The sequence below is a fragment of the Zalophus californianus genome, chromosome 15 (assembly GCF_009762305.2).
Source record: "Zalophus californianus isolate mZalCal1 chromosome 15, mZalCal1.pri.v2, whole genome shotgun sequence".
NCBI classification, from domain to species: domain Eukaryota; kingdom Metazoa; phylum Chordata; class Mammalia; order Carnivora; family Otariidae; genus Zalophus; species Zalophus californianus.
Window position 1 is genome coordinate 69,234,499 of NC_045609.1, and position 288,358 is coordinate 69,522,856.

Below are 288,358 nucleotides of genomic sequence, written 5' to 3' on the forward strand. Positions count from 1 at the left end.
AATTAAAATGTGAAATGAAAGTGTCCTTTGTGGCCCAGAGGCCTGGGCAGCTCTATGCTTCAGACACTACTTACCCTAAGGTAGAACATAATGCCTTTTGCCAAGAACACAGCTGGATCAGCTCTGTGTTTTTCACAGAACAGGCACAGAATAAATATTTGCAGATTGATTTGATGGGCAAAAATTCCTCATACTTGGATACTTTTCTATTTTTCAGCTTCTTATTTTTTAATGTTTAGCAAAGCTGCAGGTGGCCAGTGTTTAATACACCTGGAAGGAATATTAATGATAGTGGATGTCATCTATATTTTCCAAACTGGTCTCTAAGTAACACTGATTCTGGGTTATCTTGGGGAAAAAAAAACCTCTGTGTTTAAATAGGTTGGGGAGTGTTACTTAGCTTCCTACTCTGGTCTTTCAAGATTCTCAAGGCTCATTAGCTTATTAAAAATACTGAGAAGAGTTGGGGCCCCCCCAAAAACCGGCTTTAACTTTACTAAAACAATTTCTTTACAGGTTGATTTGATTATGGAATAGTCCCTCCCACATATTTTTCATGATATCTATTAAAGTTCCACAAAATTCACGTTCTTGGAAAATATCTTGGGAACTACTAATTAAACCCAATTTTTGAATTTTACTGGTGAAAAAAACAGAGGCCTAAGAAGTTCTTACAGGTAGTTAGTGGGGGAACTAGGACTAGAATCCCATTTTTGGGGGGATCTGGGTCAAACTGGTCAACCAAACCCAGCTAGAGGGGCATTCTCTAAGGTGGGTCCTGGGATGTCAAACTCATGTGTAGAGATGATGGGTAAAAAAGGATATGAACATTTTACTCCATAATGGGTTCTTTTGGGGTAATTTTCTGAAAGCTTTAGGTTGTTTTAGCGGGGGGCTTTTAAATATGGGTAATCATATCCCTCTCTTTTATTATCTCATAGATCTTCAGGTGCTTGCCCGTTGCAGCCTGCGTATGCCATAGGTGTTTAATAAATGCATTAAATGAATGAGTAAATGAAAGAACCCAGCAAAAGTCAGAGGAGGTTGGTGGCAGGGAGGAAGAAGGAAACAGTAAAGAACTGAAAAGGAGGGAGAAAAGGAAAAATGTGGAGAAAGGTGGATGGGTGAAAAAAAGGAGCCAGCAGTTACTGCTCAGTGAAGGATCCATGAGCCATGTCAGAGAAAAGAAAGGAGACAGCTGCAGCTGATGGAGAAAACAAAAACAAAACCAAACTGAGTGACCAGGGAGCTTTGTTTTTAAAAAAGTAAAAGTGACTCATAAGGCTAATTCAGATGCTGGACATGCCAAGAGGCTCTTGCCCAGGAGGTGGGGATGAGCAGGAAATGTTGAGAAACTTTGTGAACTCAGATCAAAGTATCTTTATTGCACCAGTACAGGAAATGTGCAAGGCATCTTCTTAAGACCTACAATGATAACAGATGAGTAAGACACAAGCCTTGCCTTCAAGAAGGTGCCAGTCTAACGGGGAGAAGAGTTAGGACAGGGACTCATAACATAATGCCAGGCAGAATGTTTCGGTGTCCCCAGAGGTACAAGTCATTACTGGTAGGAATCAGGAGACAGGAAATTCACATCAAGTCAGGAGGCTCAAGAAAGCCTGCGTGGGAGAGCCATGAAGCACGGACAGGATTGTACCAGGCAGAGATGGGGGTTAAGAGAGGCATTTCAAGGTGATATGATAACCCTCAGGAGGTGGGGACGCATATGAAACAGTGAGAGGTCCAAGTGGGTTCCAGCCAAAGGGGTGTGTGGACTGGGAGGTTGTGCAGACATGGCCAGAAAGTCTTGAAAGTCAGGCCAGAGAGTCACACTGGGGGGCCTTGAATGCCTGGCTGAGGTGCTGACGCTCCAGGCAGGCAATGGGAGGCTCCTGAAAGGGTGTTTGTTGTTGTTGTTGTTTGTTGTTCAGAGAAATAATACCATTAGAGATGACTCTCAGGCAGGGTGACTGGGCAGAAAGGGCTAAGTCAGGGGAAGGAGCTCCCTGGTGGGGAGGAAGCAGTTTGGCTGCTGAAAGACTAACAGACAATTCAGGTGTTGCACGTCAGACAATCGGAAAATCTGACCAGAGATAATGGCTGAATCCTTTCCTGAGAGCACAGGCAGCAGAAGGTTCTGGTCATTTCCTCAGGGGATAGGGAAGGAGAAGAATGAGAGCACAAGATAAGCCAAAGAGAATGCAGCTAAGGAGGAAAGACACCCAACAACAGCCAGGCGGGGTACCGGGGTACAGGTTTCAATAAAGAAGTTATAGCCATGATTGAGAACCCCAGTCTTGGAGTGGGACTGTGGGAGTTTGAATCCCAGGAGCCTAACTAGCCACGATTAGCACAGGGACTTCAAAGAGTTTTTGAGCGTTTGTTTTCCTCATCTGTGAAATGGGAGTGATTTCTATCTTCAAGGGATGAGGACATTCACTGAGATAAAGACCGTAGAGATTAAGGTATTCGCCTGAGAAGCGTCTGGAAATGGAGGCAGGGACCCTCCAGAAGCTCAGCATTTAGCCGGGATTGCTGACTGCCCTGGGAGAGGAATGAGTGAGCAGATCAAGGCAGCCTCAGCCTGGTCCTCACCCCAAGGCACTGCCCTATCGCCTACGCTTGTATCCTGCCGCGCCTCCCAGCCTCCCGCCCCCAGCTTCCCGCCCGGCTCTCACTCCCGCCAGTTCCCGGAGCCCGACGCGCATGCGCCCCTTGGCGCCCCTGCCCAGCTTTCCACGTTTCACTTCCCTCCCTTTTTCCTTCTCAGCTCCCGCTCCACCACCACGATTGGCCAGCGGACCTCCTCGCTTCGGCCAATAAACGCCGCTCTCTCGCCCCCGTGTTACTGGGTAGAACAAAACAAAAACAAACAGAGCGAGAGGGGGCAGAGGCGCTCTGAGGCGGCGGTAGAAGCTGAGGTGCGGGGTCTGGGCCGGCGGACTAGGGACCTGGGTGAGCGGCGGCGGCGGTGGTGGCGGCGGCGGCCCGAGGGGGTCAGTACCAGTGAGGCGGCTCGCACGCTTGGAACGACTGCGCTCTCTCCCCTCAACCCCGTCTCTCCTCGGAGGCCGCCGCACGTTTGTGGGGGGGGGGCGGGTAGAGGGCCTGAGGCCGCGGCCCGGGTCGGGGCCAGGTCGGGTGGGCGGGGGTCCGACTTTTTCCTCCAAGCCCCGCAAGCAGGGCCGCGGCCGCCCCAACGCCCCGGGCTGCGGAGGGCGGGCCCCGGAGCGCGGCGGCGCCGGCCCGCCCCCTCCCGGACCCTCTCCCCGCTTAGCCGGGTGTGCGGGGCGCTAGCCAGCGAGGGGCTGCTCCTCATCCCCCGCGAAGGCCGGGTTTTCATTTTTACTTTGAGGGGGGACGTTGGGAGGCGTGTTTCTGGCCTGACTGAAATCCTGTGAGGAAGGTTCGCGCCCTCCCCGCCCCCGTGGCCTCCCTGGTGGGCCCCGGCCCGGCGTTCCCAGACCTCGGCCCGCGCTCCGGAGCCCAGGCCCGGCCGCTCCGGTCCAGCCTCCCCCGGGGCCGGCCTGGAGTGGGGCCCGCGGGGTCCCGGCCTGCGCCCGCTGCGAAGAGAGAGGCCCGCCGCTGCGGGAGGGGCCGCTCGGAGGCGGACACTTGCCCGCCTCCCCGGCCCTGCGCGGACTTCGGCGAAGGGTCGCTTTTTTAGTCTTAAGTGAAAATCTCCCAGAGAAAACAAAGACAGGAAGGGAGCCCTCTTTCTGTGAAACGCAGGCCGGCCGTTTCTGCGGCATTCGTCAGTTTGGTGCTGCAGTGTACATGAAGAGGGGTCGTGTGTCCCCCCTCCCCCCAGAGCTTCGAAAACTGTCTGCAGAAGTCAGTATCTCCCGTCTCCCGTGCCCTTGTGAGAACTGGCTATGTAACCAGCAACTGTGCAGTATCTGCAATGATTAAAACGACCAAAAATGCAGCGTCGTGTGGGGAGAAAAAAAAAAAAGTCACCGCCTGTTTTTACTTGTATTTTTACTTCTAAGTTTTAGAATTTTGGCATTCTTACTAATGTAATTTTTTTTTAGAAACCACCGTATACTTTTCTAAAAGGGGAGCACTGCAGATGCGTTCTAAATTTAATTATTGGTATTTATGTCCTTAACCTTCCTTCATTGTAGGTTTCTTAAATTCCCTAACTATCTCAGCAGGGATCTTGGAGTTATATTTTGATTGGTTCTTCTGTTGTAGTCATGAGAAAGGAAAAATAGTTGCTGGGAGTGCAAAAATAAATGACACTTTGATATTTTCTGTACTGCTTGCTTTTGCATCATTGTGGTTGAATACTTTTAGCTGATTTTATTTTAAGTTGCTAATGAGCTGTGATTGGAGCTCTGGAATGAATACAAATAATTTTCTGGTTAACATATGGTCTAAACTTGACTCCAGAAACTCAGAGTGGTTTATGAGGTATATTTCAGGAAACAGGTTTTTTTTTGGGGGGGGGTGGAGGGTGGGAAGGTGAGGCTCTATCTCCTGGGGGAATGTCATGACATTTGAATACTTCTGATTGTATGTTTCTGTAAAACACATTGAAGAAATGAAAGCTTTAATGTTAGCCTTAATTTTGTCAAACTTCTGTGCATACTTTTGCTTTCTTATTGAAAATTAATTTTATTGTTTTAAGGATGTGGCGTTTAGAATTTTTGCTTTATGTTTTTGCTAAGTTTGGGGCAAAAATCTTATGGATTGTTAAGTAAACTGGAAAAAAGCTCCACTACTTTGAAGGGAGGAAAAACATGCAATGTATCTTTATCTTTCTCTAAATTCTTTTTTTTTATCTTTCTCTAAATTCTTAAAATGTCTGTGTTCCTATCAAGTGTGACTGAGTTCTTGATTGCGTTATCATTGCCTAAAGACACGAGGCTTTTTTTTTTCCCCCTAGTTAGGATTACTTAATAAAAACAAATATGGTAGGGTGCCTGTGTGACTCAGATGGTTAAGCGTCTTCCTTCGGCTCAGGTCATGACCTGGGTTCGAGTCCCGCATCGTGCTCCCTGCTCCTTGGGAGCCTGCTTCTCCCTGTGTCTCTGTCTCTCATGAATAAATAAATAAAATCTTAAAAAAAAAATATGGTAAGTTATAGATGATAGTCATACCTAATAGTTTTCTTTGCCCAAATGAATGTCTTTTGTGTAATAGTTTAAATATTATTTTTGGTGTTTGGAAAGTAGTATTTAAAGATTTGATACAAGAGTCTGTTTTAATAAGCTTCTGTTAGCCCAAAAAAAGAATCTTCTTGTGGGATATTAAAATCTTGGCTTGAACTTGTGCAAGCAGTCCTGGATTGAGAAGGTCTGGGTTCTGGTTCTTCCATTGAGCTGCTGTCTCTGCTGTCTCTCTTTGGACAGATCACCTACCTTCTCTGAATTTGTTCAGTTGTGTGTAAAGTGGAGTAAATAGCTCAAGGTTGTTCTGAGAGGTACATGAAATAATGCCTGTAAAATTCTCTGAATTATAAAAGGCTTTATAAACATCAGTTATAATTCATTTCCTTTAGTAGCTAGGTCCTGCAGAAAGTATTCTCAAAAGATTCTACTTGCATCAAGTATGAAAAAGACTTTTTAATGTAACTCTAGTTTAAAAAGCTCATACACATCCATAAGACATTTTCACTTCCCTGTAACATGTAACTCATATAAAATGAAACAGATATGGCATTTTCAGACATGGAGAACACTAAATGCTTAGGTTTGTAAACATTTTTGTTTATATATTTATATGAATTTCTATATACATATCTTTAAGGGTCATTTTTTCTCCCCTAAATCCAGAGTTGGTGGAAATTATGATATTGAAAAATCATTATATAGAATCACTTAAGTCTGTTTATTCTGAGTAGAATTGGAGAGTGGTCTCACCATTTTCTTATTTTCTTAAGTGGTATGATAGCATCCTGGTAGCCTAAGGGTTATGCCATATTAGGTTTATCATTGTAGCATTAAGGTGTGTTTATTTTTGTTTTACAAAATAATACCCTTTTCTGGATCAAAGGACTACAAACTTCTAAGATGTTAAAATAGTTTATATTAAGGAATTTAAAAGTTGAGGGGCACCTGGCTGGCTCAGTCTGTGGAGCATGTGACTCAGTCTCCTAGCCATGAGTTGGAGCCCCACATTGGGCATAGAGTTTACTTAAAAAAAAAAAAAAGTCGAGTCCCAGGAGGCATCATATATATTATGATTAAATTTTCATTAATTTGTTCATTTTATATCTTGAAAGCACACTGCTAGTGAAATGATTGTGATTGGGAGGGCTTATATCTAACCTGTATGACTTGAACAGATGAATGCTTAAGTACTGTAAAACTATTTTAAAAATATTTACAGAGATTCTAAAATCATTTGGTTACACCTTCTGTTAATAGTTTTCATCAAAATATATTTTGATAGTCTTTCAAGTAACGTTCGATTTATATCACTAAGTTAAATAAGATTTCATCAAGACCTTCAGCATTAATAATTTTTAAGCCATTTTGAAACTGAGGTCTATAATACGGAGATGCTAATGCCATTGTCCTTATTTCTTTTTTAAAGGCAAGGGCTTTGTTTGTTTGTTTTATTTTTTTGAGAGAATGGGGAGGCACCTGGCTGGCTGAGTCTGTAGAGGATGCAACTCCTGATCTCAGGGTTGTAAATTTGAGCCCCATATTGGGTGTAGAGATTACTTTTTTTTTTTAAGATTTTGTTAATTTATTGACAGAGAGCGAGAGAGGGAACACAAGCAGGGGGAGTGGGAGAGGGAGAAGCAGGCCTCCCGCCGAAAAGGGAGCCCGACGCGGGGCTCGATCCCGGGACCCTGGGACCATGACCTGAGCCGAAGGCAGATGCTTAACCACTGAGCCACCCAGGCGCCCCTGTAGAGATTACTTAAATATAAATCTTTAAAAAATTTTTTAAAAATTAAAAAAGAATGGGTTTTTCAGATTATGAAAATAATACTCTCATTGTAGAAAACACCATTTATAAAAATTTCTCCCAGTCTCAAAGTCTTATAACTAATTATGGACACCTAGGTGATGAAATGGCAGACCTGTCTGCCTTCAGATACGTTGTAGTGTGAAAAATTAAGTCATGTGATATGCTTGATCAAAACTGTTGCTTGCATTTTGTAGTACTTTTTTTTTTTTTTTTTTTAAAGATCTTATTTGACAGACACAGCGAGAGCGGGAACACAAGCAGGGGGAGTGGGAGAGGGAGAAGCAGGCTTCCCGCTGAGCAGGGAGCCCGATGTGGGACTCAATCCCAGGACCCTGGGATCATGACCTGAGCCGAAGGCAGACGCTTAACGACTGAGCCACCCAGACACCCCATTTTGTAGTAGTTCTTACAATTCATTGGTAGTGAACTATCCAGTATTATGTACATCAGATTAATTATGAGTCCTGGTAGTCCTAAAAAATTTGGAGTATGTATATACTGCTTTAATTTGAAATAAACATGTATATGTTTATACATCTTTTACTTGCAAGTTAAAGGGGTGCTTTGGCACATTCAGAAACATGGGTTTTTTTTTTTTTTTGGACCCAGATACATTTGTCAGGAAGACTGAAACTAAATGTTAATAGTGATAAACTCTTTTTCAAAGTGAAGAGAGCTCTTTTTTGAAAAATGAAATTATGTGCTGATTTTTTTTTTACAGTGATTAAGTAAATTCAATTTGTCAGTTTGGAAGATACTGAAACTTTTTTCTTTTTAAGGAAACAGATTCCAAGGGAAGACTTCCATTGGTAATTTAATCAGTGCAAGTGACATTAAGGAACAATGGATATAGAAAATGAGCAAATACTGAATGTAAACCCCACAGGTAAGTAAGAATGTTTTCAACCTTGACTGTATTGTGAGCATGTTTGAGGTCCTACAAAATTTTAGAAAACATAGTATTAAAACCATCTTTACTTTAAAAACCATCTTATTCATACTACAAGAAAGTGAGTTATATTTTTAAAATCAAGTTTGATTTTTTTTTTTAATATTTAAGAGAGAGAGAGAGAGAGAGAGAAAACAAGCTGGGGGGAGGGGCAGAGGAAGAGAAGCAGACTCCCTGCTGAACAGGGAGCCTGACTGGGATCATGACCTCAGCCGAAGGCAGACGCTTAACCGGAGTCACCCAGTTTTATTCTTCTTTTTATAGAAATTCTTCACATGTCCTTATTTTTCTGCCTGTCCTTTCACATTCCATACATTCTTATTCTCTACTATTTATAATAAACTGTATTTAACAGAATGGAGAAGAATAGTGAACCTGTTCATTAATATTTTCAAATGAGCTAGTGATTTCTATAATATAAACTATTATTGGTATCTTTGATCTCTTTCCTAATTAATAATTTATATATTATATTACCTATGGTATTTTTCTTGATTTTCCATGATGCTTCAATAGCACATTATCATAAAAATGGTTTTGTGGAATAGAGGTTTAAATGTTGAGTAACTTCAGACAACTTAAAATGTATTTATAACTTTCACAATAATCTTAATTAGGATTTTGCGATATTCTGAATGGTGAGAGCTTTTCCTATTGGTATATTTTAGATAATTCTTTGCTTTATAATTTTATTAGTATTGAAAAGATCACTGTTTTGTAATTTAAATATATTTATCATACTTCATTTTTTAATACTATAGTATTTTTTCAATGAATAATTCATTATGTACAAATTACATAGTTTTCTTTGATCTGAACAGACAGTTTGAAGTTGAAACCTCTTGCCATTTTGTATTTATAAGCCTGATTTAAAGTGTGCTAGAAGATTAGAGTTGGAAAAATTATTGCAGTAATTGATTATTTTGGTGCTGCTATATACAATAGCTATGTGAATACTTGTTATTAGGGTTATAAATGGGCATCATATTCCTGCTTCATTGAAGTGGGGATGGTAAGAATATATTTTTAAGAATATATTTCACATATAAATAATTGCTGCTTTTCTGCACTGCCCAGTATGATAGCTACTAGCCACATGTGGCTATTGAGCACTTGAAATGTGACTTGTCTGAATTGAGATGAACTGTAGGGGCAAACACATTCCAGATTTTAAAACTTAGTATGAATGAAAGACCTCAATAACTTCCCCCCTTTTTTTTTATTGCACTCTTTTTTTTTTATTATGTTATGTTAATCACCATACATTACATCATTCGTTCTTGATGTAGTGTTCCATGATTCATGGTTTGTGCATAACACCCAGTGCTCCACGCAGAACGTGCCCTCTTTAATACCCATCACCAGGCTAGCCCATCCCCCCACCCCCTCCCCTCTAGAACCCTCAGTTTGTTTCTCAGAGTCCATAGTCTCTCATGGTTCGTCTCCCCCTCTGATTTCCCCCCCTTCATTCTTCCCCTCCTGCTATCTTGTTCTTTTTTTTTTTTAACATATAATGTATTATTTGCTTCAGAAGTACAGATCCGTGATTCATCAGTCTTCTACAATTCACAGTGCTCACCATAGCACATACCCTCCCCAATGTATATCACCCAGCCACCCCATCCCTCCCACCCCCCACCACTCCAGCAACCCTCAGTTTGTTTCCTGAGATGAAGAATTCCTCATATCAGTGAGGTCATATGATACATGTGAAAGACCTCAATAACTTTTTATATTGACTCTATGTTCAAAGTCTATAACATCTAGTATATTAAATAAAATATATTAAAATTAATTTCACCTGTTTCTTTTTAATATGGATACTAGGAAATTTAAAATTACATATTTGACCTACATTATATGTCTGTGAGACGGCACGACTCTTTAAGTTTTTATATATTTTGTTTTCTGTCTATAACAAGTCCTAGTTCTTTGAACCCTGTTCTTGATACCTGACCAGAACTACCTTAGTATAAAGGACTTGTAGTTCTTTAATACTTGGATGGGCCTAAGACAGACCTTTGCTATAAATTCTTCCTGTAGCAGATAGTCCCAAGTCAGACTATTGTATTAGTCTGTTACTTTGGGGAAGTAGGTTATTTGTTCTGACTTTCAGTTTTCTCGTGTATAAAACTGGGGTACAAATGCCCTCTCTGTAGGTTTATTGTTAGGATTAAATGAAATTATAGTGTATACGTGTCATGCCCATAGCACATATTTTGTATGTAACAAATGAAATGTGTTAATATTGTTAATTCTCATTATGCCAATCAGTGGACCATTAATTGAAAACTTGATTGTTGGGCGCCTGGGTGGCTCAGTTGGTTGGGCGACTGCCTTCGGCTCAGGTCATGATCCTGGAGTCCCTGGATTGAGTCCCACATCGGGCTCCCTGCTCAACGGGGTGTCTGCTTCTCCCTCTGACCCTCTCCCCTCTTGTGCTCTCTCTCATTCTCTGTCTCTCAAATAAATAAAATCTTAAAAAAAAAAAAGAAAATTTGATTGTTGGCTTCTGTAATACTGTAAGTTAGATTGGTTACTACTGAGATACCAGAGGATTTAGAAGGGGAATTAGTACACACTGGAAAACAATTTTGAAGTCACCACATTATGTACTCAGGTTTTTTATCTTTTGTATTTTGGTTTTCTTAAAGTCAGATCAGTAGTGGTTATGGAACCCTAAAACCTAGGTAAATATGGGGCACCTACATGGCTCAGTCGGTTAAGTGGCCAACTTTTTGATTTCAGTTCAGGAGATCTCAGGGTCCTGGGATTGAGCCCTGCATTGGGCTCCATGCTAGTGGGGAGTCTGCTTGAGGATTTCTCTCCCTTTCCATCCTGCACCCCCTGCTCGTGTGTACACTTTCTCTCTCAAATAAATCTTTTTTTTTTTTAAAGATTTTATTTATTTATTTGAGAGAGAGAATGAGATAGAGAGCATGAGAGGGGAGAGGGTCAGAGGGAGAAGCAGACTCGCCGCTGAGCAGGAAGCCCGATGCGGGACTCGGTCCCAGGACTCCAGGATCATGACCTGAGCCAAAGGCAGTCGCTTAACCAACTGAGCCACCCAGGAGCCCTCAAATAAATCTTAAAAAAAAAAAAAAAAAAAAAAAAAAAAAAAAAAAAAAAACTAGGTAAGTATGAATAGCAAAATACAAAAGAGTAATTGATAGAAACAGGGGTTAAAAATAAGCTCATAGATAAAATATACCTAGATGTGTTCTCCTGCAGTCATATGAACATATTTGAAAATTAAAATAGATGAAAATTGTGGGAAATGTGTTGAAATTGAATACTTTAGTACTCCAAGTGACAGTTTAAAGTGACATTTTGGGGCGCCTGGGTGACTCAGTTGGTTAAACGACTGCCTTCTGCTCAGGTCATGATCCTGGAGTCCCGGGATCGAGTCCCACATCGGACTCCCTGCTCAGCGGGGAATCTGTTTCTCCCTCTGACCCTCTTCCCTCTCGTGCTCTCTATCTCTCATTCTCTTTCTCTCAGATAAATAAATAAAATCTAAAAAAAAGACAAAAAAAAGAGAAAAATATTATTAAAGTGACATTTTATTGTAATTTGATGTCCTTTATCTTCTGGATGAGTTTAGTGGTTTTCCGTAATTATAGAATAATGAAAGCAATATGTTTCATGTTTTCTTCAACAGCCTGCTCTTACTTGAAATTCCATCTAACTTGTCTGATCTCTGGTCTTTTTTTCTCCTTCCTCTTAACTCTTCTGCTTTTCTGTCTTTATAATCACTCACTTGTCCTGTCTCTTTAGCTGTCACTACTCTGCTGTACTCTAGCTCTGTATTTTCTGCGGTTAGAATCATCTGAGATTTAAATGTGGATTTGAATCCTGGCCACAATCCTTTTTAGATATGTAACTTTTCTATGAAACATCTTCTGTCTGTAAATTGAAGATAAACAGCTTCATAATAGAGCTTCGTGAAGATTATAGAGCATGTATGTAAAGTGCCTAGCATAGAACCTGGTATCTAGTAGTAACAACGATGAGAGTAATGACAAAAGAAGTTGCACTACTGCTGTGACAACTACTGCTACCAGTAGTTGCAGTCGTTTAGTTATGATGGTGGTTGTGATGATGTCTCAAACTCACCCTCTAACTCTAACTTCCCTGTCTTAGCCTAAAAACTTTTTTAAGACTACATTTCATGCTTTTTCTGTTTAAAAGCTCCTTATTTTTCTTTGAGCGTCACTTTCTTATTTACCCCAAAGTTACTACCCTTGATCTTTTCAGTTAGTTAGTGAATGGATTAACATTTTCTCTGCTGGTCTTCCATTTTATATTTTCTTTTTTTCCTAATATATTCTGTATTTCTCTGCTAAACTAATCCCCCCATCACTACCTGTGATACCAAATTTAAGCTCTGACCATTTGAATGTGGGAATGGTCAGCGATTACTCTGATGATGTAAGCAGGGGCAAGATCATGAAGGATCTTAAGTTACAAGGTAATGAGTTTAAACTTTATTTTGACCCAGTGGGAATATCTTCAAAGAGTTTTCAGTGGGGGCATGTTTTAGAAAATCAGTTTTCATGCAGTTTGGATATGGTTTGAAGATTGAAGGCACAGAGACTAGGAAACTAATGATGTAATTGGACTGTACTTACTGTTATGTTTGTTTTTTGATTACCAGAATGTTCTTAACATTTATACTTTTTGTCAAGAATTATAAAGATTTCAACACATTTGTTTTTTATATGTTCATTTAAAAATTTTCAGTTTCCACATATTATCTTAAAACATGTTAAAACCTATACACATGGACTTGACACAGTCTAATTACATTTAGGAAATGTAAAACCATTTGAGAGATTCAACTCTGACTTGAGTTAGCCATAATGAACAAAACTCTGGCTCAAGGGTAACTAATCAGTAGTTCACTGACTTAGAAAATTTTCAGAGCAAAGCCAACTGTCTCCATGCCATTGATCTCCACAGATATTTGAGTTGATAGTATGAAGGATACTCTGTTAGGTGCTGAGTACAGAGAAGTACAGGTAAAGGCATGGTTCCTCTTTTGAGGTTTATGACTTACTTGGAAAAGCAAGACTGCTACATAAATTAGAAATAAAGTGGTTTCCGTGATGTAAATGAATGGCGTGTGGGCATTAGGGTTATTGTGGCTAGAATTGTTAGGAAAGTTTTTATGGAGGAAATAAAACTCGAGTATATCCTAAAGGATTTTGGTAAGTGAAAAGAGCAGTGGGGATGACATTCTCAACGGGACCATTGAAACTCCAAATATGTTGCTGTCTTTCAAGGAATAATGTATAAATTTTATGTAGCCTGGAAGATTGTCAGAAGATGATACATGATACAAGTCAAGTTTGGAGAGGTGAATTAGAGCTTTGAAAGCAAGCTCCCCCCCCGCCCCAAACTTTACCTTTGAAAGCAATGAATCCTCAACAGATCATTTATTTGCCAAATACCTTTCAGGCTCTTTGGATTAGTAATATTTCCTAAGTGTAATTAATCATGAGTTGTTTGGGAAGTTATTTAAACACTCTCAACCTTAGTTTCCTTATCTGTATTAATGATCCTGTATGTAATAAATAGCTCTCAAACTTGTGGGTAAATGACAAAACATCCAGCACAGTGCTAGTAGGCATTCTGTAAATAATAGTTTATCTTTCTTCTCTCAAGATTCTTAGTATTTTCTTACTATCTCCAATTGCTTAACTCTGTTAGCTCACAAAAGTCTAAAGGTTTTATGTGTGGTTGTATATTAACATAGATTTTATTTTCTAAACATATAATATGCTTTCATTAAACTCTGCTGACCAAAATTCACTTAGTTTACTTTCTGTGATAAGGTGAAAAGTAATCCTGTTTAGTTGTCATTTATTAGATCAAATCATATGAAATTGCCAATATGTGACTGTTACCTAAAAAACAGTAATTTCATGTGATTCAACCTAATATAACTTAGGATGATAACTGGTGTAACAGTGGATGATTAAAGTACTTACGTAGTATTTTCTTTCTTCATTTTCCTTTTTAAGATCCTGATAATTTAAGCGACTCTCTCTTTTCTGGTGATGAAGAAAATGCTGGGACTGAAGAAATAAAAAATGAGATAAATGGAAATTGGATTTCGGCATCCTCCATTAACGAAGCTAGAATTAATGCCAAGGCAAAAAGGCGCCTGAGGAAAAACTCATCCCGGGACTCTGGCAGAGGCGATTCAGTCAGTGATAATGGAAGTGAAGCCCTTAGAAGTGGAGTAACTGTACCAACCAGTCCAAAGGGAAGGTTGCTAGATAGGAGATCCAGATCTGGGAAAGGAAGGGGACTACCAAAGAAAGGTTGGTATATTCCATGTCCAAAGAAACAAATAGAAAACAATATGACCTGATACTTAAACCATGGTTTCCTTGTTCTAGGAAGGCAAGAAATTTAAACAATGATAATGTAAGATTTTATGGTTTATGTATGTTTTTACAAAGTAATAATCTGGGGAGCATCCCACTTTTTTTTTAAGTTGAACTTTTTTTCTGGAGGAGGTTGTTTTCTTGAGCAGAACTTTATTTTTTTTCAGCAAAATACACATGGATTTTTTTGTACAGTTATGAATTGTGCATGTATTCACTAACTTTGCTTGAAAGTGGGGTCAGAAAATCATCATACCTGGGGGACTTGGCTGCCTCAGTCAGTGGAGAATGTCAGTCTTGATCTCGGGGTCATGAGTTTGAGCCCCACATTGCAGGTAGAGATTACTTAATAAATAAAAGTTAAAAACAATTAATCATACCTATTGTCTAATGAATGTAATTATGTCCTTGGTTAAGAATATAGGATAAATATAAATTAGATTGGTAATAAGTGGATCAGAATTTTAATGATTTCGTAGATCTGGTTCTGAGTTCGTTCGTTTGTTCTTCCTTTTCATTCATTCAATTTAATTTGTTAAAAGATTTTATTTTTTAAGTAATCTCTATACCTAACATGGGGCTCGAACTTAACAACCCCGAGATCAAGAGTTGCATGCTCTACCAAGTGAGCCAGTGAGACTACCCCCCCCCCCCCCCCCGCCCCTGAGTTCTCTTCAGTTCTCTTTTGGATACTGGAGTGGAATGATCTATTTTTTTTTTTTTAAGATTTTATTTATTTTGAGAGAAAGAGCATGAGTAGGGGGAGGGGCAGGGGGAGAGGGAGAGAGAGAATCCTCTAGCAGACTCCCTGCTCAGTGAGGAGCGGGACACGGGCTCCATCCTAGGACCCTGGGATCATGACCTGAGCCGAAGGCAGACACTTAACTGAGGTACCCTAGGAATGGTCCATTTTTTCACTGCTATGTCCAGTGCCTGGAGTAGTGACTAGCAGTTGTAGATAAGTATTTGTTGTTGAAGGATGTTAGCTTTGGTCTGTGGTAGGGTTTTGATATAATTTGGAGATTTCACAGCTTCCGAATGGTGTGAACTTCAGTTTATAGCCTAGGATTCTTATAAAATGTTTTTTTGATCAAAAACTGTTGTTCTTGTTGAATGGCTCTACAACCATTGGTTAGATCAAAATGAATCCTAATAATCAGATTCTGTTTTACTCTAGTCTTGATATAAAATCTCAAAAAAAGTTGGTGATACTGAAAAGTTCCTTAAAAATAATGTAATCTATTAAGTGTTATAAAAATATTTCAATAAATTTATGTAGAAAAACCACTTTGAAAGTTGGGATTGTTAAACTTCATCTGGTTAGTTTGTGAATAGAAGTACAGAGAAATAATGATCAGTGCAGTTAGTGCTTAAATAGCTTAGTTATTCGTAACATATTGCCAGTTTTCAAGTATAGTTTAATGTTTACTATTATATTTAAAGAGTATTTGACTTTGAAACACTTACAGTGGAAACTGCTTCTTTGTTAAGTGATTTCACCCTTACTGAGTTTCCTGTGCCACATCTTATTGGCTCAACATACGTCTTTTTGTTTTGGTCTTATGAAATATCAAATAAAATTTAGAGCTCAGCTACATTATCACACTTTTGGGGTCCCTGATATACCTAGTTTTCTGATCTTTTTTTGTTTTGTTTTTGCTCTCATTTTAAAGCATCTGCCTTTTTAGTTTTAACTTTATAAGCTATTTCAACTTGATGTTTTAGAAATAGGTTATAAAATATATAATATCTAATCATTACTGAAAAAGCAGTGATCCAAGAAAAAAGGTTTAAAGTATAATTCAACTGGAGAAAAAAACTGGCATAGAAATTAAAATGCAGTTTTTTAACTGTTACTTAATGTCTGAATATCTAGAATTATTTCAGATTTCAGTTAAAATTTATGAACTATGAACTTTGTGTTCTTTCTCAATTCTAAACTTCTTCAGGTGGTGCAGGAGGCAAAGGTGTCTGGGGTACACCTGGACAGGTATATGATGTGGAGGAGGTGGATGTGAAAGATCCTAACTATGACGACGACCAGGTATCAGTGTTTTACTTTATTTTTTTAATCTTATGTTTAAAACGCTAGTAAGTTTTTTGACTTCATGTCTGTAGTTTACTCATAACATTCTTTATTTACACTCTGTGCTGTCAGATCACATATGTGTGATTTGTAGTGTGTGTGTGTGTGTGTGTGTGTGTGTGTGTGTATACATTAGTATCTGTATCTAAATCATACAGGTACTCAGTCCTTTTGGACTTTTAGGTAAATTTTGGATTAGGAAACCAAATGAACTGATAATGATATATGTGTAGTTTCACTTCATTTCTGAAGTGAGTTAAAAGTAGGTCTTTACAGATTTACTTAGGATTATTGAGTTGATTTTTTTTTTTTTTTTTTTAGATTTATTTATTTGAGGTGGGGTGAGGCGCAGAGGGAGAAGCAGACTCCCTGCTGATCAGGGAGCCCAATGTGGTCTCAATCCCAGACCCCTGGGATCATGACCTCAGCCGAAGGCAGACACTTAATGGACTGAGCCACTGAGGTGCCCCAAGTTGACTATTTAAAAAAAAAATATTTATGTGAGAGAGAGAGAGATTGGGAGAGGAGCATAGGGAGAGAATCTTCAAGCAGGCTCCCTGCTGAGTGTGAAGCCCGCTGTGGGGCTTGAACTCAAGACCCATCACATCATGACCTGAGCTGAAACCGAGTCAGATGCTTAACCAACTGAGCCACCCAGGCACCCCCAAGTTGACTATTTTTCAATAAATTCTGTTGAGTTGTTTCTATAGTAATGATAATTGAGAAGAATATATATTCTTTTGAACATCATAAAAGAGTTATAGATACTCGGTTCCTTTTAAAATATTACTGTTCAGGTTGGTAATTCTATGGTAAATTTTATTTTGGGAACATGACTATCTTTTTTCAATGTTGAGAATGTAAATTTTGTTTTTCTTCTTTTGCTGTGCCTTTTATTCCCATGACTTACTCATTCCATAACTGGAAGCCTGTTTCTCCTACTCCCCTTCACCAATCTTGCCCCTCCCCTCTGGTAACTGTCAGTTTGTTCTCTGTTTACAGGTCTGATTCTTTTTTTGTTTATTTGTTTTTGTTTTAGATTCCACATAAGAGTGAAGTCATGTAGTATTTGTCTTCCTCAGTCTTATTTCACTTAGGTCCATCCATGAGCATGTAAATTTTTAATAGATTTTATAATGAACATATATATATATTTATTTTTTAATGGAAAATTTCTAACTTATACAGAAGTAGGATAGTGTAACGAACATGCTTGTACTTGTCTCCCGGCTTTACCAACTTCAGTAATTAATAACTCATGGTCAGTCTTGTTTTATCCTGTACCTCCATTTATTTTTCCTCTTGTATTCCCCTGCATGCACCGCACACCTCCATGCTCTGGATTATTTTGAAACAAACCCCAGACATTATGACAACTTTTTTTTTTTTTTAAAGATTTTATTTATTTATTTGACAGAGACACAACGAGAGAGGGAACACAAGCAGGGGGAGTGGGAGAAGCAGGCTCCCCGCTGAGCAGGGAGCCCAATGCGGGGGCTTGATCCCAGGACCCTGGGATCGTGACCTGAGTCAAAGGCAGACGCTTAATGACTGAGCCACCCAGGCGCCCCTGTCACATCTTTTTTAAAGTACTGTCTTTGCATGAGATAATTCATGGTGATGAGAATTTTAGACGGGAAATTACCAGGGTATATGTTAGATTGTTTTTCTTCCATATTGTTTGTATATACTTATCTATTTTAGCTAATTGTTGGACATGGAAATATTTCTAAGAACATGAAAAAAAATAAAGTAAGAAACAAAACAGATTTCAGTTTATATGAATATTTTGTTCATTAATTTATAACTCTTTCACCTCCTTTCCCTCCTAGGAGAACTGTGTTTATGAAACTGTAGTTTTGCCTTTGGATGAAACAGCATTTGAGAAGACTTTAACACCAATCATACAGGAATATTTTGAGCATGGAGATACTAATGAAGTTGCGGTAGGTTTAAAATTGCAAGTATGATTTATTTAATATAGTAAAGAAAACACTATTAAAAGCAGAACATCATATCCAAAATGATCTTGGATCACTGAATAAGTTTAAGCATTTTCTTTTGCATAAATGAATTTCTATGATGGAGTAAAATTTCCGTAATATAGATTAGTTCTTTCCTATTTGGGATGTGATGAGGGCTATATGCCATTTCTTTCCCTGAAAAATGGCACAGTAATATTTTAATAATTTTTGCAATTATATATTTTTGTAATTGATAGTGTATAAAATAATATTAACAATTTCCAGCATCTGTGGATCTTCTCAAATCTCTTCAGGGATCTCGGGTAAAAATGACTGATTTAGTTCTCTTTTTTTGACATTTATTTCAATGCTCAGGATTAAGATAAAATTTATCTTTGTATTCTGCCCAAAAGAAAAAGAACACAAAGATACAAAGATTTGAATAAGAATGTAAACAGAAACCAAGAGAGTAAATGTGTTTTTTTTTTTAAGATTTTATTTATTTATTTGAGAGAGAGAGTGAGAGAGAGAGAGAGCATGAGAGGGGGGAGGGTCAGAGGGAGAAGCAGACTCCCTGCTGAGCAGGGAGCCCCATGCGGGACTCAATTCCGGGACTCCAGGATCATGACCTGAGCTGAAGGCAGTCGCTTAACCAACTGAGCCACCCAGGCGCCCCAAGAATAAATGTGTTTTTGAAACATCATTTGCATGTGTTTTGAAACATTTCCTGTGTTATGAATTGTTCATAAAGTAAATCTAAAAAGGTAAAATAAAACTACCTAACTAGGATTTTGGACTTAAAGTACTAAAATTGCAACTCTTTTTATTTTATTTTCTTTAATTGCAACTCTTCGAAAGGCTTTTATAATTTACAGTCTTATACTTCAGACTGGGCTTTCTTGGTTTGTCTGATACCATGAGGTCTGACATCCTTAGATTTGTAGGATTTAAATATAAAACAAATATTTTTTCAGTGCATACCATGTGAAGGAATTTGTAATAGGTGATTCCTGCCCTTATGAAGCTCAGTCAAGTGAGGGAAGTGATATATATAATGTGAAGCCTTCTATTTTAGAGGAAGAGTTTAAGTCCTGTAAGGGTAAGCTATTGAAATCCTATCTACCTAGCATGGGACTAGAGGTATACTATGTATTTATTAACTGAGTAGTACTATAAGCAGAGTGTTATGGAAGCATAAAATGGAGAGTAATAGAAAAGATGATTCTGAGCTATGTAAGAATGATAAGTTTGCCAGGGTAAGACGGTTGAAGAGTTTCCCAGAAAGAAGTATCATGTTTAAAAGCAGTGAGTGAGTTGTTCAAGCCCAGTCCAGGACACCAGTTAGGTGGCTGTGACAATAGTTTTGGCACCCTTTTAGTAGTATAACATGGTTTAAATACTCTGAGAACTATAAGTAAAAAGGAAGACCCTCTAAATAGCTTGTAGGGTCATACTGCCTGTGTTCCACTTCCAACTTGGCCACTCCAGTTATATGTCCTCAGCAAATACTTAACTTTTCATTGCTTTGGGTATGATGACAATACCTCCCTGAAAAGGGTTGTTTTGAGTCTTAAATAAGATAATAGAAACTAAAGTGGCTGTTACAATGCTTGATACATTATATACAGTAGTTAGTATTAGCAGCTGCTATTATATTTTTAATAGGAAATTTTAACTTAATCCCAGCATTTAAAGAAATAATTCCACTTAAAAACAATAGTTTAAGATCTCCTTTTAAACTTTATATGAATAGTATAAAGTAAGCTTTAGTGTGAAGAGAAAACTTTGAGGAAAAGTAGATTATATATTATATAAACAGCTTACGATAATGTAAAATGAGTCTCACCACAAATATTCATAGAATATTCCTAGAAATGAGGAGCGCCTGACTGGCTCAGTTGGAAGGGTATGTGACTATTGATCTTGAGATCATGAGTTTGAGCCCCATGTCAGGTATAGAGGTTACTTACATAAAAAAAAATTATAAGACACAGGGTTAAATAATTCCTAACACCAAACTTACTAGGAATATATAGATTAATCCTGTTTTAGGTGTAATTCACATTCTTTTTTTTTTTTTAAGATTTTTATTTTTATTTGAGAGAGTGAGAGAGAGCACATGAGAGGGGGGAGAGTCAGAGGGAGAAGCAGACTCCCCGCTTAGCGGGGAGCCCGATGCGGGACTCGATCCTGGGACTCCAGGATCATGACCTGAGCGGAAGGCAGTCGCTTAACCAACTGAGCCACCCAGGCGCCCCTGTAATTCACATTCTTGAGTTTAGTGATGTTCAGGTAGTAAAAGCTTGAAAAAGTGGATCAGTATCTAATTTAGATGTACAGAAAGATGTATTTATCTTATCCTACAAAATTGACTGCTTTTCTGATTATTTCCAAAGAGGAAAAGGTAAGGATATATGGATAAAATGCTGAATTTTCAAAAATAAAATTATATTGAATTAAAAGCAGTGACATATACTTTTCAGTTAGTTTTTTTTTTTTAATAGGAAATGCTGAGAGATTTAAATCTTGGTGAAATGAAAAGTGGAGTACCAGTGTTGGCAGTGTCCTTGGCATTGGAGGGAAAGGCTAGTCATAGAGAAATGACATCTAAGCTTCTTTCTGACCTTTGTGGGACAGTAATGAGCACAAATGATGTAGAAAAATCATTTGACAAATTATTGAAAGATCTACCTGAATTGGCATTGGATACTCCTAGAGCACCACAGGTTTGTATGACTCTTCTTTTTATTCATTCTCTCCCCCATTACACTTCAAATTATAGAAATAATACCTGCTCCTAGGAAATTTTAGTAGATAAAGAGGACAAAATGACCCATATTTTTTACCACACAAAAATAGTCCTCTGACATTTTAGTGTATTTTTGTTTAGCTGTTCTTCTTTTCTTTTTCTAATATAGTTTTCATCATACTATAATTTTATATCCTGCTTTTCCACCCATGCTCTGTATAGTTTGTAGGTCATTTTTTTTTTTTTTTTTGCTGTCTGTATATTTTCTGTTACATGTGGTTAAGCCATTGTATGAGCTAGGATTTCAAAAATATGTAGATTGTTAAAATTGAAGATTGATTTGGCTTGACTGATGTTTATTATAAAAATAATCATAAATAAGTCTGTACCCTTTTGTAGCTTTGGGAAAATAATTAGAAAATTATGAATTTATGTTTCTATTTAGATTCTGTCCTCAAAGCCTTATACTTTTATTAGATTTAATACATGCTGATACTATAATGTGACTTTCTGGTTTGAAATTGAAAATGTGTGAAATTGTTGCTATTTACTTAACCAAAGTTTTAAATCAAAGTAAGAGCATTTTACTTAAACACTAATTTAGGAATAGGAATAGGTAGGTTAATTCCTAAGTGCTGTTTCTGTTATACTTTTCTATATCAGACAGTAGTCTGTGTAAGGTATTGAGCAATGATTCAGATGTGGACTTTTTTTTTTTTAAGCTTTTTATTTATTTTTTTTGATTTTATTTATTTGAGAAGAGAGAATGAGAGATAGGGAGCACGAGAGGGAAGAGGGTCAGAGGGAGAAGCAGACTCCCCGCTGAGCAGGGAGCCCGATGTGGGACTCGATTCCGGGACTCCAGGATCATGACCTGAGCCGAAGGCAGTCACCCAACCGAGCCACCCAGGCGCCCCTTTTTTTTTCTTTTTATAGCAGTACTCATATTAAAAAAATGATTACATAAATTCATATAATGGAATTTTTGAAAAATAAAGGTCAAAAGGAAGCAAGGCCAGCAAAAATAACCACTGTTAACATTTTGGTGTTAAATCTATTTTACTTTTTGTGGGTATATATCAATGTATGGTTTTTATATATCCTTGCATTTTTTTGTTTTAAAGAAAATGGAATTATATTGTATATGCTATTTTACAAACTTAATTTTTCTTACACCATAAAATGTGGTAAACGTATTTCCTAACGGCTACATAATGTACCATCTTATGTATCATTTAACCACACCTTTATTGTTAGACACTAAAGTCGTTTCCAATTTTTATAAGAAATAATGCTATGAAAAGGAGTGCCTGGCTGGTTTCGTCTGTGGAGCACATGTGACTCTTGGTCTCAGGGTCATGAGTTCAAGCCCCACATTGGGTATGGAGCCTACTTTAACAACAACAACAACAACAAGAAGTAATGCTATGAATATACTTTCAGACAGAAATTTCTACACCAAGTTTTCTCCATACAATAAATTCTTTTAATCAGTTTTTGAGAAAACCTAGTCCCATTTTTTTGTTTGTTCTCTTAAATTTAGGCCATTGGCTTAACAAGTAATTTTGATGATATACTATGTTTCAGGCAGTGTGCAGAGATGTTGAGGGGTGAGTTGTGGGAGAGTATGCTGAGCATAACTAGCAGGTGCTAAATAGATGTCTTTGAATATTCCAGTATATCTTGGATATTGACTGTGTAGTTCAGCCAGTCTTCATCATTTATGCATTTAGAAATTGTGTCCTATAAAGGTTTTAGATTTTTTTTATATAGCTTTTTTTTTTTTTTTCTTATTGTAGTTGGTGGGCCAGTTTATTGCTAGAGCTGTTGGAGATGGAATTTTATGTAATACCTATATTGATAGTTACAAAGGAACTGTAGATTGTGTACAGGCTAGGTAAGTAAATTAATTTTTCTACTTAGAATTTCAAAAGGGGAAAATTCTATAGGATTTTATTGAAATGACATTTGGATTAATCAGACATTGTGTTTGTCATTTGTGTGCATTCTTCACTGCTAAAACAAAATTGAGAGATTGTTGACATGATATAACAGGAAGAGGACAGTACTATAATGTAGAAGTTTGGGATTAGCTAAACCTAGCTACCTTTATGTCAAACCACTCTTCCCTGGGCCTCAGTTTCCTTATTTATAAAATGGAACGATTGGACTGAGAATATTTAAGGTCTGTTCAAGTTTTTACATTCTGTAATTATTTAATATTCTAGTAAGATGGACAGTATTAACAAAGGAGCCCCATTTTCAATTTTATTTTATATTTATCTGCTACAGTAATACTAGGAAATAATGTTTTCCACTCTTGTTCTTTGGTATAATTTTAGGCTAAACGTAATATTTGAGAGTCATCCTGTGTGATTTTTATAACTTTGTGGAAACTTAGATTTGGTCTTAGCCATGTGTTAGGTTTTCTCCAGGTGTAGATGTTAACTTAATTTTCTCGGACTTCTCAGATCAGAGTGGAATGGTTGCCCTGGTGGGAAGGCATAGATCTATGTAAAAGTTAAGTTTTACACAAAATGTTTCTCCTCAGATGAATTAATTTGTAATAAGGTTAGATTTTTGTTGACTGAAAAAAGAAGAGAGTATGAGAACATTAACATGAAAAGCAACTTTTTTTTTTGTTCGCAACTTTTTATTTTAAAAAGTAGTTTTTTAAAAGACCTTTGAATTTTAGGTTGCTTTTAGGTTACATGAAAGCTTTTAGGTCAGCCTCAAGCATGTCCAAGTTGCCAAAATTATTTATTGTTGTTACTTATTTTTTTTTTGGTAGAGCTGCTCTGGACAAGGCTACTGTGCTCCTGAGTATGTCTAAAGGTGGAAAGCGCAAAGACAGTGTGTGGGGTTCTGGAGGTGGGCAGCAGTCTGTTAATCACCTTGTTAAAGAGGTAACTACTGGGTATTGTCTTTAACTTAATTTACATGTATTTCTCTAGGGAAGTAAACTATTTTTAGCTGGTATTTCTGCAGACAAAAATTAGGTTCAGTCTTAAAGCTACACATGGAAAATTGGATAACCTTTGTATATTTGGCTTTATACCCTACTGCTATAAATTATACAAGAATTATTTAATTTTTACTAAATTTTTATGGTTTCCCTGACTTAAAAATAAGACTGAGTTAAGTTAAAAGGGCTTTTTTTCATAGAGGGCTGTATTTGAACCTCAAAGGAATGCCTGAAGTCTTTTCTTATATTGGTGTTTAAAATTTTTCAAATACTGTCAAAGTAAGACTTTCTATTTTATAGTTACTCAGTAAATACATTTTTAAATGAGTAATTTGAAACTGGATACTCTGAGATCATAAGTTATGAATTATGAACACTAGAGTAGATCAGAGTGATAGATTTTTATAAGGAAGTTTGCTACCTGTATGCATGCTTTAAAAGTAAAAATGATTGATTTTTGCATTAAAATGCCAGATTTATTTTCTATGGATCTTTCTTTCTGGCAGTAAAGTAATGCTGTATAACAGGAAACCAGAAAAAGTATTTAATCTTATTTGCGGATTGTTAAGAAAATTAGAAGATTTATATAGCTCATGTGCTTCTGATTTTTGAGTATAATCTTTTCATGCGACTATAGTTTCGATATTTAATCTTTTAGTGATATGTGTACTTAGTTTGGGCGTTAAGGAGTATAGATTTTGACCAGTTTGCTTTTATATATCTTAAAGTTAGATAACTTGGTGTTTGTAATGTCATGATTGCAACATCTGGTTTTAAAAAATTTTTCAAGTTGTTGGGAAGATTGGGTATAAACACAGTCAAGATACCAGGGCATTTTGGCAAGATTATGACATAAAAGGCATCCCAATGGGAAAGGAAGAAGTAAAACTTATCTTTATTCCCAGATGACAAGATCTGCATATAGAAAATCTGAATGAATGTACAAAAAAACAAAAACCAAACTGTCAATTAATAAATGAATTCAGCAGGGTTGTAGGTTATAAGATCAATATACAATATTCAGTTCTAGTTCTGTACACTAGCAATGAATGTTTTGAAGTGAAATTAGGAAACAGTTTCTTTTACAATAGAATAAAAAATATTAAAATATTTGGGAATAAATTTAACAAAAGAAGTGTAATTCTTATATACCAACAGCTGCAAAACATTGTTGAAATAAATTAAGACCTAAATAAATAGAAAGATACCCAGATATCCTACATTTATGGATTGGAAGACGTAATATTGTTAAGGTGGTAATACTCAGGGCCCTTGGCTTTCTCAGTTGGAGGAGCTTGTGACTCTTGATCTCAGGGTTGTGAGTCTGAGCCTCACGTTCCGTGTAGAGATTACAAAAAAAAAAAACTTAAAAAAAAAGATGGTAATACTCCCCTAAAATTAGTATTTTGAGAAACTGTCAAACTATTTTATGTGAATTATCTCAAACAAAAAATAGTATAAAAGATAAAAATAGTACAAAGATAAAAATTGAAATAAAACTACCAATATGAGTTTAAGGTTCACATTATTTGGATATTCATTTCTTTTTGCATGGAGGGATGAGTTAGACAAAGACTTTTAGAAATGTATACATGTATTTATAATTTATCATTCTCAAAAAAATGCATGGAACCTAATGGGAAACATTTAAATACTTAAAGTTGCATAACAAAGTTACAAAACTCTAAATGATATAATTTAAATAATAAAATGTATTAATTTACAATTATGAAGTAAAAACATGTTATTCAAGTGCCATGCTTTAAATATTTACCTTCCTAAAGCAGGATAATAGGAATTACTCATTAGGATGTATTCTACTGATAAATTTTACTTTACCTTTCATGAAAATGCATTGCAGAAGTTGAAGTCAAAGATACTTAAATGAGATTATTTACTTCATTCAGCCAACATTCATTGAGTGTGTACTAGGCGCAAAGGTGATTTTAACAGGCAGTGTATTAGGAATAACATTCTTGTTGAAGTTTTTATGCTGGAAAACTTTTTCCTCCTTTTCTCTGGAGCCATAGAGGTTATTGTATTTGAACAAGAAAGTCAGGTCTTGCCTCTTTAGCTACAACTAGAAGCCGAATTACTGATGAACATCTTAGATAATTGGTTTCAAATCCTTAGCTGTAGAGAAAAGAGAAAGTATATGGATATTTTGCTCTGTTATCATCACTCATTTTTTTGGCTGCCAGTGCACTATTAAGGTCATCCTGATGGAAGTGAAAGTTTGTGACACCTTATTAAAAATGTATCTTGAGACTTTCAGTCAGTGCCCTCTAGTGGTCTTTAAAATTCCTTGTTTTACAGTGAACATTGAAGCATTATGGTCATAACTCAGGCCATGTACATCTTAAGTCTACTCCTAGATCTCAGTGATTATTAAGACACACTGAAGCATTGCATTTTCTTTATAATTATGAACCACTTAAAAATTGGGGGTTTACTTTTTTTTTTAATTCTATTTGAGAGAGAGAATGAGAGAGAGAGAGAGCATGAGAGGGGGGAGGGTCAGAGGGAGAAGCAGACTCCCTGCTGAGCAGGGAGCCCGATGCGGGACTCGATCCTGGGACTCCAGGATCATGACCTGAGCCGAAGGCAGTCGTTTAACCAACTGAGCCACCCAGGCGCCCGGGGGTTTACTTTTTAATTATGAAAAAATATTTGTTGTGATAGTGTGGTGTCAAGTCTGTATGTTCTTACATAGCTGTTTGTGACCTGCTTTGAGAGTAAGTAAATCCTGTGGGCAAAAAGCAGTTTTTTTTTTTCTTTTTTCTTTTAAGTTAGGAATTCTAGGGGTGCCTTGGTTGCTCAGTCAGTTGAGCGTCAGACTCTTGGTTTTGGCTCAGGTCCTGGTCTGGCAGTTGTGGGATGGAGCCCCACCTCGGGCTCTGTGCTTGGTTGGTGTGGAGTCTGCCTCAGAATCTTTCTCCCTCCTACTCGTGTGCACGTGTGCACTCTCTTTCTCTCTCTAAAAATGAATGAATAAAATCTTTAAGAAATAAAAAATAAAAACTAGGAATTCTAACATATCTCAATTTTTAAATTTAATAGATTGATATGCTGCTGAAAGAGTATTTACTCTCTGGAGACATATCTGAAGCTGAACATTGCCTCAAGGAACTGGAAGTACCTCATTTTCACCATGAGCTTGTATATGAAGTAAGGTTACTTGATTACTTTGGCATTCCAAAGAGAATTATTAAGTGTTCCTTTTTGTACCACAGTGACTTAATGCTTCTTTAATAGCATACATCTTTTTTTTTTAATTTTAATGTTAAGGGAGTATGTTGTTTTTAAATTTTTATGATGATTATAATTACATATCAGACAAAAGGAATCTGATACATTTTAGGAGCAGTTTCTTTATATGAATTAATGACCAAACATTTGTTCATTCATTCATTCAATTTTTAGGCCATTGTAATGGTTTTAGAGTCAACTGGAGAAAGTACATTTAAGATGATTTTGGATTTATTAAAATCTCTTTGGAAATCTTCTACCATTACTCTAGACCAAATGAAAAGAGTAAGTATAACATTATTTTGAACAATTTTAGGCTCATACCTTAAATGTATAATGATTGAATAAAGATTATGAATTATCAGTGAAATGTTCTTTTAGGTATATTTAATAGTATTGTGCCTGTAGTTTCTTTTTTTAAAGATTTTTATTTATTCATGAGAGAGAGAGAGAGAGAGAGAGAGAGGCAGAGGGAGAAGCAGGCTCCCAAGGAGCAGGGACCCCGATGTGGGACTCGATCCCAGGACCCGGGGATCATGACCTGAGCCGAAGGCAGATGCTTAACCATCTGAGCCACCCAGGCGCCCAGTTGTTTGTTTTTTTAATGGTTGTGATTATTTGACCTCTTGTCGCCATTTCTTACAAGTAACACTTTAGTGGGTTTTTTAAGATGTGATTGTTCTTCCTCAAGAGTTCTGCTTTTAAAGATATGATAGTTTCTATTTTATATCTAGAAACAAACATGAATATGATCTTTTAACAAATATACTTTAAAGTATTTAATTTATTCCTATTTAAAATATTGGGGAGGTTCTTACTTCCCTTATTTTTTAAAAGTGTAGTAAATGTATATGGAGAAGTAGTTGGTGAAGAAATGTGTCCAATGTCTGATGGATGTCTACCTAAACTCTTTTGAGAGAACAATTTTAAAGAAGACATTCTATGACAAATATACCTGCTGTTAATACTTTTCAAGGATCAGATCTGACTTCATTCTAATTTTATGAACAGTTAAGGCCTTAAATGTAGCTTGATGACAGTGATGGGTTGTATGGCATTATGTATTTCATATGGGCTAACATTCTGTATATAATTTTATTGTTTTAGGGTTATGAGAGAATTTACAATGAAATTCCAGACATTAATCTGGATGTCCCACATTCATACTCTGTGCTTGAGCGATTTGTAGAAGAATGTTTTCAGGCTGGAATAATTTCCAAACAACTCAGAGATCTTTGTCCTTCAAGGTACTTTATTACTTTTTTCACATAAGATACTGGCTGAGTGCTTGGGAAGGCTAAGCTAATTTTCTGTCATTCCAGAAAAATTCTGGAATTCTGTCAGAAAAATAACATCTCCCCTAAAGCCTCTCAAGTGAAAATCATCTGTTTTGAATTTATGTAAAAACAAGGGCAAAGCTTATTTTGCCCCCTTGTAAATCTATACAGGGCTACTTCATGAAGTCCTTGTTCACTGGAAGGAAACTAACTTTGTGTAGTAGTTCTGTGTACCAGGCTCTGTTCTAAGTACTTGAAATATTATTTCAGAATAGATATTATCACCAGTAAGAGGAGAAAATTGAAGTTTAAGGAAGTGTAGTATACCTTTCCTAAGGTCACACATGGTAGAGGCCAAGGATGAATCCAGACCTTTCCTGGCTTCAAAGATCTATGCTCATTCCTGTACTCCATGTGACTTCCTTTTTCTCCTTCATGGGATGGAGAATTAAGGCTAACTGGATCTTACCTCATTGGAAAGTGGATGTGTGTGATTCCTTGGAGATGATATATTTGTGCTACTAGAATCTAACTCTTTAGGAGTTGCTGAGTTTTTTTTGTGGTTAAAATAAAGCTTATAATGAAGTTTATAAATAGGTATAAATGTTAGTAATAGCTAAACTTGAGTATGGTGTATGTCTGCTTTATGTGCATTTTAAGTTTTTGTGATTTTTAATCTCAAAATTGCGAAGCTTTGTCTATTTTTATTGAAGTTGATTGTGAGAATTAAGTCTTAGAAAAAATAGTTCCTAGTAGTGTCTTTTCCTCTAGAAAGTTTAGAAGCCATTCAGAGAGAAGGAAGAAGATAGAGTTTAATGGCTTTGATAAAAATGTTTTAAAATATAGATCTCTAAAAATATATATATAGAGAGATCTCTGCTTGGTGATGGCATCATTTATGTGCCAAGTGGTACACATCACTAAATACTGTCAGCTTTGGTAAGGTTCTTGATACTTACTGCTCTGTTCCCCATCTCAGTCTCTAATCTGAAGCCTTTATGTGCAGGAAAATGTAGCTGATTTCCACTTAGACTTAGTATGAAAAGGGGTCAACACCTTGGCACTAGCTTTTTACTTTTCAGCTTCTGTTCAGAAGTCTTAACTGGTCATTTCTATTGTGGCTTTACTCTAACGATCAGTTGAGGAGATACCTAAATGTTCTTTGTTTGCCATAGAACTGTGATTTTTTATCCTCTACCCATTAGCTTATTTGGGTGAAGTGCACATTTGTATGTGGTCTTGAATGCTTGTGCATGTTGGTTTATGGTCAGAGAATGAGGGCTAATCCTGAGCAAACTCTGTTTTCCACTCTGCTTTAGGCTGCTGGTCAACTATTTCTCCTGGGTTGTTGGCTACTCTGTATAGCTACATATACAGCATAAGTGTGGTTACATTATGAAGCAAGGGCTCTTGAGTTTGAAATAGTAGGAATTCCAAAATGGGGCAGAGACTGCAATTAATTGGATTCTGATTTGTTTTTGCAGGTACAAGTTACGGCTTTTCTACATTTGAGGAAAAACTAAAAAAATTTTTTAAACATGGGTATTTTCATAGGTTCTGTAGCTCTAGTTTGCATAATTCCAAGTCATGTTGGTGTTTCTTTGGCTCACTGTTTAGTTTTCAAATACTAGTACTACATAGTAGGAGTAAATATTAAAATTCTAAATAGCATGTTTGCTTTATATTTTAATTTTTTAACATGACTCCATTTAGTCAATGAACTTATTTTAATAATTAAGCTTTTATTTAACTAAAAACTGCCTACATTAGCAGTTCATTTGATTTGTTAATATCCTAGGATATGTAGCAGGGAAAGAGTCTCAAAAGAATTAGAGGTATGCTCACTTTTTTTTTTTTAAACAATAAAACCCTTCAATACCTAATGACTAACCAAAAGAACCCAAGGGTTTTTTTGGTTTTGATCTGTAGTCAGAATTGGTATCCATTTTCATGCTTGTGTTCTTTTCATTACAGGGGCAGAAAACGTTTTGTAAGTGAAGGAGATGGAGGTCGTCTTAAACCAGAGAGCTACTGAATATAAGAACTCTTACAGTCTTAGATGTTATAAAAAAAATATAAATATATCTGAATTGTAAGAGTTGTTAGCACAGGTTTTTTGTTTTTTTTTTTGAAGCACTTGTTTTTTGGGTACAAGGCGTTTCTGAAATTTTATAAACTTAAAATTTAAGGGGAATTTTTAAAGGACGTGTTTTTTTCTTTTTATCTTTTTCTTTTCTTTTGAGGGTGTTAAGGAGGGACAGAAGAGTAACCACTTCCTAAGTGGAATATTCTCATAAGCTACCTTTTGTAAGTGCCATGTTTATGACCTAATCATTCCAAGTTTTGCATTGATGTCTGACTGCCACTCCTTTCTTTCAAAGACAGTGTTTTTGTAGTAAAATCACTGGTTTATACAAAGCTTTATTTAGGGGGTAAAGTTAAGCTGCTAAAACCCCATGTTGGCTGCTGCTGTTGGAATACTGTGCTTTGGGAGTAAAAAAAAAAAAAAAAGTTATTTCTTTGTCTTGAAGAATTTTAAGAAAATGAGTTAGTCATAAGACTTATTCATTTTTCCAGGGAACATATTGATTGGTCTTAAAGACTAGACAGTTAAATAAATGGTGGCTGGAACATCTATTTTTCTACAAAACTGGAAAAATGAACCCGGTTCTAAAAGAATGTATGACAAAATAAAACATGTGAAGCAGTGTTGATTCTTTATTGGGAGTACACATATTTAGGTCTTTTTAAAAACTTTTATTTTACACAGCAAATTTTAAATCCTATAAGGGAGCATATTTGAACCTAGTGAATTTAAATTTTGTTCTTTGCAAACTTAAAAGTACAGTAGTAAATTCTTTTAATATTATCTGTGGGAAATGTATACATGTTTTTTGATCTTCTCTAAAGCTCAGTGATATGTTAAAAATACAATACGTTTCATCATTCTTAAGTTCTGTTACCAGCTAATGTTTGTGTTACAAAGTTATTCTTCAGAGACTCAAAAAGTTTTTACATTTATCCAGTGTCTGAGAAATAGTAGCTACCAATAAATAATAGTTCTGTTCTTATCAGTTTAATAATAGTTCTCTAAAGAATGATCACATTTCTAACCTCTTTTGCAGAGCCTAATTACTCAGCAAGGCCTATGCTAATTTAAATAGTCTATTATTGATTATAGCAACCAGCCAAGAATTATATTCAGATTAACAAACATATTCTTAGGAATATGCCCCTTACAGGTTTAGGGAGTCTCTTAGAACTAAAACCCCAAATTTAATGTTCATATTTATCTCATGGGCTCCTTCAAGTCCATATTTTTTTCTATTTTTAGGGTTTTAATTGTGTTTGATACCTGGATGATAAAGGTAGCCCGGCAATTCTTTAGTCCTTAAAGTCAGTATCATTAAAAGCTCAGGGGACTACTTGATAAGTGAAGGTTTCTTAAAAATCCTATTTGTTTGAGAAATACAGTCTTGTTATTACTGGTAGGACCAGTTGGTCAGGCAAAATAGCCTTAAATATGAAACACAAAATTCATAAACAAGTTTTAAAATTAGATAATAATGTAAAAGCCCCAAAACGCTTTGTACGAGATTAGAATGTACCTTCAAGTTCAGTTTTTAATAAACATGTAAAGATTATCTGAATATAAAAGTTGCATTTAGTCACTTGTGCCTAAGAATGTTATCTGTGAGTCTTAACAGTAATAGGAATGGTGAAACAGTAATTTATGGTTCCAAAGACTTGGGTAAAAAAGAACAATAAAATTTGGGTTCAGTTTTTTAATTGCTCATGTTCAATACAAACCAGAGTGTGTCTAAATTCACAGGTTTCATTAGTTTTGGGTATTTTTATTTTATAAGCACTATCAGTTTTATTAACACACCATCTTCAGTATACAGATGCAAGTTATTGTCTAGCTATTGTTAATAGTAAGGCAGGGTATTCTGTAGAACTGCAAAGTTACCATTCAGTGAGTTATTTGCTGTTGTTCCTTTTCTGCCATTTCTTGTTGGCGAATCGTATCCTGGGCTGCTTGCTGCATTTTCTCCAGTTTTTCCAGAGTCAGAGATTTTAAGGGCAAAAGTTTGGGTTTACACAGCACCATTGTGGTTATATCTTCCACTGACAACTGCCCTAAGTTTAAAAAGAGAGAATTTAGTGAGATGGCCCAGTTGTATGGTGGTTTGGATTTGCAGCTAGAATGAAGGTCTAAAAGACTTAATCCACTGTCAATGAAAACTTTTGTTTTCAGTTATTGCTAATATATCAACATTTAATTCTAGGGAGTTCATAAGGATGACATTTTGAACTTCCTACCTAAGATTCTAAGCTACCTATGAGACACAGAACATTTTGTATCAGATGTCTAGTCTGCAAAAAGATTTGGGAGAAATACATAGTGCATATGAAAAAGTATGGTATTAATAATGAATATTCATTAATATGAATGTTTAACTTAAACCATCAGCCTTTAACAATTGCTTGACTTAGGTTTCTTTCTCCCCACTTTCAGACCTTATTTAACATTAGTGAATTACTATTTTTTCACTGAAAATTTCATATTTTAATCTGCAAATTTGAGTATAATGGGATTTCTAGGTTTAAGAAACAGTGCTTCATTTGTCATCTTTTTACTGGGGAAAAAAGCAATGGATGAGTTCTTTATAATCTACTAAAAGAAACATAGTAAAAGTGGACAGTAAATGTGGCATACAGGACACAAAATAGTTACAGATGTTTGGCTATTGAGCCTGCTATGTGCCATGCCTACTATTTATTTTGGTCCCTACAATATTCTGTGACCTAAGTATTTGTTTAGATACCTTGTTTTGGAAGAACTTCCCGAAACATTGACTTCACTTCCGCCATATCTGAATTGTTGGATACAGCTAAGTTTTTTCCTTCAATGAGAAATCAATTATTAATATTCAAGAATGAATTAACAATGCATATTGCTTGAAATATTTCCATTGTAGTTTAAGAAGTAAAAACACAATTCCTATAGAAAATGAAATATCCTATCCTAGCATAATTTTCCCATTAATATCTTGTGGGTCTTTTCATTGAAACAAAGTTGAGAGAATTCGTGTAAGCATCTGGACCTTGTCAACATTTTTTAACCAGTGGAGGTGTCAGTTTGGAAGGCTACATGTTCTAAATTTTTTCCCCTTGTGAAAAATTAGGTAGGACTTCATTTTTTTAGACATAATTACCTAATAGATATCAGCTGAGGAAAACCAAAAGCATTTATGTGCGGCTATTTGGTTCAGTGATAGCATCTCCCTAAATGGTGGATGAGGTATAAAAAATTGCCATTTGGGAAGTGTGGGGTAGGGCAGGTAGGTAGGAGAAAGGGGAGGTAGTAGGTAAATATTTCCTAACATTCCCACTTCTCAATAGCTAACAGCTGGTTTCTACTTAAATCCCTTTGCTGTAATGACAAAAAGCATCCTAAGGATCAGTTACTGGCTACACAGCTGACATTTGTAAGGAAGCAACACAAACAGGTGAAACTGGCTCTTGAAGAACAGAAGTGAGAGGTTTGCTTTCAGTTTGCTACTTTCCTCTAATACAGGGATACTATATGCTAAAGTGCCAGCAAATACCTTCATCTTCAGTATTTTGTTAAGATACCAGCATATATACCAGCTGGCTGATGACATTTGTTTCCAGTGTTAACATTCCAGATTACTGCTGTGCTGTATATTCAAGGTGTTCTGGGCTGTAATTTGTAGCACGATCCTTTTCCAAACAGATGCTCCTCCAGACCCACCTGTTTTGTGATATTTCACCATAGTGATGCAACCTTACCACGTGCCTTTCACAACATCACCAGAGAAGAAAGATTTATTATTATAAAGTGGTGATGCTGGCATGGCGCCTGTCTTTACCACCCACTGCAAATTAGTTATAATCAAGTGAAGCTGCTTCTGGTCTCAGTTATTCCCACTCTACACACTTTGACATTTGTAATAAAATCTTCCTACTCTATCCACCAAGCTTCTTGTTCAAATTCCTATTCTGGAACATCTAAAGTTCCTGAGGAACCTCTATCCATTTTCCAGAACTTTGTCATCAAAATTTACCCCTATGCTGATCTTTTTGGGAGTGAAAATGAAATAGGGAATGGACCACGAATAAAGCAACTCATCACTAACTGGAATCTGAGATAAGTGCAATACGCAGTTTCCTTACAACACACAATTTCTTCTGCCACATTTCTTGTTACTTAGGCCTGCCAGTGGTACCTAGTAATCATTTCCCTTTTTTTCCCCCCAGATTATGTTGAAGGCTAATAGCATTGCAAATCCCTCATTAGTCTGAATATAGCTATAATAAAGTCTCTCCATCAAAGTAAAACAATGAAAATATTCAGTAGGCCCTTATTTGGTGCACATCTGACATGATACGCTGCCAAAAGGGAGGATAGATACTACAGATGTTGATAAATGTGAAGGAAATAACACAGTAGCTAAGTTTTTGCATCACCAAATTTCTTAGCAAAACAGTGGATGAATACTTAAATGTTTTATAGAATAGCAACTGCAGCTTCTCAAAACTCAGTCACTATCCTTTGCCCTCTCTCTTCCGTCTCTCTTTCACAGCCAAAATCTGGCCCCAGGAAAACAATGAAACTTGGTGCTCTACCAAACCTTAGTTCTCTTGTTTCACTAAGCTGCCATTGTTACTGTAAAGGGTGTGGGGCCAAAGGCCTGGTAGGGAGTGGGTTGGGTCTGGTGTGGGGAAGATCAGAGCCGGCAGTCACTTGCCTGGGTGGAGTGTCTGCTTTAGTAGGGTTGGTTATTGTTCCTAGGCTCTCTTCCCCACCCCCCCCCCCCCCCCCCAGGCATCAGCAGGAGAGAAACAGGAAGGGAAGGGCTAAAATAAGCAAGGTGGTGGCAGGATGGCCCTCATTGGCAAGGCTACATTGTCTTGATAATCAACTGCCCAGGGAATCCACAGAAGTAAGGAGCATTTCTTTCCTTTACTTGGTGGCCTGCTAATAGCCAAACCTGGGCGTTTTGTCTGGTGTAATGTGCCCTAAGGAGTTGTGGTTGCTTCTAAGGGTACTTTCTTATTATGATAGGTAAGATATATGCAACATTAGGGACATATGGGTCAAAGAAGAAACATACCAACCATGACTGAAATTCATATTATCTTACAAGTGCCATGTCATTCAGTTCAATAAATGTGTCTGGGAGCCTGGCTGGCTCAGAAGAGCATGCAACTCCTGATCTCAGGGTTATGAGTTTGAGTCCGCTGGGTGTAGATTACTTAAAATCTTAAAAAATATGTGTCTATCATGTGCAAAGCACTGTTCATTAGTGAACAAAACAGATAAAACCCACCTTTTGAAGCTTAACACTCTAGAGTAAGGGGAGAGAAATAATAGAATTTTGTAAGGTAGTAAGTGCTATAGAATATAAAATAGTTTAAAGGAATTTAGGAGTGCTGAGGGGGGTATTGTAGTTTAAGTAGGAAAATAATCATGGACTCAAGAAGGTGAAAATCACTGTGACGTCATTTTGGTGTGCATGTTATATTTTCTGAATTTGCACAAAAGTCAAAAGCCTGATAGTATCCAGCGTTAGAGAAGGTATAGGGAAATGGGCATTTTCTGTTGGTGGGTGGGGTTTTTTGGTACACATTTTTTAGAGGGATATTTTGGAGTATCTATTAATAATTTTGTATTATCTACTGATGCAAAATATGCACATTTTTTTTTGACCCAAATGTTCTACTCCTAGTAATAAGCCCCAAAGAAAACAATGCACCAGTGTACAAAGATCTAAGAATAAGAATGCTCATTAAAGCACTGCTTTGAATAGTAAAATGTTCAGCAGTATATCAAAGGTTAAATAAATTATGGAATAGCCATACAATGGACTACTATGTCAGATTTTAAAATGTTACATTTATCAAGATATATTTTAAGAGAAAACATTTAATTGCAGAAGTAAAATTCTTACACTAATAGAACCTGGACTTTTAATGCTTAGAGAATTCAATGTCAATCATTTTTTGAGGCTCTTGGTCCGGGTAATTGGAAAATAATCTGCTTCCTCTTTCCCCATAGTTTCTTTAGTTTGTAATCTGTCCCAGAGATAATGGTTTTGATAGATAGTACATTTCGAAGTCATGACGAAGTAAGCAAAACTGTCACAGCAACTGAGCTGGATGCCTAAAATTAATGCAGAAGAACTTGGAGAGAAACCAAATCTTTGTCATGAAAGATTTACTAAGTTGTAAGAGTGGGAGCTTAGAGACACTTAAGTCTAGGAAGGATTACTACTTTAAATCAATCATACCCATATTGATAAATTAATCTTACAACTTGGACAAGTTAAAAATTTCTGGGGTGATTTAGTTTGATACCTAATCTAAATTATGTGTGGGACTGCACAAGAACACTAAAGTGTACTTCTGAACCCTGAGAATATATGTCAGTTGTCCTCAGATTTTATGCTTACATAACACCCAGAGATTTTTAAAAACTAGATAGAAAAACTAAGTACCCCTTTAAACATTTCTAAATTGACATATGAATTTATCATTAAGTTCAAGTAGTTATAATTTCCAGCATATTTAAAAATACTGTTACACCAGTCTTTTAAACACCTATCCAATATAATATGAATATAGAAATTTGACAGCTATTATCATCCATTAATAAAAAGAATGAAGAACTCTAAGTCAGAAATTTGTATCTTTTTCTCCCTAGACCTCTGTTACCATTCCACTTAATTTTATTGTAATGTAATATATTTTCATGCTTACACATATTTTAATGGTTGATTTTCCTACCATATTTCTCTACAAAAATGTTTATAAATTTATTTACTATTTATTTGTTTTTTAAAAGTAGGCTCACTGTGGAGCCAACATGGGGCCTGAACTCATGACCCTGAGATCAAGACCTGAGCTGAGATCAGGAGTCAGACACTCAACTGACTGAGCCACCCAGGCACTTCAGAAACGTTTATGAATTTAAATGAAAAACAAAAATATTCTGGATTGAGTTATTATAATTTTTAGTAAAAAACGAATCAAAACAATTTACATACACATGGATAAAATAATTACTGAAGATGAAAAATAAAGTTAGTGGCTATGTATCTGTAAATAAGGACAGAGCTTTAAAAGTAAATACTGGACAGTAAAGACTAGAGTAGAAAGGATGCTCTTTTCAGGACAAGGGCACTAATTCTTTCAGAATGGAAGATAAACAATATAAGAGGAATTTGGGATCATATGTTGCTTTCCAAACACATTTTTTCTTTCAACAAACATACCAAATGTCTATAATGTGCCAGCCACAGCTAAATGAAGGAGATACAGTGGATAAACCGGTTCTCTTTGGGGAACTTGGGGGAGCTGCATAGGGGAGGGAGAGACACACGTAAATAAATAATTACAAGTGAATACAACCTACTTTAATAAAAGCATGTGTACTGTGCCTTAAGAAACCAAAACCAAAGTAACTTGGTTGGTTTAAGATAGGTGACAGTGGCTGGTCTTTGAAAAACTACTAAATGTGATACTAGAATGAGTCCCACAGGATGAATGGGGGTTTACTATGCAGAGAAGTAGCTGTTTAGCAAGGGGACAGTGTTCTAGACAAAGTGGACAATATGCTCAGAGTCATTAAAAGAAAAAAATCTAGGCAAATGGCTAGAGAGTACAGTGTACATACACTGTATGTACAGTGGTGGGACTGACAAGGTGGAGGCCAGTTCATACTCAGCCTCAAATGCCACGCCTCAGAGTTTGGGCTTTATATCCTATAGACAGAAGGGAGCTAACTGGATGGCTCTGAGTGGGTATATGACATGTGATTAGTTTTCTGGAAACACATTCTAGACAAAAAGGAAAAACAAATACTAGAGGCAAGGAGATCAGTAAGGAAGCTATAATTATTTAGGTAACATGATAAGGGTATGAGCAAAAGCAGTGATAAGCATCAAGAGGAGAAGATACAAAAGGTATTCAAGCATATAAGAAGTTGAGATTCAAATATCCTCCATTATTCCCCTCATCCCCCACAACCTCTGGGTGATAAAGAAATGATCAAGGATGACTGAGATTTCAAGCTAACATTTTTGAGTGGCTAATGCTGCTACTAATTGAAGTTGAGAACACAGAGGTGGTACAGGTTAAGGAGGGGAGGGTAGAGACCACTGGGTAAAGATACACTGGGTATGGAAGTTCAACAGGAAGGAAGGACTGGATGCCCAGAGAGTCAGTAGTACAGTAGTATAAGCTAGAGAAGTGGATATAATCACCTAAGAAGAATATGGAAAGATGGCAGATGGTGGTAGGATAGGTGTGGGAAAAAGAGATGAGTGTACACATGTAATGGGTGAGAGAAGGATCTGGAATCAGGTTAGTTATTTAAACAAATTAATTTTCTAAGCCTTAGTTTCATCTGTAAAATAAAGCTTATAATGGCACTGACTTTAAACAGTATATTAAATGACATAATTCATAATTCATTATCAGTCCCTACCAACTGGTAAGAAGTCAATGGATATCAATGATTCTTAAAGATAAACCATTACAATATTGTCATAAAATTAGGTTCTTAGAAAAAATAAGTTTACTGACATGTATTAAAGTTATAGAGGCTAATTATTAAAACAGAGTGGAGAAAACCTTATAGGCAAGCAGGAACACTTAGAATTCTCCACCCATCCCCTTTGCCTTATAGGTATTACCTTATAGGTCATCTTAAAGGAAGGACAGTTTCAATGCCCAGGAATCTATTTTAGCTTCTTTCCTTTAGTCTAGCATAGTGGCCCTTAAATTTTAGTTTGCTTAAGAATAACAATAACAGGGGTGCCTGGGTGGCTCAGTTGTTAGGCGTCTGCCTTCGGCTCAGGTCATGATCCTAGGGTACTGGGATTGAGCCTTGCATCGGGCTCCCTGCTCGGCGGGAGGCCTGCGTCTCCCTCTCCCACTCCCCCTGCTTGTGTTCCTTCTCTCGTTGTGTCTCTGTCAAATAAAAAAACCAACCAACCAAACAAAAAAGAATAATAACAGCACAGTGTTTTAGTACAAAATCATCTACTTTATACAGATATTTTAAGGGATTTTCTACAGTAATTCTGAAAATAAACAACTTTTACCCTAAGAGGTGATTTTAGAATTGAATTAGCCATTTACCCACCTCCCACTGCATCTCCTAATACATATATACATATACTAAATTTAACTAAAACCAGGTCTAGGAAAAGTTATTTTGTCAAACATCACATAATTGGTAAGTGAAGAAACAGAATTTGAATTCATGTCTGCCTGACTCCAAAGCCTTGGTCTCTTCAGTTTTCTCTGTGTTGCATCTGTAGCAATGGCCTAAAGACCCTAGATGGATCTAGTATGGAGACCCACTGCAGGAACATGAACATTTAAGAGTATGTTAGATAGGGGCGCCTGGGTGGCTCAGTTGTTAAGCGTCTGCCTTCGGCTCAGGTCATGGTCCCAGGGTCCTGGGATCGAGCCCCACATCGGGATCCCTGCTCCGCGGGAAGCCTGCTTCTCCCTCTCCCACTCCCCCTGCTTGTGTTCCCTCTCTCGCTGTCTCTGTCAAATAAATAAAATCTTAAAAAAAAAAAAGAGTATGTTAGATAAGAGGATAGATTACAGTATGTAAAAGCCAATGAAGGTTAAGGTAACATGGCATCCTCAGTTTCTACTGAAATGGGCAGTTTAAGCTGCTAATGACCCCTGCAAAGGAGGAGGAACATAAAATATTAGTCAAAGAGTAAATCTCAGGATAAACATGTAAGTGCAGCATACTGACAAAAGCACTGCATTTTTTTCTATTTACTACAGCTTTAACCAACATGTTTTTCTATTTCTTGATTTCTTTCTCCTTAATTTGAGGATTCAGCATTCCCAATTGTCATGTTTGATACCATCCTAAAGAAATCTCTTAGTAGGAAAAAATACTGTTGTTTTGTCTGTGGATTTTTTTATAGCATTAGTATTATTTTTAAAAGATGCCACTGGAACTTTAAAATCTCAAGCTTAATTAGAAATATGCAACACTTTAAAAGCTTGCAAGTTTTGCATTTTTTCCTCTGGCAGATTAGTTTATATGAGGACATATTGATAAGACCAAGATCATGGGTCAAAAAGCTGAAAAAGACTGTCAGCTTTAGATGGTACACTATTTTCATCTAGCCATCTGGAAAATGTAGGCTATCATCTTATAGGGGGAAGACAGAGAAGGGGGATAGATTACTAAAATCCAAATTTCATTCATATACAAATGGGTTAGAAATATTGAAATGAGGGGCACCTGGCTGTCTCAGTAGAGCATGTGACTCTTGGTCTTGGGGTTGCAAGTTTGAGCCCTGCATTGAGTGTAGAGATTACTTAAAAAAATACAAGCTTAAAAAAGAAAAGAAATATCAAAATGAAACATACTGTGAATGTCAATGCCAAGTCTTTGTTTCTAAAAATGTTTAGGACAGGATTTGGATGTTTCTAAAACTGTCCTCCTAGGTCACACTAAAGTCTTAGTCCAATATTTGATCTTTGTTAGGAGCCCCAAGGAGCCATTTTGTGGATCAATGTGGTTAACTTCCATATGTGCCTACTACTCCTAACTTGCCATTAGCTCTTCATCATAATTCTTTTTTCCCCTCCAGTAATTTATCTTAAACTTTTTGTTAAAGATTTTATTTATTTAAGAGAGAGAAAGGAGAGAGCAAGAGTGACAGAGAGAGAGCATGCAGAAGCGGGGTGGAAGGCAGAGGGAGAAGCAGACTCCCTGCGGAGCAGGGAGCCTAATGCAGGAGTCAATCCCAGGACCCTGAGATCATGACCTGAGCCAAAAGCAGTCGCTTAACTGATTGAGCCACCCAGGCACCGTAATTTATCTTAAACTTATCAGCTTATCCTAATTGTATAAAACTCCATTTTTAAAGTTTGAAATTGAATGCTTCAGAGTATTCTAGGATTCCAAGTATTTTAAACAAGCTGTGATAGTAAAATCTCGTGTATGATTTAAAACAGAAGCTGGTACTGGAGGTTTTTTTTTCTTTTTCTTTTCGGATTAATCTATTTCACATTTATACTTCAAATGGGATACAGGGTTGTACTCTAGCCCTATTGCTAACTAGCATGACCCTGAATACATTTGTTAACCAATTATAGGTTTGATTTTCTCATAAAAAGCACGTTTAGTATCTGTCCTGGGTTGTAAGGTTCAAATAAAAAGTAGATGTAAAAGTGCTTAGAAATATAGTGTGACATTTATTATTCTAGGTTTAGTTTTCCTATCACTATAAAATAAGAATATAATAATGGCCTGTTCTAGGTTTCCCATTAAGTACCTTCTGACTCTAAAAATTCTGACTCCTTATCAACATTATAGTACTTATAAGACAGCATGAGCTATTTAAAGATGTTTTCCTTTAAAAACCTGTTATATTTACTTTTAAAGAGCATGTGCTGCCAAACTGTGCTCTTAAGAAATATGTTTTTAAAAGATTTACTTATTTATTTGAGAGAGAGAACACATGCATGTGTGAAGGGGGAGGGGTAGAAAGAGAAGAGAATCTTTTTTTTTTTTTTAAGATTTTATTTATTTATTTGAGAGAGAGAGAGAGAGAGAGAGAGAGAGAGAGAGAGAGAGAGAACAAGCAGGGGGAGTGGCAGTGGCAGGGAGAGGGAGAAGCAGGCCCCCGCTGAGCAGAGAGCCCAGTGTGGGACTCAATCCCAGGACTCTGGGATCATGACCTGAACCGAAGGTAGAGGCTTAACCCACTGGGCCACCCAGGCGCCCCAGGAGAAGAATCTTAAGCAGACTCCTCCATGAGTGTGAAGACTCATGTGGGGGCTCAATCTCACAACTCCAGCTGAACCTAGAATCAGATGCTTAACTAACTGTGCCACCCAGGCACCCTTCTTAAATATATTTTTAAGAAAATATGATAAAGCAAATCTATTTCACAATATAATTCAAGGCTGAGAAATGTGGACAAGTTTTTAAACTGGTGGTAAAGAGTAAAAACCTTTAAAATTGTAATTGAGGGAATGGAAACAGTGTACATTAGAATCTATCTTGAATTTTTGATGGAGGTGATAAGTGGTTGTTGCCTAACCTAGAAAAATAAATGCACCTGAAATATGGCAAAAAACATTTCTAAAGTATTTTCAGATTCTAGTCTTAGTATCAATCCTGTTTTCACATAAGAAACACAGGTCATAAACTGGTGGCCCTTGGTCCTATCCAGTTAAATGTTTTGCTGGCTTGCTAATTATTTAAAAAATATTTGAACCAGTGTTTTAAAATTAGAAGATTTCACATAAAGTCCAAATTTCAGGTCCTCTTGACAAATCTAGCAACACTGGGCCCATATTCCTGCATGGCAAAATTTGGCTACAGCTGGGAAGTAATGTCCCATTTAGATGAACACGTGGAGTTCTCTGGTCCCCTCTACTGCCTATTGTTCTTTTTCCCTTATCATCCCCACTGCTACAGGCACTTGACCTCACAAGTTCAGTAGAATACAGAACCACTATAACACATTATATGCCAAATGCCCTATTTTATCATTAATAGGTATTAAGAAACAAAAATACAATCTTTGAGAACTGAGGGAGGCACCAGAAGCAATCTGTTTATATAAAGGACAGTAGAGGATATTTTTTGGTGACTATTTACTAATTTAGATCCTTTTAAGTAAGTTCAGTCTGCTTATTACAGGTTGTGGATGGGGGTGGCAGGAATGGTAGGAAAAATATGAAATATTTTATTTGTTTTATTCAAGACTTTTGATAGATGAATTTTCAAACACGTATTAGATCTCTGAATGTAAACTAACATGAAGAAAAGGTGAAAGAGGGGGCCCAAAAAGAAAGTGTTTTTCAGCAGACATAAAGTAGTAATGTTCATTCTCACTCAAGTGGCTGCCCACATGCTAGCAGAGCTTAATCTGGACTGATAATATTCATCTGTAGATGCCAAATAACATCATATGTCATGTGGTTGGAAACTATAGTAGTTCTATTCTGTTTTGCTATCTGGCATCTGCTAGTAGAAAAATGTTGCAACATGTTCAATTTGGCTAATTAATTTAGACTCATGTGAATAAAATGTGCGGTGTCTAGCTCTGAACTGTGCCTAGGCCTAAGAACAGGAACTATTCTTCTTGGATGAATTTGGATGATGCCACTGGTTCTGGTATACTTCACCAGCAGACACTACTATTAAGTTAATAGAAAATGACACATCCTACTCACACAAAATACCAGATGGCCAGCAGTTGCCTTGGTATCTGCTTTGATAACATCAAGATTCATCTGTATTTGAATTGCAGGGCCCACACATCTTTCATCAACAGTCCTCAGGGTGCCAGGACTTGACACTCATGAAACTGTGCTGACATCAGTACACTGCTGCAGATTGTATCACATCAGCTCCAAGTGTTGGTGAAGTAGCAGCAACACTTTACTACAGGGAGACAGTCCAGGATACTAGCACTTACTCTCCACAGACAGGAGGATTAAATGCTAACTCTTCTTTGTAGGATACCAAGGGTGTGTGTGCAGAGAAGTGGGAAGGATTTAACTAACAACTCATAACAATGGTAGATATAGTTACATTTGAGAAGGCTTAATCATTATTGGTGAAGTATGAATACTGTGAAGTATTCTTGCAAAATATGTGGAATTTAATTAAGCCTCTAGATCAACTTCTGACTTACAAGAAATAAGAAAAAAGGAAACATTCAAAAACACCTCTGGCCTGAACCCTTTAAAATGACAATGTCACAGGGAAAAAAAAAAAACGATAGGGGAATTGTTCTAGATTAAGGCTAAGAGTTTTAACACCCAAATACAACACATAAACATTGACTGGATCCTGAATTTTGTTGGAGGAGCAGGGGAAAAGGTATAAAACATATTCTTGGGTCAAATGAGAGAATATACATACAGAGTAGATTTTAAATATCACAGAATTATTAATATCCTTAGTTGTCATAATGATACTATGTTTTTCAGGAGAATTTTATAATTCTTAGGGAATACGTTTTGGAAATTTTAGAGGTGTCTGCTTAACAACAGGTGTCTAACCTATTTCCAAATAGTTTTATGACAGTGAAAAAAGCATGAGAAGGGGTGAAATAAATATGGCAAAATGTTAACTGTTGGATCTGCGTGAAGGGTATATGAATGTTTATTACAGTCTTTCGACATTTTATATGTATGACTTTTTTTTTTAATTGAGGGAAGAAATCATGTTGCAAAAACTTCAGAAGGGCAATCCAAGAGGCTGAGTAACAAGAACTACACTGAATTTAATCAAATGAAGCTGGCAATGTCTTCAGCACCCGGGAAACACCAAATATATTCAATGTTTTAGTAAGTATTTACCAAAATCATACGTGCAGAATATGACAGGGAGATGAATCTACAGATTCATCTAATAGACAAACCGTTCTATTTAGATGTAAACATAGCAGTAAAGCTAAGAACTTAAGCAGCTGTTATATAAAATTGTGGTTGTCATAAAAAAAGTACAAAAAGTGCTAGGTAAGCACAGAGTAAATTACTTCCTGTTGCAGAGAATCTGGAAATACATCTCCAAGGATAACTAGGGCATGGAAACAGAGTCACAAAAGGTTAGTGCCTCAGTGATGAATCTTGGAAGAAACAAGAATAGTTCATTTTGGCTCAAGCATGAGTAGTATGGAAACAGAAAGAAACTAAGTAAAGAAGGTAGGTTTGCACCCTTGTTGACTGGCTGGGTAAATACAGTTTTCATTTTACCTGAAAGTTCTCCTGGTCTTTTTCCCGGCAACGTTAGGCATCCAACCCAGGATTACCAAGATGACTTAACGTTCTTGACTCAAGCCTACAGAAGAAACTACATGAGATAATGCGACAACTCTGAAAAAAAAAAAACCATATAAAAGTATTACGGTATTCTTAAGAATATTCACAAACGTTAAATTGTTTAATAAAATGTAGGCATGGAAGATAAGGACGGTATAGCTTCACCCAGAAATGCAGTCATTGCTTTTAAGCCCCCAAAGGAGTGAAACAAAAGAACATTCTTAATGTTAAGACCGGAGGCAGGAAAATAAGACTCAGAGGTGTTGCCGAGGCGGTGGAGGACCACCTTCCTCCTTTCTAGGTGGTAACGGAAAACGATTTCCACAAGCTCCAGAATTCTCCGTCCTCCAAAGATCGGGGTGAAAGCACTTAATAGGAACTTGAGGGGCGCGGTCAGGAGCTCCAAGTTGCGCGAGTGAGGAGCTCCGCCCCGCGGCGCGCGCCTAAGCCCCCTCCGGACCCGGGGGCTGCAGCTGGGCGCGAGGGGCCGAGGGAGCGGCCTCGCCCCACAGGGAACCTCAGAGGGGCGGGGGTGGGGCGGGGGTAGGGCGGGCAGGCCAGCCCGGAAAGAAAACCTTCTTCCAGCGGAAGCGGCTGCGAGCCCCGCTCACCTCCTCGGCTCTCCGTCTCCCGCGCGCCGTCTAGCTGGGGGCTGCCTCACGGGACAGGGCGGACGGACCCTCACCTCACTTTGCGACTCCAGCTGGAATGGGCACTCCCTGGGGTGCCGGGGGCTCTGGCTATTCCCACCCTTCCGCCATGACCCCATTCAGAAGTGCCAAATGCAACTTCCGGGCAGGACAGGGATTTTCGGAACCCTAACCTCCTGTCCACCTAGGTAAGTGACCAGACGTCCCAGCAAAATAAGGGCCAGGAAACCTGGTTCTTCCTCTCCCCCATCCCGGGCAGGTAGTTCTGAATATGAATTAAGTTGTCTAACCTGGGATGTCTGGTCACCTTTAGTCCTTTTTCGGGCCTACTTACAGATTTACCTTCCCAGACGGCTCGACTGTTGCCCGGGGCAACGGTGAGATTTGGGCGAAGGGAAAACTACGTCACACTGGAGACGGGAGGCCAGGAAACTCCCTGCCATTATCAGTTATGGCTGCCTTAGCTTCAACAGTAACTTCCGATTGCGAGTTGTCACTCTACCCTGCTGGAGGCTTACTCTGTGGCTCCGCTTGCCAGCGGCACCCAGTGGGCGGGAGAGAGGGTAAGAGCAGCTGAGGAAAGGAAAAGGGCGGGGCGAGGGAAGCTGGCGCTAATGTCTCACTCTGATTGGACCGCGTCGTTGGCGCCAGTGCCTCACTCTCATTGGGCAGCGTCGGTATGCTTGGCTCCGCCTGTTTTTCTTCCCCAGCGAGTGACGGGCCTGCGCCGGAGGGGTGGGGCGGGGCGGTAGGAGAGAGAGTGTGTGGAGGGGCGGGCGGGGCGGGGCGGGGCGAGTGGGGGAGGGGCGGGCGGGGGGCGGCGGTTGGGCAGCGTCGCCTCTAAGGAGGAGGAGGAAGGAGGGCGAGCGAGGAGGATGGCGGAGTTGGGGCTCCTGACGGTAACCCGGGGCCGCTGAGGCGGGAGGGTGGTGGTTACTCGGTTCTTCCTGTCTTCCTTCCTACCCGTCGGGCGGTCCCGCTGGCTGTCGATAGGGGGAGGCCCCGCGCGCCCTGGGGGGCTAGAGCCGGCGGGGCCGGGGCGAGGCCCGAGGGGCTGGGGCCCTGGGAGGCGCCGCCGCCGCCGCTTTCCTGGGTGCTGTCGCAGGGAGGGCCGGGCCCTCGGAGCCGGCTCTCGTGCGGGTCCCGCAGCCGGGCGCCGAGAGTGAGCCGGCCGGCTCTGACAGCGGCCGGGGCCGGGCCTGCGGTGGCGGAGGGCGGGCGGCCGGGGCAGCGCCCGGGCGAGGGCGAGCCCGCGCGAGGGCGCGGGCCGGGGGCGCCGGGCGGACGGCCCTGCTCGGTTCTGCCTCCGGGGGCACCTGGCTCAGGCTGCGGGGCGCCCCGTGGGCGTCCGGGAGGCGTGTAAATCGTTGGCGGGGGCCTTGGCGCAGTGCTAGTGGTGCGGGGTGGGGTATTTTCTCGCGCCTTCCCCAAAGCCCACCACTCTCTCCCCTTCTTCTGTCCTTTCGGTGAAGAGTGGCGAGTTGGCTTTGGGTATGTTGCCTGGTGAGGCGAGTTGTAGGCATCCAAGACCGCCCTGTTGGACTTGCTTGGTGGCAGCTTCTTTCCGCGGTAGCTTTTAGGAATAGAGGAAAAGTACTCTTATCTCCTCTCCTCCTCCCCTCCTCTTTTGCCCCCCCCCCCAGCTCTTAACGCTGGAGGCTTCAGGACCAAACGATTTTCCCCCAGCCCCTCAGTATCCATTGTTTTGTACCATCCCCCTCCCCCGCCCCAAGCCTAGGTAGAAGCAGCATGACTTCAAACCCTTAATTGCCCCCTCCCCCCCGTTTTTAAATCAGCAGAGGTTTTGTGTTGTTATGTTAGTACGGATTTACAAACAGGTGGAATGAATACCGATTCGGGAGTTGGAAAAAAGATGCTTTTTTGTGTGTTTTTAAGCTTTCAGTCCTTACAGTTGGTGATTTGATTTTCTTGTCTGTAGCTTTGTATCATAATGGGGGTGATGAGAATAAAAGAGGAAGCAATGTTTTGCAACCTACCCAAAGAAATGTTTTTTAAGTCTCTGGGGATGCTGAAGCAAAATTGGGTTGTAGATGTGTACTGTATAGTATTTGCTTCCATCATAACTACCAACAGTCTGTAGCTTTCACCTGTGCAATTTTGTACACTTCATGAATGTCAGCTTCCAGTATCTACCGAGAGGCATTACTGTATCTAAAACTTATTTTTTGTTCTTCAGAATCCTAGGGTATACTTGTGTAACCAGGTATTTTTGTATTTAAGTGTAGCATTAATACTGAAAAATTACCTTATTTTAAAGACCTCGGTTTATTAGTGTACTAATTTCTACCCTGGCCCTTCCATGCCATATCTCTTACAACTGTTAATATGTATTTGAAGAAACTTAGCTGTTGGGTACAATTTGTAACATTCATACATTTATGGTTTGAATTTATCAAGTGTTGACCTTCTGTGTGACAGTGACAAGAATTTTTAGAAATTATATATATAACACCATTCTCTACCTATGGAATTTAGATTGTGATAAATCTTTTTAAATACTTATTTGGACATAAGGTACACTGAAGCTTTTATTTAATTATGAATATACATTTGAAAAATCTCAGACAAGTAAAGGCTTTAAGGTTTGTAACTTTCAAATGGCTTAAATATAAAGCTAACATAAAACTATATTCTTGAAATGACAGTTTTGAGGGGTGGACCTAGCCTATCTGTAAGATTACTACTTTTTCTTAGGGTGTTTGTTTAGTTTTTGAAGAAACAACTACCTTTACTCTCGGGTTGGCATTTGCTTATTGATCTCTCATTGTTAATACAGTTTTCAAGTGTTTTTCTCTTGTTAAAAGTTGTTAGGAATAAAAGTGATATTAAGAGATATATTAATAGCTTGCAGCTAGATTTTTAAAAAGTTTTTAAACTACCATTTTCAGAAAGTTGATCAGAGCTGTGTTTTGATAATTGTAGCCAGACTTGTAAAACAGCTTGTGATTTACAAACCAGTTAGAAATTTGAAACAAAAGGAATACCAAAATTATAAATTCTAGTGTTATATTGCTGGAATTGTGCTTTTTAAGTATTACTGTTTCTTCAGTGACTTGGGACAGGGCTTGTCCCATGTTCAGTGAGATATAAACTAGAATTCTATGTGGAATATTCCCAAAGATGTCTTCTGAATAAGCTGCTGGGTGTGTGTGTGGGTGTGTGTGTGTGTGTGTGTGTGTGTGTGTGTGTGTGTGTGTGTGTGTGTGTGTGTGTGTGTGTTATTTATTTATTTATTTATTTTTAAGTAATCTCTACACCCAGCATAGGGCTTGAATTCACAACCCCAAGATCAAGAGTTGCTTGCTCTTCTGACTGAGCCAGCTGGGCGCCCCTCTGCTGGTATATTTTTTGACTTGCTTTACCCATGTGGGGGAAAGGTAAATAATACTGAATTTCTTTGTTATCCAGGCAGTCCTATTTGTTTTGAAATGCTGGATTATCAATATCTGTTGTGTGTAATTTAATATTTCTGTAAGACTTGTGTTCTTTAAACAATTTAATTTTTAGATTTTTTTCTAGTAAGATATTTAAATATAAAAAAAAACTTGTGTTTTTGATTAAAAACAAACCTTAACTTGTGTGTGCAGATATAAGGATGAGTATTTTTTGGAGGTTGAAAGAATATATCTTTAGAATTCAGTTTACTATATTATGTATCATTTACGTATCATTCATGTATGAAAACAAAATCTATGCTTATAATCAAAAACCAAACAAGAGCAGCACCCCCCCCAACAAAATACAGTAAAACCAAACAGAATGACCTGTAAATCCTTCAGTGAGTTCTGAGGTTTATGTTTTGACCTTGGTGGAAGTGTTCTTGAATTAGTTTATAAAATATCAGTTCAGGGAGGAGAGGAAATTTAGACATAGAATAAACACTTTCCTAATAAGACTAGTAGGGAATTGGTAAATATTTTGTTGTGCATAAATTAGATAGAAATTAACTGTAATTTAGCAGCAGAGTGATATATTAAGTACTTTCACATGGTACTTGAGAAATGAGTACTGCAGATATTAAATTGGTTGCTTTTTTGCTTATTGTTAGACTTACACTTCATGTATTTTATATTATGTATCGGCATATTATAATTTAAGGCTAAATCTTGCCTAGGCTGAATTATAAAAAAGTTGCTATCCCTGTGTTCTCAATTTTGTTTTGTCTGCTAGTTATACCACATCAAAGTTAGGCCATATAAATCTTTCTGAAAATATTTTCTCTCCGACAATATACTAGTTAAAATTTTGCATTTTCCCAGCTCTGTTTACACTGACTCTTAAAATCTGAAAAATTTTTAAGTCACAAGGTGACCTATGGAATGCTTGAACTTTATATAGAGTGTTCTGAAATGTAATTGCAGTCAGTGAAGGCTGAAAGAAACAAGGATAAGTTGGAAAAACTGATTTGTGTTCTAAAATATGTAATTGCATTATTTTTTAGGTAAACTAATGCTCATTCCTTGGTACTTTCCCCTGGTTCCCATCTTTTTAGTACAGCATCTTTAATTCTGTAAATCAAAATTGTAATACATAAAAAGAATATTCTAATTACAAAGGGCTCTTTAGCTTTTAAGATGTTGGTAACATGTGCTTTCTGAGAAAGTATGAAATTCCCATTATCAAGATTTAAAAGAACTAATTAGATTTCACACTATATATCTCATTCCAACTTCTCTAAAGATCAGAACTGATTGCAAAAAGTAGTGCATGTTGTAAAAGGTAAGGGTTCTTTTATCAGAAAGAATGAACATACTGCTTGAAGCTAAAACATTAAAGGAGACCTTAAAAGTGGGTAAAATTGGTCCCTATGTGAAATGAACCTGAAAGACTTTTATGAAGTATTTTGGCTTGTCTATCTTCTAATGTTTATAGCACTGTGAACACTTAAAATTTAAGCACTTTATTTGCCCTCAAATACTATTTGTAAATTCTACAATTTTAAGTAATTTCACAGTTGATAAAGATAAATCTTTTTTTCTTTTGGTTTTTCTAATGTCTTGGAGGTAAAGTAGAAATTACTTGTTCTGACAATGATGAGATTAACTCTAAATTCTAGATATTATCAGTTAAATTTGCACTTTCTCAGTTTCCAGTTTTGTGTTGTACAACACTCCTTCCTGCTTTCAGGACTCACAGTTTTGTAAGTAGTCGTTAAGTTAACTTTAAGATTTTGTTCTGTAAATATTTCTTACTATAATTTCATATTCATAATGTCATTGACCTTCTCCTAAGTGCCATGTATGTCCCAGACTCTGAGGATACATAGATAAATACGTTATGTTTTCTGCTTTCAGAAAGTTCAGTTTGTTGCCTGAACTGTGCAGGTCAGTAGTAAATTGTTTTACAGTGTGACAAGTGCTTTGATAGCAGTATATGCTGGAGAACTCAGATGAATTAAAACATAGATTGCATGTATAACTAGCAATGCTTGCTGGAGGATAGTACTTGAACTAACTCTTAGGGCTAAGTAGGAAAGAGTGGACAGAAAAAGCATGGAAGTTAGAGATGTTAAGGTCCATTTGGAGAATTGCAGGTGAATAGCAATTTGGATTCTATGTATGATTTAGTATTTTTTTTTTTTTAAGATTTTATTTATTTGACAGAAAGACACAGCGAGAGCAGGAACACAAGCAGGGGGAGTGGGAGAGGGAGGAGCAGGTTCCCTGCTGAGCAGGGAGCCCGATATGGGGCTCAGTCCCAGGACCCTGGGGATCATGACCTGAGCTGAAGGCAGATGCTTAACGACTGAGCCACTCAGGCATCCCTATGATTTAGTATTTTAGTAGGCATTCATGAAAGCATATATTTTTAGAGATTGTTATTTCTTGTGGGTTTTTTTTTTTTTAATTTGGGCCTTGAACTGTGGATCTGCATGAATGTTGGAGATCTGCTTCAAATTATTATTTAAACCTTTTAACTAAGTATATTTGTCGTTAATATTTTAATTAAATATAAGAAGAACATATCAGCCTGATGCTGAATAATCCCCAGGTTTAGACCTTGGATAATTATGTTTCAAAGACACATATCTTTTTCTCAACATTTATGCATCATGTTAAGAGTAACATTTGTGAACCTCTTTAGAACTCAGTGGTAAGTGTTTACTGTACAAACATTTAAAATTCACTCTTCTGGGGGCACCTGGCTGGTTCATTTGGAGGAGCCTGCCACTCTTGATCTTGGTCATGAGTTCAGCCCCCCCCCCCCTTGGGTGTAGAGATTACTAAAAATAAATTTAAAAAAATAAAATTCACTCTTCTGAGAGCATTAAAAACCACCTCTTTTCATACTTATTTCAAAGTGCCACTCTTTCCTTTGGGTATAAGTCAGACTCTATCATCAGCAGTTATATCCTGGTTGAAGTCTCTGTGGCTTGTATGATTTAGAAGTTCTCTGAACTTGAATATTAGGTAATTTTCCATACAGTATGATTTGATGATACTCCTTTGAGGCTGTTTTTTTGCCATTCCAAACTCTGTTCCCTCCAAAGTGCCATGGTTTCTCTTTTAAAACATTCTCATGCTGCTTTTTGTCCGTTGTTACTTTTGATCCTTCCAGTTATTTTTGTTATAGAAACTTGAGAAATTCCTTCTTAAAATTTTCACTGCTTAGTAATTACATTATACATTTTAAAAAAAGATTTATTTAATTATCTTGAGAGAGAGAGGGTGTGCAAGAGCCAGCAGGGGGAGGGGCAGAGGGAGAGAATCTTTCTGAGCAGACTCCCTACTGAGCGAGGAACCTGATGTAGCTTGATCCCACAGCCCATGAAATCAGGACCTGAGATGAAACCAAGAGTCAGATGCTTAACCGACCGAGCCACCTAGGTGCCCCTACATTATAAATTGTATATCACCTCATTTATTTCAAGGTTATTTATTAGGAAACTAAAACTTTCTGGTTTCATCTCCTTGGATAGATGCAACCCCCTGCATTCTCACCTGGCTAACCCAATCACCCTTCTGGCCTCTCTATCATATCCTTTGGGAGGCCTTCTTTGATCCTTAGATTCTCCTGTTCTAAGGTTCTTTGGCACCTGCACTTACTCTTTTTTAACATTTTTGTAATGATGTTTTTAGTGTCTGTCTTTTTTGCTAGACTGTAAGTTTCATGGTAGCATCAAGTATGTCTGTCTTTACTACCATTTCTCCAGTATATAATGTCTAAACTTTGTAGGCTCCTAATAAAAAAATTAATAAAATTAACAATCTTGAGCCCCAAAACAAACAAGACCTAGTGCTTTTGGTCTTAAATGTATTTTCTGCTTTTAGACCCCCTCAGGCCTTAACTGAAGGCTTTTTTTTCCTCATAATGTACAATTTAAAAAAGTTTAGTAACTAAATGTAAAAAGGACTGGGATATCTCCTAGAGGTCTTAAGAGAGTTGAAAATGAGAGCGGGGGAAAAACACTTAAAAATCAGGTACAAAACATTTTTTAAAAATGGCAGTTTAAGGCAACTTAATGTTGTGATAAACAGAATCTTTCCAGGCACCATTTGTTTTATATATAGTACAATATAACAGTAATGCTGGTAGAAGATCATGAAGAAGAGATTAATTGTTGTTAGTAACTTTTGTTAAAGATTACACAGGACCGTGTGTTGTATTTGGGAGGGGTTTTTATCTAAAATGATGCAATTAAAAAATTACAGTGTCAAGCTTTTGTTATTGGAAAGATTGGCTTAATGAGGTGAGACATAGTAGGCACCATAAGTATTGAGTAAAATTAAGTTGAAGCAAATAATTCTCTGAAAGTACTGAATCACTGCAGTGTAAGTACTTTACAGTTTGTAGAAGTAGATTTTATACCTACCATGTTGTTTCTTTCCTTACGTAGCTATGAAATATGTAAAATTGAGTAACATGTTTTTCATTGGTTTTGAATAAAAACATATCTGTTGCAATGATATGACAAAATGACATAAGTATTTTTGTAACTTTTATTCTGTTAAAAAGAGTAAGCTTTATTTTTTTGGTATTTGTTGGTAACCTGGACTGGAAAAATTAGGTTGGGGGTTGTAATTACTTCTTTGTTAGGAGCATGTGGAGTCTAGCAGATTGGGTGACCTGAAAGAGATTATATTTAATTCCAATTTTGTTTATATATCTTTTGGGGTAAGGAATTCAAAATTTCACCTAAGGGCTTTAGTTCTTATTCAGATAAACTGCACTTTATCTTAATATTGTAATCTATTGAATTCTATGATTCTGTAAGTATGGGTAGAAAAGCTGGTTATTTCTTGTTGCTAAAACAAATACTGGTTTATCTACCATGTGTTAATTAGCATTTTAAGCTCATAGAAATAGGATGCTTATATACTAGGCAGCTTAAAATAGTAAGGTTTTATGATTTAATCTTGAAGACATTTATTTCTGTACCTTGGAAGTAGTGATTTGAAATTCTTAATACTAGAAATATGGCCTAGTTTCAGAACACCCACTAAGCAACTGTGGGAACTCAGCATGCTAAATGGCTTGTAGTGCTGCAGTATTTTTTAATTTTCTCCACCCCCTGTTATATAATAGCTTATAGTAGTACACACAGAACATGAGTATTTGGGACAAGAACAAAGTGTATTGAAGTCTCCAAAACATGTGAGACTGCCAGGCTTTGTGTTGACTACTAAGAAGCTAAAAAGATAATCAAATATAATGATGATTAGTGAGTAAATGACACACGTCAGGTGGTGATGTTTTTGGTTGCAAATAAGGCAAGAAAAGCAAGAATTGTTTTTGGGCTTGAGAAAAATGACTTTAAAAAAAGTCACTATTTTTGAGACAAAATTTTTAAAAATTAATTAAAATTTTTATTTAAGAAGTTTGATAGCTCTGATGTAAGCATTTCCATGATGCTTGTGCACAGGACTTAAAAATTTCAGTGGAAATAATTCTAAACATTTCCCCCAGAATGTTGTGCAACGGAAACATTACAGCATTATGTCAGCCTATGAGAACCAGATACTGAAACTGATTAGCTACTAACTATGAAGAATGAAATCTACTAGTTCATATTCATTGTTCAGGAAAGTATGGTTGTAAAGTCATTTGATAAAACATAGCTTTGCCATCTTATTTTGTTTTGTTTTTTTTTTTTAAAGATTTTATTTATTTATTTGACACACAGAGAGAGCGAGATCCAGAGAGAGAGAGAGAGAGAGGGAGAGAGCACGAGCAGGGGTAGCGGCAGGCAGAGGGAGAAGCAGGCTTCCTGCATGAACAGGGGGCCCGACGTGGGGCTCGATCCCAGGACCGTGGGATCATGGCCTGAGCTGAAGGCAGCGGCTTAACCAACTGAGCCACCCAGGCGCCCCGCCATCTTATTTTGTTAAAGGGACTGAGTTGATCTGCATGAATTTTAAAAGCATGCAGATGGATATTAGAGTTAAATGTTTCAATTTAAAGATTTTTATGATACAGAAAAGGAAAGACTTAATTTTCTTTAAAAGTCGGCTGTGTAATTCTTGTTGAGTTAGCTCTATGAGTAATGCCTTAATGCATAACTAGTTGTATACAAAAATATAAAGAATTGAGGTGCCTGGGTGGCACAGTGGGTTAAGCGGCTGCCTTTTTCTCCGGTCATGATCCCGGGGTCCTGGGATCCAGCCCGGAATTGGGCTCCTTCCTCAGCGGGGAGCCTGCTTCTCCCCTGCCTGCCCCTCCCCCTGCTGTGCTTGCTCTCTCTCTCTCTCTCTCTCTCTGTCAAGTAAATAAAATCTTTAAAGAAAAATAATTTATCTAGCCTTTTCTCTACTGGAATTCAGTTGTACCTGACATTTCTGTGTGTGCATTTAATGCTAATTGATAAAATAATAATGATCCTGTGGCAAGATCTCAAAGATTTTTGTTTCATCAAAGAAAGTTGAAATTAATAAAATTGAAGTTTTGCTATATTTTATTATATTCAGATTCTTTAAAGATTGATAATCTACAAGTGGTAGATTCATGTGCTAAAAATAATTTGTTAACTAGTTCATCTTTTTCCTGACTATATCATTATCCAGTTTTTATAACTAACAATATGATAATATTTGCATTGCTTCCGAGAGTAAAATTAAGTATTGCCAAAAGTTTTTTTTCTTTCTGGCATGATTTAAATATCCTATCACTTGCTACCCGCAAATTACTAAATGATTTACATCTTTGTGGTATAAGAATTTTTTATGTCAAAATTTCCGTAAACTATGTGAAAACCATTTTGGGATTATAGTCACAAGATAGTACATACTCGTTGGGAACTGGTCGGATTTAATGTGTTAACCTAAAAAATGTCCTTTTATGTCTCTTCAAAAATGTAAGCAAGGGCTGCCTTTCAATATTTTGAGTAGCTTCTGATGGGAGAAATTCTTTATTAACCTTAAGTTGGGCCTGGCTGCTCACTATATTTCTTTTGATCTTGTTTGGGAAATATTTTTGTTTTGGGATATTTAAAAAAATACAGAGAAAATGACATTATATCCCTAAAGCCCAAAATGCATTCTAAATCCTATTTTAACTGACAGGGTAAGTAGATAAAATAATTAGTTGAGCATACCGTCTTCATCTAAATAGTCTCAAAAATGGACTGTATAAATGTGAGAAAGGATATTTGCTCTCTATTTTTTTTTTTTTTAAGATTTTATTTATTTGACAGAGCACAAGCAGGGGGAGCAGCAGGGGCAGAGGGAGAGGGAGAAGCAGGCTCCTCGCCGAGCAGGGAGCCTGATGCAGGGCTCGATCCCAGTACCCTGGGATCATGACCTGAGCTGAAGGCAGCTGCATAACTGACTGAGCCACCCAGGCGCCCCTACTCTCTCTTTTTTTTAAAGTAGGCTCCACACCCAATATGGGGCTTGAACTCAGGACCCTGAGATCGAGTCAAATGCTCTATCAACTGAGCCAACCAGGCGCAAATATGCTCTGTAATAATGGCAACTTGCCAAATACTGATTCTTAAATTTAAGATTTAAGACCTTGAGACCACACATCCTCTAATTTTGCTATGTATAATACATTTATTTTTGTTTACAATTTTTCCTGACAGTTTCTGATAGTTTATAGAGTGAGTAATGGAAAGGATTTATAATCAGATAAGACCTAGTGAAGGAATGTGAGTTTATATATATAAAAATGAAGCAGAGAAAGTTAACTTAATGTTTAGCTTTAAAATGCTGAAAATCATTTGTTTTTTTAAATTGAAAATACTTTATTGAATACTGTAGTCATCTTAGTGCATATAAACTAAGATAGCAATTACATTTTCTCTTTTTCCTTTACACTGATAATGAGGTAATCAGCTTTTTTCTTTATTGCCCATTTGCACATGGTAAATGAAAAGTAACCTATATTTGGAGAATACTTAAGTTGTGTGTGACATGTTTTGAGTTCCTTGGCAAAAAAGGCAGTTAAAGCAGGTCAGTCTTTTTAGGAGGTTGTTTGGGTGGCATAAGAGCTTTTAAGAGAATGTTTGGCCAAGGTATTTGATGTTTACTATTGTCTCAGGTCCATTGAGACATTTAAATCCCTCCTACCCCACCCCTGCCTTTTATTTTGAGGCTTTGCTGTAGAATCTTGCAATTTTTATATATGGTGAGTTGAAGTGTCCAGGAGAGCTGTAATCCCAATTATGGCTTATATTGTGGGTTGGGTAAACAGGAATTTGCAGTTCTTTGCTCAAAACTTTGCTCAGAATAAAAATTCCATATCTTAGGCTTTTTCATAAGAAGAAATGTAGATTTCCCTGAAAACTCTTACGTATTTGCTACTATGTAAAATAAATTAGTCCTATCTCTCCCTGCCTGTCCAAACAATTCATCTTGCCTCCTCACCAAAGGGAAAAAAAGTTAAATGAATGAATTTGAAGGTGCTATAATTCTATACTCTTGACATAATTCTTATTAGCATGGGTAGTATAGAGCATTTTATTTTTTCAGTTATTTCTTTACCCTCCATGAAAACTACCCTTATCTCAAGTTCATTCACGCTATTTAAGAATGTATTTTTTTCCATTTCTGTATGAATAATATTCCTTTGGGCACATTAATTTTGGGTGCTTTTTTGATCTTTGGTCTTCCGGTTTTCAAGATTCCTTTTTAACTCTTTAACTACAAAAAAATGGATATGTGATTTGGAGGGGAGAATAGTTTATTTTTGTCCTTTAAACTTTTCAAAAATAAGGAGTGTTTCAGACACTTACAAACAAAGGAAAATACAATTGAAATCTTGTCATTTTTAGGTGTTTATATCAAAATCGGAGTGACTTAGAGTTAATTTTAAGTAGAATTTAGGGAAACTAAGCATGGGACAAGGGTTTTGTCTATTGTTCAACTGTCTTCATTCAACAAGTGCTTACTGAGCACTTACTGTGTACTTAATAAAAAGTTCATAATATCTTTGAAGTTGTAGAGTAAAAATTGCTTTTTTGTGTAAGGTGCCTGTGCCTAGTAGGGTAGATAAAAACCAAGGGAATAGATACTTATAATTATTTCAGTAAATACAACTGCTGTGTATACTAGGTATTGTTTCTAAGTACTAGAATGCTACTGTGAAAAAGGCAAAAGTGTCCCTATTTTCCCATTACTTTAAATGAGGGAGTCAAGATAGCTAACCTGGCGCTTACACAGTGTGTTAAATATTCTGATGGGGCAGTTTTAAGTGGGAGCGAGCTTAGGAGGGTGTATTCAGAAAGGCTTTTGAGTGATCACAAAAGTCTTCCCAACGTCTAAGCTGAGATCTGAAGAATACACGAGAGTTAGCTTGGTGAAGAACTAAACCTATGTTTCTGACAGGAGGAAATAACTTATGTAGAGTTCTGGCAACAGGAGATAGCAGGACCTGATAGAGGATCTGAAAGAAGTTCATGTGATCTGACTGCAAGGTGGGAAATACTAGAGTTGTAGTAGAAGTAAGGCGGGGGGACGCGTGGGTGGCTCAGTCGGTTGTCTGCCTTCAGCTCAGGTCATGATCCCCGTGTCCTGGGATCAAGTCCCGCATCAGGCTCCTTGCTCAGTGGGGAGCCTGCTTCTCCAACTCTGCCTCTGCTGCTCCCCCTGCTTGTACCCACTCTGTCAAATAAATAAATAAAATCTTTAAAAAGAAAAAAAATAAGTGGGGCCAGGTCTTGAAAGGCTTGGTAAGAATTTTGGATTTTATCCTGAGGGCTAGGTTTGTGGGGGACCACCCACTCTCTCCCAAGTGTTTTAAATTGGACAGTAACCTGATTAGATTTGAGTATTTGAAAGATTACTGTAATTACAGTGTAGTGATTAGGTTGGGAACAGGATGGCGGGGTTGATGTGGTGAGACCAGTTACAAAGCTGTTAGAGGAGAGAATTTAGTATACCCTGCAGCAGGGTAGTGGCAGTGAGAATAAAGAAAAGTTGAAGAGTCAGGAGAACTTTTAGAAGGATGGATAGGTAGGAGTTGGTGATTCTTAGGATATGAGAATTGGAGAGGGTGACTGCAGGATTCTGGACCCCCTCCCACCCTTTTTAGCTGATTTCTTCTAAGATGTTATCCCTTTAAGGAGCCTTATTTCTCCAACCTCCAAGACTGGTTTAAGTTCCTTCTCTTTGTGCTTCAGCAGCTCTTATGACACTATGTTCTTGCCGTTTCCACTTGTTTATAAGTTTACTGGCAAGTACTGTGCCTTATTATTGCATACTTTGCACCTTGCACAGTGCATAACACTTAGTATGTATTAAATAAAATACCTGAATGAAAATACAGTTTTTGGGGTATGGAGCCCAACATGGGGCTTGAACTTGGGACCCTGAGATCAAGACCTGAGCTGAGATCAAGAGTTGGACCCTTAACTGAGCCACTGAAAACACAGTTTTTATATTTACAGCTGGAGAAAAAAAAGCTGTTTGTCTGAAGTGTCAGTATCCAGAAACTTAGTGTATAAACTAACTTCAGTGTGAATCAGACCAGTCCATGCACTTTTGAATATCTTTTGTAAAGATGTTATAATTCAGATCTGAAGTGCTGGATATATTCTTCGTGGGCTGTCATGAACTAATGCATATGGGCTTTGATGATTACGTTGACCTCCTCTTGTATTACACATTCAGGTTATTCGCTTTATCCTTTGTCAATTTAAAAGTCAACATAACCGAACTATCACTGTTAGAATTTTTTGTTTCAAATGAAAATAGCTTTTTTTCCCCTCCCTGATTATAAAAGGAATCAGTGCTTACTTTATACATTTAAAAAAATAATAGAGATAAAGTGACAAAACATCCTAATACTTACCAAGGATAAATATTGCTATCATTTGATGAGTGTTGTAGACTTTTCAGATTTTATATATATTTATGAATGCTATGAGGAAATATATATGACAAATATGTAAGAAAAGGCATTAGTATCTTTCATATGAAGAATCCTGATAATTAGTATATAACCAAATAACTCCATAGAAATGGGGTCTTAAACTTAAATTCCTATAGGCAGGTGACATAAATGAGTGACCACTGTAAGGTTGAATTGGGGGGCACAGCTTCTATTCAGTATCAGTTTTTTGTATTAAGAAATGTTGACCCACTGGTGCTCCATTTTTTTTTTTTTAATTTTTAATGAGAAGTAAAGGTCTGGATTGTAGTGAAGTTTCCAATTATTAAATATTGGCAAATGAAAAAACGATGTTAAATGTAGTAGCCATGGTCTGTGTTTTGTTAATACTACAAACAGTGGAAGAATGGAAAGATTTGGGGGTGCCTGGGTGGCTCATTCGGTTGAGTGTCTGCCTTCTGCTGGGGTCATGATCTCAGAGTGCCTGGATCGAGTCCCTAGCAGGGAATCTGCTTCTCCCTTTCCCTTTACTCCTCCCCTGCTTATGTTTGCTCACTCTCTCTCTCATATAAATAAAAATCTTAAAAAAAAAAATTGCCCTCACTAACCAAGGAAATGTAGATTAAAATATATCATTTTTCATATATCAGGTTGATGGAAATGAAAAAGATTGAAAATAATGGCAAGATTGGGAGAGTATAAATTGATGCAGTCTCTTTCAAAGAGACCAATTGGAATTACCTATAAATATTAAAATGCATATTAGTTTTGACCAAATACTTTTGCTTTCAGGAATCTGCCTTACAGAAATATTAGTTCCTATATGTGAAGATTTATGCTAAACAAACACTATTTACTGACCAAAAAAATTATATATATATATATATTTTATTTTAAATTTAAAGTAAATGAAGGGGGGTGCCTGAGTGGCTCCGTTGGTTAAGTGACCCACTCTTGATATCGGCTCAGGTCATGGTATCAGGGTTATGGGATTGAGCCCTGTGTATGGGATTGAGCCCTGTGTTGGGCTCCACGTTCAGCATGGAGTCTTCTTGGATTCTCCCTGCCCTTCTGCCCCTCCGCCCTCCAGTGCGTGCACACACGCTCATGCTCTCTCTCAAATAAAATCTTTAAAAAAAAAAATGAAAAAAGGCAAATAGAAACAATCTAAATGTCAGTTGATATGAGAATGATTAAGTAAGTTATGGTATAGTTACAGCACAAGTCATAGCAATGAAAAGAAATGAAGTATATCTGCATTCTTGTATGGAAAGAGTCCATAATTTACTGTTTACCATTTAACACAAAATGGACAATTTTATACATAAATTCGTATTATATATGTATGCTATTATTTTAAATGTCTATGATATTCTATTGTGTGGCACTATAATTTATTCAGACTATTGATGTACATGTAGATTATTTCCAGTGTTGTGCTATGTATATGCACATTGCTGTGAACACTGTTTTCGCAAATGTCTTTGTAGTGTTGTCTCCAAAGATAAATTTTTCTATTTTATATTGTAACATTACACATCTGAACTCTTGTAGATGCTTTAGGGAAATACATTTGTCTCTGAGAATATAATTTATGACCTCTGATCTGAGTAAATGTACCTTAGGCAGAGTAGTTGGGGAACTAACCAGAAAAGTAGCACTGTGTTCAGTGAACTTAAATTCTTTATAGAGTTTTTAAATTTAAGTAGTAATTTTTATCTAGTCATTACATGCTTATGGTACAAAATCTAAAAGATACAGAAGTGTAAAGCAAATCTTTCACTCTGCAACCTCTTCTGCTTAGTTTCCCTTCCTGGGAAACCACTACCAGTTTTGTGTGTACTTCCACAGATATTTTATACATATATAGGTATAGATTTTTTTTTCATAAATGGTAGCATATGATGCTGTTCTGCCACTAGATTTTTCTCTTTAACTATAAGAAATCTAATACTTACACAGTGCTCTGTATGTTGTAGTTCCTGTTCTAACACGGTTTTTGGTATTCATTGTTAATCTTTATCACAGCCTTGAGAGGCAGGTAATATTATTATCCCCTTCATACAGAGAAGGAAACTGAGGCACAGAAATTTAAACATGTTAGTAAGTTGGGAAGCTGGAGGGTTTGGAACATCCAAGAGTGGCTGCAGAGCCTTTACCAGTAGTAGCTAGTATGCTTTGCTGTCTCACTTGTTTCATACTGGTACTTGGTTGTTGCAGCATTTTTTTTTTTTTTTTTAGTAACTAGTATATTAGTGAATAAACTTAATTTATCTAATCATAACAGAGGGCCCTTGTTGATGGACATTTAGATTGTTTCAATATATTGCTGTTACACATAATGCTACAGTGAGTATCTTTGTGTGGATATAATGCCTTTGTTACTTGAGTTTGTGCTTCATTTTCATCCTTTCAAATTGGGGCAGGGGGAGTATGGATCTTTTATTCCTACAGTACAGTTATGTTTTGTTTTATGATCTAACCTGAGACTTTTAATGAGTGTATTTAGCTTGCCTATATTTATTACAGCATTATTATTATTATTATTATTTTTTAAAGATTTTATTTATTTATTTGAGAGAGAGAGAATGAGAGAGAGAGAGCACGAGAGGGAAGAGGGTCAGAGGGAGAAGCAGACTCCCTACTGAGCAGGGAGCCTGATGTGGGACTCGATCCCAGGACTCCAGGATCATGACCTGAGCCGAAGGCAGTCGCTTAACCAACTGAGCCACCCAGGTGCCCTACAGCATTATTATTATAGCTCATTTCCTCATCTTTTAAGAACTAAATCAAGGTATAACAGTTGAAGTATATGTAAAGGTGTAAAGCAGCATAAAGCAGTGCGGTATAAAGGTGTAAGCCTAACTCAGTCCATTTCCTCTCCATTGTTGGGGATTGTAACATTTACATTATATTCTGTAGCCATAAATTTTTCTTTCTTCCCCCCACCCCCCCCCATCTAAGGCTAATAATTAAATGGACTGTGTGCTCAAAACTTGTCCTTTTTTCATGGTTTTTCTTTTTATCCTTTGGATAGTTGAATTTTGTCAACTAGTATTTTATTCAAGAGCAGTTCATAGGGAAGGTATTCCTTGAGTTCTTTCATATTCAGTGCTATTTAACTGTTGCTTTTATGCTGAACTGTATTGTTAGACTGGATGTATATTCTCGAGTCATACTTTTTTCCCCTTGAAGTTCTTATAGGTATCGCTGTACTGTTTTTAGCATTGAGTCCTTCCTTCTCTCCATTTTTTTTTTTGGGTAGTAATGATGTTGCCTAGGTTCTCAAAGAATTCTATGTATGTATGTATTTATTTATTTATTTTTAAGTAATCTCTACGCCCATTGTGGGGCTTAAAATCACGACCCTGAGATCAAGAGTCACATGTTCTAAAAAAAAAAAAAAGTCTCATGCTCTGTAGACCAAGCCAGCCTGGTGCCTTACAAAAACTCTCTTTAAAGTACAATAATTTTTTTCTTAGGAAAAGATGTACCCCTTTTCTTGTTCAGTTCTGACTCTCCTGTGTCAATAATGTCAGATGAAGTCTGTGAAACCTTCAGATGTGCCAAACAAGGGGTTGTTGGGCTTGCCCTTCTGGCTATGCCATGTACACTTTAGAGAACTGAGCTGTGATACTTTCGAGATGTGAAGCTGCAAACCTCTCGCTTGAGATCTGCCAGCATCCCTCTCTACCTTCACTGCATATGGCAGCCTTTCTCATATATGTGGTTAGGGATGTCTCTTGCTTAGGGATGGAGATGTAGATTTTGCTTCTGTTTCTCATTGTTGTAGTTGTTTTGAGATTTTTTTTCAAGAGGAGAAAGTGGCTACACCATCTATACATTGCCATTTTCACCAGAAATTGTAAAGGCTGTAGGCCCAGCTTTATCAGAATTAACATCATTTATAAGTATAAGGAATAAAATGTATGCTGATGTAGTTTTCTGAAAGCCAAAACCAGTTCATTTATAGAGGTTCTTTACGATCAAATATTTTAATTAAAAAAATCACGGGGCTCCTGAGTGGTTGAGTCCATTAAGTGTCTTGCCTTCAGCTCAGGTCATGATCCCACAGGCCTGGGATCGAGCTCCATGTTGGGCTCTCTGCTCAGTGGGGAGCCTGCTTCTCCTTCTCCCTCTGCCTACCCCTCCCCCTGCTTGTTCTCTCTCTCTCTCTCTCTCTCTCTCTGTCAAATAAATAAAATCTTTTTAAAAAATCACAATGTAACATTCAAGTTTGATAATACCACTTTATTTGTATTTATGAAGCCTTGTACATTACAAAGCATCAAGAATGAAACTAAAAACTAATGCCTCTAGTTAGAGTGTTCATTAGTTCTTTAATTTTAGGTGTTGATTCCTTTTTCAGTTGGATTCGAAAATCAACTTTTTTTTCTTTTAAAGTAGGCTGTACACCCAGTGTGAGGCTTGAATTTATGGCCCTCAAATCAAGAGATGCAAGCTCTACCAGCCAGGCACCCCTAAAAATTGAACTTTTTTTATATATACATGGTAGATTTTTGTTTATTTTTTATTTTTAAAGATTTTATTTATTTATTTGACAGAGACACAGCGAGAGAGGGAACATAAGCAGGGGGAGCCCGATGTGGGGCTCGATCCCAGGACCCTAGGACCATGACCTGAGCCGAAGGCAGACTCTTAACGACTGAACCACCCAGGCACCCCAGTAGATTTTTTTTTTAAATTTTAAGTCTTTTGGTGTAATACATTTTAGCTCTGGAATAATCTGGTATTCTGAATGGCATCTTGTTTTTTTAAGAGAAACGTCAATTTACTTTTTAATGGCTCTATTAGAAGAAATATGCTCAAAAAAATCTTGGTAGCTGGGGGGCAAGCTTTCTTCTTTTCTGATTTGTACATAATCTTGTGTTAATTTGACCTAGTTCTGTTTTACCTATCCTTTGTCCATTAGCAAGAGCAGGATGACTGCTCAGAGAAATGAATTATTTTTTCCATCCCATTCCTTCTGTGTGATGTATTACTTTCTTAGCCTCAAATACAAATACATTCTAATAACCTCACAAAATTTTAATGCTTGCTGTATTATTGGAATAGATTTCAGTGTTAAGTCTTTGTTATTCCAGTTATTTTTTTTAATAAGTTTTGTTTTTTTTTTGAAGATTTTATTTATTAGAGAGAGAGTGAAAGACCGAGGGAGGGAGCACAAGCAGGGGGAGTGGCAGAGAGAGAGAGGGAGAAGCAGGCTTCCCGCTGAGCAGGGAGCCCAATGTGGGACTCAATCCCAGGACCCTGGGATCACGACCTGAGCCGAAGGCAGACACTTAACTGACTGAGCCATCCAGGAGCCCCTGTTATTCCAATTATTGATTACTCCAGTGTTTTTTTTTTTAAATTTCAAATTACTAAAGTTTTGTAAAATTCTATCAGTGTTCTAATTTCTCTCATGCTGACCTATGTTTATTACTAAATATTTGCACTTAGGGCACTTGAAACTATGAGATTTTATAGATATTCCTTAGAAAAGATTTTTTGATCCAAATGTATTGGGAAATCTTGTATATTCTATCCTTCATCACAGAGTTCATTATTATATCAGAAAAGGATAATTTCTGCTATAAAGACGCAGTATAGTTATATTTGAAAAACATCTCATCCTAACTATAAACCTTTTTAACCATGGAAGTAGATGTTGTAGAAATACATTTTGGGAAAGGCTAAGAATGTATTACACAATGTTTTCAGGTAAACATGTTAGGGTATTCCAAAATATCTGTTTAAATATGGATAAATGGTAACTATTGTCCCAGTTTGTGAACATACCCAACACAGTTATGATAGTATCTTTACTATAATTCTAAGGGTTTGTTTTTTGACCTGGACGTTTTGTTAGAATTGGTCTTCCAGTCTGAAAGTACTTCTCGAGTACCTACTATGTGTTGAACACCCAATATTGGTCCTTAGAACTACCTTCTGCTAAGACTTAGCAGTAGGAGTTTTAGAGCCTTAAGGCACCTATGAGATCATGTAGCCCCCTAAACTCATTTTTCAGATAAAAAATTGAGACATTTGCGCCACCTGTGTGGCTCAGTTGACTGTCTGACTCTTGGTTTTGTCTCAGGTCATGATCTCGGGGACATGGGATTGACCCCTACATCGGGCTCCACCCTCAACCAGAGTTTGTTTGACCCTCTCCCTCTGCTCCCCCCTCAACCCTCCCTCAAATAAATAAAATCTTTTTAAAAATCTTTAAGAAAAAGAGTTAATAAAAAATAAAAAAACCTGAGGCCTTTAAGTATAGTTATGCTCAGAGGGTCACATTGCAGTTTGTCAAGGAATTTGGAACCCAAACTGTACAGCTCCAGATCTTTTGGTCTTTTTTTTTTTACTGTGTTTTCTTTTCAGTATATTACTTTTAATCACATTCCTTTTGAGATAGAAATTATGAAGGCGATAGACCCATTTAACATGAAAATTAGGGTAGAGTTTGAGTTAACTTATAAGGGGTCATATTTACTATAAATTTAATTTAATACTTCCCAAGGAAGTTTCTGGACATCTGTGTCTCCCTTCACATACTGAATTATTCTCTTTCTTTTAGTTAGGAAAAAAATAGTTTTAAAATAAGCATGTACTCTTAATATTACTAATAAGGACTAGGTAGTGCTAGTTTTTTTTTTTTTTAAGATCTACTTATTTTAGAGAGAGTGCAGGCATGTGTGAGTGAGGGGAGGGGCAGAGGAAGAGACTCTTCAAGCAGACTCCCTGCTGAGCGTGGAGCATGTCTTGGGGCTCAGTCTTGTGACCCATGAGATCATGACCTGAGCCAAAACCAAGTGTTGGTCGCTCAACCAACTGAGCCACCCAGGTACCCCTAGTACTAGTTTTTAATAATTGGTGCATGGGTCAGGGATGCATGAGTCAGGTTCTCTTCTAAATTGAGCTGCATCATCACTTTCTAGTAGTCAGTTATGGAAACAATTATTTATATATTCTAATAATGGAAAAGTGGACCTAAATGATTATAGAATTAAGCTCTGACATACTGTTTAAATTATAAAATACATTCTTTTTGTCATACTTTTCAAGAAGATATAACTCAGTAGAAAATAATTGAACTCAAGGTTATGTGAATTGTGCATTAAGACATATAATAACATTATTGAAAGAAATCTATCTTTTAAATGCCAGAATGTTCCATAAAGTACTAGTGTGGCCTATAGAATTAGGTCTTAGATGAGAGGGAGATAATTTTTAAAGATATTTAGATTTTCTGTATTTTGTTGGTCTTTTTAGCCAACATTTCCTCAAACTGTGGAAAGCAATAATATCTTTTCAAATCTTGTTCTGTCAAAAATTTTCCTTGGTTCATGTGTCAAATCCTGATTATTTACATCATTATTTATACTTATTTAACGTATTCAGAAATAGTATAGACACAGGTTTTGGAGTCAGAACTATGTTAGTCTTATGGCTGCTTTATGGTCTGTGTAGTCTTTAACAGGTCACTTGATTGCTCTTGAGCCTGTCTTTCCTTTCCTTATCTATAAATGGGGATTAAATTGCCTCAGAATTGTTGCAAGGGCTTAATGAAGTAACAGCTGAAAGCACCTAGCACAGTGCCTGGCATATAATAAATATTCAGAAAATACTATCTGTTGCTGCTTGTGATGTTATTGTCAGATTCACACCTACTATTGGGCAAATAATTTAACTTCCATAAATCTTGGTTAACTTATCTATTAATGGGAAGAATAGTACTTTGGTTACCTACTTCACAGGGTTATTTTTGAAATCAAGTGTTATCATGTGATAGTAGTTTATAAACTCTCAACCTGTTTGAGCTGAGGTAACAAGTCTTGTACCATTAGGAACTGGGCAGGTAAAAGCAGAGCGAATGGAGATCTGCTTTTTGGGAAAGGATTTAGCTGAGGGCTTGAAGACATATCTGTCTTCCTTCAGTACTGGCAAACTGAGGTACATGCAGACACATAACTTCCTTTCCAGGTCAGTCAGGCCCAGAATACCTATCTGTTCATCAGTGTCTTCCATAGAAGATCTAGATGAAGAATCCGTGGCAGAGTCCAAACTCTTAGCTCACTATCCATTGCCCTTTATGATTTGGTTTCAATATCCATTTACTTTACCTTATTCCCTGCTATTCCCTCCCTCCCCCCCCTCCCACCCCCATCTCTTATATCACTCCCAACTCCCATGTCCTTTCCTGAGGGATAAGCACTTAGATGAACAGTTTGGGATATATTTTTGTAACCTTCTGTAAATGTAGCTCTCACATACATTTACAAAATTTCTTCTAACAAACAAAAACTTCCAAATTATATTATGAAGAAGCCACATTTTTGTAAAAGCTTTACTTGAATCATATGCCCACCAACTGTCCATGAGGTGTCCGTTTCTCTATATCCTTACCAGCACTGTTTTATATTTTCATCAATTTGATAGATTCAACATTATTTCTCATTGTATTTTTAAATAAATGTTCTTCTAATGACTAGTGACGATATCTTTCTAGATCTTCCATACAGCCAAAGGTAGAACTCAGAATTTAAGCATTTACTTTGAAATGGAAATATAAATTTGAACTCTGAAATCAGCTTATTAAACAATTTATCAAACATTGGTTTATCATACTATCTTACCTTCTGTTTACCCTCAGACATAGTTTAGAAACCACTGTTCTAAATTTGATACTTGTCTCAACCTTATGTATTCACAATGTATAATTTTGTATGTTTTAAAACTTTATACAAATGGAACCATTCTTTATCATTCTGCACCTTGTATGTTTCTTTGTTCTTGTTCACCATTGTTTCTGAGATTTTTCCATGTTGCTTCCTCTAGGTGTAGTCATTGCTTTTTATCATTGTGCAGTGTAACCTTGCCACAGTAGCTTGTTGTCCAGGTGTGTAGAAGTTTTCATACTGTAAATACCTAGAAATAGAATTGATGATTGGGTGGGTGGATATAGGCATTTTCAAATTCATCAGTTTTTGCCAAATTGCTCTCCAAAGTGCTTTAACAGTTACTTTTACCGGCCGTTTTTGAGTGAGTTCTCATGGCTTACATTCTCCAACTAGTTGGTTTTATCAGACTTTTTCACTTGCTAGCCTGATGGCATTAATATCTCTTCATATTTCCTTAATTACTAGTGATACTAAATAGTTTTCAGACAGTGTTTATTGGCCTTTTAAGAATTTTCTTCTGTGAATTGCTCATTTTTTAGCACAGTATTTCTTTTTCTTAGCAATTTATTATGTTTCTTTATATTTTCTGGATACAAATCCTGTTTTAGAAGTATGAGTTACAAAGATCTATTTCTAGTCTGCAGCATGTTCTTTTATATTTTTTGTTTTTTTTTTTAAATTTTTTTTAAGATTTATTTATTTGAGAGAGAGGGAGCATGAGTAGGAGGGTGAGAGGAATAGGGAGAGAGAATCTCAAGCAGACTCACCACGCTGAGCTGGAGCCTGATTTGGGGCTCTATCCCATGACCATGAGATCATCACCTGAGGCGAAACCAAGAGTCTCATGCCCAACTGACTGCACCGCCCAGGCACCCCTGTTATATTTCTAATTAACCTTAAAAATTATTAAATTATCATAAACTTAGAAGTTTGGAGTTCAGTAACATAACTTCTTTCACCTCTAATTGAGAGTAAATTGTCCATCTGATTCTCCATCATCCCTGAAAACTTGGGTGTAGTAGTTCTCTAACTTTCTGGCATTAGGACAGCTTCACAGTCTTAAAACATTAGAATACTAGAGAGCTTTTACATATGGGTTATATTTATTCATATTTATTATGTTAATAATTAAAACTAAGAAATTTTAAAAATAAAACCCATTACATGTTAACCTAAAGTATTTTTTTGGGGGGGGAATTTTCAAAACAAGTGAATTTGTTTCACATTTTTATAAGTTTCTTTAATGTCTAAATAGATGATGGCTGAATTCTTATAATTGCTTTAGTCTGTTACAGTATATTATTTTGGCTGAAGAATATGAAGAAAATCAGGCCTCATACAGATATGTAGTTGGAAAGGGTAGGAATATTTTAATAGCCTTTTCAGATAATTGTACATATTCACTGATACTACTTCAAATGACACTAATTTCTTAAAGTTTAATTGCAATGTAAAATCTAAAACTATATCATTGAACTTTTTCTCCTAACTTTTTATTTAGAAATGATAGACTCATAGGAAGTTGCAAAAATAGTACTTCACTCAGCTTTCCCCAGTGTTGGCATTTTATATAATTATAGTGCTTTATCAAAGCCAGGAGATTAACATTGGTATAAAATTGTTAACTAGACCAGAGACTTTATTCGTTTTTTTGCCATTTTTTTTTAATTTAGAGATTTTATTGATTTATTTGAGAGAGTGCAAGCATGGGGAGGAGCAGAAGGTGAAGGAGAGGGAGGGGAAAAGAATCTCAAGCCTACTCAGTGATCAGTGCGGATCCCTGTGTGGGGCTTGGGACTTGATCTCATGACGCTGAGATCATGACTTGAGCCAAAACAGAATTGGACGCTTAACTGACTGAGCTACCCAGGTGCCCCAGTGTTTTGCCCTTTTTTTTAGGTATTCATTTGGGTGTGTCTATTCTATGCTTTCTAATCCCATGTATAGATTCATATAACCACAGTCCAGATACAGAATGGTTTCATTATCACAAAGAAACTTTCCCTGTCCACCTTGTCCTAACATGACAATTACTACTCTGTTCCTCATCTGTATAGTTTTCATCATTTCAGAAATGTATAAATGGAATTACAAAGTATGTAACCTTCTGAGATTGACTTTTTCACTAAGCAAAATACCCTTGAGATCCATCCAGGTTGTTGAATGTATCAATAGTTCATTCCATTTTGTTGCTGAGCAGTGTTACACTATATTGACTATACCAGAGTGTGTTTAACCATTCACTCCCTGAAGGATATCAATCAAGGGTTGATTCCTTTTTTTTCCCCCATTACAAATCAATATTACGAACATTTGGTGTACAGGTTTTTTTTGTTTTGTTTTGTAAACATAAATTTTCACTTTTTTGGGGTAAATGGGAGAGTGAAGTTGCTGGGTAATATATGGTAAATATATGGTTAATTTTTTAAGTAACCACTAAACTATTTTTTCAGAGTGGCCATACTGTCCTCTGTTTTACCTCCCTACCAGCGATTGATCAGGAGATATCTGGTTTCTCTGCATCCTTGTTAGCATTTGATATTACCACTGGTGCTCTGATAGGTGTGTAGTGATAATTCATTGGTTTTAATTTGCATTTCCCTAATGACCAGTGATGTCAGACATCTTTTTGCCATTTGCCATCTGTATTTCCTCTTTGGTGAAAGGTTTGTGTGTATCTTTGCCCATTTTCTAATTGGGTTGTTTGTTTTCTTGAGTTTTGAGTGTTCTTTATGTGTTTAGAGATAAGTCAGCAAAGATTGCCTTTGTGGTTTGCAAATATTTTCTTCCATACCTTGTCTTTCCATCCTCTTAACAAGGTCTTTTACCGTGTGAAATTTTAAAATTTTAATGAATTGGGATTTGTGAGTATTTTTCTTTTATGAATTGTGCTTTTGGTGTTATGCTTATGAAATCTTCATCTGACTCTAGATCCCAAAGATTTTCTCATTTGTTTACCTCTCAAAGTTTAGTAGGTTTACATTTTACTATTGATGATTTTGTATTAAGTTAATTAATTTTTTAAAAAAGATTTATTTATTTTAGAAACAGAGAGCAGGGGGAGGGGCAGAGGGAAGGGAGAGAGAACATTTCAAGCAGACTCCCCACTGAGCATGGAGCCTGATGGGGGGGGCTCCATCTCACGGCCCTGAGATCATGACCTGAGCCAAAATCAAGAGTCAGACGCTTAACCAACTGAGCCACCCAGGCATCCCTTTAATTAATTTTTTTAATTAATTGAATTAATATTTTTTACAGTGAGATTTAGGTTGAGGTTCCTTTTTCACTTTTCCTTCTGTTTTTATCCTATGGGTGTTTGATTTCTCTAGTACCATCTAATGAACTTTTCATTCTGTTAAAATAAAATTCATTGATTTGTCTTGTACTTTGAATGGATTTTTTACCCATGTGTGATTTTTTTTTTTTTAAGATTTTATTTATATATTTGAGAGAGAAAGAGAGAGAGAGAGAGCACGTGAGAGGAGGGAGGGTTAGAGGGAGAAGCAGACTCCCTGCTGAGCAGGGAGCCCGATGCGGGACTTGAACCTGGAACTCCAGGATCATGACCTGAGCCGAAGGCAGTGGCTTAACCAACTGAGTCACCCAGGCGCCCCCATGTGTGATTTTTAAATAATCAACTGGACAATACTGGTTTCCTAAGTTATGCAGATTTTCTAAATGTTGACACATTTTATTCAATACTCAAAAACCCACACTTGTTAATAAGGTTACTTTTTTAAAGAAAAGTCTTTAAATATTGAGTAGCTTTTGAAATTCATGGTAGAGGATACATATTTTCAAAGTTCTAATTTTGTTTTAAGGTCTAATTTTGTCATTGGATACAAGTATACTCAGTTTTCTGTGAAGTGACAGGCTCACTTGCTTCATTTTCCAGAAAAATCTCTGCCAAATACCCAGTTTACTCATCTCTTGTTATAAAATGTTCTTTGTCTCTAGTAATAATTTTTGTCTTAAAGTCTATTTTATCTGATAATAGCATAGCCATGAAGTGGCTCTCTTTTGGTTACTATTGGCATGGTATACCTTTTTCTTTCCTTTTAATCTGTTTCTGTTTTTTAATCTGTAATGTGTGTCTTGTTGACAGCGTTTAGTCAAATCACTTTTTTTCATCTCTTCTACCAACTTTTGCCTTTTAATTTGAGGGTTTAACCCATTTACATTTAATGTAATTATTGGTAAGGTATAATTTACATCTGCAACTTTTCTATTTGTTTTCTATGTGTTGTATCCCTTTTGTTTTTCTGTTTCTTCATTACTGTCGTCTTTTGGGTTAAATAGATATTTTCTTTTTTATTACTATGTTATGTTAATCACCATACATTACATCATTCGTTTTTGATGTAGTGTTCATGATTCATTGTTTGCGTATAACACCCAGTGCTCCATGCAGAACGTGCCCTCTTTAATACCCATCACCAGGCTAACCCATCCAAATAGATATTTTCTAGAGTAAGTTCACCTTCACTGAAGAATAATGCTGGATACAGAATTCTTTTTTTTTTTTTTAAGATTTTATTTATTTATTTGACAGAGACACAGTAAGAGGGAACACAAACAGGGGTAGTGGGAGAGGGAGAAGCAGGCCTCCTGCTGAGCAGGAAGCCCGACACGGGGCTTGATCCCGGGGCCCTGGGATCATGACCTGAGCCAAAGGCAGACGCTTAACTTGAGCCACTCAGGCGCCTCTGGATACAGAATTCTTGATTGACAGTTCTTTTTTATTCCTTTCAGAAATTTGAATATGTCCTCCCACTGCCTTCTGGCTTCCATATTTTCTGATGAGAAATCTGTTAATCTTTTTATCTCTTATACATGATGAGTCAGTTCTCCTGCTCCTCAAGATTTTCTTTGTCATCTTTGTCATTTAGCAGTTTGGTAATGATGCCTATGTGTAGATTTCTTTGAATTTATCCTACTTGGAGTTTGTTAAGCTTCTTGGAGGTATAGATTAATGAGTTTCTTCAAAATTGGAAAGGAACTTTTTGGCCATTATTTCTTCTTATATGTCTGTCACTTGTCTCTTTCTGGATCTCCCATTACATATACGTTGGTTCACTTGATGGTGTTCCACAGATTTCTGATGCTCTGTTCATTTTTCTTCATTTTTTTTCTGTTTCTGTTCCTCAGGCTGGATAATCTCAATTGACCTACTCTTGAAGTTCACTATTTTTTCTGAGTGCTTATACTGGTTGAACCTTTCTAGTGACTTTTTCATTTCAGTTATTGTACTTTCTTTTTTTTAATTTTTTTTTTGAGATTTCATTTATTTCAGTGAGATTGAGTGGGGGTGTGTGTGTGAGAGAGAGAGAGAGAGAGAGAGAGAGGCCTCTGAGAGCGAGCACATAACAGGCAGGGAGAGGAGTAGAAGAAGCAGACTCCCTGCCAAGCAGGGAGAGCGATGTGGGACTCTGACCCCAGGACTCTGGGATCATGACCTGAGCTGAAGGCAGATGCTTAACTGACTAAACCACCCAGGCACCCTCAGTTATTGTATTTTCAACATGAGACTGTTTGATTTTTTCCCCCAAATAATTTTTTTTGTTGTTAAAGATTTTATTTATTTTAGAGAGAGATAAATAAGCAGGGGGAGGGGCAGAAGGAGAGAATCCCAAGTAGACTGCGCTGAATGCAGAGCCTGACATGGGGTTCAATCCCAGGACCCTGAGATCGTGACCTGAACCGAAATCAAGAGATGGACACATAACTGACTGAGCCATCAGGCTCCCCATCCCCGAATAATTTTTATCTCTTTATTTGTGGTCTGTGTTTGATGAGACATTTTGTTGAAAAATTACATTTGGACATTTTATTTTGTAAGATTTTATTTATATTGACAGAGCACAAGCAGGGGGAGCGGCAGGGAGAGGGAGAAGTAGGCTTCCCACTAAGCAGGGAGCCTGATGCAAGGCTAGATCCCAGGACCCTGGTATCATGACCTGAGCCAAAGGCAGTCACTTAACCAACTGAGCCACCCAGGTGCCCAATAATATAGACATTTTAAATAACAAAATTGTTTAAAGAAGTGTTTTAAATAACAAAACAGGGCAACTGGAGATTTTGCCGTTTCCCCAGGGTCTGTTGTTGTTGCTGCTTGTGGTTGTTGTTGATTTAGTGACTTCTCTGAACTAATTCTGTTGTGTGTGGCCACTGAAGTCTCTACTTGTTTAGCTTAGTGGGTAGAGCTAATGACTGGACACAAATTTCTTTAAATGCCTGGAGCTAATAAGTCTCCTAGTCTTTGCCAAAGAACTCTGTTGTTGGGATGTATCTTCCAGCACTCAACCAGGCAATGCCGCTTTAGCCCTTACTTCCTGCTTGTGCAGGGCCCCATGGTTAAAAATAAGAGCTTGGGGCATTCTCAGGTTTTTCCTGAGCATATATACAAGCTTGGGCGTGCATACTGCCTTAAGCATGTACATGAGCTTCTAGATTCCCAGTGATGTGTTGGAACTTTTCAAAGACCCTGTGGTATCTCATTCCTAGTTTTGTTTTGTTTAAAGCTTTTTGATTAGTCTGTTGTTTGGCCCAAATGTTGGCCACCATCTCAGGCAGCTGTGAGTATAAAACACTTGCCTGTAATTGTTTTCAACAAACCCTTTTCCTGGGGAAAATTTATTTTGCAATGGACAAGCACTGAGTCAGGTCAAATATGGATAGTATTGCAAGTGGACTATTTCTGGGAACTACCAGACAGGTCTAATAGTAATAATTTGGGGGCAATGAAGCTTTCAGTGAGCTTCAGCTTTGTTTTGTTCCCTCTGGGGGCTGCTAGGCTGTACTGGGAATTTGGACATTAATTTTTCAAGGCTACCATCCATCTGGAAAGCAGGGAATGGGACTAGGACAAGTTATAATATCAAAGCTTGTTCCTACTGAGATTCAGTCCTTCTTTCCTTCAGCTTGCTTTCTAAATGCACCCCATGTGTAAGCTTTTAGTTAATTTCCAGAGTTCTGGTAAAATTTATTCCAACTGGTTTTGCCAGTTTTCCATTGCTTTTGTGGAGTGAATTTTTGGAGTTATTTACTGTGCTATTTTTTCTGATGTTATCTCCACTTGGGCTTTGACATCTTATACTGACAGGCCTCCATGTTTAGATATGCCCCCAAACCCACAGGTAACTTAAAGGTTATTATCTTAAAAATTGGAGGCTGTGACAGAGTTACAAATGGTGGAAACATATTAAATATATAGGTGACATGAAACTTAGTAAGTACTAAATTGTGGGTTTTGTAGAGTCACTTGTAAGAGCCTCATCTACTCTTGAGTCCATACCATATGTGCCTAATTGCATGAAGCAACTTCTCTGGGCCCGACAGGTTTTTTACAATCCATTTTTTATTTAAATAAAGATTTTATTTATTTGACACAGAGAGAGGGAGAGAGCAAGCACAAACGGGGAGTGGCAGGCAGGGGAGAAGCAGGCTCCCTGCTGAGCAAGGAGCCCGATGTGGGGCTTGGTGCCCGGACCCTGGGATCATGGCCTGAGCCAAAGGCGGCGCCTTAACTGACAGCCACACAGGCACCCCTTTACAATCCATTTCTTTAAGATCACTCTGTTTCTTCAGATATAACTGCTTACAATTCTGCCTCTTTGCCTGTGACCTTTGACACTTCTGCTGGTTTTATATCTTTGTGCTTCACAAAGTGTTTCTTGTCCTAAAGAATGTTGAAATTAGAGGCCCCGGGTGGCGCAGTAGGTCTGAGTCTTGGTTTCAGCTCAGGTCATGATCTCAGGGCCGTGAAATTGAAACCCCCACATCGGGCTCTCAGAATCCACTCAGTGTGGATTCTGCTTGAGTTTTTCTCTCCTTTGTGTTCTTCTCCCCTGTGCACGCTTGCTCGCTCTCTTTCTAAAATAAATAAATCTTAAAAGTTGAAATTAAGGTATAAAAATTACCTCTAAGATTTCTTACAGTTCAAAAGATTTTCTTACCTGTTTGAAAAGTTATTTTTAATCTTGTATAAAGTTTTTTAAAACTTAAATCTCCCTTGATCTGTTAGGCTTAGATTATCTTTTATTGCTTTATATTACCATTATTATGATTTCTGTCATGTTTATGAAAAATAAAGATTTGGCTCTAGAAAAATCTCTTAATAACAATGCGTTCTTTTTAATGTATACATCTTGTCAGTAAAATACCTTATAAGTAGCTTCCTTTTGTGAGAAAGTCAGATGTAGTTGTAGCTTGTTTAATTGAAAGAAAAAGTTTTAGTTGACCTGCAGAATTAGACATCTGGGTAACCTTTTCAGGTGAGCTTAGAATTTTGTTCAGAGATTAAGAAAGCAAGGTATTCATTCATTCATTCTTTATCTGCCTATTCTTTTTTTTTTCATCCACCTATTCTTAAATGTTTATCTTCCCCAAGGTACCAGTATCTTTTTATTTTATATGCTCTCTGTGGATTTTCTCAATTCAAACCTTCAGGTGCCATTATGCTGTTGATACCAAGGCCAAGTTTATTTCTAGCCTGGACCTTTCTGCTTTATTCCAAATCCTACTTTCTTTTCTTCTACTTCTCCCCTTCCCCCCTTGCTCTTTTAAGATTTTATTTGAGAGAAAGCAAGTGTACAAGTTGGGGGAGGAGCAGAGGGAGAGGGACAAGCAGACTCCTTGCTGAGCACGGAGCCCTACAAGACTCCATCCCAGGACCCTGAGATCATGACCTGAGCCACCCAAGTGCCTCTCCAAATCCTATTTTCAAGTGTAGACTAGAATAGGATAGCCTGGATGTTTTCACTGGAACCTCAGTAGAAGCTTGTCCAAAATTTTAGTTTTTTTCCCTTTCTGGTTCCCTAACTTGAATCTCCAACCACTTTGATTCTGTCTCTAAAATGTCTTGAATTATTCTCATGCACTACTGTTAACATCTGTTTGTAATTTAAACCAGTGGTTCTTAAATGCCTCAGACCTAATATCCTATTTACATAACAAATTATTTTGTAAAACCCCTTTTACTATTCTGAAAGGTTGGTTTACACTGAAACTATAATACACTGGTTAATTGAAAGGAAAAATAAGATACACATTTTGTTTTTCAATATGAAAACACTCAGGTACAATACTAGGAAATAAGGAAGACCAAAGGCTTGTACATATATCATCATAACGGTTGCAAATGCAAACTTATATAGGTGTGTTGTGTTGGTGACTCAAATGCCAAGATCTGTATGGGTGTCAGTGATTGTCAGAGTAATGAGTAAAAAAAAGATAATAATTCTTGAAGTACTAAGCTAAACAAAGTAGCTTTCCTTCTAGAACGTGGACGTTGTTATATTTTCTGAAAAGTATAAAAATAATTGGATTTCATATGTAAAATGGAGCTAGGTTCTAGGGGTGCCTGGCTGGCTCAGTTGGTAGAGCATGCAACTCTTGATCTGGGGGGTCATGATTTTGAACCCCACATTGGGCATAGAGATTACTTTAAAAAATGGTGTTAGGTTCTAAGCACTCAAAATTATAAATAGATATTTCAACTAGTTATATATACCTGATGGGCATTTAAAGGTTGTGCAACATGCAGGGATGGTTCTTTACACCTTCATCCCCTGCCCATTAAATGCCTACAGCACTTCCCAAACATTGAGACAACCTTAAATGAACCAGAAACTCCAAAATACTCTTATTAAAAGTGGTTGAGGGGGCGCCTGGGTGGCTCAGTTGGTTAAGCATCTGACTCTTGACTTTGGCTCAGGTCTCATGAGTCATGGGATGGAGCCCTGTGCCTCTGGCTCCACCCTCAGTGGGGAGTCTGCTTCTTTCCTCCCTCTCCCTCCCGCGCTGCCCCCGCCTGCCCCCCTCCCCGCTAAGCTCGCTATCTCTCTCAAATAAATAAATCTTTAAAAAAGAAAAACGTGGTTGAATTTACCATTATCATATTTCGCATGGCTTTATTGTATGGTTTCCAAATTTGATCCTGCATTTGGAATCACCTGGAAAACTTTGAACATACAGATTGCTATTTCCTACTCCAGATACTTATTTTGGTAGCATTTTTGGGTTTAGGATTTCTACGCTCCCCAAATGATTCTTCTAGAACATGTCTGGTGCTGATTTGAGAGCATTTGAGAATCAGTCATTAGATTTTGTAGTAGCTCTCTAATTTTTCTGTCTTCCTTTTGTACCCCTTATCTTTTAAAATCATTCAGAACAGTATCAGATAAGTTTTCAAAAATAGTTCTGTGATATGCCCTCTTCTTTAGGAATGCTTTAATGGCTCTTCATATTTACTCTTAGCAGCCCCTGAAAGTACCCTTTTGGAATATTAGGGTTTGAAAATTGTGGTGCTGCAGAATAAAGTCCAAATTACTAAATTTAAGTACTCGGGTTTTCAAGATTAGACAGTCTAGATTTTCAGCCTTATTTTGGGGCCTAAACTCCAACGTAGAAAAACTGCTTATGGTTCCTGGGTCTGGATAATATTCCTGTGCACACAGTATCTTCCAATCCCTACAGAATGAATTTGTGAACCCCTATTCAATTTTGAGGATTCAATTGTAGCCTCATCACAATACTTTCCTCCCACCCCTCCTTCATCTCTGTGCTCTCATATTACCTTTCCCAAAGTTTTATAACTTGTCTGTTTCCCTCTCTTGGTAACATCACTGAAGGCAAAGATTTTTTTGTTTGATTGGCTTTTCTAGCCCCAGATATAGTTTAGTACCTGACTCAGGTGCTTGGTGAATGAGTGGGTGTTTGGAAGGGTGATAAGTTTGTACTAGATGATCTCACAGGCTTTTCTAGTTTCAATATTGATGATATGAAAATGATTGCTAATTTACCAAGAAAGTATGTGCATTGTTTACCTTTTAATTTTTATTTATGTACTATGTAGCTTTTAATCTAAAACAAGACAATATTTTTTATCCTGGTGGCTATACAGGTAAACCATAATGGCATAACACTGAGGTAAATAATATTAGATATAATGGATCAAATGAATAATACTTACATGGCAGGTATTGAAGGTTAACTTGTACACAGTGCATTGAAAGAATATAATCAGTTATAATTTCATAGGTCTACTTTGACATGGTGAGAGTTTATTCTTTTTAAAAGAGTACCAAACTGTTTTCAAAATTGGGAAAACTTTTACAATCCCACTAGCAGTGAGTTAGGATTCCGATTTTTCCACATCTTTCTCAATACTTGGTATAATCAGGATACCATATTCTTTTGATTTTGCTTCCTACCCCTCTAGCCCATCCTTTGGCCCCAGGAAGAAACCTTTTATACCTTATCTGTAAATTTAGTGGTTGCCTAGGATCAAGGTCTTTGTTACAGATGTCCTGAGTCTAGCCCTGAACTCACTGCCCCCCTTTTTGTATTGTTCATGCTGATCATGGTCTTAGGAGCTATCAATATGCTGATAATGTCCACATTTGTTTTTATCTCAGACCTCTTAGCTCCAGAATTCTCTTCCTCAACCTCTCTGGCCACATAGACTGTATCACCAAGTTTGTTAGTTTCCCTACTAAAGATTTCTTCATTGTATCCACTTTATCTATTGTGTAATATGTTAGTGTAAGGATCAAGTCCCACCTAGTTACTGTAATAGTCTTCTAATTGGTTTCCTGCTTTTACTCTTTCCCTTGAAATCCATTCTCTGTACAATACTGTGAGAGAGATTAAAAACATAGATCATGTTATTCTCTTTAAACCGTTGAATGGTGTAGAAGAGAATCTGTGCTCATGATGGCTACAAAATCCTGCATAATCTTGTTCTTTTAATTACAGTCTGATCTTGTATCAGTGAAACATTGGCCTCCATTTAGCTCCTCTATCTCATAATGTTCTTGCATATCTCAGCCTTTACATCTTATTTTCTCTTTATGGAATGCTTTTTTATTTGTTTCGTTTTTCTACCTGACTGTAAGCACTTCGAGGACAGGAACCATGTCTGTTTTTCTAATTCAGCACTTAGCATGATGCCTGGCACACAGAGGGGTTCAGTATATATTTTGTTAAATGCTTATGTGAGGCAATTGTAGTATTTCTTTTGCTTGAAGTCGTCTTTGGACTGCCATTTAGGAACTGTTTATGTCTTACTAGTATTCATCTTCCATATGTGTATCGTTTATAAAAATGCCTGAGTAACTAAAGTTTCTCTGCATTGCTTCTTTACCATATTGCCAGAACTGTGCTCCAGACTAGTCTCTGGCTCCCTGCCTCCTAATATAGTTAGAACTCATTTACCTTTTCTTTTTCTTTCTTTTTTTATTTTTTTACCTTTTATTTTTCTACAGTAATGTTCACCTTTGATTCTGTAATACATGTCAGTTATATCACTTACGTTTAAATCTTATCAGATGGATTACAAAATAATGAAATTCTCTATTTCCAACAAAGGAACTATTGGAACTGTCCTTTTAATTTGACCCTCAAATTCTAAGAGCAATGGTGTGACATTAGCACAACACTGCTTACTGGATATTGGCAGGTTGTACCTCAGACTTAGGGTAGCATGTCTGGTAACATTGCAGATATTTTTTTCATTTCATTCCATTTAATTTTTCTTTTTTTACTAAAAGGTCAGTTTATGTTAGATATGGTGACAAGTAAAACTGGAGTTACTGAGTATTTTGATGTATAATGGCCAAACCCTTGAACTAATTCTAGTTAAATTACCTTTTAACTTTATCTAGAAGACAGAGGGGAATGTATGCTTAGGGTGTTCTTGATTTACTCACCATTATTTTATGAATGATAACTATATTATCATAATATAGTGTATTTAAATGTATTTGTACTTAGAATCTTTTCTTTCCTGGTAATGTTTATGAAATATCTACCTTCCCAAATTGAATGGTATCTGTGAATGGGTATTTTTTTATCTGATACTGAACAAGATTGGGAAAAATCTTTTTCTAGCTAATACGAGTTGTTACTCATTTATTTTTTAAAAAATTGTTATTTTCAAAATGTTTTTTTCCAAAATGTGGTTTTTAAACTTCCATTTTATTGAAAAAACTCAGTGTGCTTTTTTATAATTTACATATGGTAAATTTGTGTTGACCATTGTATTTTATTGTTTACATTTTTCTTTTGAAATAATTGTGGACTGATAGAATTTTTAAAAATAGTACAGAGAGTTCCCTTGTACTTTTCACTTATTATCCACCAATAATAACATCTTACGTAACTATAGTACACTTATCAAAATCAGGAAATTGACATCGGTACATTACTGTTAAGTAAACTACAGTCTGAGATTTTACCTGTTTTTCCACGCAGTCTTTTTTCGGAGGGGGGGATGTTGATAGTCCTATGAAATTTGAAAACTTGTACAGATTCTTTTTTTTTTTTTTTTAAGACTTATTTATTTATTTTAGAGAGAGCAGGGGGGCAGAGGAACCGTGGGAGAGGGAGAATGAGAATCCCAAGCAGGCTCCCTGCTGAACGCAGAGCCCAATGTGGGGCTTGATCCCAAGACCCTGAGATGATGACCTGAGTTGAAACCAAAAGTTGGATGCTCAACTGACTGAGCCACCCAGGCGCCCCGAAAACTTGTACAGATTCTTATAACCACCACACAAAGTACGCAACTGTTTCATCAGTTCAAAGAAGCTCGCACATGCTACCCCTTTATAGTCATACTCTCATGCAACCGTAAGCCATAGCGACCACTGATTTGCTCTCCATAAGTATAATTTTGTCATTTAAAAATACTATATGAACAGAATCATACAGAATCACACATACTAACTTTTTGATACTTTTTCACTCAGCATAGTGCCCTTGAGATCCATCCCAGTTTTTGTGTGCAAGGATAGTTTGTTCCTTTTCCTTTTTATTGTTAAACAGTATTCTATTGTGTGGATGTACCACAGTTTATCCGTTTACCCAATAAAAGGCATTGGGGTTGTTTCTACTTTTGGGGCATTACAAATAAAGCTGCTATGAATGTTTGTATACATGTTTTTGTGTCACCCTAAGTTTTCATTTCTCTAGGATAAACACCTGTGGGTATAATTTCTGGGTTGTATGTTTATGAGAAATTGCCAAATTGTTTTCCAGAATGGCTGTACCAATATACATTCTCATCAGCAATGAGTGATTGATCCAGTTTCTCCACATTTTCACCAGCACTTGGTATCATCGATATTTTTTATTTTAGCTCTTCTAATAGACATGCAGTTATATTTGCGTTTCCCTAACGACTAATGATATTGAACATCTTTACGTGTATGTCTTTATTGGAGTGTCACTACAAGTCTTTCACCCCTTTTCTGATTGCATTGATTGTTTTCTTACTATTTAAAGGACTTCTTTATATATCTCGGATACATTTTCTCCCAAACTGTAGCTTCTTTTCATTCTCTTCATAGTCCTTTGACTAGAGAGAGAGAACTTTTCTTGGACCTTTTTTTTGGTAGGTACCTACTGGTGTTTTTGGATTATGCGCTTCTCTACTGCCAGGCCGGGATATGTAGGAAACAAGAACAAAAAAACCCCCAGAGAACTCACCCGCAGGTTATCTATCCTTGAGCCAGAGTCCTTAGCCACTGTACCTTCTTTTTTCTACTTTTCAGAATCTTCTGCTAGTTGCTTTATGTATTTTGTCCAGGGTTTTAGGTTATAATTAATGGGAGGAACAGGGTAAAATGGGCTTATTCCATCTTGTTTGGAACTAGAAGTCCTGTTCATTATAATTCAAGATCCAATATTGTACAGCTTTCACATTCACATTTAAGGTAAGACTAAGGAAGATATTTAGTGTATGTGGCCTATTGATGAGTTTTTTAAAAATAATTGTTACATGTGATGATTATCATTGTAGTCTATACCAAGAATAGATTTTGTTAGGCTAGTGCTTTCTCACTTGCATCTCCCCTCCAGTCCTCCTTCCCCTAGATTTTAGGAAATTGTCGCTATTTTAGAAATAACTAAAAGTAATGTTGAGTGTATTATAAGAACAAGGACTTTTTTTTTTTTTTTTTTTTTACTTTTTACATCCAGTTTGCATACAAGATACAGTTCCTGAAAGGAATGATTTGAAATATGAAACAGTGACCTGGAAAACTTGTCACCGGAGGGCCAAATTCAGTATGTGGCCTCTTTTGGTAAACTTTTATTGAAACACAGCCTCATGTAGTCATTTACAGCTCTCTAGCTGTTTTCATGCTAAAGTGATGGAATTGAGCACCTGTAATAGAACTTCTGGCCCACAAAGCATTTAATATATGGTCCTTTACAGGAAAAGTATGCCGACCCCTGGCTTAGAAGGTATTGAGGCCTAAAGTGTTGTAATCAGCATCCTCATACAATTATGATTTGGATAGCTGTCTTTGAAATACAGCATGGTACAGTGGAAAGAACATACAGGGGCTTAGAGTCAGACCTGGTTTTGAATTTTTCCTTACTTACCAGGTATCTGACTATAATGCCTCAATTTTCTTGTCTATAAATTGGAAATAGAGGAACTCTTCTCCTTAGGAATTTGAAGTTGAGAGTTTTCATAATTTAGAACACAACTAAGTACCTGAGAAAAAATGACTTCTGCCAACAGATAGAATTGGTAATATTTTGTATCATTTTTGGACAAATGATAAAATGGACTCTAGAAACCAAGTGGAGACACTTTTAATATCTTTCTTGATGTGGTTGTGAAAATTTGAAATAAGATAAAAGTTCGTGTCAAGTGCTGTATGTATGGTAGTTATTAGGTGGTAGGGAATAGAGGAATCTTCGGGAGTGATGAAGATCCCAATATAAAAACACCATTGCTAGCCTCAGCTTAGTAATTGGTGCGATTTTACGCTTTTTCAGTAGATTTTAAGCATTTTTAGAATGGGTACTGTCACTTTCTATTACATAACTGGGTGCAAGAGTCAAATTTTGTGCAAATATAACCGTCTCCCACAATGTTATAAAGGGATTTTTAAAAAATCTGTTGATTAGTTTATTTCCAAGAAACATGAAAGATTACTCCCAATACTATTTTTCTTGTCCAAAAAAGTTTAGTGGTGTCACCTGATTCAGATCTGGATTAGACCCAGAACTTAATTTGAGACTGTCAAGTGATTTGTTAGTTATCTTAGACAACACATATTTTTACTGGATGTGCAAATTTTTTAGTTAATAGTGAAGCCTGATTAGTTAATTCCTTTCAGTATGGTTATGTCAAAGTCCAAATTCTGTTCTCTGTAACTAGTTGTATTTTTATGAACAGTAACTGAACTGTATACCAATAAATCTCATTAGGTATAAGAATTATAGGATGAGTATGTGGGGTCAGTTCAAATCCATCACTCTTGCAGGGAAACTGTCAAATAGTTCAAGTATCTCTAGAATGAGCTTCAAATATATTATGGTATTTATATATTATGGGAAGTCCCTTTTCAAACTTCAATGGAAACTAAATTATTAATAACTTGTTTTGTCATTAATACAATTTCTTCCCTGACCCATTCCTTTATCCTCAATTTTCATTTTTATTTTTTTTTTAATGGAACCATTTTTAACATTTATAGTAGTATCATGTATATAACATACAAATATTTATGTAGTTCTTTGGTTTTCATTTTATTTTTTTTAAGTAATCTCTACACCCATTGTAGGGCTTGAACTCACTGGCTACCCTCTCAATTTTCATTTTTAGAATAATACTTAAGAAATACAATAGTAAATATACTAGTGTTCAGATGTTCAGTGTTCAGATTTGGTTATATCCTGTATTTCCAAACTTGATAAGCATTTGCTGAGACATTTCTTACTAAAACAGATGTTTCCTAGATTCCTCTTCCTAAAGATTCCAGTTCAGTGGTTTAGGGTAGAGCCTGGGAATTTATTTTTTTTAAACCAATATCCCAAGTTTAGTTTAGTTTATTTTTTTATTAGAGAAGTTTAGGAAACATCAGAATAGGAGATCAAGGATTCCATCTTTAAAAATGCCAGTTGTGTGTTTAGAAAAATGTTATTTTTAACTCATAAAAATGCTCTTAGATCTAATTATTAAGTAGAAGCATTAAAAAACTTTAATGCTAGTATACTTTGTGAGAGGCTAGATTTGTTCTTTAATATGTAACATCTTTTTTATACTATCTGTATCTCGCTTGAGATTTAGTACATATCTTGCTAAATAGAAATTTGATTTTCAGAAACCTGGCATAATGACATTTCTTACATACAAATTGATAACAGTGTCTGTATTCTGTCATCTGTGTATATATACTCCCATTATTCACTGTTGTATCATTTTAATAAATGTGCTTTCATTTTGGCTCATCAGCATTGCTTTCTCAATCAGTATCTCTGAAGGTTTTCTTAGTCTTTCTCCATTGTAGATCAAAATAATTATTTTCTCTTTTTGAAGGGGTGGTGAGTAGTGGGGAGATAATAACTTTTCTGATGCGCTAGCAAAAATAGCATGTTTATTTAACTGGAATCTTATAGGCTGATAAAGTTTAAACTCTAGTCTGGAATTTACAGATCATTAATCTTCTACCCAGCTCCTATTACTACTGCACCCCTGAGACTTTCTTCAGCAAAGTTCCACCTTTTCACTTTCCTATGGCAAACTAAGATCATTCCGTATTCTTGGCCTAAGTTACCCTTTCATTGTGTCTAACTGGATTGATTTGCCACCTTGTCTTTACTTGCTTGTACTTCTGTACACGGCCTTTCTCCGACATTTTGACCGATGTCAGTTTTCTCAAAAGAGCAATAGCATATGTCATTGTTTGAGGATTTACTATACTATTTTATGTTGTTATATGTGAGTGTTTTGGCTGTTTTATTAAACTGTAACCTTGTATAAGGGTAGGGCTCACATCCTCTGTATAGAAATTCTTAGCAGGATCCTGTGCACTTAGACTATCAAATACTTTTGGTGGTTTCATAAAATTTTAACTTTTTCTTTAACCCCTTAAGCTAATCAGGTAGGATGTTAATCATTTTGTCTTTAATCTTTAAGCTCTACTACCACATAAAGATCAGTTACTTATAAAATTAATAACAGGGGGCGCCTGGGTGGCTCAGTTGGTAAAGCGACTGCCTTCGGCTCAGGTCATGATCCTGGAGTCCCAGGGATTGAGTCCCTCGTCGGGCTCCCTGCTCAGCAGGGAGTCTGCTTCTCCCTCTGACCCTCCTCCCTCTCGTGCTCTCTATCTCTCATTCTCTCTCTCTCAAATAAAAAAAAATAAAATTAATAACAGAGTCACAAGATACAAATTATATTTTAAATTTCAAAATGCTTAGGGAGGACTGACTCCTTCACAAAGATTTTACTCATCTTTTCAGCCTTTGTAATTCCTTTTGGTCAGTCATTTTACCAGTGAACTTTTTCTACTTTTTAGAACCCTTCAGAATTCTTATCACCATTCAGTTTCTAGTTTATAGACATAACTGGAGATTGCTCTTTGTTTCTCAAGGTGATCCCTAGATCTACCTGCATCGGAATCACCTAGAATGCTTATTAAAGTACAGATTCTTAATGTCTTTTTTTTAAACTGTTTGCTGTGCTCCATACATATTTCACTTTGCCATTTTGTTCTTTTCTGAGACTGCTCTTGATTCTATCATTAGAGCCTTTCAAATCCTTTCTGTTACCTAAAGCTGTCAGGCAGTTAGTTGCAGATAGAGCAGTTTTAGTGTAGTGGTTAGGAACACAGGCTGTGGATATATACATTGGAATCTCAACTCTGTTGCTTTTCCAAGATCACAGGACTAGTTACTTAAAAGTATTTCTGTGCCTTGGTGTCCCTAAATAGGAACAACAGTTGATCTCTTGGACTGTTATGTGTATTAAATTAATATTTGTAAATTTCTTACAGTAGTGCTTGTACATAGAAAGCACTCAAACATTAGCTGCTATTATGATTTCTCCCACTTCTGTTTTTACAGACTTATAGTAACTTGTATGGTTACCTTACCTCTTCTTGTTAGATTGTAAAGTCCTTGAAGATAGGGGCCTGCCCTATCAATTTTTATAGTTTTTCAATGAATTTTGCATAGTAGAAAGTGTTCAGTAAATATTTACTGCATCAAATCATAGAAAAATGGCCAAAGTTTCAGTAAGATTGTTTTTCGGAGCCCATTTACTTAATATATTAATCTAAAGTAATTTAATATTCTTTCTGTATTGTATTTCAGGAATTCTAATGAATCATTGACCAGCACCATTTTACCCGTTGGAACAAGTTATCAGAAATGGGCATAGTGCTTTTAGATCCAACATGTAACAGATGGCCATTACTCCATGGTGATTACTTCTTCAAGCCAACACCTTTTTTGATTGTGTAGGATCTTTGTCTCTTCATCTTTGAATTCCATTTACTGTTGTTGGCAAATAAAACGAAGGAGTTCATGTAGTTTTTGCCCAAGCTTGAGTCATCATGAGTAGTAGTTTAGGAAAAGAAAAAGACTCTAAAGAGAAAGATCCCAAAGTGCCATCAGCCAAGGAAAGAGAAAAAGAGGCAAAAGCCTCTGGAGGTTTTGGGAAAGAGAGCAAAGAAAAAGAACCTAAGACCAAAGGGAAAGATGCCAAAGATGGAAAGAAGGACTCCAGTGCTGCCCAACCAGGGGTGGCTTTTTCAGTTGACAATACGATCAAACGGCCAAATCCAGCACCTGGGACTAGAAAAAAATCTAGCAATGCAGAGGTGATTAAAGAGCTCAACAAATGCCGGGAAGAGAATTCAATGCGTTTGGACTTATCCAAGAGGTCTATACACATATTGCCATCATCAATCAAAGAGTTGACTCAATTAACAGAACTTTATTTATATAGCAACAAATTGCAGTCCCTCCCAGCAGAGGTGGGCTGTCTAGTAAATCTCATGACACTGGCTCTAAATGAAAACTCACTTACCAGTTTGCCTGACTCTCTTGATAACTTGAAGAAGCTGCGGATGCTTGATTTACGGCATAATAAACTGAGAGAAATTCCTTCAGTGGTGTATAGACTAGATTCTCTCACCACTCTTTACCTTCGCTTTAATCGTATAACTACTGTGGAAAAGGACATCAAAAATCTGTCAAAACTCAGCATGCTTAGCATTCGAGAGAACAAAATCAAACAACTACCTGCTGAAATTGGTAAGAGACCTTGGGTTACTACTATTTGTAGTATTTATTATGCCAGATAATTTTGTCAAGTGCTTTTCCATATCAGAAAATATCTGATACTTGCCTAAAACAGCTGGTTTCTGCATTTCATCTTCTTTATGTTTTACTTTATTTAATTTTAGCAATTTTAATGTATGGTTTGAGCTTATGTTATAAACTTAAGAAAGTGAGTTAGAATATAGATGTAGTTGGGCCTCTTTCACATAAACCTATTCTGCTTTCATTTTCACTGGAGAAAAGGTGAATTTGTAGCAATAAAAAAATGTTTCCCAAATTTTTAACTTGTTACCACCTATTTTAAAAATATTTAAAAAGTATAGTAGATTCATTGAGGCTACATTTTCCAGTTCTTTCACATTTCCTTCTTTATCTGAAAAATGTGTAAATTCACATGACTGTCCTACATAATTTACTACAAAAGATTGGCATATCAGAGCCTTGTTAAAAAAAAAAAAAGCAAAAGAATGGTAGTAGTATAAAAAACAGAAAAAAAATATATATGTAACAACTCAGTAAAAATATTTTTATTTTTTAATTAGGGAATATAGTAAACCTTGACTTACCAGTTTTGAGAAATTGATAAAGGTATTTGTGGGCTCGTTTTAGAACATTTAAAAAAATTGGCATAAAAGTTATTATGTAACTTTTTAAGGAAGGTTTTCTTATGAAAGGCAGATATATTCTGAATAAAATAGGTGATTAAAAATATTGTTGCTTGAGCATTGGTCTTATAGTGGGTGACAAAGGAAACTTGAGGAACTGCAGGTTTGTAGAGATAATATTCTGTAGGTGTGTTTAAAAATTTATTTAGTTTTGAAAAAGATACAGTTTAAGTTTTAGGTATGGTGTTTTTCTACATTTAACTCTCACCAGACACAAAATCTTAATTTAGTTTTGGTTTCATTAAATGTATTTAGAAAATCCATGATAGATTTTCCCAAACTGTACTTTGAAAGTGTGTCACTTATGAGATACTAAAATATCCTCAGGAATCTGAATGGAAATACTCCTTTTCATGTCTTCAGATAGAAATGTGGTTGTTGATTGACTTTTGATTTCATACCAGATTCAGTTAAAATTTCACCAGTATATATGTTTCATTCTGAAATAGAATTGCTAAAGAAAAGAGAAATGCTAAATTTTTATACAAAAATATCAAAATATCACATGTTATTTCCTGTTTTTGTTCTTATTATTTTGTGCATGTGTTATCCTCCATCTGAAAAAGTTGGCTTTAATTCATGAGAGTCCTATTTAGGATGTCTTTCCATAGAGATGTTATCAAATTACCTAGGAATTAAGAATGTACATTTCTTACATAAGAAATTATAGGATTTTTGGGGTGTCTGGGTGGCCCAGTTGGTTAAGCGATTGCCTTTGGCTCAGGTCATGATCCTGGAGTCCCAGGATCGAGTCCCGCATCAGGCTTCATGCTCAGTGGAGAGTCTGCTTCTCCCTCTGGCCCTTCCCTCTCTCATGCTCTCTCTCTCTCTGTCTCATTCTCTCAAATAAATAAATAAAATCTTTAAAAAAAAAACTATAGGGTTTTATTATTTTTTTAAAAAAATATTTTATTTATTAGAGAGCACAAGAGGGGGGAGGGTCAGAGAGAGAAATAGACTGCCCACTGAGCAGGGAACCCCATGCAGGACTCGATCCTGGCACTCCAGGATCATGACCTGAGCTAAAGGCAGTTGCTGAACTGATGGAACCACCCAGGCGCCCTGAAATTATAGGATTTTAAATTTACTGCAGTTTGTTCATAGCATATAGATACAGCATTTTTACTAAAGTGAATGTATTTTTAAAAATTGGCAAATTTTAATTAAATGGTTGTGTCTGCCTAATCTTTTGACCTTTATTCCTAAGTTTGTAATTTTAAAAATAACCTTTGGATTTGTTTAAGGAGTACCCTCCCACAGTTAGTGGCATTATTAAAGTTTGTGTTGTAATTTTTGTATTTTTGTAAAAATAGTAACTTCATAAATGTTACTTTATTCCAAGCAGGGCATCAGGTAGACAATAAACTGATTTTAAAGATAAAAGTTAATATTTCTTAAAAGGGGTTAAGACTTACAAGGTTTAACTTAGATGCATGGATTTGGGGCAAACATTGCAGAAATCTGCTTTATCTTTTCCCTATAAAGAACAAGAAAATGTCCAGTAAAAACAACATAATCATAATAATAGCTGTTGTTTGAGCACAGTATGTCATGGTATACTTTGCATATTTTATCTCATTAAGTTTTTACAGTTAACCCAAGGAAATAGACACTTCTTCCTCCATTGTATGAAGTAGGAACTGAAAATGTAGAGATTAGATAATTTACTAAAAGTCATGCAGCTAAGGGGGGGCCCCGCCTTGGTGGCCCAGGGTTCCAGGATTGAGCCCCACATCGGGCTCCCTGCTCAGCGGAGAGCCTGCTTCTGTCTCTGCCCCTCCCTTCTGCTCTGTTCTCTCTCTCTCAAAAAATAAAATCTTAAAAAAAAAAAGTCATGTCAGGATTTTAACCTAGGTCTTAACTGTACTACCCCCACTAGTCTAGAAGAGTGGATCCCACTCTCATAGTTTATGACTTAGTAGTCTGGCAGGTTCCGGGGATCTGTACTTCTCAAAGAATAAGCTTGGTTATTGTGTCTGTAGCTGCAGTTAAAAGCCATTGCTTTAGTTTTTTTTTTTTTTTTTTTTTGAGGGAGGAAGATGTTAGTGGCTTAATGAAGATATAATTCACATACCATACAGTTCATACATTTAAAGTGTACAGTTCAGTGGGTTTCAGCATATTCAGAGTTGAATTGCTGTTTGTGTACACAAACATCACAAACAATCTTATAACATTTTTATCCCTCTAAAAAGAAACTCTGTACACTTTAGCAGTTACGCCTTCTCTGTTTTCTTGAAACCCCTTAGCCCTAGGCAGACACTAGTTTACTTTCTGTTTCTATGGATTCACCTCTTCTGGACATTTCATATAAATGGAATCCTACAATATGTGGTCTTTGGTGACTGGCTTCTTTCCCTTAGCATGTTTTCCAAAATTCCTCCAGGTTGTAGTATATATCAGTACTTCATTCTTTCTTATTGCTGAATAATACTCCATTCTGTGAATATACCACATTTTATTTGCCCATTCATCAGTTGAACATTTGGGTTGTTTCCATTTTCTGGCTGTTGCAAATAAAATTACTATGAACACTTGTATCCGAGTTTTTGTGTGGACATTTGTTTTCATTTCACTTGGGTTATATACCTAAACGTGGAATTACTGAGTCATATGGTAACTCTATGTTTAACCTTTTGAGGAACTTCTAGACTGGTTTCCTAAGTGGCTGGACTTTTTTATGTTCACAGCACAGTATATGAGGGTTCTGGTTTCTCTACATCCTCAACATCCTTGCTGTTGTCTCTTTTATTATAGCCATTCCATGAGTAAGAAGTGGTATTATGTGGTTTTGATTTTGTAGTGTTTTGATGACTATAGATTTGTTTTTAATTTTTGAAAGCTATCTTTTATTATAAAGGAAAGACAAATAGTTAATTTTCTGTGATGCAGATCTTTACTGCTTTTTTTTTAAAAAGATTTTATTTATTTGAGAGAGAGTACACAAGCAGGGGGAAGGGCAGAGGGAGAGGGAGAAGCAGACTCCCCACTGAGCAGGGAACCCGACGTGGGGCTCAATCCAGGACCCTGGGATCATGACCTGAGCCAAAGGCAGATGCTTAACCGACTGAGCCATCCAGGTTCCCCGCTTTACTGCTTTTTTAATTACAAAAAATGAAATCCTGAGCCCTTTGAGAATGTTTACAAATTAAGACCCATGGGCAGAGGTCATGTAAAATGGAAATTTGACATTTTTTACAGTGTTCTGTACCTTTTTTTTTTTTGAGGGAGGAGGGGCAGAAGGAGAGCGAGAAAGAGGATCTTTGTGTGTGTGTGTGTGTGTGTGTGTGTGTGTGTGTGTGTGTGTGTGTAAATAAGCTGTTTTAATTAAATTATCCATAGCATTTTTTCTCTGGTATTTTTGTTTTTGTTTTTTATTAACATATAATGTATTATTTGTTTCAGGGGTACCGGTCTAGGATTCATCAGTCTTACACAATTCACAGCACTCACCATAGTACATACCCTCCCCAATGTCCATCACCCAGCCACCCCATCCCTCCCACCCCACTCCACTCCAGCAGCCTTCAGTTTGTTTCCCTTGATTAAGAGTCTCTTATGGTCTGTTTCCCGCTCTGGTTTTGTCTTGTTTCATTTTTCCCTCCTTCCCCTATGATCCTCTGTCTTGTTTATCAGATTTCTCATATCAGTGAGATCATGTGATACTTGTCTTTATCTGATTGACTTATTTCGCTTAGCATAATACCCTCTAGTTTCATCCATGTTGTTGCAAATGGCAAGATTTCATTTTTTTGATGGGTGCATAATATTCCATTGTGTATATACACACCACATCTTTATCCATTCATCTGTTGGTGGACATCTAGGCTCTTTCCATAGTTCGGCTATTGTGGACATTGCTGCTATAAACATTGGGGTGCATGTGCCCCTTCGGATCACTACTTGTTTATCTTTGGGGTAAATACCCAGTAGTGCAATTGCTGGGTTGTAGGGTAACTCTATGAGAAAGAGGATCTTAAGCTTGGGTCTCGATCTCACAACCCTGAGATCATGACCTGAGCTGAAATCAAGAGTCAGATGCTTAATTGACTGAGCCCCCAAAGCTCCCCAGAAGTGGTACATACCTTTACTGTAGTTTGACTTACTGCAGCAACCCATAACAGGAATTCACAATTCAAAATACATGCTAATTATCATTTGTTAAATTTCTCTCTATATATATTAGATTTGCATTATTATAGATATATATTAGATTCATATTATGCATATTAAATGCTTATTTTCTTGTCATATGAGTACACCACTTTCAGTCATGCCATCTAGCAATATATTTGAGGAGTATGAGAAATTATAAGTTCTTGAAATATAGCCTGCTGTTTAGTTTAAATAATATATTTGGAATTTAGCCATTATACAAGCTGCGTTGCATTCTAGGGAACTATATTAAGATCAGAACATCTATCTGTTTCAGCATTAATGGCATCTTTATTAATGCTGTATGATTTTTTTTTTTTTAAAGATTTTTATTTATTTGTCAGAGAGAGCACAAGCAGGGGGAGCAGCAGAGGGAGAAGGAGAAGCAGGCTCCTCACTGAGCAAGGAGCCCGATGTGGGACTCGATCCCAGGACCCTCGGATCATGACCTGAGCTGGAGGCAGACGCTGGATGACTGAGCCACCCAGGCGTCCCAATGCTGTGTGATTTCATACCAGTGCTACATATTCACATGGGTGAACACTGTCAGAAAACAGTAAAAGAATACTAAACAGACAGTAAATGTAACCATATGAGGAGCCAGAGATAATACACCAGAATAGCTAAGAAAACTTCATTTGGTTATATTCATTTACCTTTTTGTGTGATAAGGCATGGACACATAAAGTAAATGTCCTGTCTTTTTGTGTTAAGTAGTAGATGGAACTCCTATTCATTGCTTTCTTTTACAGGTCAGTCTTCTATCCTTCCTCCCATACCTTCTTTTACCATTTGTTTTTTTTATTTGTATGCTTTTTTAAGATTTAATTTATTTATTTGACAGGGAGAGACACAGCAAGAGAGGGAACACAAGAGAGGGGGAGTGGGAGAGGGAGAAGCAGGCTCCCCGCTGAGCAGGGAGCCCAATGCAGGACTCCATCCCAGGACCCTGGGATCATGACCTGAGCCGAAGGCAGATGCTTAACGACTGAGCCACCCAGGAGTCTTGAAAGAGACTCTTCATTGTACACAAATACTGATTCTGTTGGGTTTTATGTTAAAGATATGTCTTTGTAAAAAAAAAAAAATTTTTTTTTTTTGGCCTGGGTGGATTAGAGTTAGGGCCATTAGATAGTCAGTTTGAATAATTAATTTAGTTTGGGGAATTCTGGACAATGAAGTTTTAAAAGTGTTATTCTTCTAAGGAATGAAATGGTTGCTCTTTGAAAAAAACTCCATCTTTATCTGTTTCCAATATTCCTTCAGTTTTCTTCATTGAATTATGGGCTAGTTTATTATTTATTTATACATGAACCCTTTTTTATTCTTTATAAAAACAGCTAAGTTAGAAGGGATATATTTCTTAAAAAATTTATTCTTCCTACATTGTGTAATCAATAAAATGCTACATCATTTATATATAATATACAATTTCATGTGAATTTGTCAAAATAACCCTTTTTGCTTATAAGAATGACCTGATATGTTAAAATACATACTTTTTTGGGAACCCATATCATTTTTACCCATGTTAAAGAAACAATTCTTTTTTTTTTTTTAAAGATTTTATTTATTTATTTGACAGAGAGAGCACGAGAGCAGGAACACAAGCAGGGGGAGTGGAAGAGGGAGAAGCAGGCTTCCTGCCGAGCAGGGACCCCGATATGGGACTCGATCCCAGGACCCTGGGATCATGACCTGAGCCGAAGGCAGATGCTTAACGACTGAGCCACCCAGGCACCCTAAAGAAACAACTCTTAACAGCACTCATATCTATAAGAAATTAGAATCAGCAAAAATTTTTTACCCATTTGACACAGTAACAGTTACTGAAAACAGAATTTCTACTATACTGAAATACTGCTGTGTTATATTCTGTAAGTTAAGTGATATAATCAACATATAAAAATATATCATCAGTATCTATATAAAAATACTAAGGACAGAACCAGCCAGGAGTGATAAAATTGCTTTCATTGTCCAGGTAGCATTATTTAATGGATCTCACTTGAGTGTTTTGTACAAGGGCTAATGAGGAACTTAGTTTGGCAGGAAAAAGAAATCAGGAAAGGCAATTCATGGTTGTTAATAAATAACTTCTTTTGATTGGGACTCCTCAAGAGATTCTAGAGACTTGGAAATGAACTGTTAACTTAGTTTATTGTCATTAGATTATCAGGTGTTTCACTGAACAACAAAAACCTATACAAGTTGTTTTTGCTAAAGGAGGCAATAAGAGAACAGAAAATAATACTTAAGCCATCTTAGAAGGGTTTGATAGGATCAGAGAGAGGATACAATTGACTTTCCACCCTGCTGAGGTATAGGGAATTATATTCTATTGACAGCAGGCTACCCATTCAAAGGAATATAGACACTCTTGTCCATGTTGCCTAGTTGGAGATGCCCTTGATTAGAAGGGCTACTGAAATTTTCTTTGCAATGAAAGGGAAAATTAAGCCTATAAAACAGATTTAAGTAATGTAGAAATTCTGATGTAAGTTCCTAAATCTGTTCAAGCTTGTGGTATTTCCAGCTTTTGTTAATTATGTGGTTTTACAAATTAGTAAGATTTGATGTGATTTTTTTTATACAGCTAATCTCTGAATATTTGAAAATATTCCTATAAGTTCAGGAACAAGAGTTGAAATTGTTTTTAAGGTTTATTTGAGAGAGAGAGAGAGAGTGGGGGAAGAGGGGCAGAGGAAGGGGACAGAATCTTAAGGCAGGTTCCATGCCCAACCCAATGTGGAGCCCCACTTGGGGCTGTCTCACGACCCTGAGATCATGACCTGAGCCGAAACCAAGAGCTGGTTGCTTAACCAGCTGCACTACCCAGGTGCCCCAAAGATGCTTATATTTTAAAAACAATTATTGTTCCTAGGGGCATCTGGGTGGTGCAGTTGGTTAGGTGACAGACTCTTGGTTTCAACTCAGATCATGATCTCAAGGTCATGAGATGCCCCAAGTTGGACTCCATGCTGGGTGCGGAGCCTGCTTAAGATTCTTTCTCTCCGTCTGTCCTTCCCTCCCTCTAAAAAAAATAACATATAAAAAAAAATAAGCATTTTTGATATGACTCAAAAGGGAAGGTCATATGACTTCACAGGGTAGGTCACAACTTATGAAACCTAATTGTTTACCAGTATTTGAGTGCCTACTATATACATTTTAATAGGGTCTTTTTGTATTTTCCTAGATTTAATTTAACCCATACTAAAATTTTGTTAAGGAATTTGTATCTATATTCATCATGGCCATTGATCTGTAACTCTTTCTCTCTCTCTCTTTTTTAAATAATGGTTTGCTGTAAGAGTAATTCTGGCTTCATATCATAGAATGAGTTGGGAAGTGTTCCTCTTTTACGTTCTACAAGAGTTTGTGTAGAATTAGTATTATTTCCTCAAATGTTTAGAAGGAGACATGTTTTCTTTGTAGGAAGGTTTTTAATTACTGATCTAATTTAATTTAGTTAATAGACACAGAGTTACCTGAGTTTTCTACTTCTCATTTGAATTTTGGTAGTTTGAATCTGTCAAAGCATTTGTCTATTTTGTATAGTTTGTTGAATTTTTGGCATAAAGTTCATAATAGTTCTATATTATTCTTTTAATGTCATCAGTATAATTTGTAATCATGTCTCTCTTTCATTCTTCATATTCGTAATTTGGTCTTTCTTTGATGAGTCTGGCTAGAGATATATAAATTTTATTGGTCTTTTAAAAAAAACCTTTTGGTTTTATTTTTTTGTTCTATTATCTTTGTTTTTTTAATCTTTTTTGTTTTTTTTCTGCTCCTTATTTAGTTTTTTCTTTAGATTTAATATGTTCTTCTTTGTCTATTAGATTGATTTCAGACCTTTCTTTTCATTATATAAGCATTTCATTATAAATCTCCCAAGTACTGTTTTAGCAGCAGCATGCAAATTTTGATGTTGTATTTTCATTATTGTCTAGTTTAAAATATTTTCTAAATATCTCTTATTCTCCTCTAACCCATGGATTATTTAGAAGTGAATTGTTCAATTTTCAAGCATTCAAAAGATGTTTTCCAATATTTTTGTTACTGATTTATAAAATATGGCCTGTTTTACCAAATGTTCTATATGCAGTTGAAAAGAATATGCATTGTATTGGTTTTTTTTGGAGCAAGGTCACATTAGTTGATATTATTCCTTCGTTCTATACCACTATCAATTTTCTGTCCACTGTTTTTTCAATTAGTGAAAAAATAAGTGTTGAAGTAGCCAACCATACTAATAGATTTTTCTCCCACTAGTGCTATTAATTTTTGCTGCTTTTATATTTTGAAACTGTTACTACTTGCAGATATACCTAGGATTTTTTTTCTCCCCAGTGAAGTTACTTGTATCATTAAGAAGTATTTGTCTGTATTTCTGGTAACATTCCTGGTAATTTTTTTTTTTATGAATCCTATTTTTTCTGATATTAATACAGCCACTCCACGTTGCTTGTTAATTGGTACTTACATATCTTTTGCCATTCTTTTACCTTTTTGTGTCTTTACATTTAAAATGGTTTCTTATAGACAGCATATAGATCTTGTGGTTTTTAATTCTGGCAGGTTTTAAAATTTTTTTAATTTAAATTTTAGGTAGTTAACATACAGTGCAATATTGGTTTCTGGAGTACAATTCAGTGATTCATCACTTACTTACAACACCCAATGTTCATCATAACACATGCCCTTCCTAATTCCTATTCCCCATCTAGTCCATCCTGCACCCACCTCCCTCCGTCAACCCTCAGTTCTCTCTTGTTAAGAGGTTCTTATGGCTTGTTTCCCTCTTTCCTTTTTTTCTTTTCCCCCTTCCCATATGTTCATCTGTTTTCTTACTTAAATTCCACATGAGTGAGATCATATTAATCCTGGAAGTTTTTGTCTTACTTGAAGGGTTTAGACCATTTACATTTAATATAGTTTCCAACATGATTGGATTAAATCAACTATTTTCTATTTGTGCCATATGTTATTCTTTTTTCCCCCTCATTTCATGCCTTCTTTTAGATTGACTATTTTTATAAATTCCATTTTTCTCAGTTGTTGGCATATTAGTTATATATGTCTCTGTTACTTTGCTTTGGTATCTGCTCCAGTATTTACATATCATAACAGTCTACATTCAAATAATATTATACCACTTCTCATATATCCTAAGAACATCACATAGCACACTTTTACTTCTTCCATTCTTTGTGCAATTATTGTCATACCTTTTTATTCATATATTATAAATCCCATAATAATGTATTGCTATTATTCTTGTCTTAAATTTTATCCTTTTTAAGCTTTTCACTTTGAACAAATTTTAGATTTATAGAAAAGTTGTAAAACCAGTACACAGGGTTCTTATGTACTCCTTACTCAGCTTCCTCTGTTATTAACATTCTACATAACCATTATGCAGTGATCAAAACCAAGAAATTTACATTGGTACAATACTATAAACTACAAATTTTATTTAGATTTCACCAATTTTTCCACTAATGTCCTTTTTCTGTTCCAGAATCCTACATTACATTTAATAGTCATATGTCTGTAGTCTCCTCCAACCTGTGGAAGGATTTTTGAAAGTCTTTCCCTTTCTTTCATGACATTGATACCTCTGAGGAGTACTGCTCAGGTATTATGTAATAGATCACTCATTTTTTGTTTATATTTATTTTCTCATGACCAGTTTGAGATTATGTGTTTGGCAAGAATGCCACTAAGGTGATTATGGTGCTTTTCCCAGTGAATCATATCAAGAGATATATGATGTTGATGTATCTCATTGCTGGTGATTTTTGACCTTGGTTATGGTGATTTTTACTGTGCTGCTCTACTTTAAAGTTAGTAATTTTTTCTTCTTAATAATTAACCTAAGGAGTGCTGGTTTTTAGTCTATGCCAATATCTTGTTTTTCCTTAATCTTTTGCTCGCTGATTTTGACATTCATTGGTGGATCTTGATCTTCCCTGAAACAATTATTACTGTATTCTAATGGTGATTTTTAAAAATTTCCCTTGTTTCTTTTGCATTAATTGATATTCTTCTATAATGAAAAGCTGTCCTTTCTCTGCCTCATAGATTTATTTATTCCATTACTTAAATTATATCAATCTGGACTCATTCTATTCTGTGGGTTCCAGTCCAGTATGATTTTTATTATTTTGTTGCCCAGTTTGTTCCACCTTTCATTATTATGGACTCTTTTAGGTTGGTTCCTGTGCCTTTTGTCATGCCATTGTCCTTCTTGGTTATCTTTTAAAGAGATTAAAAAATGCGAGACAAACAAAAAAACCTCTTTCTTAGTTACCTCCATGAATTTACCATTTCTAATACTTTCATTCTTTGTGTAGATCTGAATTTCTACCGGTTTTCTTTTTTTCCAAAGAACTTCTTTAAATATATATTGTAGTGCAGGTATGGTCATAATGAATTCTGCAGGCTTTTGTTTGTTTCAGAGCCTTTTGCTTTTATTTTTGAAAGCTATTTCTCTTGGTATAGAATTCTAGTTTGACAGCTTTCCTTTTCTTTTTTCCCCCTTTTTTCTGTATTTTATACTTCTCTGTCCTATCTCTCTGGGTTTTGTTTGGTTTTGTTTTTTCTGGCTTGCCTAGTTTTGGGCAACAGTTTTGCTGGTATTCTTTTCTTTGTTTTTGTGTTTTTGGTCTTTTTCTCTGTATATTTAAAAAATGTTTTTCTTTGTCTCTGGTTTCCAGCAATTTGTTTACAATGTGCCTCTATTTGGTGTTTTTCATGTTGCTTCTGCTTGGAGTTTATGAGCTTCTTGGATCTGTGCGTTTGTGGTTTTCATCAAAGTTGGAAAGATTTAGGCCATTATTTCTTGAAATTTTCTTGATTTTTGGTGCCTTCTTTGCTTTTTTATTCTGTAGATTTCTAACTACATGTATAGTAGATCTCTTTATGTTACCTTTCAGGTCATTGATAGTCTATTCATATTGTGTGTGTGTTAGATTGTTTCTGTTGCTATTTTTTATTGCTATATATAATTTCTTTTTCAGTGTCTAAAGCTATTGTTAATCCATGCAAATGAAATTTTAATTTGAGATATATTTTTCTGAGATTTAGTGTTGATATATGGTCTTTATTTTTATAGTATGGCCTTTTTGGGATTTTGTTTTCTGACCCTTCTAACTTGGCAGGATTGAAATTCCAAAAACTTACCCACTACAGATGGCAGCTGTCAAAATCTCTGTTTGGCTCTTTTGCCTTCTAGCTGTTGTTTTTCCCCTGGGCTCCTTGAGTCTTCTCTCCCATTGTTGTACTTTTAGAGTCAGTCAGAAATTTGAGGGGTATGGATATGCAGATTTTGGGACTCCACTCTTTGTGGTTTCCTTCTTTCCAGGATATCCAACTTTCAATTCCAGCCACTGTCATAGACCCTTGACCTTGTCCTCTGGCTTCTCAGCCCAGTAGGACTCTGGCTTTCTACTTGAGATTTATTTTCTGCTGCCAGATTTGTGAGTAACTTCATGGTAAAAGCCTTAACAAATGTAGATCTTACTGAGTGTAGTTTTTTTATATAACTTATCTACTGTTCATAAGAAATTACTCTGAAACATAGCTCTAAAAACAACACTCATTTACTACTGTCTTACAGTTTCTTTGTTCAGAATCAGGCATAGCTGGGGGGTCGGTGGATAGGTTAGCCTGGTGATGGGTATTAAAGAGGGCACGTATTGAATGGAGCACTGGGTGTTATATGCAAACAATGAATCATGGAACACTACATCAAAAACTAATGCTGTAATGTATGGTGATTAACATAATAAAATTAAAAAAAAAAGGCATAGCTTAACTGGATCTTCTGATTCAGGGTTTCCTCCCAAGATCTCTCACTCAAAGTGGTAGCCAGGGCTGGGGTGTCATCTGAGGGCGTGTCTGGAAAAGCCTCCACATCTGAGCTCATGTGATTGTTTTCAAGGATTGCAGTTGCTCGCAGTTGTTGGACTAAGCGCTTCAGCTTCTTGCTGGCTGTTGGCTGGAAACTTTCCTCAGTTCTTTTCCACATGGATCTCTCCAGCATGGCAGCTTGTTTTATCAAAGGTGCAAGCTGAGAAGGCAATAGAAAGGGTGGTAGCAAGATGAGAGCACAGTCTTTCGTAACCTAGTCACAGATGTGACATCTCGTCACTGTTATTGTATTCTCTTCATTGGAAACATGTCACTGAGTTCAGTGCACACTCAAGGGAGGGTTAATTATGCAGTGTATAAAATTATACATGGGCAGGGTCATTGGGGCCATCTTAAAAGTCTGCCTACCACAGTCCCCTCTTTGCAAGAGTTGAATTTGTTCTAGTTTCTGCTTTGAGTCTCTCTGCATGCTTTTGTATAGTGTTTTTAAAAGAATTTATCCAGGACTCCACAATTACCATTAGCCAGAAGACCAGAATTTGACTCTTTGGATATTAACCGCAACTCCCTCTTTGGGACAAAAATGTTCTATCATGACAACATTTTCTTCAGACCTGTATATTATTTTTTCCCTAATTAACCAAAAATTGTTACCTATATATCTCACTGATACCTCACATTCAGCCTGATCAAAATATAACTCCTCACCAAACACTTCTCTTCCTTTTGGATTCTGTTTCTCTCTTTTAATTGCATCATTATCTTCTCTGTCAGTTCAGGTTCGAGATCTTGGAATCAGGATTTTTTTTCCCTGTTCTAGAGCGTGTCAAAGTGTGGCCTAATTACCAGACAGGTTGCTGGCTGACGAATTTTTTTGTCACGAGTTTGTCACAAGTTAACAACACAAATTGAAAGTAAGCATTTAGAATCTTGTACAACAATTTGACATTGCTGGAACATCCAAGAATGCAATTTTGTATTTTACAGAATATTGGTCCACAACCACCTGTGAAAAAAACAAAACCCCTTCATCATGTATAACTTACCATATTCCTATTGCTATTTCCATGTCTCTTAGTTGCTCGTGTAGTGGGCCTGTTCATTCAACTGCTTTTGATTATTCACTGTAGGCCCTCATATTATTTTATGCGAGCTAACTGCAATAGCTTCCTATAAGACTGCTTCTTAATTCTGCCTTCTCCAATCCATTCTTTCAAATCTATGAGAAAATAGACTTTTTAGAACAACATTCTGATTATCATGCTTGTTCAGAAACTTCAGATTGTACTTTATTACCAGATCTCTTTTCTTCTTTTCCTTTCTCCCCCTACCGTGTCCTGTGTTTCAGTTCATATATGCATATGGTTCCTCCTTGCTGCTCCATACACTCTTACTTCCAACTATCTTTCCTTGCTTTACTTTTGTTTACAGCAGTTATCACTTTATTTCCTTATTTTCTGATGCTTCCTTCGGTGCATACTAGAATGTAAGCTCCTTGAGAATAGACTGGTTTGTTCACTGCTTAATTTCCAGTAGGTACGCAAGAAATTTTTATTGAGTGATTAAGTGAATGAGATGGTCACCCTAAAGATAAAGAACTTTGGCAATGAAAGGCCTTGAAGATCTAAAAGAATGGCTTTTTAATGATGAAATTTCATAAGAAGAGCCCTCTCTGGCTTTCATCAAATCACATGTTGTCTCCTACTAATTTTAAATTTCATGAGAACAGGTATTTAGTGTCTTGTAGTTTCTTTGTATCTTTCATGCTTAGCATTGTGCCTGATAAAGAGAACATGAACGTAGGAATTTGTTTCAGACTGATTGAATTTAATGCTCTTAGAGTAATAGTTTATCTTCTGTTATGTTTTAGGGACATGGTATATTCAAATGTTTGTATAATGATGTTCCTTTGTTACTGGTTAAACCCCACACATTTAGTTTGTCACTTATTTAATAAAATATTTGTTAAGCTACTCTGAACAAAACCACGTATAAAATATTTTTAACAATTACTAAAAGTCAAAGGTCTTTTTAAATTAAGATGTGAAAAAAGGGGAAACTTAGAAAAGTTCCAAATAATCTCAGGAATTTGGTATTTAAATGCATTTTAATAACTTGCAATCTCCAAAAGGGGAAAATTTTTTTTCTCCTCCTAAAATCACTCTTCTGTTGTTTGATGAACATTAGTTTTACATCTCAACTACCTGACTTCCAGATATCAGGCACCATGTGTCCCACTTCTTTTTGCATGTGGAACACTGACTTTGTATATTACAAAATGAAAATGGGTTTAATATATGAGAGTAACCCTGGAGACTATATTGCTCAGAGAAATAGCAGGAAGAATCCCAACAAGAATCTAGACAGTTTCGTCACCTTTGAGAAGGAATATGTCCAGCATGCTTCATTGTCTGGATATAGAGTTATGGCATGCTTAAAAAGTCTTGGATATAGTGTTCAGTCTTTGCCTCCTCTAAAGACAAGGCAAAAGAAAAATTATTTTTCAAAATGGAATTAATTTAGGCTTTAAAGAACTTCCATAGAGGAAAAAAAACACAACATTCTACTAAAATATGTTGAAGATTATTCATCTAACACAAATTTAAAAAATGGCTTTTTCTGTTTTTGTGCCATGTTTTAGTTTAAGGCATGTCCAAAAGCAGGAGCTTGGGCCAGAGACTTTTTTTTTAACTTTTTACTGATATATCATAAATGTACAATTGAAGAATGTTTGCAAACTGTATAGTATCAGCATCCAAGTTAAAAAATTGAACATCAAGACCACCCAGGAGAGCCTTTTTCAGTCATTATTCCCATCAAGAGTAAACTTAGTATACTGACTTCTACTAACAAATACTAATTTTCCTTGTTTTTATATAAATGGAACCATAACCTATGTATGTTTTTGTGTTTGAGTTCTTCCTCTTGGCGTTATTCATCATAATTGGTGTATGTAGTTATGGTTTATTCTCATTACCGTATAATATCTCATAGTGTGAATATGCCACAATTTATCCATTCTCTTGTTTGGTACTTTGTAATTTGGGGCTAATACAAATAGTGCCACTATGTTACTGTAATATAAGTCTCTTGGTAAATATAGGGACTCATTTCTGTTGAATATATCCCTAACAAAAGAATTGGAGCCCATGATTATTTTTCCTCCCTGACTTCTCATATTTCTTCTTCTTTTTTTTTTTTTTAATATCTGTGTAGTTTCTGACCATCTTTTAAAATCTAGCTTTTCCTAGTCCACCCAGCCAGAATCTTGCTTCTCTATTTACCCATCACTTTTTTTATTTTTTAAGATTTGTGTTTTTAAATAATCTCTACATCCAACGTGGGGCTTGAACCCACAAGCCTGAGATCAAGAGTTGCATGCTACAGTGACTGAGCCAGCCAGGTGTCCCCTACCCATCACTTTGTGTATGTGTGAACACCTCCTACTTTTTTTTTTTTTAAGTAGGCTTCACAAACTCCTGACCCTGAGATCAAGACCTGAGCTGAGATCAAGAGTCAGACGCTTAACTGATGTGCCATCCAGGTGCCCCATATACCTCCTGCTTTATGCTTACAGCATTCTGCTTTTATCTATTTTTATGTGGCTCTTAATTTCCCAGGATAGATTTTGTTTTTTGAGGGCAAACATTATTACATTATTATTGCTTTTCCATAAGGCTCCCCTATATCTTGTAAAGCTATACTTTCAAAATACAACCACTACCACTACATACCTATTAGAATGGCTAAAATCCAAAACACTGACAACACCAAATGTAGATGCAAACTCTTACTTGTCACTGGTGAGAATGCACAATGGTATAGACACTTGGAAGACAGTTGGCAAATTCAAAGCTAAACGTAGTCTTACCATTACAATCCATCAGTCATACTCCTATTTACCCAAATGAATTGAAAACTTATGTCCATACAAAAGTGAACACAAAATGTTTTTTAGCAGTTTTATTCATAATTGTTAAAAATTGGAAGCAACCAAGATGTCTTTCAATAAATGAATGGATAAACAAACTGTGGTACAACCATACAGTGGAGTATTGTTCAGTGATAAGTGAACTATCAAGCCACAAAAAGACGTAGAGGAACCTTAAATGCATATCGCTGAATGAAAGAAGCCAATCTGAAAAATGCTACATCTTACATGATTCCAACCATATGTAACATTCTGGCAAAGGCAGAAATAAAAGATCAGTGGTTGCTAGGGGCTCTGGGGGAGGGAAAGAGGGGTGGATGTGTAGGTGTGAAGCACAGGATTTTTAGGGTAGTTATTTTTTTTTTTTTTAAGATTTTATTTATTTGAGAGAAAGAGTGAGGGAGAGGGAGAGAAAATCTGAAGCAGACTCTGCACTGAGCACAAAGCCCAATTTGGGGCTTGATCCCACAGCCATGAGATCATGACCTCAGCTGAAACCGAGAGTTGGATGCTTAACCAACTGAGCCACCCAGGCACCTCTAGTTAAACTATTCCATATGATACCTGTAATGATGGGTACACGATATTATATATTTATTAAGGCCCACAGAACTGGACAACACAGAGTGAGTGCTAATGTAAAATACGAACTTTCAGTTAATATTAATGTATCAGTGTTGATTTATCAACTGTAACAATGTATCACTTAATGGAAGATGTTAATAGGGGACACTGTGCTGGGAAGAGGATCTATGGGAACTCTGTACTTTCTGTGTAGTTTTTCTATAAACCTAAAATTGCTATAAAAACAATAATAAAAAACACTCTTATTACAGTTACCACCCCTTTCTTAGTCAAAGCTGAACTCTTTGCCTTAGCCTACAAGACTTTTAAGTGGATCTGACCCAGGGCTACTTTATCTCCTGCCGCCTGATTCCTTAATCATGATTCTAGCCACATTGGCCTTCTGTTGTATTTTGAATTGCTCTCTTGCCTTATCTTTGTGCTTGCTCTTCACTCAGCCTGGAACATTCTTCCCCCAGAATTCTCATTGCTTCTTCCCTCTCCCATTATTTAGGTCTGTTTTCTTTCCTTTTTTTAAAGATTTATTTATTCCAGAGAGAGAATGAGAGAGAGCGAGAGAGCACGCGAGTGGGGGAGGGTCAGAGGGAGAGAGAATTCTGAAGCACAGGTCTGTTTGCAAATGCTCCGTCATCAGCCTTTTTACTTATTATCAACACCTCCAATCTCCTTCCCCCATCACACTTTTACTTTTATCTTGCTTTATTTTCATTTGTAGCTCTTAATACTTCCTCACCTTGATTATATGTTAATTTGTTTTTTCCTTGTTAAAATGTAAGTTCTATGAAGGCAGGCATTTTTATCTTTTTTTTTCTTCATGCTGTATCCTCATCCCCTAGAATAGTGTCTAGCACATGGTAGGTGTTTAATAAACATTTGTGGAATGGATAAATGAATGAAGTCCATGTTCTCTGTAGGCAAATGTGTGGGAAGTCAAATTTAAAATCAAAAGATGGCTTAGTGAGTGTGGAATATAAGTCATAAGATGCGTAATATTAATGGCTGGTGTTACCCATATGATAGCATGATGCATTCATTTTCACTAAAAGATACATCTGCTCCACAGATAGGAAACTTCTGTTACAGCCAGAAAATGCTCTTCCACGAACAGCGTAGAAGAGACTGCTAGTCTTTACCTCTTTGAATCTCCCTTTCTTCTCTTTGAATTAAAAAATGAACAAAAATGAAGAAAAATCACAAAATACAAATGTATAAAGTAGGAAATAAAAACCACTCTTAAACCCAGGCAGTGGCAAGTCATTTTTAACACCTTGGTTATTGTCCTTGAGAACCATTTGGGATGGATTTAGATACATATTTTTACCATATTTGAATTATATAGAAATAGCACATAGTGTATAAGATTTCATGAACTGTTTAGATATTTAATATTTAAATATCTTACAAATTATAACTTAGGCTCTTATCCTGGCACAGTGTCTAGTACAGAATTTGTCATATATTCACAATTTTCAAATGTTTTTAATTATTTGAATATGAACAAGAGGAGCTTGGGCAGTTATGAGTGTTACTCTGAAGAAGAGAGATCTTAAACTTCTCTCACCGCCAGCACTAAAAATGTTTTGTTAATTGCATTAAATAGAAGTTTTGGATTCGTTTTGAAAATGCTTTAGATTTTCATGGAAATTATGTATAAATGACAAACTTTCTGAAGTTTATTAGACTTTTTGGACTGAACAAAATTTAAAGTTCTGAAAGTGTTCTTCATGGGTCTTAAAATTTATATGTGGATTTTGGGGAAAGTCTAAAATAATTTTCAGATTTAACTCCCAATAATATATATAATTTAGTTGTGAGTGTACTGTATTTCAGGTACTAGAAGACCAGATTTTAAAATCATGCTATATTTTGTGTGCTGTTAAAAAAATTAAATCCCGTTTCCTGAGCTTTGAGCATTTTCAAAATAATTTAGGGATTACTAGACTTTGAGAAAGAAGTATTAGTGTTATTAGGTGACACTCTTCTTAATGTGTCAGTATTACCATGATTTCCTGACTTTGCAGAGAGTTATATTGCTGGAGGATAACTTTCTGGAGAAAATATATGTTTAAAATAATCCAGTTGCCGTGTGGTGATTTACACAAATCAAAAAGATTTAACTTATTTGAGTCTAGTGATTATTTCTGCTTTTTAAAAACATTTTTTAGTTTTTTTTTTTTTTTAAGATTTATTTATTTGAGACAGAATGAGAGAGAGAGTACATGAGAGGGGGGTAGGGTCAGAGGGAGAAGCAGGCTCCTTTGCTGAGCAGGGAGCCTGATGTGGGACTCGATCCCGGGACTCCAGGATCATGACCTGAGCTGAAGGCAGTCGCTTAACCAACTGAGCCACCCAGGCGCCCTTAGTTTTAATATTAGATAGTCATATGCAAATTTCCTAAAATGTTAGTAACTAATTTGTTTTTATGTTCAGAGGAATCAAACTGGCATCCTGAATACTGAAAAAAGCCCACAAATGTGTTTAGTAACATGTTTTGTTCTGTTTTAACCTAAGAATTAGTTGTTAGCATTTAAGCATTAGAAGATTTTATTTGAAAATCTGCATTTCCAGCTTTGTTTGAAAAATGTGAGGATTGGACAGTATTGAACTTTCTTGCTCCAATGTAGCAGTGATTCTCAACTGAGGGCGATTTTGGCAGTGTTACAACAGAGGACATTTGTTAATGTCTAGAGACACTTTTGGTGGTTATTATTTGGGAGGTGCTATTGGCATCTAATGGGTAAAAGGCTAGGGGTGCTGCTTATGCCCAGGACAGCCTCGTAGAGCAAAGAATTATCCAGTTCAAAATGTCAATGTACTGAAGTTGAAAAGTCCTGCAGTAGAGCAATAATGGATCTGTTGTTGTTTTATTTACTTGCCTCGACTCTGTACACTTTTGGATTTGTGTATCTTTCTTTAGAGTAGTGGAAGTTACTTTTGTAGGAACTGAAACAATTTCAAGTGTATTATTTATTAGAAAAGATGGCAAATTCAAAAAAATGTTTTATTACTTCTGGCTTGAAGAGAATTAGAATCCAAATTTTATCTTCCCCTGTTATCTTCATTTATTCTTTAAGTTAACATGATGCTGTGTACTAAGCACTGTACTAGATACAGAGGAGATAGGCAGGTATACAAACTTGAGCAATTGTTATGTTTTGGAGAATTGTTCCATTTACCAGTATGTAATTTAAAGGAACTTTTTGAAAACAACATGCAGTTGGGTCTTTTTTCTTTTTTTCTTTTATCCTCTGTGACAGTCTCTTGTCTTTTATTTGGTGCATTTAGATTATTTACTGATTTAGTTGGATTAATATCAATTATATTTGTAACTGTTTTCTATTAGCTGAACTTGTTCTTTCTTTTTGTCTTCCATCATTTTTTTGCCTTATCTGGTTTTAATTGAGCATTTTATATTATTCCATTTTCTCTCTTCTTAGCATATTGTTTATACTTTTAATTTTGTTTGTATGTATGTGGTCATCCTGGAGTTTACAGTATGCATTTACAGCTAATTATAAGTCCACTTTCAAATAATGCTATGCCACTTCATGGGTAGTGTTGTTACCTTATAACAGAATATTCCCAGTTCCTCCCTTTTGTCCCTTATAACATTGCTGTCATTCATTTCATTTATCCTTAATCTATAATCATCTAATATATTGTGGCGATTAATACTTTGAACAAACCAGTATCTGTTACTTAAGAGTAAGGAAATATTTTATCTTTATTCCTTCTCCAGTGCTCTTCTTTTATATAGATCCAAGTTTCTAACCTATACCATTTTCCTTCTTTTGGAAGAACTTTTTAGTATTCTTGTAAGACAGGTCTACTGGTGACAAACTACCTCAATTTTTGTTTGAGAAAGTCTTTATTTTTCTTTTACTTTGAAGGATAATTTCATTGGATACAGACTTTTAGATTGGTGGGTTCTTCTTTCAAGACTTTAAATATTTCACTGCATTCTCTTTTTGTTTACATGGTTTTCTGAAAAGTCTAAATAATACGGTTTTTATCCTTGTTTCTCCAAAAGTAAGGTGCTTTTATCCTCTAGCTTCTTCCAAAATTTTCTCTTTTCCTTTGATTTTCTGCAGTTTGAATATGCAATGCCTAGGGAAAAACAGGAGGGGATTTTTCATCTATACCCTGAGAACCTGGGTGGTAAAGCACAAGGGTCCAATTTCTCCACCTCCTTGCCAACATTTGTTATTTTCTGTTTTTTTATTATAGCCATTCTAGTGGGTATGAAATGGTATCTCATTGTGGTTTTGATTTGATTTTTCTAATGATTAGTGATGTCGAGCATCTTTTCATGTATTTATTGGCCATTTGTACATTTTTTTGGAGAAATGTCTATTAAAGTTCTTTGACCATTTATAAATTGGAGACTTGTTGAGTTGTAAGAGTTCTTTTATTTTGGATATTAATCCTTTAGTAGATACAGGATTTGCAAATATTTTCTCCTATTCTGTGGGTTGCCTTTTCACTCTTTTGATAGTGTCCTTTGATGCACATATGTTTTTAATTTTGATGAATTTCAGTTTCCCTATTTTCTCTTTGTTGCCTATGTTTATAATAATATGGCTTAATAATGTGCCCTAGACCCATTTTTCAGTTTCATGCACTTGATTTGCTCATCTTACTTTTTCAGTATTTATAACTAATGCCTTTAGAGAAAAAGGAGTGTCATGAGAGAACCAATGTAGCTGTTACAAATTATGAAGTTTTTGAACTGTATGTTCAAATAAAGAATTCTGCAAGGAAGAATGTTGCAGAATAACAGAATAATCTAAATTGCCAGTACAGCTCTTTCAACTAGAATGAGGAGAAATATACCTTATTTTCTATCCTTGTGGAGTACTATTAAAATCTAGGAGCAGTTTTTGATTTATAAATCTCACTTTGTATATTTATATAGCATCAGAACATATGCCTATTTGAGGATATATATTTTGAGGTAGAAGATGTCTGTCAAATTGAATTGAAGATGAATCTGATATTGTGTTGAATTTTAGTTAAAAAATTAGTGAGCTCTACTTAAAGTATGGAATATACAAACAAATGTGGTTGAATTGGTTATTTAAAACTATATATATAATACTAGTTGGCAGTCATTTATATTAGTAGTCATTTATAATCAACATTTTAACTTTATCAGATGTTATTTTCTTCTTTTTTTTTTGAGGTATAATTGACAGATAACATTACATTAGTTCCAGGTGCACAACATAATGATTTGATATTTGTAAGATGTCATTTTCTAATAAGTTTTAGATCTTGTGTTTGACTTTTACATTTTCCAGAAAGGTATAATTATAATATAGAAAATGAAGTTTTTTTTCTTTCTTTCAGTACTATTTAATATATTCTTTAATAATTCTTGTTAAATTTTTATGTTGGTCAATTTTACAGGTGAATTATGTAACCTCATTACGCTGGATGTAGCTCACAATCAACTTGAACACCTCCCAAAGGAGATTGGAAACTGCACACAGATAACCAACCTTGACTTGCAGCACAATGAACTGCTAGACCTCCCAGATACTATAGGTATGGGTGACATTGATAGTCATTTATAGCTACTTGGACATTCAAAAGACTGTTTTTGATCCATTTCTATAATAAAAGTTAGAAGTTAAAATGCGTCAAAGTAGTAAAACTTTTTATTTCCATTTCTTGGTGAAGAGAATAATTAGGTTTTAGGAAATGAGTTCAATCAGATTATAAAGATAGAATATGGAATATTGAATTTTGAGTATATATTTTATTATAACTGCTTAAATTACAGAATGGGTGCATTTTCTGTTTTTTCATATTTCAGAATGTTACATACTATTATATAGGGTGTGGTCCCTTCTTTACTGAAGCAAACACACTGAAAAATAAAACCACTGCTGTTTAGTCTTTAAGACATGGGGAATATAGCTTAAAGCTTGTTCATCTCTACTGTTGAAGGGACTAAGAGAAGAGATGTCTTGAAGTACGAAATGTTTTTCAAATACTTAGCCAGACTCAAAAGCTGAAGGGTGCTTATTGTGATATGTTCTATATTTACACAGTCTTATTTATCTTTCTAAAAGTCCGTAAATGTATAGAAACAGTAAAGGAAATTTTTAAAAGTTTGAATATCTTTTTAGTTACTGGTGTGTTATAAGCATTGTAATGTTTATTTAGGAAAATTACACCTGTACTTAATTTTTGTAATTCCAGTAATGAATATTTATGAGGTTCTTTTGTTACTGTATCATAAGAGGCCTATGATGGTGAGATCTTTTTCCAGAAGGATTTTCGTTTGTTTCTTTCAGGTACCTAAGGGGACCACTTGAATCTATCTGTGTTCTAAGGTTTGAAATTTTTCTGGTCCCCCAGGTCATTCAAAGGTAGTCTGTAGACTGATTGAAGGGCTGTTTTACCTCTGGTTTACCCTTAGTGCTAGGGTGCAGCCCTGTAGTATCCCAGTTGATATTGATTTGTGGACTCCCCTCCCTTGGCTGGTTGTAGATTTTGACTCTTGGCAGAAACATGCCTTATCAGCTGTGTCTTCCAGTTAGAGAAGCACTCTTAGGACAAAATTTTGTCCATTATTTTGCTTATTTCTTGGGTTTCCAGCCGGTTTCTGGCCTGGTAATTAGTCATTATCTTGTTCGCTCTCTGTTTTTGTTTTGGAAGTGTATTTAACTTTTTTCAGTGGGAGGGTTTGTCTGAATTAGCTAGTCTACCATTACTTGAAACAGAAGCAGTTGTAAGGAATTTTTTGTTTTAAGTTACAGGACAACTAATCTGAGACTTCTTTAGAAGGATATAATAACTAGCCATTAGAACCTATATCTTCCTGATTCTTGGCCCAGAATTCTTTATATCACATTACTGTTTGTAGTGGCAACAGACTAAGTATTCTAGTTAACTAGTTAACTGCATTAGATTTATTTCTGAAAGGCAAGATGGTGTATAACATATAGTTGGATTATAACATATAACATATAGTGGATTATTCTACTATATTCTTAAGAATTTTACCAAATTTCCTATATAAATAAAGGAATTGGATTTCTGGATCAGTAGAGACTGAACACAATTATTTCTTGCCTTTCTATCTTAAAATCTATTGAAATGGCCAGGATGAACAAAGTGACCCTAGAAGAAAAAGAGCATAGAAAAGATATGTGTTGCATTTATAAAACATGAACAGACTGGTGCAAAAAAGAAACAAAGAATACATTCTTTAGAAATATCTTTGCCATATAAAGTTCAATTTAATGGGAAATACTGTGTAATAGAATGAACACATCCAAAGACCAAAATAGCGATGTGTAGGATAAGTGGAAGAAGTCTGTTAGAATCTAGAACAAAAAGACAGAAGGATACAAAGTGAGTGATGAAGAGTCATGAGAGAAAGGACTAGAAGTTCTAGAAAGAGAATACAATGAAGAAACTAAATAAAATACAATTTTATAATCTTTTCCTGAACTTGACAAAAACTCAGATAATATGGTTGACATTGCTTACCAAGAAGACATAATGAAAAAAGATACATTCTGGTAGAAGTTTTAAAAATTAGATTTACTTAATTGCTTTGAATATACCATAGTAACATATAATGTTATAAAACCTGTTCTTTGTCTAGTTTCAATTTCTGGGTAATGCTGGCCATAAATAATAAGTAGGAAAGTGTTCCTACTCTTCAGTTTGGGGAACAGTTTGTATAAAATTGGCATTATTTCTTCCTTTAATATGTGGTAAGATTCATCAGTGAAGCCACCGGGGTCAGGAATTTTCTTTGTAGGAATGCTTTTAAAAACAATTTCAATTTTGGGGCACCTGGGTGGCTCACTCAGTTGGGTGGCAGACTGGATTTTGCAGCAGGTCATGATCTCAAGGTCCTGGGATTGAGCCCTGTGTTGGTGGGGAGTCTGCTTGAGGATTCTCTGCTCCTTCCCCTGTGCTCTCTCTCTAAAATAAATAAATCTTTAAAAATTTTTCAATTTCTTTAATAAATACAGAGCTATTTAGATTGTCACTGTTTTATTTTTTAAAGATTTATTTTAGAGAGAAGGAGGAGGAGGGGCAGAGAGAGAGGGGGAGAGAGTCTTAAGCAGACACTGCACTCAGCAGGGAGCCCTACATGGGGCTCCATCTCACGACCTTTAGATCAGGACCTGAGCTGAAACCAAGAGTTGGAGGCTTAACTGACTATGCCTCCCAGGCACCCCTCACTTTATTCTTGGGCAGACTTAGTCATTTATGTCTTTCAAGGAATGGGTCCATCTCATTTGTCACATTTAATAGGCATAAAATTGTTTCTAATATTCCCTTACTATTTTGATATCTATAGAATCTATCGTCATGTCACTTCTCTCATTCCTGGTATCAGTAACTTAGATCTCTTTTTTTCCTATCATCTGTCTGGTTAGAATTGTATCAGTTTTATTGATTATCTCTAAGTTTTACTGATTTTCTATATTGTTTCTCTGACTTTTATTTCATTGATTTCCACCTTGACCTTTATTATTTCCTTTTATCTGTTTTGAGTTTTATTCTTTTTTGTTTCTTGTGGTGGAAGCTTGAGGTCATTGATGTGAGTTTTTTGTTTTTTCTTGAGTTTTCTTGAATTATGTATTGACATATTTAGTTTGTGTTGTATGATCTTACATTGAAGATTTCATCTCATGTGCGTTTAGTGCTATAAATTTCCCCTTATGTACTGCTTTAGTCGCATTCCACAAATCCTGATATATTGTGTATTTCTTTTCTTTTTTTCAGAATACTTTCTAATTGACTTTTCTTTTGTTGAGTAGAGTGACATAGATGAGGCAATCAGTGAATTTATTCTACTACCTGTCATTTTTTGTCTTTTTTTCCCTCCTAATTTTTGTCAGATACACTGTCGGGACATGTAACATTTTTGTTATATCTTGTTATGCTGATCTCTAGTTGTTTTTAATGTTCATCAACAGTCCTGTTGTCATAGTTGCCCCAGTCTTCTCTTGGTTGGCTCAAGTCAATCTTATAATTTTCTCAGAAATGGTTCATAAATAATAGTTCCCTAGTTATAGAATGTTTGTAACCTTTATACTTGAACAGTTTGGATGGATGTAAAAATAACTGGGTCCAGCTTTGTTTCCTTGAGCATCTTAGTAGAACTAAGAGGTAGTTGTACTGTCTTCTGGCACTGAATAAAGTATGAGGCCAGTCCAGTTTTTTCCCATTTTAAGTGGACAGTCTTTTTGCCTGGCCACCCAGAGTACTTTCCTTTATTTCTGAAATTCAAGAACTCCATTATATTTCTCAGTGTTGATTTTTCAGAGTCCATTTCCCTGGGATACTCTGAGCCAATCAACATATAGGTTTAATTTTGATAGTTTTATATAGTTTATATACTTTATAGTTTCCTTGAATTACATAGACATACTTAGTGTTGTATGTTCTTACATTGCAAGATATGTCTATAAGTTTGTTTATTTTGAATAACCGATTAGTTACAACAGTAAAGGAGAAAAGAAAGAATAATGCATAATCTTTTTTTATGACATTAAAAAAGCACAAAAGCATAGTTGCTTGGTTTTAGAAAGAACAATAAAGGTTGTTTACTGCAAATCAGACGGGAACCAAAATTAAAGATGCTCGAAATGTTATAAAGTTAATATTCTTATCCCTCTTACCAATGCTTATTCACTGTGTATTTGTTAGGATTATAGATACTAAACACTTTATTGCTCCTTAAGCATATCAGGCAAGTTCTAGCATCAGGGCCTTTATACTTCTTGGTCCCTCTGCTTAGGACTCTTTCTCCTAAATACCCACGTAATTTCCTTTACTCTTTCAGCTGATCAAATGGATATATATAGGACGTGGTCATCAGTCAGCGCTGTTGTTTCTCTCAAATAGTCCAACAATATTTTGTTTAATATTTTATACATGTGTCTGAATCTGTGTTGTGTCAAATAACAATGAAAGGGGGATGAAATTAGTACAAAAATGAATAGCCCTGGCAAACAGAGAAAGTATAGGTGGTGGTGGATGATAAAAATCTTCCATTTACTAGGACTAGGGTCATGGTTTTTTGGATTCACTTCTGACAAAGGGTGACTTCTCCATGTATCCTTCTTTCTCCTGGCTTTCTTAATTTTATATATTTCACTTCTGTCAGAATAACTGTGTTTTAAGTATGTTTATTAATATGAAAACATTTGACTTCATTATTAATCTGTTGTGGTTAAGATGTTATCTCAAAATAACATAAATGCCTTGCTTCTAGAACATTCTGCATGATCAAATTACAAGTATGTATTGGAAATCAGTGAGAACTGAAACATTAACAACAAGAAAATTGTAAATATTTTTATTCTTACATGCTTTGATAGTTGTCAACAAATGGAGTATTTATAGCTGTTATTCCAAATAATGGCAAAATGAGTAATATTTATTGAAATTTTTATAATATTGTCATTTATTGTATGCCATGTATATTAAAAATTCTTTTGCCTTTTCCATCTCTCTTATCCCCAGTATTTTGATTGTATAGCAGAAGGCTGAGATTTGATGAGAAATTCAAACATTTGGGTCTTGGTCTATTATAAATCCCAGTAGTCTTAATTGATTCACCTTTGAGATTCTCCCTCTCATTTATCGGAGAAGAGAAATTCACCCAAAACATTTAGTGGTAAACTTTATTGGAACATAGTTCTGCTGATATTTTTCCTATTCTACTTCTTGAAAAGTATAACTTAAAAAAAAAAAAAATCCACACCTATCCTGCACAGTTGATGTAAGTCCCACAGCAGCTGCCCTACTCTACTTTCCCTGGACTAAAGAAACTTGCTCTAAACTCACAACTGAAATGAGATGTTTCAACTGTCACCTGACAATCAAATTTTCCAAAAATCATTTTACTCCCTTGCCTTTTCTTTTTCTTAAAAGTAGACTGAGATGTTTTTACCCCTTTCTTTATTTAACATGAACACTCCTAGAGTAGTTTCTCACTCCTTGGCAGTAATCACTGCCATTTACATCCAGGCTGGGCAGTGCTAGGATCACTGACAGCTCACAGGATGTGGAGAAGAGGCAGAATGAAGTAGGGAGGGGACAGCTGGTTGTAGTTAAGTGAGAGAGTACTTCAAAACATATTTATACTTTCTCCGACTTAACCATTAGTCTACCCTGTTGAATAAAATGTATGTTCTCTTTCATGTAAATATTTTCTAATTTAAGAATCAGTTATGAACTGTAGAAAATGTTAAACTTCATTACAGCATTCATTTTGTTTCAAACTATGAACTTGATATGTTAAAGCCTTCCGTGATCTCTGGTGATTTTATGAAACCAGGGGTAGGGGGAGGTAAGAGGTCTCATGTAGGAAAAAATATTTTATTTTCTATTTCTTTTCAAATGAGATTGAGAAATCTGCAACAAGACCTTGCCTTCAAGGCTGGAGCACAGAACAATTCACAGAGGTCTTTTGTTGCACTGGGCTCTGAAGAAATGTTACAGTAATTATGGTTGTATCAACAAGTAGAGTTTTAGTAATTAGGTTTTAGGTAATTACAGTGCAGCTTCATGTAACAACTTTACTAGTTTTCTTTTTAATGGTGGCATTCTTTTGGGTTTTTGACATTAAGAATTTTTATATTGCTTGCTTTTCAGTTTGCTTTCAGTTTTTTTGGTTCAGTGTTTCTGGGGAAAAAAGTACCTTTGACATTATTTTCATTTTAGAACCTGTGTACCTTTTCTTCTGATTTTTTTTTTGCTACTTTGTTAAAATAAAATTAAGATCATTTGAGTTAAGAGTTTTACTCAAAAGTTAAACTGAATTAACCTGAAGATGCTGATTATATTTGCTGAAATTGAAAGCATCTAATTTTAATTCATAGTCATTTGATGTTGCTGTAATTTAAAAATTGACAGCATAAGAAAGCAAGCTGTCAGAGCAGAGCACAGAACAACTTATAGTCAAAGTTAAGCACTTAAAAGCTAAATGCCAGTGATTGGCAGTGATCAGCCTACATTTATACACAGAAGCTCAGCAACATTGATTTTATTTCTTAGTCAAAATGGCTCAACATTAAAGCAAGTCATGGCTTGATTTCTAGGTTGCAGTTTAGTTTGTGGTAAAACCAATCACTGAAGGAGGCTAGAGTTGAAATCACTACAGGGGATGAATCATAGTAAATGTCACACTTCTGATGTCCAGCTTTTTTCCTCACACAAGAGAATTTTGATATTTCATCCTTAATTTTTTTTCACCTCTTATTTTGCTAAGAGTCGTGGATTTTGGCAAAATGTGGATGACCAAACATGCCATGCTCTCAGTAAAGTGATAAGAGCTTTGCACATGTGAGTTTCTCATCAGAATAGCATATTCTCATAGTTTACATTTTTTTAAAGTTTAATTTCTACCACACCAAAAAAAAAGGGAAAAAGAAAAAGTTTAGGAAGGTTGGAGGTACTATTTCTGTTTAAGTAACCGGTAATTTCGGTACTAAAGTCATGTGGCAGTTTCACTGCATTATTTCCATTTTGTAATTTTTAAATTCTAGAAACCTATTCTGATTTTAAAAGTGAGAAATTCAAGGGTTATTTTGCTTTTAGAAGAGAAATTTCAGGAATCTGGTTCTATTTATTGGGCTTTTGAATTGATAAGCATTTAGAATTTGTTATACTCATCTTTGTTATCAGAGAAAGCTTTTAGGTTTTGATGAGAATAAATAATGTTTAAAATATTGTGTTTGTGTACTGCTCTGCTCTAAACAGTGATTGAATAGAGGTGTCAGTTGATAGAGCAAAAATATGGGGTCTTTGTGCTTTACCCTTCTGGCAGATTTCAGAGACTCCTTGGTAAATGCTTTAGCCGTTTTATTACATTGGAGCAGGTTTCTTCCATAGGGAAAGCAGTGGTATGAAGGAGAGAAAGGAATGGTGTCTCCCTCGCTCCCCCAAGGTCGACTGGTTTTTCTGTCTTCAACTTCATACAGCAAATTAAAATTCTACCATAAGATTTTTGAAGTTCTTTAAAATCAGACATTATCACTACTTGTAGGAAAATTTCCACCGTTACCAGCCTTGTTGTAGCTGTAGGGGGCATGGGATAGGCAAAGGATAAAATACTGATTTCTTCCCTCCCTCCCTATTTTAAAATGAGAATGGGTCAAAGAAAAGCATCTCATATAATTTTAAGTTTTTACCTTTTGTTCCTAATGGAGAGGAGGACAAACAGTAAAATGCTTTAGCTTCTGCAGTGAAGAAAATATGAATGAATGCCTGCTGTGGGCTTAGCACTGAAACATATTCTTTGGGGAGATAGAAATATATAAGGTTTCTTACTAAAGGGTTTTCAGTCTGTTGGGTGGAGGTAACTAATCCATGAAATGACTGACAACATAAAAACAAGTATAATTAAATGCCATCTTACAGTGAAATCAATATGCAGTCATGAGTCCAATTTACAGGGAGATCAATGAGATCTTGATAGAATGGCCAGGGAAAGCTTCATGAACGAGTGTTTTGGACTCAGTATGGAATAAAAATGCTTTCCATGAGCACAACAGTATGGACAAACAGCATGGGAGTAAGAATGAACATAGGCTTCTGTGTCAAGAGGCGGCAAGCTAACTGCAGTGCGGTCAGTGAAGATCTTGAAGAATGATTACTTGTTATAAGAGCCAGCTGAGTTTGAGTCTAGTTTTGCCACTAACTGGGTGGTGGCTTTGGTAAGTTTCTTCACATTCTCTTATGCTAGAGTCAATGCTTATTACTCTCAGATGGCTCTTATTGCTGCTTCTTAGGTGTTTTTTCATCTCTTTTTTTAATCAGGGTGCCTATTTAAGAATTCAGACCACCGTGCTGTTTTTCCATGATTTAGCTCTTATCTACACTTTATGGAGAAGATGAGCCTCACAATGTAAAGTGTCCAAATTTCTTACCTCTACTTTAGTATAAAAATGTCTCCATGATGTAAAATATTCATTCAAAAAAAGAATGATATAAAGATATTGCAGTTTTTAAAATTAAAATGACTTTAGAATTATAGACTTTTTCTTAATCAAATTTTTTAAATGACAAAGCTATCGAAAATTAGGAAAAAGGCAAGTTCACAGGAAAAAAAATTAATCTTCCATAATTCTACCATGCAGAGATAACTTAGTTTTGATGTTTTCTTTCCATTCTTTTCTAGTTCTTTTTTTACGTTGTTGAGATCATACAAAATGCATAATTTTTCTTATCTTCTTTTTTCACTTAATATCATAGTCTTTCACATCTTCAAATTTTTTGTAACATAATTTTTATAGGTGTAGAATATAGTAGAATATAGACATACACTACAGAATAAAATCATGTTTTGAACATACGTATCAGTCATTGTGCTGCGTATCTTACACACATTGTATTTAACCTTAGAGGAACCCTATCAAGTATTTGTTGTTATCCTCACTTTATGGATGAGGAAATAGACTCGTTAAGTAACTTGCCCCGAGTCAAATAGATAACATAAAATTCTTTGTGACACTGTGGTGTCTCCAGTTTAAATAATTCTTCATAGATTCTTGAAAAAATAGGTTGTCCCCGTTTTTTTTTTTGCCACCACAAATACGACTATAATTAACATTTCGTCGCAAAGCAGATTATTTTCTGCGAACCCAAATGTTAAGAAACATTTGTATCATAGTCAGTGTCATAGTGTAGTGATAACAGTATTCCTGCTCTTATTTCTAATCTCTAAATTCTTTGGGGCTTTGGAAAGTCATCTAGTCCTCAGCTTGTTTTTTCCCCTCTCCAAAATTGACACGTCTTACCAGAATGTCATTAGAAAGATTCAGTAAAGCATCCTTCGTTAATTTAGGAAGCATTTTAAACACAAAATTAACTTGTCTTTGCTAAGTGATAGTTTTTATTGTTGCTTTTGAATTCAGTTTTCTGCCTGTTGGAATCTTACTTAAACAGAACCAGTGGGCGCCTGGGTGGCTCAGATAGATAAGCGTCTGCCTTCAGCTCAGGTCATGATCCCAGAGTTCTGGGATCGAGTCCCGCATCAGGCTCCCTGCTCAATGCAGAGCCTGCTTCTCCCTCTCCCTCTGCCATTCCCTCTGCTTGTGCTCTTCTGTCTATCTCTCTGTGAAATAAATAAATAGAATCTTTAAAAACAAAAACAGAACCAGCAAACTCTTGGCCCAGTTTCCAGACACTATTATAAGAAAGTAATGTAAATGAAAATAGCATACCTCTGGAATAATTCCAATTACAATTCCTATAGGAATTGAAATGCTTGCTAAGTTTTTCTGCATTATAGTTGGCTATACTTATGGTATTTAATTATTAGAATATTTTCATTATCAGTGACGAATTTTTGGCTTGAAGAAGTAAAGAGTAAAAATGAGCTCGATTTAGTGATTTCTTACAACTTTAATCATTCATTTCTTCAGCAAGAGGGAAAGATGCAGATGATTGATAATTAGATAGGATTATGAGGCATAGTGACTGCCATCCTAGGGTTTCAAGGTTTAATTTATGCTATAAGCTAATAAATGTTTTCTGTAAGTATTGTAGTAGTGTTACATCTAAGAAAGAAGGTTATTCAACAACTTTCTGAAAAATGGTCAAAGCAAAAAGAAAGAAATGGGCAAACTTCAGAAAGATCGTGAAAGTCAAAAGACATCAAAGTTAAGACTGACACAGGCATCTGCTTCTGTAATTTTTTAAGGCTGGTAATACTGTTTAATTTAAAATTAGAGGCTGACTACACTACATTTGACATTTAAACCTAATCTAAAAATGTGATACCAGAAATTGTATTAACAATAAAACAATACAACAAGAAATTAACAAGTTTATCAGATTAAAAAAAATTCCTTTTTTTGTATTCACAGGAAACCTGTCCAGTTTAAGTCGTCTTGGTCTGAGATACAACAGACTGTCAGCAATACCCAGATCACTGGCAAAATGCAGTGCCCTTGAAGAGCTAAATTTAGAGAACAATAACATTTCTGCTTTACCGGAGGTGAGAGGTGGTAAATCTTTACAGCTGGGTGAAGAATTTGATTATTGAGATTGTTTAAATAATGAGTGTGCTACGGACATTTAGCCACCACTAAAATAAATATCTGAAGAAGAAAGAATAGGTATGATTATAGGAACATAACTAAGTTTTTCTTTTTTTTTATGTGTAGAAGGGAGAAACCAAGGTGAGAAATCAGTGTGCTACATTCCCATGTAAGCATCATGTAAATCTTTCTCACATCATTTTGGAACTGACAATAACCGCTATTAAGGAAAAGTTGTATGGTTAATTTTAAAACTCAACTACCCTACCCAGTTCAGTTCTTTAAAAAAGTGCTATAGAAAGATGATACAGGAAAACAATGAGCTACATAGAGCACACTATTTATTAATCATGTTACTACTAGCTGTAGCACTTCCATGACCCAAATTATACCCTGCTTATACAACAATATTAAAGCCTATTTGGCATATACCAATCACCAAAATTTGTTATTTCTTAACACATTATTTTTAATTTGGTTTTTGTTCTATGAAAAAATATTTTTACTTATTTTGGGCAGAATGCAGTACTCTTATTTTATTCTTTTGCTACATATTATTATTTTAGCATACCCACAACTTGTATGTTTGCTTACGGTTATTCAAGCATTATGTCTTATTGAAGTATTCTAACAAATAAAAGAATGGAATTGTGGACTTACTGATTGAGCTTTGCAAATGTTTTCTATATGTGGCCCTTTATTTCTAGTTTTTCGGGGTGTGTGTGTGTGTATTTGAATTAAAAATAAAGGTGCTTTGGGCAAATGTTTTTAGATATATACTATGATTTATAAAGAACAATTTGAGCATATGAAGCTATAAGCATGTAGCAATTAGTTTATAAAATAAATGTATTTAATAATGATTTGCTTCTAAGGGATACAGAAAAAAGTACCTATTAATTTTGCTTCTATTATTCTGGGTGTTTGGGTGTTTAGAAAACCTTTAGATTAGAGTACAAAAATCAGGTTTTCAGGATTGTATTTTCTAGGATGGACCAGTTCACTAAAACTGCTATGACAGTATCTCACCTGCAGTTTAAATGGGATAAGGAATAGAATCCACAGATTGTAGAGATAGCCCGGACAACTAGACTGTCTGGATTTTTGTCTTTCTTTGCTAGTGGTAATTTCGAATGGTAAAAATGGGTGGGGTTCTATTGTTGAATGTCCTTTCTTTTTCTAACAGTAATTGGCACAATAATTGGACCTTGTTGAGATTTTTTTTTTTAGGATGTGATTGTGAGCTTAAAATTGACTGCTTTTACAATGTTAGTAAGGCTAATATAAAGGCTGGGTGTATATTAAATTTCAAAAAATGAGAAAATTTAACTTATTTTTATATCCACTCTAATTATCAGTGAAGGGAAACTAATGGTTATTAGGTACCTCTTAGGATACAGACATTGTGCTAATTAGTTTCACATATAATATTTTGTGACTGAAATTAGTCAAGATTTATTTTTGATAAAAATTATAAAGAAGATAGCTCTCTTCAGTCTGGCTGTGGAAGAAGTATGTGTGTGTCTGCGCCCATGTGCATGTATTTAAACTGGCCTATTTTCAGATAGAGAAGCTATGGGGGAAGCCCTTGATTGGCCCTGTCCAAATCTGGGAAAGGATTAAGTCTTATATAAAAGTAGTCTGTGTGCTTTGGAAGCAGCATATTCCTAATGCAAATATGTAATTATCTGCATTTATAATAAGCACAATAAGGAAAACAATAAAATCCATTAGACAGCACTTACTAGACAGTTAAGCTGGGTTAGGCATGCACAATCAGGAAAGTGGTTTCCAATTGGGGCTCATTGCTGAAATCAGAGCTGGCAAAATGACTATATACTTCTCTATTTGATGACTGTCTGAAATTGGACTAGTTTTAATGTAGACACATCTTCTCAAGGTATAAGGCTAGGGGCTCTACATGGATTATCCCATTTAAAATCTTTAATTGTATTAATTATTGGGGTATTATCAAATAGGAAGGATAATAAGACTTCAGAGAAGTTATGTTTTTGGCCAAATTTGTACCTTAAATACTTTCCTGGGAGTACTATGAGAAATACATTGATTGTCTAATTCAGCAAAGGTCATGTAACTGGTAAGCGGAAGACCTAAGATGGGGGTCTAGATGTGTCTGACTTTAGGGAATTGATAAACAGCTGCATAGCTTCATTATATGCCCTAAGAATGAAAGGTTGCAGAGTTGCCTTCTTGTTACCCCTTTTCAGATATCTTCAGGTTTTTTCAAAGAAGAACATCAGTAAAGTTAGTCAGCTATAAGAATAATAAAAATAACATTTTTTCCATGAAACTCAAAACTTCATGTATTTTCAGTAAAGTAGGATATAGGCATTTTTCTTGAATTGACTGCCATGCAAAGTGTTCTCAGCACTCGTACCTGAGCTCTTCCTTTTATCTGTGTACATCAGTAGACAAATGTTGAAAGCTTCTTAACATTCAGCATAAAGAACAAGTTTCAATTCACCATATAATTATACCTTCAATTACATAGTTATTTCATTCTTTCAGCTGGTCTTAGAAATCAACTGACACCTCAAGTACTAAAGTCTTCAGTTTCCTCCTGGTATACAGCTGATGTTTGAACATTATTTAAAATATACACACATACATACCTCGCACAGCTTGTTTCCTCCCTGCTTGGGCCTTTACATCAATCCAAAATGTTTCTTCTGCTTCTCTGAATATTTAAATTTTTTTCGTCCTTCAAGATCTAGCTCACTCTCAGTCTCCTTCCTGCTTTTCCAGTTATTCCAGTATTTCTTCTTTTCTTTAAATTTAAATAGAGAAGGGACTTAAAATTTAAGCACTTATTATATGTTAGAGGTTGTAAAGCTATTTATGTATTTTATCTCTTAAAAAAATGTCTTCACTAAAATTTACAGAATAAGGCATTATCATTTTACAAATGAATAAATTAAGGTTTGGGGAAATAATTTGCCCAAAGTTACAAGCCACTGAAAGATAGAGCCAGGATTCAGAATTATTTTATAGCCTATACTAGTGTTTCTCAAACATTAATGAGCATACAAATCACTTGGGAATCTTGTTAAGATTCTTCAATTCTGTAGGAGTAGGACCTAAAAGTCTACATTTCTAACAAGCTAATGTTGCTCTTCCTTCAACCAGACTTTGAATAGCAAAAGCATATTACATATAATTTATTATTGATTATATACAGTTATGTATTGTTTTCTTTTTCCCCATCTGTGTGCTCTAAGTAGGGTTTAGTCATTTTAATGGCAGAATTTCTTCTGTAATACCTAAACGCCTAGCACTGTGGTTACATGGTGGGAGGCTGAAGTAAGGGGGTTACTATGTGCAGTAAATACTTACTTGATAGATGCCTATTTCCCTCTGAAATTTTACCATATGGAAAAACAATATTATATAATATCAGGAAGTGTTGTCATTTTCTGAATTTAATCTTCTTTAAAGGAGCCATTAAATTACTGAATAACAGCTTCCTCTGAGTCAGGTATTGTGTTAATAATAATTTAGAGGATCATTAACTCGGACCTGAGTAGGATTGGTCACAGAGCAAGTGGCAGAGCCAGGACACAGACTCAGGACTGTGTGATGCCAACAATTCTGTTCTGTAAGGTTCTCAGCCTGGCCCCTCAGGAGATACCTCGTACCCTCAGACATATTTTCTTTATAGGGTGGTGGGTTGTTGTTTTTTTTTTTGGTGTTGTGTTTTGTTTTGTTTTGTTTTAGAGAGGGGGGGGAGTAGGGAGGGGCAGAGGGAGAGAGAATCCCAAGCAGGCTCCACAGCCAAAGGGACTCGATCTCAACACTCCGAGATAACGACCTGAGCCAAAATCAAGAGTCAGACACTTAACTGACTGAGCCACCCAGGCGCCCCTTCTTTATGGAGTGTTCTAAATAAGCTAAAGCCAAGGAATAAAAATCAGATTTCATGAGTTTTCTGTTTCTTGTAAAATCTGGAAATCTAACTCTATTAGCTCCACATTCCTATAAGGCAACAGTTAGCTAGAGCTGAGTCGTGACTGTCCCTCTCTGTGAGGCATCACAGATCTGGCCCAGGCAGTCTCTGTCATTTGTTACCTGAAGGCCCTTTGAGGCATCTGTGCCTGCTGCTCTATATTCTATGGAGTGATCCTGTTACAGTTCTAATTCATGTGTTTATTTTGTTTACAGAGTCTTTTATCAAGTCTTGTGAAACTGAATAGTTTGACCTTAGCTAGAAATTGCTTCCAGTTATATCCAGTAGGTGGTCCATCTCAGTTTTCCACCATCTATTCCCTCAACATGGAACACAATCGAATCAATAAAATCCCATTTGGAATTTTCTCCAGAGCAAAAGTATTAAGTAAGCTGAATATGAAGGTAAGCCTCTGTTTGTTTTGAGGGGGAGAAAAGCTACTATTATTAGTACTTACACTAATACTTGTGTTTTCTCTGTTAGTGTGGAGAACAGTTACTTGTTACTTGCTGATTGGGTCTAAACTGATGATCCTTCAGGGCAATTTGTATTAGATAACAAATATCTTAGAACCATGCATACTCTTAGCACTTTATCCTAAAGAAATAATCATGAATGTCTATGAAAGCATAGTTGTAGGGATATTTATTGTAGAATTTTCTATTTAATTGGTACCAACCTAATAAAGATTTCATTTTTTAATAGTATATCTTCAATGGAATACTGTGAAGTCATTAAAATTAATACTCAAGTTTAGAAGAATATTAATACCAGTTGAAACATTCTCAGTTTATTAAGTAGAAAAAAGTTAAAGCATGCAAGACTGTCTTTCCACACAGTTTTTAAAAACTGTTCTTAATGTGCTTAATTATATATTAAGTAGCTATAGATTTATATGTAAACATATAGCCAGAATTTATTAAAATATGTTTATCTTTGAATATCGTAATTATTTTAGGGATGATCTTTTTTATTGAGGAATAATTGACATTATATTAGTTTCAGTTGTACAACATAATGATTCAATGTTTGTGTATTGGGAAATAATCACCACACTAAGTCTAGTTAATGTCCATCACCATATATAGTTGCAGAATATTTTTTCTTGTGATGAGAACTTCTTAAGATATACTCCCCTAACAACTTTCAGATATGTAATACAGTATTATTAACTATAGTTGCCATGCTGTATCTTACATCCCAATGACTTATTTATTTAATTACTGGGAAGTTTATACCTTTTGACTCCCTTTACCCAGTTTGCCACCTCCTTACCTTTACCCCTGGCAACCATCAATCTTTTATCTTTGAACTTGGTGTTTTGTTTTGATTCCATATATAAGTGAGATCATATGGTATTTGTCTTTCTCCATCTGACTCATTTCACTGAGCATACTGCTCTCAAGGTCCATTCATGTTGTCACAAATGACAAGATTTCATTCTTTTTTATGGCTGAATACTGTTCGTGTGTGTGTGTGTGTGTGTGTGTGTGTCTGTGTGTGTGTCTCTGTGTGTGTGTGTGTGTGTGTGTGTGTGTGTGTGTGTGTAGCTTTGTTTTTGTGGTTCTACCATGGTTACTTCTTTTTGTCTTTGCCAGGACAATCAGTTGACATCACTTCCCTTGGATTTTGGAACTTGGACCAGTATGGTAGAATTGAATTTAGCGACCAATCAGCTCACAAAGATTCCTGAGGATGTGTCTGGTCTTGTTTCTCTTGAGGTGAGTATAAAAGAGCATTTATTTAGAACTCCTTAGACCCTTCTGAAGTTATCTTGCTTTTAAAGTTTCCAGTTAAAATAAGCCATTTCTGTTGGGGGAAGATCATAATTAGAAATGTTAGAGCTTTCTCAAACATACAACCGTATTAGGATGATGAGGTATTAACTTAATCTGGGCTCAGTGCTTCTGAATTGCTCCTGCCCACTGAAAGTTGGTAGGTTTGAATGCTATAAAGTATCTTTGAAAGAAAAGATCTTTAAAATTTAGCATCTTTTAGAACATAGTTTTTCCCTAAGAATCCTGCACTTAATGTCTACCAAAATGATTATGGAGTCCTCAGACTGGCATTGAGGACCTGTCCTATGATTCTGGCCCACTTTTACATCCTAATTACACATTTTTGCTCTTATTTAACTAATTAGATTATTTTCTTTGTTGGAAATTTGTGCATATTTCTAGCTCTGTATACATTTAGTCTTTTGCTTTAAGATTTTACTTATTTATTTGACAGAGAGAGGGAGAAGGGAGTACAAGCAGGGGGAGGGGGAGAGGGAGAAGGAGGCTTCCTGCTGAGCCGGGAGCCCGATTCGGGGCTCGATCCGAGGACCCCGGGATCATGACCTGAGCCGAAGGCAGACGCTTAACGACTGAGCCACCCAGGTGCCCTGTACATTTAGTCTTACTGTTCTCAGTATCTAGAGTGCCCTCTTCTCATCCCTTTTTTTCCTTTTAAATTATTTTCCATAATTAAAGATCTTATTGTCCCCTCCTTAGTCAAGGATGAATTCTCCTTCTGAGTCCCTAGAATTTTCATCCTTTTGATGAAAAACCTTACTAATAATAAATATATATATATTTTTTAAAAGTTCCTCTGTATCCATGTTTTTAAAAATCTAATTTCTTTTTTAAAATTATTTTATTTAGTAAGGTAAAATAGTAAGGTGTTATGGTTAAAAAGCATGAATTTTGAAGCAAGACAGATATGGGTACAATTCCACTTCTATCTCTATTTATGGATTTAACTTGACCAAGCTTCAGTTTCCTCAGCTGTGAAATGAAGATGATAGTATTTTCCTCAGAAGGTTGGAATTCGGATTAAATGTGATAATGCACACAATGCATTTAGGTGCCTTGCAAGTAGTAAACTCAATAAATAATAGCTATTGATTTTTTTGGTCTTATTACATATGTTTATTTTATTATAGGTGGTATAACGTTGCGGGGGGAAAAGGTGGGCATAAAACATTAGCCAGAACCTTATGTAGGTCTTCCCGTTCAGTGTTCTTTTCACTACCTCCATACCAAGTATAGTCTCCCTACTCTCACCACCACCACCGTAATTTCTCTGAGAACAGGAACTATCTTTTTCAGCTACTTTTTTCTCTCTTCAGTATATTAGAGGATGGCCTCCAGTGTAATAAATATACCATAAATAATAACTATTATGTATTGAAATAGGCAGTTTAGAAATTACCTCCCTAAAAATGATGGTTTGTAAGGGGTTTTGAATAAATAAGTGGTTTCCTATCAGATAAACATTTGTAACCACTCAGTATCAAAATACCATTAACTATATGAATTTTAGTGCAAGTAGTTTATTTTACTTTTTTTTGTTATAGGTAAAATTAAACTTTTGCTTTCATTAATTTTGACTTGAATCTCTTTTATTTCCAGTAGCTATGGTGACTTTTTTAAGAATAGTAAGTTAAATGTTATATAAGTGAACATTACTGTTAATATTCACTCTTTAGAAAATTAGCAGTTTAGTAAATTGTAAGCCACACAATGGTAATATATAATTCCATTTCATGAGTTACCAAACACTATCACTAATTTCTCTTAGGTTCTAATATTATCAAACAATCTGCTAAAGAAGCTTCCCCATGGTCTTGGAAACCTTAGGAAGTTAAGAGAATTGGATCTAGAGGAGAACAAATTGGAATCGTTGCCAAATGAAATTGCTTATCTTAAGGATTTACAGGTAAAACATTATCCTGATGATTTTATAGTTATATGACTATAAAGTTTTTAGGGTACATTCCAAACTGCACAATTTTCTTACAAATTTGATTTAATTCTTTAGAGATTTTTTATTATAGCATTAGGGCTGACTTTTATGTTATGTAACTATCTGCTTTTCACTTGCTAACAAATGATACGCTTTGAAAGTAAGATTTATTGAGTGATTCTTACCTAATCTAATTTACCTATTAATTTATCTTATTAGTTTAGTAGATGCATTATTTTAAATTTGTATCAGTAGTAGGAAATATACGTGTAACTATCTTTTATCTTTTAGAAATTAGTCTTGACAAACAACCAGTTGACCACCCTTCCCAGAGGCATTGGTCACCTTACCAATCTCACACATCTAGGCCTTGGAGAGAACCTACTCACTCATCTTCCTGAAGAAATTGGTATGAACCATTTGGATGCTTGACTCTGTACTGATTTGCTCTCGTGTGTTCAAGCAGCATCTCAGATAAATAGGACAGATCTGTTTTTGTCACCTGATGTTACCTCAGAGTCAAGATTCTCTCTCTCTCTCTCTTTTTTAAGTAGAGTCCCAAGTGGTTGGTTGGATAGTTGGTTTTGGTTAGGTTTCCTCGTGGGGTGTTAATATTGCATTTGAGAATATTTTAGCCTACTTCTATTTCCAATATGTTTATTTCAGAAGAGTTATTTTATATTTCTTCCATTTAAAAATTATATAAGCCTGAATTAAGCTAGTAATGTCTTATGCCAAAAGAACATTTCCTCATGAGGTTTTAGGATTAATTTTAATATTTGATTAAATTAATATTTGACAGTACTTTGAAATTTTCTAAGTGTTTCATACCCATTATTTCATATAATCAATGTGACTACCTTGAATTTTAGGCAGTGCAAGTTGTAACCCCATTTTACAAAGAGAATTGATCAGTTGAGGTCACATTGTAGTTCTTAAATTAATAATTCCATGTATTATGTTCTTCATCTATACCATGCTGTTTCAGAGGCCCTTTAGTTTAGTGGTTAAGAATGGGTTTGGAGTTATAATGTAAATTATATTTTAATTTAAAAAAATGGTTTTGCGGTAAAATAGATCTTTCAAAATCTGGCCATGCTGCTTATTGGCTTTACGGCTTTGGATAAGGTATGGAAACTCCCTAAGCTTCAAGTTTTCTACTTGTGTGAAGTAAGGATAATAGTACTAACTTCTAATAGTTAAAATTTTAAATGTAAACATCCATTGCCTTGGTAGCCATTATTTTCATTAGTCTTCTGCCTACCAGTATCAAATATCACAAATTTTGAAGTTTAGAAATTAGAAAACATGGGAGGCAACTTCATTTCTAGTATGTTTATTCATCTGGCCTCATGTGATTGTGGGAGACATTTGCCTAGAAAGTGTGAATATCCTGAGACAGTCTAAGATAATTTTTTTTAAGATTATTACATAAGTTGACTTTTGGCTTATTGCCAAATATGTGTAACTCAGTGAAAGATTTATACCAAGTAACAAAAATCCTTCCACATGAGAAATTTATTTAATAAAAGAGATCATCACATTGTTTATCACAGGGAAGTGATTATAGGCACTGATTCACAATAAACTCACCTCTGGAGTTTTGAAAAAATACATACCAGTGCCAAGCTGTCCCAAACAGAATCTTTGGGGATGTAGCATGTGTATTTAAAAAATACTTTCCAAACTTGAAAACTGACCATAAAGGAAAAAATTCCAATTTAATTGGTATGGAACATGACCTGGACATCAGAGTTCTTTAGATCAGCCCCACTTGATTTGAATATGCAGTAAAATTGAAGATCCATGGTTGTAGAGTTTTAAAACTAAGAGAAGAGAGTAAGAGGAAATGTGTATTCAGTATATATAAGGCCGAGGATAGCATCATGCCCAATTGAACTTCTAGAATAGTAACTAATTAAAAAAAAAGTAATTGATTTTATTTTATTTTTTTTTAACAGGTACACTGGAGAACCTGGAAGAACTGTATTTGAATGACAACCCCAATCTACATAGCCTTCCCTTTGAGCTGGCTCTTTGCAGCAAGCTTTCAATCATGAGTATTGAGAACTGTCCACTCAGTCACCTTCCACCTCAGATCGTTGCTGGGGGTCCTTCTTTTATCATTCAGTTCCTAAAGATGCAGGGTCCATATCGTGCCATGGTCTGATACAAATCTGCTGGTCCCACACACTGTTCAAAAATAGACTGCCATTAATGTTTCATATCTATATCTGTATCTATTTATGTAGATATTGATATATTTGGCAGATTTATAAAGACTGCATTATGTGTTTCTGCTAATAGAGGAATCATAGCCATTTAGATTTTTTTTAATTCTGTACAAAAGGCTTATATAAGTTTTCTTTGCTGAACTTGATGGATGTTTTTCTGTTGTGTAATATGATATGCCAGTTTGCTGAAAACATTTGCCAACAAATTATGACGTTATTAAATTTAAGGGCCAGAGGTAGTATAGTTAGATATACTTTCTCTTAGCAAAAATAATGGATAATTTTGTTGCAATTTTTTATATACATTTTCCCCTTACCAATTGTCAAATCATTGTAGTATTATAGGCCCTAAAGGTAGAATTTTTCTTTAACTTATTTTGAAATTTGAGATTTAAATTTTATATATTGTTTACAGTCAGAGTAAATCACTGGGTTTTTTTTTTTTCTTTTGGTTTGATTTGCTCTGTTTTAATCAGTGAAATCTAGTTTATGTCCTCTGCTAAAGAAGTTGCAGCAGCTGGTTTAAATATTAAAAGATACTTGCTTGTTGAAACAACTGGCAAGTGAAAAGATACAGTCAAAAATTCTAGAATTCTTTTAATTGTGTTTCTCTGATCAATTGTAAAGCAAAATATCTGAAGTGAGTCTTTAGGTTGGGGGGAGGGTATTGAGACCTTTTCTAGTATAAATATCTTTTCTTAAGTTTGGGGGAACAGAAACTTGTAGTTTGGAAGAGTTTTCACTCCTGAAAGTTGCAGAATGACAAAAACTAACAATAATTTGGCAAAAAAAAAAGATACACATAAACACACACATTCTATATATGTATATACAATGCTATATAGATATGTATTTATTATATCATAAACTACAATAGGTAACTTTAAGGATTTCTCCCTAGCCTTGTACAATGAAATGAATGTTTTTCTTTGAACACTGCAATATATGTATGTTTCAAGGTTATTTAACAGTGTACTATGGTTTTATATCTTGACTTGCCTTGTACATCTTTCAGTTCTGGAATATCTGCGTCTAAGCACAATATCTTCACACTGTGCTATATTGCTGCTGAACTAAATGCACTTTTCCCCACATGTGGGGCACTGGCTTCAAACAATTCAGTTCAGTACCATTGATTTTAATCTCATCTTTCCTTTCTTGGTAGGTGTTAATAAAATTATGGAAAAGAGGCACATTGTATAGAAGCCATTGATAGTTCAGTGGAAGTTCTGTAAGATGTGCATGTGCTATTTGATACGTTTTCATTTGCTTTACTGCTTTTAAGGCTAGCAGTACTGTAAGTGTGTGCCCCTTAGACAGTAATCTTACTTTTGGTGGTGTCATTCTAAGTCAGTTTAATTACTGGAAGAAACAGAGCAAGTGCATTCTAGATATCATCCTAAAAAACACTTCATTCATATAATGAATATTCTGTATAATTAAGTATTGCTGCTTGGTTTTCTTTTTTTTTCCCTCCATTTAGATGGGCATTGTATTTTAAATAAAACCATTTTTGAATTGACGCTCTATTAAAATAGAAATTTGGAGTGTTTTGCTTTTTCTGGCACTCACAGGACTGAGTTTGAGGTAGAACCTGTATTTATAATTGGCAATTTTTTAAGGAGCAAGTAAGAAATGGAAGGCAGGTGAAGATATAAAACCCTAGAATGCTTAAATGTGCTGTAAAACTATTGTAGATGTCACTGGATTTTACCAAGTAATATCCTTTTCTTCTTTTTTTCCATCTACTGTGGCTTTTCAGTTAAAATTTTGTTTATAAAAGGAATTTGTTTATTACAGCTCTATATACCTATGTGTATGTGTGGTTTTTTAAAAAACATATCCAGGTGTGTTTATATATAAAAATGATGGAACTTAAAGTTGCAAGGAAGTAACCTATTTTTTTTTTTTTAGAAAAAAAGGTTTCTTAAAAATGAAAATAGATTTGGTTTTTGAAACATTTTGGTTCCCCTACCTTCATTTATGTTAGTCTGCAACAGCAGTGCAGAAGGATCACACTCTTACATGTACAAGTATTGTTACAGGCAAACCATATATAGCTGAGGACTATAAAATTTTTCTAAGAAGTATAAAACGTGTCCTTTTTATGGCTGCCGCCTTGTAAGAGCCAATGAATTTCGTGACTTCTAACAAGAAACTAAAATGGACTCTTAATCAAGATATTTAATATTTAAATAGTTTGAATATATTAAGGGATATTGTTCAGTGACTATATATGAGCTAATACTTTTCCTGAAACCAGTGGGACTAATTGGCATATCCAAACATTTTCCTTTCTCTTGAAGAAATCAGGTTTAGTCATTGCTCCATAAGGCTCAGTAAATTAAAAAAAAAAAAAAGGAATGTTATAGAACGTTACATTGGAAAAACATTGCTCTAAACTTTGCTTTTTGTTAATATATAGTAGCAAAACAGCAATGACAATGTTAAACAGTCCTTTTGTGGTAGTATAGTACTTTTTAAATCCCAAATGATTATTTCATACAGAAAGAAGGGGGAGATGCTAAATAATTTATGGACTTGATGGATACACATGAAAACAAGATAGAAACTCTTGAAGGAGAAAATAAACATAAAACATTTATTTGTACTTATATTAAAAGGTGGATGATAAATTGGAATGAGCTCTAAAAATGTAATTGCATATTTCTAATTTATCTCATTGTAAAGCCTGAGTCGTTTAAAATGGATGAACGCTTATACATCACAATTTATGTAGTCTTTCTGTGATAACTTTTGTTACAACTTTTGCTTTTCATGTCAGTTATTGCTAGGCCATGCATATTGAGTCCAAACTTCAGATCACAAAAGTTTATCAGCAAGAATGGCTTCTGGTGAAAGTATATAAAATGGGACATTTTGAAATGGAAAGGAGCACTAACAGTCATTATGTTGGGCCAAACAGCCATACATCAGAACTGCCTCTGGAAACCAAGGTTATATGGTTACTCTTGCATGATTAAAATTAGATGAAAACAAATGGCATAGTTTATAAATAGGGGAATAAATTCCTGAAATTTTCAAATTTCACTAAATGAACAACTTACAAAGAAAGGTTTCCTTTTGCCTATACCAAAGGATAAGAAAGATGGTATGCCAAATATCTTTGCTAACACTTTTCTCTTGCTCTATATTTTTTATTCTTTTGGTTAGTTTAGCCTTTAAGAGCCAATGTGGGCAATTGGAAGACATGTGGCCCTGTTTGGTTGATTTTCACATCTCTGAGAATTTGAATATGTAAATGATTATGATGTTGATTTGGTATATGAGAGGATATCTTGAGTGCTGTTAATATAAAGAAAGTATTAAGATAATATTTTATAAAATAAGTACTAGTACTTTGTTATTGACTAGAATGCCTTTTTAACCTGATAACACTAATTCTAAGGAAACATTTGTGGGTTTGTTTATTTATTAGGTTTTTGAGAGAGAGTGTGAGAGTGAGTGGGGTGGGGAGGGGCAGAGGGACAGAAAGAATCTCAAGCCGGCTCCACTCCCCAGTGCTGAGCCAAAATCAGGATTCGGACACTTAACTGACTGAGCCACCCAGGCATCCCTGTGCAATTTATTTTTAACATTGAAATATAAATACATTTTGGGGGAGATTTTTAAACTCTTAAAACTGAAGTTGGGTCATTATTACCCTTAAAAAAAAAAAAACACTTCATACAACCTTGTTAACTATCCTGCTGACATATACATTCTAGATATAAACTTTTTTGAATGTAAATTCTTGTTAATGATCAGGACTTGAGCTAGATAGTAATTTATGGTTTTTTAGATTGGGGACCTTTAAAGTTTGATAGGACAATTACATCCATGCTATTAGTGTCTGGATCATTAAGAGTTGTATGGGCAGGGCCATCATGTGCAGGTTTTGCAGGCTGTGCCGTGTGCAACAACACTGCATGTTGGATGTATGTACATCATAGATTTGTATATTATGACAGTTTTTCAGCAGATGGCAGTAAAGTGCCTTGTTCTAACAAAATCAGTATATTATGTCAAATTTCTGGCAGATGGAAGTAAAGAATCTTGAGGAAGGAGCATTTTTTTCTTCCTCATTCGCACAATGATACTAAGTGGGCTAGTGGGGAGATTCAGTCTTTGTGTAGATTATTAGAGCTCTATCCTAACAATCCTAATAATAATTGAATAATATTTAAATGACATAAGTATTTTATATGTCCTAGGTGCTAATAAAAATGCTCTTGGAAAATCTGAGAGGGGCTTTACCAAGGACATTATTAATTAGATTTCATATGTTATTAAGTTACCTTTTATCATTACTGATATTTATATGGAGAATTTAATCTTCCACCGGTCTAGTCAGGCTTAATATACAAATACAATTTGCTTCACTTGTCTATATAATTTTCTTTAAATAATTTTGTAGAAATTATTATTCAGTAAATCTAGCTAGCTAGCACTTAAAACCTGGTGCCCACTTACTAAAGGGAATGTTATGTATGGCTTGAGTCTTTTTTCAATATTTGTCTTTAATAGAAAAGTATACTAATATATAATCTTTCCTTGTTTAGTGTTTTACTTTTCTCACTTCAAAACTCATTTTTAACAGAGCTCACCATGCTGTCTTGTAATTGCTAAATAAGAGTGTAACAAATATTTTGTATGATGAATAGATGAATAGTGTCCTTTGATTATATTTTAACCTGCATGTCAGAACTTGTTTTTAATTAGGTACATGATAATTTGCACAGTACAGAGTTTATAAGGTATAGAACACAGTTACAAGATAGAACACTGCAAAAATGATAGTATCTGAAAACAATATTTAACAGTTAACAGTTTTGACTTTTCTCCTAGTAAAGCTCAGGCTTCCACTGATGTTTAACAGGGTTTATGCTGTGGTGAATACTTAGCTATTCTGAATTATGATTCAAGGTCAGAAGGTATAAAACACCTGTCAAAAAATGTACTTTTCACCTGAATTGTTGATTATTTTGACCACATAAAAATTATCTTAATTTTTTAGTCAGCCATTCTGTATTAAGGTATTCAATATAAATGTATTTGTAAATGTTTTCCAATTGAATCTTTTAAAAAATTTCCAATGCTACATGTGACTGAAATTGGAACATGAAATCCATCTTTGCAGTGTCATCGAAAAAAATGAACTAAGAGAAGTGACTCTTCACTACCATTTAATCTTCTGGAAAACCGTAAAACAGCAAATGGCATCCATAAGGTATACAAAAATAGGTGCAAAAAAATGCAACAAAGCATTTTATGTGGTCGAGAGTTAACGTCAGTATAGTTATTTATATTGTTTACTATATAAAACCACAAACGGGTTTTTTTTCTGTTTTGGTTTTTCTATTAGAGTATATAATGAATATATCATGGAGACTGAATTATTAGAGGTAATTAATTCCCTCATTCTCTGAGCCTTCCTGAGAAAATGCATTTTGTTTTGTAAGCTTTCATAAGAAAGTCTGCTCTATCATTTAGGATGTCTTAGTAACTAAAGGTGAAAATTGAGCACAAGACTCCTAGAGAAAGAAAGTTGGGATATTGACTAATAACATTATTTACATTGTGTTGTTAAATGTTCATGAGAACAAAATCCATAAGGGTAAAGGAGACCTTACCCAGTGGGAACTGTCTAATTGGCTGAAGAAAAGTTATCAGGGAAGGTCACAAATATTAGTCCTATGCACAATGTGATTAACTGTCATCTTCCCTCTTAATATTCTTGGATATGTATTTCAAAAAAACACTCTGGCTACTTTAAGAAGAATGGATGAAAGGAATAAAAACTAAAGGCCAAGCAGCCAAATGGGAGGCTGTTAGAGCAATCCAGGTGAGAGATGACAATGACTTTGGGATTGTAGTAGTGGGGATGGAAAAAAAAAAAAAGGGAGTCTTAGGAAGACGTATTAGTAAGACTTCAGGATTGCTTTGAAAAAGTGAGAGAATCAAAGGTTACTCCTAGGATTGTGGCCTTAAGCATCTGGATGTTTTTACTAAACTGTGGAACTTTGTAGGAGGACCAGGTTCTTTTAGTTTGTTTGTGTATAGGGAGAGGCTGTGTGCTACTACCTGTGGGACCTCAAATGGAGATGTCAAGTAAGCATTTGGATAAGTAAGTCTGGTGCTTAGAAGGTTAGACCTGGAAACAGAAGGTCCAGCATATAGTTGATAATTGAAACAAGAATTTCCTAGGGAGCACATGTTGAATGGTAAGAGAATGGAATCCTCCAGGATGGAATCCTGTTGAACTCCAACATTTAGCTTTTGCATAGATAGGGGCTGCCTGGGTGGCTCAGTTGGTTAAGCAACTTGACTCTTGAGTTCAGCTCAGGTCACGATCCCAGGATTGTGAGATCAAGCCCCACGTCTGGCTCCATGCTCAGCGTGGAGTCTGCTTGAGAGTCTCTCTATCCCTCTGCCCCTCCCCCTGCTTACGTGCACTGTCTCTCTCAAAATAAATGATTGAAGTAGCTGTGGTAGAATTGGAAAGGAAACCAGGGTCTTTAGGATAAATAGCCAGTTTCATTCAGAGTTCACTTTTTCTAACTTCTCAGTGTATTCTGCTTCAATATCATTTTAGTATCCATTCCAATTTTTCCAGGACTCTGCACTGTCCAAAACCATTGCTATTTACTAGCCACATGTGACTGTTTAAATTTAGATTAAAATTGAATAAAGATTTAACTTTAGGGGCACCTGGGTGGCTCAGTCCATTAAGTGGCTGCCTTCGCATGATCCCAGGGTCCTGGGATCAAGCCCCACATGGAGCTCCTTGCTCAGCAGGGAGCCTGCTGCTCCCCCTGCCTGTGCTTGCTCTCTCCCTCTCTCCCTCTCTCTCTCTGTCAAATAAATAAAATCTTAAAAAAAAAAAAGATTTAACTTTAATTCCTTAGTCACCGTAGTCAAGTTGAGAACATAGGAAGTTCTCAATAACCATAAGTGGCTGCTGACTACTATATTAGTGCAAATACAGAACATGTCTGTCCTCACAGAAAATTCCATTGACAGTGATTCTTGTCTATAGCCACTCTTTCTGCATACTTTTCAGCCCTGAAGCTTATAGATAAAAGCTTATAGGTAGATTATACCAATTGCTTGTTCTTAAGATTGGGCCTGTGTACAATATTCTCTCTCCAAAGAATTGGGTGGAGGGTGCCAGATAAGGAATGTTAGGGGCAACTCTTCATGGTCTTTCCAATAATCTTAGATGATTGCTTATAGTCATGTTAAATTTGATTCCCTTAAATCTTGTCTCGAGAAATGTCACCTAAAGATTTAACCTGTTTTTCTTCATTTAAAAAAAATTACTGTTCTTTTCCATATTCTAATTAGTCAACCTGTTTATGGTGGTTTTTCTCCCTTTATGCTATTTAACTCTTTGTAGTTAATCTTCTGAAATAGATTAGACTTTAGATAACTGGCCAAATTTATACATCTTTTATAGAGATTTTATTTGAGAGCACGAGTGGGGTGGGGAGGGGCAGAGGGAGAAGGAGAAGCAGGGAGCCTGATGCGGAGCTCAATCCCAGGACCCTGGGATCATGACCTGGGCCAAAGGCAGATGATTAACCAACTAAGCCACCCAGGCGCCCCTTGTCATTTTTTCTTTTTTAAACTCATCTTTGATCAAGACTGACTTACCTAGTCTAGCTAAAATACTAGATTTTCATGGTCTTAAACCTGCTTGCAAAAATCAGGCCCAGGAAAAGAATGTATTTGGGAGGGGCACAATTTTAAAATGTATACCAAAAGATTCTGACTTGAAAAGAATACCATTATAAAATACAAAAATACTTAGATTAAGTGATTAGATTTTTGGTTCTTTAATGACTTCTATAGATTGACGCAATGAAACTCAATTATTCATTTAGTTCAATTTTAGGTAGTGTAATATTGGTTTCTGGAGTACAATTCAGTGATTCATCACTTACAACACCCAGGGCTCATCATAACAAGTGCCCTCCTTAATACCCATCACTCATCTAGCCCATCCCCCACCCACCTCCCTCCATCAACCCCCATTTGATGACTCTATCGTTAAGAGTCTCTTATGGCTTGTTTCCCTCTCCTTTCCCCCCCCTTCCCATATGTTCACCTTTTTCTTTATTAAATTCCACATGTGAGTGAGATCATATGGGATTTATCTTTATCTGATTGACTTATTTCACTTAGCATAATACACTAACTCCATCCAAGTTGTTGCAAATGGCAAGATTTCAATTTCTTGATGGCTGAGTAATATTCCATTATACATATCCATTCATCAGTTGATGGACATTTGGGTTCTCTCGATAGTTTGGCTATTGTTGATAATGCTGCTATAAAATATCAGGGTGCATGTATCCCTTCGAATCTGCATTTTTTGTATACTTTGGACTAATACCTAGTAGTACAATTGCTGGCCCATAGGGTAGTTCTACTCTTAACTTTTTGAGGAAACTCCATACTGTTTTCCAGAGTGGCTGCACCAGTTTGCATTCTCACAAACAGAGCAATGAAACTGTCAACTCTTAAACTATTGTTTTTAACTGAGATCTTTAAAAACTGGGTAATAATTTCTCCTTTAAATTATAAGTGCAACAGTGCCTAATGAGAGAATATATAATAAATATTACCTTCAAAATTAGGCTTTGTGAATGTCCAAATCTTTTTTTTTTTTTTAAGATTTTATTTATTTATTTCACAGAGAGACACAGCAAGAGAGGGAACACAAGCAGGAAGTGGGAGAGGGAGAAGCAGGCCTCCCGCCAAGCAGAGAGCCCAATGCGGGGCTCCATCCCAGGACCCTAGGATCATGACCCGAGCCGAAGGCAGACGCTTAACGACTGAGCCACCCAGGCGCCCGTGAATGTCCAAATCTTAAAATATTTCACTTTATTGAATAACTATGTGGTTACTAAAATTTCCTTCCTTTGGTAAGAATCTGAATGCTCTTTTTCTTTTATTGCTAACTTTGAAAATTGGAAAACATAATTTTAATGTAATTTGTGGGGGGGAGTTTTAATGCTCACTATTTAAGCATCTAAATGGCTATATTTCTTATGATAGAAGTAGCACTCAGAATGCTTGGAGTTAGCCTTTCAGTTTCTAAAGTGTGAAGATATATGCTATATGTTTATGTGAGTACATCTATATGAATATGAAAGAGTAAAAGCATAATGAAAACATAAATGAAGTCAACTTTGTTTTAACTTGGGTGGCCAATTTTGTTTGGAGGGTCATGTTTTGCTGAATTTTACTGAAGATTCCATGCATTTTTTTAAAGATTTTATTCATTTATTTGACAGAGACAGTGAGAGAGGGAACACAGCAGGGGGACTGGTAGAGGGAGAAGCAGGCTCCCTGCAGAGCAGGGAGCCCGATGTGGGGACTCAATCCCAGGACCTGGGATCATGACCTGAGCCGAAGCCAGACACTTAACAACTGAGCCACCCAGGCGCTCCAGTTCCATGCATCTTAACTAGCACTTTCCTGGTGCAAAACAATGTTTATTATATATCTTGTCAAACACATATTACAGACAGAAATTTTCACCGTTGAGGAGGTCACAACGTAATGGATTTCACACCTATTTGAGTAATCTACTTTAAAAAATTAGGAATTGCTGATTTCATTCAATTTTTCTAACCTCCAAAGCACCTCCCGTTACTGCTTAATAAAGGCATCCTGAGGCAATTGAGAGCATTGATTGCCATTTAAAAAGTACCAATAGACTTTGGTTTATAGGGAATAAAATATTAACATGAAGAGTTATGGATGATCCTGGGTTTGGAATGATTACCATTTTCTTCTAAAATGTTTGGTGACTTGTTTTTTCCTTCTGTGAACATCAGCATAGATGCAAGTAATCTACACATTTTAGCCTTTGATGTCAACTTCAGAAGAACACTGTACAGTCAAGAATTCTCTAACCCCTAATTTGTTCAGATTGCAGATGAAAACTAAAAACAAAATTTTTCTAGTTTTCATACAGTAATAACTTATTGTTACTTTCCCCAGGGCATAATTAGTCTTTTTTTTTTTAAGATTTTATTTATTTATTTGAGAGAGAGAGAATGAGAGATAGAGAGCATGAGAGGGGGGAGGGTCAAAGGGAGAAGCAGACTTCCTGCTGAGCCGGGAGCCCGATGTGGGACTCGATCCCGGGACTCCAGGATCATGACCTGAGCCGAAGGCAGTTGCTTAACGATCTGAGCCACCCAGGCGCCCAGGGCATAATTAGTCAACACATTCATTTAGTGTTATTGTAGATGAGATATCTGAGTATCTGGGTTTATTTTCATTTTATATACATACACCCATACACACTCTTCATGGAGAGTACATTTCTCCCACTTTTTTTAAAGCACATTTGAATACCATGTAGTAAATACCAGCTTAAAAAAAATACATGATTCTAAAATATACAGGCTGGGTGGCTCAGTCTGTTAAGCATCTGCCTTTGGCTCAGGTCATGATCCTGGGTCCTGGGACTGGATCCCGTGATGGGCTTCTTGCTCAGTGGGGGGGCTTCTTGCGCAGCAGGGAGCCTTCTCCCTCTGTCTGCCACTCCCCCGGCTTGTGCTTGCTCTCTCTCTCTCTGACAAATGAAATCTTTTTAAAAAATAAAACACACAAACTTTTCTACCAAGGAAACTCTTTAACAAGTTCTAGGTTCAACAAGAGTTTGCTTGTACCTAAGTGCTTTGGCAGTTATTATATAACTTTTCTCCACAATATATTATTATTTGTCCAAGACTGAATTTTAAAATAATTTAGATTACTAGAATTCCACTGAGGATTGTTAAGGTATTTTGAACCTTTAAAAACTTGACAACCTTAGTAATCCTTTTTTCCACTTAATTGGTTTTGGTTATAACCGTTGAGGATTTTTTTAAGGATCATTTGTATATTTTAAGTAATTTCATTTTCCCTTGCTGTTCCTTTGACTTTTATGTAAATCTGGCTTCATTATCTTTATATTCAAGATGAGGGAATAGCCAGGGTAACTGAATGAGTTATACACTGATGTAGTATCATGTCAACATTGAAATTAGAGCCTGAGTCTTCTGACTCCTTAGTATTCCTATTACTTCACTGTAGCCTCCCCATCTGAATCACATCATGTATACTGCCAGGGGTGAAATCGGCTAAATAGGTGAAAGCCAAATTAAACAACACTTTTCCTCCATTAAGAATCTACTAAAACCATGTGTTATAACAACCATAAATTTGAACAATTTAGATGAGTTCCACCCACCCTTCTTTCCTTTGCATCCTTTTAGACCAAATGCAAGGTATAAGCTACAAGCAAAGTGTTTGACTTAAGTCTACAATGTATAATTTATATTCTCAACTGCTACTATTTTTGTGTGGGTGGGTAATATTTAATGTTGATTATAGGTGGAAATATTTGCTAATAAAATTTTTGTTTTGGGTAAAGTCAAGGATCAATGACTTTAGTTTTGGGGGTTCAAAGAAATTACATGGACCATCTCTGTCTTTCAGGTAAAATAAGACATTTTAAGATAAAATAAATCCAAAGACTTGTTATGTCAACTAGCTAATAAGTAGTGCAGTGGTACTGGAGAGACTACCTCTCCTAGTTCAATGTTCTTTTGATTTTATCATGTTGATTTTGTAATATTGTATGCTTCACTGTGAATGCATTTTCTTTTCTAAAGGTTTAGCTTTGGGAGAGAGATGTTTGGAGCAGTTTGAGTAGTAATTTGGAAAGGGGGCCTCCTGGCTAGCCATTCTGATCAGTTTAAATGAACCCAAGTGAATAATGGAGTGGCAAGTCTTGCAACCAGATTGCATTTACTTCCAAGACCATAGAAACCAGGTGGCCTATAAGGTATAAATCCAAATTAGAGTTCTCATAGTTGCCTTTTGAGACATAGCTGATAGAGAATTCTGCATTCAAGTTCATTTGTTTTTTATATCCAAAACGTAGGTATGAAGAAATAGTGTATATTCACTCAGCAAATATTTGAGCACTCAGTAACATGCCAGGTATCTGTCTAGGTATAGGATATATTGGTGAACAAAACAGACCATAGTAAATGAAATTTATATTCTAGTGAGGCAAGGCCAATGGTAAGCAGTAAGTAAATTTTGTAGTCTATTCAAGGTTGATAAATGTTATTAAAAAGCAAAAACTTCCAGTTTCTGGTCCAGCATGCAAGGAGCTTGGAAGTTGTCAGTCTGTCCTAACAATAAAGACAGCTAAACAAACTGAAAATCAACAATTCTTCTTAGATTTATAGGAGAATTGAAGTCACAGGGCAACTGGTGCTCCTGAAATTGGAGAAATGGGTGGATACGGAGAATCACAATTACCACAACAGATACCCAGAACAGATACCCATAAGCATAAACCTTTATGGAAACCAGTGTTGGGTTAGGAAAACTTAAACTGTAATGCATGAATTGTTGATGGCTCAGTGTGGACAAGTCTGAGAGTTAAAAAATCCTAGCAGCCCAGTCTAAAGGGGGCTTCCACACTTTTAAAGTTTTTATCTCCAGAAGCCCTAGCAGGTTCTCACAGTGAAGAATGGAAAATAATTTCCTCATCCTTCTAGCATGGGGTGAACCATTTTGAAATATACTGAGAGCATTTCTGTTCTTAATAAGCTCTGCCCTTAAGAGAAACTATTTTACCAGAGATTAACCTGCTGAGGTTTTGTTAGAGCCTAACTGACCTGGGGGAAGAGAAACACCCAACTACAGGCTCCTCTAGCTTTTCATATGGGGGAATAGAAATATCCAAGTGTAGCCTTCCTATTCCACTGAAATGGTGGGGTGGGGGAGGAGAGGACCAAAAAGTATTTATTTCCTTGTCACGGCCCAGGACCACAGGCTTACTAAAAGACCTACTCAGGATTATGGGACATTTTCCTTCCCCCAACATCTTTTTTTTTTCTTCTAAGATTTTATTTATTTATTTGACAGATATTGCCAGAGAGGGACCACAAGCAGGGTGAGAGGGAGAAGCAGGCTTCCAGCTGAGCAGGGAGCCCGATGCGGGGCTCGATCCCAGGACCCTGGGATCATGACCTGAGCCGAAGGCAGATGCCTAACGACTGGGCCACCCAGGTGCCCCTCCTTCCCCCAACATCTTAGCACCACATCACCAAGACCTATTTGCATTAGTTCTTTTTACCCAATACATCATGTTTGGCTTTCAACAAAAGGTTGCAAGGCATATTAAAAACAAACAAACCCACAACATTTTGAAGAAACAGAGCCAACATCAGAACCAGACTCAGGGGTTTTTGAACTGTCAGACAAGGAATTTAAAATGCTAATGGCTTAAATGGAAAAAGTGGACAACATGCAGAAATGGAGTAATGTAAGCAGAGAGATGGAAATCTGAAAAATGAATTTAAAAATACTAGAAATAAAAACTAATAGAAATGAAGAATGCCTTTGATGGGCTCATTAGCAGATGACACAGTTGAAGAAGGAATCAGTGAGCTTGAAGCTCAGTAGAAACTATCCAAATGAAAAACAAGGAGAAAAACTACAAAAAGTACCTAAGAACTATGAGGCAGCTACAAAAGGTATATATTAATGGGAATACTAGAAGAAAAACAATACTTGAGCAATAATGATGGAGAATTTCCCAAATTTAATGTCAGACACCAAACTACAGATCGAGGGAGCTCAGAGAACATCAAGCAGAATAAATGCACTCAAATCTATACCTATGCATATCATATTCAAATGACAGAAAAGTCAAAGATAAAAAAATCTTGAAAGAAACCAGAAGATAAAAACATATTACCCATGGAGGAGCAAGAAGAATTACATCAGACTTGTTTTTGAAACCATGCAAGAAGAGAGTGAAGTATTTTAAGTGTTGTGGGGGGAGCCCCTGCCAACCTAGAGTTCTATACCTTGTGAAATTATTCTTCCAAAGGAGAACTTTGTCACACTAAAATTTAAGGACTTTGTCACCAGTAAACCTGCTTTACCAGAATTGCGTAAAGAAGTTCTTAAGAGGGAAGGGAAATGATACAGGTCAGAAATTTAATCTACATAAAGGAAGAGCATTAAAGAAGAGTTAGTGAAGGTAAAATAAAATCATCTTACTAATTGGTCTAAAGATAACGGTTTGTTCCAAATAATAGCAACAATGTATTTGGTGATTATAGATTATGGATAAGTGAAATGAATGACATCAGTGTCATAAGAGATGGGGGGATGAATTGAAAATACTCTGTTATAAAGTGCTTTACTAATGAGGTGATGTGTGATTTGAAAGTGGACTTAGATATAAATGTATATTGTAAACTCTAGGGCAACCACTAACAACAAAAAAATTATACTTGATATGCTAAGAGAAGAGAGAAAATGGAAGAAATCCTATAAAATGCTCAATTTAGACACAGAAGACAGAAAAAATGTGGAAGACAAAACAAGGGCAATGAACAGAAGTTTGATATTAATCCAACTATATCAATAATAACTTAAAGCATCAGCATACTAGAAGTACTAGCTAATGCAAAAAGCAAAAGGATGGAGAAAGGTATACCATGCTAACACTAATCAAAGTTAGAGTAGCTATATTAATTTCAGACAAAGCAAACTTCAGAGCAAGGAAAATTAATAATAAGACATAAAAATGTGTAGGTGCTTAACAAGTCAGCATCAAAATATGTGAGGCAAAAACTGATCTAACTTACAAGGAGAAATAGATCAATTCACTATTATAGTTGGAAACTTCAATACCCCTCCGTCTCTAATGGACAAATTCAGCTGTCTGAAAATCAGAACATATTTGAACTCAATAGCATCAATCAAATGGATGTAATTGACATCTATAGACTACTTAACAGCAGAATGCACATTTTTCTCAAGCTCACATGGACCCATCATCAAAATAGACTACATTATGGGCCATAAAATACACCTAAACAAATTTAAAAGAAAGCATACAAATATGTTCTCAGACCACAATGGAATTAAGCTACAAATTAATAAAGATAGCTAGAAAATCTGAAAATACTGCACATTAAATACATTTCTAAATATTGAAGATACTTTCAATAAAAACTTTAAAATATTTTGAACAAAATGAAAATAGAACATCAAAATTTGTGGGTTATTGTAAAAGCAGTGCCTGGAGGGAAATGTATAGCATTGAATGCATGTATTATAGAAAAGTTCTAAAATCAATCTAGCTTTCAACTTACAAAAATAGGGGGAAAGCAGGCCAAATTAAATCCAAAGTAGGTAGAAGAAAAGAAATAAAAAAAATTAGTGTAAATCAGTGAAATAAAAAACAGGAACTCAATAAAAAAAAAAATCAAAAACCAAAAGCTAGTTTGAAAAGACCAGTAAAATTGAGACGACTCTAGCTAGGCTAACTAGAAAAAGAAGACAGAAATTAGAAATAGCAGAAATAAAAAACGGGCAATTACCATAGTGTCCATGGATATTAAAAGGATAATAAAGGAATATTATGAACAATTTTATGCCCACAAATTTGATAACCTAGATAAAATATACTAATGCCTCAAATGACACAATCTGCCAAAACTCACACAGGAAATAGTCTGAACAGGCCTAATTATAGTAAAGAAATTGAACCACTAATTAATAACCTTCCAAAGTAGAAAGCACCAGGGCCAAATATTTTCACTGGTGAATTCTACCAAACATTTAAGGAAGATTTGATACCAGTTCTCTATAATCTCTTCCAAAAGATAGGAGCAGAGAGAATACTCAATGTCATTCTATGAGGCCATCATCCCCTTAATACCAAAACCAGACAAAGGCATTACAAGAAAACTGCAGACCAATATCTCTCACAAACATTGATGCAAAAATCGTCAGCAAAATATTAGCAATTTGAATCCAAAAATGTATAAAAAGAACTATACACCATGACCAAGTGGAATTTATTCCAGATATGCAAGGTCATTTTAATTTTCCAAAATAAATATCATCCATCATATCAACAGACTAAAGAATCACATGATCATATAAGTTGTGGAAAAAGCATTTGACAAAACAACATCCATTTATGAAATAGTAAACTAGAAATAGAGGGTAAGTTCCTCAACTTGATAAAGAACAATAAAAAAACAAACGCTACAGCTAACAGCATACTAAATAGAAACTAGAACCTTTTCTGTTAGAACAGAAGGCAAAGATGTCTCTTCTCATTTCTTTTTCAAACATACTAGAAGTACTAGCTAATGCAATAAAAGACAATAAGGAAATAAGTCATACAGACTGGGAAGGAAGAAATAAGACTGTCTTTGTAGATGACATGATTGTCTATGTAAAAAATCCAAAAGAATTGACAAACACTCCTAAAAAGTGATTATAGTAAGGTTGCAAGATTCAAGGTTCATATACAAAAGTCAATTGCTTTCCTATATACTAGCAAAGAATAGGAATTTGAAATTAAAAATAATACCATTTAACATTAGCATCCAAACAATGAAATACTTTGGTATAAATCTAACAAAATATGTATGAGATCTACATGATGAAAAATACAAATCTTTGATGAGAGAAGCCAATAGCTAAATAAAATGGAGAGTGATTCTATGTTCATTGGTAGGAAATCAATCAACAGTCAAGATGTTAGTTCTTCCTCAACTTGATCTATAGGTTCAACATAATCCCAAACAAAATTCTAGAAAATTTTGTGGCTATTGACAAACTGATTCTAAAATCTGTAAGGAAAGGCAAAAGACTCAGATTCCCTGACACAATATTGAGGGAGAAAGACAAAGTTGAGGACTAATGCTACCTAATTTCAAGACTTAAATAATGCTGCAGTAATCAAGATAGTTTGGAATTAGTGAAAGAATAAACAAGTCAATAGAACAGAATAGAGGCCTCAGAAATAGACCCACACAAATATAGTCAACTGATCTTTGATAAAGGAGCAAAGACAATGCAATGAAGAAAGGGTAGTCTTTTCAACAAATTGTGTTGGAGCAACTAGATATCCACACGCAGAACAAACAAAAAACAGAACTTAAACCTTCCACAAAAATTAACTCAAAATGAACCATATACCTAAATGTAAAATACAAAACTATAAAACACATAGACAATAATACAGGAGATAGTTTAGATGATCTTGAATCTGGTGTTGACCTTTTATTTTTATTTTTTTTATTTTTATTTTTTTAAAGATTTTATTTATTTGACAGAGAGAGAGACAGCGAGAGAGGGAACACAAGCAGGGGGAGTGGGAGAGGGAGAAGCAGGCTTCCCGTGGAGCAGGGAGCCCGATGCGGGGCTCGATCCCAGGACCCTGGGATCATGACCCGAGCCAAAGGCAGACGCTTAACGACTGAGCCACTCAGGCGCCCCTGGTGTTGACATTTTAGGTATAATACCGAAGTCATGATCTATGAAATAAGTAGGGTCTCATTAAAATTTAAAAATTTTGTTCTGTGAAATACACTGGCAAAAGAATGAGAAGATAAGCCATGACTAGGAGAAAATATTTGCAGAAGACTTACCTGAGAAAGGACTTATAAAAATTTTTACAAAGAACTTTTAGAATTCAACCTTAAAAAAAAACCCAACCCAAAGGAAAAAAAATAGTCAAGAGATCTAAACATATCTCACCTAAGAAGATAAACAGATGGTAAATAAATATATGAAGAGTTGCTCAACATCATACGTCATTAGGGAATTGAAAATATAAAACAATGAGATACCACTGCACTCCTATTAGAATAGCTAGAATCCAAAACCCTGATAACAAACGTGAGAATGCAGAGCAATAGGAACTGTCACTCACTAATGGTGGGAATGCAAAATGGTACAGACAATTTGGAAGACCATTTGGCAGTTTCTTACAAAACTAGACATATACTTGCAATCATGCTCCTAGGTATTTACCAAATGAGTTGAAAACATGGCCACACAAAAACCTGTGCTCAGGTATTTGTGAGTTTATCCATAATTGCCAAAACTTGGAAGCAACTAAGATGTCCTCCAGTAGGTAAATGTGTAAATTGTGGTACTTGTAGACAATGAAATATTCTGTTTTAAAGATAAGCTATCAAGGCATGAAAAGACATGAAAGACATGGAGGAACCCTAAATGCATATTATTAAGTGAAAAAGCCCATCTGAGAAGGTTATATACTGTATGATTCCAACTGTATCACATTCTGGAAAGACAAAACTATTGAGACAGTAAAAAAAATCAGTGGTTGCCAAGACCTTTGTGAGGCTGATTAGAAGGAGCATGGGATTTTTAGGACAGTGAAACTATTCTGTATGATAATATGATGGGGGATACATGTTCTTATCACATTTGTATCCATAGAATATACAACCAAGAGTGAACCCTAGTATCAACTGTGGACTTTGGTGATAATATTGTGTCAATGTTAGTTCATCCGTTGTAACAAATGTACCATTGTAGTACAGTATACTGATGTTTGGAAAGGGTGTGTGTGTGTGTGTGGGTAGGGGGAGTGTATATATGGGAACTCTATTTTCCACTCAATTTCGTGAACCTAAAACTGCTCTAAAAAAATTAAAAAAAAAAGATGGAGAATGGGAAGAGGATAGAGAGTACACAAATTACAAAGGAGATTCATAGTGTTGCATCTAGTTGTCATTTGGTGATTTGCATCGCTGTATAACATTTCATCCTGGGAATATACCACAATTTATTTAACCATTCTATAACTATAAAATTGTTTCTAGTTTTGAGTTTCTATGAATATTTTTAAATGTGTCTTTTAATAAACGTATGTGCATGTCTGTTGACTATATACCTAAGAATGAAATTATTATAGAATATACATATGTTCAGCTTTAATAGATACTGTTGAACAATTTTCCAAAGTGGTTGAATTAATTTACATATCTACCAGTAAATGTATAAGAATTCCAATAGCTCCACATTTTGTCTGACCCTTAGTATTATTTTTTTCATTTTAGCCATTCTGGTATGTGTATAGTTAGCCTCTCAAATTTTAAGACACCATTTTTTCTCAGAAACTCTCTAGTTGTTACCTCTTTTGGTGTTAAATCGATTCCTGTGCTTTGTCCAAGAAATTATGGCAGTACTCTGATGCCCCAAGTGGTAAAAAGCAGCCTCAAAGTATCCTGTCTTTATGATTTTGCGCTATTTTACTCCTGGCTATAGAGGTGACTTATAAGCCCTAGCATGTAGTTATTGTGCGACTCTCAGAGTTACCCTTGATAACATGCTAACATTCCCAGATACCGCATATTGAATCCTACCATGCTAGTAGTGAGCATGGTTAGTCCCTCTTTAGCACATTAAAAAAAGTCATTTCATTTTGCAATCAATATTGTCAAAATCATGCCACTTTTAAAAGTTTATTTTGTTTGGATAATGTCTGTTAAAAGCTTATTAATGGCTTTCACCAAAATGTAATCTTTAAATGGTATTTCTGCATTTCTCTAGTATGACTTTCCTATTTTATAATGTTCGCTTCTTTTCCTCGCAAGTAACATTCTTCTGACTCATTACATTCTAATGTTGAGGAAAACAAGAAATAAATATTTTGGTAATTTGAAAAAATATTGTAAAATTAGAAATATAGTGAAGTCTCATCATCAACTAGGGAGGATATTGAGGTGTTCGTAGAAAAGACATTAGAGTTTGTCCAAGTTGGTCTGGCAAATCTTGTGTTGCTTCCACTATTTTCCTTCAGATCTCTGGATTACCTAGATTAATGTTATCTGAGATTTATTGGAAACACATTTTCTAGCCTGGGTCTCAATGCATAGCTCCCTAGACATTCCAATATGGTTCTCCACTGCTCATGAATAGGGCTCCGTAGCATAATGGACTCTGTGCTAAGATCCATGCTAAGGTATGTGAGGATTCTGTCTCAGACTCTCCTAGAGTTTTAGAAAACAGTATCCTTAAACATGCATCATTACCAAGCTATCTTTCATAAAACATCTTTTTGAGGGGAGGTCTCTTTCTCCTTTGTGGCCTCTCTTGTGCAGTTGATAACCTTTACTTCCCATCCTGTTTACCACTTATGTAGAAGAGAGTAAGAAATAATTAGCAATATTAGTAATGATACATATCATTAATTAGCCCTTCGTATATGGTAGTATTATTAAGCACTTAATGTGCATCATCTCATCTAATTCCTACCACACGAAACAAGTTCTATTATTCCCAGTTTACAGATGCTAAAACTGAGGTTCACAGACGTTAAGTGACATCTGTGTGGACGCAGGGTAAGAAAGTAGAGGAACTGATTCAAATACAGGCCTGTGTGTTTCAAGAGTGCCAAGAGTCTTAAAGTAAATTTCCAGCTTAAATTTAGAAATTAAAAAAAAAAAGCCTTATGAGGAATCACATTTAGGTAACTTGCCTGTCAGCCATTGTGGTGTGTGTGTGTGTGTGTGTGTGTGTGTGTGTGTGTGTGTGTACAGATGCATGTGTGTGTGTGTATATTAAAAGATACCGATGAATATCGTTGCATACAACCTCAAGGGCCAATGTAGATGTTACGTGAAAATCATTGAAATAAAATCCAATCACCTCAATTTGAGTTAATTCAGTGACATTCTCTGTTGCTCTGCCTCTATCCATCTTCATTTCTTCATCTAAAAATCAGAGATTTGAATACTCCTATCAGCACCTTCCCCTTTACCTGGAAACAGAGTCAGCTGGGATGGTGGAGAGGACTCACAGTCCTGGTTCCTTAGAGGGCCTTTCTGCTATCATAAAGTATATCACAATATTGCAAAAATCAGGCCCATTTGCAGCCAAAACTTTTAAATAGAAGGAGGTTTTAAATACAGCAGAACATATAGCTCAGGTTATATATGTTGTTATATAGCATTTGAGGGGGTCTGATTTGCTTTTGTATTTTAGCCTGGACTTACCTCTGGACTTTATTTCAGCCTGGTTGACAACTTCCAGGTGTGGAGAACGAGGCAGCTGCCTGATTTTGAATTTCCCCAGCACCCCTGTGCCCTCCATACCTGTCCCCGACCTTTCATAAATTAGCAAGACCTAATAAAACCACACACAACCCACATCTTCAGCATGACTAGGAGATAGAAAACAAATTCTAAAGGAATTTTCATTTCTAGCTGTTGCTGCAAGCTTGTGAGTGTGGAGACTAGGGAATGGGAGGCTTAAGAAGCACAGATAAATGTACCCCAACAAGAGGAAATTCAACAGTAAATGCCAAAATACTGAATACAAGTAAAGACCTGATAGGCCACCCGATGACTTTCCAGAAATAAGATCTGTGTGTACACATTGAAAGGGCCCAGGGTACCCAGGAAAATTGACCAGAACAATGGACTCAGAGACTATAGCAAAACTATTAGACTTAAAGATTTAAAGAAGTTCTTAAAGCCTCCAGCCAAATGATAATTTCCAAAGACAAGAGACTGAGAGACATCAGTTCTCAAAGACAACATGCAAATCACAGCAACAGTGGAACATCATTTTGAAGAAATCTAGTGTGAGCCATGATTGTATCCATGGAAGCTGTTCTTCAAGTATCAAGGCTGCAAGCAGTTTTGAATGTGCAAGATCTTGGGTGATACCATCAACATGTGTCCTTTCTGAAGAATCCTGTAGATGGTGTGTACTATTCAGTCAAAAGTTGAAAAAACAAGTACCAACTGAGGATTTTGGATATTTAATTATAGAATTGAGATTAAAACAAGGAAGGAGTGAGAGTAAAGAATATGCAACTATTAAATGTTCTGGCAAAGTAGAAAGGATGTGATCCAAAAAAGGGGAGAGAGTATGCACACCACAATGGGATACCACTTCACACCCACTAGGGTGGCTATAATAAAGGCAGCTAGGGGCACCTGGGGGGCTCAATCCTTAAGCGTCTGCCTTCGGCTCAGGTGATCCCAGGGTCCTGGGATGGAGCCCCTTGTCGGGCTTCCTGTTTGTGGGGAGCCCGTTTCTCCCTCTCCCTCTCCCTCTCTCCTTCTGCTTGTGTTCCCTCTCTTGCTGTGTCTCTCTCTGTCAAATAAATAAAATCTAAAAAAAAAAAAGTTAATAGCGCACATTGGTGAGGGTGTGAAGAAACTGGAATGCTGTAATTGCTGGTGGGAATGTAAAATGGTGCAGAAGCTTTGGAAAAGAGTCTGGAAGTTACAAAATGTTAAACATAGACCTACTAGATGACCCAACCCCTAGATACACATATCCAATGGAAATGAAAATGCATCTACATAAAAACATGTACATTAATATTCATACAGCTTTCTTAATAATAGCTAATAGTGGAAACAATCAATTAATCATCAATTAATAAATAGAATGTGATGTACCCACAAAGTGGAATAGTATTTGGTAATGAAAAAGAAGGAATACTGATTATATTACAACATGGATAAACAGTGAAAAGCTAAATGAAACAAGCCAGTCAAAACAAGGCACAAATTTTATGATTCCGTCTACATGAAATGTCCAACAGAGGGAAAACTGTAGAGACAGAAAGTAGATTACTGGTTGCCCAGGCTGGGAGAAGTGAGGGAAATGGAAAGTGATTGTTAACTGGTACAGGATTCCTTTTTGGAGTGAAAAGAATGAAATCTTGCCATTTGCAATGGTTTGGATGGAACTAGAGGGTAGTGAAATCAGTCAGAGAAAGACAAATAACATGACTTCACTCATATGTGGAATTCAAGAAACAAAACAAATGAACATAGGGGAAGGGAAGAAAAAATAAAATAAGATGAAAATAGAGAGGGAGGCAAACCATAAGAGATGTTGAACTCTAGGAAACAAACTGAGGATTGCTGGAGGGGAGGGGGGGTTGGAGGATGGGGTAAATGGGTGATGGGCATTAAGGAGGGCACTTGATGTAATGAGCACTTGGTGTTATATGCAACTGATGAATCACTGAATTCTACCCCTGAAACTAATAATACAGTATATGTTAGCTAAATTGAATTTAAATAAAGAATTTTAAAAATTTTAGTGAAGGGGCACCTGGGTGGCTCAGTCGTTAAGTGTCTGTCTTCGGCTCAGGTCATGATCCTGGAGTCCTGGGACTGACCCTGCATCGGGCTCCCAGCTCCGCGGGAAGCCTGCTTCTCCCGCTCCCACTCCCCCTGCTTGTGTTCCTTCTCTCGCTGTGTCTCTGTCTATCAAATAAATAAATAAAATCTTTAAAAAAATTTTAGTGCAAAAAATACCTATGAGTTTGTATGGAGCAAAATAAGTTGATGTTAACGTTTTTATGAAAAAATTAATATACAAGAATATAGAGGAGAGCACTGAAGAGGAAGAGCTATGAGAGGGGACTAGCCTTATCAGACAGATAATAAAATATACTGAAAAAAATTTTAAAGCTTTTATTCTCTTTAAGATTTTATTTATTTACATGAGAGAGTGGGGCAGAGGGAGAGGGAGAAGAAGACCCCCCTGCTGAGCAGGGAGCCTGACACAGGGCTTGATCCCAGGACCCCAGGATCATGACCTGAGCTGAAGGCAGACGCTTAACCGACTGAGCCACCCAGGCGCCCCAAGAGATACCAAAATTTAACATGTGATTTAACAAGGTGCATGTATAGACAGACCAGTGGATTGGTATAGAAAATTCAGAAATTGTCTCACTTACATATAAAAATCTAGTATATGATACAGATAGTGTCTCAAATCACTGAGGAAAATATGGTCTTCTAAATAAATGGTGTTGGGACAAGTGGGCAGCTATTTGAAAAAGTTAAAATTAGACCCAGCACTTCCACCATAAGCAAGAATGAATTCTAAATGGATCAGAGATCTAAATGTAAAAATTAAAACTGTACAAGTAACTGGAAGAAAACATAGGTGAGAAAGCCTTTCTATGACCAAACTAGCTAAATAGAATAATAGAAAAATCAGCTAAAAATATAGACAATTGACAAAAAGATGTAAAATTGACCTATGTAGATCTGGAAAGGATGTTTAGCTGTACTCATAAGAGAAATGCAAATTAAGGCTACAATGAGATACTATTTTTCATCCATCAGGTTTGCAAAATTTGCAAGTTTGACAATATGCTCCATTTGCAAGACTTGGGGGAAATGGGTACTCTCATACGTGACTGGTGAGAATGCAAAATGGTGCAAGCCCTGTGGAGGGAAACGCAGCAATATCTAACAAAACTCCACACGCATCTGCCCTTTAACCCAGCAGTCCCGCTCCTAGGAATTTAAACTCAAGCCGTTTCCAGCAAAATGAAAGTGCACAAGCACAAAGTTATTCATTACATTATTTATAATGGCAAAGTATTGGAACCACCAAAATGTCCAAGCACAGGAAATTGGTTGAATAAGCCATGGAATGCTATGCAGCTATGAAAAAAAGCAGATGAAAATACGGTCTTTATGAACTGATACAGAGTGATTTACAGGAGATAATGTTTGCTTATCTTTATTGAAGGAAGACAATGAAGCTGGTTTAAGTGGTGGAGGTGGTGCAGGAGGGTGGAAGGGGTCACGATGGGATGACACTTTGTTTTGTATAGTTTTGACTTTGGGAAGCATATTTTGCATATTCACAATCTAAAGTAAATAGGAAGGGGAAACTGAAAAAACTGGAAGCAAACAAACATACAAAATTGTATTTGACTGTCTCGAGGGAATTGTATTCCCTCAGTCTTGGGAGCAAGGTAGGGGAGAACTGCTGACAATTTCTGAACTCTTTTAAAAAAATTTTAGGTGAGGGGCGTCTGGGTGGCTCAGTTGGTTAATCGTCTGCCTTTGGCTCAGGTCATGATCCTGGGGTTCTGGGATCGAGTCCTGTGTGGGGCTCCCTGCTCAGTGGGGAGCCTGCTTCTCCCTCTCCCTCTGCAGCTCCCCCTCCTTGTGTTCTCCCTCTCAAATAAATAAAATCTTTAAAAAAATTTTAGATGAAATTCAGATAACATAAAATTAGCCATTTTATTATTTTTTTTTAATGAGCCATTTTAAAGTGACTATTTCATAATGTTGTGTAACTACCACCTCTGGTTCCGAAACATTTTCATCACCCCCACAAAAACCTTCATACCCAAAAAGTGCTCGCTCCCTATTTTGCCTTTTCACAGCCCAGGCGACCACAAATCTGCTCTCGGCCTCTATGGATTTGCCAGTTCTGAACCTTGCATGTAATGCAATCATACAATACATGACTTTTGTGTCTGGCTTCTTTCACTTAGCATACTGTAACCTCTGAACTCTTTTTAGGCGCTTGATTTTTTCTTTCTTTCTTTTTTTTTTTTTTTTGTAGTGGCATAGGTGAAGAAGCAATTCTGAAATTATTTTACACGTATTATAAGATTGAGCAAGTACATCTCTGTGTGAAGGTTGGTTTCAGATCCCAGGTTTTGTCTTTTCTTTTATGGCCACTGTTTCCAAAGTGAAGCATTTGAAGGCTCTGCTCTGCCGCGTTCTGTCGGTCACACGCATGCACAGCTCACAGGGGAGGTCAGCCATACACGGACTTAGAGGACCCCTTCTCCCTTCTCGTCGGCTTCCCCTGCCGCCATCATTTGGATGCTTCCAGGAACCCCTTTTCTGATTTTTCTGGTTAGAAAGATGGATTTCTTTTGGAGTTTGTGAAAACATTTCCCGGGAGCATTGATAGCCAGACCACCTCTTAAATAGTGTGTGTGTGTACATGTGTGTGCGTGTGTGTGTGTGTTATGTTTCAGGCACCGCGTCTCCATGGTTTCTTTGAGTAAACATGAAGGGTGAATTCACCTTACCCACCTAGATTAATGAATGTTAGCTTAAGAGTTATTAACGTTGGTGACAAATATCTCCTTTACACCCAGGCGCAGTGACTCTAGCTCACCTGTTATACCTGAGAATGAATAGCCATCATGTGACATAACTGATTCGAGGTTTGCTTTTCCTTAACGCTTCTGGACAAAACAGCCAAGATAGTCACATGGATGTGGTGGGAAAGGGCACTTATTTGTGGGGACTGCCCTGGAGGACTGCAGGAGGTGAGGACGAGGTTCCCGTATGGGCACCGCCCTCCACGGTCACACTGTCCTGGAAACACAAACGTGGCCCATGGGGCCGGGAGCGGGGGCGGGGGAAGGGGCGGGGGCGGGGGGGTGTGGGCAGCAGCAAGGAGCCAGAGAGGAGCCCGGCCTTTTCTTTCATCCTGAAGGAATTGCCGATCCTGGCACAGTGCTCTCTTCCTGGTCTTGGCCAGGGGCCCTTGCAGGGGCAGAAGGCAGCCGGCTTCATCTTCCAGGGATGATGGTGAGAGGGGCTAGCACTCTAGAGATAAAGACAAAGAGGCAGTGGCAGGACTTCTCACTTGTTTTTGTGGGTCCAGCGGGACTGGTCCGGCAGGCAGTGAGGAGACGCACGGAAGGTGGGAAACCAGGCAGCACCGAAAAACACTCTTGTTGCTTTTCTTTTGGCTTACATTGACCTTCGGCTACAGTGTGATCCCGGAGGGCTCCAGCACAGGCACAAGAAAGTGGCGGAATCACATAATGGCTCAGAGGGAGCAGGAGAACTTGTTTCTAGTAACTGCCCTCCCACCACCCCCGTGCCGACAACACAGGGACTTGACAGCTGTCTGTAGCTTGGCGCATTTGGTTCCAGCTGTGCACATGGCAGGGGCAGCAGTGGGAACATGGTGTTCCCCACCTGCTCGTTGTGTTCAGATGGATTGAGAACGTGTGTTTAAGTATGGTCTGTGTGCGTGGGTGTGTGGCCTACGTTGGTGTGTCCAAACTTCTTTTTTTTTTTTTTAAAGATTTTATTTATTTATTTGAGAGAGAGAGAATGAGAGATAGAGAGCACGAGAGGGAAGAGGGTCAGAGGGAGAAGCAGACTCCCTGCCGAACAGGGAGCCCGATGTGGGACTCGATTCCGACACTCCAGGATCATGACCTGGGCCGAAGGCAGTCACTTAACCAACTGAGCCACCCAGGCGCCCAGTGTGTCCAAACTTCTATTCGTGAGGGTTATATCACAGCCTGGAGCGCAAGCTAATGAGGCATGTCGTTTTTTTCTTAGTCAAGGCTTAGAAAGAAAGAAAGAAAAAAGAAAGAGAGAGAGAAAGAGAGAAAGAGAGAGAGAAGGAGAGAAAGAGAGAAAGAAAGAAAGGAAGGAAGAAAGAAAGGAAGGGAAGGAGGGAGGAAAAGAAAAAGTAAGCTATTAATAACACCTCCTACCCAGTTCCCTCACTCCCTTTAGATGAAGTCAAGGTACATTTTGGTGTTGCCTGACCCTTTAATTACAGATGTAATTACAGGACAAACAGATTATTTAGCTTAAGCAACTTTCATTTATTGGTAAATTGCCTAGTTAATAGTTATAAATAGAACATCTCTCATTACTTACATTTTTTTAGGAAAAAAGCCTATAGAGAGATAATAAAAGAGACAGATAGATGGATAGATAGATAAATAGAATGTGAGAGAATCTTGTATCTCTGAACTAGTTAAGATACCTCAACTAATTCCTCTTTTTGGAACGAAGTGCTAGCCATCTTAGGCACCTTCTTCTGGGCCTCTTCCTTCTTGGATGCCGAATCGAAAGTAGGATCCATTCATTCACTAATTCTTTCATGCATTCATCACACACATATTTATCAAATACCTATGCCAGTGTGTCTTACATTTTGGTATTTATTGGGTTACTCAGGTGTTTGTTAAAAATACAAGTCCTACCATAGTCCTGTTGAATCTCCAAGGGGTAGGTTCCAGAAATTTGATTTCTAGAAAGCCTGTTTTAGGTATGTTCTAGAAATACAAAGATGAACAGAACAGTCTTTTCCCCTTACTATACTATCATATAAGTGAACAGGGGAGCTAGTGCAATGGAAGTTCACCCAAGCCATGAAAAAAATATGTATGGGAGCCCATGAGAGGGAGTTGTGACTTCCATCAAGGGGAGGACATTATCAGTACTGTGGCGTTGGCTCTCCATCAGGCTGGCCATGGGGAAATGCTCAGTCTTGTGCAGAGTATACTTGATGCTTCCTCCCATGCGGTACATCAGATGTGGAATGAAGGAACACGTCTGGCCCTATATGTCCTGCTCTAGCAGCCACACAATGGATTAGGAGGAAAAGAACATAGGGAGGATCTGACAGCTCGTCAACACTCTCATTTCTGATGAATCTCTTGCAGGTTTCCTTTTGTCAGTGTGGTAGAGGACAGACACCCACAGAAAGGCAGTTATAAAGCTCAATGGGGCTTAAAATCAGGAAACCTCGGGTCCGGATCTGGCCCTGCTACTTGTTGGCTGAATACCCTACTTAGCCTCTCTCTCTGTGCCTTGTTTTCCCCAGCTGTAAAGGCAGGTCATATCTACACTATAGGGTTGTTTTGGGGAATTATATAAAATGTATATAGTACATAAACTGCTCAGCATTGTGCCTGGTACGGGGTTAGTGCTAATAAACAGTATTTATTTTTATTAATAGTAGCAATAATGATGGACCCCCACTTGTATGCCCAGAGGTGACTCCTCAAGCCACGAAAGTCAACCTCCATATTGCAGTGGCTCTCGCCTGTTCTGCCTCAGATCCCTGAGGGCTGTGATACCCGCCTTGGCTGTCCCGTTGGCCCACCAGGGCAGTGATCCTCAATCTGGAGCATATACAGATTGGCTTGCTGAAAGTGTTCAGGGCATTTGGCCGCTCCCTCCCTGCCCCCACCAAGACAGTTGCTCCTCACTCCTGCCTCAGAGATGTATTGCTTAGGGCAGTGAGTCTTGAGTGTGCTTGTCAGCACCTGCCAAGCAACCTTTTCAGATACACATGCTACATCCCACCCAAGACCTGATGAATCATAATTGTGCCGTGGAGCACTGATAAGTGTCTTTGACATTCCCAGGCAATGCTGCTATACAGGCGTGGTTAAGAAGTACTGTCTTTGTGGATTTCTCTCTGCTCATTGCTGTCTCATTCAGCGAGTGCAGCACTATATCTTCTAGCAAAAAATAATGGTGCCCACTTAGCTTTTTAAGCTCAGATAGACTGACCCTATGCGTCGAACTAAGGAGGCAGAGCCTCTGGTGATAAGGTTCATGTACAAGAAGAAGGAGGAAGAACTCTGCAGGTGAAGGGCTCTGGACACAGCCCGGGACAGGATCATATGAGGTACTTCGCCAAAGCCGGTAAGTGTTGTATGCTGGTCTCAGAGACCTTAGTTCCTTGAAAGACCTGTTTTCATTTTATAGAAGAGACTCCAAACCCAGGAATTAAGGAACTGACTGGCTGTTTGGGAAGCATTCAGAAAATGTGACAAGAGGTGTCATACGCAGGCTAGAAGCAGAGATCCAAGACAGGAAAATACTTTGGCCTGGGTTTTCACTTTCCTTCTTGCTTCTGAAATAAGACTGGGAGAACAGCTGCATGTTTGCAGCAGATAGGGAGCTGCACCGCCCTGCCCATCTAGGACTCCCTCCCTAAATTCTGTGAACAACACCTCGAGCCCCAGACTGCCTCGGCCTTGGATTCTTGTCTCTCTCATCATTCATACTTGAAGTTAGGGGCTCCTGGTTGCTGTGCAAAAATAAGTGTATTCACCTGGGCAACCGAGCCTGTGCCATGATTCTGCCCCCTGCCAGGAGACTCAGAGCTGAGATTTGAGCAGAAGATGGGAAGTGATGAGCTCAACAGAGGGAGGAAATTCTGTCTTCTCAGCTTCCTTTAGATCCTCCAGAAAAGAGCCTTCTGGCTCCTCGGAATTAAGACTGGTAGAGGAGGTCACCCAACTGGATCAGAGATTGGGAGATAAAAGTACTGAAGTCAAATGAGACATCTGTGAAGTACTTTGAAAAAATATAGTCCTCCTGTGTGCACTCAGAGCAGCTACTTCAATGACTGTATCACTGGTACAGGCCATAGACATCAGCTGGAGCTGAATGTGATGCTCACCGCCCGCCCTGCATTCATCCTGATCCCCGAGCCAGACCTGAGCCTGCACCCTGCCCCACAGAGAGGTGATCTGCTGGATCTTGAACTTCCAGCTTAGGTGGTTGCATAAGGTATTCTGCTTAATCGGGTCCTTCAATAAGGCGACTTTTCTTTACATTCTCTGTTAATCTCTCCTGTTAACAGTTCCTATCTTCCCGGGCTTACCCTTAAACTGCCTGCTGATTTGAAACGTGCAGATAGCACAAAACAAACTGGTACTCTAGCAATTGTTGAGATCTATTGTAGGGCAACCAGCATGCCAAGAAAAACTAGCCATTCACCTTGCTCCATGCTATTCCCGTCAGAAAGAACATGGAAAAGATTCTCTCCTCTTTTGACCAGCACCCCCCTCCTTAACTAAAAGACCGTGTGTATGCATCTGGAATGGGGGGGGGTTGGAGTCCAGCTTTCCTGCCTCCACAAAGATAAAATGGTTCATAGCGGGCTAGAACTGGGCCATCATTAGGGGAGACTCCAGGCCTCTAGGATCTGAGGGAACGGTGGGCTGTGCCTTGGCCAGGATGGGATGCCAGTCCCGGGCTCGGATGGCCGGCTGCGCCCTTCCCAACGTGACTTTCTCAGGCGAACTCCCACTCCCGACACACAACGTGTATGCTTTAGGAAGATTTCTGCAACGTGACAAAGTGCAGTTTAAAATCTGGCTTCTCCTTTCCTGAGCTCGAACCCAAACTTGTCCTGAAATAGGAGAAGGCGCTGTAGGCAAAGGACTGCAGAGGCGGAAGCAAGCGCCTGGCGTGGCCGCCGTGGCGACGAGCTGCCAGCAGGTGTCAGTGCGCCCTCGCTCAGTCGTGCAGCGTGGCCGCCGCCTCCGGGACCCCTCTTCACCGCCGTGGAAGTGGGGCGCGGTCCGGACCCCCGGTTGCCTGTGTCCCGCACACTCCTCTGTGGTTCAGACCACACGTGGCCTCCTCTCCCCGGATCGGATCTCTGGCCTCGGGCGGGTCCCGCTCCCCGGGGTGTACTTCCCAATCCCGCCCCAGGGGGTTCGAGGCGAACGCGTGCCTTCCTTCTCACCAGCACCCCTCTCGCCTCGCCGCCAGGACCAGGCTGCTTCGGATGCCCCTGGTACCGGTGTTTGCTGCTCCCGATTCGGGCCAGGGTCCCCAGCTCTCTTCCCTCCCAGGACCCAGCTCGATGGGGTCACTCCCCGGGGCCCGCTGCTTTCTACTGGGCCGGCCCGGAGCTGCTCGGCCAATTCCCAGCAGGGGCCGCTCCCACTCCCTGGGCACGCTCTTTAAACCCCTAGCTCCAGGTACCCGCCTCTCCAAAGAGCCCGTCCGGCCAGGGGGCCAGCGCTCCCCAAGGTCCCACGCGGAGCGCGGGCGCTAGACCCGCGGAGGGGAGGCGCAAGGGGCGGGGGAGGGTCGATTTCCCACGTGGGGGCTGACGCCGGCTGCTCCGCAACGCCAGCTTGATCCTGGGGCTATAAAACCAGTTCACGGTGAGCGCGGCGGAGCAGCAGCGGCCGGGGCTTCGCTGCAGACGCCCAGCAGCCGGCGCGCCGCCGCCCGGCCACCCCCAGCACCTTCTTCCCCTAGCCCTGCGTTCCTGCCCCAACTCACGCTGCCCTCGGACCCCGGCCCGGCCGGCTGCACTCAGCGCCCGCCGCTCGCCGGGCCAACGCCCAGGAAACCCTGTGCCTTGGCCGCTGCTCCGGGAGGGCCGATCGCCCACCTGCCCCGGCCCACCTGAGGACGGGGGAGTCTTCATGCGGCCCGGACACGGCTCGCCCCGCCGCCACCCCCGAGCTCCGCGCGCTGAGCCCCAGCCCCAGCTGGGCACGCAACTTTGGAAGTCCGGCGGCGCTCCGGGAGAGGCGGCAGAGTCCGCACCCCGGCCCCAGCCCGGGTCCGGCCGGCACCGCCGCGTCTGGGGGAAAGCGAAGGAGTCGGTAATCGCTGTTTCGGGGATGTAAGAAGACAGACCTAGGACCCCAGGCCCGCATCAGCGCCCCTCGGCTGCCTCCCGGGGTGGGGGCGGGCCCCGCACACGGTAAGACCTCTTGCTTTCGCTCAGGCTCGAGAGTCAAGATAGAGATAGATTTTAAATTTTCTGTCATCTCTCCAAGTGATCAGGCCACCGATGATTTCTGTTCTCCCTTCTTGAAGAATAACTCTCCCTTTCCCCATCGGCTCGACCTACTCTCTCCCGCCGCTTAGAAATAAAACTTGTGCTGAGCTGGGCAGGAGAAGGCGCCCACGACGAGCGCCACAAGCGCAGGCCGGGCGCCGTTCGCGGGAGCCGGGCCCATGGGCTGCTAGCGCCCCCCATCCCCCGGCAGCTCGGGCCGGCGTCCCTGCGGCCCCCTCCCCATGTGAGGCGCGGCAGGGCGAGCGGGGCGCGGGAGGAAGAGGAGGACCCACGGGCGCCGGGCCGGAAGGCAGCTGGCAGCAGGCCCAGGCGAGCGGGCACCCGCGTTCATGTTCCGCCAGGAGCAGCCGCTGGCCGAGGGCAGCTTCGCGCCCATGGGCTCCCTGCAGCCGGACGCGGGCAACACGAGCTGGAACGGGACCGAGGCGCCAGGGGGCGGCGCCCGGGCCACCCCTTACTCCCTGCAGGTGACGCTGACGCTGGTGTGCCTGGCCGGCCTGCTCATGCTGCTCACGGTGTTCGGCAACGTGCTTGTCATCATCGCGGTGTTCACAAGCCGCGCGCTGAAGGCGCCCCAGAACCTCTTCCTGGTGTCTCTGGCCTCGGCCGACATCCTGGTGGCCACGCTCGTCATCCCTTTCTCGCTGGCCAACGAGGTCATGGGCTACTGGTATTTCGGGAAGGCGTGGTGTGAGATCTACCTGGCGCTCGACGTACTCTTCTGCACCTCGTCCATCGTGCACCTGTGCGCCATCAGCCTGGATCGCTACTGGTCCATCACGCAGGCCATCGAGTACAACCTGAAGCGCACGCCGCGCCGCATCAAGGCCATCATCGTCACCGTGTGGGTCATCTCGGCCGTCATCTCCTTCCCGCCGCTCATCTCCATCGAGAAGAAGGGCGGCGGCGGCGGCCCGCAGCCGGCGGAGCCGCGCTGCGAGATCAACGACCAGAAGTGGTACGTAATCTCGTCGTGCATCGGCTCCTTTTTCGCGCCCTGCCTCATCATGATCCTGGTCTACGTGCGCATCTACCAGATTGCCAAGCGCCGCACCCGCGTGCCGCCCAGCCGCCGGGGTCCGGACGCCAACGCCGCGCCGCCGGGGGCCGCCGAGCGCAGGCCCAATGGCCTGGGCCCGGAGCGCGGCGTGGGCCCCGTGGGCGCCGAGCCCGAGCTGCTGCCCGCCCAGCTCAACGGTGCCCCGGGGGAGCCCGCGCCGGCCGGGCCGCGCGACGCTGACGCGCTGGACCTGGAGGAGAGCTCGTCGTCCGAGCACGCCGAGCGGCCCCCGGGGCCTCGCAGGTCGGAGCGCGGCGGCCCCCGGGCCAAGGGCAAGGCCCGGGCGAGCCAGGTGAAGCCCGGGGACAGCCTGCCGCGGCGCGGGCCGGGGGCCACAGGGCCCGGGACGTCGGCGGCGGGGCCCGGGGAGGAGCGTGGCGGAGGCGCCAAGGCGTCGCGCTGGCGCGGGCGGCAGAACCGCGAGAAGCGCTTCACGTTCGTGCTGGCCGTGGTCATCGGCGTGTTCGTGGTGTGCTGGTTCCCCTTCTTCTTCACTTACACGCTCACGGCTGTGGGCTGCTCCGTGCCGCGCACGCTTTTCAAGTTCTTCTTCTGGTTCGGCTACTGCAACAGCTCGCTGAACCCGGTCATCTACACCATCTTCAACCACGACTTCCGCCGGGCCTTCAAGAAGATCCTCTGCCGGGGCGACAGGAAACGGATCGTGTGAGCGCCCGGTCCGCGACCCGCGAACAGACTGGCGCCCACTGCAGTCGGCGGGGATCGAGGGGCTCTTCTGTGCAGTCCCTGCGCACTGAAACCCGGGTCCTGCCTACTCGGTGTTTCCTGGCCAGGCCTTGCCCTGTGGCCTCCTGTGGGCCTCTGCTCTCCCCCCTACCCTGGCCCCCTCCCACCCCGGGAAAAGAACTGGCTGGGAGGGCCGCAGGCCCCCCAGTAGTTGTTAGGGCCCCTTGTGACTTGGCGCGATCTTCCTGGGTTCTTGGGAGTCCCCTAATTAGTATTGCTTTCTAAAGGTATTTTCACCTCCCCTGAGGCCAGCTGTCAATGCAGATCAGAGCAAGCAAGCACTGAACGGACCCCAGAGGGTAGGGCTCACAAAGGATTAACGGATGGGGGTTACTGAGCCCCGGCTAATTGCTTTCCCCCTTCCCCTAACTCTGTTTTTAAACAAATGCTCAGGGCAGCCCTGCCCATCCTCCCATCCCCCACTGTAAATATACACTATTTTTGATAGTACACGCTAGGGTCCCGGATGTCTGGGCTTTTGATGCTGTTGGAGATGCCTTTGAGGCAGACACATTGTCCTTCGGTTCAGGCCAAGCCCCTTTGCAATGCAAGCCCTTTTCTGGTGTCATTACCTCCTTCTGTGTCCTTTTCACCAGCAGCTGGTGACTGTCCCTGGGGCCTGGACCTGCTTTGAGATTTCCTGAGGGGGAAAAGATTTCTGTCCATTTTTTTCCTGTGCCTAACAGCATAATTGCCTTTTCCTATGTAAATATTACAAGGAGGGACCAAGACAGAAGTAAATGAACCTTTCTGCCTTGCAGCAGCCCTGTGTATAAAGCCATTATCCTCTGATGCACCCTTCACCCCAGTAACTCACTTTAAAAGTATCTCTTTCGTGGGTCCCTCCCTCCCTCTCTCCCACCTTCCCTCTCTCCAGGGCCACTGCTTGAAGAATATGTATGTTTCTATCTTGTATGTTTGTGCACCTGCCCCTCCTTCTCCAGAAGTGCTGACTGCAAGAAATCTTTTAGCTGCTGTTTTTAGAGGGAAGAGTGGAAATTATGTGGAAGAAGCAAACCTGATACAATTTGCCCAAGGTAAACAGTTTGAAAAGACAAATGAGCCTGCCAAACTGTACAGTTCCTGTCCCGGGAGCTCTTAGGTATCAAAGTGTTGTCCTTTCCCCCCTGCTTTTCTGGTTGAGATCATGTCATTGATGAACTCCCAAAATCAAGGGAAGAGGGCGGACACCTCGTGTTTACATCGGAGTTTCTACACGTTTTAGACAGAGACTCTTTAAGGCCTGCGCTCTTACTTCACTAAAGACAAACTAATGGCAGCACACGTTGCTAATGACAGTGGATTTTTTTTTTTAATAAAAAGTTTACAGATCAAATGTGAAATAAATATGAATTAAATGGTTGTCTGTTACCTGAGTTTCCAAAGCTTTACGGGAACATCCGAATATATATATATATATTTTTCAATTAAAAATTTTAAATTGAACAGTGCATTACATTATAAAACACCTTTGAAAGTGTGAGCAATGGCAAGGCTACCATTTACCAAGTGTTTCTTTTTTTTTTTTTAAAGATTTGTTTTAGGGCGTGAGAGAGCATGCTTATGCGTGCAATGAGGGGGGAGGGCCAGAGGGAGAGGGAGAGAAGCAGACTCCCAGCGAGCCTGGCCGGAAGCAGAGCCCTTGCTGAGCCCATCGCAGGGCTCCAAGTGGAAGCAGAGGAGGGGCTCCACGAGGGGCTCAACTCCGGTTGGAGCTCACGACCCAGATATGACTCCAGAGGACATTAATCTGAAGCTTAACTGAGCCCCCCAGGTGCCCTTTACCAGGTGTTTCTTGTGTGCTGCTGGCTGTGGTGAGCCCATTATGGGCTCTGCTTCATTTAATCTCCCCCCGCCCCAGTCCCTGTGAGGTAGGTACTATTGTTATCTCCTTTGTACCGGTATGGAAACTGAATCTCAGAGGGCAAGTGATTTGCTGAAGGTTAACAACTGGTGGAAATGCATCATACCCAACTTTATCTGGTTCCAGGGTCTGCACTCTGAACCTCAGAGCCTCACCAGAGTCACATTAACACTAGGGAATGCTCCCAGCAGGGACGTCTCTACAGGGAATGTGGTAGATACACAAAGTATGGGATATAGCCCAAGTGTGTAGATCTACACAAAGTGTTACATGCTGCAAAGTGTCTGTATGCCCTGAAGTGTGTGTATACCCCAAAGTGTGGAATATACTTCAAAATGTGTATCACACCTTACAATGTGATAATATGCAGCATGTGGTGTACAGCTGAGTGTGGTCTATGCACAAACTATGGTAGAGACACCTGCCCAGAACCGTGTATTGGTTGGTGGCTTGGATTGTCTCTGGCCGAAGGCAGGATCCTTCCTGCTGCATTCCTGTAGTATCAGTTTCCACTCTGCTGTCTAGGAGGGCTTAAGATCCTCGCCCTGCGGTTCTGGTTCTGGTTCTGTGACTTTGAAGCTGAAAGGGCTCTTAGAGATCCAGGAATCCAGCCCCTCTTCATCAAAGAGGGAGTGACTTGCGCAGGGTCCCCCAGATCCGGGTGACAGGCTGCCTCGTTCAGTTTAGGAGCAGCTAAGGCTGGATGTGGAGTGGTTCTGCGCTTACGTGTGATCAGATGTAGCCCTGACGAAAGAGCCACTTGTGGAGGAGCTGGGTTTGAGGGCAAGGGACTGGTGGTGGTTTGGGGAAGATGGAATTGTAAGGCCAGCCGCCTCTAACACATGTGCAGACCGACTTTGGACGTCGCCCCAGAAGCAGGCCCCTAGCTCTCGCCGAGCTGTTTCTGTCCCCTCCAGGCAAGTACTAGCAGTGTCTCTTAGCTTCCTTAACTTCCTAGGGTTGGGGGTGAGGGTGGGCGTGCAGGGGTGGGAGAGTGAGCCCTGAGAAGCAATCTGGGGGCCCTGAGGGGCCTGGGTGAGGGAAGACAATGGTTCTGAGGGGTCTTCGTGAGAGGTGGGAAGTTCCTGCCATGTCCTGTCATCTGAGCCTGCAGACAGAAGAGTGGGCGGCACTTGGCTCCTTGCCCAGGGGCTTCATGAGCCACGGCCTTTGGCACCAAGGCTGGCTGCCTGGTGTGGTCCTGGGCCCTGCTTCCCACCCCTGCCGGGCCTCTCACTTCCCACTCCAGGGCACCTCTCGCCCCAAAGGCAAACAGTGCCAGACAATAGGCCACACTGGCAAGCCCTCAGGCACTGGGCTGTGTGTCCCAGACAAAGGAGCAGATATAAACACTGTTGCTGTTGACTCTCTGTTCTGCTCCATCCGCTGGGGAGGGGCTTGCCTTGCCCTTGCCCCCAGGGGCCCTGCTCCTTGGGAAAGGGAGAAGTCTCAGCGGTGGTGCCACACAGTGCGGGCCTCTGGTGTAGCCCCCCACCCCATTCCAGCCGCAGAGAAAGCCTCAGAGATGGATGGGGCTGGGGAAGGTGGGGGAGCGAGGGCTGGAGCCCAGACTTGGGGGCTGGGTTTCTGAGTTCACAGGGGGCATCGCGGCTTGCTCATAGCTGTGGGCTCAAGCAACAGCCTGCAGAGGTCTGGGGGGCAGGGGGGATGTGAGGAGGAGAAATGGCCGGCATGTGAGGAGGAGAAATGGCCGGCAAGGGGATCTTAGCCTAAAGACCAGGAGATGAGTCTTACCCCACAGCTTCCTGTCCACGTCTCCTCCTGAGGATGTAGGCCAGGAGAATCTGTCTTTGCAGCTGAACCTCCTATTTTATGGAACTTTGGTTGAGGTATCAAAAGCCACTGGCTTTTGGGTCTGAAGTGTGTCTTGCCAGATTTACTCTGCGGAGGCACCTTGAGCGGGGGAGGGGTAATGCCCCATTTGAGCCTGGCCACAAGCCCCGCCTTCTCCCCACAGTTGTCTCTGTTCAGTTTCTGCTGTGCTGAAGGGCTGGAGGGGAGAATGGGAAGCTCTTGGGCTCTCCCTCTCTGTGAGTCTATAATCGAATCAGAGTTCAGGAGCCAGAAATGCCCGCACACATCTTCGGCACCCCACATTGTGCTGTTCAGGGACCTGAGACCCTCACAGGCTGATGGATGGGGTGGCATCCCAGAGTCCCTCCAGAAGACGACTCCTCGTGGCTTCTCTGTCCTATGACGGATCTCCAACATAATTCTCTTTTGCTGTTGGATGAGGAAGTTGCCGATTAACCCCAGGACCTCTGCGCCTGCTGTGTGCCGGGCCGCAGGCCGGCAACGCAAGGCAGTTCTTCTCCTTCCGTGCACGCGCCCTGCAGAGCCTAGCACTTGTCCCCGTGGGAGGGAGCTGAAATTAGGGCCTGCCCTGCGCTTTGGAAGTCTCAAGGCCTCGTGGGGAGACAGGGTGTGCCTGCAGGAAGCCTTAGGCAGCCGTACCCCGGTGACAGTGTGGCGGGGGGGGGCAGTGGGGGTGCCTGCCCACTGAGGGCATTGGGCATCTTTCTGGGCCATGAGTGTGCAGCGAGGGAGAGGTCACTGTGGCTCGGAGCTCAGGGGATAGGATGTGGGAGGCAGGGTGCCAGGACCTTGGCTGAGGGAGGAGGGGCGGGAGGAGAGCTCTAGTTTTAGCTCTGTGGAAGGCTTGCGCACCCAGGCCTAGGTTAGACCTCAGCTTTCATTTCTCCAACCCCATCCCTGGGGATGGCACGGTGAGCTCTTGTCCTCTTTGGGTTTACCCGTCAGGGAGCCTACCTCCCCACCTCAAGTAGAGTAGCAGGATCCGGGTATCCAGGCCCCTGCCCTTGCGGGAGGCAGGACTACACATCAGGCCTGGCCCTGGGCCCTGCCACCCCTCACAGTGGACCTGGGAGTCTGGGGTGCAGGAAGGGGCTTCTTCCTCAGCAAACGGTGTGCCTGGGAGGGAAGCCACATGAAGTCGCCAAGTACAGTCACAAACACCAGGGTTAGTTTTGAAAATAGCATTGATCTCTTTGATTCCCAGAACTCCTGGGGATTAGAGTTAAATAAAAAAATGGAACAGGGCCTGTTGGAAGGGGTGTGAACCTGGACATGAGGAGGCCTGGGTTCTAGTCCCACCTTTGTCTTTTACGAGCTGTGTGACCTTGGGCAAAGCCCTTTCTGAGCCTCTGTTTCTTATGAAAATGGTTGCTCTGGGTCAGTGTTATTTAAACGTGTGTTCCATGGAGTTTAACTTCAAAATCAATGTCAATCTCTCTCCCACTCTCTTCCTTCCACTCTCCCGTATTTACCATCTATCTCTCTGTCCATCTGTCTACCTATCATCTATCACTGAAATACTAGGCAAAATGACCTTTAGCAGGAACCTTTTCTTCAGGACCTCACAGAGCCTTGGGATTCTCTGAGAGGGGATGATATGGTGGGCTATGTTCCCCAACTCCCTGGACTGCAGGATTTTATTTTTCATAGAGCAGCTCAGGGAATCACGTTTGCTGGAACACTTGTTGGGTAGTGTTGATGTTGAGCTAAGGAGTCTCACTGGGCTTTTCTGTTGATCTGTTTTAAGATTTTATGAGATGCTGGCTCTGCTTTCTCCTTCTGTCCCTGCTTTAGGTGAGCCACTCTGCGCAGGGCCAAGCCAGATGTGTCCTTGCGGAAAGCTGGCTAGAAGACTCCTGAACCTTACTGAAACTTGGGGTGGAAGTGAGAGTTTGGTGTATTTTTTCAAATGTGGGCTCTACCTTTACGTATGTGTGTACATGTGAATAAGTGTTCATACTTAGGCATGTATGTATGCATACATGTGTGAAGGGCTATGTGTACGTGTGTGAGAGTGTTTGTGGAAGTGTATGTGTGTGCACATGTCTCTCCGTGTGTGAACAGGTTCAAAACCTCTTTCACGGGGATATTTTGCTCACCAGGACCTGGGGTGCAAGCATCAGGGGAGTTGAGGGCAAATGTGTGTGTCACAGAATTAAAGGGGAGTGTAGTGTTGTGTCATTGATTTTCATTACAGTTGGCCCCTCCTCCAGCTTGTGCTTTGGCTCCTCCTCCTCACCCCCAATGCTGGAACCCCTGTTCCCTACCACGGTAATGGAGCTGAGCTAGAAGGAGGACGGGATGATGGAGTGTAGACATTCTGGAGAGGTCAACATCGGTTCTCTAGCAGGTGTGTTCTTTAGCAGCAACTCTCCATGGAAGAGGGAATTTATGTGAATACAGAGAGTTCAGGAGGGTCTGGGAGGCCACGCTGGCCTTTAAGGCTCTCTCCAACTGTTCAAGTGTGGGGACTTGGGGCTTCTCTGGAATTTGTATCTGAGCAAAACAAGATGGCGCACTGAGAAGTCGAGTAAAGAGAGACTCAAAGAAGGCGGGTAAAGAGAGACTAAAAGGGGGCTATTTACAAGGTGCAGCAAGCTGAAGGGGAGCCCACAAGTGGTGGTGAAGCCCCTTGGGAGTGCACAGTGGGAGCTGTAAGCACCCTCAGCCTGAAGGGGTGAGGGGAGGGAGCTGTTACCGAAACCATTACACCTGCAGTTGTGGAAGGGGGCCTGGTGGGCGCTGTGGGCAGAGGGCCACTGCAGCCATTGCCAAACCGTATCTGGACAGGGGCAACCCAGAGAATCAGTGCCTTCACCACTCTCAGTCCCGCACCCGGGTGGCTGCCCTTAGCCAGAATGCAGTGAGCACCGGAGAGAGTCAGGGTAGGGGAGCAGCTCCTGGGGACAACGTGCTGGGACTTGGAGCAGGGTGGACAAGGGCAGAGGCCGTAGCCAGAGGGGCAGATCAGGAACAGCCAAGGTAGGATCCAGCACCTGAGAGCTACCACTTTGAGGGACAGACCGGAGGGAGGCCAGCTGCTTGGTTCCTGCAGTTTGTCCACGATCCAGCTGCATGGGTCACTGGGCAGCCATAGAAGAAACACACAGACCCTCTTTCCATCCACTCTGCGGATACAAGGGCATGTGTTGGGGTAATTAGGAGTATGGCAGAGTGCGCATGCGAACAGACGCACAGACACATAGACACGCACACCCCATCGTCCCTGGTGAGTCAGGTGAGAGAGAGAGCCCCAGGGAACCAGGCGGTGGGCTCTTGATCAAAGTTCTCTAGGCTCTCCTCATGTCTGTGGCTTGGTCCCAGTTTAGGAGCTGCCCAGCGGTGGTGACCCATGGAGCTGGGGTGAGGACTGGTGAGGACTGGTGAGGACTGGCCTGGGTCAGCGACCCCACCTGTCCGCAGGCTACGCTGGGGATTCTGGGGTTCCTTCCTCAGCCCCTGTGAGTACTTCGTAGCCTTCCTTCTCAGCAGATACTCACCTTAAAGTTTCTTTTTTATGCCTTGGCCTCAGGAGTTTCAGTGAATGATAGATTCATTCATTCATTCATTCGTTCAACAACCCTTTTTTGGAGCTGTCCCCAAACTAAGATCACTGATCTTGCTCTCTTTGTGCTCAGTGCTGGGGACAGAGTGGTAAACAGGAGAAGGAGGGGCTTTGTCCTGCCACGCTTCTTCTTTCAGGGGGAGACGGATACTAAGCGGGCACCAGGGAGGGCTAAGCAGGATGACGGAGGTACAGTGGGCGATGGGGACTCACAGCCAGGGGGCCCGGCCTGGGCTCGGCCATCAGAGGAGGGTCCTCGAAGTGACAGCTGGATGAGAACTGAGGGATGGGCAGGAATGGGTCTGGCAAAGACAATGGCGGGGAGGGGGCAGCCTCATCTGTTCAAGCTACTAAACAAAGCCCACTTTGGTGGGACTGGGCATGAGAAGCTGAAAGGCAAGTGGTGGGGGGGCCCGTCACACAGCCACCTGGAAAGATTTGTCTTGAGGGCAATGGGGAGCTGCTGGAGGGTTCTTAGGGAGGGGAGGAGCACCATCGATCATTGTGGCCGCAGCCGGAGGCTAGCGGGGTGGGGTTGGGAGCAGTAACCCAGAGCCGACAGTGGCCTGGCCAGGGTGCTGACATGACACTCAGGAACGCGGGGCTCCTGCCTCCCTCAGGGTCACCCAAAGGCAGTGCCAGTCCCTCCCTGTGCAGACCCAGACACTGGGATTTCACAGGTACCCTTGCTTGTAAAATAGTGTATTCCCAGCGCCCCCATCATGGATTTCCATCTTTAGAGAGTGGTTCCTGGACTCGGAGCCTCTGATCACGGTTCCAGGCAGTCCTCCCCTTGGAGAGGTGACTCAGTTGGGCTTGGTGCTGCCGTAGGTCCAACCGGCTGTGAGGCCTGGCCTGACACTTCCATTTCTGAGCCTTGCCTGTTGTGTCGACCACAGGCCAGGGAGGAACGCAAGCTGGCTGAGCTGCTGCAGACTGGGGGCCATGCAAGGGCGGATGAGGGTTTGCAGGCACTCAGCACCCCAGAGCTTTTGCTCAGAGCTGAGAGATACCCGATCAGCCCCAACACCGGGACTCACCCTGCTCACTGCTGTGCTGGTCCGTCCAGGCCCCTCCACGAGAAGAGCCTTCTGCTTGCCAGGAGTTTGGGAGCCTGTGACTTGACACGCCTCTCTGCTCTGCTCGCCCCAGGAGCTCCCAGCAACAAGCTCATGGTTCCTGGGGGGTCTATTTCTGTCATTCTCCACCTGTTTGTCAGCTGGAAACCCAATCCTTCTACTTTCAACATTTGCTCCCTTGGGACGGATCTGCCTCTCTCAGGTGCTCCCAGAGGGTGCCAGGTCTTGGAGGGAGTGGCTGGTGTTCCTGAGAAGGGCGTTTTAAAGGTAAGGCACTGGGGTTGGAAAGATGGGATTCCCATTCCGGTTCCGTCATGTGGCTTTGATTTTAACTTCGAGGAGATCGTGGTTCCTAGCACTTTGGTGAATTACCCAGGGCAGTGCTTGGTGAAGGGCAGAGACTCAGTAGTGCCTGGCTTTTCCACTCCAGTCTGAGAGTGGGAGGCTTGTGTCTGCTCAGGAAGCTGCTCTGGGCTGGGCCAGGGTGGGCTGGCCATTTGGGGACGGGGGGTGGCCAATAGCAGGCCCTTAGAGCCAGCGTTTCAGGATGGTTTGTGACAGAGATTTGACCTCTTAGGTTCTTGGCTTTCTCATTTCCAGTCCGATGAAAGAAAGACCTTGTGTTCTTCAGTTGAGCGAGAAAGTGGGCGTAGATGAACTCTGAGGCCTCTATACGACCTGTCATGACCGCAGTGGCCTCCAGTGAAGCAGCCCCGAAAACCAAGGTCTCTCAGCACCCAGGATCCTGCTCTTCACTGCCTCGTTCACCGCAGGTGGGTTCTACTCTCTCCTGATCATAACACTCGTTTCTGCCTCCATTACTGCTCAAGCTGTCCTACATGGAGAATGCCACGCACCCCTTCCCCGGCTGCCTCGCAAAATCACACCCAAACTGTAAAGCCAAGCTACACCACATTACTTTTTAATTTTAATAGAAGAGAGAACCTGAGGTTTGACGTTAATTTTTCTGGGGCTTAGACCTTGGGTCTGACTCCCTGCCAGCTTCCCTCCCTGGCCCCTAAGGTGGCAAATGCCCAAATGCGGCTGCGTGGTGAGGGGCCCAGAGCTCTGTGGGAGGGTCTTTTCACTGCTCTTTCTTCTTGTTCCAGTGGGTTTGGAGCCAGGGACTGGTGTCTTCACCAACTCTCCAGTGCCCACTTCATGGGAACTTTTGGTCAGAAGGGCTGGAGATGTAGAGCAAGAGGAGAGCATGAGAAATGCAGATACTTTGCTTCCAGCCGCTCCTAGCCTGCACGTTCTCCCATGCTCGCCCGCACCTGGGAACGAGGAGCTGGCGTGTGGGTGTTAGACCTGGGTGGCACCATGGCTCCATTTCTGGCTGTCTCTGTGACCTTGGACAAGTTGTTTCATTTTCCAGAGTTTCACTGTCCTCAGAGAAATTGGTAAGATCTTACCCTTTTCCACAACGTCACGGCTGTGTGGTTATCATGTCATATCCATGTTTATCGTGTTTTACCCATGAGAGTGTGAGTTCCACGAGGGGAAGGACTTTGTTTCCTGCCGAGCCCCAGGCACCTCCAGCCCACAGCATGTGGCCCCTTAACCTTTGTCAGACGAATGAGTGAATGACATGTAATGTGACGGAGTGCAGCGCACACAGTAGATGGGACTGTCCGGAGCCATGCTCAGACACGGAACGGTGGGCGCAGAGGTGAATCCATAGTGTCGGGTGTGAAACAGGCACACACTACGTGACACTGCCTGCATACACATGCCCACTGGGTAAGGCAGAGCGGATTACGTTCTCGGGAAACAGAGGGAACAGGCTGTTGGAGAAAAGCCTGCCTCCAGCTTGATGAAGTCCCCTCTCCTAAACGTCCTTAAGCAGAGGTGGATCTAGTAAAAGGGTTTTTCTCTGGGCTGTGGTGGAAATCCCCTGAGATCTTTGGGTCTTCTGACCTTCATGAGCTATGGTTCTGCTGTTCTTTGGTGCCTGAAATGACTAGAGAATGAAGGCAGGTGCACCAGGGTGTGTGGACAGAACTGCAGGCTGTAGACCCCGGCGCCTGAGGGTCATGGAGGGATCCCCAAAGAGCATACCTTTGTGCAGAGCCTTGAGGGATGGAGGGGTGTGTGTGTGTGTGTGTGTGTGTGTGTGTGTGTGTGTGTGTGTGTGTTTGTATATGGTATAAAGTATATATGATATAAATACATATGGTATACAGTTGATATGTTATATATTCATCTCATACGACAGTGGGATGAATGTGTGGGGATGTGGAAAGGGTTTCAGGTTTAAACACAGACAGTTGGTATCTTAATCACGGTTCTCCTGAGAAACAGAACCACAGGATGTATGTATGTATACATTTCTCTCTCTCTTTCTATTATCTCTCTCTCTCTGTCATTTCTAGATCTATCTCTCCATACATATGCACATACCTAGCTAGCTAGCTAGCTAGCTACCTATCCATCCATCCATTTGCCATATAGATTTGCTTTAGAGAACTGGCTCACACAATTGTGGAGGCTGGAAGTCCAACATCTGCAGGGTAGGCGGGTGTAGGGTTGGCAGCCCAGGAAGAACTGCAGTGTGAGTCCAAAGCTAGTCTGCTGGCAGAATTTCCTCTTGCTTGGGGAAGGTCAGTCTCTCTGCGGAGGCCCTCAACTGACTGGGTGAGGCCCACCACCATTACAGAGAGCTGCTTTACTCAAAGTCTACTGATACAAATGTGAATCTCCTCTAAAAATGCCTTCACAGAAACATCTTGAATAATATTTGACCATATATCTGGGGCTAGCCAAATTGACACACAAAATTGACCATCACAGGTGGGGTTAAAACAGAACTCTGATCTAGAATTGTGTACACAGAACAGTGGAGTTGGGGGGTTGGGTACAAGTGTTCCTGTTCCAGGTTTCAGCCCATGTACAAAAGGTGGTTTCAGCTCATTAAGCCCCACTCTGACTCCATGGGGAAGGACAAGAAAGGGGTCAGAAGCAATCAGTTTGTATGACTCATGGCTTCACCATCACAATCATGGTGATCCCCTGTGGGGGCAACAACACACCCCACCCTTTATTTTGCTCGCTGGGTGACTCAGCTCCTCTATGCCCCTCCTCATGGAGACTGCGAGGGGAGAGCCTCAAAGCCAGGGACACTTTGCCTGTGCATTAATAACCACTTTGGGGTTCTCTATGATGCAGCCTGGACCCGGCAGGGCCTGGGCCTTCTTACCTCTCTCACAGATCTTCAAGCAGCCCTGGGATGTACTCACTGTTCATGGTATTGGTCCTGAACCACTCACTGCAATTGCCCTGTCCAGCACTGTCTTGGCTTGCTCCTGGCTGTGCTGGTGACCAATGGGTTCACTTGTTTTCTCATGGTTAAATTTGTTTTGTTTTGGATTTGGTACCTGCTGCTGTCTTCTGAGCCTTGGAGCTTCTTGATGATGAGGATACTTGCTCAGTAATGGCGCCGCCTGCTCTCTGTCCCAGCAATGCACGGAGAATGTCTTGGATGTGCCTCTCTGACCTGGTCCCTGGGGCCCTACTATGAGGGTGGCAGGCATGACTCATACTCTCTTGATCGCAGCTTTGCAGATAAGGCCTACAAAGCTCTCATGGGGGGAGGACCATGGGAGCAAAGTGGAAGGAGGCAGTAGATATAGGGTGCTCTTTGCTAGGTGTCACCTCTAAGCTCTTCCTGGACTTGGACACTTTGTTCTTCTTCTCCCTGGCTTTCCCAAAGCATTTCCAGGAATGTCCCTGCCCTGGGACAGAGAGAACAGAGGTGACGGTTTCTATCTGTTTTTCATCAAGGTCATGTGTATGATGATATCCATGTGTGAAAATTGATCCATTTGGTATAAGTCCTTTGGTGAATATTTGTGGTTTGCCTCCCCAGACCCCACTTCCTCCTCAGTCTCCTCCCGCCCCGGTCTATATTTGGACACTTTCCTCTTACCACTCTCAGTCCATGTGGTTGGGGTGGGCTCCAAGAGAGTCATAGGAACTAAGCCCAGACTTGTAGGCCACAGTGTATGTTCCACCCTGACCACAGTGACCAGGTCATTGTCTTAGTTCATTCAGTCCCCTGTTACCACAGACTGGGCTACTGCACACTGGGCGGCTTATAAACACAGAGATTCATTTCTCACAGTTCTTGGGGCTGGAAAGTCCAAGATTAGGGTGCCAGCATAATTGGGTGAGGACCCTCTTCCATGTTGAAGACTTTGTTTTATGCTTGTATGGTAGATGGGGCAAGGGAACTCTCTGGGGTCTCTTTTATAAGAATACTAATCCCATTCATGAGGGCTCTACCTTCAGGACCTAAGCACCTCCCACAGGCCCCACATCCTAAGACCATCACATTGCAGGGTGAGGATTTCAACATACAGATTTTGCGGGCAGATATAAACATTCAGACCATCGCAGTCATGGTCCCATCCCTGAATTAGTCAGAACCAGTGAGATGCCAGAGACTTTGCTGGAACTGTTGGGAGAGAGGAAGGTGTACTTTTTGACTGGACCTGCTGAGTCCAGCTATCACCTGGGGTGACCATGGTGGAGAGCAGAGCTCGGAAAGAGATGGAGTCTTGAGTCCTCAAGAGTCCTCAGTTTAGCCCCTAATTCAGATGTGTGTGAAATAAGACCTACCTCTAGACTTTAAAAAAAATAAAATTCAATGAGCTGATAAATTCTCTTCCTTTTATTTTTTTATTTAAGCCAGTTTCGGTTGGGTTTTCTGTCACTTATAACCAAGAAAATCCTAATGGGTACAGCCCTGTGACCTTCGGGTCAAAATCACCTCAAAGTTTGCGTGATCTTGAAGTGAGTTCAGCTGTTGTACTTTAGTAGGTGCCACCTGGTCCTAGTGTTATGATCCATTCTCTAATTCAAACTGTGTCAACACTGCTCTTGGTTTTCAATGGCCTTAAATAGTTCTTTGAAGTTGTCTGGAGGCCATCACTCTAAAGTCAGAAACCCATAACCCATGCACAATGCTGAGGGAGCCTAGAGACCATGTTTATACAGTTAGTTGGTACAACTGCTTGGATGAGTTGGGAGGAAGTATCGGTCATCCATCGGTTCTTGGAATTCTTTTAAACTGTGGGCAGGAGGTGCAAGACTCCTGGTCATCTGGACTTCCAGTTCCAGGGTCGCGTGTTCCTTTCATGTGTTTCTAAAGAGGACAGAACAGATGTTCTCACAGAGTTTCCTGGCCAAGCGAATAGTCCAACACAGTCCTCGTTACCAAAAGCGATCGAGCTCATGGCCCAAATCCTGACTGTCCCCAAACAGGAACTGTTGTTACCCAGTGATTTATTTCATGGCCAGACTTTCCAGGAACTGAATTTAGAGGTTGTTGAAATGTGTATGCATTATTTGTGTGTATGTTGAATTTTTGGGATGTTCTTCTTTGATCTTATTGGCAAAATGAAACCATATGAGCTAAGCGCATGGGCCATTCGGGCTTCCAGCATTCTGCACTTACATTCTGCTTCCTTATGCATTCATATGGATCTTAGCCTTTGAAACTGTACAGTGGTGATTGGGCCTGAATCGTATAAGTGTCAATAATGGCTGTAAATCAGCTCTGTGTAACGTGAGTCCAAGGAAAAATGAAAGAGCACTGTGGTCATGTGCTCTGGGGTCTGCAGACCTGTGTTCCTTCTAAGTTATGTGAGACCAGAAAGAGAGAAATGTCTGAAGTCCACATTTGTCTTGTCTTTCCAAGACAAGCTGGGGTGTCACCAACTCTACAAATGCCTTTTCCTCTATGTTTCCCACCCCCTACTTATGATCTTTCCAGACTGCCTAATTCCACCACCTAGGGGGAAGAATCCTGGATCTCTTTATCTTGCCATATTATTTGACTTTTTTTTGGTGGTGGTGGGGGGGTCTATATAAGCTTTTCCTTTCTCTCTAACTAACCTGAGACTGCTGGGCAGGTCAAGACTATGTCTTACTTCTCTACAAACCAACCTCTCCTACCCCCACCTGGCGTCTTTTGCTGTGCCTGGCATATAGAGGGTATCTGGTATGGCCTTGTTGATCCTAGGATCTTTGCTGCCATGGGCATAGGAGATGGCCAGTGGGTATGAGGAAAGAGCAGAAGTTAGACGTGGGAGGGGAGGTATAGGTGGGTGGCCAGAGATGGAGGAAGTGGTCAATGAAAGAAGGAAGTTAACCCCTCCTCCATTGTCTAGTCTGTGTTCATGTGTTCCGTGGGTGGCCCTGAGCACCCATGGAGTAAGCCTGGATCTGTAGCTTGAAGTGAAGCTGCGGACATGGGTGCAGAAGTGACCACAGCCTCTTAACCAAGGTGGTTGACCTGCCGATCTGGTTCCCTTCCCCTGGGCCAGTCCTTCCCCTGGGCCAGCCCTGTTAGGTGGTCTGGGTCCTGAACCATGACGTATGCCTGACATGGAAGGGCTAGCAGCCACAGAGCAATAGGCAAAGGGCTTGCCCTTGGCATTCTTGGGCAGAGAGAGTTGGAAGCATCTGGAATTGGTCCCTGCCTTCTGTCTGCGGTCTTATCCTAAAGATCTCATGGACACAGAAATCTTGAAGATCCCAGCCCTGTTTTCAAAGCAGCTGCAGTGAAATGGGATTTCAGCCCTACCACCTCTGCCCCAGTATGACCCGTAGCCCCGCTCTGGGAGCCACCCTTCAGCCTGAGGCCCTGTACAGTGCCACGGTGCTCAGTTGTGGACTGGGGAAGAACAAGAGGAATAGCCTGCCCTCCTCCTGCACCCCCAGCTGGCCTGGGCCGGGGGGGGGGTCCTCTTAGATGCTGGGTCCCCGAGTCACCCTGTGTATGTGTGCCTGTGTGCCTGTCTGTGTATGATGTGTGTGTGAGAGAGGGAGCCAGCGAGGCTGATTTAAGTGGAACAGGAAGAGGGACCAGAGATAGGTGAAGTCACAGGGAGCACTGCCTCTCTCCGCGGGCCTGGGCCCGCCCCGGTGGAGGGTGGCTGTCCCGGCTTGAGATGGCTGGGTGGGAGAGAAGTACAGAGGGCCCCAGCATGTTCAGGTCTCCTCGCTTCCAGCAGCGAGCAGTGTGCTTCGGGGAGGGAAACCCATCAATGATGGCTCTCCCTTGCTTACCAAGAGTGTGGCCTTAACCGGGGGGCTGGGCCTTGGCTTCTGAGCCGTGCCCCCCGGGCCAGGCCGAGGCGGATGTCCGAGGTCTGCACGTACTGTCTCCAGGACCTGGGCTCATCATCTCCTTTTTTACTGTCTCAGTCCCCTCAGCTGTAAAGTAGGTATCCCACTGCCACCCCCGTGGGTGAGCCTGGTGCTCCCATGAGGGGGGCAGCCCTTTGCCAACTGTCACGTTCCGGCCGCAGTGACGACGATCTAGCGGACGATCTAGCGGACGAGAGAGCGCTGGGCCCCCACGCTGCAGTGCTGGGGGTCTGCAGAGGGACCGGGGAACAGGAAGGCTGCCCCGAGGAAGGCAGTTTGGTCCCCACAAGCGTCTTGAATCTTTGTCCTTTTGCCCGGGGCAATGAGACACCAGGAGGTCAGCAGGGCTTGGGGCCAGGGAGTGTAGGAGGCTGGAGTGGACGGAGAAACAGGCAGAGGGACCATGTTCCTTGTTGCCTCTGATTTATCCCGTCACGCGCCCCTGTCTCAGAGCTGATTCCTTTCCAGACGGTAGTAGGAGCCACGGGGGCCCTTGGACCTTCAAGTGTGATACGTTTATGGAGGTGGTGCTTGGGGAGTCACGAAGAAAGCAGCCCTCTGGCATTGTCTCAGTCTTGGCCGCCCCTAAAAATACGATGAGCTGTGGCTAATGAGAAAGCACCACAGGCCTGGCTCGGCATGACCTAATATAGCCTGGCATTCAAGCCTGAACCAGGACGTAAATGGGGATTGGTAATTGAAAACACGAGATATCTCTCCGATGGGATGGCAGGGAGCCTGCTGTGATCTCGATGGCAGGGCATGCAACGGGGTTCTGAGCAGAGGTCCCTGGAGGCTCTCCTGGTTTTACTAGTGTGGATGGGGTGGGGCCCCGCTGATATCACCCGCCCGCAGCCTCTTGCCTACTTCTTGGTTAGTGGGTCAGCATCGGGTTGACCAGTCCAATTAGCTCTTGTGGGGGGGAGCAATGGGCTCAGGGCCACCAGGGTCATATATTCCATCACCCCAACCCTTTGGAGAGCAGCACAGACCAGCCCTCCCCGCCTCCAGCCCTGCAGACGCCCCAGCTAGCCTGGTTTTTGCCCTACATTGAATCTCTGAGCGACTCTGGCTTGACCTGCAGACAGTGGGCCACCTCAGACAGTGAATCGAAGCCAACGTCCAGTATAGAAACATCATGGCGGCAACACCAAAGCCTTGTTCTTCCTCTTCCTCCCTCCTTCAGCGTGGACACAGCCCCATGGCTCAGCCTTGGAGCCAGAGGGCTCCGTGCTGCTCTGTGCTGACTTGTGATTCAGGTCTAGGGAAGCAAAGGGGGGCAGAACGTGGCAGGGGAGAAGCAAGGCTTTGAGTGACCAATTCATCCCTGTTGGCCTGAGACTTTCCTGGTTGGCACTGAAAGTCCTAAATCTCAGGAAACCTTTCAGTCCCATGGAAACCAGGATGGTTGGTGACCCTACTGCCTCACTCCTTTCCCTCCAAAAACCTGCTCATCAGGGGAGCCCGGTGGGCTCTCGGGACTGGTGTCCTAGGCGACTCACCCAAGGCCACTGGTCATAGGGCTGCCGGCTGGCAAAGCAAGGGCTTGAATCCAGGGCCTCTGACCACAAGTTCAGGGCTCCTTACACCCCCCTCGCCCGCCGCTTGCTTTTCTCAGGCCAACTGTGGGCTCTCCCCAGTGACCTTGGCCAAATCCTTTCCTCAGGGTGGGGGCGGCCGTGAAACAGCAGAAAGACGGCAGACGGAGGGGAATTGGTCCCCTAGGGGCTTAAGGCTCAGGGCTCTGGGCCTCGGAGAGGGGAAAGACGCAGTCTCGGCCCTGAAGTGTTTGACATGCTGGTTAGCAAAATGCAGTGGGCTTGCCCGAGGCTGCCTGGCTGAGGGGCCGCTCTCGGCCCCCTCCACACACACCTGCCAGGAAATGAGAGATAAAGGGTGTGGCTCACTGAGATTGCATGACTCTCACTGCCCTTAAAGAATTTATTCGTTCAACAAATATTTATTGAGTACCTGTTCTTGAACATGTTGTTCACTCCGTCTGGAACACACCCTTGCCCTCGCTCCTCCTTTATCTCTGCCCCACCCCTCACCACATCCCGGCTCCATCCATTCCTCAGCTCTCAGCTTAATAGATAATGTTTATTGAACCCTTAGTCCGAAGCACGTAGTGTTACATAACTCCTGTAATCCCCATGAAGACCGTGTGAAGCTGTTGTACCCATTTCATAGATGAGGAAACAGAGGTTAACTGGCTTGCCCAAGGACACCCATGTGTCTTAACTGCTAGGCTGGAGTACAGTCTGGCTTGTGCTTTCCATGGAAGGAAGGCTTTCCTGATCCCCACCTCCCTGCCCCCAGAGCCTCGGTGGTCATCTCCTGCTGGAACACTCATCCACGAGCTATGCGAAGCCTCAGTGTTCCTGTCTGTCTCTCCTCTGGGACAGTTCGTGGAGGGCTGGGATCCTCCTTGCTTTATCCCAAGTTCTAGGTGGTTAAAGGAACCTAGTAAATACCTGTCCGGTGAAGGTAAATACCTTCCTCAGTGAAGGCTTTTGTTTTGTCACTGTGGGGCACCAGGCACAGGCAGTGGTGGGCCCGGGGGCTCCAGATGTCCCAGGATAAATACCACCCTCCTTTCTGGAGTGATGATATAACTGTGAGATCAGGGAACAAACTGATTTTTAAATACTAACACAAACTTGGGCTTTTTTTTTTTTTTTTTTTTAGTAGAATGAGATAGTTTCATGAATTCTCATGATAAAACTGAGATTTGGAGGAAATTTCATGCTTGGGGTAGCCTCTATAGGCAAGTCTCAGATCTGACTCCCCCCGTGTTGTAATTTCTCCGCTGCTCTTGGGGGTGCTTTGGCGAGAAACTTTGGGAAATGCCACTCAGGGGAGTGGCTGGAACCAGGGCATGGGGCATCTGGACTCCATGTGGGGGCAAGGGTGGCGTTCTGGGCAGGAGCTCTGTTGGGAGCTGAGGCCTGACATTCAAACAGGCTGCAACCCTCTCCTCCCAGGGCCTGGGGAGCGGACGGGCCCGCCAATGGCTTTGGCTTTGAGCGCGCCAATAACTGTTGAAATAAACGCTTCACAGTCATATCCTGAAGGGCCACTGCAGCCTCTTGGAAAACCTCACACTATTTTTAGTCCCTGGAGCTCAAGAAAATGCCATCTCTTTTCTTCCCCACAAGCCAATTCATTGTTGATTTTGCCTGGGTCTTAAAACCCCGTTCTCCTTTTTAGCTCAGTGAGACCAATCAGCAGTTGGGTGGAGTTCCTTGGTCCATTTCTATTTTCATATCTTGTGTTACTTGTTCACATGGGAAAAATCCAGCCATCTCCCCATGTTGGGGCCCTGTGCAACCTGGCTTCGTGTGGAGACACGGGATCGCTCTGAGTCACGCCAGAGTGGACATGAACGAGGGCGCATCAGGACTTTGGGTTCAAGGAGCCTGAAGTTGGCATGACTGGGGCTCACCGTGGAGCTTATTTATTTCATAAAGTGTTTCCAAGGGGGAGAGGAGGAACCAGGGCCTTCCAGGCTGCGATGAACAGGAGGGTGCTTTTCTGCCTTAGAAGAATTCACTCTCATTCAACAAGGACACCACGAGATGCTCAGCGGACGTAGTCCTTTGCAGTTTATCAATCCTTTTTTGGCGCCGTTTATAGGTCTATTACTCAAACAGGGAAATGAACAGAATGCTGTGGGGAAGCAGACGATGGAGGGGTAGAGTCCATCTGGGGGGCAGCGAAGACTGGACAGAGGAAGGGACACAGTAGCTGGGGCTTAAAGGATTGACAAGAAAGGGAGAGATGGTCCAGGCAAAGGGAACAGCACGTGCAAATGCAAGGAGCCACAAAAGAGCACGAGCTGATGAGCCCAGGGAGGAAGTGTGGGTCCAGAGCTTGAGGGGCCACCCCCACCTGTGTTGCTGTAGGCCGTGGGGAGCTGTTGGCGTCTACTTTGTAGGAAGTTCCCAGTGGAAGCTGAGCAGGGGCTAGACCATTCTGGAGTGTGTAGAGCACTGTGCTGGGCGCAGCATATTGGACTCTTGTATAAGACTCTTGTACAAGATCAGTTATTTTAAGTGTCTTATGACTACAGACTGGCCAGGTAGGGGGGAGGAAATTTAATTTAATCCCCAAATAGGGGATAGCACAGATGTCCCCACTCCTCTGTCCCATGTCCCTGGTAGGCATTACTAATCAATCATAGCACCATTTCCTGCTGAGTCTGGTCTTGGCCACAGATTTCTTCCCAAGGCAGAGCTCCGGTAGTCACCACCATTTAGGCAAGGTGGCACATGAAATGAGGCACGTTTGCCATTCTCGTCCCAGGAAAATAAAACTGAACATTGATATTAGGCTAAAACAAGTGGCACCAGCTAGGAGAGCTTAATGTCAAAGTTCCCAAGAAGGAACTATTCAAAATAAACCCAAGGGATTGGTGGAGAAGAATCAAGTTCACAACCTTGAGAAAGTACTTTGAAAAAAAGTACCTCGGGATTAATTTTCCTACAAAGTGAGAGAATCACACAGTAATCATCGTGCATCTGTCACTCTCTCTACCACACACTTGGAAATTCTAAGCAGTTTTCAAGTCCTTGCCATTACAGGTCTTGCCTTCCAATTTCTGCTTTCACCTGCAGAAAGAGAAGGGAGTTGCAAAGTCTGATGTAAACAAGAGATCATCTAGTTGGGCTTCTTGGCGTGCTGGGCGCAGGGCAGCCGGATTCCTTGTCTGGCCCAAGAAGGCCACTCTTCCCTTGGCTAGAAAAGAGTTGAGAACCCATCTGAGCCCTCCCCCACTGCCCTTTCTCACTGGGGAATTCCAGAATGCCAGTAGGGCTTAAGTCCTGAGGAAGATTTGGGCTTTGGGCTCCAGCTGCCAGTCAGCTCTGGCCCCAAACATACCCAGCAACTTGAAAGCTCATCAGAGAGTGGTCTCCATCCTGTGTAGGGACCATCTCATGTTTTCAGGATACATCAGTGAGAACATTCCGTAGCCCAAAGAGCTTGTCCAAAAAAATCTTCCAACATCACCGGACTTTCCTTGAAAGTAACTCTGAAATATGTCTCATTGTATTCAATTTCCAGGGGTTTTTGTGTCCCCTTGTACAGATGGGGCTCCTGGAGGCTGCCCAGCTGGTCACATGTTAATATTGTGAAGGTTCCAAGATGATTCCTTTCTTAGAAACCCAAGTAATTGCCCAGAAGGTACCAGGGCAGTGCCAGCCCATTACAGCTGCTTTTCCTCATCGCCCTTCATTGCTGAGAGGACGAAGGATGGTCTCTTGGTCCATCCAGAGCAAAGCAGAGATGCCGAAGCAGGCATGCGTTGTCTGTGTCATGACTGTTTAGAGAGCCTCCCACTCTGCTTCCTGGGCAGCATGTTGAAAAACAGAAAAGATGGGGCCCCTACAGTGAGGAGAGGGGGGATCGTTGGACAAGACATAGAAAGATGGCATGTTAGCAGTGAGAAAAAAATAACATCATTAATATTATTAAGAGTTGCCATTCATTGAGCACTTAATACATGCCTGGCTCTGAACTCACACTTAACCTTCATTATCCCGTTCCACCCAACCTGTGAAGGGATGCTATCATCCCCATGTTACAGCTGAGGGGCCTGAGGCACAGGGAAGGTAAGGGACCGTGCAGACACTTATCCAGCAGGTGGAAAAACCTGGGTATGCTCTGCTGCTCGTCTGGACCCTTGGCCCGTCAACCCCTACCCCCCTGTTTGTGGACACCAGTCCTGGCTCTGCTGCTTCCCGTGTGGGGGGTCCTGGGCCCACCTTTCTGCCTCTACCTGGTCCCTCAATCGCAGGATGAGGAGGATGCTGTGATTGCTTAGCAATGCCTGTCAGGGACGGAGGAGTGGGGACATCTGTGCTATCCCCTATTTGGGGATTAAATTAAATTTCCTCCCCCCTACCTGGCCAGTCTGTAGTCATAAGACGCCTAAAATAACCGGTCAGTTGTCTTTTTTTTTTTTTTTTTTAAGATTTTATTTATTTATTTGACAGAGAGAGGGCAGGAGAGGGGGGAGGGTCAGAGGGAGGGAGAAGCAGACTCCCCGCTGAGCGGGGAGCCCGATGTGGGACTCGATCCCGGGACTCCAGGATCACGACCTGAGCCGAAGGCAGTCGCTTAACCGACTGAGCCACCCAGGCGCCCACCGGTCAGTTGCCTTATACAAGAGTCCAATATGCTGCGCCCAGCACAGTGCTCTACACACTCCAGAATGGTCTAGCCCCTGCTCAGCTTCCACTGGGAACTTCCTACAAAATAGACGCCAACAGCTCCCCACGGCCTACAGCAACACAGGTGGGGGTGGCCCCTCAAGCTCTGGACCCACACTTCCTCCCTGGGCTCATCAGCTCGTGCTCTTTTGTGGCTCCTTGCATTTGCACGTGCTGTTCCCTTTGCCTGGACCATCTCTCCCTTTCTTGTCAATCCTTTAAGCCCCAGCTACTGTGTCCCTTCCTCTGTCCAGTCTTCGCTGCTCCCCAGATGGACTCTACCCCTCCATCGTCTGCTTCCCCACAGCATTCTGTTCCTCTCCTGTTCTGGAAGAGAGTGTAGAAACAGACAGCTCCCGCCCCAGCAGGCTGTCCCCCCATTGGCCCATCAGCCTCCACGGGCCGGGTACCATGGTGTGACTGCAGTGTGGCGCTGCCCCTGGCTCCCGGGGGAGTCTGGTGGAAGGGTTCTGGGGTGAGCCAACGTGAGGATGAAGGAGCTCGGGGATGTGTTGGGAAGTGACTTGAATTTTTATCCCCATTTGTTCCAGCCTGCCAAGGACAGGGCTTAAGTCACCCTGCTTGTAATGAGAGAAGAGGAGGAAGAGCAGTGATTAAATGTGCCTGATAAAACTTCTCTATTTCATGTTTGGAATAAAAAAGGGGGAAGGTGGAGATAAAACAGCACTTGTTTGCTGTCTTTAGTGACACGGCTGAGCTGGCCCTGCCGGCCGGGCCCGCATCTCTAAGCCTCCCCGGGTGAGGGTGGCGCAGGGGCCAGGGCAGTGCCAGGGGTGGCAGCGGGACAGAGTTTGGAGGGACCGTTGCCATGGTGGTGGTGGGGGGGCGGGGGATGGTGTCACAGAGGAGGAGAGGCCTGAGCCAAGACATGAGGGAAGAATGGGAGGGTTATCAGGTGGGGAGGCTGTTCCAGCCTGTGGGGCCGTGTGCACATATGTGGGGCCGTGTGCACATACGGTCAGCCGGCTGCAGCGCAGCACTGAGCAGGGGAGCATCCGGCGGCATTCCTCCTCTGCCCGACGCCCACCTCCCGGGGGCTGAGTCCCCCCTGTGCTCCGCACAGCCTTGGCCTCTGTGGGGAACACAGTGGGCTGTTCACTGGTCAGCTGATGTTTCTTTCCCTGGGGGCCCGTTGGCTTCATGTGTGTGTCTGTCTGGGTGGCATGTGGCGTCTTCTGGAGGTGACCCAATCTCGTTCTCACACTCAGCTTCTCCGATGAACTGGAAGGACAGGGAGGGAGGGCAGTCTCTCCCAAAGCCACTGTCCTACCTAGACTTTCACCTGTTCTATCTAGATCAGAGGAGTGGAGCCAGGGAGGCAGGGGCATCCCAGGGAGCTGAGTAGAGAGAAGGAGCTTGAGTACCATGCGTGTCCCTGGGACCCTTCCTTCACCTGCCCTATACAGCTGAGCTGGCTGGGGCCTCCCAGCTTCTCTGGCCGAGGGGGCCTGGTGAGGACTTCGCTTGCGTCATCGCCCTCATCATCCTCTGCTGACCCTGCCCGAGGCCATGCTAGACACCTGGCACCACGCTCTGGCATTTAACCCGAAGGCTTGCGCTCCAAGTGCTCGGGGGTGGTGGGTGGGGGGTGCTTTGGGTTCTGAAATTTGGCGTTCTCTGCATTTACCCTGAGGTCCTGCCCTCCAAGTGCTTGGGGGTTAAGGAGAGAGAAGGGACCAACAGTGAGAGTCAACTGATGCACAGTTTGGATACGACCCGAAGCCGGCTGGGAAACAGATATGTCCTCAGAAAGTTATGTGAAATGAGTGTCGATAATAACTAATGTTTGGCTTGACTCCAATGTTTGCCATGCCCTGTCCCCCCTAACTTGGGTCCCAAATCAGCACTGCTCCATAGAAATATAATGGGAGCTATATACGTAATTGAAAAATTTCTAGTAATCACATTAAAAAAGTAAAAAAAAAAACCCCAAGACAGTTGAAATTAATTTTAATACATTTAACCCAACACATCTAAAATATTATCATTTCAGCGTGTAATCACTATAAAAATTGTTAATGAGGTATTTTCCATTCTTTTCCTGGTACGTTAAACTACAGTGTATTTTGCACTTACAGCGCATCCCAGAAGTGGTTATTGTGTTGGATGGCAGAGTCTCAAAGCCTTCAGCAAGTGATGGGGGGCAGACACCTTCTCTGTGCCTCAGTTTCCTCCTCTGTCAAATGGGGATGATAATAGTACTAGAGGTCATACATACAAAGGGCTTAGCATAGGCCCTAGCTCAGAAAGCTTTTGGTACATGTTCGTTCCTGGAATTGGTATTGGTTGCTTGAGCTGCTGGGTCTGAAAGGGACCCTGACCCTGGAGTGGAATGAAGAGGGTGACATGAGAGAAACGAGCCATAGGATCCACTCCAGGCCTCCCAGACTCCCCGTGGGCCCCGTACTCTGAGCACCTCACGTGTGGTTCCTCTGCTGTTCCACATGCCTGTGTGGACCATTGCCTTACGCCCTTAAGGAAAGCAACTTTCCTTAAACTTGGCTCCTGCGTCCACCTTGGTGGTGGCTCCTGCTAACCCTTTGTCTCTTGGCCCCTGCCCTCTGACTCTCTAGGACTTTCTATGCCTCCATGGCCAAGAAGCTACCTGAGCAAAAATGCTAGAGGTGTGGGGAGCCTTACTAAAAGAAAGACCCCCCACTTCCCACTTCTCAGGCACTGCCTTGCTAGCTGGCTTGAGTCACGGGATCTAGTTTATTTGCTCTAGATGACATCTGTTGGGCACCCACAAGTTGTGCCACAGCAAGCCCAGGTCATAGGTATTATTCTTCATTTGCTCAGTGAGGTGAGTGAGGCCCAGAGGGTCTGGGGGACCTGTCTGGTGGCACTGTGCGGGGCTGAGCCCAGAAGTCAGTTCTCCTGATTCCTTTGTGCCCCTCCAAGGAGAAGGCTGAGAGTGTGGGGCCAGACCTCCTGCATGGCATTTCGCCATGTGATTGCTTCCTCACATGTGCACATATGGGACTCATTAGGGGCTCTGGAAGCCCTGGTGTCCAGAGCAGAGTGACCCAGTCTCACTGCACCTCGTGTCTGGGGTGAGAGCGGGTATCATAGGGAGGTCCAGCCTGACTGGTCTGGCGGTGGGACAGGGCACTGGGCTTATTTTTAAAACCTCCTGTGAGTTGAAGGTGCAACCAAGTGTGAGAAGCCCCAGTGTGGCCGGCAGAGCCTGGGGTGGGGGAGGCCTGGGTGGGGTTCTGAACTTGGATGCTCTCTGCAGCCTTCTACCTAGGTGACCGGTTGTGGGACGTTTTGATACAGTCTCATCAAAATGCAAAAACTGCTGTTTTAATTTCCAAGTAACACATCCAGCAGTTATTTCTGACCCTCATTTTTTTTTCACTTAAATGGTCCCTGAGCCTCATTCGAGGTAGTAGGGGAGGATGTCTGTTTTCACATAGTGTTTGGTAAATCATGAAAAAAGCTGAAAATAACATCAAAATTTTTAAAAATATTAATTTTTGAAATAGGTCATATACTCACATGGTTCAAAGAAAGGTTGAAGGTGAAAATTCTCTTTCCCATCTCAGCCCCCTTCTGTGTGCAGTTCCTGCCCCCTACCTTTAACGGACAATCATTCTTGTTACTTTTGTAAATTTTAGTTTATTTTGAAAATACAAGTAAATTAAAAAAAAAATACCCCCTCCCCCATTTCTTACACCAAAAGTAGCATATTATAAACACTGTTCTGCCCTTTCCTCTAATCACTACATATCCTGAGTTCCTTCTGTATCAGGATATAAAGAACTTCCTCATTCTTATTTTTTTCCAAACAACTGCACAGCACGTCATTGGGTGGACGTACCATAATGTCATGATTTACTTGGCTAGTCCCTACTGATGAACATTTGGCTGTTTTCCATCTTTTTCTGCTATAACAAATTATGCTGCAGTGAATAACCTTGTAAGTACATCATTTTACATGTTTGCAAGTCCTGTGTAGGGTAAGTTCCCAGAGGTGAGATTATTGGTGAAGGGGTCCATGCATTCATAATTTTGATGCAATTTCAAATTCCTCTCCAAGGGGGTTCTCCCATAAGCAATGTGTAAGGGAGCTTATCTCTCCATGGGCTCTGCAACAGAGCAGAGTTAAATGTTTGGTTTTTGGCCAACTTGCTAGATAAACAATATTATCGCAAAAAAGTTTTCCTTCACATTTTTCTTATTATGAAGAAGGTGGAGCATCTTTTCAAAAAATGTATATATATGTATATTTTAAGATTTTATTTATTTATTTGAGAGAAAGAGAGAGAGATCACGAGCAGGGGGAGGGGCAAAGGGAGAAGAAGACTCCCTTCTGCTTCTGAGCAGCGAGCCCGATGCGGGCCTCCATCCCAGGACCCGGAGATCATGACCTGAGCCGAAGGCAGATGCTTAACAGACTGAGCCACCCAGGTGCCCCATCTTTTCATATATTTAAGGGCCATTTTTTTCCTTTTCTGTGAACTGTCTACTCATATCCATTTGTGTTGTCTGTCCTTAGCATCTTGTAAGAGTTTGCACATTTTAGAGAGAATTGCCCTCTCTCTGTGATATGGGATATAAATATTTCCTCCCAGAGTTTTATTGCTTATCATTTTTTCCATGCAGAAGTTTTAATTTGTATTAGTCAAATTGATCTGTCTTTTCTTTTGTGACTTCTGAAGTTTGAGTCTTGGTTAGAGGGGTCTATCCCTGGCTGTATAGAAATTCTTCTTTTTTCTTCCAGTCAGTTTGTGATTTCATGCTTTCTTGATTTAAATCTTTTTTTTTTTTTAAAGGTTTATTCATTTGAGATAGAGAGCAAGTTTGCAGGGAGGGGCAGAGGGAGAGAGAGAGAGAACTTCAAGCAAACTTCCCATTGAACGTGGAGCCTGATGTGGTGCTCAATCCAATGACCCCGAGATCATGACCTGAGCCAAAACCAGGAGTCACACGCTTAACTGACTGAGCCATGCAGGTGCCCCTTGATCTAAATCTTTGATCAGTTTGAACTTTATCTTTGTATACAGTGTGGAGCATGGAGCTGACTTTATTTTTCTCCACATGGTTGCCCAGTTTGGCCCCATATCATTTATCGAATCATCCCTATTTCCCTCCCTGATCTGAGATATCACTTTGTCCCATATTCAATTCCCTACGTAGTGGGGTCTATTTCTTGCATTTTTTTCCTATTCGATTGGGATGTTTGTGTATATGCATGACACACTGATTTAATTATTGGGAATATATAGCATATTCTTCATAGATCCTCTTTTTCAGAGTTTCCATGGATATGTTAGTTTGTTTATGGCTCTTTTTGAACTTTAAAATGTGACTGTCTACTTCTGTACCTTCTGCCCCAAATTCTGTGGGTATTCCGTAAACCAGTGTTTAGGAGTACAGGTGCCAGAATGAGACCACTTGAAATAAAATCCCAATTACCATTTACTCCAGGAGTGTGGGCACATTTCTTAATTTTTTAAACTTTCACTTTCCCCGTTGTAGATTTCATAAGGTATTGTGTTATGAGAACATTCACATGAAGAACTCGGCTAGCACTATTTCACTTATATGTACTAGGTACAATATGCCAGTTACTTCTGATGTTGTTGTTATAATCATCAAAATATCTCCATTACAAAAAGTGCCCACATCATGATAGCCATATCTCAGTGTCATGTGTCACTGGTGGATACGGGAGGGTAGAGGGCTCCAGCAGCTCACATTTGACCACGAGATTAGAGTGATAGGAATCCATGACGTTGGTCGTGGACGGCCCTGGATGGGCTCTTGCCACCAGTGAGAGAGCCTCTTCGAGCCCGGTGTGCCCTGAGATTTCCCACACACTGCAGCCTCTGGGAACCGGGGGTGTTGTTGGAGGGACAAGCTGTGGTCTTCTAAATCTCAGCAAACAACTCACCTCTTCCCTCCTCTTCACAGCTCCTCTCTCCAGCATGGAGAGGTTCTTGTATTAAAGAAGAGGGAGGCCGGAATAAGAAAAAGAATGATGAATATAACAACATTTGTATTTCACATGTTTCACGTCTCTTATCAGGAACCTCCCAACAAACCAGAAGGAGAAGCTGGGAGGAAATCTAAATCAACTTGGCCATTCAGCAACTGTCAGGTTTTTTGTTTTGTTTTGTTTTGTTTTGTTTTGTTTTGTTAACACACAGCTTCCAGTGATCCTCGCTGGGCTGGAATTCTGCATCTTCTTGCTACTTGGATATGCATGGCAGTGAGTGTGAGTCTCAGACCAGATTCTGCCACTGAAGAGTGCAGGTAAGTGATGGCTAATGTGGCACACCTTTTCGTACAAGGTCAGCATGCTTCCTGCTCTGACCTTGGCACTTGGACAAACTCTGTGCATAAAAACCACTCCAGTGGGAGGAAATGGTATTTTGATGGCAGGACCTGCCACCCATCAAGGCAGATCAGATGACAGATCCCTCCATGGAGTCAAAGGTGGGGCACACAGGACCAAAGGAGCTCAAGTGCCCGCACTTGGCCAAGTGGCTGCGGTTTTGGATTCTTGAACCCTGTTTGTCCCATGACGAGTATGTCTGACCTTCAGGAGGTTAGGCTATGGACCCTGCAGTGCAAATTTAGATAAGGATATTTGAAGCCTTTAGTAACACCTCCTAGAATGTGGATATCTGATCGGGAACTGCAGTTATTAATAATTACCTTAGGGTGAAGTTGAACATAAATTAATATGCACATATGCACTTCACATTGTGTATACTTAAGTATTTTAAAGTAAGTAATATATCATAGGGACATATTTCAATCTGAAGGGAAAGCAACTTGCCCAAGATCACACAGCCACTAAGTGGGGTGTCAGGATTGGAAGCCAGGTCGCTGCCTGAATCTCCATGTTCTTGGTCATGGGGCTAGTTGAGGGATGGCAGCCCCCTCCCCCAGCCCCACCCAAAACCCCGAGTGGATGGGCTTGGGCAGTAAAGGCATTTACTATTGGTCATGAGTCCAGACATAGGGACTCCCCTGAGCTCCAGTTCTACCTAGTCTGAGGTTCTCTCAGCTTGGCCTCCAGGATGGCGCCGCTCAGGGTCACTAGATGGATGTAGTATCTCCGGGCGCCACATCCATATGTTTCCCATTTGGGGGCCGTTGCTTCCCTCCAAGGAACCCTTGATCAGCGGCCCTCCAGCAGGTTTGCATCTCATTGGCCAGAATCACGCATCCACACCCAAAGAACCACCACGATTGGCTGAAAGCAATCAGAACCGCCTCTTGGGGCTTGGCCTCTTCAGAAGCCTGTTACAGAGAGGACAGTGGGTACCCGAGCTGCTTGGGGTTCTCCAGGGTCTGAGATCGCCCCTTGATCTGTGGATGTGGGGCAGCGTGGCCCGGGAACAGCATCCAGGGCTTTCTCTTCCGGCCCCTGACCACGGACCTCTGCAGGCAGGTGTCCTCCAAGTCAGTGTTTCTCCCAGCGTCCCTGGTGGTGCTAATTTCACATCCCAGGTGCAAGACCTTCAACTGTCCCTCTGCTTCAGGCGTCCATCCCTGCTTTTCCTGTGATCCCACCTCACTGGAAATGACCCACGTTCTCTCGTGGTCTTTGGCCACTGCCCCCGGGGCACTTCCCTACTGGTCTGTAAGCACCTCTCTGAGGGACAAGCCTCTAGGCCCGTGTCCCCACTGAAGCACCTGTCAGAGGTAGATAGATGCCTGTGGCCCTTGGCCACAGCCTTAGACGACCGGCATGTGGGCAGCCGTCCCCCTCCCTGCTCCCTCTGCAGACGGAAAGCCTCATTTTCCCCCGTAAGGGGAAGGCACACAACAGATGCCCCACTCTTAACTGAGTTGTTGGAATAGGCTCAGCTCCAGGAACCTGGGCTGTCTGGGGGTTAGTGTCCAGGGCCATAGCCGGCTGTCGGCCTGTCTCTGGTTGTCCGGCAGTCAGTGGAGGCTGCTGGGGTCAGATGTGGGTCTAACTCCCTTCTAGATTTAGAGCAAGAAGCCCCTGCAGAGGAGGGGCGGGGAGGGTGTCAGGCAGAGAGAAGCTAGACTGTTCAGGCTAAAGCTGCTTGGGCCTGGTAGAGATGAGAGCAAGGCCTCCTGGGGCGGGGGGCTACCTCTCCCCGCTCATTCCTGCCCACCCCCTGCCTCGGTGCTGAAGGAGCTATGGCTTTGAAGCACCTTCACAGCATGGGCCTTGGGCTTTCTGAACTCTGCAGAGCTCTTGTCTCCCTTGGTAGACCTTAGGTGGGGAGGCCCCCGTCTCCTTGACCTTGGCTCCTGCTGACACAGATGGGGTGAGGGGGTGCTGGGAGACACCTGCCTCCAGCGCAGAACCCGCTTGCAGATAGACCTGGGAGCTGGAGAGTATTCCTGATAGACCCCAACTTGATTCAGTCTGATGAGTGTTGTTGAGGTTACTCTGTGCCAGGCTTGGGGGCAGGCGTGTCTCTAATGAGATCTGACGCCCACATTTATTCAGTACTGAATGCCAAGGATCAGACTAAGTGTTTTATGGGCTTTAATCTCTTTTAACCTCATGATAGTCCTGTGAGACAGGTACTATTTTTACTCTCATTCCCATTTTACAGATAAAGAAATGGAGATTCTGAGAGATTCAGTTACCTCACAGATACACAGGTAGTGAGCAACAGGGCTAGAATTTGAAGTCAGGCCTGTCTGCTTAACTGTCAAATCTGTCCTTGTTCCTTTTTAAAATTTTTTTTATTATTTATTTTTTAATTTTTATTGTTATGTTAATCACCATACATTACATCATTAGTTTTTGATGTAGTGTTCCGTGATTCATGGTTTGTGCATAACACCCAGTGCTCCACGCAGAACGTGCCCTCTTTAATACCCATCACCAGGCTAACCCATCCCCCCACCCTCCTCCCCTCTAGAACCCCCAGTTTGTTTTTCAGAGTCCATCGTCTCTCATGGTTCGTCTCCCCCTCCGACTTACTCCCCTTCATTCTTCCCCTCCTGCTATCTTCTTCTTTTTTTTCTTAACATATATTGCATTATTTGTTTCAGAAGCACAGATCTATGATTCAACAGTCTTGCACAATTCACAGCACTCACCATAGCACATACCCTCCCCAATGTCTATCACCCAGCCACCCCCTCCCTCCCACCCCCCACCACTCCAGCAACCCTCAGTTTGTTTCCTGAGATGAAGAATTCCTCATATCATTGAGATCATAGGGTACATGTCTTTCTCTGATTGACTTATTTCACTCAGCATAACACCCTCCAGTTCCATCCACGTCATTGCAAATGGCAAGATCTCATTCCTTTAGATGGCAGCATAATATTCCCTTGTGTATATATACCACCGCTTCTTTATCCGTTCATCTGTTGATTCTGTCCTTGTTCTTGAGGGGCTCACTGTCCTTGCAGGGAGAGCAAATGAACTCCCCACTCTCAGGGGGTAGGAGGACAAAGCAGGCTGATTCTTTCCGTGTAGAGGCAAAGAGTCCCCCTGCAGATGGTCCAACCACCCAACCCAACAGCTGGGCCCCGGTATTCTTACCCCAACCTGGTCCTTCCCTCTTTATTGTTTCTCTTCTAGGCTCTCTTCTCTTGCAAGGGGAAGGTGATGGGGGGCAGGAGATGGGGATATAAGGCCACACAAAGCTGGATGTGTTTGGGGAAGCACTGATTTCCCTTGTCCTTCTAACTCCTGAGGAGGCTGTGCTCAGGGTGGAAGAAACTCTCAGATACCTGCAGGAAGCAAGGAGCACCTGACTGGTGGATCCTGGGGGCATGGCCAGAATGTATGGGGCGATGTCAAAATATTCCACAGCTGGTGACTGGATGTTGGGATGACCCAGGCTCCTGCTGAGCCAGGTATTAAGCTTTGAGTTGCTAGACTGTGGAGCAATCCAGGGGGTCATGGGGTAGGGGCTGGGGCGGAGGGTACGGGGGGAACTGTCTCCATGGGTCTACCAAGTGTTCAACATATGATCATGCAGTGTGGTTGTCTGAATGTTCTGACACCATGGCAGTTCAGGTCTGGAAGGCCGCAGGAGGACAAGCCAGTGTTTTCATGGGGGGCAGGCTGTTTGGACACGGCTGCTTCTCTGGCCAGCACATGAACTGATTCTTTTTCCCATTTGGCTCCCAAAGGGCTGGGTAATGGAATTGAAGAAATCTGAATGAATTGTTTGATGCATCATGACTAAGCTTGCAAGATGCCAAGTGTCCCCCAGGAGAGGTCCTTGGACAGCAGGGCTAGAGTGCCAGGACTGCATGGTGGAGACCATCCCCAGGAAGAGCCAGTGAGGTAAGCTGCTCTGAGTTCTAGAAGGGCTTGGAGGGTTAGGGGAATTGTCATTGTGCATTTGTGGCACCAGCCTCTGGCCTCTGACAGTCTTGCTGCTCGGGCTCTGTTACCGGTGGTGAAGAGATGACTCGGTCCACACAGCATGCTTCACTTTTGAATACCTTCGATGGCTCCCAGGTCTTTGTTACTGATCCCATTTTGACTTCCTTGGAAGCTCCATGTCGTGGTCTTTGTTTAACCTTATGGAGCCTTGTAGGATAATTCTCATTTCGTTTTCATGGATACTCTAGTTCAAGGATGTTTGGAGAGCCCTTAATCATTTCATTTACTTCCTCCCCTCTCCCTCTGCCTCCTTCCTACATCCATTCTTCTCCAGGGAGAATGTTCTCAATTTTATTAACCGTTCTTCCTGTGGTTTTTATGTCTAGGTCCTTTTACCAAGCTAATCAATGGATATAAGATTTATTTATCTTATCTGACATGGGTTCTTTTAAAATCTTGTGTGCATATTAATATAGTAGCCAAGAGCATTTATTGAGATTGAACTGTTTGCCACAATACGTCCTGTTCATTTTCTCTTTAATTTCACAAAGATCTTCTGAAGTTCATACTATTAGTTTTCCCCCCTCCCCCCACTTTATACATAAGATTCAGGGACGGGGGTAAGTACTTCCGTTGTTCAGAGTTACACAGCAAGTGAGGGGTGAGCTGGGACTGGACCTAGAAGTCTAGCTTGGGGCCAGTGCTCCTGACCCCAGGTGGGGTCCATAGACTGTCAGGCGGTCGCTCAGGCCTTGTGGGAAATGCTGAATTTCGGGATCGCGGATCCCAAGTGATTCACACGTGCGTTCAAATTGCAGATGCTCTGGTCTAGCCTCCCTGAAAGGAAATGGGACCCATGATTTCTACGGATGCCGTCTAGGAGAACAGTCAAGTGTGGTAGTCGCAGCCCCCGTCTGCTCTGGTTGACCTTGTCCTCAGGCTCATCTGTGTCCTGCACAGGTCCTTCCCACAGTAGGCACATCTTGTGAGAATGATGGTGTGATGGTTAATTTTGTGTCAACTTGGCTAGGCTGCAGGACCCAGATATTTGGTCAAACATGATTCTGAATGTTTCCATGAAGGTTTTTTGATGAGATTAGCATTTGAATCAATAGATACTGAGTAAAGCAGATTAGCTCCCCCCTAATGAGCGTAAATGAGCGTTCCCTGCCCTCCCATAGTCCTTACGGATGCCTGAAAAGCCATTGTGAGCAATTAGTTTTGAGGGGGCTATGTCTATTCTCTAACACTGTCTGGGAAAAAGCCTCCCTTATGTCCCCCCTTTCGGCTGCAGTCTCTGGATTCAGCGCCAAGAGGGTGAGTGGCATTAGGTGGCCCTTATATTAGTCCCCCTCAACCTCCCCATCTTTGATGTGGACAGTGACATGTTCCCAGTGGCGGGTGAAGTGCTGCCCAGGTAGCCTGAGAAATACTCTCTAACACTTCCATCTGATTGCTGCTCCTGAGCACCTCCTATTCAGAAATTCCAAAGCAGCTCCTGGTCAGCTGCCTGGGTTAACCCCATCTCTTCTCTGGTCTCACAGTGAGCTTGGCATTCACCCTCATCTCCACCCTCCCCCTTCCCCCATGATTTGGGAGCCTCAGGCAGCAGCAGGAGGGCATGGAGGTATGAAATCTCCTTCTCTGGAAGCGTTGGCCCCACTGAGCCTCTGGGCTGCTCAGACACAGGGCCTGAACTAGATGGTCATGCTTTAACTTTGATGCTCAACTTGACACCTTCCTCTCCCTGCTCTGGGAATTGGGTATAATGGGACTGCATCTCCTAACATACCTGAGAAATACCTCTTGGGAGGAGGATTTGGGGCCCTGGGTCCTCTCTTTGCTGGTTGATCTCAGAGAGCTTCTAGCCATAAATGCTGAGAAGTTCTGCTTTTAAAGCCATGAGCAACCTTGGGTAGATAGAGCACATTCTCCTTCTCTTCTCTGGAGCTAGGATTCACAGTGTGGGAAAGAGCTGGCCCTAGATTTCAGTAGAAATGGATACATGCAAAGGAAGAGCCTGGCTGTTTCTCTAGGAGATGGATGGTTCTCCAGGAGATTACTTCTGTGAATAATAATGAGGTGTTCCTCACCATATGCTCACCCTGTGCTCTGCTTTGCAGGTGTGGACAGTGGCATAAATCTGGACCCACACATTGGCTATGTAGTCATACTTCACCACCTATACCCATGCTGCTGGGCCCATGGTTCTAGATCCTCCTGAGTACCTCTCTGTTTGGTGACCAAACTCAAGGATGCTTCCCCCTTGACTCTGCCTTCTCAATCAGGGAAGATCTGATGTCAGACCAATGTTCAAACCAGACTAGTTAAGAGGGAGAAGGGCCAGGACGAGAGAAAGAGAGGCAAGTGAGGCATTCATTAGTTTGACTATCATGCTCCAGGTTGTACTTTTTCCATTTAAAAAAATTTTTGTTTTTATTTGTGCTCCTTGGTTCTGTAAGTTGGTATTTTTTCATCAAATTTGGATTTTTTTTCTATATTTCTTAACATTTTTTTTTTTGCCCTATTTCACTCTCTTCTCTTTTAGCACTCAAATTACAGATACGTGAAGCCATATGATACTGCCCTATTGGTCTTTAAGGCTCTACTTTTCTTCGATCTCTTGTCTCTTTGTTCTTCAGATTAGTAATTTCTATAGACCCATCTTTTCGTTTACTAACTCTTCTGCTATCTAAAGTTAAACGTATCTAGTGAAACTCTTATTTCAGCAGTGATCATTTTCAGTTGTATAATTTACATTTGGTTCTTTTTAAAATAGTTTTAATTTTTCTTCCTTATGAGATTCCCCATCTGTGCATTCATTAAGGCAATATTTTCCTTTAAGTCCCTGAATGCTGGTGTCTCATCTGGATTCATTGCCTGTTAAAAAGGAATTCGGGAGTTCTCAGCCCTCTGGCTGGTCAGAGCCCCAGTGCCCCCCCAGCACTCTTCAGCTTGTATGTCTCTTCAGCCTTTGAACCTGTAGCACTCACTGTCTGGTCAGGCCTACAGAGTCTCATCCCACATATGTGTGCCCTGTCCTGCAGATGTCAGTGCCTGCAGCTGTCTTAGAGTCTAATCTCTGCTGCTTAAGCTTATTGAAACGACATGCTCTACTTAGATTCAAGTTCATGGCATTAAAGTTGGGAAATGGTCCCTAGAAAGAGAGTAGGGGTGGTTACAAGCTCTTATCTTGTTTCCTCTGACTTAACCTCTGGTTCAGTTTGGGTTTCATTTCCTGGCTCCTAGCTTAGGCTGTCGGGGTGAATGTGTTCTACAGCCTTGCTGGTTCTCATACCAGATAGTACCCTGCTTCCCAGTCCAGCTGATTGGTCACAAGATAGGTGCTATTTATTGCGATAGGTGATGTTTCTTGAGCACTGACTATGTTCCAGGCACTGCGATAAATGTTATACATACATTTCTCACTCTCACATCTGTCCCTTGAGGGGGTTGTTCATATAATCCTCACTCTAAGGAAAGGGATGAGAGGTTTAGAGGGTGAAACAACTATGGTCACAGAGCTGGGAAATGGCACAGTTGAGACCTGAATTCAGGATGCTTTGATCCCATCCCATGCTTGGTGATTTATTGTATTGCCCCTTTTCTACACACCTCCTCTCAGCCAAGCCTCTTTGTCCCTCACTGGCCATTTCAGCCACATAAAGCATAAAACCCAGGTCACAGGAAACCAGTTTCCTCTGCTATGGACTGTTCACATTTCTACCGATGAACAACATCGTAGTAACTTTAATCTCCAGCTCAAAGACCTTCCCCCATGTCCCTGCCCTCCCCACATCCTCTCTCCTCTCCCCACCCTGGCAGCCTTCCATCAGAGTAGTCTCCAGCACCAACTCTGTGCCCCGTACTGTCCCAGGGACCCTGTGAGATATGTGGGGACATTTGTAACATAAAGGGGCCTTAGAGACACTTAGTCAAGTCATCCTCCATTGTGCAGAGGAAAAGACTGAACCCAGAAGGGGCGGGGGCTCTCCAAAGGCACATGGTCAGTGGCCACCGTGCCAGGACTAGAACCCTAGCTCTTCAGATTTCCAGGCCTATCTGTTGAAATTTAGGAAGCAGATGTCACAGTCAGGCTAGTCATTAGGGAGAATTCACTGAGGGGACTGTTTAAAAAGCAGCAGGTGGGGTTAAAGGACACCAACAAGGATGATGAAGGACCCCAGGGTTGGTAACAGCAGAATGCCATTTCCTCACCTGCCTCTGAAGGGCTCAAGGGAGGGAGCAGTTATGGAACCCGGAGAGAGCCAATAGTGAAGGAGAGGGCCACCTGACAGGAGCCGTGGACTTGCGTAGGGGAGTACAGCCACTAGCCAAGCCATCATCCATCAGGGAGGGTGCTGGGGAAATAAATACCCGGACCTCTTTCTCCTTTCACCTTCCGATCTCCTGTTAGCACCTCCTATTGACTGAAACCATCTGGAAGCCAGCTACCTGGGAAACCTTGTTGATGTGGTTCATGGAGTTCAGCCTCCCACGACGCAGAATAGAGCAGAGAAGGGTGGAGGGAGGATTTGGAGGGGCAAATGGAGAGTAGCCAGCATGTCATACTAATAATGCTTGTGCCCCGTCTGTGCCAGAAGACAGAGTGTGTCTACTCTTCAGAAGCTCCTACGTCCAGATGGAGGGGCAGATGCCCACAGGTAACCAAAGCCCAAGACTGAAATGCCCATATGGAGCAGAGAAGATTGGTCACCAGGCTGGATGTGCGTCTACCCCAGGAACTCTGGTGGAGTTCTCCAGAAGCTACTTCCATAGGTCAGGCTTGTTGTTCTTTGCCTCTGTGGGCAGAGAAAAAGGATTCTCTGCACTCAATTGAATTAAACAAGCATTTATTGAGTGCCTGCCCTTTGTCAGGTGTTGGGCCTCTGCAGACGTATAGGATTGTCACTGCCTTTGAGAAATTCAAAAACGGATGAGCAACGCAGATAGGTGACCAGCAGCACATCATTTCCCTGCACTGGGGGTGGGGAGGAACACTTACTTCCTGATCCACCAGCTGATAAGGTGAGACTTTCCCAGTGGTACTGAGTGTGTACCTGGGCGTGGCTCGGCCTCGGTACAGAAATGTTTGAGAACTCTGCCTTCTGCCACCTCTCTGGCTTCTTAATCCAAAGGAGAGTTTTGACGTGTGGACCTTCTGTAAATGATCATGGTCTGGGAACTTGCCAGTGTGGACACTTCCCAGTTTGTTCTGCAAATGTTGTACAGCAGAAGCTCACAAGGCTCAGACACCTTTGTCTCTGAGAGTGTCAGGGGAGTGCCTAAGTGATAGAGGAGATCCCCAAGTGTGTTAGGAGCATGCCCTGTAGGTTTGTGACTCTTTACCTTTTGGGAGGTGTCTGAGAGGACACTTTTGAAACCTCAAACCTGGGCCTTGATGATATAATAAGGAGAATAGCTAACATTGGTTGAGCTTTTTCATTCGCCAGACAGTTTGTTAAGCATTATCTGGATGCATTCTTACCAAAGCCTTATGAAGCAGGTCCTAGGAGGAAAGTGAATCTTGAAGGCTTCGGAGATTTGCCCAAGGTCACACAGCTTATACACCGCAGGGCCAGAAGGCCACTCAACCCTGCCCTCCTGGGAAACGTTAGCTGGGTGTGCAGGTGCTGAAAGTGGTGTTGGCCCCCAGATCTGCCTCATTCACTGCTCCATAGGAGCTAAACCTGCTGTCTATACATACGATGGGCTCACTGACCCTTGCTGCTGCTCCTCAGGCTTTCCTTTGATGCATAGAATGTGTGGGAAGCCGGAGCAGACCTCTGGAGGGCAACACAACTCAAACCAGCCCCCTGAGAAGCAAATAAGGGGGAGCCTGGAGACCTGGCTCCCCAAGCTCCCCTCCCCTATCCCTACGAGCCAAGAGAAAGAATCAGAGGCGGAGGGCAAGCAGAGTTGATATCAGACATGATGGATGAGAAGATCCTCACCGTTCAAAGCACAGATGCTCTTCCTTGAAACACAACCTTGTCATTCTTTGCTTTTGGTCCGGCCTGCTTTGGCAAGAAGCAGGATGTGTCAGTCGACCTTCTGGTTCACATCCTTCTCTGTTGGGTGTGGTGTTCCCTGGGGAATGGCCAAGTCTGTTGACCAGGGATCCATTCAGCCACTCATAATATGTGAGGACTCCGCAGTCCCTTTTATGTTTCATCTGGTCTTTACAACAACCTGATGTGGAGGGAACTCATCATCCCTGGTTTAGAGATAAGGAAACTGAGGCTCAGAGATGTCGAGTAACCTATCCAAAATCACCAGCCTAAGTGAGTCCCATGGTTTATTTCACAAACATCCACTGGGTGCTGGCCAGCTCCAGGTCCTGTGTTAGGGGACTGGGATGCAGAGATGAGTAAGCCACAGGTCCAACCCTGTCCTCCAGGGAGCCCGGGTACAGAGGGCAATGTTGGCACATTTCCCAGTCTACTGCCTCTGTCAAGTTCAACAATTTCCCGAGTACCAACTGTGGAAGACGAGGGGCAGCTCCTTAACTACATCGTTCCTGCTCTCCACCAGCTTATAGTTTCCTGAGAGAGGAGAATTATGTGTGAAATAGTGACCAGTGCCATTAGGCCAATTCAATGCTGCTTAAAATATTTAAGAAGAGGTCAGCTGGCTCCAGCATGTGGGTGGTCCTTAGAGGTGTCAGAAAGAAGGTGGGATTTAAGCTGTTTTCTGCAGGAAGAATGGTCCATGTTCAGGTAGAGAGCACATTACACAGCATTAAGGAGGAATATCATAACAGCTTGGAGGTAGGAGTGTAGGAAACTTGGTCTAGAGACGGGGAGGCCAGCCTGGTACAGCTGAGTCAGGAAAGGAGGGTGGCATGGGTCTTTGTACAAGAAAAAAGGGGGATGTGCTGAGTTATAGAAGGAAGCTTCCAAGCTGGGTCCTGCAGTGGGGAGAGAGAAGACTGGAATGGCAGCTCCTTAGGGAGGGTCTTGTTCTCTAGGCTCCTGGACTTACCACGAGTATCATCTGTCCTCTAGGCCCTGGACTCAGTTTCAGGCTGTCTTGTCCTGAGGTTCTAGCTGACTCCCACTGGTGGTCTTCAGGATGTCGCCATCTCCCCTTGAAATGGGGGAAGGATCCCCAGGATCGGGGTCAGGCAGCATGAACACATAGCCAGGGCTCCCATGATCTGGCCTGACCTCCCTGACTCTGTCCCACCTCAACTTCTACAACCGCCCAGTTCACTCACAAAGACTGCACCACGCTGGCCTTCCATCTATCCATCCAGCGGATTGATCACTTCCTGAAACAGGGCCTTTGCACTTGCTGTTTCCTCTGCCTGGAAGGCGTTTCTTCTAGGCGGCCACATGTCTGGCTCCTTCTGGTTCTTCTGTTTTGGTTTCAGCTCTCACCTCTCAGAGGGGCCTTCTCTGACCTCTCCATCTAAAGTAGGTCTCTCCCAACCTTCCAGGCACTCTGTTACAGCACACTCTTGTACATAACCTTGATAGTACTTACTACCACACTTATTGGGTGTTTATCCCCTCTCGCATACGAGACCCGTGAGAGCATGGACCTGTTCTATCTTGTTTCCCTCCCCGAATGTGCCTGACATTGTAGACGCTCAGTTAACCTTTATTGAACTGATGCATGAGCCCTACTTCTCCCTAGTTTCCTTTGAACATGCTCAGCAAGTATAAAGGGTGGACTGGGCTTGGGGTGTCTGTGGACCTCCTGGAATTATGAGCAAGCTTCGATATTGCGTCCTCTCCCCTGGGAAGTAGGTGGGTGGTAATCATTAGCGTTCTTCACCACATACTTCTGGCTCTCCATCTTCTGGGCACAGGGTAGAATTGCACTTCCTTGGCCCCTCTGAAATGAGGCATTGCGTGGGAACTTGTTTTGGTCTCTGAAACAGGAGAAGTGCTGTAGGTCACTTCTGAGCAGATCCTGTCAGAGCCGATGTGTGATTCACCGTGTGCCTGTCCTCCAAGAGGAGGGACACGCACTAGTATGTTGAGATGGAGGTTCTGTCATCAGGGTCTTTGAATGACTACAGTGAGCAGAGCCCCCCTGACCCAAGCTGAACGTGTAGCAAGAGCACGGAGTACACTTTGGTTGTGTTATGTCATGGAGATTTGGGACTTTTCATTACCACAGCACAGGCTAGCTCATGGCTGGTAAAGAACCTTTAGTTTTCATTAGGTTCTCAGAGGGGTCTATTGGCCAAACAAGGTCAAGAGCCACTGGCTCGGGGGTAAGCTAGAAAGACGTGGCAGTGCAGGGAAGGTGAAACTCATATTTGTTACGTGCCCCATGACATGCCAGACACTCTGCTGGGTGCCTCACAGATGTGATGTTTAGTCTCTACCTTATGGGGTAGCTACTGTGAGCCCCATTTTACAGATGAAACTGAGGACCCAGGAGGTTAGGGCATTGCTGCTCAAAGTGTGGTCTGCCGACCGGGAGCATGAATATCACCTGAGAGCTTGCTAAAAATGCAGGATTTCAGGCCCTTGCCCGGGCCTTGCTACATTAAAACCTGTGTCTCCAGGTGATTCGTGTGCACAATAAAGTTTAAGACACACGGATTTGGGGGACTTGCTTGACGTTATCTAGCTAGCTTATGGCAGATGCGAAGAAGGGGCCCAGGCAGTCATCGTAGAAGAGAGAGGGGTAGTTCTCCCCCCCAACCCCCGACACGAGGGGGTGGGGACAGGGATGTGCGGCACTTGGGTCCGGCACCTGGATCTCTCTCCCAGCCTGTGTTCACTGGCCTCATAACTTCAACCAGTGTGAGTGACTGATGGCAGCTACAGCTATTTATTGACTTAGGAAACCACCCAGGATGTGTGTCCAGGGCTTGTGTGTGTGTTCCTTCCAGCTCAGTGGATCACTGAGTGAATGCTGGTGGTGGACAGGGGTGAGGTCAGACACAGCGTCTGTGGTGGGGAAGCCTCACTCCCAGCACATGAGCTATGACTAGGGAGCTGGAACAGTTCTTTGATAATGGCAGCCACATGTCTTGGTGCCTCTGCGGATGGCAGTGCTGGGCCCTTTTGGCTTTGAGCTTGGTGCCTGCCTCGACTACAAAGTGCCCTGACTCCTGGGTGCTGAACCCTCCAGAAGGTCTCACGCAGTGCCTGGGTCTGCCAGTGGCCTGAACATGACCTTGGTAGCCTGGTGTTCCTGGCTCTATCTTCAGGGGCTGGGCAGTGCTGCTCTGTTACCACGTTCTAGATGAGGAAGGGACTGGGGAACTGGGCCAGGAGGAAGATTGCTGGTCCCTGTGTCCGTGACCAGGGCGAGGCGTCTGTGAGAGGCCGACTCCTGCGGCCCTGGGGCCCTTGGCACCGTTCTCCGTGGTGGCATCCATCTGCCTGGAGCCACAGTGGAGCTGCTGAGGAAATCAGAGCTCTTGGGGCCGAGGAGCAAAATTTGGCTTCTCCCCTCTGGAATTGCTAGACCACCCGCAGCTCGTCTCTCTCCAGATATCTAGATTTTCTGTAAAAAAAAAAAAAAAGGTACAATCTCCCCCCCCTTGGTTATGATCTGGTTGTCCAGGGGCGCCTGGGTGGCTCAGTCGTTAAGCGTCTGCCTGTGGCTCAGGTCATGATCCCAGGGTCCTGGGATTGAGCCCCACATCAGGCTCCCTGCCCGGTGGGAGGCCTGCTTCTCCCTCTCCCACTCCCCCTGCTTGTGTTCCCTCTCTCACTGTCTCTCTCTCTCTGTCAAATAAATAAATAAAATCTTCAAAAAAAAAAAAAGATTTGGTTGTCCATTCAGCTGAGTGAGAAATTTCATATCTCAGGGTGATCGATTCATTCAACAAATATATTTTTGTGTACCCGCTGAGTACCAAGCCCTGCAGATACAAAGAATAACAAAGCACTTCTGATTTGGTTAGGCGCTGCAGTCATTCTGATACCCAGAAGAAAACAATAGTGCCTTGTCTTCCGTTGCTCACAGTCCAGGCAGGTAGTGTTTCCTTTTGCTCTGATCGGGGTAGTGCAGGTGCATATGAAGAACATTCCCTACGCCCACATGGAATGAGGTGGCCATGCAGGGCAGTGGCTCAGACCCGAATTCTGGTTCTGCTCCACCGTTTGCTCCCTCAGAGCTACACCTGTTCGATCCAGATAGCAACGGTACCTGGGTGTGGGGGTGGGGGAGCAAGGAGAGCTCTGCACTGACCGGGTCCTTATTAGGAGCTGAATGTGGGGTTAAGGCTCGACAGTTACTGGAAGCTGGCCTCAGCCGGTGCTTAGAGGATGTTAGGGGGGAAGGGGCATTACCATTGGAGAATTTCATTTCTGAGCTGGGGGCCAAGTTGCTCAAGGCCACAGAGCTTGTTGGGGGCAGAACTGGTTCTAGCTGCCAGGCCTCTGGTCTCTTCCTGTGCTGCCTGGGCACTTGCCCCATTTTCCCAAGCTGGGCTCATTTTTTTGTTCCGATATGGAAATGTGGCTGCAGAGGGGCTGAATGTAGCAGAGAGGCTCATGCAGGAGCACCGCCAATTCCCTTCCCATAGATAAATGGAGTCTGGACCTCCATTTGGCAATCGGCAGAAAAACAAATTAAAACAGAGAAGCTCTCACCTCCTTTCCCCCTCATTCCACTCTGACAGATTTATTTTGGAAAGCGACAGGAGGCTAATGGAATCACTTAATTTCCCCGATAATAAATTACCCCCAAGTGCAATAATTAAACGTTTCACAACAAACAGTTTCCTTCTGCACCGTCTCCCTCATAGGCTTCTCCTGCTCCCACAGCCCTCTTCCTTCCCCCCCTCCCTCCCGGCCCCTCACCCGCCCCGAGCTGGCCTGGCCTCTCTGGTGAATCATTTTTCATTTCCGGGCTTCGGGATCCTGACCAGGTAACAGCGATTGCAGGAGGGCCCTACAGGATTGTGGGAAAGAAGAGAAAGTGTAATGAGGGCATTGGCCAGATCAGGGTTTGAGTCCTGGCTCTGCCACTTCCCAGCTGTGTGACTTGCGGAAGTCCCTTAATTTCCTTTGGCTCCTTTGCCCCCTTTGCCAATGGGGATAATACTGCTTGGCCAGCCTCATGTTTGCGAGGCTTAGGGCCATGCCCGGCACATAGTAGGCCTTCAGAACCACTGCGTTGTGTTTAGATTAGTATTGTGAGTCTAATCGTTTTTAACATGAAATGCCCTGAACCGCTGAGAGAGAGAGGGAAGGGGAGAGAGAGAGAGAGAGAGAGAGAGAGAAGGCGTGAGCTGAGGTGGGTGCCTCAGACCACGGCAGGGCTGAAGAGAGTGAACGTAGCTTTGTCAGATGGTGCTCAAACCCTTATATAATCATGTGTTCCACAGCCAACAGACCGCACAGTTGCCAATCTTTCTAGCCAGATGTCTGAAGCTTTACAGCCCTCAGACAGGGGCCAGCTGGAATTTAGAGGCCTGTCTGTCTTCCCCAGCAGCTTAGAAACTGGGTGCCTGTCTGTGCGTTCACAGAAGACTTGGAAGCAGAGATGGCCTGTTCCCCTGTGATGCATGATTAATGGACTGTCAACTGTGGCATGCACAGCTGTTGGATATTTTTGAGGCAAATGACTCCATAAGACCAAGAAAATACTGCAAGGTCTGGCATTGCTGTTACTTATAGACCGTAGGCAAGAGTCAGCCCTGGTGTCCCTCGGGCCTGGAGGATGGGAACAGGGTGTCTAGTGGTCTTTCCAATGTCAGCATCCCTGGAAAGGAAGGCCTTGGACTACGTCCAGGTTCTTAGGGTTTCCTCTTGTGTCATCCCACTTGGCATTGTGGGTATCTAGTCCGCTCAGCTGGGTCCAAGATGGACGAGGCCCGAGCCTGACGCCCAGTGCATGCCGTGGTGGGTGTTCACAACTGTTTCGAAGGACAGAGGCAGGGGAAAGTGCTATCCTAGGTTGGGGGCTGGGGAAAGGCATCTGCCTCTACCTGAGAAAATGAGGACTGCTTCACGGAGAGTGGGCAAAAGGTATGCCATGAATGGTGCCCTTCAAAAATGTTATTTTTGTAGCCAAGGGGAGCTACAAATTTGCTTTCTTGTAAGGTCAGCCTACCACATTGTGTCTCGGTCCCATCATTTCTACAGAAGAGATACCAGTTTGGGTCACTTGACAATCAGATGAGATAACGCCCATACAGCGTAGTGCGTACGGCTCCAGCGTGAGCGGGCGGCCGCCACTCTTACACTGTTGAGTGGGGTTGTTCAGTCAGCTGAGGGGGCAGTGGGGGGCCAGGCCCCGAGCCCCCCATTCCTGTCAGTCCTCTCCTCCATGCTTCCTCCCAGGAGTCCTGACCCCTTCCTGCTAGAATGGCTCTTTGGGGATGGCTTGGCCGGAGCTACCTGGAGGGCCGGGGAGAGGAGTGACAGCTTACGTGGCTCCTCCTTCTCAGGGAGCCCCTGCTCCTGCCTGCCTCCTTCAAAGATGCTAAACTATGAACCCCTTACCCCCTTGGGCTGAGAGCCATTCTGGAGGGCTCACCCTGCCTGCTTTCTGTTGGTAAAAACAAGGTAGCCTCTGGGGCCTTGTCTCTGCCCATTTGGGAACAAATGTCAGTCTGTTTCTTTCTTTTTTTTTTTTTATTAAAGATTTTTATTTATTTGACAGAGACACAGCGAGAGAGGGAACACAAACGGGGGAGTGGGAGAGGGAGAAGCAGGCTTCCCACGGAGCAGGGAGCCCCATGCGGGTCTCAATCCCAAGACCCTGGGATCATGACCTGAGCCGAAGGCAGACCAGGTGCCCTATATCAGTCTGTTTCAAAAGTAAAGCTTTGAGGGGCGCCTGGGTGGCTCAGTTGGTTGAGCTCTGACTCTTGATTTCCGCTCAGGTCATGATTTCAGGGTAGTGAGATCGAGACCCGCGTCAGGCTCCCTGCTCAGTGGGGAGTCTGCTCGAGATTCTCTCTCCCGTTCGCTCTGCCCCTCCCCACTCACACTCGCGCATGCTCTCTCTCTCACTCTCAAATAAATAACTCTTTTTTAAAAAAAGTAAATCTTTGAGGGGTGCCTGAGGGGCTCAGTCAGTTAAGACTCTTGATTTCAGTTCAGGTCATCATCTCAGGGTTGTGAGATTGCGCCCCATGCCTGCTTAAGATTCTCTGTCTCCCCCTCCTTTTGCTCCTCCCCCCTCTCTCCCTCTCTTAAGGAAAAAAAAAAAAGAAAGAAAAAAAAAGTAGAGCTTTGAGTTAAGGGAATTTAGCTGGGAACATGGGGGTAATCCAATAATCGCGCACACTGAGGATGAAAGCTGCAGGGGCCCTGTTCCTGTTCAGGCAGCCTGTGGGATTAAGCCCTCGGTTTGGAATGCGGCTCAGGTGAGGAACGGGAGAGACTGATGTGGCTGGAGCTGAGCATAGTCAGTGCAGTTTAGAAATGAATTGGCCCCAAGAGGGAGAACGCAGCCCAGAACCTCCTTTATAAGTGAGGGGATCCATGCTTAGAGTATAGGGTGAGCTCAGACAGTTGGTTTTGCTTTTTGTAATGCAAGTGCCTGATTTAAGCTTTGATTGCTGAGACATCCACTTCAAAGACATTTATCTGAATAAAAACTGTGCCAGCCACCCACTGAAGAGCCAGGCTGCCCTTTGCCCTACCCCCAAGCTTGTTTTAGAAGTCTTTTGGTTGACTTAGAGAACTGACTTGTTGACTACTTTCTCCTGCCCTTTCTTCTTGTGTTTAAATTCTCATTTTTATGTTTTAAATTCACCAATAAAGAGTGAATCTGTGAAACCCAGGTCCTCCACGCTTGACCCTAATAAAAGCAGAACCTCAGGCCTGTGTGTTCTCTCTCTCTCCCTCTTTCTCTACCCATGACCTCACTGTGTACTTCCCAGGACCTGTGAGTAATAAGTATTGTTTTCCAAAGTTTTCACCTGGTTATTTTTGAGGGCTTCTTGAAATCTAAAAAAGAACCACAAGGGCTGGTCCAGCTGCAAGATTGGTTGTGGGGAACCTGGACCCAGGGCTGTGCTCCCAGGTCTTTCTAGCCCTATCACTCTCAATAGGCTGAGACCAGCGCAAAACGGAGGGGAGCCCATGGTTCTCTGCAGGTGCTCAGAGTTCTGTTCTTTCCACAGGGGCAGGTGAACTTTGGCCTTCCGGGTTGCTATCAGCGTATTTTCCTTGAAAGGAAAAGTATTGTGTAGTTGTGTGTCCCAGAACCTGCAAATATTTGTTGAGAGAATGGATTTGTATCTGCTTCTTTGATTTAAGTCATTATGTCCAGATAGCCCAGGGGAAAATGCAAATATGTTTTCTGGGAGAGTCGGCCTGCTAAGCCATTGAGTCTTTAACACCCGTTTCTTGAATTAGTTCTGGTTACTTAAGTGGATCCTGAGAAGCTCTAGCAGGTCGTTTTGGCGACTGGGTATAGAAGCCCAGGACAGGAGAAGAGGGTGGGGTGGTTTTCAGTCAAGGACCTGCCAGGGCGTCCCAGGCTCCAGAAGGAGAATGGCCTAGTTCAAACTTTTGCCAACGCTGTTGGCAGGGTTTTAGATGCTCAAGAGCAGGAATTGAAAATTGTGTCCCTTCAGGATCCTTCCAAATGCAGGTCTCCAGAAAGGCACTGAAGTTGGCTAGCTTGGGATGCTTCCTCCATCGCCAGTTTGCCAACTGTTATACTGGAACGATACAAGAGAAATTGAGAACCAACCCAAACACCATTCCGTATATATATATATATATATATACACACACACACACATATATATGCATATATGTATTCCATATATAATATAATACATACATAATAATTCCATATATATTATAATATATAATTATATAATTCCATATATAATATAATAATTCCATATATATTACATATATATAATTTTTTAAAAGATTTTATTTATTTGAGAGAAAGAATGAGCTAGAGAGAGGGAACATGAGAGGGGGGAGGGTCAGAGGGAGAAGCAGACTCCCCGTTGAGCAGGGAGCCCGATGCGGGACTCGATCCTGGCACTCCAGGATCATGACCTGAGCCGAAGGCAGTCGCTCAACCAACTGAGCCACCCAGGCGCCCCTATATAATTTTTTTATTGTAATAAAATATACACAGCATAAAATTCACCATTTTAACCACTTTTAAGTGTAGAATTCAGTGGTATTAAGTACAATGACAATGTTGTGCAACCATCATTTCTGTACCAATTAAACAACTCCCCATGACCCCCTCCCCCAGCTCCTGGTGACCACCACTCTATTTTCTGTCGGTATGAATTTGCCTATTCTAGTTCCCTCATATAAGTAGAATCATACAGTATTTGTCTTTTTATGTCTTTTATGTATAACGTCTTCAAGGTTCGTCCATGTGTAGCGTTATATCAGAATTCCCTTTCTTGTTAAGGCTGGGTAATAGTCCTTTGTATGTGTCTACCACGTATCGTTTCCTCATTCATGTTTTGGCAGACATTTGAGTTGTTCCCACCTTTTGTCTATTGTAAATAATGCTGCTGTGAATACTGTTGTGTAAATATCTCTTTCAGTCTCTGCTTTTAATTCTTTTGAGTAAAAATCCAGAAGTGGAATTGCTGGATTATATGGTATTTCTATGTTTAATTTTTTAAGGAACCACCATACTATTTTCCTCAGTGGCTGCACCATTTTAAAGTCCCACCAGCACTAGCCTTTCAGTTTCTCGATATTTCTCCAAATCCTCACCAACACTTGTCATTTCCCATTTTGTTGTTGATAATTGCCGTTCTAACGGGTGCATCCATATATACGTATTTTTAAGTTGCTCTTTTCTTGGGCACAAATATCAACAAGGACCAGAGGCAACGTATTCTTTAATTTTTAAAAATAGTAGCTGTCTGACTCCAAAAAATAGTCAACACATTAGTGAAAATGCAGCATGCATACTAACATATAGCCAAGTGAAGCCAAATATATTTAATAATGTACATGAGTATACAGTTAGGCAGAAATAGTAAGTGGTTCCTGTAAAGGAGAGAACTTTGTCAAATTTTCTATAGCTAAAATAAAGGAATTTTTCCACATTATTGTTCCCAGCCTCTGGGGTGTGTGTGTGTGTGTGTGTGTGTGTGTGTGTGTGTGTGTGTGTGTGTTGGTTTCCCCTGATGCTTTCCCTTAGCTCCACCACCCCTAGTCCAGTTGGATAAGGCACCCGTTTCTCCCAAGGAGTCAATTCTTCACTTCTGTTTTCTACTCTTCCTTCCTCTTCTTATTTTGGATGCTGGTAGGATGGATACAAACAAAATTCTGGGTGCTAAGTTTGAAGGTCAAGAAAGAAGCCTAGCGTAGCCACAGAAACAAGCTCATGCCCCACAGATGTCCGTGGATCACACCAGGCCTGTGTTAGATACTTTCTCACGTATTGATTTATGGAATTCCCACAACAAGGCAAGGCAAATTATCCCTATTTTACGGAGGAGGAAACTATTTCCCAGAGAGGCAAGTGATTTGCCCAGAGTCACCCAGTTGCTAAGCAGCAGAGCTAGGACTTAAACCTGGGTCTTCTGACTGAGTGCTTTTCTTCCTCGTTACACCACCAGTTCCTTCATGACTGGGTGGTTGAATCAGAGCAATGTGGATAGCTGACTGCCAAGCTGACACCACAGGAGAGCGGCCTCACACCATAAATACTCCTCACGCTGCAAATATTTACCAAGCGCCTACTGTGTGCCGTCTCTGTGGACACAGGCTGATGTGTTCCTGCAAGGGCAGTAAGTCAGCCTTTGAATGGTCTTTGTGCTTTTGCTATTACATAGTTAGCACACCGACTGCAGAAGGAAGGTAGTTATATCGGAGACTTGAGAAAGTCTTTTGATTGACATGGGTTATTTAGGAGAACAGTGCCAGAAAATCCTTCATGGAGGATCTTCAATTTTCTCGGTCACATGGGCTGTATATTGCTGGGATCTTAATGATCTTGATGATGATGATGATGATGATGATGATGATGATAGTGATGATGATTTAGGAGATACTATTTATCAAGCTCAAACCAAATTCTGGTTTAGTTGGAGTGATTTTTTTTCATTAGCATTACAAGTTATTTATTAATTGATGTGTGTACTCAGAAATATATACTTGTTACTTGGTATGTGCCTGGTACTTGGGATACAAATATGAAAGATGACCAGGATGTTACCCCAGCCCTTGACCACCTCACTACCCACGACAAAGAGTGGAGACAGACACATAAACCTTTAGCACACAAGGTAAAGAGGGCTACAGTAGAGAGGTGAACAAAAGGACTATAGCAGCAGGGATGAAGTAACAATGACCTCTCCCCACAGAAATCAGTTAAGGCTCTGGTGAGCAAGGGACATTAGAGCTGGGTATTGAAGGATGAATAGAAGTTTGCGTCACGTGGAGTTGGAATTAGTGTGTGAGGTAACAAGACTGGCAATTTGGCCTGAGACTAACTTGATAAGATTTATATAGGGCAGGCTCAGGCATTTGGACCTTCACCTCTTGGCATTAGGACCTGTTAAAGGAAGGATTTTAAATGAGTTACTGAAAGCACAGGGCTCCTTTCTGCTCCCTATGCCCTCACAACATTTTTCCAGGTTGCCAGGACAACTGGGAAACCTCATGCCTCTGAAAATGTGCTCATCCTAAGCACTCTGTAAACTATAAAATGAACTTCCCAATTATTAACAAGATACTTTTGGATTCTTTTTTTAATTTTTGAGGGCTCTTCCAAGTTGGGGTGGTTTCAAAACTCTTTCCAGTCCTTCACCTCAAAAGCCTCCCTGCCGTGTAGATTATGCCTTTCTTGTGGAGCTGCTTTCAGGGATTAATGAGCTCATTCCTAGGACATGGTTGGCATACGGGACTGCAATAGCTAGGATTTCGTTGTGCCTTGAACAAGGTCTCCCAGCTAGTAAACAGTGGGAGCCGGTAAACACAGGATGCCTGGCTGCTGAACGCTGTTCTGAATTGTGACACTGCTCTTTGCCCAACAAAAGCACCTAAGTACAGCTCAGTACTTCACAATCTGCAGGAAGAGTCTCACAGTTTACCAGAAAATGCTGAATAGTGGAGAGAGCAGGAATATGGAGTTGGATCTCAGGTTTAAATCCTGACTTCATACATTTTGAGTAATTAGACCTTTGGCAAGTCACTGTACTTCTCTCTGTGTCTTAATTTTCCCATTTCTAATGTGGCGTTAGGACTTAGCTTGGGGTCGTATTGTAATGATTAGACAAGATCGGGCGCATTGAAGGTGGTATGGCCGTAGACTATTGTAATCATTAGAAACAGTTTGCAGGAACACGTAGAACAGGACCTGGTTCATAACAGCTGCATAATAAATGAAGGTGATTAATGACAGCAGCAAAAATAACAATGTAATTACAATGAGGTGTAATGAGTTGCTTCTGTTAAGTAGAGATCTTTTCCTAAACTCAGACTTCAGAATACTAGGCAGGTGTTTCTGTGATAGTGGTCGTTGGGAATGATGGTAAACCCTTCTTTTTGACAGGAAATTAGAGTGTAGGTATAGTAGAATATAATGTGGTCTATATAGCACATGGAGAGTATAATAGAGTATAATATGGTATATATAGTATGAGAAATCCACATACTTGGTTTTATGCCGTATGCAAAGCATAAAAGAGCAGGAGGTAGTGGTCTTTCCTCTCTGTAGGAGCTGACAGTTTCCTCCCTCTCCACCCCCATCCTTAGATGCTTGCTTCAGAAGTGCTGGAGAGAAATAAAATTCCCTGCAAGCACTTGAGAGCACTCCTAATTCTGGCTAAGGAGAGCTGAGAAGATGTCAGGAGAAGGTGGCTTTTGCCAGGCCCTGAAGCACAGGAAGGGTAGATGCTGGGGAGCAGGGCACAGTTGGGGGCTGCAGGGGATGTGGGAGTCTGAGGGGTAGGACAGCAAGTGGGAGCCTTTGTGGCTTGGCTGGGGATGGTAGCTCCTTGGAAAGAGGGAGGCAAGTGGCTCAGAAGAGACCTGGAAGGAAATGAAGAGAGAAAAGGGCCCACGATGGGACCACCCGGCTGAGTCATGGAGACAGGCTGGGGTTCTGGAGATGAGTAATGAGGGCAGTGTGGAGCCAGCTCAGGGGTTTTCAGGATAAAAACACAGAGGTGCTTCACAGAGGCTGACAGAACCTGCCCCTAATGCATCCAGGGGACACTAAATGCTTTAGCATATTCTCTGATGAATAATTTCTCCAGCTCTAACCACATTAGGGACACACGGGGCCATGGCTCGATGCTCTGTCTGTCAGATGTCGTTGCCATTTAAGTGAGTGATGCAGAGTGGGTCAACCACAGTGCCTGGGTCTGCGGACGAGGCAGGCAGCCAGGAGAGCTGGCCCCGGAGGTCTTATTTCTTTGGCTCTGTAATCAGATTGGAGGCAGAATGTTTTTCTGTGGCTCCTCCATATAATCTCTCTGTTATGATACTACTTTTCTCTCTGCCATTCTGCTCCCAGGTCCTGGGGGTCGACATGGTAAACTGTGCTGCCTTCTTTTTCCCAATCCCCTGCCCATGCTGGATTAGATGGGGGCATGACCTCACAGCAGCCCATCCTCAATTCTGTACCCAGGGGGAGTGGAGGAGGGAGGAGAAGGCCTGCTGATTAAATTTCCCAAAGGTACAGAGCCAGGAAGCTAAGGTATCCATGACAGAAACAGGAGTCCAAAGGACCCCAGCAAACTGGAAGTCAGAGTCCCAGCCAAAATGATGACAGTCTGCGGGCATAAATGCAAAAAAAAAAAAAAAAAAAAAAGGCATTTACCTTGAAAAATCAACTAGGTAACACCAGGAAAAAAATGTCCCTGGGCTTTCTTTTTTATGAATGATTAAACATGAACACATTGTGTGGTAGAGCTTCTTAAAACACTGGATGTAATCTTAGCTTACAAGGCAGAATTTTACTAGTAGAAAAGGAGCCGATATTCATTGCCAAAATATAGGAAAATTACAAAGAAATGAGAGAGAGTGAGTCACCTCTCCTGCAATTCTCAGTGAACCCATTGGGTTATATAACCTATTAGTTTCCCTAGGCAAATATACATCCTATATACATGAGGGTACAGTTTTTGAAAGAATATATTTTGAAAATTATATATACATATATATTTTACAACTAAATACTTTTTACAACAAAATATTATAAATAACTTTCAAAGTCATTAAATATTTTTCCGCAGCATCATTTTCAAGTGTTGCAAAGTATTCTATTTCAGGGATTAACCGTGACTTATTTGTAAAATTCTCTTTTGTACGTTCCCCCCTCAATTTTTATCTAACACAGTGAATGCTGGGATGAATAGCATTGGAAATACAGTTTTGTGCACTCCCTTGAGTACTTCCTTAATATAAAGTCCTTGAAATGTAAGTCCTAGTGTTCGAAGGATTATGAACATTTTAAGGTGTTTCACTTTTTTTTTTTTTTTGTCTTTGATGTGTGTGGCCAAACCGTTCCTTAGGCTACACCACCAATGTGTGTGAGTACCTGTCTCCTCACATCCTCCCTAGTACTGGGTATTAGGATTTTAAAATGTCTTGCCAGATTGATTAGTAAAATGTGGCATCTTGTTTTAATTTGTATGTTTTGGATTATTAGTGAGGTTAAGTGTTTTCTCTTTCATATTTGTATATCTTCTTATGAATTGCCTATTTGCGTCTTTTGCCCATTTTTCCCTGCCTGTATTATATTTTTCTTACTGACTTTAAAAGTTTTTAATATTAAGCCTCTTAGCCCTTGCCTGCCATCTAGGTTACAAATGTTTCTTTTCAGTTTCTTTATTGCCTTTGATTTAATGTATACAGATTTCGGGTATTTATATTGGCAAATCCATCAAAAATTGTACTTAATTTTTAATCTGTCAAAAATTGTACTTAATTCTCCCTTGGTGTCGTATCTAGAAAACTCTCTCCTGAACTAAGATTATGTGTTTTCCTATATTTTTTTCTCAATACCCTCCGGGTTTTGTTTTTACATTTAAATCCTCATAGTTTAGTTACAATGCAGTTTAAGCTGATATCTAAATCAAAGGAGGTAAGTTTTGGGGAGGCAGATTTTGGTGCAGTATGGGAGTGGAATTTCTAACGATTTGGAGTTGTACAACAAGAGAAGAGATTGACAGCTGAGGAAATAGGCTGACTGCTGCTCCATCCACCAGGGTTTAGGAGTTGCTTGTCGTTCTGTAAATGCTTAATTAACATTTGCTGGATGAATGGGGGAACAGGAAACCTCCATGGTGTCTTTTGGCACTGCTTCTCTGACTTGACTTGTTCTTCAGCTTACTCCATCTCCATGGGTCATTCCAGAATTAGCGACCGTGGCTCTCAGGGGTGAAGAGGCAAGAGGACAAGATGGCACGGGGAGAGCTGAATTCCAGGGGCTCTGCTCCTCAACTCTCATCTTCCTCACGTTGAGTGGAGAGTTGCAGGGCTCACCGCTGTTTGCTGGGCACTGGGATGGGAGGGAGAGAAGTGGGGGAGTCATTTCTTGGCCAAAGGGATTTAAAAGCAGGTTAGGGAGGTGAGGCAGGTGCCCCCGAGCTCGGAAGGAACAGCATGTGTGGTGTGGAGGGAGAGGGCTGTAGGAATGAGGGTCATTGCTGCTGTTGGATCTTAAAAATAGGCAAATGTGTTTTATGAGTTGAGTCCCAGAGCTTTGCTCCAAGTGGGTCTACCTGAAGGACTCTTCTTTTTTTTTTTTTTAATTTTTTATGTTATGTTAATCACCATACATTACATCATTAGTTTTTGATGTAGTGTTCCATGATTCATTGTTTGTGCATAACACCCAGTGCTCCACGCAGAACGTGCCCTCTTTAATACCCATCACCAGGCTAACCCGTCCCCCCACCCTGCTCCCCTCTAGAACCCTCAGTTTGTTTTTCAGAGTCCATCGTCTCTCATGGTTCATCTCCCCCTACAATATCCACCCCTGGAAGGACTCTTCTAAGAAGTCCTTCATTCAAGTAAACTGAAGAAATCACCACAAGAGTTAAGAATACTTCTCTACTTTTTCACATGACTCCGTGACTCAGGGGAGAAGAAAATGTACACACTTCTTAAAACTATAAATGAAGGAAGCCTGAGTATACAAATGCCTGTACATATAGTCACATACAAAACCATGTGTGTGTATGTACGTATATACATACCCCTCTGATGTTTGATTTATTGTGTTTTTTTTTTTTTTTTCTGGATAAAGATCATTGTCCTTTCCAGATGATGCCAGCCTGAGGTAAAAGTAAGGTCTGGATGATAGAGACAGATAAAGTTTCTCTGTCTCGACCTCATGCGATCTATGAAAATGCCAACTCCGCTCAAAGTACCCGTGATCACGCCTGCTCTCTTCTTGGTAACCCAAGACTCTGCCCACTCTCCTGCGCTGGTTCTCTGGGCTTGGATACCAACAGCGGCCACTGTGCCTCCAGTTCTGGGGCTGCTCTGTGCCCCGCTGACCGGCACCCATGAGGAGGAGGACTGTGTCTGCATCTGGGGCCTGCCCCCGGTAGCAGCTGAATCCGCTCAGGGCCCCAGCAATTTTGCTGTTAATGCCTCTGTCATTCTGCCTCCCACTGCCAAGGTCATATGAGTCTTTGGGGACTGGGTTGGGAGATGGTTTGATGGGCAGCTGTATGTGAAGCTCCTTCCGCATCCTGACACTGGCTTCTTAGGTTTGGGGAGGACTTGGACAACTCCATGTCCGTTCTCCCCTGGACTCCTTGTTTCTTCGGGCCAAGTCCTCTAGTCCAGATGTGCCTGAAGCCCAGGAAACACATACGTAATGGGTCACGCTTACCCACTGAGGACGATTGCGGTAGATTCCTGCACGGGCTCCAGAGCCAACTGTTTTGGTTTGTACCATTTATCAGCTGGGTGATCCTGGTCACATGGCTTCACCTCTTTGGGCCTTAGTACTTCTCTGTGAAAGTGGAGGTGATTGTAGTACCTGACAGCATTGCTATGGAGAGTCTCTGAGTTAATGTAAAGGAATTGATTAAAAGGTGCCAGGCAGATAGTAAGGACATAGGTTAAAAAAATGTTAGCGATTATTATTGTGACCTCAAGCCCCTCCTCCTTTCTTAGATTTTGATTGGAAGGTTCTAATTGGTATAGACTCCTCATGGACCCCAAAGGGATTGAAAGAACAAAACAAAGGAAAGCCAAATAGTGAGCTTCTTTGAGGGCCAAAAGATGCCTGGCTAGACCAACTTTCCTTCCTTCTTTCCTGTGTCCTTCTTCAAACATTTTTTTTGAACAGATTATACCTGCCTGGGGTAAAAGTAGGGTCTTGGGCTGCTGGATGAATGAACCGGTGCTTAAGGGGACTACATGGAGAAATAACAACTATCATGTACTGAATTAAGTAAACAGGATAGACCTGGTTCATATTCTCATTGGGGGCTCTAGTTCTTATAAAGAGGGAATAAAGGGAGAGATACCATAAAAATTGGGAGAGGAAGAGAGAAAGTAAAGATTCATAGGGTGGGCGGTGGTGTTCGGCATGTAAGTTTTGGAGTATGCAGACCTGTCCTTTGTCATTTCTAGTGTGACTTTAAGTATATTGCTTAATCATTTCAAAGTCAAGATCTGTACAGTGGGTTACTAATTACCTATCTTATGGAATGGGGATGAGGATTAAGAGAGTGAACTCACATGGTAGCCACTCAGTAAGTTTTAATTTCTTACCTCCCTCCTGCTGTCCTTACCCCAACAAGATGAAACCCATGTCATAAGTTGCCTGCCCGTGACACTGACCTTGGAAGAATGCAGAAGCCATTAACGATCATTTTTTAAAGAGTTTATCCAGCAACATCCCTTCTATCATGTTTTCCCTTAGCAGATTTTTTTTTTTTTTTTTTTTTTTTTTTTTTTTTTTTTGGTCTTTTAGAGAATGGGGCTTATCTGCAGCAGGTACAAATGAAATCTGTTAGTGGTAGCTGGATCTAAAGACGGCAGTTTGATCACTTGCTGACTGACTTCTTCTGGCTGCTGGTGTTAAGAAATGGTGTGGGCAATTGATGCATTTTGTCACTTTCCATCTGTTCCCCACCCCCCTTCCCTCTCCATTGGTATTTTTGGAAGAATGCTTAAGTATGTCAACCTTTAAAAAAAGTAATTATTAAATCTTTCTTGTCATCAAGATGTAGTGGGGTTGTGTGTCATGCATAACTCTTGGCAGCATCTCAGTCTGGATTTTTGAAGCAAGATGAATTTTTCTCTTGCCCTTACTATTTTTCCTTTTGAGAAAGTTCAGCTTCTGTAGCATCATATAATGCTTACTTCTCAGAGCTTGTCCCGACTTAACCAGGAGCAAAATGATTTTTCCATTTGAATAACTTTGCTGAGGTCCACTAAGCCACACAGCACTGAGTGGTGGCTACCATGAGCTTTGCAAGAATTTTCTTACTTGTTTGGGCTGCTAGATGAATGAATTGGCTTTTAACACTGCTACCATGGAGAGAAGTAACAACTACCATGTATTGAGTAAGTGCTCACCCTGCGTAAGCAACTGGAAAGGTACTTTAGGTGGCATTGTTTCACTGAGCCCCTCCACCCCCATGACAGCTAGTATTTATTGAGCACCTACTATTTATGGCATTCTCATTTACTCCTTATATCATCTTATGAGGTGTAGTTGCCCAGTGAGGATGCAAGTGATAGTTAACTTGATTCAGCTTTCACCGATGTCCCAGCTAGTCTAGTGGATGATGAAACTGAAAAAAAAGCCTTTGGGATAAATCGTGACAGCTTTAGGCCTGGCAGGATCCAGGTACTCAAATAATATGATTGGACTCTCTCTGCCTCTCTCTGTCTCTTCTCATACTGCTCTGCCTTCCTTTATATTGACTTTGTTCTCACCAGGAACTCTTTAGGACATGACAAAGATGGCCACCATTGGCTCTGGCATATATCCCACCAGCCTCGACACCCAAGTAGGAAGAATGTGCTTTGCCTCAGTGGACTACCTTTGCTTGCATTCTCGTTCCTGAACCAGAAAGGTAGACTAGGTTGGTTGGCAAGAGCCAGGTCATGTATGTTCCACAGGTGTTTAGGGGGAGGGAGTAAGGTCCACCCCACTGATAGGGTATGGACTGAGAGTGGGAGGGAATGGTATTCCCAAAGAAAATCAGGAATCTTTAACCCAAAGAAGAGAAAAAAAATAAGGCATCTACTACAGTTCTATTCTTGGGTCCATTTCATAGATGAAGAGATTGAGGGTCAGAGAATTATGTAATTTGCTCCAAGATCTTACCACTGGGAAGTACCAGAGCTGGAATTTGAACCCTGACCCCATCTTCTTTTCATTATTTAGCTTATTTTGCGGTGTCCCTGTTTCAGGAACATGCTTTGTCTTTCTGTTGGTTTGGATTCCTACAGGTTACTTGTGAACAAGGGAAGCCAATTGTCAAACAGGAGGTGAGCCAGTGACACCAGTGGGGGATTAGAGAAGAGCTCATCTGTGTGCTGTGAATCTGGTTACTTATGTGCTCAGTGGGACCCAAAGAACCCTAGCACTGTGGATAGGCACAGAATGAGTTCCTTAGGAAGCAGAGGGGTCGCCAAGAGGCTCTTCCTTCTGAACACTGCTTCCTGGGGTCGAGGACCCTTTCCCTTTGGCACAGGGAGCCCCAGCAGTCACACCTGAGAATTTGGGGGTGATGCCTCCTTGGAGGAATGGACAGTATTGCTGTGGCTTCTGCTGCTTCTCTTACCGAGAAGGGGGTCTGACCTTGCCACCATTGTATGTCTCTAGGGCACCTTCTACTGGGCCCTGTTTTCAGGGTGCGTAGGAAAGATGAAGGAAATGCGTGGATTCCACTGTCCTCGTTACTGGTTTTGGCAATTCCCCGCAGTTAAACCAAGACCAGTTGCTTTGGACCCTGAGTGAGCACCATGAAGGAACTGCTTCTGTATGCTCCCGGGCTGCTCTTCCAGACCCCTGCAGTGTTGGATCTGCAAGTGCTGTTTGGAAACTTCTGGTTGCACAGGATAGGATTTCAGACAGGACATGCACAGACATAGCATTAAATCACAGGGAGCATGGAGTGAGAAACGTATTCCCTTCTTAGTTCTCTAGCAATCTTTCTTTCTGACCAGCATCTCCCTGAGACTTTGTCCTTGATAGAGACACACCCCAGCACCAGAACGACTCCCTCATCTTTTTAACGCCAGCAGGATGGGCCTCATGCTCAGAGCCTTTGGCAGGTAATAACATCGAGCTGGAATTGCAAGGCATTGCTGGGTTTTTGTTTTTTTTTTAAGATTTTATGTATTTATTTGAGAGAGAGAGAGAGACAGAGAGAGCACGAGAGGGGGGAGGGTCAGAGGGAGAAGCAGACTCCCCGCTGAACAGGGAGCCCGATGTGGGACTCGATCCCGGGACTCCAGGATCATGACCTGAGCCGAAGGCAGTCGCTTAACCAACTGAGCCGCCCAGGCGCCCTGGTTTTTTTTAATTGTATTTATCTTTACGGTTTCCTTCCTTTCTGGCAGGTGGTACTAGTTTTCTATTTATGGTAGAGATACAAGTTCTGTGTGCAAAATATATTTATTTTAGTAAAAGAAGGTAAGTGATTGAAAGAAAACATTCTAAATTATATGTATCTTAGCTTTATCAATCAGGGTTCAACCAAATAAACAGTGGCAGTAGGAGATATGTAGCAAAAGATTTATTGAAAAGAGCTGGCTCAAACGGCCCAGGTTAGAGCAGTTGTGCAAGAGATAAGCAAGTGATGGGCAGTTGGCAAATGTGAGCCTCACAAGATGGGTCCTGAGTAAGGGAGCTGGGAGTTCAAGGTCCGGGAGTGTGGCTTTCTATGCTTGGTGAGGATATGTTAGCAATCTGGGGGGTTGGCATTAGGGGCAGGAAATGGGGTGGGATTGGGCAGAACCCAGTGGCCGACCTTCTGCTGCCTCCTCTTAGGCACCTTTTCTAAGGGACCAGCTTCTGTGTGTCTTTATCTTCTTAATTTCATCTGTTCGACTTAACAGACGTGTTTGTTTTTATTTTTTAAAAAATTTTTAAACAATTTTTTTAAAGATTTTATTTATTTATTTGAGAGAGAGAGAATGAGAGATAGAGAGCACGAGAGGGAAAAGGGTCAGAGGGAGAAGCAGACTCCCTGCTGAGCAGGGAGCCCGATGCGGGACTCGATCCCGGGACTCCAGGATCATGACCTGAGCCGAAGGCAGTCGCTTAACCAACTGAGCCACCCAGGCGCCCAAGGTAAGTTTGTTTTTAGAAAAAGTCTGCAAAAGGTCAGACTCCAGTCATTTAATGGTGTGGTGACTGCAATCCTCGCAAAGCCCCCCTGCCGTCATCAACGACCCCACTTCGACGAAGACTTCGCTGTCGGAGTTACTGATGGACTTCATCTTGATCTTCATCCAGTGATAATGGTCACTGAATTGGAAATGTAATTACATGATTATCAATCAAAGGTATTTTCTCCAGACTGAAGAAACAACTGAAGCAGTCCATGGGGAACTTTTTCTCGTTAAAGCAGTTAGAAAAGGACATGGGGCTTGTTTTTAGATGAGAAGATTAATTTTGTGCAAGTCTCCTGGGGATGGGAGGGGAGGAGGGGGGAGTTGGTTCCACTTTTTAAAGACTAGAATTTTCTGTTTCCTTTAGAGGCTTTAATTAGTTTTCTGGACTGTGATCCGTGCCTTCATGGAGCACAGAGGGTCGATCAGATGTCCAGAGCTTGACCCGCGGACACTCTGAGACTGACATGCTGACAAGTGAAGTGTGGCCCGGAGATCTCTCCTCTGCCACCTAACTGCATGGAGTTTGTCAGGGCAATTGCTCTGGGGCCAGTCCTCTGCCCAGAGCTTTGGAAGTAGGAGTTCCCGCTGCTAGATCAGTTGGACTGGACGGGCCACTCGCTAATGTTGGCCAGAGTGAGATGGGTGGGTTGGAGTGCCTGTTCCATGTTCCCTGGTATCTGGGAGGCAAATCCTATTCTGGGGATCCCTCGGGGAAAATTGTTTCATTTAAGTCAAGTCGAGATGAGAGGAAAAAGTGTTATTTCAACTCTCTCTTTTGTGGCCTACAATCTTCAGGTTTGCAGATGACGGCATCAAGCCAGGTAAATCAGCTTCATTTCAGTGGCTGACCACCCCTGAGTGGTGGGTGCTGCCCAGGGGCAGGAAGGGGGCCAGGTCCCGGGGAGAGAGTGACCTGTCACTGACGTCTGTCATGGGTGGTGGGCACGGGCATGAAGAGCCGGCTGGTAGTGACTGAACTGTGGATGGAAGGGTTAATATTTAGATGAAGGTAGAATTTCTCTGCTTTGTTTCTCCAGTGAGATTGTAAACTACTTGAGGGTAGGATATAGGACTTGTTCATACATAGTGTAGGGGACTGGGTTCTTTTGGACAGCCTCTTCTCTCGTCCTGCACAGGCTTTGAACACAGAATAATCTTGTCATGCCCACCTCCCTCTGGGAGGCCCCCCACCCTCCCACCCTCACAAGGCTGTCTTGCGGCATTTTACCAAATGTCATATAGAAAGACAGGGGAAGGTGTCCCCTTGCTCACCTCAGAGTAGCCCTCTATCTGAATCTCCTCTGGATTCTTAGGATTTGGGCTTGACAGCGTGGAGTGCTGGATAGACTTTCATGGCTTCGTCCCGTGAGGGTTTATTGTTCTCATGTAGCCAGAATTCTGGAGCTGGGCTCCCCCCATGCAGCAGCCCCACCCTGTTGTCGATGTTCTGTATGTTTCACGAGCTCTAGCATGTGGTTTTCATCCTGAGGCAGGTCATCTCCCAGCAAGATGATTGCTTCCCCTGTAGGCCTCAGGCTCACCTTCCGAGTAGCCAGGAGGAGAGGAGGGGAGAGCATGAGGCCCAGGCCCGTGGAGCCACTCCCTTTCTATCAGGAACATTGAGCAGATTTCTCCTTCCATGCTTCCATCTCACAGCCAGGTTTGGGTTACATGGCCACCCGTACCTGCGAGGAAGCCTAGGTTGTTTCTGTCCTTGCGCAGGAACGGCAGAGCAGAGACTACGTAGGCAATCAGTGTTGATAAAGCACAGCCTCCCAGCCACTTCCTCTTGTCTCTGTGCCCCGAAGACATTCCCCATACCTCCAGCCACATGGGTGCCAGACTCTTCCCTCCTGGGGATCTTCTGCTCCTCCCTGACACCCCCTCCAAATACCCCCACCCTGAATGGCCATGGAGGTGCCCTGCTCAGATCTCCTTGCCTGGGGTGGCGGTGGTGGTGGCAGGGGGAACACAGCTGCTGGACAGCCTCAGTTGCCTACATTTGAATTTCCCATCTTAGTCATGTCAAGACCACACTTACCCAGGGCCCTGCCCAGACCGTGACTGAGTGTAGTGGGGACACTAGAGTGGGCCATTTCTGCTCAGAGTGGGACTCGTCTAATAATAACGGACCACCTTTGCTCAGAGGCTTTCCATCCGCCCGGCTGAGACTTTTGCAGAGCTACCCTGGAGTTTGAGGCTCTTCCTACCCAATCTTCCTTTTCCCCTTCCTCCTACATTGTGGTCCAAAGGCCTCCCCTCCCACTCCTGCTTTCTTCCCCTTTTATCCGTTATAGGCATTTTCCCCACACACATCTGTTCCCTATCCAATGCTGTCTTGGCATCAGCTTCTTGGAGGACTGACGGTAACACGCCTCCCTTCTCGCACATTCAGGTCCTGGGTCCTTTCCCTCATCGAGAGAAACATCACTCTCTGTGATTCTCCCGTTTGCAATGAGAGGGGCATAGTTTTCCTTGTCATCTCCTCGTTACCCCTTGACTTTTAAAGAGGGTAGAGCCCAAGATGGATTCTTTATTTGCATTCTTTTGTGATTTTTTTTTTTCCTCGCCACAAAATGAATCAGTCACATCTATGGAGACTTTGTTATGCACCAGATGTTGGGGGGACACCGGGATTGATCAGTCTGGGTCCCTGCCCTGCTGGAGCTCACAGGCTGGTGGATTCAGGAAAGAGCCTTAGTGTTTCTGGGGTGAATGCTATGCTCTCCCTACCTGCAGTTCCTCCGAACTCTGGGGTCCTATCCAGCATGGAGCAGCCTGGAGTACTTTTACCAGGACTTCTGCTTTCCTGGTAAATCACAGAAGCAGCAAGGCCGCTGCTGCCCCTGTGTCCAGCACATCCAAAGTCCAGGTAACCCCAGGCCTGGCGTAACCATGGCAACTTTAATGGAACAAAATGACCTGGCATAAATTCAGGCCCGAGCTGGTTATGAAATGTGAGGGAGCTCGGTCTGCTCCAGACCGTCTGGAGGGAAAGGTGTCTTGCTCCCCAGGGGTGAGTGACAGGTTTCCCTAACAGCATGGAGGAATGGAGCCAGTGAAGCTCCATTCAGAGCGGACAGGGGGCCCTGATGGCAGTGCACGATGGCTTTCCATGGCCTGCAGACAGGGTTGACATGTCCATCTGGTCATTTATTTCCATGTCCTGGCTGTGCCTGGGGCTTGCTAAATAAAGCCAGACGGGCCCTCCAGCAGTGGCAGGAACACCGGACATCTTGTGTGCAAGGACACACGTGTGTGTGTGCGTACATCTTCAGGCAGGTGGACGAGGCCCAGCTGCCTTGTGCATCATTCCTTATATTGGTCACTTCTCTCTTTTCGCCTTGCGTGGCTGGGAATGGCTTCGTTGTAGTGCCTGCTGGGGCCGGGCCTACATTCTCTGCTCCCTTGGCTGAAAGCTGCCTTCTTCATCACCTCCAGGTTTTGACCCAAGTGTCGTCCTCAGATTTACCCTCCCTGACTATTGTAGCAAACACACCGCCCCCACCGACCCTCTCTTCCATCACCCTCTGTGTCTTCCTCATGGCCCTTAACCTTTGCCCCATTCAGCTTGTTCATGCGTGTGCTTTTCTTCCCTCCTCCCACTTGCACATAACTTTGCTGTCTGTCATGTTTTGTCTTCAGCCTGCTAGCACAGGGCCTGGCACAAAGGAGGTGTTCAATAAATCACGGTTGCATGACTGATTGAGTGCTTTTTCCAGGCCCTCAGCGTCCAGCAGTGGCCACAGTACTGGGAATCCATGACCAGGGCAGTATGGGGAAGACCTCAATCTCGAAGGACTTTTTTTCTTTTTTCTAGAAGCTGCCCCTCTAGCTGCCGTGACATTTAGATGAAGTTTGGCCACAGGCAGCCCGCCCGTTCTCACCTGTAGGAGAGCACGCCTCTACTCTTAGGTGGCGGGGAATCTGTGATGTAGGGGAGGTGTGGGAGGGCTGTGGAAAGGAACTGGCTGCACTCTGCATTTTTGTGTGTACATATTTATGTATCTTTATCCTACTGCTTTGGGGCGGTCTCAGGTAGAAACAGACAGATGTCTCTATTTAACTCATAAGCTGATTACATCCTGCTGTGTCTCAACAAGTAAATGAAAAATACATTTAAAGCTCCTCAACTCCTGCCTCTTTTAAGCGTCATTTGAGAAGACACGAGGCCTGCTCTTTTGGTGATAGCCATGTGGTGGAAAGCCTTCTTCCCTCTGTTCTTCTCCTGCACGCTCATCTCCCTCCTCAGCTGAGATCCTGCCAGGGGATAATCAAGGTGATCACTTGCTCCAATAGCTTATGGCTGGAAGATAATTTATAATTGGGATTGACATCCTTCTTTCTGTCTAGCCCGATGCTGGTGAGGTGACACTGTGGGCCAGGGCCTGGATTAAATGTCCCGTGGGGGAAGTTGTAAGTTTTTAGAAGGATGGGATTTTCTCACATTCCTTTGACAAGCGACTGCCCTGTGAGATGGACATTTGTACCAGTCCCAGTAATGCTGGAGGTGTCTTGAGCTTGACGATTGCCTCCTCCCTGATTAGAGAGGCCAGCATGTGGGCAGTCTACCTGGTGAGCTGGGGAGTCTGGTGCCATCAGGATGGGTGGGGGGGCCGGCATCCCCTTTAGCACCATCTTAGCTGCCCACTCAGGCCCTTCGCCACCTCCCTGGCTGCATCCGGTAGTTATGGCTGGATTGCAATGGTGTGATCCCTTGGTCGGGACCAGCCCCTCCTTCAGATTGAGCCTGTGGCCTGCCCCTCGCCCCCTCTGCTTGTGGCCCTGGAGCACACAGGCTTGATTGTTGCTTGCAGAGGCTGGTATGATGAGCTCCCAGTCTCTGACCCCAATCATATTGTTTCCTAGGAGCTTTGGAATCATTGAATGGTTTTCCTCTTCTGGCCTCACTTGCCCCTTCAGCCACAATTATTACCTTCCTGCTCTTTTGGCAGCGAAAGACTTCAGATGTTGAGCCTCCCTTCCTGAACCCAATGAATGGCTGCCGAGGGCGAACTGTCACCCAGTGTCAGGGAACAGTTTACTCCAAGTGGTATTTTGCTTGCTCCCAGTGACTCTTAAGATCCCTCCTGCAAACAGTTTTGGAATCACTTAATTCCTCAGAGTCCATCAGAATGTTCCTAGTGCCAACAGGGCTGTATTCTTGGTCACATTAAGGCATTAAAATGTACTTCAGGGATTTGAGATCCTGGCCATCCCTCACCTCTCATCACCAGGGGATCTCTTTTGGCTTGCTGATTTTCAGGCAGGATTGATTTTCTTTGCACGTTCTTTGAGTCTCAGGGGACACGAAATTGGGATGGGTGGGTCTGGGGAAAGCTGGAAGAGACTCATGGGCTTGAGGGGGGCAGAGGTGAGGCCCAAGAGGGGAACAAGCACTGGCCTGCGAGACTGAAAATGTACAAATTCCCCCACATATGAGTCCTTGGCAACATGATCCTTATGGTTTTGGATATTTCCTGTCAGTAAAGTGGAACAAAGTGGATCAAGTGTTGGGTGTCAGACGTTGGGTGTTGGAGTTAGGGGGAGGTAGAGCAAATCTCTGTGCAAGATCTCTGAGGTTGGGCTTGTGTGGTGGGCATTGTTCAGTCCAGCTTCAGTAGAAGGTGTTTTTAGGAGGAAAAAAAGGAAGACATGCCAGCTTAAATGTGTCCAATGTACCAACAAATATTCTTATGTTTGATAATCGTAATAATAATATAGATGCCACTCCTTGGGTTCCTACTATGTTTCTTGAGGTACTTTGCATATATTATCTCTAATCATCATAAAAACCATGTAGGCTGGTAGCATTATCTCCACTTTATAGATCAGGCACCCACACAGAGCATGTCCAAGGGGATCACTTGACTCCCCATTTCCCTCCAGCTTTGCCATCCCAAAGTCGCTTTTGCCCGACCTTGGCCTTCATTCAGCCCATGATCCCACTTCTACTGTGTACCTCAGACTTGCACACCTCTCCATTGCCACTTTCACTGACCTAGTGCAAAGCCAAGTGGTCTTGTGATTTCCTTCCTGGCCCCGCCGAATGTCTTCTCTACACAGCAGTCAGAACAGTCTTCAGGGGACACCAGTCACCCCAGGGACTCGACTGCTGAAGATTCTTCAGGGACTCCCCATCCCCAGCCTGCCCCTTCTGCCCCATCTCGTGTGGTCTCTGCCTCACCCCCGGGGCTTCTGCCACACAGGCCTCCTTTCTGGACCCTGAAGCATGGCCCCATGGCAGAGTCTTCCGGGGTTCAATTTCTTGTCTCCTGCTTCTCCTGTTTTGGTTCCTCTTGTGCTGTGGGTCTTGTCAGAGGTCTTGCCAGTCTCCCGCATTATTCTCCACTGGTGGGTTCAGTTTAATTTCCTCACAGGTTCAGGATGGGGCTCTGATCTGCATTTTAACAAGCTCCCCAGACTCTGCAGTTCTAATGCAGGTGATCTGTACTTTTATGGAAGACATAAGTGCAATTTTCTTACTTGCTACTCCGCTCAAGACAGTTTTTTGGGAAGGACCGATAGAAAAGCCAAATGACATGAGACTTTCTATGTCCTGGAGAATATGTAGTAGGTGTTGTGAAAACCAAAAGGAAAAAAAAAGGTGTATTCAGTTTGGTCTTTCATTTATGCACCACAGGCTTGGACCCCAAGTGTCTTTTAGACAGTTCATTCTTTGAACCTCTCTGGGTAAAATAGCTACCACTGCTGATATGTAAAAGTAGTTGCAAAACTAGCTTGGATAGCAGCTTGGCAATAGGATGACAGCTTCGGCAGGGTTGCTTTTTGTGGGATGGGTGGGTTTGTCATGCAGCCTCATGGCCCACAGCAGCCTTGAACCCAGGAAGCTTGGGACCGGTGTGAGGGGGGCCTGTGCTGAGCCCGGCTGCACAAACTTTCCAGTCTGGCAGCTGGGTTCAGACATTTCTACAGTTGACAGATTTGATGGTGTCTCAGAGCAATGGATTCTAGAACTATACTGATTTTGCCAAAGACGTTGAAAATCCTTAATATTCCCAAGGGACCTGTGTAATTTTTGGAAAGAGGAAAAAAGGTTATTAAAAGAAGATTATCACACATTCCAGTTATTTGGAATCCAGGAAAATGGTGGTTTGCCATATTGAGTTTTCTGTACACAGTCTTCATTTATAACTGACACATTTTCCTATGGTGCCACTGTTGTCAAGTTTTATGTGTCAGCCTATGCTTGTTTCCTTATTAGTCAGGAAAGAAGAAAATATATTTATACATACACATATGCACATACTTTTTCAAAAACAAGTTTTCTTGAAGTCTTCTAGGAAACTATTGTTCCCTCTATTCCAAACATCAGGAGAAATCAGTTCAAAAAAGAACCAATTAACTGTTCTTTCATCCCGTTTTCCCCGTTCATCTCCCTTTGTCCTCCCGCAGACCTTGACTGAGCATTTCACGGTTGTATACTTAGAATGCACGGTAGTACCTGGTAGATCATCTCTGCCCTCATTGGGCTTACAGTCTGGAGATTGAGGTGAGAGAGGGGGAGATGGGTATTTATTTATTTATTTATTTATTTATTAAAGATTTTATTTATTTATTTGACAGAGAGAGACACAGCGAGAGCGGGAACACAAGCAGGGGGAGTGGGAGAGGGAGAAGCAGGCCTCCCGCAGAGCAGGGAGCCCGATGCGGGACTCGATCCCAGGACCCCGGGATCATGACCTGAGCCGAAGGCAAGACGCTTAATGACTGAGCCACCCAGACACCCCGAGATGGGCATTTAATAAATAATTACAAAAATAATTACCATTATCATAAATACTGTGACTAAAACACAGGATGCTATAGAGCTCATTACAGAGGATCAGGAAGACTTCCTCAAGAAGGTGCCGTTTGAGCTGAGACCCGAGGGATAGTGAGTTAGCTGAGTAAAGGTGAGCAGGGACCCAGGATTCCATGTAGATATTGACAAGCAACATGTGCAAAAGCTGTGGGACAGGGAAGGACACAGTGCCTTTGAGCAACCAAAAGAAGGCCAATATGGTATAGAATGGTGAGAGATAAGATTGGAGAGATTTGCAGGGGTCAGACCTATGCCATAGGCCAAAGCCAAATCTGTGCACTTAATTCTAAAAGCAATAGAAAGCCATTGGCGTGTTTATGCCATGGTTTGTGTTCTTAAAACTTACTCTCATGTTGAAGCTGATTGAACAGAGAGAGTCGAGAGTGAGGAGCTAGGCTGGTCATGAAATCATGATGGTTTGAAAGGGGTGGTGGTAGTGGAATTGTAGAGTAGGGAATACATTGGAGAAATCCCCAGGAGGTAAACCTGTTGACAGTTGAGGAGATGGAGGCATCGGGATGACTCTAGTATTTCTTCTTTGAACACACAGAACTGCCATTTTCTGAGATGGGGAACTTGGAGAGGGCTGGGGATGGTGAATATGGCTGCTTCAGTTTTGTCCTTGGGAAGCTGAGGCTGCCTGAGTCATGCAGGTGGAGTCATCAAGAAGGCAGGTGAGATGTGGGACTGGTATTTAGAACACAGATCTGTCCCAGAGAGATACATTTTCGAAATTTCACTATTTGGTAGCACAGATTTTTCTTGACTCTTAGTGTCCCTTGCTTAAAGAACATGACCACTTCAGCTGCTACGCAGGACTTACAAGGTGCCACACACTTGTTCTGCCTACTCAGACTTTGAACAAGAGGTGTCTGAAATACCTTCAAAGTGGAGATCTTCTAGCATTGTTCTTTTCCCACCCCTCCTGTTGGTCAGTCAGTGTATTAGGGTTCTATAAAGCAACAGAGCCAATAGGATATAGATACAGATAAATAATGATGTAGTTGATGTGGATGGTATAGATACAGACAGAGATGAGATTTATTTTAGGAATTGGCCCACACAGTTATGGAGGCTAAGAAGCCCCACCATGTGCCCCCTGCAAGCTGGAGATCCAAGAAATCTAGTGGTGTAACCCAGAATGCTGTGTCCAAAGGCTGAATCAGGAGGCCAAGGTGTGAGTCCTGGTCTCAGTCTGAAAGCCCCCAAACCGGAAGTGCCAATGTCTGAGGGTAAGGGAAGATGGACATTGGGGAGGGTGTGTGCTGTGGTGAGCGCTGTGAATTGTGTAAGACTGATGAATCACAGACCTGTACCCCTGAAACAAAGAATACATTATATGTTAATTAAAAAAAAAAGAAGAAGAAGATGGCTGTCTCAGTTCAAGTAGAAAGAGCATGAATTTGCCCCTCCTCTGCCTTTTTGTTCTATTCTGGGCTCAACAGATTGAATGTTGCCCACCCTCTTGGTGAGGGAGTATCTTTTTTGCTTAGTCTCCTGATTCAAATGTTAATCTCTTCTGGACACACCCTCACAGTCACACTCAGAAATCAAATTTTACCAGCCATCTGAGTATCCCTTAGCCGAGTCAAGCTGACGTATAAAGTGAACCATCACCGTCAGATACTAACTAGTGTCCGTAGAGCAGGGGCATCAAGCAGTGGTCACAAGGCACTGTGGTACCAGGGCTTGTCATCAGCTAGGGAATGGATGGGGACAACACACTTGAAGGTCTTAGCTAGAGAATGATCCATGGGTTCCAGAAGTCATCCCAGTGACACCAGGGATTAGCAGGGGAAAGCCCTGAGTCAGGTATTCAGAGAGGCTGATGTGGAAAATCAATACAAACTAACCTGTGAAATGCCCAGGATATGGGTCATAAATAGGTGGTGTTGGGTAGGGTGTAGGGTCCTTGCCTCTCAAGTTCTCCCCAGAGGAAATAACTGTAGCTGTTGGAACTCTAATACAACCTCAAAATGACATGAAATCGCTACATAAATTGTGAAGTGTAGCTCATGGTTCTACTTGTTTTGCAACAGTATAAAAAGCACAGTCCTCCCCACCCTATCAAAATAGGAAAGCAAAGCTAGGAAGAAAAGGGAGGGCTTTTGTTGGACACTGGAAAGGATCTTTCATTGGCTTCATCTATTTAACGGTTAGGTTTCTCTCTCTGTCTCTCCCTCTTCCTCCCTCTTTCTCTTTCCCTCTCCCTCCCTCTCTCTCTCCCCCCCTTCTCTACACATACTCTCCTCACCCAACCTCCCTTCTTCCTCACTTCTTCTGTCATGTAATTTAACATTTCTGGAAGATTCTGGAAGAATTACGCAGGAACCACAATAGACATTAGAGAAATCGTTGTGTCTTGGTGCAGAGTGAGAAATGAAGGTTGAAGACAGTGACACATATGGTGGTGCTGGTTGGGTGGCAGTGTTAATCTTGACACACCCGTGAGGTGAGATTCTGCTTCCCCTGCCCCTCCCTCAAGAACTTCCTTTTTGTTTACTTTGAGAATGTGGGTGTCTGGGTGAAAGTGAGTATATTTAACTGTAAAGGGGATGGAAGAATTTAGGTGTTCATATGACTCAGTGCCTAGTTCATCTTAATTTTCATCATTTTTTTTCCATGATAAAATCCTGAGACCCCATTTAGATTCTCAGATCTGTGTTTTCCTGGCTGTGTTGTCTTGAGTGAATCACTTAACCTTTCTGATCCTCAGTCAAAACTTTGAGAGGACATTATTAAATTATCCTGGTCCTACCTTCATTACAACTTAAAAAAAAAAAGAATTAAATGTAACTTCCTTGTAAAGAAACTAGTTACTGTAATTACCCTTAACATCAATTTGAGGTAGTTTGCAACAAAATGCATCTGTAATAGAACTTTTAGAAATACGGGTAAAAAAAAAAAAATGTAACAAGCAGTGGAATGGAATTCTAAGAAGGGTGACTGCAAAGAGCAGAAACCCAAAGCCGAAGAGAGTTCTTATCAGCACTGAGTGTTGAACTTCCTGGCAGACAAGGCATAAAGGGAAATTAACTAATAAAGGATGTTCCGTATTTCATCAGTAGCCATCAACTTTTTACCAGAAATTACTGCTGATAATTTCATCCCCTGCTTCTAGCTTAGGGTGGGCTCAGAAAGTATTTGGTAAATTGAACCAATACAAATTCGATATGAACCTTGCCTTCAGCCTAGTGGGGAAGAGTGTATTATAAGAATCCTTACATAAGGGGCCAGTTTGCTAAAGCTATTTACCCAAGAAATAGAACTTGCCTCTTAGGACCATTTCTTTTATCGACTCCCATTGTTTGGTCAGTCAACAGTCATTTCTGAGGCACTGTTGGTTATGGACACCACACTGGTTCTCTGAAGAGGGAGACAAAGGTGGTAAGGACCCAGGGTTTCAACTTCTAGAAGCTACCCCAGAAAAAGACTTCTTCATGGACACACGGAGATTTGTACAAAAAAGGTGCATGGTGGTATTGCTTGTATAGCAAGGAAAGTGAATATAATGCAAAAGTCCTTCCAGAGGGGAGTGGGTAAATAAATGAAGTTATCTCCCTACAGTGGAACATTATGCAGCTGTTAAAATGAACAACGTAGAGCCATGTGTTTCATCAAGGAAGTGTGCTACTGTCTTATGCTGCTTAGCAGCGAAAGCAAGTTGCAAAACAGCATGTAGGCAGTGATTTCATCTTTAGGAAAAATTATAACATTAATAATTTATATCTATTTTTTACACACAAATTGTTGACAGAATATGTACCAAACTGACAGTGGTTATCTTATGGCAGAAGATTCTGGGGGCATTTTCATTGTCTACAATTTATATTTCTGTAATATTTTGAATTTTATGTTATTTGAATTTATTGCCTTGTATTATTACATGCGTTATCAGAAAAAGCAATAAAGATACTAAGCACTGTGTAGGGAGACGTGGCTAAGAAGTTACTAAGTACTGTGTAGGGATACTAAGCACTGTGTAGGGAGCCGTGGATAAGAAGTTCCTGACCCCACCCTTGTAAAGTTAAGGCCTAGTAGGGGAGAAAGCCATGAAAGGAATTATACTACCATGTGAGCCCTGCAAAGCAGGACTGTGTACAGGGGTACAGGGGCTGTGGGAAGGATGTTCTGACTCTTGAGTCAGGGCAGGGTAAGGGAAGAGGTGATAGAGAAGGTGAATCCTGAGCATGATCTGGAAGGATATACAGAATGACCCGGCAGCTGTGTCAACAAGTGCAAAGTGAAGATTTGACATGGTCACCAGCATGTTGGTAATTTGGGAAGTAGCTCAGTCCTTTGGACACTCTGACTCATGAAATGCCACGGGAGGCCAGACGGTGCAGGGGACATTTTAAAGACAGATGGTCTAAGGGAGGCACAGAGGGTCAACTCAAGTTTACTACAGACAAGTCACATGGTTCTCAGTGCCCCCCCCCACTTGAAAAAAACTTGGCATTAAATCAGAATTTAGTTGGTGATCTAAGGACAAATTCTACACAATCCTAATTAACCCCAAGGCTTCCTGCATCACATGGTTCTTAAATCTTGACTTTATGGTCGGAGACAAGACACAAGTGTCACTAGAGTGAATATTTATCTAGAGATGAAATCACCAAGATACTTTGATGGGTAGCAAGGTGAAGGACACAGCTTCAAGTTTCTTGCCGACAAAAAGAACTTTGTGTTTTCCCAGTGTCCTCACATTCATTCATCCCAAGTGGACACACTGGTGGCGAGCCTCCATGTTCTCCAGCCTTTAGAGATGGCCTCCCTGGTGCTGCATTTCCCCTCAAAGCTTCTTGTGAGACCTTGGCATCCTGACTTGGTGAGGTGGTTAGGAGACACAGTTCAAGATGGAGTGAGTCCAATGAGCAGTCTCTCTCCAGTTCTGTTCTGGTGCTATTGAGCTAGAGAGGGAAAAGGAGCGAGAGAAATGGGAATGTTGATGGGAACTGAGCCAAGGACTCAAGCCTAAAAGGAGCTACACCTAGCCAGATACCTGCATCTGGACTGATTGGGAATTTCTGTTTTCTACCAGGTTGTTGCCACTGGCTGGCTCCATACACAGCCTCTGGGCTGCTGTTTAATCCGGAAGGTGGATCCAGGAGAGTGCTCCCATCTCTCTTGTTGACCTGTTTCCTCCCCCACAGTCCTCCTCAAGGGCCCAAATTTTAGAGCCATGTATGTAGCTCCCTCCCCTCCCTGGAAACTTATTGTTATGTATAACGTACATCCAGAAAGTACACAAATCCTATATCACTTGATGAATATTCACAAACAACACATTTGTCTAATCAACACTCAGATCAAAATACAGAATAATAGCAGCAGCCAGAAGTCTCCCCTCAGTCAACATCTGCCCTTCCTTGTCCTTCCCCCTCCACCACAGGAGACCCCCTGTTCTCACTTCTAATCCCTTAGATCGGTTTTGCCCATTTTTGAACTTTATATAAATGGAATTATACTTTTATGTGATTCTGGTTTATTTGGCTCAATAGCATGTTTATGACATTCATCTCTTACGGCATTTATTTGTAGTTGGAACATTCTTTTTTTTTTTTTTTAAAGATTTTCTTTATTTGAGAGAGAGAGAGAGAGAGAATGAGCAGGGGAGAGGCAGAGGGACAAGCAGACTCCCCGTTGAGCAGGGAGCCCTACCGGGGGCTCAATCCCAGGACCCTGAGATCATGACCTGAGCCAAAGTCAGACACTTAACTGACTGAGCCACGCAGGTGCCCCATGTAGTTTAAACATTCTTATTGCTTATTGTCCTTGTCTTCGATGACCTTGCCACTTTTGATGAGTGCTGGTCAGGAATTCTGGAGAGTGTCTCTCAATTTGCTGTTGCCTGCTATTTTCTTAGGCTTAGGCTGAGGTTATGGAAATTGGGGAAGAACATCACAGAGATGATACCTCCTCATTACATCCTATCACAGATTACAGCAGATCAGTGGGATGGAGTACTGGGGATAGTCATTTTCATCGCTTAGGGAAGGCAGTGTCTGCTCAGTTCCTCCACTGCAGATTTACTATTTTTCCCTTTCCATACTCTGTCCTTAGAAGTGAGTCACTAAGCCCGGCCATTACTGGACTAAGCTCCACCTCCTGGAGGGAGAAGTATCAGAGGATATGTGGACAAATTAAAACCTCCATAGCAATTAATACATATTTTAGAGAATATACTTTGAGGCTATGCAAATATCCTGTTTCTCCTTAAAGTGTCACCCCTTGATTTTAGCATTCATTGGTGGATATTGGCTGCAGCAATTATTACTGTGGTGGTCTCATAGTGTTTTCTATTTCCCTCTTTCCTTCTGCTTTTTTTGATTGGAATTTTCCTATAAAAAGATTTGTCTTGTTCTTTTATTTAAATCAATATGGAATAATGGATCTTTATTCTTTGGATTATAGTCCTATACTATTGTTATTTATTTTGTTTCTCATATTTTTCGAGTTTGGCTATGGTGAGCTCTTTCAGGTACATTCCTGTGTCCTTTAACATGCTTTTAATTTTTTTAAATTGTAGTAAGAACACTTAACATGAGATCTACCCTTTGAACAATTTTTTTTTTTAAGTCTAGACTACATTATTGTTGACTATGGGCACAAGGTTGTATGACAGATCTCTAGAGGTTATTTATCTTGACTTGACTGAAACTTTATGCCTGATAATTAGTAAGTCCTCATTTCCAGCTCCCCTCGCCTCTGGGAACCGCCATTCTATTCTTTGACTCTATGAACTTGACTATTTTAGATACTTCATATAAATGGAATCATGCAGTATTGGTCTTAGGACTGGCTTATTTTACTTCTTAATTTAAACACTTTATTTTCTGGCACTATGAGATCTTTTAGATTCCAGATCTAAAATCAACCATTTCTTTTTATTGGGAAATGGTATTTAGAAACCAAGATCTGGATATGTAAGAGCTCCTATCTAGATTTATTTATGTATCTATTTGTATAAATCTTTGAATAAAACATGTGTTTCTACTGATATCGCTGATTCAAATCCAGTGCCACAGAGCTCATTTTATTATTTTTTATTTTTTGGTACATTTTTAATTTAAATTCAGTTTAGTTAACATATATTGTATTATTAGTTTCAGGGGTAGAATTTAATGATTCATCAAGTGCATATAACACCCAGTGCTCATTACACCAAGTGCGCTCCTTAATGCCCATCACCCAGTTACCCCGTTCCCCCCCAGCCACCTCCCCTCTAGCAACCCTCAGTTTGTTTCCTAGAGTTAAGAGTCTCTTAGGGTTTTCTTCCCTCTCTGTTTTTATCTTATTTTATTTTTCCTTCTTTTCCTCTATGTTCATCTACTTTGTTTCTTAAATTCCACATATGAGTGAAATCATATGGTATTTGTTTTTCTCTGACTGACTTATTTTGATTAGTATAATACCCTCTAGTTCCATCCATGTCATTGCAAATGGCAAGATTTCATTCTTTTTGATGGCTGCATAATATTCCATTGTATATAGACAGACACACATCTTCTTTATCCATTCATCTGTTGAGGGAAATCTGGGCTCTTTCCTTAGTTTGGCTATTGTGGACATTGCTGCTATAAACATTGGGGTGCAGGTGCCTCTTTGAATCACTATGTTTGTATCTTTTGGATAAATACCTAGTAGCGCAATTGCTGGGTCATAGGGCAGCTCTATTTTTAACTTTCTGAGGAACCTCCATTCTCTTTTCCAGAGTGGCTGCACCAGTTTTCATTCCTAGCAACAGTGTAGGAGGGTTCCCCTTTCTCTGCATCCTCGCCAACATCTGTTGCTTCCTCACTTGTTAATTTTAGCCATTCTGACCAGTGTGAGGTGGTATCTCATTGTGGTTTTGATTTGTGTTTCCCTGATGCTGAGTGATGTTGAACATTTTTTTCATGTGTCTCTTAGCCCATTTCTTTGGTCTTCCTGTCTTCTGCCCATCTCTTGATTGGATTATTTGTTTTTTGGGTGTTGATTTTGATAAGCTCTTTATAGATTTTGGATACTAGCCCTTTATCCAATATGTCATTTGTGAATATCTTCTCCCATTCTGTAGGTTTCCTTTTAGTTTTGTTGATTGTTTCCCTTGCTGTGCAAAAGCTTTTTATCCTGATGAAGTCCCAAAAGTTCATTTTTGCTTTTGTTTCCCTTGCCTTTGGAGACGTGTCTAGCAAGAAGTTGGGGCAGCCGAGGTCAAAGAGGTTACTGCTTGTGTTCTCCTCCAGGATTTTGATGGATTCCTGTCTCACATTTAGGTCTTCCATCCATTTTGAGTTTATTTTTGTATATGGTGTAAGAAAGTGGTCCAGTTTCATTCTTCTGTATTTGGTTGTCCAATTTTTCCAACACTATTTGTTGAAAAGACTCTTTTTTCCATTGCATAGTCTTTCTTGCTCTGTTAAAGATTAGTTGACCATAGAGTTGAGGGTTCATTTCTGGGTTCTCTATTCTGTTCCATCGATTTACGTGTCTGTTTTTGTGCCAGTACCATTACTGTCTTGATGATTACAGCTTTGTAATAGAGCTTGAAGTCTGGAATTGTGATGCCTCCAGCTTTGGTTTTCTTTTTCAACATTACTTTGGCTATTTGGGGTCTTTTCTGGTTCCATACAAATTTTAGGATTGTTTGTTCCAGCTTTGTGAAAAATGCTGATGGTATTTTGATAGGGACTGCATAGAATGTATAGATTGCTTTGGGTAGCATAGACATTTAACAATATTTGTTCTTCCAATCTGTGAGCATGGAATGTTTTTCCATTTCTTTGTGTCTTCTCCAGTTTCTTTCATAAGTGTTCTCTAGTTTTCAGAGAGCTCGTTTTAGATTTTTCTTTTATTTCTTCTTTCTTTGATGGTGAAAAACCTGGCTGTCATTACGTGCAATATATTTATTGTCAAATCCTAGTATATATATGTAGGCATCCTAACCTGTGTTCCTGTGAGAAACAGATTTAACAGAAACAGAATATTGTGTTATTGACAGGTCGTTATGTCTTAACCTTATAGCATCTAGATAACATCTTGTTTTCCAGGGTGATTTAGATCAGTTCCTTTCTTCCCCAGCCCCATCAGTGAGGTTATGTCATACATTTGTAATACAGTTGAATTCATTTGTCACATGTGTATGGTTTAATCAGGAAAAGGCTTATATTATCTCGTAGAAACAGATTATGGATCCAGCAATATATTGAAAAGGAGAGTAGGTAAAGCCTCTCCTTTTTTCAAGATTGGGACCAACTGGAAAGAGATACAAGTTGCCACATGGGAACCAGATCACAGTGTCACATTTGATACTGAGGAGGAGGGCTTACAGCATGTACGGTGGGGCCTCTTTCTCTCAAGGGCAATTTCACAAGTGCTCTGATGCAGGGGTGGAGAACAGCTGCTCTTACCTGCAGTGGGGTACAGCGGGCGAAAGGTGAGGAGGGGCCTGTGTTAGTGCGGAAGAAAGCAGACTTTATTTAGAGAGTAAGGTAGTGGGAGAAGGACAAGGCAGAGCAGGAAATCAAGTCTACTTTAAAGGACTGGCGGGTTCCATGGACCCGTTGGATTTCAGCCTCTCCAGAAGGTGAACGTGTATGGTGGTCAGAAACAGGAGTGTTCGTTCTGGGTCTGGAGCCATCTGGAGAGGAGTAGGGCTCTCTTCTTTTCTGTGGAAACTTGGGTGGGAGGTACTGTCTTTCAAATAGTTACATTACTTATTCAACAGACTTTAGGAAGGACAACTGTCTTTTCTTGGAGAGCAAGGCACTGTAGTGCTTCTGAAATTAACACAGGAGTGGCAATTTAAGAAATCGTGCCTTGGCTTTCTGGTTAGAATCCGATTTTGTGCTCATTAGAAATATTTAGAAAGTATGAAGTATAAATAAATAAAATTAAACAATTATAATCTAACCAAGAAAAACACATGTTAGCATTTTGGAGCATTCTTTTTAAAAAAATTAATTTATTTGTATCTTTTCAAAGAACTAGACTTTGGTTTTGTTGATTTTCTCTATTTTTTTGGCTTGCTTTTTATTAATTTTCATTCTTCATCTTACTTCTTCCACTTATTCTGGGTTTATCATTTCCTTCTCTAACTTTTAATGCAGAAGTTTAGATCTCTGATTTAAAATTGCTCTTCTTTTCTTGTACACATATTTAAAATGATAAATTCTTCTCCAAGCATGGCTTCAGCAATATCCTACAGTTTTTGATATGTTGTTTTTTCTTTTCATTCAGTTCAAAATATTTTCTAGTTTCCTTGGTAATTTCTTCTTCGGCCCATGAGTTATTTAGAAGTGTCTTTGTTTAATTTCTAAATATTTGAAGATTTTCCAGATATTTTCTCTTATTTATTACTGACTTCAGTGTGGTCAGAAAACATACTCTGCATAATTTCAATTCCTTTAAACTTATTGAAATTTATTTTATGGACCAGAAGATGACCTATCTCAGTAAAATTTCCCTGAGCACTTGGAAAAAATGTGTGTTTTGTTGTGTTGGGTAGTCTCTATAACTATCAATTAGGTCAAGTTGGTTCAAAGTGTTGTTCAACTCTTCTATATCCTTACTGATTTTTTTTGCTAATTTAATTAATTAATTTTGCTACTTTAATTAAATAATTAATTTAATTAAGAGTATTATTTTCTCTGACTATAATTCTAGATTTGTCTATTTCTCCTTTTGGTCTCTTTAGGTTACTTGAAGCTTCATGTAATTTAAAGCTTTCTTATTGGGTACATATACATTTAGGATTATGTCTTCTTGATATAATGGTGAAGAAGTGATGAGGTGTGAGAAGGACAGATTGTCCTTCATAATGAAGGCGGGCCTCATCCCATCAGTTGAAAATCTTAACAGAACAAACTCTGACCTCCCATGAGCTAGAAGGAATTCTGCCAGCAGACAGCCTTATATTTCAGTTGCAACATTGGCTCTTCCCTGGGTCTCTAGGCTGCCTGTCCACCCTGCAGATTTTGGATTTGCCAGCCTCCATACTCACGTGGAGCAATTCTTTAAAATAAATCTCTCTTGGCACCTGAGTGGCTCAGTCAGTTAAGCGTCCAACTCTTGATCTCAGCTCAGGTCTCGATCTCAGGGTCATGAGTTCAAGCCCCCAGTTGGGCTCCACGCCCAGCGTGGAACCTACATAAAAAAACAAAAAACAAAAAACGAAAAAACAAACAAAAACCCAAAAGTCCTTCTCTTGATATATATCTTACTGGTACTGTGTCTTTGGAGAACCCTGACTAATATAATTACATTTGGTAAATTTTTCATTTTTGATATATTTTTCATGCCTTGAAGTTCCATTTGGTTCTTTTCTTCTTGGGTCTTTTAAATATCTGTACTTATGTTCATGTTATTTTTTATTCTTGACCATGTTTATAAGAGATGTTTTAAAATTCTTATCTGCCATTTCCATCATTTCTGGATGTGTTTTATTTGATTGATTTTTCTCCAGTTGAGTCACATTGTCTTTCCTTTGTGTACATGTTTCCCTGATGTCTCCTCTTTTCCTTATAAGGACACTAGTAATATTGGATTAGGGCTTATGGTCTCATTTAACCTTAATTACCTTTAAAAAGGCTCTATCTCCAAATATAGTCACATTGGTGGTTAGGGTTTCAACATATAAATTTGGGTGAAACAGAATTCAGCCTGTAACATTGATGCTTTGTTTTTTTGTTTTGTTTTTTTCCTTTAAGGAGGGCCAGGCTTTGTCCCGGCAGGAAGTTATGTTGCTTGAGGATCAGCCTATTCCTTTGAAGGCTTGTTTTCAGTTTTGTTAGGGCAATTCTGCTGTAGTCTTTACCCTGGATCTAGTTTAGCCCTACGATCAGGGCATGGCCCTTCCAGATTCTGTACTGAATGATCTCGGTGATCAATGATGAGTCACTACTCTGGCTGGTCAGAATTTAAATTTCTCTCAGCCCTTTCAGTTCTGGAGAGTGTTCAGCTTACAGATCCCTAGCCATTATCTTCTTGGCTTTGGGGGGTTTCACCCTATTAATACACATCTTAGTATTTGGCAACAAGCTCAAGGGGGCTCTTAAGAGTTTTCTGAAGCTCTTTCCCTGCATAGCTCTGTCTTCTCTGGAATTTTGCCCCCACAAAGTCTGGCTGTCTCAGCCTCCTCAAATGCAGATCTCTGTATCTTAATCCAGCAAGATTGCCAACCTGCTTGGGATTCTTCTCCCTGTCTATGGTCTCTGTAAAGTTCCTCCAGTCAAGAGCTAGGGCAAAAACAGGGCTTACCATGTTTCCATTTTTTTTCCCAGAGATCATAGTCCTACGATGACTGTTGTTCAGTATTCAGAAACCATTGTTTGTGTAACTTTTTTTGATTTTCTAGTTGCTTATAGTAAGTGGACATGTACATTCCCAATTATTCTATCATGGCATACATATTTGTTCTTAGGTACTTAAGACCTACGGTGTCTAGATTTTGAATCTGCTTTGTTTCACTTACTTTGTTTCAAAAGCATTTTCCTCATCATTAAAAACTCCTTAGGAGCATTGTTTTAAATGGATGCCTATTATTCTATTTTATAGGCCTGTGTGTGCATGTATATCTATATCTATATGTTAAGATTTTATTTATTTGAGAGAGAGAGAGAGAGCACGAGCACGGAGGAGGGGCAGAGGGAAAGGGAGAATCAGGCTCCCTGTTGAGCAGGGAGCCCGATGCCGGACTCGATCCCAGGAGCCCGGGATCATGACCTGAACCGAAGGCTGACGCTTAACTGACTGAGCCACCCAGGTGCCCCTAGACCTGTATATTTTGATTGAAGAACAAGGCAAGGGGTAGATTCAGGCCCTGGGCCTTGGCCTGGGTCTTGACGAGGCATTGGCAGACAGGAGCTATAGGTCTGTGGGAAATGGGACACCGGGCCTCTGGAGTTTTATGAGGACTAATGTGGTGTTCTCCATCACAAGAGCACTTTCATCCATTATTTCAAATCATGGTTTGAGTTTGCATTTGGTCAAATAAATACCTCCACCCGTAGTTAAGTTTCTTACATCCAAGTAGCTGGATATCAGTGGAAGTCAGGTCTTTGGAGGTCAGACGTGTTTAGCTTGAGGCTTAGCTTTACTCGATAGGTATATGCTCTCGCTTAAGTCATGGTACCTCTTCAGAACCTCTGTCTGCTCGCCTGTAAGATAGAGAATGTGTATAATGGCCTCCCAGGGCTGTCATTTAGTCTGATCGAGATAATATTTTCAAGAGCACGGGGTATCATGTCTGATACACGATAGGTTTTCTCTAGTTGGCTTAGGGTTTCTTTAAAAAATTAGGTGTCAAACGATGGGCTGGATGTGTCCAGGCCCAAAGTGAGCTGCAGGGAGACTCGAATGCCCACATGACTCTCTGTATCCGTTCTTGTCTCTCTTTGCTCACAAACCAGAAAATGAAACTAGGCAGGTGATCTCTACCGAGGTTATCATCAGATTCGTGGTTGTGAAAGTCTAGTGAAACTGCCAGGTGAGGCTTATCTCCATCTGACAATTTCAGGACTGGCTGCACCGGCAGCTGTCTCTGTCCCTCGCACTCGGCCTTGGTGGGGCCTCCCTCCAGCCTTCCCATGAGGGCTGCTGGCTGCTACAAACTGGACAGGCCGTGGCGGCTGATGAACCTGCTATACCAGGGGGAGTCCATCTGGGCTATAGGCAATGGGGGGGTGGGGTTTGGTGGGGGCTAGACTTTTACTGAAGACTTCTCATTCGTTCGAGAACCTCCCATTTCATTTACTGTTCTTCCTCTTTTTGCCTTCTCTTTTAGCTCGTTTCCTTCCTGATCCTTTTATCATTTCTGCTGTTCTAATACTTCCGTGTCTTTTGTTTTCTCCTCATGGAATGACCCTCTCTTCATCCCAGTCTGGCTACCCTGATTTATGCGGCCCCGGCTGGGCTCCCATTTGCCATTTGCTCTCACCCTCACTCTTCTTATACTCTTTAGTCATTCCCTGTTTGTGCATGCATGTTGTCTGGCATGTAGCAAGGGTTGGAGGGATTACACTGCCGTCTAGGAGAGAGAGAGAGCGCTTCACATGACAAGAACGTCACATTTGTTGGCCTGGTGATGGGTGTTGAAGGGGGCACGTTCTGCATGGAGCACGTGTTATACGCAAACAAGGAATCATGGAACACTACGTCAAAAACTGATGATGTGATGTATGGTGATTAACATGCCATAATAAAAAAAATAAATAAAATGAACTTACAATTTATACTGGAAAAAAAAAAAGAACGTCACATTCGAGATAGCCACAGATGTGTGGAAGGACAAGATGCTGAAGGTTCTCCAGAATGTGCTTGAGACACAGCCAAGTACTCATATGCTTGCTTGTTCCTTCATTCACTCATCTGTTCAATATTTATTGACCTATACGTGCCAGACTCTGTGATAGATACTGGAAATAGGACTAGTGAACGAAACAGAAAAAAAAAATACCTGTCTTCATGGAGCATACACTTTAGTCAGGGCAACTGCTAATGGCTGAAGAGATTCGATAAGCAGGTCGGGGAGAGGTGGTAAGCATGATGAATAGAAATAAAGCAGCATTTGGGATAGGTGAGCGGGGAAGAAGTACTTTAGCTCGAAGGATCAGGGAAACTTGCTCTGAGAGCATTTGGACAGAGATCTGGATGAAGTGAAGGGTCAGTGATTCATACATCTAGGGGAAAAAGTGTTTGCAGCTGAAGGAATAGCAGGGAAAATCCCTGGGGCGGGAGCAGCCTTGCTAGCAAGAACCACTCCGGGTTTTCTAAATGAGAAGATGACCACAGAACTTTTGTTTCAGAGTCTATTCTTTTGCGTCTTAGCTCTCACAAGATAAACCTAAACCAAATAACCTTATGGGCCCACCTCCTAAAATGTTGTGGCCACATTCCTAGAAATGTGAGCGTATCTGTGTGGACTTAATTTTTGTAATTGAGTTCCACTTTAAAGACACATAGTGAGCTTGTTTTAAGGGACCCCCATGGCTAATCCTTTTAATAGAGTGAATGATCAGCCTTAGAGGATCCCTCAGGTTCTTCTCATTCTAAAATCCTACGGTTTTATGTCCTTACAGATACTGAAATGTCATCTATTTTCACAAAGGGGGAGATGACACAGCACTGCGAACAGGTAAGTGGCAGTTAGGCAGGCAGAAAACATTTCATGGGAAGAGACTGAATTTTTTTTTTTCTGAACTGTAAGGCTTTTCAACCCTCTACCTTACTTCCTAGTTTTACTTCCTGTGTCATACAAGGATGACACATTCTGACAAAGAAAATAGAAAGGAGAAGCCTCGCAACTAGGAACACAAGACTGTAAAATTGCTGTTTCCCCAATCTCTCTTTAGAAGAGTGAACCAACATTTCTTATCTTAGGGGAGGTAAGTCCTCGCCTTTCAAACTTCAGCTCACATGGGCTGTGATAGGAGCAGGTAAGGATGGTCCAGTTCCAGGTCCTTCTTCCAGTTTCCCAGTGTCATCCTGGTTATTGTAAACAAGTGAACCAACTAAACGAAGCATAAAATGACTCATGCATGTGTGCGTGCATGCGTGTGTGCGTGAGTTGGACATTTCCGTGTGAATATTTTACATGTCCCCATGTCAAGGGCTGTTTTGCCATGGCGAGTCACTGAAGAGGGCAGGGATGGCATTGGGCATTGTGGCTCCAACCAGAGATATTTTTGGTAAATGGATAATTTGCCAGGGTGCCCCACTGGGATAGAACATGACAACCTCCTAGGCCTGCTAAAGTATTTGTTTAAAAGGATTTATTAGCTACTAAAGCAAAAGAGGGAAAAGGAAAGAAAAACAGATCAATTACGTGTTATTCAAGAACAGGGCACTTTTCTGGTTAAAAAAGCAGCCCATCCTCAAAACAGGCCGATTCAGCAGGCTCATCCTCTGGCCGTTCATTGATGTTTCTGGGCTACTGGCACCATCTCAGCTCGCTGATGCAGTTTGGCTCATGTGTAGTGAACTTTGCTCAGTCGAGGTTTGGAGGGAAGGCTCTTTCCTTTTGGCCTCTTCTTTCTACCATGGGTGGGCAGCCGGAATGCTAGTTCTGAAGATGGTTTCCTATGTTGTGTGTGTTCCCCAGATTTTCACAAATGGAGCAGTTTCCTCATGATTTTGTTGTTACTTCTGGACCTTAGGAGGCTCAGGCAGTCCTACACTTAAGCAGCAGAAGTGAACAGGGAGCTAAAATGCTAGGGTCACTCCCACCAGCAGAGCGATTTGTGTGGCATCGATAAAGTACTGCCACCCATGAGATCGACCTCACTGCAATCCCCAGGGACCCTCTCCGTCCCTCTTCTCTATCTGACAAGAAGGCAAATGAAGGTCTGACTGGAACTGCCCCTGGGTGAAGTTCTGAAGTTCATCCTTCTGAAATGCCTTCCAAGCTCTATTTTCCTTGAGCTGACACAGCTCTTGTCTGACCCACTCGTCTGTTGCTCTTTGAATCCAAATGTTGGGCGAAGTTTGTCCATGTTCAACTAGATGGTAAGCTCTTTAAAATTCCACCCACTCATTCACCCTGTGAGTAGATACTGTGGCGCTGCTCTGGGCCGAGCACTGTTCCCGTGTCTGGTCGCTTGGAGCTCACATGGTCACAGGAGTGCTTGTTGCCCATCTAGAGTCCACTTACCTCTGGCAATTCCAGAGATGGACATTGTTCTTACAACAGTACCTGAATCACTGCTAATGTGTTAACAATGGCAGGATTGTAGAAGGTTTTTGGTCCAGTGGGCTTGCAGGGAATGTTGTTGTCAATGATGCAGATGGAATGAATGTCAAGGTCATCACTCCACGGTGCAGTCAAAGAAAGACACACAGCCACTTAATCCACTTTTATCCATTTCTTCTCATATTCTCAAGGTCAGGGTTGAGATCTTCTCCCTCCTCTGTCTCTTTCTCTCCCCCATTGGATGGTTTGGTAGAGAGCTTCCTCATGTTTTCAACTCTGATAAAGAGCTTTTATAGCAGGGCTATTTTATTTTATTTTTTTAAAGATTTTATTTATTTTTTGACAGAGAGACACAGCGAGAGAGGGAACACAAGCAGGGGGATTGGGAGAGGGAGAAGCAGGCTTCCCGCTGAACAGGGAGCCCGATGTGGGGCTCGATCCCAGGACCCTGGGATCATGACCTGAGCTGAAGGCAGATGCTTAATGACTGAGCCCCCCAGGCGCCCCTATAGCAGGGCTATTTTAAAGGCAAATTAAACAGAAGCACAAAAAGGTTTCAAAAAGTATTTTTTTCTCGATATCGTATTATTGAACTAATTATTTTGTGGGAGTTTAAAAGCAAAGTGATCATTGAGTGGACCTCCTAGCATGTACTGACCCAGTCTTGGAAGATTGCATGTAAACCAAAATTTTGTAACTCAAGTTCTATTTTCAGTTCACTCTGAAGAGTTGTTATTTAAAGCAACCTTGTAAAAAGAATAATCAGAAAACCCTGAATGTTAGAGTCAGCAGGGGCAGCATATTTCTTAAAGGAGGCTGGGAACATGACTCTTACAGCCATCCTGGTTTTATCTACAGACTGGTGGGGCCTGGGAAACATGATTTTATTCTTAGGGAACTTTGGGAATAGTGAAAAAAGAGAAAATGGATGAAAAGTTCTGTAGAGAATGGATGATGGCTTTATTGGCTTCATTTTTTTTCCACTGGGGGAATGGCTCACCGCACCCCCTCCCCAACCCCAGGCCGTCCCCAAAGGGATTCAGGGAAATGGTCTCAGTTCATTCTGAAATGACTGGAAGGAGAGTGGGGGGACATGCTGTGCTTTCACAGTACCCAGTTACTGGACAGAGCATTGTTTCCCAGGAGCCTGAGGATGCAACATTACAGGGAAAGGGGAGATTTCCACTCCTGCATGGAAAAGTTACTAAAGATGTGTTTGTAATATTTGGAAAGGAGGCAAGATCATTTGTTTGAACATTTGAATTGGCCACAGAATCCCATAATTTGCATTTATTGGGGGCATTTTGTGGGTTGTTATCTTGAGAAGAAACACAGAAAAAGTTGGTTCCAACCCCAACATTCCACAAGGAAATGGAAATTTCATTGCTCCTTTCTGACATAAAAGGTCATCTTGTTGTTTATCTACAAAGCCAGGGGAAATTGGCTGTTGAGTATTTTGCATTTGGAAACACTGGCCCAAATTCAAAGAAGTCTGATGCTCTCTTCCCTCCCTGCCCTGTTTTTATTTAAAGATGTCGCACTCATGAATCATTGGGTGAAAGCTTGAAATATAGTTCCTTCTGTTTCAGGAGATGAGGGCCGAAGTCCAAAAGGAGAAACACAAAGTCAAGGATGTCCTAGAACTCCTAAGAATGTAGACATTAAGAATGTAGCTGCTATAATGCTCCTGGCGTCTGGGTTATAGGATACACTGGACTCTCTTATACTTGATAAAATCACTAAAAATCTTGGGCAAGATGGGGATCTCAGACCTACGCTGAAGTTTCCAGCAAAGCCTCAGTATAGTTACCCCTCAAGCAGGACATGACAGTTAGGGCCAGGGGCAAATTGAAAATGTGGGGCTGCTTGTTCAAAAAAGTACAGTTAAAGGTATTAAATTATAAACCTTTTGCTTTAAAAATATTTTACTACTTATATAAAAATACTACTTATACACCAATGGTGTAATTGTGGTACAGGAAAAACAAAAATGATGAATAGTAAAAAATATGTTTATGGTCGTAATTTTATATACTATAATAAAAATACTTTATCAGTGTAATCTCTTGATTGGCTGTAAGATTTTTCTGGCTCTCTTTTTTGCTAATTCATTTTTGAGATGATCAAAATTTATAATCTTAGCAATTTCATTTTCAATTGATATGATTGAAAGCAATCTCTTTTGCAAGTACAATATCACAAATAATGTTTGATAAGTTTTAACTTTGAGAAGAATTTTTCTGCTGAGTTATTGGGGTTACTGGAGTTGTTATAGGAGTTTAAGAGTATCTTTAGGGTATAACAGCTTTAGGATAAATTTCTAAAAAATTATTTTGGAATACAAACTTTAGGATGTCTAGAGCTAATGATTCTTGCTTAACAATTTTTCTAAAAAGATTTAACTCTTCATACAGATCAGTCTTGCGTAAGTTTGAATTTAATTTTAAAATTTCAATTTACATAAGAGCATTTTAATGTTTTCTCTGACATTTCCTGTAAACTGTAGGGGTCCTGTGGGCAGCTGAAAGTACCTTCACGATTTGTATATAATGCAAAACGTTTATTTATGTAGTTCAATGTGTTTTCTTCATACAAGGAAAAATTAATTTAAAAATGGTCTTTCTTAGGGCACCTGACTAGCTTAGTTGGTGGAGCATATGACTCTTGATCTTGGGGTTGTAGGTTCGAGCCCCATGTTAGGTAAAGAGATTACTTATAAAAAAATCGTTTTTCTGGCTAATAAGTGGTTCACTTAAAACTTCGTTATGAAAATGGTGCTCTTTTCTATTCAGTGTGGCAACCTTTAAATTCAGTTTCTAGTTCTAAGCCTGTGGATATTTGCTCTGCTTTTTTGCAGTGGTTTTCAAAACTGTAGGTTCTAAACTCTTTGAAGAACCTTCATAACTCCTGGATATGCTATATTGCAAAGTTCCTGTGCACATTTTTCTTTCGTAGTAATTTACTGACAGAGTTTACTGCCTGAACACCAGCAGTCTCTGTCCTGGCTTCCAGGACAGAGAGTTCATATTTATGCAGATGTAACACGGATGGGCTCCAGACGCTGACAGGCACCACCACCCCCCGCCCCACCCCATGGCCATTGCTGCCACCCATCTGGGCTCAGGTTCCGGTGCCGGCTACCCCAGCCTGCCGTACCCAAAGGCCTGAGCCTGTGTGTATTATTGTTGCCTGTGAGTCCTCTCTGCTCATATGCATGCTCCATTGTCTCATTAGACTTCACTTATATAACCCACATTGAGAGACAAAATTATTAAATATTTCAAGACAGCAACAGTAGAGCATAAACCAAGCCTGGGCCCTTCTGAGAGAGTCCCTCTCTGCCTGCACAAGTCATACATACTTGAAGCTGGCCCTGCCTAGACATACAGAATATGGCTAATGGAGGGAATGTGGGCCCTTACCACATGCAGCCTAACTTAGTTTCTGCTAGGCCATCTTCGTTGCCAAGAAGTTCATCCTCATGTCTAACCCTGAAAAGAGGCCCTTTTATGTACTGTCTCCGAAGATTTTGCTATTCATTATCATAGCCTCTCATTAGTTCATCTAGTGAGTACAGATTCATCTGAGCACAGACTAGCACCTGTTTTCATATCTGGGAAGACTGATTTCCTTATATTCTGGCTTTACTTTATGGACTATGAGGTTGTACAATCAGAAAGGGGTTCATAGTTCCCCTAATCTATAGGTCAATCATCAGAATCTCCTGCAGGCTCGTGAACGTGTTATATTCCCTGGGCGTATTCCTAGAGATCCGGATTCCAGACATCAGGGATGCGGTCCAGGCATCTGCATTTTTTTTTTAAAGATTTTATTTATTTATTTGGCAGAGAGAGACACAGGGAGAGAGGGAACACGAGCAGGGGGAGTGGGAGAGGGAGAAGCAGGCTTCCCGCGGAGCAGGGATCCAGATGCAGGGCTCAATCCCAGGACCCTAGGACCATGACCTGAGCCTAAGGCAGATGCTTAATGACTGACCCACCGAGGCGCCTCCAGGCATCTGCATTTTAACCAGCTTTAGCTAGGGGTTCTGACAGCCAGCCTGGTCTGGGACTACTGATGATTTTCCCGATTAGAAATTTGTTCAAGGCTCCACAGCTGTAGTCCTGTCTCTGTCCCGAACTTCAGGGCTCCTCTTAGTCCTCCCACAATTTGTCTGCATTATCTGAGTCAGCAGTCCACACCCCATCTTTTTAGCCACATAGTTGTAAAACAGGTGGCCACTCCTTTTATGTGAGATCCCTTCTGTAGCTCTATGAAGTGACTCTCAACCAATGTAACAAGGAAGGTACTGGGTTGCCAGGCCCTTGCTAAGCTGGTACCATTAAATGGTATTGTGTGTGTGTGTGTGTGTGTGTGTGTGTGTGTGTGTGTGTGTGTGTGTGTGTGTATGGGTGAGTGTGCTACCCATGATAATGGTAGAGGAATCAGGATGGATTCTCATGCTACGGTACTTCAGACTGGAAATACCAGGGATGTGACCATCCCTACAACTCATGGATGGTTCAGAAAGTCAATATAGATTAGCTAATTTAATTTCTGAATATACCCTTTGAGGCATAAAACAAGTAGTTGTAACTACTTGTACCATTTAAGATAGACTCTTTTTTTGCTGTAATAACAACCCCCCAAATCTTAGTGGCTGTACCAACACACATTGCATGTAACTTCTGGGAACTTGGTTCCATGTTTCTTGAGACTCAGGCTGATGGAATAGCCCATCAAAAACCCTGCAGTTTTCCTAGCAGAGGGAAGGAGAGCTTTGGAGCATCCTGCCCAGCAAATAATGCTCTGGCCTGGAAATGGCACATCATTTATGTTTATAATTTATTGGCCAGAACTGGTCACATCGGCCATAGAAAAGAAGCAGTGAGAGCATACAGAAGTGCGAACTGTAAAGCACTGTATAGATTCAGTTGCTCTCTCGAGGTATTTTAAAGCAGGTGCAGTATTATCCAATCAATAGTGAGCATACGACCTAAGGAATGCGAGTGTCCAGAAATAGGCCCTCTCGGAAGGGCTGGGTATATTCATGAATAATAGATTCCCACCATTGAAAGCTGAGGGGCCTCTTCAGCTGGAGGAACCACGGTGAGAGGATCTGGCTGAGATGAAAATGTTTCATGATCCGAGACCCAGGCGGTAAACTGAGCTTTCCTCCTGGGTCATTTCCTGAACATTTTCTAATCCCTGCTCTTCTCCTGTCCTCATGTGTATCTTGATGGTAAGGATGGAGATTGATGGGTATGATTATAGATCATAGAGCTTGGAGATGGCTAAATGGGAGTTGTTGTTCTAGTTCTTTTATAATTTTATTGTCCTAGATCTTAATCACTTGCCTCCTTGTCTCAGTATTTGATTTCCTATTATGTGCTTGCTTTGACAAAAATTTCCAATTAACCTAGAGGCCCTCATTTCTGTCAGGGTTTGGGACCCAGGGAGAACTTTGCAGTGATTACAAATGGGTGAGAAATTGTGAGTCCCAACATGGAATTGAGGGCAGCCAAGTAGGATCAGAGCATTTTATGTTTGAGTTTTAGAAGCAGTGGAAAATAATAGATGTAAGATAACAATAAAACTCTAGACATCCTAGAACTTGCAGAAGGTGTTCAACTTTTAGGAAAGCAAACTGATTTTTCATTGATATGGTGTGTCTTAAGAATAGTTAACATTATTAAGAGTTCTTGCTTTGGAGTCAGAGATACACGGATTCAAAGCCCAGTTATACTAGTCAGAGTTCTCCAGAGAAACAGAACCAATAGGCTGTCTGTTTGTTTATCATCTATTTATCTACCTACCTTCCTATGTATCTTGGAACTTCTTGGCCTCCATAATCATGTGTGTTAAGTCCTTCTAATTGTGTCAGTTCCTTCTAATAAATCACCATATTGGGGGCTGACTCACATAATTATGGAGGCTGAGAAGTCTCAAGATCTGCAGTCAGCAAGCTGGAGACATAGGAGAGCCAATGATGGACGTTCTGGTCTGGAAGCTGGTAGGCTTGGGATCCAAGAAGAGCCAAAGTTTCAGTCTGAGTCTGAAGGCTGAAAAAAACGAAATAGCCCAGCTCAGACAGTCACACAGGAGAAGTTTGCTCTTACTTAGGTTTTTTGTTCTATCGAGGTCTTCAGTTGATAGACTGAGGCCTGCCCACCTTTTGGGAGGGCAACTTGCTTTACTCTGTACCGACTCAAGTGTTAATCTCATCCAGAAACACCCTCATAGATGCACACAGAATAACATTTGACCAAATATCAGGGCAGCCGATGGCCCGGTCAGGTTGGTTTATAAAATCAACTATCACACCAACCCTGTTGTTTAGGAGCTGTGTGAACTTGAGCAAGTTAGTCAACATCTTTGTGCTTCATTCTCCTCCTCCGTGAAGCGGGATGATTAAAGTGCTTACCCATAGGGTTGTCTTGCGGTCTGAATGAGACTATATATCAAAGTCACAGTGAAAGCTTACGGTGTGCTGGAACTGTGCTCTCCCTGTTGTCATCATCCCCATCGTCATCCCCACCCTCAACATGATGGGCATCTTCTCATTTGCAGTGAATTGAGAGGCGGGGTGAGGGGCTGGGTAGAACAGTCTAGTTGTTCTCTGGTAGCATTTGCTTATGGTTCAGTTGCTACGTAAGTTCTGTACACTTTTTTTGTGACATACATTTTTTTTTTCTTTTCTCTCTTTTTAAATATCAGTCTCTCTTTCAAAGGGGGCATTTCAGTTTATGTGCTGGTGATTTATTTAGTTACTGCATTACTCTGTAGACTAGCAGTGGCATTTAGAGAAATATGGATCTTTGGAGCCTCTTTTGGGAGGCAGAGCAGAAAGGTTTCTGCGGGCAGCAAACTCCTTTGCCCAAAGGTGAGTGTTAGCCCAGAGGTTCATAACTGAGAAGGTTCAAGAGAGTTCCAAGGTAGGCAAAAAAAAAAAAAAAAAAAAGCCCTTCTCATTTTCATTTTATTTACTGTTAAGTAAAGTGATATTTATATTTAATATGCCTGACAAGCTCCATCACTTTTTTTAAATGTCAGGTTTACTGGAGCATAATTTACATAAAGCAAAACTCATTATTTTAAAGTTTACAATTTGATAAGTTTTAATGAATGTATGCAGTTTGTATATAGCCAACACAACACTAAAAATAGAGAACATTTTTCTTCCCTGTGTCCCGCTGAAGTCTGTCCCGTCTTCACGTTCTGAGACCCAATAACCACAGGGGTTATTTTCTGTTCCTATTGTTTTACCTTTTGTGGAATGTAGCATAAACATGGAATCATCCATTATGGACCTCTGTCTGCCTGGTACCATTTCATATCACGTTTTTGAGCTTTATCCATGTTGTTGCATGTATCAGTAATTCTTTTTTTAATTGCTGGTTAGTACTCCACTGTAGTGATATAGTAAAATTTGTTGATCCATTTGCTAGTTGAAGGACAATTGTTTGTGGTTTTCAGCTGTTATAAATAAACTGCTATGAGCATTTACATATGGGTTTTTGTTTAGACCTAGATTTTCATGGCTCTTAGGTAAATAACAGCAGGATTTTCAGTAGCAGGATTGGGTGGTAAGTGTATGTTGAACTTTATAAGAAATTGCCAAATTGTTTTCTAAAGTGGCCACTTTGCATTCCCACCCAGCAGTGTCTGAGAATTCCTGTTACTGCACACCCTCATTAACAGTTGGTGTTACCAGTCCTTTTGATTTCAGCTCTAAGTGAGTTCTATAAACATCATTTCATGTGCTTATTGACTATTTGTATCTATTTTTTTTGGTGAACTCTTCAAATATCTTACCCATTTTTATTGCCTTTTTTTCTTATTATTGAGTTGTGAGAGTTCTTTGTATATTCTGTAGCCATGTCTTTTATTAGATATGTGTTTTTCAAACATTTTTGCCTGGTATGCTCTTGTTCTTTTAATATTCTTAACAGTATTTTGAAGAATGGAAGCTATAAATTTTGGGGAGGTCCAGTTTATCATATTTCTTTCTTTTATGGATTATGCTTTTTGTCCCATTTAGGAAATCTTGAGTAATCTAAAGCCATAAAATTTTGTCTTGATTTCTTAAAAAAATGGTACAGTTTAAAATATGTTGTGGTTTTAGCTCTTGATTGTCTATGTAGATGGTGTGACATAAAGTTTGGGAGTCTGTCTGTCTGTCTGTCTGCCTATAGTTCCAGTACCATTTGTTGAAAAGACTTTCCTTTCTTTATTGAATTACTGTGGAATCTTTGTTGAAAATCAATTGGATTCTCTTAGTTTTATTCATCTTTATGTTTATTCTTATGCCGTTGCCATACTGTTTTGATTACTGTGACTCTATCCAAGTTCTTGCAATGTTAATGGGTGTCCTCCGACTTTGTTATTCTTTTTCAAAATTGTTTTGTCTATTCTTACTCCTTTGCATTTCCATATAAACTTTAGAATTAGCTTGCCATTCACTACATAAAATGTGACTGTGATTGGCATGACAATTAATCTCTGGGTTAATTTGTTGAGAAATGACAACTACGTAATGTCGAGTCTTCTAATTCCTGTATTTAGGTCTTCTTTATCATAGTACAGTTTGTAGTTTTTAGTGTACAGATATTGCAAATATTTTGTTAGATTTAATTCCTAAATACTTTCTTTTCTTTGATGCTATTGTAGTGGCATTTAAAAATTTCAATTTCCCATTGTTTGCTGTGAACATATAGAAATAAACTTGAGGGGTGCCAGGGTGGCGCAGTTGGCTAAGTGTCCGACTCTTGGTTTTGGTTCATGTCTGATGTCAGGGTTGTGAGACTGAGCCCCACCCACATCAGGGTCCGTGCTCAGCACAGAGTCTGCTTGACTTTCTCTCTCCCTCTGCCCCTTCCCCTCCCACTCTCTCTCTCTCTCAAATAAATAAATCTTAAATAAAAGGAAATAAACTTGATTTTTCTGCCACCCTTTTAACTTACACGTTTTTACTTTTAAAACGAACTTCTCAGTATATAGTTAGATCTTTCTTAGTTTTATCTAATTTGACAACCTCTGCCTCATACTTGCACTGTTGAGACTATTTACATTTAATGTAATTATCCATATGATTGGGGTTTAAATCTACCACCTCGCTATTTGTTTTCCCTTTGTCCCATCTGTGATTTCTACTATTTTCATACCTATACTAACCTTTGCTTATTATCTTTTGGCGTCTAGGGCTTGTGTGCCCTTTTGGATGAGGAGAGATGGCTTTGAGAGCAGTTAGCTTATGTTTGAATCCTAGCTCTCCTGTGGACTTGGGAAAATTACTAAACAACTTTGTATCAATGTTCTTGTCTGTACAATGAGGATCACAGTAGCACCCTCTCCACCCGTAGGATTCTATAAGCATGAGGAGAGATAATGCGTGTACATTGCATAACATAGTGCTAAGCTCCTAGTAAGCACTCAGTACATAGAGACAATTCTTCAACTTTAAATTGCATTATAAGCATTATTTCATATTTCTATGTTATCTTCATAACTGTCATTTTTATGGCTGGATGATAGTCTATAATGCAAATATAAACCACCATGACTAACTTCCATTTGGTTGGGGACACCAACCCCTATGCAGTCAAAAATCCATATGTAACTTTTGACTCCCCAGAAATTTTACTGACAGCCTACTGTTGACTAGAAGCCTTACTGATGGCACAAATATCTTCTTAATACATATTTTGTATGTTATATGTATTAGATACAATCAAGGTAGCTAGAGAAAAGAAAGTGTTATTAAGAAAATCGTAAGGAAGAGAAAATACATTTTTAGTACTGTATTGTATTTATCAAAATAATCCACATATAAGTGGATGGACCTGTGTTGTTCAAGAGTTAACTATATTGTAACTAATGTCTTTTTTCATATAATACGCTTTTTGTTTTCAGTGCTGATTTCCTTTAGAAAAATCATTGGAAAGGTATTTCTGGATAAAGGATGTGAACCTGGACATGGTTCTTGCTACATATCCAAGCATGTCTTTTGGAGTCACAGTAGACACTGGAGAGAGATGTTACCATCCACCTCTAGTGCTCGTGGGACCAGAAGATAGTCTTTGCTTATGTCTTTCCCCTTGAAAGAAACATCTTCATTTTGTCTGTTCCTCTGTTGAGTGAACTGTCCTGGACTCTCTTACTTATCTTAATGGCTCATTACTCACACCTGTCACCCATTTCAGTGGTTCTGGAAAATTGCAAGTCTCGTTTTTATGTCTGCTGTCTCTGCTTGGAGCCCCTCAAGAAGAAAAGCAGCCTGCTGTTGATCGCGGGATGTCTGTTTCACAGCTCTCTCTCCTTATTTGGCTCAGCTGGAAGTGCACATTATCTGGGAGGGTTTGCTCCTGAGCTGCTTAGTTTTCAAGCTGCAGAGAGAGGCAGGCCCTGTGTCCCCTGCCTAAGAGATCTCATTTCTCATGCAGACATCACTGCTTGAGGATGAAAATTCGGGAGAACAGCTGCCCCTTTCCTATGGTACCAGCTCCCCATGCCGCTCCCAGCACAAGACCTGTCTGTAAATTTTCCCTGCCTCCTCCTCTTGGGAACTCATCCCTGGTGCTCTCACTCTGTTTCACCATAGTCTAGATTCGAGAAAGCACCCACAAAGACACACATGGTCTCAAATTAGGCCAAGGAGTCCAGTGTATCCAGGTAGGACAGGAGAGTTGCCAAGTCTAAGGAGGTCAGGTGTTTAGCAGAAGGTCATGGTGAGCTTTATGCTCCCCCAGAGGGTGTCTTGGGCCCACAGGCATTGATCACACAATGGCAATACTGACAATCTGGTTGATATACCACTCGACTTGATTCTAAGTTGAGAATGTTTCGAGCAGGCAATATTTAAAGTCAGAGACACTGGGAGTTCAGCCCTACCTTATTTAATGTACATCCATTAATTTGGGCCTCCCGGGTGAACCCTCTGCTGCCTAGCCTGGAGAACACAGAGGCTTACGGCAAAGGCCCCGACCTGTGTCCTCGTAAATCTAGCTAGCCTTACATCCAGCAACTCTTCTTCAGTTCTTTTTTCATCACAACTCCTGTTGATTTTTCAAATCTTTTATCCCCACCTATTACCAGCCTGGGTTGAGAGTCAGCTTCCTATCTCTGTCACTTCTCAGATTCTTCTTTATTAGGATATTTTAAAGTATTTCTTCTCTTCTGCGTTAGAAATACTGTCACATGCCTGCTCTTACACATTGGCTCCTTCCAATGCTCCTTCCACATGTATTTTCCTAAGGCACCAAGGGGGTGTAGAGATGAGGGGAGGGGAGCCTTAAAGAAGGTGAATTTTATTGGCTTTGGATCCATTCGAGAGAAGGGAGTGATGGGGAAGAAGGTTCTTATTACCGAGAAAGTGATACTCAGGTAATGTACTCTGAATTAAAAATGAACATCCTATGAAGAGAAATCCCAAGCTTATTAATAGTTTATAACATCACCTTGCTATTCCTGTCTTAATGATTTCTTTGCAGTTCATGCCAAAACCATAACGTAGGAGTCTTATTATAGGGAAGCCACATTTGTGTGACTTCAAGGGGCCTAGAACATCATAAATGAGGTTTTTTTTTTCAATTATAAAAACAAGTTGGAGTCACGGAATCAGAGTGACTTTGCATGAGCTCCTGGCTCTGAGGGAGGGGCAGCAACACCAGGCACGGATCTTGATTAGACCTTGAGGAGACTGGGACCTTGGCTACTTTTATAAAACCCAAACCCTGGATTATGTACCAAGGCATATTTCAGCCTCCTTTTTCCCTGAAATTATTGACTAAGGAGGGGGCAAGGAATCTTTCTGGGAAGGCTTGGCCTTTTCCAGATATATAGAAAGGTTCCCGGTGGTGTGACAAATAGGTGAGGGCTTTCCTATCACTCACAGTGTGGAGACTGGTAGCCTGTTTTTGCTGTGACATTGGTCCCCTCAAATATCCTCAGCTGGGGTCCAGTTGCGTACAAGTGTGGCAGTAAGCACAGTGCGCTTGGAATCACTCTGTGTGGTTTGAGTATTTTTATATAGCCAGGCAATTTGCTAATTTTTAACAATTCCAGAAATGGATTCATTTTTGACTCTTCAGGAAAATGTATGGGATGTGAACTTTGGAGCCAGGGAGCACTGGGTTAAACTCCCAGCTCTTGCACGGATCAGCTGTGTGATCTTGAAGGTTGCTTCATCTCTCCAGGCGTTAGTTTCCTCATTTGTAAAATGGGGCATAAAGGGCACCACGGCATGGCGCTGTTAGGAATATCCTCGAGAAAGTTTTGTTCTTTCTTCTCTCTTTCCTTTCTTCTCTCTCTTGCTCTCTGAATTCTTTTCTCCTGTTTCTTCCTTCTTTCTTCCCTTATGTTCTACTGAGGATAGGCCTTACGATAGTGGATCTTGGTATATTTTGGGGGAAGGACCTGAAAGCTGGGTTGGAGGAGGAGCACGTGTGGCGCTGATGGATGGAGCTCATGGATGGGGCTGGCTGGGGAGTGCCCTGTGCAGGGAGGGGCCAGCAGACACGGTGTCCTTGGTGTCCTTGGTAGGAAGCGTTAGGCCACAGGGCCCCAAATCTTGCTCTATCAAGGGCAAAAGACCTGGCTGTGTGCTTGGGGGAGCTCGGATGGGGACAGGGCCCCTTCTGACTGGGTGGGACTTTTCCTGCTCCTTTCGTAAGCCTGCAGTTATGACTTACTTCTCACCTTCGCTTGGCCTTGCTCTATATCTGGAAAATGCACTGGGAATGTGGATCACATTGGAACCATGTGAGCATTATCCTGATCATTCTATGCCAGGGCTAATATGGATATTTTTCTAAAGTAGGCTTGAAGGAGAATAAATGTGTGTACTGCCTAAATTAATTTGTTGTGAAAACAAAGTCACTTCATTCTCCAGATTCCTTCAAATACTTGATCTTTCCTCCAGTTTTCTGGCCCTCATCCTTCATGACCCATCTCTTTTCTGGGAATGTTTTCCTGGCTTAGAATCCCAGCCCTGCTCTGAATGAGGAAAAGGGAGACTGTGCCCAGATCACTTTGGAGGGCCAATGGCAAGACCTACCCAGTCCAATGAACCCCAGGGGTGCACGCCAAGGACCTCAGTAGAGACTCAGTTTCTTAACATGTCTGTCCAAAAATAGCTTTCCTGTCATAAAGTGGGTCCCCAGGGAGTTATCAAACTGTCCAAGGAAACTAAATGAATACACACACACACACACACACACACACACACACACACACACATAACAATTTATATATTCATGTAATCCACTATATGGTTCGAATTTAGCTTGATGGCTTTTGAAAATGAGTCACTTAATGTCAGCTGTATTCCCAAGTCCTTCTCAGACTTTCTTTCCAGGCTTACCAGAGCCCTAGTCAGGACTGACACACAATAGGTCCGTCTTCGAAGCAATTAGGGCCCCGGGTTTAGGATTTGCTGGTGCTGTCCCTTTACCTGGCTTCTGGGCTGATTGGACAGGCTTGGGTTAGGGTATGGTGGGTCTTGTGAACCACTCCTTCTTCTCCCCTTCTCATTCACTGTTAAATTATTTTACTTATTTTTCCATCATTTATTAGTTGCTTGATACATCCCAAACCCTGTGCTCGGTCCTAGAGGGAAGAGGGGCCTGGACTTGAATATGGATCTTGGCCTTATCCAGGACCTTGCAGCTCAGTCAGAGAGATAAGCCATGTTTCCAAGTGAGGGAAATAGTGCAAGATGAATAGTAACAGGTAACACTTACCGAACCCTTACTATTTGACAGAGTCTGGCAAATATGATTTCCATATATTACTGCCTTCGATTTCTACAATACTTGAAGCCTATATTTCCCATCTCACAGATGAGGAAGCAGAGGTGAGGGGAAGTGAATAGCCTGCTCCAGGTCCTAGGGCCAGAGCCAGGATCTGAACTCAGATCCATCCAACTCTAAACCTTAAAAGGTAAAAGGTGATAAATGCCATAATAGTGATAATTCTCTCATTTCTGTTTCTTGTCCATAAAATGAGAATCATTGCCCTGATGTCCTCCCCACAGGGCACTCAAGTGTTTTAATAGCCACATGGGAGCCAGGTGGTTCATATTTGTTTTCTGGTGGGATTGTGGTTGGAGTCCAGAAAGAAAAGAGGAAGAAAGTCCGTTAAACCTTTCCTGTCCTAAGACACAGACACCCTGTGCACGTTGCTGGGAGAAGCCAGCAGGACACTGCATCACAGTCATGGTTGCTGTGATGTAACCACATGGTGTATTCTCTGTCATCTCACGGATGGAGAAGCTGAGGCTTAGCAAGCTCAAGTACCTTGTTCAATGTCACAGAGCTGGGCTTCTAACCCGAGTGTCTTTCCAAAACTCCTCTTACAACCCACCATCTGGTGTCCAGGAGCATTGGAGTCACTTCGGAGTGCTGATCAGAAATGCAGATTCCTGGGCTTCAACCCAATCCAATGCATCAGGATCTCTAAAGGTGGGGCTGGGAGATCTGCTTTTAACAGGCTCCCCATGTGGGCGCCTGGGTGGCTCAGATGGTTGAGCGTCTGCCTTTGGCTCAGGTCATGATCCCAGCGTCCTGGGATCGAGTCCCGCATCGGGCTCCCTGCTCAGCGGGGAGCCTGCTTCTCCCTCCCTCTGCCATTTTCTCTGCTTGTGCTCTCTGGCTCTATCTCTCTGTCAAATAAATAAATAAAATCTTTAAAAAAAAAACAGGCTCCCCATGTGACTGTATGCTCACTAGCAGGGATCAAATCCAGACCTGCCCTGTCCTAGCCGTAAGGCCTTGGCCCTGTAAATTGACCTTGTTGAGCCTCAGAGACCAAATCTATCAATAGGGATAATAACACCTGCTCTTACAAGGATTGCAGTGAAAATAGATTGGTGTGTGTTACACACTTGGCATGGGGGAGGTGCTTAGTCAGGGTGAGCTGGACATCTCTCGCTTCTGATCCTTCCGACGCTTTGAGTCTCACCCTCCCTGTAGGTCATGCCTCTATCCCCCTTTCCTGAGGCCAAATTATCCTGCAAAATTAACTTATTTCTGAGATCTTGGCTACTAAGAATTACAGTTTCATAACTCCTTCCAATGGCTATTGATGGAGGAAAGGGGACTCTCGGAGATGGAGATAAAAACATATCCAGAATCCCTGGGGCTGTTTACCTGACATGTTCTCTTAGGGGCAGGGGAGAAAGTGACAGCTTTTTATGAAATGTGAGTCACTGTGTAGGAACCGGCTAACTGCGACCCTCCCTGGGCCAGCTTCCTGTGAGCTCTGAGAGCACCCGTCCCTCGGGACCCTGCACCAGCACTCCTGGGTCTCTCCTATGGTCTGTGCTCCTCTTCTCTCTGGTCTCCTCTGCCTGGATTTATCTCCACTGAAAAGTGGAGGAGAAAAGAAAAAAGGCCTCTCCCTTCAGATGGGATGTGTTCACAGTTTCCGTGAACAGAAGGCACCCTTGGAGGGCCACCGAGGAGGTGTTAGACTCTGACAAATGCCAGGAGACATTGCTCACAGGGAAGGTAAGATGCCAGGGAATCCTCCTGGGAGGTTGCGCAGATAGGCAGGCTGTCAGGGAGGGCACACAGCGCTCCCACGGCGCCACTGTTCAGGGGGAGGAGGGAGCTGCCACCGTAAATCTCAGTTGACTCAGCATCCTTACCCTGGGCGGCGTGGCTCTAGCTGTGGTGAGGGGAGCAGCCGGGTCCCTGGCCCCAGGAGCCCCAGGCTCGCGCAGGAAGCAGGGCAAGGACCCGGGCACCCCTCAGCCACTCCAGATTTGGGAGGGAGGTGCCCTTCCAGGGGGCGGGGACCCCACAGAGTGGAGTTCACCATCCCGAGGCTTGGAGCAGCTTCCTGCGGGAGCAGGGCCTGACTGGCCTTGGGGGTGGGGTGGTTCTCTTTTCTGCAACCTGTTCACATCTTCACTCAAAGAGTGAGGCAAGTCACGCAGATGTTGCGGGAAAACTGACTCCATTCCTAACCCTAGGAAGGGCTTGTTCTGGCTCCAGCCCCACCAGGCGGCGGCCACTTAAGTCCTGTTACTGTCATAGCTTTCCCTCTGCTTTAGTGAGGATTTTAGTGAGTGAAAATACTCTGATACTGTGCTTCCAGGTAGGACAGCCATCGCACGGGTCTTGCCAAGAATAGGCTGCCTTGGCTCACTTTGAAGTCCTGGGAGGATTCCCACACCTCACTGTGGTCCCTTCCCCTGGAAATCGTTGCTCTACATCTGGACTTGGAGAGAGCCCTCTGTCCCTGGGCCCCGGCTGCCCTGTCCTGGTTCATCATGGGTGTGTCCCTTGCATTTGATGCTTCTGCCATGCTCTGTGGGTATGCCATGCTGGCTCATGCCTTTGCCCATGTAGTGCCTTCGGGCCCCTAGAATGCAAATTCCTCCCACAGTGCTCCAGCCTGGCCCATGCCTGCTCTCCCACAGACTTCCCTACTCGGCTCTTACTCTACTCCTCTGGGCAGGGTCCCCAAGGGAGACTGAGGTGCTCCCCTTCCTGTGCTCCCAGCACGGGCCTGCAGTAGGACTCAGCATGTGTTTGTTGAGTGACTAAAGGATCATGAGAAGGCAGAAACAGCACCAGACTGAGAATCAAGGGTCATGAGCTCTAGAGCAGACTCGAGGGGGCCAAACAGCTGCATGACTTTAGCCCAGATAGCCCCACCTGTGTGAGATAATGTTCACAAAAGCACGTGGGAAAGTACAGATGGAGAGGCCAAGTTTCCCAGAGAGTTGTCTTCATTTCCTGGTAAGCCTGTGACATTATGGAGAACAGCCAGAGGACGTGTTTTTAATCATGACTAGAAACATGGAAAAGTTGGCTTCATTCCAAATATGAAGACCTTAAAGTCAGTAATTTAGTTTAATCATCTACATAAATTGTATATATGGTTTTGGAAAAGACACTCGAGTCCTGGATTTTGGTCATGGCTCCCTCCTTATTAGCTGTACGACTTTGGGAAATGCCTCCCTGACTCAGTTACATTGAACATGCTTGTCTTGTTACTTGTCAAATGTAATTGTTAAGCGTTCTTGCTCTGCCCGCCTCACAGGGAGGCTGCGAGTATGGAGTGGGATGGTGGTTTATGGGAGACGGAAAGCCGGAGATGCTTGGACACAGGTGTGCCATGCAGGGGTGCTGGGTGTCCTGCCCAGATCCCCTGGTACCAGGGCTGTGAATATTGACCATGAGGGTGTGTAGCTGCGCCCCTCCTGGGACCTGCCCTCAGAAGAATGGGTGCCACCACACAGAGAGCCCACCACCATCTGGGGCTGCTGCTGCCCAAGGACGTGGCCGATGACAGGAGGGCACAAAAGAAAGGCAGGCTTCCTCACTTCAGGAAGGCCCCGTCTGTGATGCAACGGGGGCCGAGGCACCCCCTCAGGATACCTTGTGAATCCCAATGAGCCCCTTGTGGATGAGTTACTATTCTAATCATTGTGCTAATTCTCCAGAGAAGATCATCTAATCTCTGTATATCAAATATCAAAGTCACAAGAAGAACCAGAATGGCTAATATGTCTACCTTTCCAAACCTTCTCCTCAGAGCCCCAGGGTTCTAGAGGGATGTTCCAGGGAATACTGGTGTTTATGTGGAAAAGAGGGAGGCCCAGAGGCTGGTGTGGGATTCCCTACACAGGTCCAGCCTCCTCGTTCTGGCGATGAGGTAGCGAGCGGTGGCCTAGCATTTGCATGCTGTCTCTATGAAGAACTTTATTCAAAGCGGTGGCTAAGTGGTTTGTTCAAGATCACATGGCTAGTCAGAAGCAGAGCAGCTTCTAGAACTCGGCTCCCTTCAATCCAAGATTAACACCCTTTCCCTTGTACCTCTTGACCAGCCAGAGGCCCACCTGCCAGGAAACACAACTGCTCTTGGACGGTTTGATGAGGGGGAAGACATACAGGAATGGGCAGAGTTCTAGGGATCAACCAGGGTGTTGAGGCCCCCAGAGAGAAGCGCCCACCATTTGTAGGCTTGAAGAGTCTAGGGTGCAGAATAGTGTCATGGGGTTCCAGGGCTGCGTGTGAAGTGGCTCCTGGCAGGGCCTGCAGTGTGACGTGTGGAGGGAGGCAGCCGTGTCATCGATGTGGTCCCAAGCAGGGAGGGGTCGCACAAGGTGAGCGTGATGCCGCCTCCCACCCCCTGCTCTGTTTCTCCCTTGGGTGAGCCCCCTGGAAGGCAGGCAGCAACTCTGCCCTGCCGATGCAGTTCCTCACAGCAGAGAACGGCAGAGCAGTGAGCTGAGGAGACACATGGAGAACGACCAACACAACTCAACTACACGATCTTTCCATATGCCCAGGGTAGGGACGGTGACAGGGCAAGACCCTGGCATATTTCAAGGCAGGCGACTGGGCCGTTTGTGAGCATGGTGGTGAATTTAGTGGTTGTGGTCAGGCTCTGTGTTCCCTCAGCCTCAGAGTCATCTGTTGTGAGAGGGGCTTGTCTTTCTGAGGGACCAGGGAAGCAGAGACTACTCTGGTGGAGGGCGAGTGAATGAGTGACAGGACAGAGAATCCCCTGACAACTGTATGTACTACAGGTTCTATAGCAGACAGGCTCTGCAGGGTTGGCATGAGTGACTCATGGGTGGGCACCTGATGGGCTTGGACAAAATTTGTACTGGCATTTGCTAACAGGGCCCTACTCTACCGCAATAGGCAGGGTGCCCCAAATCCTAATTTGTAGATTCTGAGGCTCAGCATTTGCATGCTGTCTCTATGAAGAACTTTTTTCAAAGCTGGGCTCTTCATTGTGGTCTTGTGTGTCCTGAGGAGAAAAGCTTGCTTCTGTGGAAATAATTTTATGATTTATGAAACTCAGTCTTCTCTTATAAATTCTTGCCCCCAAGGAGCAGAGCCTTTTCTTGGCAGGAGTTCTTCAGGGAATGCCCAGGGGACCAAGCAACACTCCAGTTATTTTTAAGTCAAGCATATTCACACTGATTTCAAAGACGGTGTGATGCTCTCGTAGACTCAAGAAGCATGATCTTGCATAAGCAATGATCTGATGGAGGGCCGTACTGGAGGCTGGAATGGAGAGGAGGCCTTCCTCCTCTCCCCAGAACCCAACATGACAAAAGGAACGTGAGGTATTTAAGAAATACAATTTTCTCTTTCTCAGGGTCTTACCCAGAACATCTGCTACCACGGACTATTGGTGGCTTGCCTTTTCATGGTCATTCAAGCCAACTTTCTCTGGTGAGGGTCTCCCTGGATGTCACTGGCAACCCTCTATTTTCTGATTGTGTAAGGAGAACTGTGCCTCTGAACATCAGGTTCTGGTTCTTGGGGATGGTGGTGAAGAAGGTTGATGTTATGCAAGCAGATCTTCTCAGGGACCCTAGGGAAGGTACTGTCCCCTCTGCTTTGTGTTCTTCCATTAGGGCTTTAGAAAGCCTTTTAATTCTAACTTTTAACTTCTAACAGGTTCCCAAATTATGGAGGCTGTGTGAGCAAAACGCAGTCCAGAAGGAGCTGGTCTTCAAATTTTCCTCCTCAGCATTAGTAAAACCTGTTATAGAAGCTGAGACACAAGAGTTAAATGTATAAGATTATATAGACAAGCTAAGAATGTCTCTATCTTTTGTCATTTGGCACAGGGAGACTGCTTGTCTGCCGCTTCCTTTTGATTTCTCTTTTATTCAACAAATATTTACTGTATATGTATTATGTGTAAGGCAGTGTGTTAGGCACTGGGACTATGGCTGTAACGGAGGACAAAATAAATCTTTATTTTAGGAGCATAGAGGTGTAGCTTTCACTGAAATTTAGTGCAGGCTTTTGGTCCATCTATCTGTCCGTCCGTCCATCCATCCATCCATCCATCCATCCATCCATCCTCCACCCACCATCCATCCATGTAGTTTGCCTCATATTGTCTTACATTGCCACATAGTTCCATGTGGCTAAAAGACCTACAGAGAAACACTAAGACCCATAGCATAACTAACAGGTCAGGCATGTATGTGGCCTCTGCTACACTATAAGCATGGGGACCATGATGCCCGAGACCCTAGTAGGAAAACGAAGAGGATTGGAGTGTAGGGCCTCCCATCTGATGGTAAAGGTGTAGAAAGTCAGTTGAAAGAGGAAGCATGTCCTGGGGCTCATGGCTCTTCTTTGGTACCTCTTGATATTTAAATTTGTGGTCTTTCGTTTAATATATGCATTCATTCATCCAACAAATATTGATTAAACATCTGCCATGTGCTAAGTATTAGGCTTATAGAGATGAATATGATGTGATCTGTGACTTCAAAGGGTCACAAGTTGGAGGGTTAAAATAATCCTCAGTAAATCTTGAGCCAGAGGTTACAATCTGTCCCCTTTATACTCCCTCTTAACCTCAACCTACTTGACAATTTGCAAAGGGGTACTATTTTTGTCCTCATGACTCTTTTTCCAGAAAGTTGGGCCAGGCTTTCCGCATGCCTCTAGTGGTGTCACAGACTGAGGATTCCAGTAGAGGCACATTGGGGATTTCTTTGTGGCAGGGTTTCTGGCAATCAACTGTTCATGTAGACTGGGGCTGGGTGTGGATATCCAAGACGGTTTGGTATTGGGAATTTTTTAGCTGGTATTCTGGAGCCAAGACTACTCAAGCAAAAACTTAGCTCTTTGTTTACTTGTTGGGTGACCTCAGGTGAAATTACTTATTCCTTTGTGCCTCCATTTCCTCAAATGTAAAATGGAGCTATTATTATAGTTCCTAAATTATAGGTAAATCTGTTCTGTGTGAAACTGTGGTGGCAGGTACAGACCATGCATTTATCAAAATACATAGAGCAACAAACTACAAAAATGTATTTTATTATGTATACATTAAAAAAATATCAACTAGGATGTGTGTGTGGGCGGGGCAGGGGAGCATGGGTGGGGAGGGGGTTGGAATGCAGATTAGAACACATGAGTCTAACTGTATTTAAAACAAATCACAGCATCACACTGAGGCGTATGGGGAAGGAAGGAGACACAGAAGTGATCTTGGGAAAACAGTGTACACTTAGAGTATCTAGTTTTAAAAAAGGCAAAAGGAATTGCACATAAACACAATAACTGGTAAATTCATTTCTCACAAGGGGATGGGTTAGCAATTCTGAAACTACTTCAATGTATCCTGCTCATGACTAATGCTTCTTCAATCTGAGGCATCTCTTTTCAATCCTGGAAAATTCCCTGCTATCATGTCTTTGGATCTAGCTTTTCCTCCATTATCTGTTTTCCTTGCTGCTCACTCTTCTTCCATGCCCCCTGCCTTCTCATTCATATGCCCCACCAGTATCTCTTTATGTGCATTCTGAGTAAGTTTTCCAGATGAAATGTCTGTTCACGAATCCCCTCTTTGGTAGAATCTGGGTACAGGTTAACCAGGTGAAGCCTCTCTCTGCCTCTCCACATCTCTCTTCCACCAACCTCTTGCTTGCATTCTCTTCTCAGCTTTTTTTTTTTTAAATTTTATTTTATTATGTTATGTTAGTCACCATACAGTACATCATTAGTTTTTGATGTAGTGTTCCATGATTCACTGTTTTCGTATAACACCCAGTGCTCCATGCAGTACATGCCCTCCTTAATACACAACATCTCAACTCCCTGGTGAATGGCAGCCCCACAGCCCAGGCTACTGGGTGGGAAGGGTCAGGATGCTGGTTCACGGGAGATGAGACAGGTGAGAACATCAAGGGGCTGCACATAATTCCCTTGGCAAGACTCTGCTGAGGGACTTCAGCCCATTTTCAGTAAATGCCATCCTCCTTTGAAAACTAGAATGAGATTCGCTCAGAAGGAGCCACATGGAAATCAAAAAGAAGCCACGCCTCCTGGTTAGTCACTCAGCAGTGTTCTGTGGCAGGATCATTTACCAAAAGGATCTGGGCTTCCAAGACAAGAAATGGGGGGGAGAACATAATCCAGCTGGGGCACAGAGATCACTGGAGAGCCAGGCACTCAGCCCATGAGATGTAATCAGTTTCCTTTTTCCTGCTACATCCACCAATGGGCAGAGGAGGTTAAAGTAGGAGGCTTGGTGTGGGAAGCAAGGACTCTCCCAGGTCACACAGGGCTCTCCAACTCGGCCACTCTTGAGAAGGAAGCTGGGAAGGAATAGAGAAGGGAGAGAAGAAAAGGAAGAAAGAAACAGGCAGCTGAGGCAATAGAACTAAAGGCATCCCAAGGACAAAATCCATTTTGAGCAGATGTTCATCGGAACTGCCGATACGAATCCCTTCCTTCCACAAAAACTCACTGAGCACCTAGTATGTGCCAGTCACTGAGCTGGGGGCTGGGAATTTAGAGAAGGATGCACTGCACCTTCTCCAGCTTTTCCTACCAGGCAGAAAAGAAGAATTTGGGAAAAATAAATAATGTCAATGAATGTCAAAGGAGTGTTACCTAAGTGAAATCATAGGGAACGTTGAACAAGGGCAGCGAAAGCGAGTTCTCCAGTCTTAGAGTGAGGTCTCTAAAAACGAGGAAGGAGCAGCCATCGGCCAGAAGGAGGCTGGGGGGAGAGGGATCTTCCAGGCAGAAGAAACAGCATGTGCCAAGGTCTCAAAGCCAGAAAGCCATGAATTCCTATCATTCATTGGTAGAGAGCTGCCCCTGATTGGTCACTCTCTGGCACTTATCACTTCCCAAGCACAGATGGAGCAAGGTCCCAAGGCAGAGCATGGTCCTGGGTAGAAACCCAGCAGCTACGGGAACCATCGGCAGGTGGCCCTGGGGCAGGTGCATGGGCACGGCCAAGTCTCCTCCTCCTCTAGAAGCAAAAAGGACGTTGGTTTCTGGCTAACTGCAAACCCAAACTTACCCATCTAAAAAGAGAATCTACTGGGCCTCGGTGGAAATGTGATCATTAGAAGTCTTTACACTGTGGAAAATGCCTTCTGGTGGCATTTCCAGTTTCTCCCAGGAGGGATGGTGGGCATTGTGGTGGAGGGGCATTGTGGTCACCTTGGGGCCTGGCATCACATAGCATGGCAAATCAAATCCCAGCTTCTTTGTGAAGACTCTATGACCAGCCTGGTCAGGCCTGATGTTTTCAGTGACCACTCTACCAACCCCCTTTGCTAGTATCACCTACAATGTCGCTAGGCATTTATTATTGTTGTTGTTGTTATTATTATTGTATTGCTATAGGCAGTGTGATTCCCACAGTTACATCTGATAAAACACTACCACATACTTAGGGAAACCAGTGCATTTGGCCACTGGGTTATTGGGCAATATGATTCCCTTCCTGGAACTGGAAGGAAAAAGTACTTAATTTTAGAGACAAGTAAAATATGACTTTTACTGGAATTTATTTAAGAGCAAACGTGCTAGATACTGTTTGGAGACTTGGCATGTATTAATTTTTTAATGCTTACCAGGCCCCCATTTTGAAGATGAGAAAATGTAGGCACAGACAAGTGAAGAAATGTGCTCAAGGTCTGTCATGGGAAAGCTCTTTTCTGGACTCTTGAGCCAGAGCCTCTCTTTCCACTGTGCTACAAGGCTCCTGTGGTGAGGAGGGCAGGAGCGCTTGGGTTTGTGTCCAATCAGGAAGGCTGTCAGTTACCTGGCTCCCCACTGGGGGAAGGCGGTTTCTTGGAGCCCAAAACAGGGATGGCTGCTGGGCTTCATGACAGGCTGGAGCAAAAGCCTGAGAGGCACGAAGAGATGGTGCAACCTGCCTCCTCGCTTATTCCTGCTTTTTGCTGGTATCTGCTCCTCTCCTCTCTTTCTCAGCAGCTTAATCCTCTCTGCATGGGGGTCAAAATGTCTTTGCCATTTAAATACTAACTGAGATTGGCTACAGGAGCTGTTACAATCCCAGGGAGAGAGTACGACCTGCCCATCGCATCTAGTCTCCCATCGCTGGGGGTGGGCTGACCAAGCACAAAGCCCATTCCCCACTCAGTGTTTCTGCCCATCTGTGCATCCTCTAAGATGTCCATTCAATAGTCACTGTCCTGAAGAGGAATGTGGAAGAGCTGCCCACCAGCTGGGTTCTAGTCTGTTTTCTTTTCCCTGACACTTTTGCTTTTAGTTTCTAGGGTCCTCACCCTTTGGTGAAGTCCTGCTTAATGCCAACTAGAAACTTGAGTGTCTCAAGGAAGCAGAGGGAGGGTTGAGGAAGGGAGACCCTGATGTCATCTTGGCTCCTCTGGACCACTTGGACTGAGGGTACCTTGGAAGTGAGAAGAAATGGATGGCAGAATGGTTGACTCAATGGTTTTCCATCCTGCTGGGGGCGATTTCTCTGAAAATCCTGATTTTTGGGTTCAGACATCAAAAAATTTTAGAGCTACCCTGGTGATTCTAATGTGTAGCCAGGGTTGAGAACCTCCATCTTGGCTTGAGTTTGTGGCTGTGCAAGAGAGAGCACAAGGTCCCAAACTGAGCTCCAAGGATCAGCTCCCGGAGAAAATGGTGTGTCTATTTATCTTTTTCATGTTCCCTTGTTTTCTAACTCCGCACAGAATCCCTTGTAGAATCAACATTCTACCTCCATGGTGTGCTGATGACACCAGAGAACAAACTGTACTCTACCTCCAGTCCATGGGACTCCTCATGGAGAGTATGTGAGGCAATCTAGTGGGCAGGAGCAGGTTTGCATCAATGCCAGCTCTGCCCAGAGAACCTCTGCTGGAGCAAGTGTCTGTGTGAGTGCCCACCACAGGAAGATTAGATCCCTGCATAAATCATCTCAAAGGTATACATCTTTCCTGTAATTAACTTGCTTCTCCATCCTTCAGGGAGCTGTGGATGCCTCCTTGGCATTCTGTGTGGGAAATGGGAGAAGACAACAAGCTGGGAGGCCATCAGGAGAGGTACTTGGCCACACCTCTGACTCTGTTTCCCCTGCCCCTCAAGGGGGTTGTGGGAATTCTCACACAGTGGTCAGTGTCCAGGTGGGACATTAGAAAAGCTGATTCTGGGCTTAGGTGAGAGCCTTTCGGAAGACGTTTAGACGCAGACCTGGAGTGCACAGAAGCTAGTTGGTGGGTCCCTGGTCAAATTAAGACTGTGCTTCCAGTCTCCCTGAAGCTTAGATTAGATTGGATTTTAAGGGAAGACCGAGATAATTCCAATTCCCGAGATAATTGTATCATTCTTCTCTGAGCTTTAGACTTAGGAGTTTTGTTAGTTGAAATATAGTTTGGTAGGCTGCTTCCAGTGTGCAGAAGGCTGCAAGTCCTGCTAAATTGCAGTTTCAAGAAAATTTGGGGATGATGTTCTTTTACAGATCTCTCTGATTTTTGGCATCTTTCCCCCCTGAACTATCAGCTCCTAGTCTCAGTGGATATATTGGGTCTTTATTTAATAAAAAACAAACAAACAAACAAACAAACAAACAAAACCAAAACCTAGAAACCCATATCTAACTAGTTTGATGGAAAAGTTTATAAGAGCTAAGTCCACAGGCTTCAGGCATGGCTGGATCTAGGGCTCGAATGAAGCATCAAAGCTCCCTTTTCTCTCCACTTCCTGGATCCTTATCATATGCTCTCCTTAGCATATTGCCTTTATTCTCAGGCAAGCTTTATCCATTTGGAAGGAGATGGCTACTGGCCATCCCAACCTTGATTCTTCAAAGTTCACAATCCAAAAGGAGGAGGGGCTGATGTCCTTCAGTATCTGTATTTCTATTCTCAGGCATGATTCTAATCAGCTCTGTTGGGTGCTATGCCCATCCTGGTTGGGGGAAGGCATACTCAGCTAATCCCCGTACAAGGCCCATCTCACCTAGAGGTGAGGCCTACTCCAAAGGCATGAAATAGGTTTCCCGAGTGGAGGAGTTCTATTATCTATGAAAGAAGTAAAGGGATGCCAAAAGCATGAATGCAATGACTTGCCACTACAGCAGCCAAGCTTGTTTTTCTGTTGGCCTACAGGGTAGTGTTGTGGGCTCTGTTTACACTTCCTCCTACCATTGGGAGGTTATTTAATTGCTTCAGCTGCATAATTGACTAAATTGGTTAATGTGCCTCATTCTGTGGCTCCATAACCAGCCTGTATGCTCTCTCTCTTCTTTCTCCCATTTCTCTCCTGCCCTTGCTCCCACCCTCCCCCATGCATGAATCACCACTCATGTCTTTCCAGGACTATACTGCTTTGGGAGGGATAATTCCTTACTTGTATCGGAAGAGGATGAGAGCAATTAGCTGAAGAACTGGGGCCGATATCCATCCGGGCCTCCTTGGAGGATTCTGTGTTCTGTGGGAGAAGACTAATCTGGTTAGAGATAATTTAGGAAAGCCAATGGTATGAGGATGGCGCTTGGGTTTGATGACAAGGGCACCTCCCATGCTCACCAGCGTGGAGCATTCTGAGTACTGCAGCACGAGAAACTTGGTCTGGGGATATCTTGTGTCTTTGGGCTCAATGAGCAAGGACTGGGATGGGGGAGGGAAGAATAGAAAACACCATTCTTATTTGCCAGTGATGCTCAGTCTACTTGTGGAGACTTGGAATACAGGCATGAAGCATTGGTGACCAATGAGAGGCTACACACAGCTATGTCTAAACTATGGTGTGGGTTAGAAATGAAGAGACAAGGATTAGAGAGGGATTGAACGGTCAGGGAAGGCTTCCTGGAGGTAGTCTTTGAAGCATGTATAGGAATTGACAAAGTAATGGGAATAAGCACGCCAGATAAAGGAAGTTCTATAAATCACACCACAGAGGAAGAAATGCATGTGTGTAGGAGTCAGACTGAAAAACATCCTGGCGGAAGGGTTAGAGGCACAGAGCAGGAAAGACTGGGTGATACAGAACCTAGAATGTGCTGGCCTGAGCCGGAAGTGTAAGATCACCCTTCCTGACTCAGTCATAGGAGAGGCTTTGTCTTTGCTCTGCGTCCCTCTGATCTTGGCTTTCCTTGATTCCATTTGTACTAAACATTAGGTAAGTGTCCAGTGCTGGTTTCAGTAGCCTGGAAAGTGTCGTTACCCTCTGAAGTTAAAGACCAGGCAGTAGAATGACTTCCTGTGGCCTCTGGGATGTCAAGGTTTACTTCCTAGCGATGGAAGTGAAGAAATTTGGGGACTCAAACTCATTAGTGGACTGTTGTTTGTTGGAAGTTCGGAAGGCACAAGACACAGCAACAGTAACTGACAATATGGAAAGTACCAAGCTCCTGTTATGTACTTGGGAATTTAACCATCATTCACTAAATGCTTCCTATGTGATGGAGCTAGGCCACGCAGGGGAAACAAAGGTACTACGCCGTCTCCAAGAAGCTTACCATCTAGTAGGGTATTTCATGGAGAAGAAATGGGGCACAGTAGCAAATGTGGACTTGGTGGTCCGACAGACCTAACTTTGAATCCTGACCTTGCTATTGGCTGTGTGACCTTGGATAAGCTGCTAAAACTTCCCTAAACCATATTCCTTTGTCAGTAAAATGGGACTAACACCTGCCCTGCAGGGTTTTTTTTTTTTTTTTTTTTTTTTAATGAGGATTATAGATAGCATGTGTAATTAAGCTGCTTGGCTCATAGTAAGTACTAAATAAGTGTCAGTTACTAATATGATTTAGGTGGAAATCAGTACAGCATCGTAGCCAAGCTGAAATGATCCCCCTAGAGCATGATGAAGAGGAACCTGAACCCATTTTCTCAGCCAATCTTTATAGCTCAGAGTGTTTTTTCATTGGAAATACAAATATATTTGTGTTTTCTGGACAGTTAATAATTTTAACTTGAAAGATCTTCTGAAACGTTGGGATTTCGGCAGATTTTAAATTATAAATTTTGATGGAGGATTATGAAGCAAATGTCATTTCTTCAGTATTTTCTTACCAACCATGACTGTACTCTGTCCCAGGCTCCTGGCATTTTTGCCCCATTTGTGCATTTAATGACTACTTATTGAGTGATTACTATGTGCTGGGCACTTTTCTAAGTATTAGATTTTTCATCCTCTACAGTAGGCATAGAAAGCTTAAGTAACTCACCAATCATCAACCCACTGACACCAAGGGAGCTGGGCACAAACTCCAGCAGAAGGATGTTAGAATCTAGATCTCAGCCATGACAATGGACTGCCCATTCCCACAAAGGTCTGCTCTCAGATGTTGGCTGATGCCAATGGAAAATGGAAACTCTCCTCAGTATGTTCATATTTTCACAGGGAATTCTTGAGGGTCAGCAAAGCTTCACAGGATTAAGTTCCAACAGTGAAATGATAGGATATGGGGTTGGTTATTAGCAGCCACCTTTTTCTCCTGAACACCCCCTGGGGGCACTTCTGCAAATGGCAGTTCTAGCACTGGTGGTCCAAGAACCTCCAGGATCCCTCATCGGCAAGACAGGAGCCAATTCCAGGATTCCTGGGAATGAGGGGCTACCTTGAAAGCAGAAGTGCTTAATGTTGAAAGGGTCTTTAGAAACTCTGTAGCTCCAACTTCTTTCCAGCACAAGATTCATTGAGGTTGGCCAGGAAGGCTACAGCATTCTGTCCTCTGCTTGAACACTGCTTCTGACAGACAGCTGTAGCTGCTGGTTGCTGAACAGCTCCAGTTGTTAGACAATTTCTTCTTCTCTTGACTCAGAACCTTCCTCCTCCTAACACCCACCAATATGTTCCAGTTTTCCTGATAGAACAAGTTTATTTCTTCTTTTGGATGATAAAATGGTGGAGCGAGAGTGTGTTACTATTGGCATCTAATGCAGGGTTGGCAGGAACTCCCTAACTTCCAGCCCCTCATTCAACCTACTTACTTAGAGCTCTGTGGGTTTTGACCTCTGTACCTCTCTCTCCAAGGAAGAGGTGCTCTTGCCTTGGATCCCCAGATCCCCTCCATCTGCTTCCTCAGGGATCTTCACCTACCAGTTATCTCCTTTCTCATCTTTAACCTCTCTTTCTCAATTGGCTCAATGCAGTCAGCATTTAAAAAATGTTTTTCCATCTTAATGACAAAAATAAAACTCTCCAATCACAGATCTGTACTTCTGAAACAAATAATGCAACATATTTTAAGAAAAAAGAAAAAGAAGAAGATAACAGGAGAGGAAGAAAAGGGGAGTATGTCAGAGGGGGAGACGAACCAGGAGAGATGATGGACTCTGAAAAACAAACTGAGGGTTCTGGAGGGGAGGGGGGTGGGGGGATGGGTTAGCCTGGTGATGGGTATTGAGGGGGGCACGTTCTGCATGGAGCACTGGGTGTTATGAACAAACAATGAATCATGGAACACTGCACCAAAAACTAATGATGTAATATATGGTGATTAACATAACAATAAAAAAATTAAAAAAAAAATAAAACTCTCCATGGTGGCATCAGCCCACCCGCCCTGGTTTTTCTTCTTCTTCACAAAAAACTTCTGAAAGAGTTGTACCCATTTCTTAACCAACCATTCTTCCAATTCCTCACCGTCCAGTCTCTCCTCAGCCCACCCTAAGCTGGCTTCATTCATTCTCTGCAGCAAAAAGCTAGCCAGATGAAGGTCTCCTCAGATCTCTTTGTCATTAAATCCTGTAGACTATTTTCAAAGTCTAGTATTGTGTGATCTCATGTTATGTGACACCATGGGTCATACTTCATGTGGCTTTCTCAATATAGGGTCCTCTGTGTGCACCTCTGTTCTGTCTCCCCACTACTTATTAATCACTTTCAAAAGTTGTATTCCAAGGTATCAAGTATTGGGTGTGTCAGAGTTCTTTCCTAGGATCTCCCCTGATTTGGAGCATTCATACTCGGCCATACACCTTTGATTCCACCTGTGTCTAAAAACTCCCACATTTTTGTATTGAGTTCAGATGTATCTCTGGAGTTCCAGATCTATGTCTGACTGTCCACTTAACATTCCCAGATAATATCCCACAGAGTGTCCAAACTCAATACATACAAAATTGAGTTTGACATCTTTTCCCTTCAGATTGGCTTCTTTTCTGGTGTTCCAACTCAATATTCAGCACCATCCCAGGTATTGTCCAGCCAGAAATATAAAGATTATATATAATACAAAACTAGGGGTATCTTTGACATTCACTGCTTTTTTTTCTCCAAACAAGGCACATCTTCCTCATCTACATCTTACTTATCCTAGTGCCTAAATATTTCTTAAAACTCCATCTTCTCTCTAGTTCCTCCTTCATTACCCTTATCCAGTCTATTATATTTTGTCTAGGTTAATATATCAGCCTCTAACTAGTTTCTTGTTTCCTCTTCCATTCCTTGCATTGAGGTCAGTGTGACCTTCCTAAAGGTCCAATGTGTTGGCATTACTCCTCTACTGAAAACCCTTGAATGGCCCCTATATGTGTTTGTGTTCAGTGATCTGAGGTATTGATGGGCTGGGTTGTGGGCAGAGGATCTCTGTCAACAGATAAAGCTCAGTTCACTGAGGTTGGGAAGTGTTGCAGAACGTGCATGGATTAAGAATAGGTGTGGATGCAATAGCCAAAGTGTGGAAAGAGCCAAGAAGTCCATCGACAGATGAATCGATAAAGAAGATGTGGTATATATATACAATGGAATATTATGCAACCATCAAAAGGAATGAGATCTTGCCATTTGCAACGACAAGGATGGAACTGGAGGATGTTATGCTGAGTGAAATAAGTCAATCAGATAAAGACATGTATCATATGACCTCACTGATACGAGGAATTCTTAATCTCAGGAAACAAACTGAGGGTTGTTGGAGTGGTGGGGGGTGGGAGGGATGGGGTGGCTGGGTGATAGACATTGGGTAGGGTATGTGCTATGGTGAGTGCTGTGAATTGTGCAAGACTGTTGAATCACAGACCTGTACCTCTGAAACAAATAATGCAATGTATGTTAAGAAAAAAAAAAAAAGAAGAAGATAGCAGGAGGGGAAGAATGAGGGAAAATGGAGGGGGAGACGAACCATGAGAGACGATGGACTCTGAAAAACAAACTGAGGGTTCTAGAGGGGAGGGGGGTGGGGGGATGGGTTAGCCTGGTGATGGGTATTAAAGAGGGCATGTACTGCATGGTGCACTGGGTGTTATGCGCAAATAACGAATCATGGAACACTACATCAAAAACTAATGATGTAATGTATGGTGATTAACATAACATAAAAAAAAAAGAATGGGTGTGGATGTGAAGGCACACATTGGGTCTATATAACCGAAAGAGCAATGAGCAGGTGCTGTGCATGGACAAATCAACAGGCAAGACTCTGGGGGCCCGGGCTACAGTGTCCATGGAGACAGCGTTCGGTACAGCTCTGGTGCCTTGGTCCAGTTGTAGCTACTCCTGCCCTAATTTATCTGAGAGCAGTTTCATACTTTATTAGCCTGTTTGGGCTCTTTGATGCTGGCAGACTGAAATTCTGAACCTCCTCCATCCTTGTTCTTTCAGAATTCTCCAAAGTTTGAGAGAAGGTAACCCCACAGTTTTGGGGGGTGATTTGGGGCTCAGGTAGGGAAGTATGGGAAATGTTTCCTTTTTGTCTTTAGGGCTCATGTCATGAGAATCTTTTTGGTTCTGGACTCTAATGCTTTAATAGTTTTGACTAGAGCCTTGTTATGGCTCCCTTTGATTCCCCTCAACCATGGACTATGCTGCTCCTAAAGGCAGAAGGTGTGTCGGCTCCATCCTGCACCACAGGATGGGTTTCTTCCTCACACAGTTGTGAAATGGTGTGATGAAGCGTCACAAACAGATGCTCAGAGCTCTCTCCCCAGAACCCTCTCAGGGACTTGCTCTATCTGGGGAAACTCTGGAAAAGAAAAAGAGAACAATCACCGAGACATGCTGTCCAATGTCACCTTCCTCAGGAAACCACTGTGGGCTCTGTTCAATGGCCAGCCCTTCCATACTTCTTTTCTCTTCTACTAGCTACTCTTCTCCTAGATATCAGGGTCCTTCCTCTGGAAGTTTCCAGGGGAGACAGAAATGGGACTAGAGAAAAATCAAACTCTAGTTCTAGTCAGCATGAAAAATAAATGTGTTTATTGGGGGAACTGCAGACGGCACAGAACTCAGGGGCAGGTCCCAGATATTTTAAAGATATTCTAAGAAAAATAAATTCAAATTTAGCATTTTGTCTCCTAGGCTCAGTCAGAAAATGTGTTTCTGCCTCCTGGAGAAAGAAACATTTTTCTTGCTGGCATAGTAATGGTGAAGATATTATTATCCTTTTAGGTGGGCACAAAAAGCCGAGAACTGTTTTGGGGGGTGGGGATAGCAAATGCATTTTCTCGAAGACAAGACTCATTCCCCTAAGTTAGCAGGCTCTGGTGGTTCAATTTCTTCAAGACTCTTTATGTTCAAGGGAAGTAAAAGGCATTCGTTAGTTCCACTTGAATATTTGATAATAGCAAATTCACAGGATGAAAAGTGAGCTAGATCAAACTTACCGTGGGGCTGTCCCCTGAGATGAAAGCCCAGGACTGTGCGAGAGCTGCTGACACTTCTCCAGCAGGCAGATGAAGCCAGCCTGGGAGAGAAGAAGTTCTTAGAAAACTGGCCAAAGTCTTTGCTCGGCATCCACTTGTGCCTCAAGCTGGGATCCTGAGCTGCCCTGTGCTATTAAGAGTGGGAACTAGAGAGAAGGGTTTTCAGTCCATAGTGTGTTGGGTGCTGAGGGGAGGGAAGTGGGGAGGGCACACATCTGTTAGTGGCTAAAGCAATTGGCACCTGGTACCTCAGCTTTCTGCAGAGCTCCTTACCCCTGTTCTACAAGCTGATAATTCATAAGTAGAGGAATCCAAGCAGGAGCCCTAGGAAGAACTGGAGAAAGGCCCAGGCTTGCATAAAACCCTCCATGTTCTGTGACACCACTAGAGGGAATTTTTATAACTTGAGGAACATTTGCCACCAGTGTTCCCTTGAAATTTTCAGCATGATGGATGGCATATTGAGTCAATGCCGGTTGCTCGGGGCCAGCTGCTTGGTTTTCAAAATTGGGGGACAAAGAAATTACTCTGGAGTTTTGCAGAGGGAAGTTTGTCATGATTGTCAGCATACCCTGACAGTTCCATACAACTCATGTTTTTCCAAGTGTGTAAAGGAAACTTTTGGTACAAAGGTAATTAACCTGGGCGGGGGGGGGGGGAGGTTATGGCCTTAGGAGTGGCATGGCTTGGGTTAGGTCACTGGCCTTGCCACTTCCTAACCGGATGACATGGGACATGCAACCTTTCTAAGCCCCAGGTATCTCTATATAAAATGGAGGTGTGGCTCATCTTAGAGCACCACTGTAAAGATTCAGTGATGATACAGGTAGGGTACCCAAGGTAGTGTTGGGAACATGGCAGGCACATAATAATCACTAGCTGTGTGAGAAGGAAACTGGAATTTTAGTTTGGGCTCTCCTAAATGCTGCAGGTCTAGGAGGAAGTTATAGCTTGTATCTTGTTCAATGTACTGGTTGGGAGTGTTGACACTGGATTCAAACATAGTTGGGTTCAAGTCTCAGCTTCATTACTTAGTAGCTGGGTGATCTTCAGTAGGTCCCTTAACCTCTGTAAGCCTCAGTTTTTCATCCGTAGAGTGGGATAAGATACCACGGCCATCCCCGGATTGTTGTGAAAGTTAAATACAATAGTCCATATGGTACACAAAGGAAATGCTCTTCATATTTAACTTTTTAATACTGTTATTTTGCAATCGTTACTTAAATGGCTACATTCTGTTCTGAGTTAGCTTCGCCTCATGGAAAGAGGAAAATGTGATATAGCTGTATCAGCTTTTTTTTTTTTAAAAGATTTTATTTATTTATCAGTTAATTGAATGTACTTGCTTCCAGGACCTTTTTCCCCCCAGGGTTGATGTTTTTTCTTTTCTTTTAAATCTCACCCAATTTAACCAAGACGTTTTCTAGGCTTCAAATTCGGCAAATTTTTCTTTTGTTAAATGCCTTTGTTAGCTCAGTTTAATCTGGGTGGACCAGCCTTTAACTGAAGGGTGATCCCCTAATCTCTACATTTAGCATGGATCCTGCCCTGAGGGGGCAAGGGAATGAATGGATCCAGCTTGGGGTCCTATTAGCCTTGGGAAGTCCTAACCTTCTGCTAGTGTTCCTGGGATTTGGGGCCCAGGGAGATGTGGAATTAGAATTTAAGTTAACCAAAGAATTGGTGTGAATGGCAGAGGATTTGAAGCACACAGTAGCTGGTCTAGGAGAACCCTGTGGAAAAAAGGCAAGCTCTTATTTGTTCCTTTACCGTTTAATGCTCCAAGGGTAAGGAAGTTATAAGGTTTCTGTCCTGGGCATCCTGATAAGGTTTCTCCCGGTGCAGCCGGCGCTGTCCCTCCAGGAATGGCCAGAAGCGTAAGTTCCCCTTGGCCTGCCCTGGGTCACATTCGGGCAATAATAAAAGGAAGTTAGTACTTATGCTTCAGGCCCAGAGATGAGTGCCTGTCAGAGCCCTGGAGGGGGAAGGTTGGCTGATGGGTGTCCTTGCTCATATCTGATGTATCTACTACTAAGAAATCCAACACGTACTCAGGCATCTACTGTTGTATAGTAGTATGTCCTAGCTTGGGGACCCCAAATGAGGGAGTATCCCAGCCTCTATCTCTAGGAGGCCATTCGGTCTTGGAATTATTTCCTAGGGAATTTGAATTCCCCAGGAGACCTTGCTTTAGCTCTTTAAAATCTCTATGCCTCTGCCGACAGTGAAAAACCAGGAGCCAATCAAGGTTGCCAAATGATAAGAGGTAAGAAAATATTGGGATGGCCTCTCTCTTCTCAATTCTTCTCTTAGCCAAGGCATCTTTAGTGAAGCAATGATTCCCAAACTGATTCACAAAACATTAATCCTATGATTCATCAAAAGAGGTCCTGGGATGAACACATTTGGGAAATGCTGATGTATGCTGTTCTCCCTTGCAGAAGCTAGTTGTAGAGCTTTGTGTGTTTGGGGAGGGGATCTGGTGTGGGGGCAGAATTGTGTGGTCTCTGCTATTTTGTTGTATCTTCCCTGGGCCCAAGGTGAGACTTACAGGGTGGTGGGAGAAATGTTTCTGAGTCTTCCCTGCAAAGCAGCTTCCTGGGGACTTATTGATGTTTATAAAATAAGTGTCATGCTCTCATGCCTTGCCTAGGAGTTATTACCTGGTAGTTTATCTTCCTCCTAAGCAGAGAAAAGTAGAGATTTAAAATGGAACAGTGTGGGCAGCATATGCAATACAGACAAACGTGTGCACAGATGTATACGCATCTTGTCTTTGGGATGCAAGACACTGAAATAGTCTATGAGCTTCTTATTATGGGGGGGGGGAGAAGTTGAACTAAATTGAATTTGTTGTTTAAAACCCTAAGTAAATTTGAGCTGTTCTTCCATCGAAATCACATGTATATTTCATCAGCTGTATGTTTTCAACAAGACTGGAGTGTATTCAGTTACTTCCTCTGGAAAGCAATTATTACCACACCTTTATAATAGGGTCTCTCTGGCAACCCCCTTTGTCACATCAGTTCAGCCCACAGCCACGATCAAGTCAAAGGAAAATTCTAGTTACAAAGCAGAGTTATTTTTTCTCAAAGGAATGTATAGCATATGTAAATGACAGGTTTGCAGATGTAGGTAACGCTGATAAATTCTTGGGCTTGGAAAATGTACCTTCTCGGGGAGTTGAAGACAATCTAAACCAAACCTCTGCAGAGGCTCCAAATCATATATAGACCCACTAGACCCACTCATTTCTGCTAATAGACAAGGTACAGGTTGTTGCCAGGAATTTGAGCTTCTATGAAATAAGCATCTTGACTTCTTAATTTTAGCATGAGATAATTGCAGCTGCCAAGATATACTTTCATAAAAGCCCTGAGCTGCATGGGACTTTAAAGACAAGGTGAAACTGACAGCCGCCAGCCCTGGTTTCTTTCTCGCTTCCCTCTGAGCAAGTGGATGGTTCTGATTGACAGGTGCCTAGGAAGATGGAAAGTATTGTAATGAAGGCCACCTGGCACGGGGCTGGAAGGCGTGTAATAGACAGCTGTGATACCACACAGGTTATAATGGTATAGGTGGGAAAAGGACCCATTTGGGTTAGAGGAGGCGGGGATGAAATGTTTACTGAGTCTTTTCTAAGGGTGGGGCCGGAAGTCAGGCACTTTACAACTATTAACCCCTTTAATTCTCAGTGGAGTCTCATTGGACTGGTATTATCCTCACTACAGGATGTCCATGAAGTCTGGAAGTCCAGGTGACTATATATAAAGTCATTAAGGACATCTTCCAATGGCAAAACAATATTTTTTTCTTTTCCTTCTTTCTTTTTTTTTAAAATCTCTATGGAACTCTGTAATTTGCAGAAGGATAAAGAGGAATTTAGCTGGTAATGGGGTTGCCTGGATTGAAACCCAGGTTTCCCTGATTCCCAAGGTCAGGTTCTCCGAGGTGCACCCCACAGCCATGGAGCAGGAGTTTGACCTGCCCAGCAGATGGCACAGCATTCTATGAACAGGAACGGAGGAGGAGGAAGTCAAGTCAAGACAGTCAGCCAAGGCAGGGTAAACAGCAAGTGACACAGTTGTAGGAAAACATTTCTGGAGGTCGGGTGTCAGAAGAGTCTACCATGGCAGCACCAGGAAGGAGGTGATGCTGAAGCCCTGTGTTTGCTTTGACGGCAGTGCTTCCCCTGGGGGCGGGGGGCAGCGGAGAGGCTAAGAGATCAGAGGCCTGCGGGAAGAGCCCGGCCCCACCAGGAATGACGGCGGACAGACAGGCTGCGTGGGAAACGAGCCCTTTGCTGGCCTGCCACAGGAGGGTGGCCTGTGGTCTCACACAGTAATTGCAGTTGGGGAAAAGCCACCAGAATGAATAAGTGGACCGTGAGTTAAGACTTACGAAAAAATAAAGGTGAGAGAAAGTTGGCTGCTTTTTATCCCAGGGAAGAAAGGGGAGAATTGCCAGGCTTATCTAAAAATGTCTTCAGGGAATGTTCTGCTTGGAACAGAAAAATAAAATCCCGAGATCCCCTGAAAGCTTGGTGGTTTTTAAACACCCAACCACTGTTTTCTTTTTTTGAAAAGAATTAGTCAAAGGGAATGTGAATGCTTCTCTCTCCTGGAGGCTCCACTGGGATTCCTTTTGCTGCTCTCTCCCCGAGCCTCCGTTGCAAACCAGAGCCCGAGGCCGAAGCGAGAGTGTCTCAGAGCCGAGGTCCAGGAGCTTGGGTGCCACCGAGTAAGGACAGCCTTTTACCAAGACAAGGAAAATGGGAAAGGCCCATTTGGTCTTTTCCTTCCTTGATGATTTGAGGGTTTTGTGCTTAGAATGGTAGTTTCTGATGCAGCAAAGGAAAGTGATCCTTAGAAAACTGAGCGACGCTGTACCTGGTGCTCAGTTTAAATTGGTGTTGGGGTCGTTCTCTCGCTCTTATTTTTATTCATGGCACTTATCACAATTTCAAATTATTTAGTTATTTCTCTAACAACCTGTTTATTATCGTCTTCCACGAGGACAGGTTCTGCATCTGCTTTGCTCGATGCTGTTTTCCCAGGTTCTAGCACAAAGCACACGAGAGACAACTGGGGGAAGTCAGGAATGAATGCGCACCTGGCCTGGGTAGGACTGAGTTGGACGCTGAGGACAGGCTATGGGGCGGTCCCCAGTCTGTGTCCTTCCACAGAATGACAGGCAGGGCGAAGAGGCCTTTGGGATGTGGCACACGCATGGGGAAACCAGGCAGCATGTGTCGGCAGGAATGTAGAAGAGAGGGAGGTCCCTGAGGACTGGGGTGGTCAGGGAAGGCTCCACGGAGGTGACAGGCTCAGGTATGCTCTTAACATCCAGGTCAGAGGAGGGCATCCCAGGGGGATCTGATAGCCTGAGGGAAGGCAAGCCGAAGCTCTGGAGGAAAGTACACAGGGAGGCAAGGGGTGCTGGCCCCAACTGCCGGGAATTTGGAACCTGTCTTGGAGATGATGGGAAGTTCCTGAGGAAGGCATGGCAAAAGCCCTTATTATAATGGTACACAACAACCCCGACGACAAGCAGTAATAATAATTAACACTCATTGAGCTCTTACTAGACATCAGGCCCTAGTCTAAACATTTTACATTTAATTCTTTTAACTAATAGATCAAGCCTGTGAGTTAGAAACGATTCCCCCCATTTTTTAAAAATGGAAACTGAGGCACAGAGAAGTTAGGCCAGTCAGTGTAGAGTGTACTTGACTCAGACCCAATGTCATTGCTGTCGTACAACCTGTTTCCATCCTCATGGTTCAGGGCGGGGGCGTTCCATTTAATGACACCTCTCCCATCCTTTCCGTCAAGTCCTCATATGGATGATGCTATCTCTTTAAGTTTTTTTTTTTTATCTTAGCCACTACCATTTTTGACATTTGTTCATTACCATATCCTCAGGGGACCCTTAATAGAGTCACTTTGGGGTCCTAGAAGCAGAAGTCGGTGAGGTGGGCAGAGTTTGGAATCTGCAGTCCCTATTTTACCCTTTCCTGGCTGTGGGGCCTCAGGGACAGTCGCCTGATCCTTACTGTGCTGTGGGGTGAGTGTCATCAGCTCCCTTTACAGAGCAGGGCCTGAGCTCAGAGAGAAGTAGAGGCCTGGAAGGCCCCCAGCACAGGGCTCTGGTTGTGCGCTGGTGAGGCTGAACCA

General features: G+C 41.2%; 4 protein-coding genes across 16 annotated transcripts; 3 read left to right on the plus strand and 1 right to left on the minus strand.

The window, feature by feature from the left end:
• The first annotated feature begins 2,844 nt into the window (after positions 1-2,844).
• On the plus strand, positions 2,845-31,270 carry PDCD4 (programmed cell death 4). 3 transcript variants are annotated; one of them, XM_035724256.1, is made up of 12 exons: positions 2,845-2,996; positions 7,708-7,813; positions 13,903-14,205; positions 16,221-16,315; positions 18,190-18,303; positions 20,826-21,047; positions 22,870-22,967; positions 23,862-23,976; positions 27,096-27,203; positions 27,459-27,569; positions 28,392-28,531; positions 30,536-31,270. In XM_035724256.1, exons 2-12 carry the CDS (start codon positions 7,771-7,773, stop codon positions 30,594-30,596), a joined length of 1,410 nt encoding a protein of 469 aa, XP_035580149.1. In that variant the 5' UTR covers positions 2,845-2,996; positions 7,708-7,770; the 3' UTR covers positions 30,597-31,270. The 3 variants fall into 3 exon arrangements, with proteins under 3 accessions (XP_035580149.1, XP_027451979.1, XP_027451980.1); XM_027596178.1 differs by having other exon boundaries at positions 2,887-2,955; positions 7,707-7,813; XM_027596179.1 differs by having other exon boundaries at positions 2,891-2,921; positions 7,707-7,813.
• On the minus strand, positions 31,267-46,573 carry BBIP1 (BBSome interacting protein 1). Of its 9 annotated transcripts, none has more exons than XR_003520330.1 (4): positions 46,104-46,180; positions 45,353-45,437; positions 33,391-33,468; positions 31,267-32,701 (listed from the first exon to the last, which is right to left on the minus strand). XR_003520330.1 is itself a non-coding variant. In XM_027596187.2 (4 exons), the coding sequence occupies exons 3-4, from the start codon at positions 33,434-33,436 to the stop codon at positions 32,535-32,537; spliced, it is 213 nt and encodes a 70-aa protein (XP_027451988.1). In that variant the 5' UTR covers positions 33,437-33,468; positions 45,353-45,437; positions 46,411-46,573; the 3' UTR covers positions 31,267-32,534. The 9 variants fall into 9 exon arrangements, 8 of the variants coding, with proteins under 8 accessions (XP_027451988.1, XP_027451987.1, XP_027451984.1 ...); XM_027596187.2 differs by lacking the exon at positions 46,104-46,180 and adding an exon at positions 46,411-46,573; XM_027596186.2 differs by lacking the exon at positions 46,104-46,180 and adding an exon at positions 46,359-46,573.
• On the plus strand, positions 46,128-134,805 carry SHOC2 (SHOC2 leucine rich repeat scaffold protein). Of its 2 annotated transcripts, none has more exons than XM_035724255.1 (9): positions 46,128-46,256; positions 88,155-89,099; positions 111,753-111,890; positions 122,198-122,328; positions 126,551-126,739; positions 127,934-128,056; positions 129,900-130,037; positions 130,356-130,473; positions 132,026-134,805. In XM_035724255.1, exons 2-9 carry the CDS (start codon positions 88,397-88,399, stop codon positions 132,232-132,234), a joined length of 1,749 nt encoding a protein of 582 aa, XP_035580148.1. In that variant the 5' UTR covers positions 46,128-46,256; positions 88,155-88,396; the 3' UTR covers positions 132,235-134,805. The 2 variants fall into 2 exon arrangements, with proteins under 2 accessions (XP_035580148.1, XP_027451977.1); XM_027596176.2 differs by lacking the exon at positions 46,128-46,256 and adding an exon at positions 46,862-46,967.
• Positions 134,806-163,577: 28,772 nt separating this feature from the next.
• On the plus strand, positions 163,578-167,483 carry ADRA2A (adrenoceptor alpha 2A). 2 transcript variants are annotated; one of them, XM_027597136.2, is made up of 2 exons: positions 163,578-164,191; positions 164,632-167,483. In XM_027597136.2, the coding sequence occupies exon 2, from the start codon at positions 164,665-164,667 to the stop codon at positions 166,018-166,020; it is 1,356 nt and encodes a 451-aa protein (XP_027452937.2). In that variant the 5' UTR covers positions 163,578-164,191; positions 164,632-164,664; the 3' UTR covers positions 166,021-167,483. The 2 variants fall into 2 exon arrangements, with proteins under 2 accessions (XP_027452937.2, XP_027452936.2); XM_027597135.2 differs by lacking the exon at positions 163,578-164,191 and having other exon boundaries at positions 164,489-167,483.
• Positions 167,484-288,358: the final 120,875 nt, after the last annotated feature.

Bases quoted from the DNA above. Each gene is read 5' to 3' on its own strand.
- SHOC2 (XM_035724255.1), top strand. From the start codon at position 88,397: ATGAGTAGTAGTTTAGGAAAAGAAAAAGACTCTAAAGAGAAAGATCCC. The intron at 111,891-122,197 runs GTATGGGTGACA...TTGTATTCACAG, and splicing joins AGACCTCCCAGATACTATAG to GAAACCTGTCCAGTTTAAGT. The intron at 130,038-130,355 runs GTAAAACATTAT...TTTATCTTTTAG, and splicing joins CTTATCTTAAGGATTTACAG to AAATTAGTCTTGACAAACAA.
- BBIP1 (XM_027596187.2), bottom strand. From the start codon at position 33,436: ATGGCGGAAGTGAAGTCAATGTTTCGGGAAGTTCTTCCAAAACAAG. The intron at 32,702-33,390 runs GTATCTAAACAA...TTTTAAACTTAG, and splicing joins GGAAGTTCTTCCAAAACAAG to GGCAGTTGTCAGTGGAAGAT.
- PDCD4 (XM_035724256.1), top strand. From the start codon at position 7,771: ATGGATATAGAAAATGAGCAAATACTGAATGTAAACCCCACAG. The intron at 7,814-13,902 runs GTAAGTAAGAAT...TTCCTTTTTAAG, and splicing joins ACTGAATGTAAACCCCACAG to ATCCTGATAATTTAAGCGAC. The intron at 16,316-18,189 runs GTATCAGTGTTT...TTTCCCTCCTAG, and splicing joins CTAACTATGACGACGACCAG to GAGAACTGTGTTTATGAAAC.
- ADRA2A (XM_027597135.2), top strand. From the start codon at position 164,620: ATGTTCCGCCAGGAGCAGCCGCTGGCCGAGGGCAGCTTCGCGCCCATG.